Source organism: Cricetulus griseus (assembly GCF_003668045.3).
Source record: "Cricetulus griseus strain 17A/GY chromosome 1 unlocalized genomic scaffold, alternate assembly CriGri-PICRH-1.0 chr1_0, whole genome shotgun sequence".
NCBI lineage: Eukaryota > Metazoa > Chordata > Mammalia > Rodentia > Cricetidae > Cricetulus > Cricetulus griseus.
This window is the reverse complement of record NW_023276806.1, coordinates 153,074,999-153,363,356: the sequence shown is the minus strand read 5'-3', so window position 1 is coordinate 153,363,356 and position 288,358 is coordinate 153,074,999. Positions and strand designations below refer to the sequence as shown.

The 288,358-nt window shown below is 40.1% G+C and overlaps 1 protein-coding gene across 1 annotated transcript; it reads right to left on the bottom strand.

Annotated features, from left to right (window-relative positions):
• Positions 1–120,934: 120,934 nt before the first annotated feature.
• On the bottom strand, positions 120,935–269,063 carry CUNH12orf42 (chromosome unknown C12orf42 homolog). The gene is made up of 6 exons (XM_035451366.1): positions 269,055–269,063; positions 209,334–209,402; positions 181,871–181,982; positions 137,637–137,646; positions 124,620–124,972; positions 120,935–121,404 (listed from the first exon to the last, which is right to left on the bottom strand). Exons 1-6 carry the CDS (start codon positions 269,061–269,063, stop codon positions 120,935–120,937), a joined length of 1,023 nt encoding a protein of 340 aa, XP_035307257.1.
• Positions 269,064–288,358: the final 19,295 nt, after the last annotated feature.

Sequence of the window (288,358 nt, the reverse complement as noted above, 5' to 3'; positions counted from 1 at the left end):
ATCATACTATTAATACTATAGTATAAATTATTAAATTATGCTATAGTATAACATTATAATAGTTATTAAATTGCTTTTTAAAAGAAGCCTGGACTTGAATGTAGTTGGATCTTCATAAACTGAAAGTGATGCTTTCTCAGGATAAATGTTTATATCCAAACCTCAGCCAGCATTTATGCTTCAGAAGTTAGTAGCACATTGAATAATTGTGCTAGGGTCAAAAATCAAAACTTCTAGGACACCCAATCAGGTCAAAATTTTAAGTCAGTTAAAATGCATGGAGTCCAGACTTATTTACATCCTTCTTTCAAATTATTTCCTAGATGCCCTGTTTCTAGGAGTGTACATTTAAAACCAAGATAAAAGTCAATCACAATGGTGAAAAACCGTGTGTCTTTTATCATATTTAGACAGAGATCAGAACTAATTAATCTTCAAAGAAGTGAAAATAATCTCTTCCTGAATTTAATTATGCAAATAAGAGATGAATTCTCACTTGAAAATGGCTAGAGATGCCAAAGAAGGAAGACAGATAGATTATTTAGAGGAAGCGTGAGGAGTAGACTTGGTCCTAGGCTGAATGGTCTCCCTTGTGGCTTTGTAATAAAGCATGTCTTAGAAGAGACACTATGCAGGAGAAGGACACATCTCTGGAGGGTCTCTGACATCTAAGAAGGCTGTAATGCATCACATTGGCAAGTACATGGTCTGATGCATCTCTACCCCATACCCAGAGACGAACAGCTAAGACTGGGACAACATGCAAGGGAAAATAAAGATTCTCATTTACCAGGAGACAGGCACTGGCCAGCTGTCTCAGGAGACCTCATGCCATTCAGTCTCTCCTGCTACAGAAACCTATCCTCATCTCATTCACTGTCAGGTATTTCATATGGATGGAGTTTAACCCAAATGACCCTTGTCAGGGCTTAACACTCCCAAGCATAGAAATCTGATACAAACTAGATAAAAAAGACCCACTTCTGCAACTTTTTATGATTTTTTTGGGGGGGGAAAGGACATAGTTTTTGGTTTACAAATGATTTTTGTAGCACATTTGACAGAAATGTAAAATGGTTGATATTGGACCAATAAAAGTAACTCCATCTCCCTGTCAGGGAATTGAACCATATTTTTCCATGGGACAGGAGGGGATACTAATTACTACACTAACAAGGAACTGTTCGGTAGCCCATGTGCAACTTGTTCTTTTGGGGGAGTGGGGAGGGCAGTGAGTCAGGGTTTCTCTGTGAAGTCCTGACCATCCTGGAACTCACTCTGTACAACAGGATGGCCTCAACCTCAGAGATCGCCTGCCTCTGCTGGGATTAGAGGTGCGCACTACCATTGCCAGGCTCTTTTGTGGTTTTAACATGTATATTTCTATATTTTACTGCCTAGGTAATTTATATTTTAATTCAGTGAAAAATCTGATCAACACAAGTAATTTAACAGGAAGTTTTATGAGAAATTTACATGGAAATTACCCTATCAAGAAGAGACTCAATTCTGTACTTTTGGCAAAACAGCTGAACACTAGACCAAATTAATAGAGAAATGGGGAATTTTTAGAAATTATTCAGATTGGCCAAACCACACAGATAACACAGATTTTTAAAATTTCTCATTTTAAAAATCCATCTGTTATTTGTTTCTTGGGTATAGACTCATCCCTGTGTCTACTAGAGGTGCATGGTATTTTCCTGCTAAGATTTCTACCCACCACAGTGCAGACAGTGCCTAGCTGGTTATAAAAGATGTCAGAGGCCAGCCTGGTCTCCAGAGTGAGTGCCAGGATAGACTCCAAAGCTACACAAAGAAACCCTGTCTCAAAAAACCAAAAAAAAAAAAAAAAAAAAAGATGTCAGAGCTGAACCTGTGGCTTGAAAAGCTTTGAGCCTCGAAAGGGATGAGTTAGGGCAGTGCACACAACCCAGTCTTCCCATCCTGCTGGCTCTTCTTTGTCTGTTTCCATCTGTAACTATTAACCCATGCTGAAAAGGAAGAGGACCATGGTAGGGCTCACAGATAGTACCCTTCAGAGTCTCTTTGAAGAGTGCCGGCATTTCTGACATGCAGAAGGACTTTCCATATTCACAAGGACATTTGTGTTTCATTTTGTGACCTAAGTGGGAGATATAGATAAGAGTTCACCAAGCACATTTTATTCATTGATTTTGTCAAGTAGTATATTGAGCACTAGGAGAAGGGAAATTGAAGAGAGAGTCATAATTTTTGATATATTTGTCAGGAAAGGCCTTCAAGATGAAATACTTTTTTAGTAAGAAACCTGAAGAAACCTGTGTGTGAGATGAGTATTTCAGGCAAAGAAAATCCAAATGCCAGGGTTCTAACTGCTTTGTAAGGCCACGAGGCAGCAAGGCCTGGAGCAGGGAAGAGCTTCAACAAAGTCAGTCTATAACAGGCAGTTCCTGAGGTGTCTCCCAGGACAGTGTAAAGATTGGCTTTTTATTGTGAATGACATGGGATTCCCACAGCTGGAAGATGACAGAGGAGGGGATGACATGAGCTGCCCAGCATATCAGCAGGGTCAGCACAGCTTTCCTGTGAAGAAGGTACCACAGAGGTATAGGACACAGACAAGAAGACTGGTATAAACAGCTGCTGTGATATTGGGAAGGGTTAGAGAAAGGATGAAGAAAAAAGAAAAGAATGGAGGAAGAAAGAAAAGGATGTTAGCTTTATCAGTCTTTATACTTTCCTTGGTTCTTCTCTTGGCACTGGGTAGCCCATGCACAGATACTGTGGGATGGGGTGGATGCCATGCATTGATGGAGAAGAACAGAAGCTTTCATCAGAGAGGGGGATTATGCACTGATCTTGCCACTCACTCTTTTAATTCACTTTTTTATTTAGCAAGCACATAGTATGTATTAGTTACTTTTCTGTTGCTGTGATCAAACACCATGATCAAAAGCAATTTAAGGAAGAAAGGATTTTATTTAGTTTGAAGTTCCACAGGGATAGAAGAGATAGAGTCCATCAAGGACAGGAAATGGAGTGGGACCATAAGCCCTCAAAGCCTACCACAAGTGACCCAAGAGATGTACTTCCTACAGCAAATATCTGCCTCCTAAGTTTTTAGAACTTCGCCAAACAGGACTAACAACTGGGAACTAAGTACATAAGTACAGTAATTTTTTGTCCTACTGCAAAGTGCCTGCCTCACAAGAACTGTTCTAAACTTGGTGCAGCAATTTCTCAATATGTCATCTTGAACTACAACTATGTTTCAAACCTGAATGGTCCTCCTCAAAAGCAGGACTAACCCTCTCAGGGTAATTATAAAGAGCAAATGTGATGGCAAAAGAGTCAGACACACTCCCTCCCACTGTTGGGAGTCCCACAAGAGCACCAAGCTACACAGCCTTAAATTATATGCAGAGGACCTAGATCAGATCCATACAGGGTCCATGTTTGTCGCTTAAGTCTTTGAGCCTGCTTAGTTGATTCTGTGGGCCATGTTCTTAAGGTGTTCTCATTTCCTCTGGATCCTACAATCCTTTCCTCCCCCTCTTCTGTGGGGCTTCCCAGGCTCTGCCTATTGTTTGACTATGGGTTATCTTCTGGATGAAGCCACTTTGATGACAACTGAGCTATGCACCAATCTATGAATATAGCAGAATATCATTAGGAATCATTTCATTAACTTTTTTGTCCAGTCATGCTTGTTCTATCCTGGGTTTCTGGGCTATTCTGCCTAGGATTGTTGACCATTCAGGTCATTTCAGGCATGGACTTCCTCTCCTCAAGTTGGACCAGTTTTTGGTTGGCCACTCCCACAAGTTCTGCACCATTACTACCCCAGCACATCCTGCAGGAAGGACAGATTGTAGGTCAAATATTTTGTGACTGGATTGATGTCCCAGTTCTACTGCTAGGAGCCATGCCTGGTTATAGAAGATAGAAGATAAGGCTCCATATCTCCTATCACTAGGAGACTTCACTAGAGTCAATCTTGTATATTATAAGGATTTTCCTCTGTACTATTTTTCTACATCACTCCCCAAAAGCTCCCCCAATTCTAGCCATCTCTCCCAGTATTCTTTCTGTCCATTCCACTCACACCTGATCCCTCCTCTTCCAATTCCCACCCACCCCCAGTCCACCCACAAAATCTATTCCATTTCCCTGGGAGGTCCATATGTCTCCTCTTGAGCCCTTTTTGTTACTTGGCTTCTCTGGGTCTGTGGATTGTAGCATGATTATTCTTTACAGATAATATCCATTTATAAGTGAGAACATACCATTTGTTTTTTGTTTTTCTGGGGCTGTGTTACCTCACTCAGGATGATCTTTTGTAGTTCCATCCCTTTGCCTGCAAATTCCTGATATCATTGTTTTTAACTCCTGAGTAGTATTCCTAGTATTCTGTTGTGTAAATGTACCACATTTTCTTTATCCATTCTTTGGTTGAAGGACACCTAGGTTGTTTCCAGGTTCCGGCTATTATGAATAAAGCCACAATGAACATAGTTGAGAAAGAGTCATTTTGGTAAGATGGAGCATCCTTTGGGGAGGTACATGTGTAAGAGTGGTATAGATGTGTCTTGAAATAAATCAATTCCCAATTTTCTGAGGAAACAACATATTGATTTCCACAGTGGCTGTACAAGTTTGCACTCCCCTCCTCTCTAGCATGAGCTATCACTTGTGTTTTTGACCTTAGCCATTCTGACAGGTATAAGATGGAATCTCAAATGTAGTTTTGGTTTTCCTTTCCCTGATGGCTAAGGATGTTGAATATTTCTTTAAGTGTTTCTCAGGCATTTGAGATTCCTCTGTTGAGAATTTGATCTGTATCCCATTTCTTAACTGGATTATTTGGTTTATTGATATATAGTTTCTTGAGCTCTTTATAAATTTTGTATATCATCCCTCCATCAGATGTGGGGTTGGTGAAAATCTTTTCCCATTCTGTAGCTGCCATTTTGCCCTTTTGACAGTGTACTTTGCCTTACAGAACCTTCTCGGTTTCATGAGGTCCCCTTTATTGATTGTTCTTCTTAGTGCCTGCTCTATCAGTGTTCTGTTCAGGAAGTCTTCTCTTGTGCCAATGAGTTCCCAACTTTCTCTTCTGTCAGGTTCAATGTATCTGGTTTTTGTTGAGGTCTTTGATCCACTTAAACTTGAGTTTTTGCAGGGTGATAGATATGGATCTATTTGCATCATGTTAGACCAGCATCATTTGTTGAAGATGCTATCTATTTTCCATTGTGTATTTCTGGCTTCTCTGCAAAAAAAAAAATGGTGTCCATAGATGTGTGGATTTATGTCTGGGTCTTCAGTTCAATTCTACTGATCAATCTGTCTATTTTATTCCAGTACAAAGTGGTTTTTATTACACTAATGTCCCCCTTTTCATTTCTGAATTTGTTAATTTGGATATTCTTTCTCTTCTTTTTGGTTAGTTTGGATAAGGGCTTGTCTATCTTGTTGATTTTCACAAAGAACCAATGCTTTGTTTCATTGATTTTTTTATATTGTTTTTTTTGTTTCTATTTTATTGGTTTCAGCCCTCATTTTATTTCCTGCCATATATTCCTCTTAGGTGAGCTTGTTCCATTTTGTTCTAGGTGTGCTGTACAGTGGCTAGTATGAGATCCCTCCAAATCATTTGTGTAGGCACTTCATGTTGTGAACTTTCTTCTTAGCACCACTTTCATTGTGCCCCACAAGTTTGGGTATGTTATGCATACAGTTTCACTGAATTCTAGGAAGCCTTTAATTTCTCCCTTTATTTCTGCCTTGACCCAGCAGTCATTCAGAAGAGTTGTTCAGTTTCCATGAGTTTGTCAGCTCTGTTATTTCTGCCATTGTTGAAATCCAGTTTTAATCTGTGGTGGTCTGATAAGATTGTATCTATTGAGACTTGCTTTGTGACTTAATATGTGGTCAATTTTGGGACTGTTCTAATGAAGTGCTAAGAAGAGATATTCTTTTGTGTTGGGTGAAATGTTCTCTAGATATCTGTTAGGTCCATTTGGGTCATCTAACATCTATTAGCTCCAGTACTTCTCTGTTAGGGTTTTGTTTGGATGACCTGTTCATTGGTGAGAGCTGGGTATTGAAGTCCCCCACTCTCAGTGTGTGAGAATGATGTGTGATTTAGGCTTTAGTAGTGTTTCTTTAACAAACATAGGTGCCCTTGAGTCTGGGGCATAGATGTTAAGAATTGAAAGAGACAAACTAAATGTGATTCCTCTAAAATCAGGAACAAGACAAGGCTGTCCAATCTCTCCATACCTCTTCAATATTGTACTTGAAGTTCTTGCTACAGCAATAACAAAACAAAAGGAGGTTAAGGAGATACAAATTGAAAAAGAAGTCAAACTTTCACTATTTTCAGATGAGATGATAGTTTACATAGGTGACCGGAAAAACTCCTACAGCTGATAAACACCTTCAGCAAAGTGGCAGGATACAAGATTAACTCAAAACAATCAGTAGCCCTACTATATACAGAAGATAAATGGGCTGAGAAAGAAATCAGAGAAACATCGCCCTTTACAATTGCCACAAACAACATAATAAACCTTGGGGTAATGCTAACCAAACAAGTGAAAGACCTGTACAGTAAAAACTTTGAGTCTTTAAAGAAATAAATTAAAGAGGATACTAGAAAATGGAAAGATCTCTCATGCTCTTGGATAGGTAGGATCAACATAGTAAAAATGGAAATCTTGCCAAAAGCAATCTGCAGATTCAATTCAATCCCCATCAAAATTCCAACACAATTCTTACAGACCTTGAAAGAACAATTCTCAACTTTAGAAGGAAAAACAATAGACCCCAGATAGCCAAAACCACCCTGTATAATAAAAAATCATCCCTGACTTCAAGCTCTATTATAGAGCTATAGTCCTGAAAACAGCCTGATATTGTACAAAAATAGACAGGCAGACAAATGGAACCTAATTGAAAACCATGATATTAACCCACACACCTATGAACACCTGATTTTTGACAAAGAATCTAAAATTATACAATGGAAAAAAGAAAGCATCTTCAACAAATGGTGCTGGCATAACTGGATGCTGGCATATAGAAGACTGCAGATAGATCCATATCTATCACCATGCACAAAACTTAAGTCCAAATGGATCAAAGACCTCAACATAAATCCAGCCACACTGAACCTCTTAGAAGAGAAGGTAGGTGGTACCCTTGAATGAATTGGCACAGGAGACTGCTTCCTGAACATAACACCAGTATCACAGATAATGAGATTTCCTGATTTCCAAAATATGCAAAGAACTCAAGAAGATAATCACCAAAACACCAAATAATCAATTAAAAAGTGGGGTACAGAACTAAATAGATAATTTTCAATGGAGGAATATAAAATGCCTGAAAGACACATAAGAAAGTGCTCAACATCCTTAGCCATCGGGGAAATGCAAATCAAAACAACTATGAGATACCATCTTACTCCTGTCAGAATGGCTAAAATATAAAACAGCAATGATAGTTTAATGCTGGAGAGGATGCAGAGAAAGGGGAACACTCCTCCACTGCTGGTGGGAGTGTCAACTCATACAGACACTTTGGAAATCAGTATGGGAAAATGGGAATCAGTCTACCACAAGATCTAGCAATTCCACTCCTAGGCATATACCCAAAAGATGCACATTCATACAACAAGGACATATGTTCAACCATGTTCATAGCAGCACTATTTGTAATAGCCAGAACCTGGAAGCAACCTAGATGCCCCTCAACTGAAGAATGGATAGAGAAAATGTGATACATTTACACAATGGAGTGTTACTTGGTAGGGGAAAAAAACAACAATGGAATCTTGAAATTCACAGGCAAATGGATGGAAGTAGAAGAAACCATCCTGAGTGAGGTAACCCAGTCACAAAAAGACGAAAATGGTATATACTCACTCAAACATGGATTTTAGACATAGAGTAAAGGAGTAGCAGCTTAAATCCACACTTTCAGAGAAGCTAGGAAACAAGGAGGACCCTAAAATAATGGGAAAGGGACAGGATCTCCTGAGCTAATTGGGAGCATGGGGAAGGGGAGAAGGAGTTAGAAGAAAGAGAGGGGAGAAAAGGAGGAGAGAGGAGGACTGAAGAGAACAGGAAGATCGAGTCAAGGGAAGAATAGAGGAGAGCAAGAAATAGATACCATAATAGAGAGAGCCATTATAGGATTAAAGAGAAATCTGGCACTAGGGAAATGTTCAGAGATCTACAAGATTGACCCAAACTAACAATCTAAACAATAGTGGAGAGGCTACCTTAAATGCCCTTCTCTGATGAGATTGATAACTACCTTATATGTCATCCTAGAGCCTTAATCCAGTAGCTGATGGAAGCAGAAGCAGACACCTACAGCTAAACACTGAGCTGAACTCTGGAATCCAGTTGCAGAGAGGTAAGAGTGATGAGCAAAGGGGTCAAGTCCAGGCTGGTGAAACTCACAGAAACAACTGACCTGAACAAGGGGATGCTCATGGACCCCAAACTGATAGCTGGGAAACCAGCATAGGACTGTTCCAGACCCCCTGAATGAGGTTGTTGGTTTGGAGGTCCAGTGAATTTATGGGGCCTCTGGCATTGGATCAGTATCTATCCCTATTATACAAATGGACTTTGGGAGCCACTCCACATAGAGGGATACTCTCTCAACCTAGACACATGGGGGAGGGCCTAGGCCCTGCTCCAAGTTATATGACAGACTTTGAAGATCCCCCATGGAATGCCCCACCCTCCCTGGGGAGCAGAAAGTGGTTGGGATGGGGGGTTGGTGGCGGGGGGGGCACGGTTGCAGGGGAGGAGGGGAGGGAAAGGGAGCGGGAACTGGTTTTGACATGTAAAAGAATCGTTTTTCAAATTTGAAAATAATTAAATAAATAAATAAGAATTCAAAGATCATCTTGGTGCATCTTTCCTTTGGTGAGTATGGAGTATCATTCCAGTCTCTTTTGATTACTTTTGAAGTCTATTTTGTTAGCTATTAAAATGGCTATACAAGCTTGTTTCTTAGGTCCATTTGCTCAGAAAATCTTTTTCCAGCCCTTTACTCTGATGTAATATCCGTGTTTAATGTCAAGATATGTTTCTTGTATGCAGCATAAGAATGGGTCTTGTGTTTGCATTAATTTTGATTATTCTGTGTCTCTTTACTGGGGAAATGAATCCATTGATACTGAAAGACATCAATAACGAATGATTGTTAATTTCTGTTGTTTTGGTGGGGGTTATGATAGTAGTACTAGCAGTGTGTGTGTGTGTGTGTGTGTGTGTGTGTGTGTGTGTGTGTGTGTGTGTGTTTCCCTTCTTTTGGTTTTGCTAGCGTGAGATTATTTCTTATGTTTTCATAGGTGTAGTTAACCTTCTTGGGTTGGAGTTTTCCTTATAGTATCTTTAGCATGGAATATCTTGCTTTCTCAATCTACAGTGATTGAAAGTTTTGCTGTGTATACTAGGCTGGCATTAGTGGTCTCTTAGAGTTTGAAGCACTGGCTTTTAGACTCTCCATTGAGAAGTCAGGTGTAATTCTAATAGATCTGCCTTTATATGTTACTTGACCCTTCTTTCTTGCAGCTTTTAATATTCTAGTTGTTGTTCTGTATGTTTAGTGTTTTGATTATGTGGCAAGAGGACTTACTTTTTTGGTCCAATCTACTTGTTGTTTTGTAAGCATCATTTACCTTTACAAGGATGTCCTTATAAAGGACAATTTTATAAGGATGTCCTTATAAAGGAAAATTTTCTTCTATGATTTTGTTAAAAATGTTTTCTGGGCCTTTAAGGTAGGCTTGTTCTCCTTCTTCTATTCCTATTATTCTTAGGTTTGGATTTTTTAGTGTCACAAATTTTCTGGATGTTTTGTGTCAGGAATTTTTTAGATTTAATATTTTCTTTGGCTGATATATATATTTCTTCCATTGTATCTTGATGGGGGAAGTCCTTCTGTGTATATGTTTGTCTTATTGGTTGTTAAAGAACTGTTGGCCAATAGGGAAGCAAGATAGGTGGGGCTAGGAGTCGAGGAAGATTCTGGGAAATGTAGTAAAGACAGGAGTCATCATGCAATCCTAGGAAGAGGACACATTCTGCTGGCATCCTCAATAAGTCTTTATAAAATATATAGATTAATGGTTATGGTTGATACTTAAGACAGAGCTAGCAATTAAGAAATCCTAGTTATTGGCCAGCAGCATTGTACCTAATATAAGTCTCTGTGTGTTATTTTGGGGGCCCTAAAGCCATGGTAGAACCCAGGCAGCTGGCAGAAATTTTATCATTACAGTATCTTTTAACCCTGAGATTCTTTCTTCTATCTCTTGTATTCTATTGGTGATGCTTGCTTCTGTAGCTCTTGTTCAGTTACCTTGATTTTCCATCTCCAGGATAACCACAGTTTTCCTTATTGATTCTATTTCCATTTTCAGGTCTTGAAGCAGTTTTTATTCATTCCTTTTACCTGTTAGTTTTCTTTTCTTTTTCTTGGCTTTCTTTATGAGATTTACTCATTTCATCCCATTGATTTAAAGAAATCCCTTGATTTCTTTAAGGGATTTATTCATTTCCTCTTTAAAGACCTCTATCATCTTCATAAAATTGGTTTTAAAGTCACTTTCTTGTGCTTTGGCTTTTTTGGAATATTCGAGGTTTGCTGTAGTAGGATAGCTGGGCTCTGGTGGTACCATACTGTCCTAGCCATTTTTGATTGTGTTCTTAAGCTGGCATCTAGGCACCTGTATTTGGGGTAATTATAAGTAGATGCTATTTTCTGAATTTGTCTTTGTTGTATGGGTGTTTTTTTTTCTCTTGGTCTCTGTTTCCTCTTTAGTCTCCTGGCCTTAGTAGCCTAGGTTCTGGTGGCTGGTATTTCCTTTGGTCCAGCAGGATTCCACAGGGGTTCTAGCAGAGGTTCTGATGGCCTGTGAGATCTCTGGTGTTCTTTGTACCAGTGTGGCCTCTGGTAAAGAAGGGGGCTTCTGTCAGAGTTGTGGGCCAGGATATAATGACAGGGAGGGGGGCTTTTGGGCAGATTGCTGGGCAGGCTCTAAAGGAGTGTTAGCAGTCTGTGGGGAGGGCTTACCTGGCATACTGGATTACTGGATGTTAGTGTGGCCTCTGGTAATGTGGGGGTGAGGGTGGTAGAAAGAGTCATAGGCTGGGCTATAATGACAACGAGATAGGCTACTCTTACTATTCAGATGATCTCTAAAGTCCTCTCAGGTGATTTGTTTCTCATTATCATAATGCACTATTGGACTAGAATGTTTATCTTGAAACTATATCTATAGATAAATTACTAGGTTTTTAGAGGGCAGTCTATGTGTTCACACACTCTTACAGGAAGAAATATGACACTGTCTCACTCAGTGTAGGTATGGTGTGATGGGGTGAATGGTGAGACAACCTTGGGATAAGTGGGTTGCCTTCCCAAATGTTAGCTGTCAATATTCTCAGTAATCTGTCTCCTAGGTATGTGCTATAGTTCAGAAGCTGTTCTGAAAGATCAGAATAGCTGTGGACAGAGTGCAGGAAATGGAGAGAAGCAAGCCTGAAACAAAGCCTATCAGAGCACCGATGAGCCATGGAAAGGGACCATGAGTAGTCATGGAAGAAGAACTATTTACTTTCAATCGTGGTATAGGGTTCTAGTGTGCCACACATGCTATGAGTAGCATCAGGTAAAACTGCATAGCCTGCCCAGAGCTGAGGCAGGTGGAATTGAAGATAAGAAGGTTAGAAAAGAGATATCTCAATGGATGAGGTAAATTTTCCTGGGACTTACTCCTGTAATTATTCTACTCACCTCTTTCCAACTTATAAATCAATCAATAAAAGTATTTATTTGACCAGAACTTTTCCTAAACTGTTCCATATCTGCCTCCCAAAACCTCACTTGTTTGTTCAAAGCATTATGTCAAGATTAAACATTTTTCTCTTGCTCTCCTTCTCCTCACTCTACTCTCTCACACACCCCATATTCTTTTTCATATTGTTCTTTTCTCTACTCACATCTTCCCAGACAACATCAGAGAACATTCAATACCAGTCTTTACTTTCTTCTATAATCAGAAATCTGACTGCTGTTTGCTTTTTAATGTTTTAGCCCAGCCTCTGGCAGAAGGGGACATTTAATAGCTTCTTCACCCATATCTTGGGGGCATCCTCTTCCAACTGCTTCTCCCCAGTCTTCCGTCTTTCATATTTGTGTAGACCTTTTATTGTCCAGCCCTGACTCCTGTCCAATACAATACCCTCTGCTCAGACCCTGCAAACGCTGAGAATGTTCTGTAATACTGAGAATGTTTGTTATACTCCTCCCATGGTGAAAAGAGCTACCCCCTAGAGATTCACATTTGTTGCTCCTAGAAAGGTATGGACATGGCATTTCATAATTAATTTCTCCACTCAGACACAGGCTACATAGCTGCACTTTTCTTAGTCTCTGTGTCAAGCCCTTCACCCCATTTTGGTGGGAAAATGTCCCAGTGTGTGAGAACCTACAACAAAGTCCCCAGAGACTAAAAACAGGTCCAGGACTGTACAGAGGACAGTATTGGTGACAGATTTACTCAAAGAAGCATAGACTTTGTTAGCAGCAGGTTCTGCAATCTGTGGAATAAGAATGGGTTTACAAACTAGTTAGGATAAAAGTGAGTTTTATCCATGCCAGAACATACCTGAAGTGATACTTTACGATTTAATGAAGATTGCCTGAATTATCAGAAAGCAAAGCCAGCCACACGAGTTAGATATAGAACCTAGGCAGTGGTGGCACACACCTTTAATCTCAGGACTCAGGAGACAGGCAAATGGATCTCTCTGAGTTCAAGACCACCCTGGCCTACACAAGAGTGAAGTGTAACAGAGCTCATGCCTTTGATCTCAGCTCTTGGGATGACACACCTTTAATCCCAGCACTAGGGAAGTGGGGACAGGATGCTATGGTTGGGTGGAGAAAGGAATACAGAGAAGACAGGAATTCAGAGCTTTTGCCTCTGAGGATTCATAAAGACAGGATTGCTTGTTCAGCTTGGTAGAGGTAAGGGATAATGGCCAGCTGCTTTGTTTTTCTGACCTTCAGCTTGAACCCAAATATCTGTCCCTGGGACTTTTATTTTTCATGCAACACATACCTGCTTTATCTTAAATTAATATCAAGGATATCAGAGATATTTCAGACATTGATGATAGCAGGCCTGTAAGACTTCACCTAAGGCTCTACTAGTTTTATCTGTGTACACCATGCCGAGAAATTTGTGAAGAGAACAGATCAGAGTAACTAAGAGAAGCCATGGCAGTTCCAGTTTAAGATGGCTGTCCACAGCCCAAGGTAAATCCAATTACCATTGTCTTCAACTTACATTTTGAAAAGCTGAGAGGCAGTGAGGCAAAGTAACTTCCCAGTGTCTCAAAGTCATATGTAAGCAGGGTTTCTAAGCCAAGTTTGTCTACCTTCAGAGTCTGCCTTTTTTGAATCCATCATACATTACTGGAAGGATGCCATGTCTTTAATCTCCATGGTAGTAAAAGAAAAAGAAGCTTACATCACGATCTCCAAACAGATTTTATGGACCCACCTAATTTGATTCTTACAGTATCTCTAAGATTTACAGGAGAGCTCTGAAGCTGAGAATGAAGATCAGCCAACTTGGAGGCAGAGTTTAATATTCAGGAAACCCTGGGTTCAGTCTCCAATAAGAAGTAAACTTGGTGTGGTGGCCCACACCTCTATTAGAGGTAGAGGCAGGAGGATTAGAAGTTCAAAATCATTTTCAGCTACATATTAAGTTTGAGGCCAGCAAGTTTTGGCTGTGTCAAAACATGTCAAAACAGCAACCACACACACAAAAAAAACTTCATTCACAATTCAAAGTGTTCAACATGGTGGCATGAAGTACAAAGAGAATTTCTTCCACTCTGTTCTATGCTTGTAAGAAAAGAAATGACTGAGCACTTCTCACTGCTTGCTATGCAGCTGACTTCAAAAGCAAAACCAAAAAAGAGGGAGATTTCCAGTGACCAAAAATCTGTGATAGATGTTTCTGAAAAGAAAGGAAACTCAGGAATGAGCACAGACTGACTCTCAAGTCCCGAGAGAGCTGCTGATGGAAGCGGGCTTGCTGGACAGGTTTGGCTCCTGACTCTGTGAAACAGTTATGTAATTGTCTGATAATTTCTAAAGAGACAATGCAATCCCATGAGTGTAATTCCAAATGTAAATGTGTAGTGCTATTTTAAAAATTTAAAAATAAAAGCTAGGAAATCAATCTGTCCAAAGCATTCTAAATTGGTAAGACTATGAAAAAAAAATCATTTTCCTCTTTGTCCATTTCTGTGCTTTTCAAGTTATAACATAGACAAGAGTCTCTGGCTTCTCAGGCCACTGCCCTGCAGGTCCATTTTCTGTTCTAAGTAAACACAAAAATATGAGCAACCCAGACTCCAAGCCCAAACTCCTGGCAATTAAAATATTAAAATCCAGTGCCATGGTTGGGCGAGCCAGAGGAGAAAGGAGGCCTCTTCTTGATTGTCCCTGGGAAGATGAGGAGGGATCACCCATGTAACGCCTTGTCCCTTCCCCCACAGTGCTCTCCACAACAACACAAACATTTTATCTTGGAAAGCTAAAAGCCCACTGCCTTCTGTTTTTGAGTCATGTCATTGTTTTGATACCTTGTGGCAGGGCAGAGATGAATGGAAGCCAGCCTGATCTAATCTCGTCTAAATATTCAGAACCAGAGAAGGGAGTCCTCAGCAGCAGAATGCCAACCTACATCCCGGTTTAATTGCCTCCGCTCCTGATAGATTGGCTCTTACCCCCTTTGAATTCCTTTGTTGAAGAGGAGTTAAAATTCATGAGCGTCCCATGCCTGGGAATACTTACTTCAGTGCTGCTATTTTTCGGAGCCAAGCTGGCCAACATTGCAAAGAGTCGGAGGTCTGTTGGACCATCTGTTACATGTAGTCAACAATCTCGAAAATCTAGGGGAGCAGGGATGGGGGAGCAAGGATGATGAGGCATTTAAACAGAACAGATTGCCGCCTTGCTTACAGAGGGAAAAAAAGAAGAGATAATATGCTTTGATTGAAGCGAGGACAAGCTTTATTAGCATAAGGAACAAAACAAACTTTAAAAAATGCTGACAGTCTAAAGAGGCTTGGGGACAAACCCCATGCTGAACTGTAGGTCACAAGGGTCCCAAATGTGACGCACACACAAACAGCGCACAATGTATTAGCTCCACACACATGCGACACATCGTGACAAATGTGAGATATGCTTGAAAAATTGCTGTGGGATTCAAACCTGAATGCAAGCCTGCACTTGAATTTTAAATCATGGAATACATGGGAACGGCACTTTTGCCTGAACTACCTTCCGCCGGGTGAGAGGACTCCGGGTCTCCATTGACTACTGCAACAAAGCCTGGGCCACAACTTGGCCTCTCGCTCCTGAATTCCATGATGTAGCTGCCTGTAAACTTTGTAATATTAACGAGGCACAAGCTTTTACTTTTTAGCAGTGACTTGTAGTATTTAACTCACAAAGAGAAAAGATATGAAATTAGAGGGAACTAAAATAAAGAGAAAAAGAAATGAAACTAGTAGTAACGTGGGTACGAAAAAAATTAAAATTGGGGGAAAAAACCGAAATGGGATAGAAAGTCTGACAAATTCTGGGAAAGACAGAGGGTCAGCACCCACTCCTCCATCCCATCCCACCTCCCCCACCACCCCAAAAAATCCCAGTCAATAGCAAAAAAGTGCACTGTGTAGGCAGAGTTCAGGGGTAAGTCTGCTGCAATAGGAACTGAGTTTACAATGCACCAAAACACAAAAGGGATTGCTAGACAGATAAAAGAAGAGACTTTAGAGGAGTCCAAATATAGGAAATATTTAGTCATAGAGTATAAAACTGAGAATATGAGATCCACTCTAAATTTTTTCATCTTGTTTATATTTTGAAAATTTCCCCACGTAATGTTAGGAAAAGATGAATACACACTGTGACTCCAAAAATTAATATAGAAGGTATACCAAAAACTTAAACATTTTAAAATGCCTACTTGTTCACAACACTAATTGTTACTCTCCTTCCATGTGACATTCTTTCCAAATCTGAAGCTTAAAGCAGAAATGAAGGTAACACCACAAGGAGTGTGTATGCTGAGTTTCTGTGTCTAGTTGAGCTGCTGCTGTTGTTTTACTGATGGCATTACTTTATTGTTGCTTTTAATAAAGTCAAATCAAAAGTCACACCATAATAGAGAATTTGACTGAAGTCGATTTTATCATTGCTTTCTTGCAAATGGGATCTTCCTGGGATAACAAATTCAAATTCTTATTTCTTTCTCATAAATTTCAATCTCTCTCCTGCATAGACAATAACTTCAAGACAAAAGCAACAATTTGAAACCTCAGAGCTCAGAATGGTAATTTGGAACCCTTTTGGCAAATTCCATCCCAGGCAAGGTGGGATCTCAAGGTTATTACTTTGTTTGCATGCTTCCAGCAGTTTTAATATTTAAATTTATGTGATTATTTCCTATGGACAGACTGGCTACAAACTTAAGACTTTTTGAGAATCAGAGAGAAGGGGGGAGAGATTTCATTTCTAAAAGCTCCATTTTGGTTAAATTTGGTTTGTGATGTTTTAACTTGTTTGCAAGTGTTTTTTTAATAATAAAGTTTAAAAAGTCAAAAAAACTAAAAGTCCCATGTTGCTCATCACTTTGAAACAAACTGTCAAATAACAGTTCTGATTCAGTAGTGGCAGAAATCAGAAAAGAAAAGATACAGGGGAGGGAGATTGCTTTTGATATAAATCTGAAGCTTTCATGCATATTCATCTGTATGTGTCTCAGAAACAGGGTAGCCTCCATGTTCAGGAAATTTTACAGTCACCTTAGCAGGTGCAGCAAGCTACTTCTCAGAGATAGCTAATATCCAAACTGTAAGTTCATATACTTTATAAACCAAACCCAAAGCATTGAATGCCAAACAAAGACATATACAATCCCATTTAATATACAAACCTGCATTGTGTGGAAGCTTCAACTACCAGAACACGAAGCCACAGAAGGGGGCAAGGTTAGAGGCTTGGGTTGGTTTAGAAATATCTGCCTGTGAGCAGCACATTTTGCACTGGAATGTGACCAGTGGAAAGGTTATTGTCTGCAAGTTTTCATCCCAGGGGATAAAAAGAGAGGAGAATGTGTGAAAGTGTTCGAGCAACTCTCTGTGTCTGGACAAGCAAGGACAGAACAGTAGACGCTGTGGGGCGTCCTCTTTTCCAAGCCAGTGACAGCATATCCAATGCCCCTGACCCATGAAAGGAGGCTCATTGGGAGAGTTCAGTGCTCACGAAATGGCTGGTCTGGGGAATCTAGAATTGGAAAATTACTAGGTAGAAAGATATGTGATTTGCAAGAGCAAAATAAAGCTGAGAGTCTGGAGACAGGCTATCTGCATGTGGTTTAATTCCAGTGGCGTTGCTGGCCTAAGGGGTGAGTGGGCACCAATAACTTAGGATACCAGGTACCATTCCAAGGTAGGACTCTGGGAAAACTGCATGATGTTGAGAAGCAGACATTTCCCCCTAATTAATTTTTTTCCTAAAGTTTTTCTTTAACAAGAGAAAAGATCTTGAGGAATCTGATGACATCACACAAATGTTTGCGGGCTATCATTCATACAAAAGGCAATCTAATATGGAGTAGATTCCAGGTTCCCCGAGTTAGGAATCCCAGCTCTGCCACAATTATGATCATAATTATCATGGAGTTATTGTGAGGATCAAAAAGAGAGTACAAAGACAGCATAAGCCACAGTGCTACACAAGGACCAGGTGCAGTGCAACCATTTTTTGTTTTGTTTTGTTTTGTGTTTTGTTTTGTTTTTAAGAGCATAAGACCCACTACAATCACCACCAGGAGATGGTGATTTGATAAACAAACCTTCCATATATATCTTTGGAGGAACAGTGTTTGAGCCTTTAGGCATGTTTTTGGAGCTCAGCTTTTTTGTGTTACATAGACTTTATCCTGTTAACAGGAGAAAATAGTCAGAAAGAAGGGAATGGAAGGGAAGGTAAAGAGCATTTGTCAGTGACCTTGGCTCTGAGCACAAAGCTTCTATCTTCCCAAGCTTTTGTGGCTCTTTGCAGTCACCCTACCAAGGCTGAGGAAAGTCCCAGGATGCTTTTCCATCCTCAAGCCATATTTGAAGGATATAAGGGAAGTCCCTTAATGAGGAACAAGATACCACAGAGGCAGAGAGTACGATTTCACAATGGACCAGGTGAAGTAGATGCAGTGTTGTCCTTCTGACTGCAAAGCAGTGAGAAAGACTTCCAAGTGGGTTTATTACATTTGAGGTTTCCAATGATGCTAAAAATATTTTAGGAAATTATATGATGCTAAAGGGTGAAGGAGAAGCTACTTCTCACTAACATTTTAGAAACATAAGCATCACATTATCTATTTGCCTATAGTTGGAGCTCCTGACTGAAAGTCACCTGGGCAAGTCAATTAGAAGACCATTTCTGAGAAGAAAGGAGGGACTCTTTGGAAAAATGAGACTTAGCTTAGAACACTGGGTACTCCATAGGGTTGAACTGTCTAAACACTCTGTGGTGTTGAGGAAGCCCGGACAAGCCTTCAAATTCACAAGGTGGCTAATCTAATTGGCTAAAGCTATTCATCTGATCACTTCCTGGCTTCATTCTAGATGAGTTCTTTTGGTGGACACATGGGGAGAATGATATTCAGAGAAGCAATCAAGATGCTATAAATATTGCCACTGCCTACTAAATGGTCCAAAAGCAAAATAAATTGTATATTTCACAGTGCCCCCCCCACACACACAAAAAAAAAAACATCAAATTCTGTTACTTCTACTCTTGATTTTCATCTTTCCAGAAAATCTAGGAAGATGGATGAGCAGGTGGAAATGCTTGTACTCAAGTCTGGTGACCCTAATCCAGTTCCCAGAAGCCACATAAAGTTAGAAGGGGAGAAGTAACTCTGCAAAGTTGTTCCCTGATCTCTACATGCCTGTCTCTTGTGTGCAAGCCCCCTCTCTCACATCATAAACACATTAACTAACAATAAAATAATTCCTTTTATATTTTTATATTTTTAACTGTCTCAGACACTAAAATGTATTTTTTAATGAATTATTGGGAAAAAGAGCAAAGAATTCCTTGGGGCTCTGAAAGTTCACTCCTAAACTTCTGACTTTTCCAGTCCATTCTAATGAATTTGGGATCTTTATCTTAATCTCAGAGAGCCCTTGTGAAGACAGGAGTAGTGCTCATGACACTTAAGGTGGCCCCTGCTGGGTTGACAATGCTTCCATGGATGGCCAGAAGTTCCAAGTAGGAGTAGGTGTGAATATAATTAAAATACATTGAGTGTATGCATGAGATTCTTAAAGAATTAATATTTTATTAAAATAGATTACAAGTGTTTGGAAAGTCTTTCTTCTATTGTTTTTGTTTTGCTTTGTTACCCCCAACCCTGCCACAATTAAATCCAAGGACTTCCTTATGCTAAACACCAGAGCTTCCAGAGAGCTAAGGAGGGCTCTACCATTGAAATAACCCCCAGCTCTCTTGGTTCTTTTCTTAGTGTGTTACATGTATAATTAAACTATAATAAGGTAAGGTGTTTTGTTAGATATTACATATTAGGCAATATGGATTAAAATCAATGAGGTAAGACCAATATCACATTGTATTTCAGAAAAAAAATGTATACCAATTTCTATATTTTGTGAGAGAATGAAACAGCATACACAGTTAAGCCACACTAAAAGAACAATGCTGTGCTGGGAGTTGGTGGCACACACCTTTAATCCCAGCACTCAGGAGACAGAGGCAGGTGGATCTCTGTGAGGTCAAGGCCAGCCTCGTCTACAGATCGAGTTCCAGGACAACCTCCAAAGCAATACAGAGAAATCCTGTCTCCAAAAACCAAAAAAAAACAAAAAAACAAAAAAAAAACAAAAAACAAAAAACAAAAAACCAACAACACTGCTTCTTATGTTTTGTTTATATATGGGCTAAAGCATTTAAAAAACCTGAATAGTATCTACAAATTGTGGTTAGTATTTACTATGGGGCAAGAGGAGACATTGGGACTCATTTGCCCCTGGGTAGTGGTTAGAAAATGCATGCCAAATTCGTGGAAAGCCAATAAGCCACCCAGAGTTCCTTAGCCTGAATGCCACTCAGGTGTAACCTAGATTTACACTCAATAGTTCTGCAAGCAATGTGTCCAGGTGTTTCCTTCCAGAAAGCCAAGGTTTGTTCATGGAACACATCTCAGAGGACACTATGGATGCAAAAGTTGTAGCCATGCAAAGTAGCTTGGAATGCATTTTGTATACTTTTTCTTTAAATTGTCTCCATAGTAATTTCTGCAAACAAGGAGACATATAAAGGGGGTCAGAAGACAAGCATGTGTGTACTCTCCTGTCCTGTGGCTAAAATTAAGCCTGAAAAACAGAAACAACTGAGCCAAGTTTTTCCCTGTTAGGTCTGCCTCTGGCTTTTATTATTTCAAACAATCATTTTTTTTTTCATTCAGATACCTCTGAAGAGCTTTCACATCTGTGTGATGAAAGACACTTTGTGCAATGCAGGACTTGCATTACAACGAATTAAAGTTTGGGCCTTTGCAGTGAGTGAATCACTTTCTATACACAAATTCATGGCTGTGACCCAGGGGCAGAGCCGAGGTTAATTTTTCTCCCTGCCAGTTGTCTTTGTGTCTCAGAATTGAATTCATCCTACAGGTATACAACCCTAGTACTTTCCTTTCACTGCAGCTCATAATAATAAATAACTACAAAGTACATTGAGCAAAGCCACAGTTGTATGAGGCTAGTGTGCATTTGAAATGTCGGTACAGTCCATCTTATCATGTTCAGCTCTCTGGCCCCTCATTTTGCCTTAGTTTTGAAAAACCTGTTCAAACATTACAAGGCAGAACAAAATGCCCAGAAAAATGGAGGCAAAGATTGCACAGACAACATGTTTACTCAAGGTTCATAAATGAGTAGCCAAAATAGCCAGATCAGTTTTGTGGCTTCATCTTTCTTACAGTAGAAACGACAAGGCAAAGATTGTGGGGACAATGGGAGAAATCAATGCTGGTGACATCCCTCCCTTTTCTCAGTAGTTATACAAAACAGGGCCACTTCATTAGAGAAGAGCAAGCATAGGTGGTCCAGTCATTCCCTCTTCTATACATTGTTGGTGGGGGATAACACAGATGGAAAACAATTTTGTCATTGAATAAAAGCAAACATCAGAGCTCTGTAGGTGTACAGCCTCACAGTGGTACCAGAGACACCATCAAGTTTTTGTGTGAATGTGCTAGAAGGTCAACTGTATTAATATCTTAAAACCAAAGGGCCTTGTTAGTTGAGTCTTATGTTAGTATGTTCATCACTACAACACACCTGAGACAATTTAAAAATTTGCTTTAACTCAAGTTTCAGAGATTTCAGTGCAAGGTTGAAGGATTCATTGCTTTGGCCCTTGTTTGAGGTAGGCAAACAAAGAAGGCATGCAGTTACCTCTCAAAAGCAGGGAAGCAGAGCCAGGAAGGAGCTAGTCAGGACAGGTCCCCAGTGATGTATTTCCTCTTCCTAGGCCCCACCTCCCAATAATGTTTGATGTTATGAATCCATCAAAGGATTAATTCATCACTTAGTCAGGACTCTGGGGATCTAGTCACTGACACCAAAGTCCATTAGCTAGCACCAAATATAACACATGAACTTTTGGGTTTGTTGCTTTTTTTGTTGTTGTTTTTTTGTTTTTTTGTTTTTTTTTTTTTTTTGGTTTTTCGAGACAGGGTTTCTCTGTGGCTTTGGAGGCTGTCCTGGAACTAGCTCTTGTAGACCAGGCTGGTCTTGAACTCACAGAGATCCACCTGCCTCTGCCTCCCAAGTGCTGGGACGAAAGGTGTGTGCCACCACCGCCCGGCAACACATGAACTTTTGAAAGTATGCTTCATATCCAAGTCTTAACAATGCTCTTATTGTATTTATATTCTATTGATTATATTAAGGGGTAAGCCCTTTGAGTTTCTTGCTGTATATTAAAGATCAATACATAGTTTGCTTAAACATGTGACACTTTAATGATTTAAAGTATGTTTTAAAAACCTGATTTATAGAGACTGAGTTTGCTATGATATTGTTTGTACCAGTCTAGACTAACACAAGTAGCTGTTTACTTAGAAATTATCTGCAAATAGGAGTTTTTGTGTTCTTTATGTTCCTTGTTTCCCAATTACCTAACTTATGGTCTTCATTTAAAATGAATATTTGTGAAGAATATGAACAAAGAGTACCTTTTCTTTGGATGACTACATTTATATCATGAAGGTCTGTTTAAATTCCTCCCTCTATTCTTTTGTATTACTGCCTGAGTCTATGAACTATGGAGAGAGATAGTGGGAAATGAGACTCAACTTAGCCAATTTAGTTTGTAAACAGACATGAATATTAATGGCCCTTTCATAAAATGAGTTATATTTAAATAACCAAGAAATAAATGAACACTTATTGAATATTATCTTAAAATTCCTTATGTGTTACTAATGTAGGTGTGTATAGACAATGGATTCATTTTCCATAGGGGAAATTAAACACACATTGGTAATGGGTCATAAAAAACAATCATAACTTACTTAATATCTGCTAAAGTCAGGGCTGACCTCTAGAACACATGACCTGAGATTTCTATACAGAGAACTACTGCCCACTCACTCAGTATCATACAAGGAGTTTCTTTTTCAGCATTTGTTGCTACAAACTTATATCAATACTTCAAAGCTGTAGAACTGGACAAGTTGGAATATAATTTGTTTTCTCCTTTATTCTAAAAGGCAACTTTCTTTATAGTAAGTCAAATAACTCAAATACCTGACTTCATGCAACCTGGAGTGTTTGTGTTTCCTTGAATATGCACCTTGGGAGGTCCAACTGAAGCAGAAAAGGAAAGATTAAGCTTAAAATGATTTTCCTTTGGTTGCTTTCTGAAGGTACACCCTTGTTTTGGAGTTACTTTTCTGCTTGTAGCCCAACCAAAACTTTTCTTTCTGAATTATATAATATAGACTGTCGGAATGTATACTACCACTAGAAATCAGTCCATGAATTGCCTGAGACGATTAGGACCTGACTGTAGGCAGATGTTTCTGTCCCACAAGCCACTTCCAACCAACCACACAGATGCTTAATATCAATTATTAATGCTTAGCCAATAGCTCAGGATTGTTACTAGCTAACTCTTACATTTTCACTTAACCCATATTTCTTACCTATGCTTTGTCACATGGCTTGGTACCTTTTCTCAATATGGTATGCCCACCTTGCTTTTCTCTGCATCTGCTCAAGATGCCTCTGACTGCCCTTCTTCCTCCCAGCATTCTGAGTTTGGCTCTCCTGACTAATTTTATCCTGTTCAACTATTGGCCAATACATTTCTTTATTAAACCAATCACAGCAAAATATATTCTCACAGTGTATAAGAATATGCCACACCTGAGTTTGGATCCCTAACACCATGGAAAGGCTGAGGTGGTCCAAACCTCTAACTCTAGGGCTGGGGACAGGGATATAACCAGACCCCTGAAGTTCACTGGCCAGCCAGCCTGGCTGAAGCAATTTAGCACCAAGGCCAGTGACAGATCCAGCTTCAAAACCAAGGTGGAAAAACAAAGTGGTCTTTTCAGTAAATGGTAAGGAAACAGAAAATGTGTTTTAACTCTTATCTTGGTAGAAAATTAAATTTAAAATAGATTGTAGATTTGATTGTAAAGGATAAAACAGAAAAGCTTTTAGAAAAAAACTGCTCTTATGCACACTTAATACTGGCTGGGCAATGGTGACAGAGGCAGGCTGATCTCTGAGTTCAAGGCCTGCCTGGTTTACAAAGTGTGTTTCAAGACATCCAGGGCTGCACAGAGAAACCCTTTCTCTAAACGAATGAATGAATGAATAAATAAATAAATAAATAAATAAATAAATAAATAAAATAAATAAATAAATAACTGAGCAACAACAAAAAAGCCTACTGCTCTTGCAGAAGACCTGAGTCTAGTCCGAACATCCTTGTTGCATGGCTCACAACTGTCTGGAACTCCAGTTCCAGGGGGATCTGTTGCCTCTAGCCTCATGATGCACAGGTACTCATGTATGCAATTCTTGCCCACACCAACATGTTTACACAGAATTAAAAATAACATAGATCTTTCAAAAAGAGAGATCGACTTTGTTAAACTATGCTGACTAAACTATGTTTTATTAAATGTTGTATTAAACATGTTAAGTACAGTTAACATTTATAATACCATTAGTTGTTATTTTTGTCAAAAATTTCAATTGTTCAATTTTACAAATAAAGACTTGGCAGCCAAATGATGGGATGAAAACCTGCTAGCTCAGAAAGCTACCACCCAGCTGACCTTCCTCCTTCACCAACATCCCAGAAAAGGAGATTTCTCCTACACCACTTCAAAACAAAATACCTCAAACTGAATATCCCTCCCTTCTAGTTCCTGTGAGTCTCTCTATCAGTCCACCTGAATCCCTCTTACTCTCTATGGTTACTTCCTGTCAACTGATTGCTTGCTCTTCCTTTTGACCTATGGGATGTTTTTACTTATTCCTGTTTTCAATAAGCAGAAAGATCTTGGATTGCAGGTGTGTGCTAGGGCTGAGCCACACCACAACTAGAAACAGGTTTTTCCAATAAATAATGCAATCTTGGGGTTCATAGTATGATCAAATGTCCTGTAACATATAGTTAAATATATTAAACATAGTTTAGATTAAACTATTATTAAACAGTTAAAAAACAACTAGATGGGAATAAGCATTACTTTCGCATAGATCAAACAAATAACTCATTTGAAACATAGGAAGAACATTCAAAACTCAATAAGGAAAAAACAGGAATAGCATTAGAAAAAAGAGCTTAAAACTCCAACATATTCATTACAAAAGATGATAAACTATATCCAACAAACTTAATACAAGGCACCCAAATTCATTTGTCATCAAAGAAACTCAAATTAACACTACTGTGTACCAACCAGAATGATGAAAAAAGATCAATTATTGATAAGGATACTTGGCAACTAGAACATTAAAAGGCAACAAGACACCAAATTAGAAAAGCTATTTTTGATAAACTATAATATCTGTAATATTCAAATATGAACATTCTTCCCTATCCAGCAGTTTCACTCCTTGGCATATGCCCAACAGAAACTCATGCATATTGTCACCAGAAAACATGTGCTAAGATATATCCTAACACTATTACCCATGATGCTCTGGAATCTCAACAGCAGAATAGATCGCAAACAACTGACTACACTGTAAATCCCACACTGGGTTCCTATACTTACTGGAGATATAAGAGTGTTACTGACTCTCAGAAAGAAAGGTAATCTTGATGAATGAAGCCAGACACACAAATGTAACTTAGATGATTACATTTATATGAAAAGTATGAAAGAGAAATTTATAGTTTTTACTAAAAGACATCACAATGACAGCCCCCCAAAAGAGAGAATGAGGTGTGAAATTGGGGAAAGAGGACTAGGGGAACTGGCAATGGCCTAGTTCCTAATCTATGTCCTTGATTATTCTGATAGATTTAGATTGTGAAAATTCATCAAGTTTCATAATTACCACAAAAGACCTCCCTCTCAAAATAATAGCATACTTTGATGGGCAAAAACACCCAAGTAACCTTTAAAAATAAGCAAGTAAAAATCTGCAATGCCTAGTGGCAGCCTATGCACATATCAGCATCATGGGGGGAGGGGGTTCACAATAGAAGGAGGTAGCTCATTCACACTGCACGATGGAACCTACCCTAATTTCAGATACTATCAAAAAAAAAGTAATTTGGAGAACTGTTTCAACTTAATTAGTAGTCAGAGAAATGCAAATTAAAGTACTATTAATATAGGTGATAGAATGAGAAGAAATATATCAAAATAACAACTGCTTCGTGTATTAACAGGCAGATGTTTGCTCTCTTATTCTTCCACACTTTCTTTTCCTTTTCATAATTTATTTTATATCATGTTCATTGGTATTTTGCCTGCATGCGTGTCTGTGTGAATTCAGAAGCCCTGGAAGGGGAGTTACAGACAGGTGTGAGCTGCCATTGGATGCTCAGAATTGAACCTACGTTCTCTGGAAGAGCAGCCAGTGAGTCATCACATTTTCTATGCTATCTGTGCTAATATCTATAGTTGACTTTCACATTTTCTATTTTTTTTTAAGTATCAGAAATAAGTTACATTCCAAAACGGAGATAAAGTGAGGACAAAACATTTTCCCATAAGGCACTGGTCATTTTTATCTCCTTTTTTTTTTTAAAAAATTTACTTTTCATTTTATATACCAACCCCAGTTCCCCCTCCCATCCCCATGTCTCCCCCTTCTCATCCTCCATCCATTCATCAGAGGGGGTAAAACCTTCCTTAGGAAGTCAACAAAGTCTGGAATACCAAGTTGAGGCAGGACCAAGCCCCTCGCCCCTGTATCAAGGCTGAGCAAGATATCCTACCACTGGAATGAGCCCCAAAAGGCCAGTTCATGCACTTAGGATAGATTCTAGTGACACTGTAGCCCCAGCCCCCCACCAAACAGATCAAGCCACATAACTGTCACCTACATTCAGAGGGCCTAGTTCAGTCCCATGTAGGATCCCCAGCTGTCAGTCCATAGTCTGTGAGCTTCCACTAGCTTAGGTCAGCTGTCTCTGTGTTTTTTTTTCCATTATGTTCTTGACACCCCCCTCCCCCATTGTTCATATGATCCTTCCTTACTCTCTTCAACTGAACTCCAGGAGCTGAGCCCAGTTCTTTGCTGTGGGTCGCTGAATCTGCTTCCATCAGTTACTGGATATAGTTCTATGATGACTATTAGGGCAGTCACTAATCTGATTAAAGGGGAAGGCCCTTTCAGACACCTTTGCAATATTGCTAGGAGTCTTAGCTTGGATCATCCTTCTGGATTCCTGAAAATTTCTCTATCACCAAATTTCTCCTTAATCCTATAATGGTTCCCTCTATCAAGATATCTCTTTCATTACTCTCCCCTTCTTTCTTTCCCCCAACTTGGTTTTCTTGATCCCTCATGTTCCCATCCCCCATCCACTCTCATCTACCCCCTCCCAGTTTACCTAGGAGGTCTTATCTATTTTCCCTTCCTAGGTCCCTCCATGTGTGTACCTCTTGGGGTCCCCTTTTTTACCTAGCTTCTCTGGGGTTGTGAATTATAGACTGGTTATCCTTTGCTTTATATCTAATATCTACGTATGAGTGAGTACATACCATGTTTGTCTTTCTGGATCTGAGTTACCTCACTCAGGATGTTTTTTCTTCTAGTTCCATCCATTTGCCTGCAAATTTCAAGATATCATTGTTTTTCACTGCTGAGTAATATCCCATTGTGTAAATTACCACATTTTCTTTATCCATTCTTTGGTTTATGGGCATCTGATAGAGGGCTAATCTCTAAAAAATATAAAGAACTCAAAAAACTAGACATCAAAATACCAATAATCCAATTAAAAATGTGCTACATATCTAAACAGAGAATTTTCAACAGAAGAAACTCAAATGGTCAAAAGACATTTAAAGAATTGGTCAACATCCTTATCCATCAGGAAAAAGCAAATCAAAATGACTCTGAGATACCATCTTACATCTGTCAGAATGGCTAAGATAAAAAACACTGATAACTATGTATGCTGGAGAGGATGTAGAGTAAGGGGATCACTCCTCTACTGCTGGTGGGAGTACAAACTTGTACAGCCACTTTGGAAATCAGTATCGTGGTTTCTTAGAAAATTGGGTATCAGTCTACCACAAGACCCAGCAATACCACTCTTAGGCATCTACCCAAAGGTTGCACATTCACTCCACAAGGACATTTGCTCAAATATGTTCATAGCAGCATTATTTGTAATAGTCATAAACCTATAAACAACCTAGAGACAGTAATCTTATACCCAGACAAAACTCGATCTGTAGACCTGGCTGGTCTCGAACTCACAGAGATCTGCCTCCCTCTGCCTCCCGAGTGCTGGGACTAAAGGTGTGCACCACCACTGCCCAGACTTCCCTATACCATTCTTACTTGAAAAAAAATGCCTAGTCATGTTTAGCCAGTCAACTGACATCTAAAGTTGAAAACTTCTATGTTTTTCTCTTCACTGCCTAAATTCAAACTCTTCTGTAGTCAATTATAGATATTAGCATAGAACTAGAAATCTGTCTGGAGCTACAAATACTCTAGTCTCTCCTCTTTATTCTCACTGCCACTTCCTTATGTACAGTCCATTTAAAGACCAAGTTTGGAGCCTGTCCCTCTGTATGATTTCTTGGCAGTAGTTCTCCTTCTTCCAGGCCATGGCTGAACAGCACAGAGTGTGGAAAACCACATCTGAGTGAGTGTGTCTAGAGGGTTATGAAGCATTTCCACTTAGTATGAGACCTCAAGCTGTAGGGAACAGCACATTGCTGTTGTTCAGTGTGAAAAGTAAAGGTTTGTCAAAAGTTAGTGGATTGGACCTTCTACTATTGCAGAATGTTTGTTTAACTATGTAAAGATGTGTTGCATTAGTTTAACTACTTAAAGATGTGTTGCATATATTTAATTACGTAAAGATGTGTTGCTGTTTTACCTTGCCTGCCTAATGCATCTGATGGGTCTAATAAAAAACTGAATGGTCAATAGTGAGGGAGAAGGTGTAGAACTTTCAGGAATGGGAAGTAAGTAAGAGGAGGAATTTAGGTTTGAGAGAGAAAAAAAGAGACAACAGAGAGATACCAGGGACCAGACAGACAGACACAGAAGAAGTAGGAAAGAAAGTAGGACATACAGAATGAAAAAGGAAGGTAAAAATCCCTGAGGCAAAACATAGATAAAGAGAAACAGGTTAAATTAAGTTAAAAGAGCTAAGTTAAGGCCAAGCATTTATAATTAATAGTGAGTCTCCATAAATTTTTTGGGAGCTGTTTGATGGCCCAAAGGAAATTCCTACTACATTCTGCCCAATCTTCTGCATGAACTAAAGAGGCACCAGGGCTGCCCAAGTCACTCTACTGGTGAGCCTGGAATATCCGGTTACATACTGAGCAAATGTCATGGAGACCCTGGAGTTGATGTTTCTCCAATTGCAGGTGCTATTTCTCTCATTCAGAGCCGCAGGACACACACACACACACACACACACACACACACACACACACACACTCAAACAAGTTGTCCTCTTTGCAATCTACTTTCTTCATTGATCTTTTGGTTACTATTAATATTTTTATAATCATTCATAATTTATTTTAGGCTAGCAGTTGCTATAATTGTTACATTTAATACTGCCATAATCCTACTTTTCACTATCTGTAATCAAATGTGAGTGCCAGGTTTCAGCACCAAAATGTTAGCACATGTAAGTGTTACAGCTCTGGCGCTGCAAGGCTACCTAGAGCTACAGTAGGACAGCTCAACCCTGGAGAGAAAGGCGTCCTGACTTTTCAGGAAGCCAGGCTACCTGAAGCTGAGTGCAGTAGGGGATGGTATTCCCCCAGGATTTATCAATCCTGATTCTCTCCTAGAGATAGCCATTACAGCTGAGCTCTGCTCTGTTCCCCTAAGTGAATGTCCTAGCAGAGCTAAGCGCTTCTGCTTAGGCCCTTTATCTGATATAGTCTGCTGAAGATGAAGCTCCTGCAGAAATGTAGCAATCTCTTCTGGCTCCAGGGAAAGTTGTTAATTTTTTTTCTGCTCAACCCCCTAAGGGAACATCTCAGCAAGTTTCTTCTGGTGTTCTGATCTGCTCAGCCTTGCTCAGCCCCCCTAAGGGATGCTTCAGCAAGGTTTTTCTGTTCTGTGCCTGCAAATGAAGATCTTCATCTAAGACTCTTTTGAGAAAGAGATTTATTAGGATGGGTGCAGGACAATGGCTGCCTCTGCCAGAGTGGGAAAGGAGAGGCAGAGGAGCCTATATGGGGCTTCTTAAGGGTGGGGTTTTCGCAGGAAGAGGATGTTCTGCTAAGGGGTTGTTTAGTTCAGTTGGTGAGGGGTAGAGTTGGCTCTGGTGTCAGGGCCAAAGTGGGTTTCTTTGGCTGGCCCTTTTACCCTATAGTATCTTTTTGCTCAAAAACTCATGTGTATTCCTTTGAGGCAGACCATGTCTTGTAACCCACCCTTTCCAGATTGATCCAAATGGTTCCATGGCCAGGGCATGCAGCACTCGCAGCCATTTAGAACCATTACTTGTTCACCCTCGCCAAAGCATTCCAATTTCTATAAGCATAAAAGGAGACCAAACAAGTCTGTGAGATTCTAAGTCAGGATGGTAGTCATATTTAGAGGCAATAGTGATGTCAATTGTAGAAGTGTCAACTACTGGAAAATTCAGTGGTCTTTTGTTTCTATGTGCATTTCTTTTCTTAAACACAGTACTCAAGCACAAAGGGAAAAAATAGAAGTAAATAACATGTTTAAACCACATGCATGTTAATTGACATGGAAATTTTAAAAATTCGATGTTAAAGTGGTGTTTTACTTATAAATGATTCTTGTTTTGTTATCATTTATACTAGGAGATATTTGCTTGTTCATGTTTTTTAATTATTGTGTCAGTTTCCAATCTATTGTGCTTCAAAAGGGATATTAAGAAATAAGGAGAAAGTGTTTTCAAGCTTGTAGCAAGGATCAGTCACAAGAAATAACAGCTAGAAGGCTTTTTAAAATTGGCTATTATGTGTTGTGAGCATCACAACACATCTCTAATATTCCCATATCTAGGGAGATGTGACTTATTCTCATTTGCAGAGGGGGTGACTGGGGCCCAGGGATCTGAACTAATCTACCCAAATTGACATGAACCATGTCAGATTTGCTATGTGCCAAACCCCGTCATTTCTTGCACCATCCCTCAGGATCAGGTGCCTAGTTTGCAGGATAATGCCAGCTTTGGCTGAAATGTACCATGAAGACAGTTTCTTTGCTGACTCAAATGTCAGCCATCCAGGGACAGAAAGCCACTTGTTTTCATTTCCATTTCCTAGAGAATCAGCAGGCTGTGGGCCATTTTTTCAAACCTTATCTTCCTAAGTCAATATTCATCCAACTAAGATAGAGTTTGAGCACGATGACAATATGTGGCTCTTCCGATTTCAGCTTTTGCTTTCTAAAAATTGAAGAAGGAAAAAGAAGGCAGTCTGTTTTATTCTACAGCAGATGAGCTTCATTGTGTACAGCAAATCCAGCAATGGGGCAAGTGTGGGGAAGGGGTAATGGGATTTTATCTACCAAGTTGTGAAAAAATCTTGACTCCAATGCCAAACAGATCCTGCATGATCCTAATGTTCCATACTTGCCAAGACTTTCAGACGATATTTTGTTTGTCACTTCAAAGAAGGTGAGTAAGTAAAATTCGTCATGGTAGATCTTTAAAAAATTATTTACTCTCTGAGAATTTCTAACAGTGTCTTTTTATAAAATTCTTTCCATTCCCAGCTCCAGATCTTCCCCACTCCCTACCCACCCAAATTCATGTTCTTTCATTTAAAAAACAAAACAAAAGAAAAAAGTCATTAAAAATTGGATGTGATTCGTGTTGGCAAACTTCTCCCAAAAATAGTCCTTGCCTGAAGTGTGGTTGACATGTACAGGGTCTCTCCATCAAAGAAAACCAATTTTCCCTCTCCCAGCAGCTATATTTATGAATAGCTTCTTGGTTAAGGGTGGAGCTTTATGTTCACTTCATCTCCTCTATTCTGGAATTTTGTCTGGTGTGAATTTGTACAGGTCTTGTACAATCTGCTACAGTCTCTGTGAGTTCATATGTGCATTACCCCCCCTTATAAATGGAAGATATTATTTCCTTGGAGTCAAGCATCACCTTTGGTTCTTGCAATCATTCTGCCCTCTCTTCTGCATAGATCTCTGAGCCCTGAGGTGAGAACTGTGATAAAGACATCCTGTTCATGCAGGAGCACTCCCAGATCTCTTACCTTCTATGCATTGTCCAGTTGTGGGTCTTCTGTGTTAGTTGCCATCTAAGGCAAGAAAAATTTCTCTGACGAGGGCTGGGTGATACATTGATTTGTGGGTATAGAAGTATGTCACTGGGAATAATTTTATTGTTATGTTCACTCAGTAGAATAATAATAGTAAGTTTTCTCCTGGGACACATGACCTATTTAGTCTCAGGACTGTAGGACTCTATTGCTGAAGACACTACAAATTTATGGTATAGACCATGGAGAAACCAAGCCGGTGCTCAACTGGAAACTTCACTCCTGCTGGTCAGCATTCATAGTATTAACATGGGTTTTATATGCACTAGAGAAGATAAAGAAACCATCAGTCTCACCTAGCCATAAGCCCTGAACCATAATAGGCTGGTTGCAAGTTATGCCCACTAGTGCAATAGTTATATAGATGTTAGGGAAGTAGCCTACCACTTTTTAAAAAATGAATTTGATGCCTATCCCATGAGATGGAATCCATACCTGACTGTATTTTTAAGAATAGTTGTATAAAGACCAACGTTATTGATACAATTGGTTTACAAACAAACAACTCTGTGTTTACCTTTTTACCTATTATCTCTTCTCCATCAAAGTCATATACCTCTATCTGAATTCCAGTGGCCTGCCTGTGTTTACAGGAAGTACTGCTTCACCAGTGCTAGGGATCACATGGATTAATTTAATATTTTATCAAACATCTATATTTTACCTGCTCTCTCCCAGAAATGCTATGTATCAGATGATCAGTCCTACAGTGATTAACCAGAAATTTTCCTCTTACCTTCAAGAAGCTTCCAGTAGTCTTACAAATGACTCTGTGGTCTAATACCCTTCAAGCCATCCAAGAGATATCCTTAATGTAACAGCTATTTCTTGGTTTTACTTGTGTCAAGTAAGAATTTTCTTCAAGCTAGAATTTTCTTCAACTCCTGTCACAGCTACCCCCTAATTTAAAAATCACATCCTTTCTTCAACAAACATGGTTATCCATTTAATCTCCACTATCTATTCAAAGTCAACCTTCTGATCATTCATTATGTCCATATATTGTGTTGCTGGTGCCTTCCTATGTTAGTCTGGGATTCTGAATATTTACATTATCTCCTCAACTCTTGGATGGCAACAACTCCCAGTTTTTATTTTGCACATGTTTAAGATACCTTCTCCAGAAGGAGTTTATATAGTCAACTGACTGAATCACCAGTTGTATGACTCTGAGACTACAGTCTTTGTTACAAACCAGGTTGGCTAATTCAAAAGTGTTCCTCTGGAATGAGGCCACTTGAGGTGAAATGATAGGGCATGACTCAACTGGGGTGTTTACCTCATGGTGTTTGATATGTTATCAAGTGCCAAGGGTTTTCCAAGAATGAGAGGTAATAAGCATTGAGCTTTCTTTGTTTGAACAGTGGGAGAAAATGGGGAGAAAGCATTAAATTAAAATTAAACAAACTTTAACTCTTCTCCAAATCTTTCTCAATATTAAATTTCTGAAACTATCAAAAAAGTAGAATAGAATATGTGTTAGAGAAGTGTATAGAATCCCAATTTTCAAAACTGTCCAACACTGTTCCATTCCTAATCTTTCTTGACTAAATAATGAAAGGAAAGCTTAATAGAGTTTATAAATTTTATATATAATTTATAGGATTTCTCTACTTGACATACCAATCTTCCATTATTCTTAATTGCAGTTGACTCCAAACAAAGTAAGAATAAATGGTAGTGGGATTTTAGGTCACCATTTGCAAAAAATTGAACACAGTCCACAAAGAACCCCAAAGGATATTTCAAATTCAAAACTCTCTACATTTGCTCCTAAAATCCCTTGTTGAGGAGCCACTTGGCATCCCCAAACTCTACTAAATTCCACCTTATACCTCCCCAAGTCACTTTCATACCTCAGTGATTTCGATTCCTCTGTGAAAATAAAGTTCAGAGATGCAATGATGCTGTGACCCCAGATGAGCCATGGTATCTGGATGTGTCAACACAGTGCAGAGACTAAAAGTCACATTGCATCATTTTGTTCCCGAACCCTATCTAGGTTTATTTGAATCCTAGATCCACCACTCACTGCACAATCATACTGTGGAATAGGAAGCATTTAACCTCAATTTCCTTGGTGGTAAAATGGTGGCAGCAACCCTCAGTGAGCAACTGTGAAGTCCAAATTCAACCACTTTGGGTAAAACATCATGTGTCCTCTGATGCCCTTGGTTCACTGTTATTTGTCCCATTATCACAGAATTCAGACTTGTGACATATAATGGCTACCATCTTCTTTCAGGATAGGAGAAGGATTGCTGCTTAGATTTTAGTTCTAAAAGTTCCTCTTCAATAACCCCAAATGTTGTGGAAAATTAGGCTTCAAAAGTCTGAATCCAAACTACAAGGATGATCTTAGAACTCCCGTGAAGTTACACATTGAATGGCTGGCTTCAATTTTGCACTATTTAAAAGCAAGTCCTGGGAACTTTATACCATGCTTGAAATTGTGTTTTGCTGAACACTCACTGTGCAGATCTCTCACCAAAAAACAAACAAACAAACAAACAAACAAACAAACAAAAAACATAAAGGAATCAAGAACACTTTGAAGGCACAACCCACCCTCTCTTATTTCGGGAGATTCTCATAGACATTGACATTCTAAAGTCACAAAAAAGATCATTCAGGAAGAAAACACATTTGGCATAGATTTATGCTACTTATTTTAATAACAGACAATTTTTTAGTATCTTAGAACTCATGTTCAGAGGATAGCACTTGAGAAGTGGAAGAACATGTCAGTTTACAAAAATAAATAATGTTACTGGAAATACCCAACATTCTAGTTTGCTAATTTCTCAGAAAATATACCTTTAAAAATTATCCATTAGTTACTATTGATCACAAATTCTTCATTGACAAAATTGAACTTACCTAGTGAACACCCAAAGCTTTGTTAATCCTGGCATGTAAGAGAATCAACACGCACAGAATATCTGCTGGTTTATGAAAAACTTTATGCATCTATTAACCATGTGTAGCTTGTGTTTGACTCTTCAGGATGAAGCTGTCTTCCTTAGGAAGCTGGCCAATGAACCTGTCTATCCACCAGTCTATTTTGCCCTCTCATATTCTCTTCCTGTGGGGATCTATTATCCCACATGTTTCAGAAAAAAAAGAGAAAACTTTTCAGTCCCCAACCCCCTTCTCTTCTGCCTTCCAATGCAGAACAGCTGGTAGGGTTTAGTGCTCTTCCCCAGCATTGGCTGTGTTTTATACATGGAGCAAGATTGATTATCCTCATTCTGAAATGTGAAGATCCGGCATGTGCCTTTGTTCTGTGTCCCCTGAGAGAGAATTGACATCAGCAGCACTCAGTAAAGAGGTGGCACCTATTGATCTATCAGTGATGACAGTGAGAGCATGGGGTTAGCACTCAGGACCACTCTACTACCCATACCCTTGGCATCTTCTACTTTAAGTTCAGTATCCACCGGCACAGGCTACTGCCTTGCCTGCTAACACCAGTAAAGAGTACTCAAGTCCCAAGCTCCCTTAGGCCCTACTTTACAAATCTGACCAGGGATTCTGGGAGAGACTGGAGTCTTAACTAATAGGACCTTGCATTTAAAGACACTTTCAATTACAACCCTAAGAGGACTCAGGTGTCCCACTAAATATGCTTGTGTGTGTGTGTGCACTAGCACCTGAGAATATACGCATCTTCCTAAACAGACAGCTAATGAAAAGCTGTCCCGTGTTTCTCAGATTTCCTCTCAGAATCAGCCTCACTAACTTTCAAGGCAGGTTGTGTAAACCTGGCACATCATGACAGGCTCACCAGGCTTTCATCTTTTGTGTCACCGATTTGGCTGAGATGAAACCATTGAGCCTGCACAATATTGAACCACTGTCGAAGACCCAGCCAAGGTTTGGAACACAAGGCGAGCTGAGGGAACCAGCATGGAGGCTACCCAGAGAAAGCAATTGTTCTTCTGGCAGCAAGGCTGCCCCTCTGCTTAGCATCTGAACAAATTAATTTGAAACATGGCTTTCTGGAAGGAAGCAGAGCTCCTCTCAGCATCCCATAGGTTCATGGGGAGAGATGGCCTTTCAGCAGGTAGCAACAGCAAATTATATTTGAAATCCATTTCTATTAAAGGAGGAACAATCCTATTCCACCCCAGAAGCCATCCTTTTTCGCTTGGGAGCACCGTTTGACATTTGTTGTCTATTAGAGGTCATTTTGCTCACGTAAGTGTCAGACAACAATGGAAAGATTTTTACTAATTGAACAAGGAGCAGCTCTAATTAAGTGCAGCCCTCCACAAAGTTTGCCCCTTTGCCAAATACCGCGCTTACAGGAACTGAGCTCAGCAGCCATCTCAATCAAATTGGCTAAATTGATCCTGCTCCGTGGAAAGGGTGCTTCATCTAGGTCCAATCAATGGCAGATTGAGGTGTGATGTGCAGCGAGACGGAAGAATCAGGCAGCCCACTACTTCTGGGATACAAGTTGAGCTTTGAAGAGCAAAACCACCTCTGCCCCCCAGACTCAGGTATCTGAATACTCAGTCCCCAATTGGTGGCACTGTTTGAGGAGGTGGCACAGCCTTGTCAGAAGAATTACATACCTCAGAGAGTGAAAAGTGTTTATGCTGAAATTCATCTGTCAATTGAGGAAAAAGGATACAAGTACATGTTTAAGACAATAGCAGTTCTTCACAGTCCAAAGGCTATATGAAAACAATAGTAGGCAAAGCTCAGGCTCAGATAATACAGCAAATGGATGGACTATCTTTCCTGTTCTCTTTTAACAAACACCATTGAAAAATTCCACACATTAGTTTTTCAGTCTACTGTGTGCCTAGTCTACAACAGAGGCTAAGGAACAGTAGTGATAAATCTGGGCCCATCCCTGACATCAGGTGTTTATAATCTAGAGAAGCTATAATTCCTATAAATAAACAGCAGCACAGCACTTGAGAGTGTGGACCCTGACATCAACCTTTCTTCATAAAATTATAATCTCCAAAGCCAGACTCCTCTCTTGGCATGAATCCAGGTCTAATCCATGTTGGCACAGCCCAGTTCCAAAAAGCATACATGAAGGCTCAAGCCAATGTCACCAATGCCCTTTCTCAAGCTCATGCAACTCTGGCAGTGTTTTGAGCTCCATCTTCACAGGAAACATGTATATAGTCAGTCATGATACCTAAACATCCCCTTACTCACCCCATCCATATATGCTCAGACGTCAGGGCTCTTGATTGATACATCAGCCATTTCTCTAAGAAGATGCTGTTTTAGACTCTCCTGATCAATTCCTCCCTCTAGAAGCAACCTTACAATGGTGCTCCAGCCATGGCTGGTTCCTGCCTTAACTGGACAGAAGGGACAAGCTGCCTCTCCTTCACTGTTGACTTAATCTCATGTCACAGATGCACAGCAGTGTGTGGAGGCATACTCTAATTGTTTACAAATAGCTCTCTCTCAGTTTAATTACACATAATTTCCTTGTTTTGAATTTTTCTAAATCCATGTGTGCATGCATGTCTTTATTGGGGAATGAGAGGAGAAATGGGAATGGTGGGTGCTTCATGCTCTTGTTCTCCACACTGGGAGTCTTTCTAAAAAGGTGGACAGAGATTAGGAAGATATACATCATGAAATATCATCTAGGAAATATCATTTCCACTTCCAGAAATAGATTAGGGAATCTACAGCAATGAGTCATGCTGAGAAGTCTAGAAAGTATAAAAGGGAATTTTATAATTATGAGGAATTCTAGTGCTGGAGTAAGAAGATAACATGTTATCTGAGCTGAGAATGATGAAGATGTAAATGTGATTTCTGTGTGGTTAAAAACAGTGATAGCATTCTAAAAATGGAAGGACAGAGACTAAAAACAAGGCGTTAGTGGAATAATCTAAGCTGATTCATTTTCTTAATTTTGTTTTGTTTTTGTTTCTGAGGTGGAGTCTCATGTAACCCAGGCTGGCTGACCTCAAACCCTGTGTGTAGTCAAGGATGGCATTGAACTTGTGATATGCCTGATTCCACCCCCTAAATGTTGAAATTACTAACATGTGTCAGTCACCCCACCCAGATTAATCAGTACTTGAGACTGAATCCAGGAATTTGTAGAATCCATTATCCCCACTAAGGGACTTATCGAATGAGGTGCTCTCTGCTGTCTTTCCATGTTTCCTTTTCTAACCCTTTTCTGTCTATCACTGAGTTGGACACCAATTCACTCACTTCAGTTTAGTGTATGTTGCTGCTTTGTGAGTGTGTGTGTGTGTGTGTGTGTGTGTGTGTGTGTGTGTGTGTGTATGTGTGTAGTGTAGTAGTAGCAGTAAATAAGGTAGTGAATATTTTAGAGCCAGAGGATATCTTACAGATATCCTCCTCTTTTCAGTTTAGAGTAGTAAAATGTACACAGACACACAGACAGACATGCATGTAACCTTGCTCTAATATTGCCAACAGTACAGCTGAGGCAGCATAATATTTCACAGATCCACTAGTACAACCCTTTCAAAAGAGTCAAGGGACTTTTTTGAGACTGCTCACCCAGAAAAGGCATCCTTTATCCAACACTGTGTCCACTTGTCTTTTGTGTTCGATATTGCTGCCACATGATTCGTAGACCAGGCTAAGCACCTTCTCTCCTGGAAATCCTATGATAGCTCTTTGCTTTTCTCAATGACTCTCACCCCAGGTGCAAATCTGGATCTTCCCCACTTCATTGAGTCTTGGCACAAATATCATAAATGCAAAAATGGGCGATAAAATGGCAGCCATCTTTGTGTGTGTGTGTGTGTGTGTGTGTGTGTATGTGTGTGTACACGTATGTATGAGTGCATGCATTCATGCATCCATCTCTCTGTGTGTATACACATGCACATGCACTCACTTGCACATTCCACAGAGTTCATGTGAATATCAGAAGACAAGTTGTAGGGATTCATTCTCTACTTTCACTATAGGGGTTCTAAGAAAGGTCATCATGCTTGGGAGAAGCACATCTATTTTTGAGGCATCTCTTCAGACCCCCCAATCTATTTTTTAACCTGCTCTATGTTCTTCCTGTTCCTTATCAATATATGCAATTATATAAACACACAAGAATATGTTTTATTGATTTGTTTATTATCATCTTCCCTAACAAAAAAGAAGTGGTTTTCTGCTCTGTTCACTAAAAAGCTCTTTATAAATACATGTTGGATGAGTTATTGAATGAGCAAATTAACAAATAGATTGTAAGCACAAGAAATAAAATCTAGAGGCATAAGTAAAGAATGATATAGAAGCAAGGATCATTATGAAAGAAATACTTCATAACCCTGGCGATTGGTTGGATACACTAAGAAGTCAAGGTTGAAGGGAAGGAGAAAGGGAAAAACGAAGATTTTGAGTCTCAGAAGCTGGGAGAGTGATATTCTTAAGACACCGGAGGCTTAGAAAATAGAAACAAGTGCTAGAGAAGAAAATTTTAAGTTACTAGAGAAATAATGATATTGAGGCATAGGTTTTGATTTCAGGAAGAAAGAGAGAGATGAGGAAAGGCTAAAAGATTCAGTCTTGGTTCCCCTTCCTGGGGACAGAGAAAACATGAGGAGGTTTCTCCTCCTCTTCTTAGCATGTGATGCTGGGACAGGAGAATGCACCTGACTGAAGAAAGCCACTGAAATCCAGGAGAACACAATGAAGGGAACACAGAAGTTAGAAGTGATGAAGGTAACTCGCTGTCTCTGTGTTGGCCATTACCAGAACATGAAATAAGGAAATAGCTCATTTTAGACCCCCCAGAATTGATTGCATAAAGCACAAACTAGAACAATGGAGAGTTCAAAAACTCAGTCATTCATTTCCCAAATTGTAGGCAGAAGGAGGTTGTTAGGACTCGTGAATCACACATGTCTCCTGATGTATAGATTTCTGATTCTGTGTCAGTGGAAAAATAGGTGATGATAGCATGAATGATAGAAAGATAGAAAGAATTAGGCAACTGAGTGGATAGAATTAGGCTACAAGATCAATAACGGCAATAATAACTACATTAATTTGCAGAACTCTATGTTCCCACTTAGTCCCCCCTAACACATGTATATCCATCTGTGTTAATCTATGTTCATACAGAAAGAGAAAGAAAAGCTGGGTGGTGGTGGTGCAGGCCTTTAATCCAAGTGCTTGAGAGGCAGAGGCAAGTGGATCTATGTGAGTTTGAGGCCAGCCAACAGAACTAGTTGTAGGACAGCCAAGTCTACATACACAGAGAAACTCTGTCACTGATAAAAGGCATGGAGGGTGATAAAGAGAGACTTGGAGAAGCAAAGCATTGCCTTTGATTTGACAAGCCCTATGCCAACCCACAACTGCAGTGAGAGGTTTCACTGCTGTGTTGTGCAGCAAATCCAGAGTCCTTTGTTAATGACTATTTTCTAACAAACCATTCCAAAGTTTTTGTTTTTCCCTTTCAGGGATTTTCTACAAACTCTTTCCAAGAGCTTTGGATTTTTTTCCTGGAAATTTATTCCAAAAAAACATGGCAGAATTACTCAATTCTGAAGCTAACATTAGCTGCATCTGTGCATAGCATCTGAGTTTCACCAAGTGTGTCTCTTGAACTCATAGCCCACAAGTTAATCATTAAAATTCCCACCACCTGACTCCCATGGGCATGTTGGTTTGTATTGATCAATAATTGAACTTCGTGGGCAGAGTTTTCTTTAAACAGCTGTGAAGCAGTCCTCATCTCTCCAGGAACTCAGTGGCTGTTTGGGGAAGAAATTAGCACCCCAATGGCTGCTACAAATGTTATAAAACCAAGGTAATTGCATTTCATTTTGAAGTGGCATCTATATGATATATTACATAAGATAATGAAATATAATTGATCAAGGACTCTTCAATTTAGTGCCCTAATTTATAAACAAGAGACCAGCAACTTGCAGACTCTAAGGAATAAATTTGAGTTCACAGGGGAGGAGGAAACTGTCCTCTAGCTCTCTCACTCCCTCTTTTGATTTTGCATGGGAGAGTGCTTGACTAAATGTCATTTGCAGGCACCCTAGTTTTAAAGAAAATCTGATTCTCACAAATGCTGGACTCAGAGAGTTATGCCTCTGCCCATGAAGGTCAGGAGTCCTTGCCAAGATTTCTGTGCAAATTCTATGCCTTCTACTATAACAAGATGGCTTTTGCCTTTCTCCTGTATCCTAAGTCATGATAGGAAGGGCAATTGAGAAATCTTTGTAACATTTATCTAACATTCATGCCATTTCTTTTTCTTGTATCAGTGGTTTTCATTAAGCAGATGCTTCCTTTTCTTTCTCTATAATTATTTCTGCTTTGGAGAGGAAGTGTTTAATCTTCTCTCTTTTTAAATCCTTGTCTCACACATTACACAGTGACTGCAGTTTCCCCTCCATCTACTCCTCCCAGCCTCTTTACTCCTCACCTATCTGTCTCTTTGTTACAGTTGTGTCTCCTACACTTTGATCTTTCATTTAATTTCTTCTCATAATCTACCTGATTAGCTCACTGCAGGAATTTGATCATTCCCTTTTATGAGCATGTGGCACACTTCTTCTAGCTATGTGCACACATATTTGGGGCCTGATGATGGGTGTAGTAAAGGGAGGCATTCTGTCTGTCTTCCAGAAAGAAGACGACTCTGAGTCCCTTTACCCTACATCAGATGTGACTCTAGACTAGAGCCCAATTCTGAGATTTGCAGCTTACAGTGAACAGTGCTGCTTCTGCAGGCTAATAAAAGCCACAGCATCACTCATTGAAGTTTAACTCTTTACAGGAGCATATTGGACCCAGGACACTGATTCCTGTTGGGACCACTGAACTTGATAGCCATCTTCCTGTCAGAAACCTATGATCCTGCAGCTTCAACAACCATTCTAGTGCTGTATCATATTTCCCATCCTTTATTCGATGTCACCTTTTGGAGATACTAATCAATTTCATTGCTTACTCCCAGTTGAGTTATATACTCTTGGCAGGGGTGGGGTGGGGATGAGGACTGGAGAATATTGAGAAATATGCAATGCATAACTGGTAAATAAATCTATTTATTTTAAAAGTCAGATAATTTATGGTCATAGTTTAACTGTGATTTACCACTCACATTTATTCCCATTTTACGGTTATAATATGCATGAGAAACTAAAGCACATATGGAATTATTGGGTTGCAGGAACATAGTGTGTGATCAACAATGAAGGAAGCTGTTCACATTTTTAGCCCTGTTATGCAATCTTACATATGGCATTTACTTTCCATTTCTTCTTATGATCCAGCGAGGTTCTTTAGGGTTATTTACAGGGATGTGCGCAAGAGGTTATCTACAGGAATAAGGACATCTTACCAGTGGCTACACCACTGAAGACAACATCTTTCCCTCTTCCAGAAACCCTTAATAAATCTGTAGGGAAGGGGTGCACCCTGGTAAACTCCTATCCTTTCCATAACGATATGTTGCTTGCCCACTCTCATACAGACTTTGTGTAGGTTACCATAGCTGCTGAGAGTTCAAGAGTGCAACAGCCGTGACCATGCCACATCTGGAGGACAACTTTCTACAACACTCCTCTGGCACTTACATTCTCTTTGTCCCCTTTTCTATGAAGCATCTGCAGCTTTGGGGGAAGTGATCATTCAACTCCTACAACAACTTTTTTTGTGGAATCATTATTATCCCTAATTGTTTTAATAAGGAAGCTGAGGCATGAAGATGTATACAACACATCTAACCCCTTAAAGCCAGTAGGGGCAGAAGTTGAGATCTAAAGCCAAAATGTCTGGCTCTGGTATCAGGACTCTTCACTCCAAACAGTTCTATACTGAAACAAAGTGCAACCTGAAAACCCCTGGAAGATCATATGGGATTCTTAGAACTCAGTGCCAGCAAGAAGCTGCTATTGTTTGCATCTGAAAATGATAACCCCACAATTTACCACTGTTTATTCATCATCTGCACCCGAGGTAGAAATGGGTAGTCCTGATTTTCTAAGAGCAACTGAAGTCCAGTAGCAGCTGTGGTAGAAGCTAGCAGTAAAAACATTCTTTATTGTTCTGTTGAGAATTCTCTGTTTAAATCTATAACCCATTTTAACAAATGGATTATTCGGTACTTTGACGTCTAGTTTCTTGTCTTGAGTCCTTTGTATATTTTGGAGATCAGTCCTTTGTCAGATTTGGGAGCTAGGAACCAAAACCTTATCCTCTGCAAGAGCATTACATGTTCTTAACCATTGAGCTATCTCTCCAGCCCCAGACCTCATGAATCAGAATACCTCACCCCATAAAGAAAGGAACCGGATGCTCTCCACATTCTAAAATACATTAAGACAATTAGGCAATGCTTACCCTAAATGTATTTGAACCCAAGGGAAAAAAGCATTTTCTAATTACCCTACCTTTCATGAACCCAGGCTTCAATGGAGCTGAAAGAAAGACAGGGGCTTACAAGAAGCTAAAACTATTTGAAATTTTTTGAAGATAAAGCTCATGACACCAAAAAACAGTTTCAGAAAGCAAAAAGAACCATCAGTTAAAACATAAAGCCGCCTGAGCGAGCCTCTCAAGGACATGCTCAGCAAGGCTGAAGACACGATTCTCTTTTATAAGTAATCAGATAATAAGACTCCATTAAAAAGCACAGAATAGTTAGATTCAGCGGCATAATTTAATTGTACAGGTTATTAAAGAGCAGTTGGCCCCTCCTTCCCTAGCTTTTGTGTATTAAACTCGAGCTAATCAAATTGCGGATTCCAAGAGTACTGTGCTAGTCAGCCCCATCCCTTTTAATTTGTTTAATGGCCGTGTGTGTGTGTGTGTGTGTGTGTGTGTGTGTGTGTGTGTGTGTGTGTGTGTTGATGGGCTGTGTATTGCTTAGCCTCGCGGCGACATGTAAATAAAGAATGAGCAGAGACTTCTGCCGAAGAGAATAAAGCGTGCCTCCTTTCTAGAATTGCATTTGATGATTGAGTAATTCATGGGACGCGGACGGCAAGCAATGGTGCTTATTATTTCCACTGAGCAGTCTGCAGACATAGGAAAAGAGAGGAGGCAAAGAAAGGGAGGAAGGAAGGAAGAAAAGGAGTCTGAATTTACACTCGCTGCTTCAAAAGCCCTTTTGTACTCCGCCAACTTCTCCTGGCTGAAGATGCAGTATTTGCCCAAAAGTCGCCTGCAAGAAAGCGCACAACACAACAAAAGTAGAAAACAGCCCACCAAAGGGCTCCTAGGCTGCCCACCCCAGTCTTCTTTAATAATTTTCTCTTTGCATAAAGGATGCCGTTCTAGAAAGTGGCACACACTTGGAGTCTTACAATGCCCACCTCGTTAGCGAAGCTTCACGTTCAGTGCGGCTGTTTGGGTCAATTGTCTTTTCACCTGGCTCCAGCCATCAAGTCAACATGAATGAAGAAAAGGAGTTACTTAGCATGTAGAGTCCGTCCTAGAGCAGGCCCCTCCGAGCGATGGTCTGAGCAGAGTGAGAATGGCCGTCTTGTTTGGGTTGTTGTTAGCCGCTCTTGCACATTCAGACTGTCTGTCCATTCAGCCGGAGAGGCCACGTGTCCCGAACCTAAAAAGGGGCCCTGCTTCACAGAAACTTGGTTCAACTTGCCCTTTCATATGTAGGATTTTCCATGGATGCTGTGTTTATTCTCTGCAGTTCAGGGAGCTTACTCAAATAAGAATGCTTTTCCAAATATATGGTTCACACAGGTGCTGTAATCACCCAGTGTTTGGTGGATGTGGGAGGAAAGGCAAGCAGGAAAAGGGAGAAATGAACTAAGTGTGATCAGTAATTCCTTCCATCACAGGCTTCACGGACACCTGCTGAAATGCCACGAGCCCACTGGGATGGCTTGTTGAATGTTTGGGTTTCTGTGATGCCAACTGGCTGACTTTTCCAAAGAACTGCCTGACTGTTTGGGCATCTTTCAGGAGCAATTCTGGTTCATCTGGATTATTTAAGAATAATTACCCCATTGGTGGATTATCAAGGCCATGTTTTCTTTATAGCTCCTTCCTGGACACCTGCTTTTTTGTGCATTTTGATACTAATTAGTATCCTCAAACTTGGGAAGAACATCTCAAGTTTAGTGTAGTAAATGGTTTCTTGAACATTTGTCATGTGCCAAAGGCTCCGGTAGCTTCTGGGGATAGATAAAAAGAAGTAATTGCTACCATCCACAATTTGAGGGTTTAATGTGAGACACACAAGGGTTCTGAAAACCCCGTGTAAAGAAGTACAGAGTGTTTGGATACTATGCAGGAGGACAGTTGAGCATAGTTAGTGCTCTCAGGGATGACTCATCAAGATGATGAAGGGAGACTGAGTTTCAAAGAATGCAAATGAATAAACCAGGTAACATGGAGTAAGAAAGAATTTCAGAAAGGAAGAACCAGTGGGTAAAAGGTAAAGTCACACCAAATAGTAAGATTAGCTCGGTGAAGCAGGAGCACAAAGGAAGAGGGGAAAAGGCATGAGATGGACAGACTGAACTGGGCGCTACATTGAGGGAGCTTCATCACCATCTTGAAGTATCTAAACTTCCTCTCATTGACAGCAGGAAACTCCTGATGACTAAAGCAAAGGTGGGAGCTCAGACTTAAATTTAGTCAGGTCTTCATGGAAATGGATTTAAAGAGTGGCCGTGGGAAGATGGCAACAGACAACTGCAACCATTCAAAGAAAGGATGGACTTGACAATGAGGGGTTTGGGGGCAGATTTGCAACACTTTTGAACAAGTTCTGGCAGTAGGCGGCAGTGCTGATGACAAGCAGAGCCTCAGGGAAAGATGAATGGGAGCAGGTTTGGGTCTGGGGCTCACTGGAACTGTGGACATCCCAAGGCTTTGATTTACATGAGGCTTTCCCTGTGTAGGCAACATCTCTGCCAGGAAGGTGAAAATGAATCTTTGGTGATGCCCTGGAGAAAACACTCTAAATACTACATTTCATGTCTCTGCAAAGAAACACATCACATAAATATGTTTATAGTGATAGAGAAATGTCATGATAAAGTAGTGGGGTGGTGAGTAGTCGACACCTTAAAAATTTAAAGTACAAAACAGCTCCTTGGAATGTTGGTAGTGGTCTAAAGTGGAAAAGGAGTAGCTGGAACTATGGGTTTGTTGCTGGATGGTAAAAGTGGATGGAAGCAGACTTCATCAGCTGACGTGGAGCTTGACACATGTTTGGAATCGGGGAAAACATCTCTCAAAATAGTTTAACACGGATCTCTTCTGTTGGAATCAACCAGCTTGTTTATTAAAATGTAGACTCCATCCCTGTCACCTCCTATGATACTGTTTGAGAATTTCACATGAGTAAAACCTGGGTCTGCATTTAAAATAAATTAACTACTTTCTTCCAACACCTTAGTTTTTTGTTTTTTTGTTTTGTTTCTTTTTTTGGTTTTGGTTTTTTGAGACAGGGTTTCTCTGTGGCTTTGGAGACTGTCCTGGAACTAGCTCTTGTAGACCAGGCTGTCGTCAAACTCACAGAGATCCACCTGCCTCTGCCTCCCAAGTGTTGGGATTAAAGGCATGCGCCACCAATGCCCGGCTCCAACACCATAGTTTAACCAATTAAAAAATACTGCTTAGATATCTGAGATGGGATATGGAGACAATATCCAGATAGTGGATATGGAATTAGAAAGGGAAAGGTGTTGTGCTAACACACGGTCTGCTATAAGTGGTGTTTGAACACCTGGTTCCCACTTTTCAAACCTTAGGAAGGGAAATGAATCTACAAAAGGAAGAGGGGCTGGCACATGGGTCTAACCAAAGACTGAAGATGCATGAAAAAGCATGTGGGAATCAACTAGTTAGTAAGCTAATCGCAAAATAAAATTTTTTAAAAGTTCAAATGAAATTACCCTGCGGGGGGACAATATCACTACCAGAGAACATGGGTTATTAAATGGAAATTCCAGTGCAAGACATGGGAAACCTCCCTATGAGTTAATTGTCTCCAGCAACATCGTCTATTACCATTGTCATTATTACCTACCATAACTACATGTTAAGACCCAGTTGCTGAAGACACTTTGGCTGCAGGACACACAGAGATAAGTCTCAATGGGACAAGATGGTTCCATCCTGCTAGCTAGTTCATTGTGCTGGAAGGTGTTGTGCAAGCTTCCTAGAAGGCAAATATCAATCATCTTACCTACTGATAGGTCTTGCATGCTGGAATACTAATCTTCCAGGCAAGATATATGCTTACTGAAGCAATAGAGGCATGACTACTATGGGGTAACTAACCACCTTCTGACTGGATGAGGTCTATTCCAAAGGAGAGAGTTTTATACCTTGTATTATAATCCTAGTCAAATGCCCATGGCAGAGGAGGTCAAAGTCCTATGGTAGAGCCTGCTATTATTATTTTTTTTGCTAAATGTTGTTCCAAATGTTTCTAATTACATGCATAAATCTTCGGTACTCTTGTAGGATAAAAGGGCCAGCAAAAGAAACCAACCAATCCCTGAGCACCCTGCCTCAGAACCCAGAGCCAGTGAAAGAAACACACCCTGGATCTGAAAAGTGGGCTGATGAAAGAAAAACTTTCTCCCTGAACTCAGAACCAAAGAAAAACGCCTTGACTCTGAAACCAGAGCCAAAGAAACACACTTTGACCCTAGAACCAGAGCCAGTGAAAGAAATATGCCCTGACCCCAAAATTAGAGTAAAAAACAAAACCAAAAACAAACAAACAAAACAAAAACAGAAACAGGCCAGTAAAGAAACACAGTTTGACCCTGAAACCAGAGCCAACTGTGCCCCAACTAAACTAACCAATCCCTGAATAGGAAATCTTACTCCGCCCTTAAGCAGCCCCCCTGCCTGCTAAATGGTTGGCTGTGCTTTCCCACCCAGCATAGGTAGCCACTCTCCTGGACTGCTCTTTCCAAATAAATCTCTTTCTCAAAAGAGTTTTGGGTGAAGATTTTCATTTGTCAGTGCAGAATAGAAGAACCTTGCTGAGATGTCACTAAGGGTACTGAGCAGAAAAAAAAATCTTTGCTGAAATGTTCCCTTATGGGGGGCTGAGCAAGGTTAAGCAGAACAGAAGAACCTCCCTGAGATGTTTCCTTAGGGGGTATTGAGCAAGGCTAAGCAGAAAAAAGGAATAACTTGCCCTGGAACCAGTGATTGCTATATTTCTGCTGGGTTTCCCCTTTAGCAGAATGAAGCAAAAGAAGCAACATCTTGGGCCAGAGAGAAGTGTAACTCTGCTGGGAAGCCCCCCTAGGAGGCACCACAGCAAAGCTCAGCTGTCAAACATCTCTCTCTAGGAGGATTGCTATATCCTGCAGGGAGACTATCCTCTACCACGCCTCAGCTTCAGGTATCATCAGACTTCCTGACTAATCAATATACCTCTCCCTGTAGCTCTGAGCTGTCCTATTATAGTTCCAGCATCCAGAGCTATCCTATTGCAGCTCCAGCCTCCAGAGCAATGCTATTGCAGATCTAGGTATAGCCTGGCTTCCCGATAAGTCGGGATACCATTGCCTGTCCAGAGCTGTAACACTGACACCTCACACTTACTTACAATTCTCTACCTGAGTCAAAAACTTCTTCTTCTTCTTCTTCTTCTTCTTCTTCTTCTTCTTCTTCTTCTTCTTCTTCTTCTTCTTCTTCTTTTTTCAGTGAGCAGCAATCTATGGAGAGATGTCAAACTAGTCAAAGGGCTGAAAATGAGAAACTCAGTGCTCAGCCCTAAATGGGACATCTATATCAACCTCCCAACATGAAAATTTAGGGACCATCACTAAACGGTAGGCAAAAAGAATGTAAGAGCCAGAGTATGGGGGCAGGGGATGCCTTGTAGACAGACACCACACAGTTATCACAATCATGATTTCACAGCAGCTGTGAAACTGCATGAGACTGATGCAATATCATGCTAGCCAAAATTGTGAAATAGATGGGTAGATGATCTTCAAGCCCCATCTAATACTAAAGTTATTGGCTGTAAATGGAAGTTTCTGTCCCACCTGGTTCCACAGCTATCTAGTCCCAAATAAACACACAGAGGCTTATATTAATTATAAACAATTTGACCAATGGCTCAGGCTTCTTATTGGCTAGCTCTCTCTTAATTATTAAACCATTTCTATTAATCTGTGTGTCTCCACGTGGTCTTGGTTTACCAGTGATGAGCGGATATCTTGCTTTCTCAGCAGCTACATGCCGTCTCCTTGACTCCACCTACTTATTGACATTTAAAAAGTGGAGTCAGAGATAGGTTGATAAACACTAGTTTAATGGGGGAAAGTACTCACGCAAGGGAGCCAGTGACCAGGTTTGCGCCTGAGCAGGAGGGACGCACAAAATGCTTCCTAGTCAGCTCAGCCAGTTGAAAAAGAGAGCCACACGTTTGCCTCCATCTTTCTTAAACCCTTGTTACATAACTCTGACATATCCTCTTGGCACCAACATAATTGTGCAGATAGTTACACACACATGCACATGCTATGGTTAGCTAGTGGAGAACTCCATTCTATGATCTTTAAACAGGCTTTATTTGTACAAGCAAGATATTACCACACATGCACATGTGTACACACACACACACACACACACACACACACGCACACACACACACACACACACACACACACACACACACACCCCACACACAATTTAAAATAAAATATCTTTTGAATCTAAAGTTGGGAGAGGACATGTTAGATAAATCTGAGAATTCTGAAAAGGGAATGGAGGTATATAAAAATGAAACTTTTTAAAAATAATATTCAATGAATAAGATTGCTAGCAAACATTGTATCATCTAGGTTTTATTGTTCTCTTTACAAAGTAGAAATCAAGTAGAGTTTATATAATTATTTTTTGATGAGGTGAGGAGTTCAAGTTCAAGTTTTTCTGTGAAGCTCTGGATGTCCTGGAACTTGCTGTGTAGACCAGGCTATCCTTGAACTCAGAGATCCACCTGCCTCTGCTTCCCAAGTGCTGCATTAAAGGCATGCAGCACCAATGTCAGGCAGTGTTCATACAATTCTTAAAGGCCCCAAGCTTTGCAGAATGCTAGATGAGCACTGGATCCCATTCAGTCATCAACTCCAAGTGTGTCTACCTCTTCTTCCAAGCTTTGAAGGCAGGCATTGAATCCTCTTTAGTCATGAAAGTCTTAGACATCGTTAACTGAATCCAAGGTGGTTGTATTTGGCCATTTGGCCTTTTGTCTAGTGTAGCCACTTTTTCAGATAGCTTTTCCTAGACCGCTAGGATAACCCCATTGCAGCTTCCGCACAAGCACTTGATGTAGCTAATAGGCTATTGGGAACTCTGTGGTGGTTTGGTTTTCTATCCATGCAAAAAGACACTGCCCAGATGAGAACAAAGTCCATTTTGCTTTTGTATTATTCATGTGATCACCAGATGAGCATTTTCCATTTTCAAGAACTTCTATTATATAGCGACAGATTTGCTGTTTGTGGCAAGAGGCTCAGTTGTAGCTTTTGATTTAACGTGAGATGGACAGGGTTGGAAAGATGGCTCAGCTGTTAAGACAGAGTGCTGCTCTTACAGAAGACCTTAGTTCAGTTCCCAGGACCCACACTGGGAGGCTCACAACTGCCTATAATTCCAGTTCCAGGGGAACTCATGCCTATGGCATCTGTGGGAACCTGCTAGCCTCCATAGCCACCTACATGTGCGCACCTGTGCATGCGTGCCTGCGTGCCTGCGAGGGTGAGCACGCATGCGTGCACTCTCTCTCTCTCTCTCTCTCTCTCTCTCTCTCTCTCTCTCTCTCTCTCTCTCTCTCTCTCTCTCACACACACACACACACACACACACACACACATGCAAACAAAATTAAAAGAAATCTTAAAAGCAAAACAAATAACATTCTTCTTTTCACTTGAACTAATCGTAATAAATTTACCCAGTGTCAGTATCATCATGTCTCAGGGAATAAGGAAACCTGTGGGGAGAAAGATGTGGGAATGCTTGGTCAGTGGTATACTGGAAGCAGACACTACACATGTGTGCAGGGCAGCATGTCCCCCAGTGGTGATGATAGTAACATCACAGACCACAGAGCTGAGCTATGGCTCAGTATTAGGATGTGTCTAAAAGACTCTGAGTTCAATCTCTAGTACCTCAAAAACATCATTGATCACAGACCACCATAAGAAACACGATGAAAATGCTTGCAACATTGATAGATTCACCAAAACGTCTCACAACTTAATTCACACTATGGGAAAAAATTATACGAAGAGACTTGGTAAATGTAGGATTGTCATTAACATCCAGTACATACAAAAGACAGTATATAGGAGGAGTTGGAGGAGAGTATACTGTGATCATATTTATGAAATTGTTTTAATAAAAATTAAAATCTTTACAGAAACAAAAATACTGTGTCTGCAAAAGGCAAACATGTATTCTAAATGACTTATGATACTTAGTACAATTACTGTGTAAATAATTACTATATTCTAGCAGTTAAAAACATATTCAATAAAAATTTTTCCTGTTGTTAATGTGCAGTTGGTTGCATTTTCAGATGTAGAACCCATGGATACTGGTAGCCTAACATACTTCTTTCTTGCAATCACTTGTGATAGAGGAGATTAAAATAGGAGCTGGAGAAACTGGGCTTAGAGGCCACTGAGTATGGCCTCAGGGTTTAGGACTCTGGTGCCTGTGGCATGAAGTCTGTGGTTTTGGAATGTGTTTGGCCACCATAAATTCACAGAGGGTGGCACTATTAGGAGGTGTGGCCTTGTTGGATAGAATTTAGAACACTGGCACCATTCACCATTTCTCTCACTCAATTATTTGTTTTGATTACAATTTGTTCCTAAAAAAATCACTGTATCTCATAAAACATACCTTCCTTATATATGATACAATAAAATCCTAGAGATTTTTTTATCCTCTTGGCCTTGTTTAGTACATGCCCTTATTGCTGGATTAGTCTTCTCCAAGGAGAAAAGCTCAAATTGGCCAAGAATGACTTATTGTGTTAACGTGATAGGGTATGAATATTTACATAATACTTACCAAGAACCGTGAGTATTGTTAAGTGTGCTTTACAGATTAGTTTTAGACCTTAAACATTGAATCATCATAAAAATCCCACAGTATTGGTACAGTGATAAACTTTGCAGATAAGTGAACTGGGGCACAGTGAAGGCATGGCTTTTACTCTCCTCAATAGCCACAACAATGAATGCATCGGGATTCAAACCCAAGCAACACAGCCCTGGGAACTAAGTCTCATTACCAGCCTATGCCACATTTTTAACAGGGCAGATGGCATGACCACTGAGGCCATTTTATAGACTCCATCCTTAACAAAGAACACATGATCACAGAGAGTAAATACCTCTTTGTCTCTCTAAGACATATGCTTTTGTTCTATACAGCCTTTTGATATCTGTGCGGATGAGCTCATGAATAATTGATACGTAAGAATCTGTGTTCCCTATGCTAGGGAGTGTCCTGGAGTAGCAATGACTGCTATCATCACTCTCTGAGAAACAACTGCATCCATGCTTGCTCTGGAATGAAGTTCTAGGTAGAGCCATACATTTCCTCTCTTACTTATCCCTTGCCTTATAATGAGCTCTAGGCATTATCTTCCTATTTACAGTAAGAGGAATAACCAGCATCATACACTCAAACTCATTCCTAGATATTGTTTTACATGATACTTAGGATTTACTAGCCATTTTTCACTATGTTTTATCTATGGGAGTTGTCTTTGCCATTACAGCAGCATTCATTCACTGATTTCCTTATTCTCAGGCTACACTCTTGATGATACATGAGCCAAAGCTTACTTTGCTTGTGAAATGAACAAGAGGGAAAAAGGCTAAAAATAAATGGTAAAAGTTTCCAGGACTTATAAGAAACTAACAACCAAACTAATATATACACATTCCAAGATTCTCAGAATAAAACAAAAAGGGCCAACAAAAATATTACTCAAAGAAATGATGGCTGGAGCTTTTCAAATATGAATATGTATCTAAAGATGTTGATATTAAAATAAAACATCATCAAACTGTTGAAAGACAAAGAGAAAAGTTCAAAGAAAGAAAAATAACATCACATTAAGAGAACATTGATAAGACACTCAGTAGGTTTCTAAACAGAAACCTTATGTGGAAGACAAGGATGTTTTGACATAGCCAAAGTCATGAGGAAAAGAAAACTACCAACCAAAATTACTATCCAGCAAAAATGGCCTTTACAATGGAGAGTGGGGGGATGGGTATCAGCACAAGACACCTAAGAAGGACAAGGAATGGGGAATAAGAGACAAGACAGGGGATACAGGACAAGGGAGAAAGTGGGGGGAGGGATATTGTCTGGATAGAAAGGAGACATAGGCCCATAGGAAAATGGTGGTTATAAAGGTCCAAGGGGAAACCTATGTTAGGATGTTTAATTTTGATTGGGCATGTTAATTAGAAAAGTCAAAGGGGGCTTTTGATTGCTGGACTTCAAAACTTTGATAGCTGGACCTTGGTAGTCAGCCACAGGAGGAGGAAGTGGCCGTATAAGGGAATATACCTTGGTGGCCAGCTTTAAGAATATAATCTAATGGTTTTTAGCAAGGCAGATAGAATGGGAGAGAAGGACAAGGCATGGCAGACTATGTTTGACATTTTCTCAGGAAAAAAAAAAATGAAATAAGAAAGTTTGTCACTGCAAACCTGGAAGTGTCAAGAAAGGTTCTTCAAGTCAAAGCAGAAGATATTAGCCAGCCACACAGATATCTGTGAAAGTGAATGGTTCACAAGCTTTCATGAACTGAGAAGAACTATAACTACAAAAAGATCACTTGCAAAGATCAGCTGCCAAGAACATCCTTAGCTGAGGACTCACTGGAAATGAGTCAAGGCCACCAGGAATGCTTCATCCTAGGCCACATCCTCCTGAGGCTTAGCCTGTGACTAGCTACTATCTACTGAAGGGTTCAAGAGGGAGCATAGCATCCCAGATTCAGTTGCCTCAATTTAAAGCAAAGCCAAAGAGCTAGCCCATTGTTGAGGCCTGCATGGGATTGGCTACCTTTGAAGCTCATGTGTCTCCCCTGTTTCCCAACAGGTGAATCTCCAAAGTATATCCCTCACCACTCGGCTGCTTGAGGCACTCCACCTTGGGGGTCCATTGCAGGAAACTATAAGACATCCTCACATTTTATCTTTGGGGGAAAGGAGAGGTGTATTTGGGAAGGGAAATATTAGAGCTTCTAGGGTGGTGCAAGAGTCCTGTTGCTCTGCAGCATGTAGCTGTACTCATGCTTTTTCTATAAGACATAACCTCTTCAGATCCTGCAAGAGTTATATTCCAGAGACAAAAGGGGAGTTATAAAATCACTTACATTCTTCAAGAGGGGAGCAAATTCATTTTAGTTTTAAAAAGTCATAGCAACATTTGAAAATGGTTCCTCCTAGCCTTTTCGTATCCCACTGCACACCCCCCCGCCCCGTGCCCACACAAATATTATTCTACCATAATACAGATACCTTTCAGCCACCCATCCTCGCTGAGGTGTCACACTCTTGAGTTTATGCCATGAGGGTTCTCAGGCTGTTTGTACTGAAGCCTCTCTGGTAAGTCTCTACCCACAAGAATTTCTGTCACATTGTGTCACAAAGGGCATCAGTCATGCCCATCTCCCTCATAGGGTGGACTGAGAGCAGCAAGCTACTCTATCACTAGGTGTTCTGACAGGACTGCTTCCTTCACGTAGAATTACTTTCTCTCAACACAGCGATGAAAGCTCTGCTTTGCCACATGCTAAGGCCAAAGAATTGTGAGTGGAAACAGCAGTTTGAAGAGTTTGTGCATGACTCAGCATTGTCCTTCCTTCCTGTGTGATGAGAGGGGCTCTGGCAACACCCAGGTCCCAGAGGATTGGGGAAAATGGCCCTGGGCTCAGATGACCATGGATGGACACAGAGCCTGGTCAACAATGAGCTTCAGTTGCTGTGAGCTACTGAAGACCTCAGTCATTTGTTATCAAGACATAGCTGAGAGCACATCCTGAAACTCCAGGGGACAAAGAATGGCCTCTGAGCAACTGCACTGAGCCTTGTGCAAAACACTTGTCAGATGCCATGCTACTTTATTTGTGTTGACATGCACAGCACAAACATAGGGGGAGAGAGAGGTGGGGGGGAGACAGAGAGGGAGGGGAGAGAGGAGGGAGGCAAGGAGAGAGAGGAAGGGAGTGCACCCACACCAGGGAGGAAGGGAGAGGAGGAGGGGAGGTAGGGAAGAGAGAGAGAGAGAGAGGGAGAGGGAGAGAGAGAGAGAGAGGGGGGGGAAGAGAGCATACACCCAGAGAAAGACAGAGAGAAGGAGGGGAACAGAGAGAGGGAGGGAGGAGAGAGACAGACAGACAGACAGTCAGACAGACAGACAGACACCAGTAACAAACACTTCCTAGTACAGCTTTTCTGGATAAATGAAATAAAACTAAAAATAAAATCCAAGAAGAGAAAGCAACACGTAAAGCAATAGTGTGGATTGAATCTTGCTTTATAGTGACTCCACTCTGAAGAAACTCTTTAGAGCCTTCTGCGAACAAGCTGTGAAATTTTGATTAAACCCCACCTCTTGCTCTCACATCTGAAAGTTGTTTGTGCCTGCAATACAAAGCCAGGCCCTGCATTTTCATCTGGACTGGACAACTGAAACAGCTTCCAGGCTCATCTGATGGTCCTTCTTGAATATCCACTGTTTGTCTCCCTCACTAGTCACCACATAATAAATAAGTAAATAAGTAAATAAATAAATAATCAATAAAGGCAATAAAAGAGAGGTTTTGTCATTGGAACTGATGAGCAAGCTTAGCAGAGATGGAGACGAATGCTCACAGCTTCATTTTTAACTCGCATAAACGCCCTGTGACAGCTGGCAAAAGCCACTTGATCAAATCAAATCTCCAGATGCCACGTGAGGCCTGGATGGGACAGCTCTCCTCTCAGCTGCAGCTAGGCCTCATCACACCATCCTGTCACTCACACTTCTGTGGTCCACCCATAAATCCTCCAGGATTTACTGCAGATGTACCAAGCTTGCTGGAAATAATGGTCCAAGCGAAGAGGCTAGTCAGCAATCGACTCCAAGCTCTAGGTGATGACCAGTGGGAAATGATTAACACAAAAGGTGCGCTGAGGTGATAAATGAGAAATGGGCTGGTCCATCGAAGATGCCAAGACTCAGACAAAGCTAACACACTAATACCACACAGCTCGTTTTATCTGATTACCTCTGGGGAGGATGGCTTCCTACTCAGTCCCCTTTGGGTCTCCTCACCCACCCACATTCCCTGTAAAAGACACAGGTTCGGTTGCTTGTTTTAGTGTGCAGTCTACCATGAAATGGTATCTAGAAAATGACTACATTTCTATTAACTACAAAGTGTTTGCGCACCGTACAATAAACAAATTTCAGATCAGCAACACATTTGTGTTTATTGTTGACTGAAGAAAAGCTGAACAGAAAATTGTTAAATTAGGGCGACAGGGAAAAAAAAGATTGACCTTTTTTTTTAACCCAGAAAAAAAGCACATTTTGCATTTAGACACGATTTTATTTACTGTAGTTAGACTCAATATAGGAAAACATTCAGAACAATGATAGCAATTTCATTCATCACCCACCTTCTTGCAGAAGAAAATGAGTTTTTATTTTCCACTCTAATCTTTCCCTTTATTTTCTTCCACTGCATTTGCTCAGTTTGCCTGCCCCTCTAAGCAGGTGGCAATGCTGAGTTCTGCGTGATGTAAAATGAGCTCAGAGATCTGGAGGCCAAGGCATCCGCTCTAGAACTGAAGAAGAATTATCTTCATGAACAGTTTCCCAGTTTGTCTAATCTCCTCATTTTCATAGAAACAAAGTGAAATTCTTTTTATCAGAGGCCGCACCAACTGCTAACAGTTTAAACCGGATTTAGTCAAGATGAGCTGTTCCTTTCTCAACGTGGGTAAAAAAGAGAAACGAAGCGATGCACAATCCAGTTTATGCATGGTAAATGAAATGCTGTGATTTGGTTTGGGAGTGCGAAGCTCCTTGTAGAATGTGAAATGACCATTAAGAAACAACAAAGACAGCTTTCTTCTGCATATACTCTTGACATCTCAACTTTACATAATGTTGTGATTTAAATACTGTGCATTGAGGTTTCTTTGAATTTTCTTAAAACATCAGTAATTTCTGGTATATTCTTTCCATTATGTGAGAAACAAATGTCTCTTTGTTGCATCAGGGTCTAGGAAGAATGTCAGAACACAAAAGACTGCTTCTGTAACCAGGGTGTGGTGTGCACACCTATAATCTCAGCACTTCGGAAGCTAAGGCAGGGGGATCCTGAGTTCAAGGCCAGTCTGATGTATATAGTTAAACCTTGTCACACTAGCAAACAACGAACAAGATGCCCTTCTTTGATCTTTAAACCCTTTGCCAGCAGTTGGAAAATGAACACATCTAGGCCCTTTTCTTACTCTCTTTCTCTGGCATTAGTTTGCTGGCTTATGCCATGCAATCCTTAGGAAGACAAGGTTAACAAAAGATGGCTTTGAAAGCTTCGGATATAGGCCATGTATAAAATGGCTGAGTCTGACTTACACTCATGAAGCCCAGTGGCATGGAGTTGAGGTTTTCCAAGAAAAGCTCCCAGAGAAACTTTCATCCCCAAAGTTACTTCACACAGGGTTCTACAGTGTTTGCTAACTTCCCAGTCCTCACATGCTGATCCGTCCTCATTTCCCATGTCACTTATGGACGTCAAGCCTTCAGACCTGCCTTGAACTTTCAACTATAACCAACTTCTATTCATGGGTAAAAAGAATGACTTTCCCACTTTGTTTCTCAGTTCTTACCCTCCAAAGAGTATCTTTTCTAATGGAATTGTATTGTATTCTTATGCAAGTCCCACATACACATGATAAGATGAAAATGGAACCAATGCATTTAGACAAAACTGTGGCAGTTCCCTGCTGGGATGTTTTCAGCTGGTTATTTAAAGACAGTTGTTGGATCTGCACAGTGAGTTTTTGTGGCTGCATCTCTCAGTTGTGGTTCCTCATATCCTGTATGTTTGGTTGAGTGGTTCACCTGAATCAGATTCAGTATCCAGCAATAGGATGGTGTGAACACCCAATACAAGGATCCTTGATGTCCAATTGTTTCTTCTAATGGGAAGTCATGCCAGCATCCATTGTCTCTATCCACTGAGTCATTAAGGCAGGGAGTTAATTCTGTAATCCCATCCCCATTTATTAACTGAAATACATCTGTAAAGTAAATGTTTGCCCTTAACACCTACTTACCTATTTTGAAGCAAGGCATATAATTGATTTCTTCAGAACTCCCCCTGAACTTAACAGCAAACATTTGACCCCACATGTGATTCTGCATCTTTGATAATTTAGTGTTCTACCTGTTAGATGTATCATATCTGTGAATATATGTACAATCTCTGCATATAGGAAATACTCATATATGCACGTATATATCCTGGTACATAAACATGTATGTATCTATATTAACTTCATCAATAATTATAAGTGATAATATGATTAAAGTTACACAACAGTGAAAAAAATTCTATGAAAACTTAGAATGCTTTCACCAAAGCCCAGGTTAGTATCTCAGTGTTGCCACTATCAAAGTACTAAAATGGACATTAAGGCATGCTGACTAGTCTTTTGGGGATTAATTCTATTTTGCTGATATGGAGACCATTTGGTTTGCTGTGTCAACAAAATGTGTACATACATACATACATACATACATACATACATACATACATACATACATGCTTTAGACACCCAAGCTTCCTTTGAACCTATGAATGCCTGTTCCATAGCAATTCAAGACTTACTAGATGCCTGCTAGTCAATCTATGGCAAGTTGCTGCTTAAACTTTCTCTAATAAGAAACTTGAAAAATAGGTCTCTGAGTGATTCTAAATAAGGATAATCTTGAATGGGTTTGGGTATACCATCCCCTGGGGTCCAATCCTGGTCATGCCAGAGTTGTTTATTTGAGTGGAGGCCACTAATTGTGCCTTGGTATCTTCTTCTGTGAAGCAGGAATGATAGTGTCCCTGTGTAGTGATGGGGGGGGTTGTCCTTCTGTATATATGTTTCTCTTATTGGTTGATGAATAAAATATTGATTGGCCAGGCAGGAAATATTGGCAGGGCTACAAGAGGAAGGAGGAGAGAAAAAGAGGGAAGCCATGGGAGACGCCATGTAGTGGAGGAAGGAGTAACAGGTCTGGACTCTTCTCTGGTAAGATAGACCGAGTGGAAATATTTAGATTAATAGAAATGGTTAATAATAAGGACAGAGCTATACAATAAGAAGCCCTAGCCATCAGCTAACAGATTTATAATTAATATAGCATCTGTGTGTTTATTTGGGGCGGAAGGGCAACGGCACCAGGTGAGACAGAAACCTCCATCTTCCAGTGTACTGTTTAAGGAAAACAATAGAATAGCATACTGAACAGAGTAAGCACAAAACCAGCTACTCTACATCTTTAACACCCTAAAATGACTCTTTGTTACCTTAAAGTGTTGACCTGAGTGAGAAGATGGCTGATATATGAACACATCAACATCACTGTGTACGAGAGTAGTTCCTCCGGGCCACTTACCTTAGAATGAGCTGTCCCCACTGCTGCTTGATGCACAAGTCAACGGTTGTGGTAGAAGAAGACCACAAAAACCACAGTGATCAACTGCTAGCCCCTTTGCATAATTAATTTTCATTCCAGGCCCAGAACCCGAACCTGGTATTCCCCCTTTACTATTCTCTCTATCAGACCCAACCTGCTGAGAAAACAGTCTCTCTTCTGCACAAGGCTACCCCTTATCTTCCCAGAATTTACCTACCAGTCAGCATTTTCCTTAACCAAAATGCTTCCTAAAAGACCAACAGCTCCACAGCACCATTTCTGCAATTCATCTAGATGAGTCTTAATATGCATTTATGGCATGGAACAAATACTACTAATTTCCCCCAAATGAAAGGCAAAATTTCAGTCAAGTGAAATAAATATTTCTTGGGCCCTGATTATGTCAAAACACTGCTGTAGCTTTTTTTCTCTCCATACTAACACAAATATTGATACAACCAGCACTAGAATTGACATTTATACAATAATACAGATACCAAGACTATTGCAGATACTAATATCAGAGCTAATTTATAGTATTCCCACTGGAAAACATATATACTGAGGTTGTAACTGATGCCAATATTTTTTCAGAACTGACTCCTTGTGGAGAGCCTGCTGATCAGCTATCACTCTTACTCTCTTACCCATCCTCATGTATTCCATGGAGACTGCACTCTTTTCCTTGGAAGAGGAATATGGAACTTAATAGTGGAAAGGCAACCGCTACTGATCACTTAAAGTGTTATTTTACTTAAATACAGCTCTCCAGGTATATTTCTCTGCTCAGTCACCATGCACAAAAGGCAGTGGTCCTGATTAAATATGTCTGTTCTGCAGCAGGTACCATGAAGCTCTGGATGTGAGGGTTGGTAATACAGACAGCAGCCAGCCCATGTACTAACAAGCTAATATACTTCAAGCAGTCTTTCTGCTACGTGATACAAATGGTGCTACAATGTTCCCTCTTGGGCAGGGTGAAAACTCCCAACTTCTGGAACACAGAATAGCAAGAGGAAATAGGAGTTTTTGGAGAGTACTTATCTGAAAGAAGGCTTACTACACATTTCTACATTTTGTAAGAAGGCAGCAGTGTTTAAATGGTTTCTGCTTTAAAAGGAGACAACAGGGCTCATTTCCCCAAGCCACCTCTCCCACACCAAAAAGAAAAACACTGGTGAATTGGCTTCTCAATGGAGAGCTCTCCTACTTCTATTTAAGTCCACAGATGGGCTCTGTGTGATAAGCATGGAGTGACTCACTGGATGCTGGCAAAACAACAGCAATGACAGCAGAGAGAGAAAGTCTCCATCCCTCTGATTGGAGTCTTTGCTCTGGCTACACTGACATTAGTAGATTCTGAAAACATGAAAATAGTTCTCTATTTGATCCTGGCAAGTTCCCCAAAGACCAAACAATCCTTCTTTCACCCTCAACCCAGACCTTTTCTAAGTTAACAAAATTTTAAACCTCTCAACCCAGAGACATACCAAAAGTAATCAGTATTTGGTAAACTGGATGTAAATGTCTTTCTGCTATCAGTGCCCATTAGAATATACCACACATCACTAGGCATCGTTTCATATGTAAACATGACCCCCCTTCATTAGCTGTTGTTCATTGCCTGTGAAACAGAAACCAGAACTAAGTACACTGGGAAATTTTTCTCCTGGAGGGCATACTGGAGGCTCTCTCTCTCTCTCTCCCTCTCTCTCTCCCTCTCTCTCTTTTTGTGTGTGTGTGTGTGTGTGTGTGTGTGTGTGTGTGTGTGTGTGTGTGTTTGGTGTGTTTCTGTGTGTATGTGTCTCTCTTCTCCCTGTCTGTGTCTGTCTGTCTCTATCTCTCTCCTCTTTTTGTCTGAGTGTCTGTCTGTCTCTCCTATCTCTCTCATCTTTCTCCTCTCTGTCTGTCTTGTCTCTCTGTCTCTGTCTCACTGTATTTCTCTCTTCTCTTTCTCCTCTCTCTGTCTCTATGTCTTCCCTCTCTCCTCTCTCTTTTCTTTCTCCTCCCTGTCTCTCTGTCTCTGTCTTTCTCTTTCTCTGTGTGTCTATATGTCTCTGTCTGTGTGTCTCTCCATGTCTCTCTGTCTCTTTTTCTCTCCATTCTTTCATCACAGTCTACTTTTTCCACAGACAGGCTTTTTCTTGTCCTGGGTAAGGAGTTCATAGTTCATATTTTCTATTATGAAAACTCCAATAGTCTCCCCTGAAATTCTGGTACACGTATCTACCACACCATTCAACATGTTTAATTACATTTAAAATTTTAAAATCTTTATTCTCACCCTAGAACATACTGTTTCTGAGGCCAGGGGAAATTCTGAAAACCAGTGGCCACACAATGCTGGGCACTCAAAGAACTGTCTGATGCTCCTTGCTGGCTTCTATGAATTTGCATCAGGAGTGTTCTTTGGTCGCCTAACACAGAGCACAGGGATTGGGATTGGAAGCCACAAAACAATTAAATTCCAAGGCTTCTGTATTTTAAGAACTGCACTCCTGAGTCTGTCTTAACTATTCTGCTGCTACCCAGCAACAGAAGGCAGAGGTGCCTGCTTTTCATTGGATCAGACTCAGGCTGAGGATTATGACAGGTGGTTCAGGTATTTGGCTCAAAGCAGAAAAGACTCAACTACTTCTGCTATATGTGCAAATGAAGAAGAAGAGTGGAAGCAGAAAATGAACAAAAGCTATTTTTAACTTCTGGTCATTTCCATAGTAGTCTGAGGGCTCCAATGTACAGAATGAGAATGTACACACACACACACACACACACACACATACACACACACACACACACACACACACACTGGAATGTTTGCTTCGGTGCTGTGTTGTAGTCTCAGGACTCTGGACAGAGGCAGCTCCTTTTGATATTTGGAAGTGTTAGTGAGCACAAGTCAGTTCCTGTTAAGCCATCAACAAAGACATGGGCAACCATCATCAATGCTATGAAAGGTACCTGCCTTGCCAAAGTGATATGATTGCCTCCTTCAGAAGTCTCATTATTTAATAACTCTAGGAGGTGAACTATTATCATCAGTAACTTTTAGGTGAAAAAGTTGAGGATGACATCAATTAATATTAAGTGACTTACTGTGTACAAACTGTTTGAAAGGGCTTCTGACCCAGCTACTGAGTATAGTCCAGTACCATCTGCATCAGTATATTTTCTACACCTAGTAGATGACTTGCATGTGACAACACAGTAGAAAGTGACAGAGCAGGTACTTTAACATCAGATCTCTGATTCCAGGTTAAAAAAATTTAACACAGATACATAAAACTATGTGCTTTTGTTTTCATTGTCCTTGAGTATTTAAAAATAATGCTATTTTTCATGCTTAGGTTGACTTCTCAATAATAATGTATCATTCTAAATTTTTTGAACTTCCAAGCTTGGCTCTTAAACTAATAGAATTTTCTTACCCATTTTAGCTTCCCCAGAGTTTGCTAAGGTGACATATCATTTCCTCTGTTGCTTAATTTGGTATTGAAGGAACATGTCTGTTATTAATATTCTACAATTAAAGAATTCAGTATGAAACCCTATTAACCAGCCAATGATGCTATCACAGAATGGATTTTCCTGATGAGATATAAATGGAAACAAATTCCATATTTTGTCAGCACCTATTTATACTTACATTGAGGATACTATCTTTCAGCACCCAGTTTTCTTAGATTAAATGTTACTTCCCCAAGGATGCCTGCTCCAATCCTCAACAGAGGGTTGGGTATTCCAGTTAAATATTCTCATGAGATCATATGTTTTCCTAACAGGCCATAAGATAACAGGAATTAAGTCCCTACTAAATGTGAATGCATTTTAATGTTTCTGCTTCCTTCTTGCTAGACCATAAACTACATAACAACATGGATTTCATGTGACCCTTCTTGTATCTCAAGGACCTTACCCAGCTTCCAGAATACACATGACCTCAACACATTTTCTTTAAATGCATAAATAAATGTATTTTTTCAAGATTAAATATATGTGCAGAATTTCCTCATGGACTCAACTCTACTCAAGGCTAATAAAAGCCTGGCCAGAGCAGAGCTGTTGAGAATGTGAAAGACAAGCTGAAGGATTTTTAAGAATTTCCAGATTAGGTTGCTTCTAGGTTCTGGCTACTACAAATAATGCTTCTATGAACATAGTTGAACATATGTCCTTATTGTATGGATGTGCATTTTTTGGGTATATGCCCAAGAGAGGAATTGCTGGATCTTGACATAGACTGATTCCCATTTTCCTGAGAAACCTCCATACTGATTTCCAAAGTTGTTGTACAAGTTTGCACTCCCACCACCAATGGAGGAGTATTCCTCTTTCTCCACATCCTCTCCAGCATAAACTGTCATTGGTGTTATTGATTTTAGCCATTCTGATAGGAGTAAGATGGTACCTCAGAGTGGTTTTGAGCTGCATTTCCCTGATGGCTAAGAATGTTGAGCACTTTCTCAAGTGTCTTTCAGACAGTTTAGACTCCTCTGTTGAGAATTCTCTATTTAGTTCTGCACTCCATTTTTAATTGCATTGTTTGGTGTTTTGGTAGCTAGGTTCTTGAGTTCATTGTATATTTTAGTGATCAGCCCTTTGTCAGATGTGGGGTTGGTGAATTTCTTTTCCAAGTCCGTTGGCTGGTGTTTTTCTTGCTGATTGTGTCCTTTGCCTTCCAGAAGCTTCTCAGATTCAGGAGGTCCCATTTATTAATTGTCGATCTCAATGTTTGTGCTACTGGTATTATGTTCAGAAAGCGGTCTCCTGTACCAATTTGTCCGAGGGTATTACCTACCTTCTCTTCTAGGAGGTTCAGTGTAGCTGAATTTATGTGAGGTCTTTGATACATTAGGACTTAGGTTTTGTGCAAGGTGATAGATATGGATCAATCTGCAATCTTCTACATGCCAGAATCCAGTGATGCCAACACTGGATGCCAAATGATGCCATTTGTTGTAGATGCTCTCCTTTTTTCCATTGTATAACTTTATCTTCTTTGTCAAAAATCAGGTGTTCATAGGTGTGTGGGTTAATATAGGGGTTTTCAATTTGGTTCCATTGGTCTACCTGTCTATTTTTGTGCCAATACCAAGCTGTTTTCAGGACTATGGCTCTATAACAGAGCTTGAAATCTGGGATGGTGATGCCTCCAGAAGTTCCTTTATTGTACAGTGTGGAGTGATCAGTCCGCAGTCAACAGGGCCAAGGTTTCTTTATTCAGATACACCAGCCAAGCACAGGCCAAAGTGTGCCAGGGCAGCCAGGCCAGAGCGAGGAGGAGGGAGCAGGGAGAAGGGCAAGGAGAAGGGAAGGTCCATATGTCCAAGGTCCCTTAAGAAGCTTCCTATATCACCTTAGACTTCCCCTCACCACGCCCTCATGGGTGTGTTCTGGCACACCTGTCCGGGCTACTAGGAGGCGGATCTACAGTGTCTCCCTACAGTACAGGGTTGTTTTGACTATCCTGGTTTTTTTTATTTTTCCAACTGAAGTTGAGTACTGTTCTTTCAAGGTCTGTGAAGAATTGTGTTGGGATTTTGATGGGAATTGCATTGAATGTGTAGATTGCTTTTGGCAAGATTGCCATTTTTACTATGTTGACCCTACCTATCCAAGAGTATGGGAGATCTTTCCATTTTGTGGTATTTTCTTTAATTTCTTTCTTTAAAGACTCAAAGTTCTTACTATACATATCTTTCAGTTGAGATGCCCCTCAATTGAAGAATGGATGGAGAAAATATGGTACATTTACACAATGGAGTACTACTCAGCAGAAAAACCAATGAAATCTTGAAATTCGAAGGCAAATGGATGGAACTAGAAGAAACGATCCTGAGTGAGGTAATCCAGTCACAAAAAGATAAACATGGTATGTACTCACTCATATATGATTTTTAGACACAGAACAAAAGATTACTAGTCTATAATCCACACTGCCAGGGGAGCTAGGAAACAAGAGAAGATTGCATAGTCCTTCGAAGAAGGGGAGGGGGACAAGAACCCCTGAACAGAGTGGGAGAATGGGGTGGTGCAGAGGAAGGAAGTGTGAAGGGAAGAAGGGGAGGGGGAGGAGAACAAGAGGACTGAGGCAGGGGAGGAATAGAGGAGAGCAAGAAAGGAGATGCTTTGATAGAGGGAGACAGAACAGGTATGGAGAGTGGTCTGGCACAGGGGAAATATTAAGGGATCCACAGGGATGACCCCAAATAAGAATCCAAGCAGTGGTGGTGAAGATGCCATTGGTGCCCTTCCCCTATAATGAGATTGATGTCTACCTTGTCTTCATCCAGTAGCTGTTCAAAGCAGAAACAGGCACCCACAGCTAAGCAATGAACCATACTCCTGGAATCCAGTTGTGGAGAGGGAGGAGGGATGAGCAAAGGAGCCAAGTTAGGGCTGCAGAAACCTGCAGAAACAGTTGACCTGACCTAGTGAGAGCATAAAGCTGGGGAAACAGCATTGGACTGAACCAAGCCCTCTGAATGTGGATGCCAGCTAGGAGGCCAAGGCAGTTTATGGAACCTCTAACAGTGGAGCCAGTCTTTAACTCTAGAGCACAAATGGACTTTGGGAGCCCATTCCCTATGGAGGGATACTATTGTAGCCCAGATACAGCAAGGTGCCTAAGCCCTCCCCCAAGTGGTATGACATACTTTGAATGTCCCTGGTGGAGGGCTTTACTGTCCCTGGGGAGGAGTTGGGGGATGGATTGGGGGTGTTGGTGGGGAACTTGGGAGGAAGAGAGGGTGAGGGGATGGGGGTGATAGATATATAAATATAAGTAATAATTAAAGAATTTAAATAAAAAAGAATCTTCATGTAGAGTGCAGGATGCCCAGATGAACAATAAATAAACATGTACAGCACATATATACCAGATACTACATAATCACTACTCATTCTTTTATTGCATAGTTCCTGGGCATTCTATATTTTTATTTATTAATCCTGGAACAAAACTTTCAGAGCATTTCACTAAGAGGAAATAAAAAAGGACAACATGAAACTTGTATGCCTGTAAGCCTTAAATAATTCAGTTCACAAAGATAGTAGTTACATCTTTGCGTTTCATACCTACATTATTTATTCTTTATCTCAGAAACTAAACAGCCTTCTGTACTCTGTTGATTTTATTGGTAGTTTTGAGCAGATCTTTCTGCATAAAACTAATTGAAAAACCTATTGTGTTTGGAAACGAAACTGGGGTTAACATATGCAGGTGAAATAAACAAAACTTCAGAAGAAATAAGACAACAGAAGTAAAAGACTGAATTCTCCAACAATAAGAATCAAGAAGCTCCCTGGGTGTTGGTGGCACACACCTTTAATCCCAGCACTCAGGAGGCAGAGAAAGGGGGATCTTTGTGAGTTTGAAGCCAGCCTGGTCTACGGAGCAAGTTTCAGTACAGGCTCCAAAGCAATACAGAGAAACCCTGTCTCAAAAAACCCAAAGAAATAAAAAAATTAAAAAAAATAAAAAAAACAAGAAGCTCAGGTTCCCATCTCCTCCACCCATTGTCCAACATCCCACCTCAATGGCACCAAGCACAAGCCTTCTGGCAAGGCACAAACAAGATACTTGTGAAGCAAACTGTACTTTAAAGTTCCAATAAGTGTCATCATCCACAAAGGTAATAAATACTCTACTAAAGAGAACAGTGTGAAAACAACTCAATGGTTAACTTCATGATCCTAGAATCTGAGGAAGATGGTGCCTATTTTTTGTTATGTTTGCCAGAGGGAAAATATATACTCTAGGGCATGCTGTGATTATTGCAAGACCCCACAGCTAAGAATGGGTTTTCTGGGCTAGAATTAGGGCATAACAAACCCTAGGCCTAGGTTTGTTACATATTCCTAGCAATTTTTTTTGATCCAGAAAATTCTATACTTTTCTTCTCTGCTAGCTATCTCAGCCTTGAAACCATCTAACAGCACCTATCTTCTATTAGTACTCTTTAAAGAGATTCAAATAAGAGATTCTCCTTTCTTTGAGCTAATAAAGATCACTCTTAGATGGATCTGACAAAACAGCAAATCAAAAATGAGTATAATTGATCAAAATATTTTAAGCCTTTTGAATGTAACCATCTTTCATTTGTAGACATTTCAGATTATAGCAAAGATGTCTATTTTTACATTTCTAAAAGGATGGTAGCTTTGGCTCAATAGTGTTAGTGAAACAATCCCTTAAGCTGGGTCAAAATGCCACTTTTCCAAGATGCCACCCAGATTTGAATAATTTGCAGAGAGACAAAACACAGGCAGAAAGACTGAATCATCTTTTCACTCCAGAGGCTTTTGAGGTGGATGCTTCCCCTGACCCGTACCTCCTTCCTGAAGCATCTTCCTCTCTGTGGCAGTGACAAGTGCCAATCAAGCCTTTGGTGGTACAGGGAGGGGGAGGATGGACAGTGGAGAAGCCAGGGTTGGGGAGGGGGGCACATGAAACACTCTGGAACAATTGCTTGAGGGAGATTCCCTACCAGTGTGTGGTCTCGGGGAGAGGAGTCTTCTCCTTCTCTCATCTTCTAATCCCTAACTGACTATTTACTTCTTTTTATAAACTCCAATCTCTCTGTTGCACCAAAGGCTGCAAAACAAATTGCCAGCCAGCTGGGATTAAGCCGCTTTGTTGGCAACGATTAGCAGGTTTGCTTGTATTTTAACATCTTCAGCAACAGCTGAATGTCAAACAACTCAGAGAAATACTAGTCCTTCTTCGACTAGAGCAGAATGAATGCTGAGATAACTCAGGAGGAAGATAGCCCACAAGGGAGATTATAGAACATTGCAGAAAGGCAGAGTTAAGCAGGACAAGTGACTCTGTCAAAATATTTACACTCCATTGTATTTTATGTTGTTATTGTAAGTCGTGCACTATCCCAGACAACTACCACCCCCAAAATACTCTGCAAATTGTCCATTTTAAGTCCCAAACTCTAGGACATGTTTATGCCAATTGCTCTAAAAATTTAGGGTCTGAAAAAACCTCCTACTGGTCAAATTTTGCTGACCCTGGAGTGGGGATTATGCTAGAATGAAACATCCCAGGCCCAGTTTTCAGTAGTTTTCTATTTTATTCTCTTGTTATTCCAATTTAAGTGTTTAATCATAAAGATTAACATGATATCATCGCCTGGGAATTCTCTTACTCTCTTTTAAGAACCTGATGGGAAGGAACCTGGCTTCATCCTCTACCATCCCTGGGACAGTTCACATTGATCTCCCATGACAGACCAATTAGAGAAAGGCATTATTTCACAGCCAGGAGCTTTGTCCAGATCTACTCATTTTATGGTAAAAATTATGTTGACTGAGATGCATTCTTTCTCAAGTAGGGTTCATAGCTTCATATCTTTGATTTTTCTGTTTAACCTGAAGCACATGTAGAAGCCTGGAAATAGAAATGGGCTACTGGAGATGGATGCCTTTAAGGGGGCAAGAATAGTAAGATAAAGATAAAATGACAACTAAGTGTGTGTGTGTGTGTGTGTGTGTGTGTGTGTGTGTGTGTGTGTGTGTGTGTGCACCCTCTGAACAGAATTACCCTGCATGGTAAGATACAGGATATTAAATGAGTATCTTGGTGCCAGACATGAGATATACTTTACAAATCGCTATCCATGGAGGCCCTAAACTATTGCCATTTCTCTTGGTTGTTCTTGATTGATAACTAGAAGGTAAAACTCTGTGGCGGAAGACAGGATTCACTTTGGATGAAGGACATAGAGAAACCAAACTTAAACTGACCATAAAAGTCTCTCCTTGCAGGCTAGCTTCCACGGTGCCAAAAGGTGCCATTGCAGGCTGCTGTAAGGGAGAGACATGGATGGTCTCACTCAGAACGAGATCATGTATACTATAATACTGACCTGCTGGCAAGATGAACCCTCTGTGCAATAATGCCATAAAGTTTATGGGGAATGACATATCTATTTCTCATTGAATATGAGACCTACTTCCATGGGAATTCATGCAGTACTATGTACCTAGCCAACAGCTCATGACTGGGGAGGCTGTAGTCCCTCCGGGGGGTTGGGGACTTCTCATGTTGCATTGCTATATGATCATATTGCCAAAATAACTTCTAAATGTTATACTTATTTGTGGTGCTCTCGGCATTTGTCAGGGGTGTTTCATTTTACAGTTGGTAGTAGTTAATACAAATACTAGTAACTGGTCAAAGGGCCAGGAGTAAGAAAGAGTGGGTGTATAAATATGAATAGGTCATTTGCATCAACCTCCTACCATTGCAGTTTAGGAAACTTCATGGAAGAGGGGCTGGAAAGAATGTAAGACCCAGTAAATGGGGAGGAGAGCTGTAAAATGCTAACTTCTGGACGTGGCATAACCATCGCACACCTGAACCCACAGGAGAGTTTGCTACACGCACATCAGAAGATCAAGCCAGTTACATGCCACATGGATGTGGAAGGTATTCCAAGCCCCCAGTCCTGTCAAAGGTAATGGAGCTGAAGGAGAGAAAAATCACTTTCCTGTGAAAGCTACTGGAAGGTTGCTTGTGACTGACCCCACGCTATGTGCATATAGGCAACACCAATTGGATTCAGGGGTTGCTAATAACAAAAAAGTTTTTGAAGGGGGATATATCAATACACATTGTAAAAATAAATGTAGCATTCAAAGAATAAAACAAAAAGTTTAAAGTACTTAAGATGGAAATTTGCTATTTCTTAAATATTTCTGGGAGCCTGTAGGAATCATCTGGACATGGTGCTATCTTTGTGGAAAGTTTTTAATCTACAGACTCAACTTCTGTGTTAACATAGATTATTCCAATGCCATACTTATTTTTAGTCTGCTTGATTATCTGTGTATTTCTAGAAGTTTGTTTTGTGTTCTGGTAAGATCCATTATCTTGAAGTCCCTGGTGTACTAACAGATATGTCTTTTTTTTGTTCTGATGTTGGTATTTTTTCTGCTCTGCTTTTCTCCACATATGCCATCAGAACCACAAGTGATGCACTTCTAATGGAATTCATTTTAACTTCATGATTATTTCAGTCATGTGCTTGCTTTTCCTTTCATCTATTTTTGCTTCTAGCACTAAATATGCTTTCTTCTTATTTCTTTAGACTTACACTATTATCTTTATGACTATATTATCATTTAGTTCCTGAAAAGCTGATGTGACTTTTGTCAGGTACAAGCATTCATGGCTACACATACCTCTACATCCATTGCATCCTCCTGTTCTTATAAGTAGCGTGTTTCATTGTTCATGCAATGTTCATACCATTTCGTTGTTCATATAATGTTCATAGTTGACACTCTTGTCTCTTCTATAATTCACAAAATATTTTGACGTGTTTTAAATTAGAAACTGCATAGGATTTTTAAGTTATAACCATTTTTGTTACCAATCCTTAATTTCATTATGGTCTGTTACATACTATCTTTTATGGTTTTACATTTCAAAGACATTTACATTTGACTTCAAAGCTGAGCAGAGAAGACAGAGATTTCACCATATGCCCTCTACCCTGAAACATGTATAATAATTTTACCCAATGTCAGTGCAGCATGCAGAATAGTGCATTCATTAAAACTGGTGAATCTTCACTGATACATCATTATCACCAAAAGCCAAGTTCATAAGTGTATTCACTTTTGATGTTGTACATTCTGTGAGTTTGTACAAATTTATTATACTTGTATCCACAGTGTCGTAAGAGTGATCCACAGATTCATCTCTGCCTCCCTCTAACACAAATAACATATTTTTACTGACTCCAGAAATTTTCTGTTCCAAGAATGTGACATCAGCAATCTGTAGCTGCCTCCTTTACAGTAGAGCCGTGGTGTTCCATCTATGCCCATTGGACCAATCCTATCAATGCAGGTCTTCTACTCTGCTACATTGTATCACTATCAGGTGTGACACTGTTCTAGAGAGCTTCCCCATGCTAATGGTTTGTTGTTTGTGAGCCCAGGAATCGAGATGACTGTCAAAAGGATTCAAATGGTTAACAAAGCCAAATCGCCCAGCACACCCCACCTTCTTCTTTGTAGACCAAAGAATCACAGATCACATGTCTCAGTACAGTTTACACTTAGTTTAATTTCCAAGCACTGCTAGGCATTTCTCATGCCTTAGACTTGCTTTGTTCTCCTGGCCTTGGAGTCTCTTTGTTCTCATTAAGCCCTTCTCTCAGACCTATTTCCACATCCCATATAGGAAATCCCTGCTCTCCTTTTTTGAGGCCCTCCTCTGAACACTGATAGTGCCTATTTTATTTCTCAGTTGAAAATGATCATATTTTACATTTCATGTGATTTCTTTTGTAAACACATATGTCCTAATGAATTATTAAGTACCTTGAAGTTCAGAAGTTAATCTCAGTCATTCTGCAGTGCTACCATAGGAAGGACTCTATATATAAATGCGAAGAGAATACTTAAACTTCTATGTTCAAATGCAAGATCATTCAGGCTTTAACTTCACTAATTAAGAATCACTTTGAACATACCTATCTGTGTGAATATAATGGATATTCCAGGTTACAGCAAACTGACTGTGGAGCAAGAATGGATTTCCATACTCTGACATCACTACACTAATTGTTATATAACTGAAGACCGAAATGTTGCAGGATTGTTATACTAAAGCCAACTAAATCAACTTGATGAGTCAGTTCACTACCATAGCAGGCTTTGAAATAAGTCAACTCTCATTTCCCACATTGCTAGTTTTGTTCCCATTGTCACCAATATGGTAATCTAAATTAGTTAAAAGTAAAGGCATCAAGAGTCGGGATGACAAGTTACTGATCATCATGCCAGCTCTAATGCTGCCTTACACTAACAAAAGAGTTTAGAAATGCCCCTCCATAAGTTGGATAAAGAACCATATCTTTCCCCTGCCAGCATGACTTCCCACTATCAATCACTAAAATGCTCCACTATTAGGAAGTCCTGTTTTTCAAGTACTTTATCATTTTTCTTTGCCTATAAACAAACTCATTTACGTGTTCTAATTAGCTGTCAAATTTTAGAATCTGTTATGTTGATGGAAGATCTTATACATATTCTAAGTACACATCTGGTTTTGACTCTGCATGTCAAAATATTATTTTAATATTGAGGTTCTAAGCCTACATTGAGATAATAAACTCCTGGCTCAGCTTTTTCCAGGTGAATAAATTCTTTCAACGGGAAATCTTATTCTTCCAGTAGCTTAAAAGAAACCAGACACACCTCTGAATACATTCACCCCAAATCCAATGCATTGTTGACTTGCCCCCCAGTGGTTCTGCTCCATTTTTTCACCTGCAAATGTCTTCTTTAATGACTGAAATGTAGATTTGCAGTTGGATGGAATTTGTGATTATCTCAGTCCACTAAACTACAAACCTAATCATTCTCCAAGTTAGAACAGCAGTGAGTGCCTGCTTCTCAGCAAGAATCCCAAAGGGTTTGAATGACCAAGCTTTCATTTCTTTCGCAGAATAGTTTATATGATTCAGTAATCAGTGAAATGGGTTACTCTACAAAGGACCTCTGTCATTAGTGAAAATTGGTAAAGTTCAATTGTTTTTTTTTTCTAAAAGAATAAAGTGGTCTATTACTCTGAACGAACCTGCCCTTTTTCTTCTTCTTTTCTCTCCTTTTCTTCTTTGTGTGTGAAGACTTAATTTGAAGAGAGCTTTCCTGCTGGTTTTGTATTGTGAATTAAGTCACCATCCCATGAACTTTGTCCTTGCTCAGGAAGGAAGAAAATCAACCCTTCACTAAATCTGTAAGACCAAAACATATGCTTAGAAAAAAGACTGCAGTCCTGCTAGACCCATGCCCTGGGTTGGGAGTCCAGTGAGAAGCACTGTAGCCCTCTCTATTGCCTTCGTGCTACAGAGATTATGCTGGCATCGCCTTCAAGGAGGTACCAGACACTTAAAGTTCTAAGCCAGCAGACAGACATCGCTGCTCCTTAAGGAGATCCTCAGCTTGTGAATGACTGTACTGGAGGCTAAACTGTGCATTCTTTAAAATGTAACCCATGTCATCTCACCCAGAGAAACACTCCTGTAAGATTGGTCTTCACAAAACTCTCTCAGCTGCAGTATTAGTTGTTTTTCTAATCTAGAACTATGGAGAACTGCAACTGTCAAATGTGCTGTGAAGGTGTGTGTATATTTGAAGGTGTGTGTGTGTGTGTGTGTGTGTGTGTGTGTGTGTGTGTGTGTGTGTGTGGTTGAGAACAGGAAAATAAAGGAGAATCAAACTAGAGTGACAATGTCAGAACAGTGGTACGAGCCCAACACGTGAAGTGAGTTAGCATTCCAGCAGTCACCTACTTCCTGTGCTGCTCTATGGAAGTTTCCTAGCTGTATCTTAGCTACTGGTCTGTAAACTAGACACAATATAGAATCTCTGGGTCAGTGAAGAGGATTCTTCATAGTGTTTCTTGATATTAACTGACAGTAGGTATATCAGTTAGCTTTTACTACTTAATAAACGAACTTAAATTCTATAGCACAAAATAAAAATTGTTGCATTTTTCTCATGATCCTGATGTTTGGCAGTTGAAGATGGGGTCCAGCTTGGCAATTCTGGTCTTGGATGGACTTTTCTATGCATCTGCCAACTGCTCCTCCTACAGTTCAGGGATGTCTTGACTCCCTTCATTTCACTTCCTCATCCTTCATTGATAAATTCAGGCTTGTTCCTCTGGAGGAGACATCTAAGAGAGCAGATGGGAGGAAGGCCTCTTGAAGGCTGGGCCTCATACCTGGCACAATATTACTTCTGCTGTGTTATAGTAGCCAAATAAATTTAGAAAAAAAGTGTATAGACTGAAGCAAAGCAAAAATAGATGCCACAAATCTAAAGAGAAAATATGCAAACTCACATGCAAAGAATGTAAACATAGGAAAATCATTCATTAAGTCTCTCAATACAATCAATATACTGCAGGAGGCATGTGGCCCTAGATGTAGACAGAGTAGACCAAGACATGAGCCAAACATGACCACTGCTTGTTTTCATAAATAAAATTCTATGGGAACATTCTTGTATCCATGTGTTTTTGTATATCTGCTCACTTTCACACCACAACAGCACAGGTTGGTGGTTGAACCTTGGATGAAATGACCTACAAAGCTTAAAATGTCATCTGGTTATTTAGATGCAAAGATCTATCTGCCTTTGAGTTTTGCTGCTTCCCATGCTGTCTTTGACATCACCTGCAAGCTTCCTAGAAATGTAGAAACTAAGAACCATGATAGCCAGATCTCCATGGCAACAAAAGTCCCACAGGGTAGCTCATGGAGTTTGAGTAATGCTAGACTAGATAGTAGTTAGAAGGCTGTACATAATCTGGAAAGTGTGGGAGCTCAATGATAAATATTAATGAACTAGATCCCAGTAAGTATTGTTTTAACAGTCATGGGTGCTAGGCTGTTTCAGGTGCTCTGTCCATCCCAGCAAATCATATGCCCTGACTCCTGGGCTACAGCATGATTGAAGAACCCTAATTTCAGATTGGTCAGGATGAGGCTAAAAGACACATAATTACCAGAAACATGGTCTTAATTAAGGTTGTAGGAGTAAGTTCCAAAAGCTCACTGGGATCCAAAAAGACAAGATCCCTACTCAGGGCCACTCCTAATAGAACAGATGTAGGCTTGTCCTTGTGTCTGAGAATGTGGTTGAGTTAGTCCCTATCCTCATTGTCTTCCTGGGAATTTAGTTTTTTCCTCAAGTATTTTGGGTGGAAATGGGTGCAAATGGTAGAGGATAGACTCTTTGAATCTATGTACAGGCTCTCCACACAACTGAAGGCAAACCATCCTTGTGGATTTCTTATGAGAATTGATTGAATTAAGTCATGATGGAGTCTCTAGGGGCCCCCTGGGTTGATGTCAGAGAGGGTAGAGTGCCATGTTTGCCTGCCCATCCTGCAGCCTCCCTGGAACCCAGAGACAATCAGACACAACAGGGAGTAGAGCAAAGCAGGATCTCATTTATTGTTTAATAGCAAAGCCCTTTAAAGTAAAAAAAACTGCAGGGTGGAAAAAGTATTACCCAATAATTTAAAAGTATTCGTATTATGTATCTAGTTCCTTATCCCCTCTTAGGCATGGTCTGCCAGTGTGATGACCTCATCTGGTATGAGTTTGGGCAGCCAATTGTTTTTCTTAGTAAACACTTGAAGCCTCTCCTCCATAGCTTCCTCCCAGCACCATCTTGTAATGGTGCTGGTCATCAGCTTTGGCCACTTCCTCTTCTGGCGGGACATTATCTGTGCTCCTCCACAAAGTAATAAAAGAATTACAGTAGTATCTAGAACATATAGCACTATAACAAAATATTAGCCATTGTTACAATCATTGTTGCTAGCATAAACATCTTTGGGAATTTTTGTCATTGTCATTACAGATAGAACCTAAAGTTCTCAGGATCTCAGGTGCATCTTGGAATTAACCAGGACTTTTCTTCTGCTTCTTCTCTATACATGTTCCAATAGCTTGCATTTTGTTTTCCTGATGCTCTTGGCTTTCCTTTCTAAAAGACACCCCTCAGCTTCTGATCTGCCATTAACTGACAAATTCACTTCATGGTTCTAACTATGTGAGAATCTGTTGTCTATACTTACTCTTCTTTCTTCTTCTTCTCCTTCTCCTTCTCCTTCTCCCCCTCCTCCTCCTTCTTCTCCATCACCACATTATTATTATTATTATTATTATTATTATTATTATTATTTTATTGGTTGGTTGGTTTTTGATGTTGTTTTGTTTGAAACAGGATTTCTCTGTGTAGCCCTGGATGTCCTGGAACTAGCTCTGTAGACCAGGCTGGTCCTGTGCTCACAGACATCTGCCCACCTATGCCTCCCAAGTGCTTTGATTAAAGGAGTGTGCCACCACTGCCTGGCCATACTTATCCCTTTATACCAGGCTTAGCTATGCATTGTAAGATTGTCTCCTATCTACTTTTAGTTCAACTAGCTGTGAATAGGCAAGACTAGATACTCTCCTTGGAAAAGCATACACAAGTAGCACATAATAAACACAGTCTTCATCTTCTAAACCATGTTGGCCTAAGGACAAGGAAGGAAGCACAGATAACTGAGATGTGCTTTATAATCAGGGTGGAGAAAGGAACTGGAGACAGAGCTCCCAAACTTCCAACTGGAGACTAGATGAAGTCTCTACTTGGAAGAACTGTGAAAAGAATCAGGAAAAAGTAAGAAGGAGGCTATATTTCCAGTCACTACAACTCTATTAAGACAAATCATTGTGGAATTTCCACCATGTGAAAACTACACTTATGGAAATTCTTCCACAGTTATCTAATACCACTGTGTAATATGATACTTACAATAACAGTACTGATTTTTTTTGTTGTTGTTGCTACAAAAAATCAACATTTCCTGAGTGTTTGATGTGCTCAGCATAAACTCCTTAATATGCAGACCTTCCTTAGAACTGGCAGCAACTTGGTGAGTTGGGCAGAAGATCTTTAAAATGTTCCTTGCTCAAGCACAAAGCAGTCTGAGCACACACCATCCAGAAATGATTGAGAAAACCAGGCTGGGTGTATGAACTCAATAGAAGCTCTAAATAAAGCTCATAATGCCACCATTGATATACAAAGAAACCAAGACAGGAGGGGGAGAGATGTGCTACCAAGTCAGGGTGATGGGAATTAGCATTCAGGCTGTTCAGTTTTAGACTTTGCACACCTTTACCTACAAGCTTCACAGAGTAGAATAGCTACAGTTACTCTAAAGTGACCAGTACCAGAGCAGTGATGCACCCACAAGGCACAAAAGTAGTTGGGTTAGGTCTACAGAGGTGTTTTTATTTAATACCATGATCATTGTTTCCCTATCTCAGGTAAGCAAGAACACTAATTAGCTCCTACTCCAGGATTCACTGCAGTTACACCTGTGCAACATTTACCAAAATATTCTTAACCTGTACCATTAGCAAGCCATTGTTGCATGTCCTTTGATGCAAGAAATGATTTAAACAAAATGGGATTTTTTTATATCCCCTCCCAAGACTATGAGATTTAGGGCTCTACATTCTAAATTATTAATATTTAAAACATTGTAGATGCCACACACACATTGTTGAGTGAGTTTAAGAAGGAATGAATGGCTGATGTAATAAAGATCTCCTGGCAAGTTACAATCTCTCATATCCTTTGATTGTTGTGAAAAGACATTCAGACAAACTATCAGTAAAAAATGTAAATATCTAATATATTTTCTGCTAACCTACACCCTCAAAACATACTTACTGATATTATAAAAGTACTTTATCTTAAGAGTCACAATGGCGTTAGGGTACCTCGAGACAGTAACTGTTGTTTCAAAAAACATCTCACTGGTCACTCTTCAGAGTCTTCCCTGACTCATTCCTGGCTTTCTCTTCCCCAGATCCATGACAGCACACAGCATTAAGATACCACTTCATTTATTTAGATTCTACTTTAGTGGGCTAGGCAGTCACCTAATGGAGCTGCCCCTCTTGTACAGAAAGCAAACAGATTGAAAGGTAAATACAACTGAACTGATCCAGCATCCATGTCTGGTGGCTGCACCTGCCATCAGGACCACTCTCCACGGGTAATTTGAAAAATATCTGGCAGGTTTCTCTATTTACATTCTGGAGGTAGAATGGAAAGAGCTCTGTAACACGCGTGAGAAAATCTGGGTTAGAGCCAAGGCTTTGATCTTGAGGCTAGAGTGACCATTGGCTGGTGATTTTCATCTTTGAGGATCTATTTTTTTTCCCTGACTTTAAAATCATCAGGTAAGACAAAATTACCACTAAGGGCCTTCTTGGACTTAAAATTATATACTGATTTATTTAATGAGTGTTTGGCAAAGACTCCATCTGAGGCATGGGGCTGCAGGAGTTGTTCTCCTGCCACCACAGGATTCAAGATTAACGGAGCCAACTCAGAATTTAAAATGTTGGTACTGAACTCTCTCATTTTAAGATCATTTAGCTTTCCTTTTAAGTCCTTTTCAGAAAATGTCCCCATCATTGTGTGTACTGATTCAGTGCATGCACATTTACTTAACCGAATCCTAAGTAATGAATTTGGAAAGCTCTTCCAAGGACAACTGAAAATGAAAGTCCTAAGAGGGATACTTTTTACACACTAGGTGCGCCTCTTTTTCTCTTACAGTTTCTACACTTGGCTTCAGCTGGTTCGTAGAGCCCATGAATCACAGACTTTCCAACCTCCACTTCAAGCAGCCAACAAAGGACCCAATTGTTGACCCTCTCATGAATGCTAAAATTCAGCACCAGAACCCAGCTCTGAGATCCACCTGCTCCAAGCTTGGAGAGGGTGAGCACACTCTAGATTGCATTTGTGCTTGACCTAAATCTCTTTCCTTTCAGATGTGATATAAAACACTATTCCTGACTCCAAGGAAGTCTTAACTTTTAAAACAGGAACTCTTAGAATCATAGCCCAGCTGTGGTCTCCACATTGCTAAAACCATACAACATCTGTTAAAAAAAATAGTAGTAAAGTACTTAAAAAAATTTGATTAGTCTGTGAAACACTGGTTTTCATAGATTTGATGTTTCATGCTCTCTAAAAGTGTTATTTATTACAGTTTCAAAATTATATCTTTCTATTTATTGAAATGATGTTTAAGGTTATTAAATACTAAAAGTCTAGTCCTTGAGAAGTTATTTTATCCTACTAAACGTCTGGAAAAAAAACCAGTCATCCGCTGTGTGTTCACAAGACACTGCCACCCTAACATTCCCCATAGAAACAGAGCTCTGTCAACTTGGGCTGGATGATTAAATATATGTTAAAAGAAACAAAAATATATTATAGTGCATACTATGGTAAAATGTGTATCCAAATTTATATAAATAATATATGTATTGTAATTTATATTACTAAATGACTTATAATGGTACTGCCTCCACTAGGTTATCCTAATATAATGAAAGGAAGTTTATTAATAAAAATTCTATTTAACACAGTTTAGGTGACACTTGTTTAATATGGAAATCACTCTGGTTGTCTATTACAAAAATCTTAAACTCTCTAGGTTTCTATGAGGGAATCTTTGAATATTAAGCTAAATCCTAGTAGTCAGTATATTTGAAGTTAAGTAAAAATTAGCAAATAAAGAATCAAAGAGATAAGCCATTAACAAATGTCTCCATGTTGTACATACCCCAATATGCTCACAAAACAGTCACAATATTCCCATTGTAATCACCAATATAATTTATATTAGATATAAGTACATGTGGGAAGTAAGACCCCAGTTTTGCTCAGTGCCTTATGATTTTAATTGTTTAAGTCTTCTCTAAAACATTAAACTGGTTTAATATTTGTTACATTATGTTTAATATTACATTAATAAAAATATTTCACAAGTATAAAATACATCTTTTGTTAGCAAAATTTATAATGAGCTTAACAACATACAAGTAGTTATTCTTAGACACTAGATTTAATTTTATTATTTTGTTTTTCGAGACAGGGTTTCTCTGTGTAGCTTTGAAGCCTATCCTGGCACTCGCTCTGGAGACCAAGGTGGCCTCGAACTCACAGAGATCTGCCTGCCTCTGCCTCCTGAGTGCTGGGATTAAAGGTGTGTGTCACCAACGCCTGGCTAAATTTAATTTTATAAAATGCTCTTGTCCTTTCCTTCCAACTATAGAGGGCAAAGTGGGTCCGCCGTGCTTTGTTAGAAAAGTGGCTATTACTCATTGTCTGAAATTGTGGAAAAGAAAATTAATGTGTGTTATATCAGGAAGAAAGACATACTTTAGGGCAGTGGCTTTTATCATCAGCTGCCCATTAGAATTTCTTGGGGGAGATTCTAAAACTCCCACCTCACAGGTGATACCCATTTTCCATTAAATTAGACTCTCCTGAGATATGGCCAGACACTACTCAAAGCTCCCAGGATCAATTTTAATGTGTGAACAAGGATAATATCTAGGAAAATAGGACAACCAGGGCAAAAATAGAAATCATAACTCCTGTCTTTGTATCTTATATCTCCAGTGGGTCATATCACCAAGGGAAGCATTCAGCCACCAGGACCTTTTGGACTTGAATGTTCTAATCCCATAACAGGTACAACTCCCAATTCCTGGCCTGCTAGAGGAGTTAGCTAAGTTAAATTAATCAAAAAGGATTCCTCCACTGAGGACATGATGCTCATGATGCTCTGAAAAGATGGAAATTATCCACTCCAGGCATCCCTGAGGTTATCTGCTCAGTACACTTCCAATCCCTGTGTCTGTGGTTTTACCAATGGATGCTCAGACAGAAGTAGGGATGGTTCTCACTCCACGGACTCCTAGAAACTTCAGCATAGTCCATCTCAGCCTGTAAAGACAGATATTACCTAGGAATGCCCAGAATTATTTGAATAGAGAAAATCAAGGCAAAAACCCTCTACTTTGTGTTAAGGCAAGATTATGATCAGCAATGATACTACCTAGGTTTAGAACAAAACATTCTGTCTTTGGTCCAAACCCTTAAATATAATGTATCTTTCACTTGGATACAATGTATTTTTAACCTTCTCAGTTTCACTTCCCACTCCTTCCTTGTCATTAATGTTTTCTCCATTTCCTTCTAGAAATCTACCTAGTATACCATAAATGTAACGTCTTTAAACAGGTATTTCTGCCCAAAGATGATTCCAAATTATATAAAATCCATCATAGCTCTTTACTTGAGGGACTGTCAGAAGCAAACATGACACTTCATTTCTTGGAAAAACATATAGTATGGGATAAAGAGAACAAAAATTAAGAGATGACTATATTTTTCTGTTTTTACAAAGTACTGGGGACAAATGTGATCAATAGATGCATCAAATAAGCAGACTGTTTGGGTAATCCCAGAGCATAGATTGTAACCCAAGCTCCAAACCAAAAGTATAAAAGTCTTTATGTTACTGTGGCTTTGAGATAAGGCTAATTAATTGGAAACAGGATTTAAAAGTCTCACCTAGAAAAGAAGTATAAACCTAGGCTTTGTTGGTATTTTGTTTTGGTTTGTTTGGTTTAAATCATGAGGCTTTAGGGAAAACTGTTAAGCTCTCAAGTTTTTTTACATGTTCCATGTCTTATTTCTTTTATTATTATTATTATTATTATTATTATTATTATTATTAGTTTTAGTTTTAAAACAATCTTATTTATATACCAATTCCAGTTCCTTATCTCTCCTATCTTTCCACTCCCCCCATCATCTCCCCACCCCACCCCCATCCACTCCTCAGAGAGAGTGAGTCCTCCCATGGGGAATCATCAAAGTCTATCACATTATTTGGGGCAGGACTCAAAGCCATCCCCCTGTATCTAGGTTGAGCAAGATATCCTTCCATAGGGAATAGGTTCCAAAAAGTCAGTTCCTGCACTAGGGATAAATACAGGTTCCACTGCCAGTGGCCCCATAAACTGCCCAAGTCCCACAATTGTCATCCACATTCAGGGGACCTAGTTCTGTCTTATGCAGGTTCTCCAGCTGTCAGTCTGGAGTCAGTGAGCTTCCACTTGCTCAGGTCAGCTGTTTCTGTGGGTTTCCCCAACATGGTCTTGACACATTTGCTCATATTATTGCTCCTCTCTCTGTACAACTGGATTCCAAGAGTTCAGTCCAATGATTAGCTGTGGATCTCTGCATCTGCTTCCATCAGTTACTGGATGAAGGTTCTATGATAACAATTAAGGTAGTCAACAATCTGATTATAGGAGAAGGGCATTTAAGTTAGGTAGCCTCTCCACTATTGCTTAGATCCTTAGTTGGGGTGATTCTTGTGGATTATTGAGAATTTCCCTAGTGCCAGGGTGATGGGGAATGTCCTTATTGTTTATCTTATTGGTTGTTGAATAAAGTACTCTGGGCCAATAAAGAAGCAAGTTGTGGGGGACTAGGGGTCAAGGAGGATTCTGGGAAATCTAGTAAAGAAGTGTTGTGATCCAGGCAGGAAATGACATAGCAGGCAGACTCAGAATATAAGCAGGGACAAGAAGGAAATCATCCTCTTGCTCTTCCTCTTCCTCCTGTTCTCTTCTCTACAGAGCTGCCATGTGATCCTGGGAAGAAGATGCCAGCAGAAGGTGTCCTTGATAAGATAAGTCTTATAAAATATATAGATTTATGATAATTAAGACTGAGCTAGCATATAAGAAATCCTAGTCAATTGGCCAGCAGCATTGTAAACTAATATAAGACTCTTTGTGTTATTCTGGGTGCCCACATGGCGGCAGGGCTTGGGTGGTTGGAGTAAAGACTTATCGTTACACCAGGTTTCTTGTTAACCCATAATGGCTCCCTCTATCAAGGTATCTCTTTCTTGCTCTCCTTCTCTGTTCTTCCCCCCCCCACTTGACCTTCCTGATACCTCATGTTCTCCTCCCCTGTCTCCATCTCCCATCCCTATTATCCTACTACTCTCCCTGTTCATCTAATGCTCCCAATTTACTCAGGAGATCTTGTCTATTTCCCATTCTCAGGGGGTCCATGTATGTCTCTCTTACAGTCCTCTGAGGTAACCCAGACACAGAAAGAAAAACACAGTATGTACTCACTCATAAGTGGATATTAGACATAAAGCAAAAAATAACCAGCCTATAGTCCAGAACCCATTGTCATATTTCTTGAAGGGTATTTTTGTTTCATAGAAACACAAACTATGGACCCAGAAAGATATATTGAGTTCTACTAGCTCTGCAATCATAGGCAAGTTATTTCATTGACCTGAGAATCCCATTTTTGTGTGAAAAGGAGTGAACATCATACCCAACCTAAAGAGTTAGCTTTAAAAATTAATGAGATAATAAATAAAATGCCTACTAATTAACCAACAGATATAAACTAATCATTTTATCGTTGATACTCATTACTTCCCATAAAATTGAGAGGTAACCATTGTAGGAGCCAAATACTGAACTCCTAAATTATAAATTTGTTCCTAAAATATATATTTGGCTTAGATGAATAGAAACCACTGAAGAAAAATAGTAAATTCTGTACATGTTACTTTTTACTAAGTCAGCTTATCTAGATGAAATATGTAACACATATGAAAATATCTATTGAACTATAAAGAACTATTGAACTAATACAGAAAGCATTAATGACTAAATGGTTTATCCCTGCCTGAAGTGAGAAAATGAGACCCATCGGAGTTTCCACTAGAGCAGTGCAGAGGGTAGAGAAAAGAGACTCACTGAACAGAACTTTGCCAGAGGACTAAAGTATGGATGGAAGACATTCAGCAGCATAGACATAAATTAACCAATGCCCAAAGTAGTGGACGAGGTTCACCTAATTGGTCTGTGTCTTTGGCTAAAGTAAAGGTAATCCTGCAATTCCAACTTGGCCCCAGATCACAGATTCAGTTAAAACCAACCAAAATAAACTAATATACTAAAATCCAAAAGTTGTGAACAATTAATAGAGGAATAGCAAGGTACAAGTGATTTGAAGGGGAAATAGGAAAATGGGCTGGCTTTAATTAGAGAGGGGAGGGGAGGGGAGGAAGGTCAGTACAGGAGAGGGAAGGAGAAAGGTAAAACAATAGTAAGGATATCTGGAAAAGTCACAAGGAATCATATTATTATTGATATTTACTTAAAATTACACATAAATCTGGATATATGACATAATATATAGTTTAAGTGAAAATTTCTCACCTAGGCTGGCATTTCTTCTCAGGGGACCCATAGATAATAAAAGAAAAATCCAGATACCAGGCATAGGAATCCCCCTTCTGAGTTGCTGGTCAGGGTTACTCGAGAGACTCCCAAAGCATTTTAGGCTGTCATCATTGCCCTTGGTTGCTTCCTAGAGGTGGAAAATGAGTCCCTATAGCTGAAGACTCCATGCCCTTTGTATACAGATCCCAGGGCATCTGGTGTGAAAACCTCCTCTCTAGATACTAGCTTTCATGGTACCAGAAAGTGCCATACAATCTTCCAAGAGAAGGAAGAAACCAACAGTACTGCCCATCTACAAAGCCTATGAACTACAATAATTGCTATGGCATAATTACCCTAAGAGTATGATAGTGGCATGCATATCTTGGAGGTAACCAACAACAAACATTGGACTTAATGTTTTTTCCACAAAAGGGAAATCAGGCTTGGTACTGAAACCTAGCCAATTACCTGGGACTATAAAAGGTCATGAGTCTTGAAGGAGAACATATAGCTGCCACATTACTAAGTCATCACAATTCCTAACTTTATTCTAAATATTTATTCTAATACCCACAGATAAGTGTGGCTCTCACCCCTCACCAAAGAAACTTCTCTTTACAACAGAAAGAGACAATTAGAGAAAACCACAACTGATCAAAAATGCAGATATCACATGTTTATGTAGTGACCAACCCCAAATGATACCTCTACAATACACTCCAGCACAAGTTTAGGGAACATTGTAGAAGAGACAGAAAAAAAATGGTAAGACCCAGATAAATAGGAAGTTTTCATGAGATTGTTGTATCTCTTAGAAATGTTAGAAAAGCTATACCCATGAAGTCTCAAAAACATGTCTACTTAAACAGGAACTAGACAAGAAACAGACCAATTAGACATGCTAACATGGAAGGGAGAAGTCTCCCAGGGCCCCGTCCCTAGACAAAGAATTGAGGAGTGCTAAGGACTCTCCAATATGTGCTTGGCCCTGAAATCCTACATACATACAAGTAACATTATAATTATACAGACTGAACAGGTTGTATTTACAATATATATATATATATATATATATATATATATATATATATATATATATATCAAAAGAAAAGAGACCATGAATTTGAGAGCAAGCAAAGGGCATATATGTGAGGCTTAGAGGGAGGAAAGGGAAGAGTAAATGATGGAAATATATTTTAATTAAACAAATAAACACTTAAGTGTAAAAATAAACAATAACAAGAAAACAAGATGAAGAAAAGAGATGCCATGTGGCTGATTATAGCAATCAGGCCTCCCAGCATCAATTAAATTTACTGCTCCATTTCTTTTAAGATGGACATTTTTACATACTGGAAACCAAGGACTAACTTTATAAGAATGAACTTAATAATATTACCACATTCTGCTTCTCCCTGTTCTCAATTTACTCTTGTTCTCTTAATATTTCATCTTTGTGAATGTATGCTTTATTTAAATAGCTTTATGCTTTTGAAAAAACAACTATAGCATAAATATTTGATAAGATTTTCAAGCACCAAATGAATATTAGATTCTCAGTGGGGACCAGACACTGTGCCTTACCCTTTAAATGGATTATCACTCCCTCTTCCCAACTATCCTATCACCTGCCATTATTACTGAAGCTGGGAAAGGATTGGTAATGGAAGCAAGGGCATGCAGGAAGGAATTGGCAGAGGAGGAAACAAGTCTGCCTCAGGTCCTCCAGTCTTTCTTCCATTTCCTTCACCACATGGTGCACTCCCCTAGCACATATCTGTGCTTCAGACCTAAAATTCTGATGAGATGTAAATTATCAATCTATAAGGACTTTGTGCCAGCAAGATGGCTCAGATGGTAAATGCACTTGCCTCCAAGCCTGATGACATGAGTTAGAACCTAGTTATCCCATGGTGGAGGAAGAGAATAGACTCCCACAAAATGTGCTCTGAATTCTACATGTGCGCATGACATGTATGTACACACATATGCAGACATGCACGAGCATGCACACACACACACACACACACATACACACACACACACACACACACACACACACACACTATAAGTAAATTCAAAAAAATTTCTCTAAAAAGAAAGGATTTGTAGGGAAATATTTTCTCCCTTCAAATCAATGAATCATATTTTCTCCTCAGTTGTCTAACTATCAAGCAAATAAATTGTTAGCATGTGTCAGCACATCCATTTACAACAATTTCCATACAACTTTTGACACTCCTGCCCCAACTGATGCTGCCACATACATGGTTCATTTCCTTGGGAGATAGAGACTAAAGACAAATTCAGCCTCCAACTGAGTCACAGTTGAGTGGATAAGAACAATCAGAAAAGCAAGAAACAATAACTAACATGGTGGCATCAAGATGAGCATCAAGTGGAAGGAGGAGTGAGTGGGCTAGAGTCGAGACCTCAAGGAGGCAACAGAGGACAAAGGTTAGAGTGGACCTCAGGGGTGCAGAGGACTAGAGTATGGATGCCAGGAATAAGGGGTAAAGAGGCCTGTGGATATATATATATATATATATATATATATATATATATATATATATATCAGTAGCACATTGGGTTCTTTTAAAATATACATTTGCAATACCAGGAATCAAATTCCAATCCACGAGCATGTTAGGCAGGGCTCTACCATGGAGTTCTATTTTCTTACACTTTCTCAGCTACCTCTAATAACCCCAAAAGCAAAGTACAGAAAACATTCCTACTTTTCCAATCGTGGACCAGCAGGGGATGAGACTGGTTGTCAGTGTTGTATAAGTATACATATCAAAAGGAAGGGATGGTAATATAGTAATACCGCCATTGAAGAAGACGGTGATTGACTAAGCCCCTGTCTTTGCACACACAAAGGTAGTCTTGTAAGCAGTAGAAAGCAGGGAACCACTCATTTTAACTGGGGAAGTCTTCTGTTCTTTCACTCCCCCCCATCTGTTTCCCCTGGTCCAGTTCAATCCAGGAGAGAAGCAGACATTTACAAGAGGCCACTGAGCAAACAGGGACTACCCAGTTTCAGTACAGACCATATTAAATGAGAGAACAAATTCAAACACACAGGGCCGACAATACCGAGGGATGCAAATCAGCCTGCTTTATGTTATCATGCTGAAAGACTAATATGACCCATTCATTAGGAAACAAAGGCTAGGGTTAGTGAGCAAACCAGGAACCCTTAGATATTCTAACCTTCCAGGAAAGAGTTACATATGTCAACATTGACTCAAGACAGCCGATTGCTACTCAAAGAAAGAGTCACTTTACTCTCACTAAAGTAGAACATCTGTTTCTGTATGCTTGGAATCATGATCTTGCTTGATATAAATGAAAATTTTTGCTACTTTTGAGAAATAAAGCATATCTACACACAGGTACACTTATAAAATAAATACAGCATATTCACTTTTTGGCATGCCAGATAAGACTCTAGATTGAGATGAAAATGCAAAGGTTTGTTAGCTTGTATAAGTGAGACAGGGCTGGATCTAGCAGTGACCTAACTGGAAGCTCAAACTGGGTTACCAGACCATGCTGTTCTCTTTGCCAGATCTCTCTTCCACCCCTTTTGTCATTCAAAATGACTTTGACAGGACCGGTGAGATGGTCCAGTCAGTGAAGTATTTGCCTGCAAGCATGAGAATCTGGGTCTAGTCATATTAGTGAACTTCAGATTCAGTAAATGAATCTGGTCTGGTGTTTTGTTTTTGGTGTGTGTGTGTGTGTGTGTGTGTGTGTGTGTGTGTGTGTGTGTGTAGAAGTGATGAGTGGTTAAGAAGGACACACCTTGTCAGCCTGTAGCCTGAAAACACATGTAAACAAACCTCCATGCACACCCACAGCCACCTCCATTCCCCCATGAACACAAAAGGTGACTTTAGCCTCTTCCACACTTACATCTCTACCCTTATATGTAATGAAGGGGGAGAGCTTTTCTCCAACAGCACAAACTTGAAGTCCCACCATGCAGTTCGAGTGATACATCTTTGAACTTTGCCTCCTTGTAGAAGCCAGAGACAGACAGATACAAGGTGTTGTCAGCTCAGGGAAGGGAGAGGCAAATGAAGAGTGCCCAGCATTCTTGACCATAAACTATTGTTCACAAGTTCTCCAAACAGCAAAAGAAAGTCAAGATGGTCTTGAAGTGATATTAGACAAGAGAGACACTGATTTATGGCAATTCCCTGACTTTAACAGAAAGTTGTTTTAAAATACCATTGTTTTAGTTGGCTCAAATCTCACCTATACTTAATTTACTTCTTCTTGTTATATGCTTTAAGAATCTGTTGTGGCTTGGATATGAAATGACCCCAAATGCTCGTAGTTGGAGGCTTGGTTTCCAGTGTGATGCTGGGGAGGAGGGGGCTGTCAGAAGTAACTGGATTATGAGAGCTCAAATCTGATCAATGGATTAATTAATGGAGTCATGATTTGGTGGCATTATTAGGAGATGTTGGGAACTAAAAGGTGAGGCCTAGGTAGAGGAAGTATCTCACTGAGGCTGTGTCTTTGTCCCTGACCTATCCCACTAGTTTTACTTCTGTCCACCTTGAAGAAAGCAGACTTCCCTGGCACACACTCCTTCTGCCATGGAAGGCTCCACCTTCTAGCTAACCATGCACTGAAACCTAGGAGCCAGAATAAATATTACGCACATTTGAAAAGATACATAGACTTAAGCTGGACATGGTGGCACACACCTTTAATCCTGGCACTCCAGAGACAGAGACGGGGATTTCTGTGAGTTTGAGGCCATCCTGGTCTATAAAGCAAGTTCCAGGACAGCTAGGGATACATAGAGAAACTCTTTCTCAAAAAAGAAAAAAATATATAGACTTAAAAAGTGCATATTGTTCACCAGTGGAAACACATTATTTCCAAGCATTTACCTTATACCTATAGCCTTTTGAAATCACTGTTGATTTGAATAGCTTGCAACATTTGTTGGCCCCTCATGTCTTGAACTGTCATTGGTATATTTGAATACATATGGAACACTAGTATAATGTTGATGTGATGATGAAGACTCTTTGACTTATGATTTTCAACAGAATAGCCATGCACACACATCGACATAGCTTACTTCAGATTTGTGATATATGACATACCCCTTCCAGTTCTGACTGCATTTAAAATCTCAGCTTGCCATATCAATGTGCTCAGAGCCATACTCTGTTACATACTATTATCCCACCCTACCCATCCTTCCACTGATTTAGTCTTAATCCCTTATTCACTTTGCTTTTCCAGAATTTATTCTCACCAGGAGGGGCTCATTGTAACAGTATTACACAAGTCCTTGATATGGATATTGTTTCAGATGTTCTTGCAATCTGCAAAGTCAATTTTAGTGAATATGAAAACCTTAGCTCGGTCAGTCTTCTAAATATCTTAATGATGCTGTTCAATTTCATTCTGGAATAGCATGTTGCTATTGGAGGTTTTGAAGGAATATGATTTTAATTTCCATATGAACCAGATTATTACTTTTAGATGCCCAAAGTGTATTTTAAAGTGCTATCAAGGTGTAAAAGGAAGAATATAAGCAATGTGTGTAATTCATTGAATGGTTTAGAAAATAAGGGACTTGAGAGTGTTCTTCTCCAAATGAGACATTTCTGTCACACACACCTCTTTCCAAGCTTAATGGGTTACCCCAGGAGATGGGGGTGGAGAGATTCTAAGAGCCAGAGGAATGGAACACTACAGCAAACCCATGGTAGACAACATAAAACAAGAAGGTCGCAGCACATATGAACTCCCAGAGGCTATAAAAGCATGCACAAGATGTGTACAGAATCAAGCCAGACAAAATCCAAGCATGAAAATGGGATGTGGACTTGACATATTACCACAAGATGAGTTGCTGTTGGTAACTGATGGCTGTGTGGAAAAGGAGAGTCTTTTTCTTCAGAGATATGTCCCCAAGAGGCTACCCACGTTGCAGTAGATGGCCTTATACACAAGCACATACTGACAGGACGAAGTGGACTTAGTGGATTTAAGGAAAAAAAACACATGAAATTAGTAGAGAATAAAAGTGGGGTGATATGAGAGGAGTAGGTGGGGAGTATGGGTGGCCCTGGTCAAAACATTGCATGTATACATAAAATCTTAAATATTCAACATTTGAAAATACAGAGATTAAAGAACCAAGAAATGTTTTAAATAGTGAAAACAGAGAAAGGAGATTTATTCAATGTGTCTATATTGGTAAGAGGGACACAGATAGAGTGATAACCCCCAAATCTATTCTTTGGATCCTGACATGAGAGTAAGATTTCAATAGAAACTAAGACATACATGCACCTAATAAGTCCATACAAGGTGTGATCCCAGCTCACCATGGTCTGAGCTCCAAGACTCTTCTGCAAGGTCATTGACCATTTGTAAACCTTTCTCCACAAGACAAGGTCTTCATTTACCTATAGAGTCCTCCTCTGCCTGTAGATTCCTCCTCTGCCTCTAAATTTCTGCTCTGGTTGTAGATTCCTCCTCTGGTTGTAGAGGTTTATTTTCTGGCTGTAGTTCCTCCTCTAGCCATACTGTCTTCCTCTGGCTAGACTGTCCTTCTCTGGCTAGACTGCCCTCCTCTGGCTGCCCTCAAGCTTTTCCCAACCAAAGATTCCCAAGGAAATTATAATTTCTTGGGTTCCATTATTTTCATGAATTGATAGCCAATGAAAAAGGAACAAGGTTCTCTAGATTGTACCCATTCCTGCCAAGCAGGCCAGTTACCCTTAACTCTCGGTTTTAGGGTGTAATACGCCTATATCTGAAACAAATGGAATAAACAGAAAACAAGTAGGCTTCCAGTTAGAACACATTCAGCTGGTGTCAGGTTACCAAGCTGAGGAACCTTATCTCCATAATCTCTTGGCTTAGAATTACTTTAGGAAGGGCTAGCACAAGCAACTCCGTCCTTTTAGTCTGAAGCAGCCTCAGAATCCTAGGCTGACCACACTTAGTTCTACTCAACAAATCTATAAGTTCTACATAATTTCTGTTCAAATCCCTCTGATAAGCTGATTCTGAAACTTCCAAAAGAGATCAACAGACCAAGAAATTTTATTTTTAGCTAGGTGGCATCCTTACCATACAAAACCCATTAGAAAGCTGTAGTAACTAAGAATGTGGCCTTGGTACAGGAACAGATGAATAAATCAACTGACTAATACACAGAACCCAGAAACAGTATCACATACCTGAAGGTTTGAACTCTAAATTGTAATTATTTCCTGGAACTTTGTTTTACAGTCTGAAATCAATAGTTCTTCAGGGCTCTGCTTTCACTGTTCTCAGAACTGAGCTGGGATTGTAACATCTGTTACCGAGTTAGTTTGTGGTCTTGCCTTCATAGATATAAAAATAACATAAAATTGGGGGTCCAATTTTTATATAGGCTCTTCTTTAATTATATATTATAATAGAGTGGGTAAAAATGACAAAGCAGATAGGAAATGTCAACTGTAGAGCTATCTTTTGTCAACAACTCATTGTGAGAGATGTCTCTACGGACAGTTAAGTACAAAATACGACAATGGGAACAAAAGCGCTGCAAAATTCACATATTTCCTGCCTCTTTAAAATAGATTAATAATAATAGCTGCTGGATCCTGCCCTGTGATTCAGAATAATATCATTTATAGTAGCCTAATATAAATACAGTAACATAGGCAGGTGCAATTACTATCCTTATATTATGGTCAGGCAGTTACGTTTAGAGAAGATGAAGATGAGCTGGATGGTAAGATGGAGCCCAAGCATGCATCTATGTCTCTATGTCTATCAAACAGCAAGACCTGTGATGGGTTACTTACCACTTTCGCTAGCACTCTGTGAAATGTTTCTATTGTCCTGAAGTGACACCTTGTCAGCCTTCAGAGTAAAGAGAAGATAATGAATTCATGAAAAGCAACCAGACATTTTTTTTTTACAACGTTTTGGATGAAACCAGCTTTACTTTTAGGGACAGAAATTAATTTATTAGCAAGAAATGTGAAGGTGAGGAGTAGGCACTTTCAGAAAACAAACCAATTTTCAAAGTGTGCAAACATGGAGACTGTTGTCTCCTGAAACAGGAGTAACTGCACCCTGTGCATGGACTTGGCCCTGCACTGTTGACACACGAAGAAGCTCTTTTTAATTAACTGGCTAGGAACTTAATATCTTCACATATGCAAGGCAAGTCGACTAGCCCAGGCAACCAGATACAGCAAGCTTTGTCTATTAGTTCTGCTGCCGTGGCTTACCAGGCAGCCTCGTAAGTCAAGGGTTTTAAGGCTAGATCTTAAGTAATGGTTTTGTACTCAAGTGTTCCTTGGGAAAATTAGGATATGCTGAGCACTGGCAAAAAGTACAAAGTGACCTAACAAATTAAAAATTGACAATAAGAAGAATAAACCAAAGGAAGTCAGATTAAAATATTCAAAAGATTAATTTGCAGAACAGCATGTGACCCTCACTGAATGAGAGATCTTTGGAGCTTTGGCAAAGTTTGAAACTGGAATTAAGCATACCATCTGTAAACACTATCTGCTTTTGTATAGCTTGTTCCTAAGCCATGTCTAATAATCAAAAACATGTGTTTTGTTACCTTGGGGCATATTTTCCATCTTAAGGTTGTATTTGTGTACCTCTTAATGGTTCCCTGAACAGTCACCTTAACAAAAATAAGAAAAATTATCCTGAAAATACAGCATTATTTCAGGAAATTTAGCATTTGTACTACTTAATTCATAAACTTTACTGTGGGAGATTTCTAGAAACAGTAAGAGATATATATGAAGATCTGTGAATGAGACTGTTTCTTGAAGGTATGTAATCAAAATATTCAATACAGCTACAAGGTAGGAGACCAGGCCCTTTCAAAATACACATGGCATGATATTAAGAATTCCAATTGATGCAATCCAATTCAACTTTTGCAAAATGAAATTGCAGTAGTGTAATAACATGATCTTAGGAAAACAAAAATAAAAAACAAATAACTCATTATTTCTGAATAATGCAATTACTAGGGATTTTGTGTTTTTATATTTTTATACTTTTTGCTACCCAGTCATAAGATAAGCATGAATGAATATGTAGTAGAAGAATGCTGCCTTGAAACTGTGCCTTTTGTTCAAAGTACATCTAGCCTAGCAAATAGCCAAGCTAATTAACTACCCAATGGGTTTAATAAGGCTGATTCTATGAGCACAGGTAGGTGTTTGCTAGAGCCTGGACTACTTACCGGTGGCTATACCCCACCCTCTGCCACAGTCTAACACACAGTCATTCCTCTGTAAATATTCATTAGATAATTGACTAGTGATTTTTATTAATAACTTTAATTCTATTATTCAACCATATTGTGACTGCAAAGGCAGCAGAATTTAACATGGTTTCCTTTGACAATTTCATTCATATATATATATATGTAATATATATATATATTACATATATTATAATACATTGTATATGATATATTATAATATATACATATGTAAAATGTATTATGATCATGGCCACCCACCATTACCCTACCTTATTCCTCTTTCACTCCTGATGACCCCTTTCTACTTTCTAGCTAGTTCCCTTCCTACTTTCTTGTCTTTTGTTGTTTCTGACCCACTGAATTTAATTAAGATTGTTTGTGTGACATGGTAGGTTATTACTAGAGCATGGACAATTTGCCAGGGGCTAGACTACTGAAGAATATAACACCTCCCTCCACTGGCAACAATTAAGTGCCAATAGTGCCTCAGGAAGGATAGAGCCTCTGAGCTCTTTCTGACCTATGATGGAATACTTAAGGAACCAATCTTGCACATGTATCCACAGCTTCTAAGTGTTCATGATTGCAGCAGCCATGTTAAATCCAGAAGACATTGTAGTAGCATTTCTCTGCCATTCTCTTCCATGATATTTCTTGGGTCTTGGGGTTGGAGGAGCATTGATGTAGATTTTCTATTTAGGCCCAAACACTTAACAGTCATTTAGTCTCAGCACTTTGACCAGTTATGAATCTCTTTATTAACCATTGCCCATTGTAGAAAGATGTGTCTCTGCCTAAGACCAGGAGAAGCACTGGTCTGTGGGTATGAACATGAATATTTATAAGTAGTTTGACTATGTCTGTCTAATGAATTTTAAATGTTATTTTAATTAATTAATTGAGAATTTCATAAAGGGTGTTTTGATCATATGCACTCTTCCATTCCCTAACTCCCTTCCAGATCTACCCCTACTTCCCCTACCTACCTAACTTCAAGTTCTATTTTTCCTTGTGTTAATCAACAACCTTTAAGTATAAAAGTATAAAGTATAAAGTATAAAGTATACCTTAAGTATAAAGCCTTGCCTAGCCTGGAGTGCAGTCAACCTACCAGGGCCCACACTCAAAGAGAGAACTGTCTCTCCCTCTCCCAGCAGCTAACAAACACCAATAGCTCCCTAGCTAAGGGTGGGATTTCATGACTACCTCCTCACCTCCACACTAGGATTTTGTCAGGTCTTTTGCATGTTGTCCAACTGGAGGTTCATATGTGCAAGTGCTTTGCTGTGTCCAAAAAACAGTTTCCTTAAAGTCACCCATCACACCTGGCTCTTACAGTTTTTCGGCCCCCTTTCCCACAAAGACCCCTAAACTTGGGAGAAAATGTTTTGGTACAGAAGGTCCCATTTAAGGATGCACACTCCCTGGTCTTTCATTCCCTGAACATTCACAAGTCATGGGACTCTGTGTTAATTGCAGTCTTCTCTGATGAGGGTTGAGCAGTGCACTGATCTATGGGCATAGCAACAAATCATTAGGAATTTTAAACTCATGTTACATATTCAAATTAGCTTTGATAATAAATTCATTCAGCTCATATTTCCTCAGCAACAATCCTCAACTTTCTGTTCTTTTACATTGAGTGCTTAGATAAAAGACCCAAATTTGTAGGCAAGGTTAATTTTGTGTGTTGGCACTACTGGGTTAAGTAGTAGCTAGATAGCTGGCAAAGTATTATTTCTCAGTATACTCATGAAAGTACTTCCAAAGAAGGTGAAGTCAGTGGACTGGATGGAAACAGTGGCTCTCAACATGAGTGGGCATCATCCAGTGGCTAGAACCCCAGAGAGGATCAAAAGTGACCGAAGGGCAAATCTGGGTCTCTAATGGAGCTATGACAGATCTATTTTTCTCTTGCCCTCAGAGACAGGAAGAGGACTCTGAGCTCTCTGACCTTTTGATTCTAAAGTTTACATAAGTGTGCCCCTTTTCCAGGATTCATGGGCCTTTAGCCTTGGACTGAGAATCACACCTTTGGCCTCCAAGGTTCTGAGGCCTTAAGACTTGGGCAGGCTTCATGTAGGCTTCCCTGGTTCATTAACTTGCAGGTTGTCTATTGTGGTGCTTCCAGGGGCCAGCTTCCACAATAATCACACCTTCCTGTATCTACCTCTCTATCATCTACCTATCTATCTGCCTATAATCTATTTATTTATAAATATTGGTTCTGCAACTATATCACATATTATCTCTCTTCTTAACCACTCATTGACATCTAGTTTATTCAGAAATTTGGCATCTTAAGAGAAATGCCACTATGAAGTCTATTGTGATAACACTTTAATTCTCAATCATTATGTTAATTCCCATATATATTTTATTTGCCAGTATGTTTTCAATGTTTTAACCATTTTATGGGATGGAACATTTGTAGTTTTAGTTACTGATTATTGTACTTGATTTTAATCCAAAGCTTAGAAGTGATTTTGCTGTTAACCATAAAGATTAACTTTGAAAAAAATAAATATTGGTTCTGTCTTTCTGGAGGCGTAGCTTCTAAACTAAAGTCTAAACCTAAATCGTATACCATTCACATGACACTTGTATTTAGGTGGACAATCTTTTCATCCTTTCTGATTTGCCTTTATTGTCTATGATCTTTAGTTATCTATGCTCTTAGCTGTATATGGTCTTCAGCAACATTGTCACTCACTCTATCTTAGTTGATAATACTATATAGTAAAGCACTGTAGACTGATAGCTTATAAGTAATTGAAATTTTGTTCTTATACTTCTGGGAGCGGGGAGGTCCAAGATTATGGGAAGAGTGCATTCACAACTTGTTGAGAGCTCCCTCTGAGTGACAGACCACCACATTCTCACTGTGTCCTCATATGGTGGGAAAATATCAAAGGAGTGTTTGGGGTCTTATGCACTTATCTCACCAATGGGGGCCAATCTCTCATGACCAAATTACATCCCAAATTCCCACCTCTTAATGTTTTATTACAAGTTAAGTGCTTATTTTTTTAACACATCTCAACCTTATAAATTCTTTAAAAAGTTTGGCTTCTTTCCTTGAGTTTCCCTGTACGTGTTCAGACACTATGCTAAGTGACAGAAACACATTACTAATTTTACTAATCCTATCCCTTAGCTGATAACTTTCTACTGAACTGGTGACGTGGCAACTTTATGTGTTTCAATTACATTTCATTGTAACAGGAAAAGGATTGTATAATAATATAAAATAATTTAATAGTGACTTAAAATTTAAAATCATTTCATAACAAATATCTTATCTGATGTTCCAAAAACACTCATGGGGTAAGAAGGGGAGTTAGCACTGATGTCATTATAAAATGACAAAGCCAAGATGAAAACCCCATAACATTATCAGATTTGTTCCAAGAATACATAGAAGCTGAGACTTGCCAGGGAGTGGACCAGGGAAATGTCAAGGAGAGAGGAAAGCAGGCACAAGCATCTGATTCGGGAAAATTGGTCTATACCCAATGCCCAAATCCTTCAGTTTGTTTTGTTTTTTTAGGCCTATACAGACTACAGAAAGTTACAGCAACTCTGCCTGGATATTTTCCCTTACCATTCTGCCAGTAAAGATCACCTTTCACATTCATCTTCAAAACACACCTTTTCACTGGCCTGTTATGGGAAGACCATCCTCACACTATAACCAATCAGGGAGACTGGGCAACCTTCAAAAGCAAAAACTGTGACTGCTCAGACAGGCTTCTGATGTCATCTGATACTCTCCTCAGAACAGGCAGCATGTCTTCTTTTTGTTAGCCATGGCAAATGCTTCCAAAAGCATTAAATAAGTATGTACTTATGATCTCTTTAGTATCAAATCTTGATAACTTATCAGAAAAAAATACATCTTTATTTGTAAATTCCATCAACAGTCTGAAAGTTGGTTAACTAAAATGGAAGAGAAGGTCACATAAAGCAAACTCCACAAAATTGGTTGTATCCATGTGTATCTTTATACAAGCGGCCAGTGTGGACTGTCTAGCTAGTGGCTATCACTGTGGAAATGCGTGCTGAGCACTGTTACCAGAGACACCAAGACTGGGGACCCCATCTATGGGGTTACCTGATCTGAACAGCACATTCTCATGGTCTTTCTTTTGATGGATAAAGTAGCATTCTCTGTATCCCCTGAGGCTTTCAAATTCTTAAGATACAGGGGCAGGGTAGCAAAGAAAAGTAGTGCTGATTTGGTCTTGTATAAAAAGTAAGAACTTCCCATCCATGTCCATCCAAGAGTTGTTCAAAAGCTAAAAACCAGGCAGATGGTGACCAGGCTAACCTTGGATGTTTCTTGCTTAATTTGACTATTTAAACTTTTTAATTGGGTTCTTTTCTGTTCTACACCTTTAAAAAATGTAGATTATTTTTAGACAAAATAAATAACATATTTTATGAGCAGGTGGAGAGCTAAAAAATTCCAGTCACCAGGTGTCATACTATCAAACAACACACCAGGTGTATAAAGTAGAAAAATAGCCTTGGAGAGTATCTGGGGAGAATTCCAAGAAAGGTCAGACAGTCATTATCCTAACCCTGGCAACTACTTTGCTTCACAACTTAACTGCAAAGAAATCACAAGTGCTAGAGAGGTGTGTGCTAATTATGAACACCTCCAAATCCAGAAGAAACACTCAGCAGTGGGAGCAGGAGAGTCACCTGCTCAGGGACGCTTTTCTCCTCAGAGCTAGTTCAGGCTTCACCCACCTGTGGACATCCTGCCTACTCTCTAGTCTCGTATGTGAAGCCATCAATCCCAGGAAGCTGTCTCTTGCTCAAGCAAAATAGACAAACGTTTTTCAATTGCTAATGTTGTGCAGGGTTCTGAGGTACCAGAGCTGTGAAAGTGGACAGTGAACTTATGATGGTTAATAAAAAGAAAGACTGTAACATTCAAAAAGTGTGGATGGAGCCAGTCATGGTGATACAAGTGTTTAATCCCTAGAACTCAGGAAACAGAGGCAGGTGGAGCTTTGAGAGTTTGAGGCCAGCCTGATCAACAAAGTGAAACCTTGACTAAAAAGAAAAAAAGGTATGGATTGAATTGATGAAGTACTTAGTGAAGGCCAGACACCCTTCTATGGACACAAACTATTGTGGATGGATGTCATAGCAAAATACTGAGAAAAAAAAATCAGAGGTACATACACACAAATGCATTTGTGTGCATACATACATAACTACACATATACACATACACATACATATAGTCTTCCCCCAGTATTATCAGAAAACAGGTTCCAGGACCCCAAAGGAAATACTAAAACCCCCAAATTCTCAGGGCTTTTTTATGAAATAATGCAATACTTGCATAGGACCTATGGGAAATTTGCCACATGCTTTACCTCATGTCTAATTTTTTCTGAGGTGAGTAAAAGCTCATTTTTCTGTTGTCTTCACAACAAAACCAGCTTCAATGGAATTACTTGGCCCTTTCTCTTCCTGTCACCTCCAGTTCAAAATGCTCACATCTCATAGCAGTCAGTATTCCCTGGGGCTGCAGTTGGGCTCAGCACACTCAATCCTCAGCAGAAAGGAATAAAGCCCCTCTTGGACTCACACGCCTTCCCATTCTCACTACAAAACAAACATTAATACTGACCATAGAGGCCAAGGCACAACTCTGTTTCTAATAGGCCTCTGATAAGCTATTTTTTCATGTCTCTTCTCTAATACTTTTCTTTCCTTCCTTCTTTCTCTGTCTCTGTTGACTTAGACTGAAATCAGCCTGTGTCTATAATTGTTAGATCATGCTGTCAGCATGTGTTCTTCCATTATTAGATGGTTACCATCCTGAAGGCAGGACCCTGTCTCGACCACCCTGCATCTCCATACACAAGTGTTAGGCCTGGCTATTAGGTAAGTAATGCCTGTGTTGTGGACACAGAATGGATATCCATCCTGCAAGTGCTCCCACAACTTGTAGGGATTTAATCCGAAGTAGTGTCAGTGAACCCTGCTTTGTTCTGCCTTGCTTTCTTTGGCAGTCTTCTTTTTTATTTAGAATCAAGATGGGGGAAAAGAGAAAGAATAAATTTTTCTTGAAAACTTCCAGATTAAGTTCACAATCTCTTCAAGCATGGCTCCTTGAATTACAAGTTCCCCTAAACTTGTAAGCAATGCTTGGTTGCATTCTACCTCAAGAAAAATGAGCACTAGGTATTGATTTTTTTTCCCTCTGATTCAAAGAGAGTGCAGGTGTTTAAGCATTTATGAAATTGATTGACTTCCCTCCAGCAGCAATTGATAATAAGTTTAAGCTGTGGAGTGAGGCTATAAAGGTTTGATTATATTAACAATACCAATAGTTATGGGTTCATAAATCTTAAGAGAAAGGATGCATATGTCACACAGAAAGCATGAAAACGTTGTTCTTTTAGCATGGATAACTCTCTATTGTGTGGAGACCCGGTTGATCAGCTATTCCATTATTTGAATAAGTATCTGATGTCTTGTTTTCTTTCAAGGAGGCAGGTGCAGGATGAAATAGGAAGCCTGCCAGGAAAGATGATAAATTACCACTTGGTGCTGGCAACCAGGGGTGTGGAAATGCAGGGCTGCTGGGGATAAAGAAGAGGGGAATAACCAGAAATAAGGAGGGAAGACTCACAACTACAACTTCAGAGGTATTTACTTTGGTTCTGCATTGTCCCTGTGGCACTTTAAGGGTCCATGTTCATTTTTGTTACCTGCAAACAAATCACTGTTGAAAACAACCATTCACTAGCTACAGATTATATTACAGCTGCTGAGATCAGAAGAAAATTCAGAGTTGAAGGAGAGCCTGACAGACAAATCAAAATGACCTCAGTGGACAAATGACGTAAGGCAAAGTGAACTGCGCAGCTCCAGTCATGATGAGCACCTGGGTCACATCCGCAGGAGGCACTCAGCCCGCAGCAACTGCACTGAACAGGAGAGTGCCTACACATACTGTGTTTTCTAAAGCTTTGAAGAATAAGATGTACTAACAATAACCACATTGACAGTGATCACAAGTCAGTTTGAGAATCAGTCTTTCCTGTTAATAACTCCTGTGTACAGGCCACATTTTGCATTACCTTATTACAAGATTAGAAGTTTATGCTTCATGATCATGCAATGACTATGGTAGAATCACTGTTGGCAACGGCTACTCTTCACTTATTAAATTCAACAAGAATTTGTTGAGCACCTAAACTGTACTTCACCCTCAGCTGGATACTGAGGACAAACCATAGACTCGAGTTCATGGGAGAATGAGGGAGAAGCAAGGTAGTATACCAACCCATGACAAAGATGCATCCATGGCATGAAGAGTGTGGAAGATGCCAGCAGCCCAGGTCCCTGGGAGTGGCCACATCTGAGCTCGAAAAGGACAGAGGTGACACATTCAAGGAACTCAGAGAGAGACAGCTAGCAATGTGGATATGAATAGAGGCTCTTCCTAACACCAGACTGTGTTTCTGGTACTCAGGATGGATGGGTGAGTGGGAGAATATGACACTACAAAAGCTCTTGGGGTTTACAACACAAAAGATACTGGACTCAGACTAAAGAGTTTGCAGGTTATTCTCTTGTTAATAAGAAATCCCTGAAGTATTTTGAGCATGGAAGTCATGAAGGAAATTTGCATTTAGCAGTAAGTATTTATAATACAACGTCGTTGGCACTCGAGGAATACAACACTGGCTTTGAGAACATTACAAAGGAAAGGCTGTTTATGCTTCCAGAAAAGGTCACTCTGAGGTGGGTTCTCGAGGGTTATTAGGAGTTCATCAGTCACAAAGGAATAGAAAATATTTTTTAATGGAAGAAATAGGGAAAGGGTTGGGAATAAAGAAAAGGAAGAAAGTGGGGAGATAAAGAAAAGGGTGGAAAGGGAAAAGACAGAATGGGAGGAACAAGATGAGACAGGACGACAAAGTTCACAAGGAATGTGGAGCTAAGGAAAATCTTAATTACATTTTAATACTCCTTTTATTTGTTTTCTGACCATTTAGAAATATCTAGGCATTTAAAATGAGGGGAGAAATAAAAAATGTGTCAGAATGATAAACAAGGAGATGTAATCAGTTCAAGAAAAGGGCATGTTTCCTAGCTTTGGTTACAGCATCAGGGTTGCATGATTTGGGCTATTTCTCCAAGCAAGGTTGGGAAGAATACTGAAACACAGGACACAGAGAAGAATCCAGAAACTAAACTTGGTTATTTGCTTTCTCAGCAACAATGCAGTAATTCTGCAAAGGTTCACTAGGTGTTTTCACAGCTCCAAAATGGGGAGATAGCATCTTGGTGCTCTGAGATGCTGTGTGACTTCTGTGAGCCAGAGAGGCCCTATTAAAAGTGGTACCCTAAGAGGATCATCCCCACTGAAGCTGATGCTCTAAGTGAGTGACAAGTTTCGGTACTTGCCATGGACAATAACAATCAAATAACACAGTGACACTGGACTAGTTGTCTCTGGGAAGATGCAGCTGTTAGATGCAATTTCCATGCTTATTAAGCTTGCTCTATACATATTTGTTTATCTTCACCACAAGCAGGTACATGGACAGCAGCTCTGACACAAGTGAGAGAGTCATCAGGTACACGATCATGAAGCTGGACCCTGTAGGAACTCCAGCAGGAATCTCTCCCAACCTTAGTTTATTCAGCTGTAAAATGAGGACAATGGCACTCATCTCACAGGGAGCACCGGGCACTGTGGCCAAAGCTTAAGAAGTGCTAAAATAAACAAAAGTTCTAGAACAATGACAAGTCTGGAATACTTGAAGAATAAGACTAAGTGCACACAGACATGGGCACACACACACTCACACACTCACACACCTACATACAACACAAAAATAGAAGGGAAACCAATTAGGAAGAGAGGATCCGAATGACTGAAAATGGAGACAAAAGAATTCTTTGTCGGGTGAATGCGAACAAAATTACATTCTGTACAATGAATGAAAATATCATAATGAAATCCACTATTGTGTCTGTCTGTCTGTCTGTCTGTCTGTCTGTCTGTCTCTCTCTCTCTCTCTCTCTCTCTCTCTCTGTGTGTGTGTGTGTGTGTGTGTGTGTGTGTGTGTGTGTGTGTGTGTGTATGTGTGGGTGTGTGTGTGCAGGTGCTAACAAAGTTAATAATACCAAGGGCATCTACTATTGCAATGTTTAGTTATTATGGGGCCTGCTAATGACTGTGACTCAACTGCTGTGGCTGGTGATTATTTTCAATAGTTGGTTTTATTTCCCATACCCTTAATAATAATCTCAAAAGTTATTATGCTATTAAGCAGTGGCAATGCTCAACTATAATGAAAATGTATACCCTTAGTTGCTAGAGGACACATTCAGGTCATGTACTTGCAATTCTTCCCTTAAATCTGCCACTTTAGGCACTTTAATTCTTTGTCATATTTTCTCACCTATGATATGAAAGATTTATAGTCATTAATTTCATGGTTAGACTTCTGCCAAGTGTATTAATATTTAAGATCCTATATATAAAGATCTAAGGTATGGGAATATGGAGGTGGGATGGAAATAGAATGACTAAATTATGTTTTTAAAGTACTACTTGAGCTATGGTGGCTCAGCAGTTAAGAGAGCACTGATGTTCTTCCAGAGGACCTGGGCTTGTTTCCTGGTACCCACATGGCAGCTCACAGCTGTCTGAATTCCAGTTTTAGGGGATCTAATGCTCTCTTCCAGCCTCTGTGGGCACTGCGCATATGTGGCGCAAAGACTCATGTGAGCAGAACATCCATACACATAAACTAAAAATAAATGTGAAAATAGTTTTAAAGTATGCTTGAAGGAATATTATTGAATAAATGTATGGTGGAAAAGAAACACAGTATCCCAGGCAGCACATTAGACATGGTAATGCCATTTCTAGGTCTTTAGCATTCAAAGAGTGTGTCACTAAAGGAAATTTACACAGTCACTTTGTGTAGGGGATAATGCTTAAATAATGACATATGGTGGCACTATTAGGAGGTGTGGCCTTGCTAAAGGAGGTGTGGCCTTGTAGGAGGTAGTGTGTCACTGAGGGTGGGTGGGCTTTGAGGTCTCAGATCCTCAAGCCTGGCCAGTGTGTCATTCTCTTCCTGCTGCCTTTGGATCTCGAGAGCACTCTCAACAATCTCTGCCTATATATCATCATGCTTCCCACTATGATGACAACGGACTAAATCTCTGCACTGTAAGCCAGCCCCAATGAAATGTTTTGCTTTATAAGAGTTTCCATGGTCATGGTGTTTCTTCACAGCAATAGAATCCTAACTAAGATAATATACTGGCCAGCTTTCTGCGACTCTGACAAACATCAGCTCTAAACAGTATATAAAGAAAAAAGGTTTCTTTTGTCTTGTGACTTCAAGGGTTTTGGCCCATGGACAGTTATCTCATTTGCCTCTGTGCTTATGGTAAGGCAGCACACTCTGTGGAGGGGCACATGAGGAGGGAAGTCCTTCACTTCAGAACAGGGAACCAAGAGAGTTAGGTGGGGGGTGGGGGACAGAGGACAATAGTAGGGCTCCACAATACCTTTTGAAGACACACCCCTCCAAAACACCCTAAAGCTTATGCTTCTTAAATGTCCTAGCCCCTCCCGCAAACCACACAAGCTAGAGAGGAAGATGTCAATGCAAAGTCTTTAAAAGGCATACGGGATCCAGTGACAGCACTGAGTTCTTATTACATCCAGGCACTTGCTAAATCTTCCAACTTTCACCATAGTTCTACTGAGGAAACCATCCCAAAGAAATTTCACAAATTTCACACCCAATAAAGATCATTTGGCCCACTCATTAAATAACAGTTATCCATACCCAGAATCCAAGACTATGACAACTACAGGGTCATTACCATGATGAGAAGCAGTTCTGGAGACTTATCTTCTGTTAATACACTGAAAGTGACAATGAGTCTGGTTTCTGATGTACCACCACAAAGAATTATGGTGGCTTTCGGCTTATCATAAAATATGAGGTCATAGAAAATAGTACAAGATCAAGACCAGGAAGGATGTTAGTTTTGAATCTACAGAAAACTTAGGAAAGCAGGAAGCTCAACAACTCTCCCCAACCTAGTAGAAAACTCAGTCCTAGGAAGGGCAAGTGACCTAAGCCCATGGGACACACAGCTATTTAAATATCAAGGTTATCTGAGATACTCAGGACTCCTGACTAGCATGGGACCTGCATCTGTCTCAACTTGTCACCCAAGTGTGTGTTCTCAGTATTTGGCCAGGCTCTCTACTTCCCATAAATCACAAGCTCCTTCTGCTCACGCACAAAGTCAAGCTTCCTCACTTGTCCTGGTTTATTTTTATAGCAGCTGTTTGTTCCCTTCAGACACAGGTAGAACATTTCACAAGGTTGTTTTCCTCCCACTTCTTCACCATGATATGTACCTGTTAGGATATTAGTCATTCCTTCTATGCTGAGGTGACTCAGTGTGGGACCATCTGGGACAGCCTAGATCCTCCAGTGACCCATAGGGAAATGACTGGGAGCCAGGCCAAGACCATTTGATAAAGGAAAGAGGGAACACTCTCTTTCACTTGGGGACACCACATATGTGTGTTTTTTTAAGTCAGTATAACCATAGAGTAATATAAATAGCAAAAATTACATACAGCATTGAATATTGGGTATAGTCTATCTACTATAATGGAAAGTATATTTCCTGACTGCTGGAGGACATGGTCTAAGTAACTCCACCACCAGCTGTCATCCTGAGACATCACTTCAGTCCCTCAGCCTGTTTGTTCATCTATGAAAGGAAAGTTCTGGCTTCTTGAACTTCCAATTTTGTGGTTTAAGGTTGTCAAGTTGAATATATAATTGGTCACTTGTTACTGGTTATTTCAGCTATAAAAATACAAAGCTAAGAAGGGGAAAGCAGAAAGAACATTTTAATAGTCTCAAGTTCAAGGTCAAAAAATAACCTCCTAAAAGTGGCCTTCCAGGCTTCCAGTGATGGGACTGGGACATCAACCCAGCCACAAAATCTTCAATCTACAATTTGTCCTGCCTGCAAGATGTGTTGAGGCAATGGTTGTGCAGAACTTGTGGGAGTGGCCAACAAATGACTGGTCTAATTTGAGGCCCACACCTCAGAGAAGGAGTCCATGCCTACATAATGGGGAACCAGAGGCTGAATAGCCCGGAGACCTATGGTAGAACCAAACATGACTGACCCAAAATAAATGTGTGAGTAAACAAACAAATAAATGACTTCTAATGATGTTTGGCTATATTCATAGATCATTGCTTAGTCTATCTACACATCATCAGAAAGGCCATCTCAGGCAACTGATGGAGCAGATGCAGAGATCCACAGCCAAACATTAGGCAGACCTCCATTGGAGGTCTCCCCAGGAAGAGGCAGAGCAGGAATTGTGGGAGCCAGAGGAGTCAAAGACACAGGAAGTGCATGGGCCCAGAGAATCAACAAAGAAGGGTTCATGGGGCACACAGAAACTGAGGCAGTAATCACAGAGTCTACCTGGGTCTTCACTAGATTCTCTCTCTTATGGTTGTTGGCTTGGTGTTTTGTAGGGACTCCTGACAGTGGGAGTGGGGTTGTCTCTGACCCTTTTGTTTGCTCTTGGGACCCTTTTCCTCCTACTGGGTTCCTTCATCCAGCCTTGATATGAGAGTTTGTGCCTGGTGTTATTGTACCTTGTTCTGGGTTCATTTGATGTCCCAGTGGGGTCTGATCTTTTCTTGGGAGAGATGGGGTAGGGGGATGTGGACCTGGGGGAGAGGGAGCAACTGGGAGAAATGGAGGGAGGGGAAGCTGGTTGGGATGTATTGTATGAGAAAAGAATGAATATTTTAAAAAATAAAAAATAAATAATGGTTCTCAACCTGTGGGTTAAGATATGTCAAATATCCTTCATATAAGACATTTATATTAATATTCATAAAGGGTCACAGCATCAGGAAGGTTGAGAAACTCTGGTCTACAGGATCTGTCTACTTCTTAAAATGGTGGTAGGAGGTTAAGGAGGGATTATTGGGCTTGAAACCACATGAAGTGTTTTATTGTATATCCACTTATTTAATCCTCACAAGAGGCCAAAAGTAGACACTCTTAGTAACATTATTTTTCAGATAGGGATTTGGAGGAGCTAAATACCCAAGGCCACATAGCACCAAGTTGGCAGAGTGAAATCCAAACTCAAATATTTCTGCAGCCTATGCTCTTGAACAAATACCCAGCACTCCTGCCCTTCCCAGATGAGATGTGGACCTCTGGTCATTTTAAAAGAAATCTATCTTCCTGGGTTGTAATGAGGATTTGTTCTGAAGGCTTAGTCATCTTTTCTCTATCACTTAGAAGTCTGGTCTAGGCTGACATCCCTAGGCCTCTTCTCATGGATAATTTGCTCTTCATTTGTGACCCATTCTCACTGCAGCTCATTTGGGAAGCTGGTTTAGAAGTTTTTGGTATGTCTGGGAACAGAAGGTGTTTTGTTTCTCTGGTGGATAGAGTAACTCTGTGCATGTGTACTGTGTGTGTGTGTGTGTGTGTGTGTGTGTGTGTGTGTGTGTGTGTGTGTGTGCATGTGAGCTCGTACATACACATGCAATGCAAATCTTTGTTTTAACCTCATTTTCATAGCTATAGAGTAACTAAATGCTTCTTAAAACTTAGCATTTGTTGCCCTATGGAGGAAAGGAAACTTGGTGTGTCAAATTTGATGGGCAAACATTTTCACCTGTTACTCTTGTAATCTGGTTAGGCCCTCATGCTCAGCTTGAAACTGATTTCCTTTAGTTTCTCATCTCCTACATGAAAGGCCAGGAGCAAATTCTTTGCCCTCCTGATGTTCCACTCTATTCAAGCCACATTTGGCACACCTTTGTTTTCTTTTATGAGCAAAGAAACTGTCATGTAGGGGGAAACAGAACACAGCTTTCTTTCCTCACCTGTACTCCATTTAAAAATCTTTATACTAAATGTGCTGTCCAATTTCAGTTGTATTTGCCCCTTAAATACTATCTTCTTTGCTTGCTTGCTTCTTGGTTTGTATCTTTGCCGTGTGTGTGTGTGTGTGTGTGTGTGTGTGTGTGTGTGTGTGTGTTTGTCCTTTAACCATTCCTTGCAGGCTATGACTTGATTGAAAGGTCTGTCCAAAACAGAAAAAAACAAGTTAATAATGTCAGGTAAAAACAAAAGACATAACAATATGACCTTCATCAGTAACAGTATTTTAAATCTGTAAGTGCTTACTGTTAAGAACTGTACACCATAATTTTGAAACCTACATTAAACACATTACATCTTAGAGGAAAAATGGAAACAGCCAATCTTGACACAAAAGAGACTGGAAGTTGAAATGCACCAACTGACACTAAATTAAAAACCTAATACTGAATTTGCAAGATCCTTCCCTTATACCCTTAAAAATAAGCCATAGATCCAGATAACCTTGGGGCAAACCTCAGAAGACACAATAATTCTGACCTTAGAGGAATTGCTCTAGAATCTAGTAAAATAAAGCACCTGGTCCACATTATAAGACTATCAATTTATACCCAAATGAGGTAAAGACATACAAAAGGAAAGTGTAATTCAGTCTCATCTAATTAAAGAGAAACAAAAATCTCAAAATATTAGCTTGCTGAATATTTAAATATTTAAACAAGACAGACTGCTTTTAACAATCCATTTAATTCATGGCAGTGGACTAAAAAAAAGTTACAAGTTACCTAAGCACTGGTTCATCTATGCTGCACATCCAGCAGGAATTCCTTCTTTTAAAAGGCTGGATCAGATTCCATTATTGAGATACAAAATTCCAGTTAGGTGAGATGATTAGGCTCTAGACATCTTCTAAACGTGATCCTCACAGATAACAATATTGCACTATCATTAAATCTTTACCGAGAGGGGATGTGAAGTGCTCTGCACACACAGACACACAAACAAGAGAAAACTTTTAGAGGTGATAGATAAAGATCAATATGTCCATGGTTGCTCAGAGTTCCCACCTGAAGTCCTAAATATAAAAACCCTGAGATGTTGGCATGAGAACAAGTGTTTAGCTGAAGGTGGGGTTACTCTTTCAGAGATGTCAGCTTTAAGGTTTCTGGGAGAAGGAGTGTCAGTTCCTTTATGAGTCCAGAGGACACAAACTGAGCAAGTAAGGAAGCAGGGTGGTGGATCTGGGAGGAGTTTGGGGTGGGGAATGTACATGATCAAACATATCCATTGAAATTCTCAAAGAACAAAATATTTTGATTACTAAGCTTTGTGTGTGTGCAGACGTGAGGATAAGCAAGTATAGGGAACATCAATATGCCAAAGAAAAGGTAAACCGGCAGAGAAGCATGCTCACTCATCCCATCATCAGGAAGCTGTTACTGATGCTAAGACGCATAAGGTAAATGGCAGGCATCTCTAGCTCTACCACAGGCAGAGTTCTGTTGATACAGGTTGGGAGCTGTTGCTATCCACAGGTAGAGTTCTATTAATGTCTGTAACGACAACTCCTTCTGCCAGCTGCCTGAGTTCTGCTGACACATCAGGGCCTCCAAATAACAAACAGAGATTAATGTTAGCCACAATGCTGCTGGCCAATGACCAGGACCTCCCACTCGCTAGCTCTGTCCTAAGTAGCACCCATAAACACTAATCTATACATCTTATAAAGACTTATCAAGGATGCCAGTGGCATGTGTCCTTTCTTTGCAGGATCACATGGCAACTCTCTCTTTACCACATTTCCCAGAATCCTCCCCAACTCCTAGCCCCACCCATCCTGTTTCCCTACTGGCCAACAGTGCTCCATCTATCAACCAATAAGACGAACACATACACAGAAGGACTTCCCCATCAGATGTCCCACAGGTAGAGTTCTGTTGATATCCATAGGTAGAGTTCTGTTGTTATCCACAGGTAGAGTTCTGTTGATATCCACAGTTAGAGTTCTGTTGATACCACCGGCAGAGTTTTGTTAATATCCATAGGTAGATTTCTGTTGATATCCTACAGGTTGAAAGCTGCTGATATCCCTTTAATGCAGATTAATGACACTTCTCTACCTACAATGAAATATATTGTATTTTTTAGACCCATACATTGCTACTCCAAATAAAACAGAGTCTCTGTCATCACAGAGGACAACAAATATCAGAAAGACACTCACAAACGCAGTCATCGTGAGATGCTAAACCTCAAAACCTGGTGAAATGTTGGAAATTCTAAACTTCTCTCTCTTCCCTCCCCCCATACCACAGGATTGGGGGAAATGATCCAACCTGTCACTCAACTGAGAGCCTTTGTTAGGTGGCTTCTTTTGAGAACCCCGCCCCAGGTAGGAAGCCTGAGCCTCAGCCTAGCTCCTTAATCACCACTTGCCCCTCTCTACTTTCTTAATGCAGCAAATGACCATCGAGCCTTCTGTTCCCTGATGACCAAATACCAAAAATATTTTTCTTTGAGAAGACTGATCAACCTAATTTGTGAGTAAAATTTCCCTAAGGGCAGCAGTGAAAGGCCCAAGATAATGAGATGTCTTCAAACTCAGGGGAGCTAGTGGGATCTGCTCTCCAACTTACCATACACCATTAATCAGTTGTTACTGGGCAGACTCATGAAGCCCAGATAGAAGTCATCCGATCACATGACCCACAGTGTCTCCACCGAAGTGTCTCCCAGCTTGTACCACAGTACATGAGTCTTCATAACTTAGGAGAAGTCATAATCTACATTATTGTTTTCCTTCTAATCAGGGATTCCTTAAGCTTGTGGAGACTTTCTGAAGAAAACATAGTGGGAGCCTGAACACAGAGTACCAGAGGTGTGGGAAGGGTGTGGAGGCTGTTACCAAGGAAACAGGACATGCTGAGGATGTGTCTCTCAAAACTGGACACAGACAGGAACTATTTCCTTATCTAGTTCAATGTGTCTTCATTTGAAAACTGGATCTTTTTACCAGTAGTTTTCAGTAAACATTCAAATTTCATCTTCTTTTTCAGTGCAAGCCACAGATAGTTCATTGTTTCCCACTTCACACAATCTGTCTTTTCAGATTTCCTACAAACCAGAGCTTTGTATGTCAAACTCATAATAGGTCCTGCCCCGCCTTAACTTCTCTTATCTTTAACACTCAGTGTGAGGAGTGGAGTTACAAAGCTCTCAAAGGCAGATAACTAGATATATCAACATCTCCTCATGCTATTTTTTCCACACTTCTCAAATCCAAAATTCCCTGGTAATTCATAGCTAATTATTTTGCAGACTCTAGAATTTTCATAGTACTAAGGAAAAGCAGAAAATACAGCCAAAAAGAGGAGCACTATCACCTGAGGAAAGAGGAACGGTGTTTCCTGTGGGAAGAGGAACAGCATCACCTAAGGGAAGACCAGAGCTGTTTTACTTATTCTACTGTATTTATTCTGACTATTCCTTTTGATTGTTCTTGGAACAACATTTTGGTCAATAACCACATTTAGTAGAAATATGCAAACTACCAACCAGAAAAATTAATTAAACAGTGTTTAAACTTTACTGCTGTGTCATCTCAGACAAAGAACAGTAGAACATTTATCCTTAGGTACCTGGGAGGCCCCAGTTCTAGTTCCTTAAGAGCAGTCCTCTAGTTTGGAATCTTGCCCACATTTATACTAGTGCAGAAAAACTCTGTGTAGATAAATTCATTTAAATCAAAATGAAGACAGTTTAATTTAGAATATCTGTATAGAATCGTAGGTTGAACTAAATCTTTTCTAAGTAACATTGACATTTCTTAATTTCTACAAACCAGAAAGCACATTAGATAAAATGCTTAGAAATTAACCTGGACCAGAACAAAAGTTTCCAAATGTATTTTAGTCAGAAAATCCCATAATTAGGAATTTGCATTGTAAGTGTGAAGAATACAAAACAAAGATATGTAAAATGTATTTAATACAGTATATTATGATGGAGGAAAAAAGAATTCATAGAACAAGATGTATAGTATGAATTCATTTTTATAAAAATAACTCTGTATGTGGCTATGCCAAGGAAAATATTGGAAAGGATATGCTCCAAAACACAAATGATGGTTGCGGCCAATAATTGACTGGGCAATATACAATTTTTGCCTTTTTCATAACTTCATGTAATTTCTCTTTCTTTTATTCCATCTTATAAAGGATAATGAAGAAACCATGAAAGGAATGATTTACATTTTTTAAAAAGGAAATGGGCAGGGAGGTGGGCGGGGGGAGTAATGCCCTGCACTAATGCTGGCTTTGCCATCTGGGTTAGTGACAAGAGAATGCAAAGGGCCTAAAGAGAGAGGTGGAGAAAAGGCAAGAAGGAAGGCTTCACCACACTAAATGAAAAGCAAACAATACGCATATCAGCATTCTAAGATGTACTATTCTTCTGAGAAAAGCCAATACAAAAGAATTATTGGACACAACAGTTCAAAGCATATTGCACCTGTCAAAACGTCTGTCATCTTCTATAGAAACGCTCCATTCTGAGAGAGAAAGGGGAAACTTTAGAAAAGTCACTCAGGAACAACAGCTTACTTTGTTTCCTTCCTCTTGCCAAACCCCCCCCCCCATCTGAGAGCCATTGAGATCCATGCTAAAGATTGCCTGGAAGGATCAGACAATAGGAAGGTCTCTTTCATTGTCAAGGACAGTTACACTTTGAAGATGAGGCTCAAAAGAGGTTAAAATGGGTCAACAAGCAATTGTTGAGACTATGCATAGACATGTGAAGAGAACATTGTTAAAGTCACACACACACAAATTCTTGGTCTCAAAGAATTCAACTTTAACCTAGAGGTGTGAGAAGGAGGCAACTAGCATGGAAAGCTGATTTCAGATTTCACCCTGAAGAAGAGTTAAGGGACAGAGAATCAGTTAATTGACAGCCAAGGGATAGCTTTTGCCATTCCAAACACACAGACACACTCTGTATTAAGAGTTAAGTACAATTTAGGGCAAAATGAGAAAATGTAGGTTTTTTAAAAAATTATGTAAGAAATGGTTGCTTTGTGTGAGCATTTATATTATCAAGATTTATATTTTCTGGCCAGACACAGTGGTAATTTCAGCACTTGGGAGGTTGATACAGAGGGATGGCCACAAATTCAAGGTCAATAAGGGCTACAGTGAGTTTCAGGCTAGCCTGTGCTGTGCTACAGTGAGACCTTATCTCTAAAAACTATATTTTCTGGATGTGCTTTAGGAGATTGTATAATATTTAATCAAATGATTTGTAGGCAGCTGGAGGAGAGTGCACTTGAACAAGTAGCTATTATTTCTATGCAATTTCTAGAAAATGTAGAGGCCTGAGGACAACTGACACAGAAGAAGTATCATGTGTGGCCCGGCTCTGCCTTGTACCTCACAAGTGACTTTAGACAAGTAACCCAACTTCACTATTTTCAGTTACTTTCAGTGTAAAAAGGGAGGGAGGAGGTGGTAATCCTGGCCCTAAAAATGAACCTCTCAAACTAAAACCAAAATGATTGGATTTTCAAATTGGTGAAATAGTTAATAATGCTTATGTGCTTCTGAACTTTACATTCTCATATGACCACCTGCCTTCAGAAGTTTCTTTTCAGCCATGAAAATAAGTGAGAAGGGGCTGGAAAGTTGACTCAGCAGTGAACAACATTGCCTGCCCCTTCCAGAAAACCTGGTTTCCATTCCCAGCACCCACTTGGCAGCTCCAGTTCCAGGAGATCTGGGGTTTGGTCCTGCCTCAACTGGGTCCTGCCAGGCTTTGTTGACTCCCCATTCAGGGCCTTACTCTTTCTGATGGGAAGGTGGGCTGGGGTGAAGTTGGGGGAGCTAGAGGAGGGGAGGAAGGGGAAACTGTGGTTGGTATGTAAAATCAATAAAAAATTAAAACAAAAAGAATATTTAAAAATAATGCCATCATAGTCTGACTGAAATTGGTACTTAAACAGCAATGTATTCACCTTAATATTTCTAAATTCAAGTCATCCCCTAAAATCTAAAGAGAGTCTACCCCTAAGTAATCCAGTCAAAGTTCACAATGAAATGCAATTTTTCCTCTTCATTGAAGATTTTTCCACTAATCACTTATGACTTTAAATTTTAAGCTTTAGCAATTTATTGTAGAAACATGAGACAACTAGGCCATTCCTCCCAAAGGACAATCACAGTTGGACCCGTTCTTATTTTGTTTTCGGTGATATGGGTTAAACCCACAGCTAGATTCATTCTATACAGATATATTTGGACTATTTACCAAAGACTACCCATACTATGCCTATACTTACTCTTAAAGACAGCTTGCTTTAGACATCAATTTCCAGTTACAAACCATAAAACACATAAGCACCTCCCATAGGTCCCCAGCTCCTCCCTTATTTTCCTCTCCAATGTTCCAACATGTTTCTTTATAGATATTTTGGTACATTTCATTTCTTTACAAAATTTATCCATGCCTTGTTCTTGCTAGGAATGGATTTACAAAGCACTCAATGAGATCTAAGCTCAGGGCCCTGTCTTTGCAAATGTTCTTCATACTTCTCTTTAATTTAAATTAGAAACAAGCTTCTTTTACATGTCAATCCAAATTACCTTTCCTCCTCCCCTGCCCCCCACCAAACCCCTATCCCATCCCTTTCTGCTCCCCAGGTAGTGTGAGGCCTTCCATGGGGGATCCTCAAAGTCTGTCATATCATTTGGAGCAGGGCCTAGGGCCTCCCCAGTGTGTCTAGGCTGAGAGAGTATCCCTCAATGTGGAATGAGATCCCAAAGTCTATTCCTGTACTAGGGATAAATACTGATTCACTACCAGAGGCCCCATAGATTGTCCAGGCCTCCTAACTGACACCCATGTTCAGCAGGTCTGGATCAATCATATGCTGGTTTCCCAAGTATCAGTCTGGGGTCCATGAGCTCCCCCTTGTTCAGGTCAGCTGTTTCTGTGGGTTTCTCCAGCCTGGTCTTGACCCCTTTGCTCATCACTCCTCCCTCTCTGTAACTGGACTCCAGGAGTTCGGCTCAGTGTTTAGCTATGAGTGTCTGCCTCCACTTCCATCAGCCACTGAATGAAGGCTCCAGGATGGCATAAAGGTAGTCATCAATCTCTTTATTGGGGAAGGGCATTCAAGATAGTCTCTCCACTATTGCTTAGGGTGTTCTTTGGAGTCATCCTTGTAGATCTCTGGACACTTCCCTAGTGCCAGATTTCTCTTTAAAACTATAATGGCTCCCTCTATTACGACATCTCTTTTCTTGCTCTCCTCTATTCTTCCCGTGACTCAATCTTCCTGCTCCCTCATGTCCTCCTCTCCCCTCCCCTTCTCCCCCTCTCTTTCTCCTAACTCCCTCTCCCATTCTCCCAAGCTCCCAATTTGCTCAGAAGATCTTGTTCCTCTCCCCTTCTCCAGGTGATCATGTATGTTTCTCCTAGGGTCCTCCCTGTTTCCTAGCCTCACTGGCAGTGTGGACCTTAGGCTATGTTCTATGTCTAAAACCCATATATGAGTGAGCAAATCCCATGTTTGTCTTTCTGTGACTAGGTTACCTCACTTAGAATGGTTTCTTCTAGTTCATTCCATTTGCCTTCGAATTTCAAGATTCCGTAGTTGTGTGTCGCTCCCCCTCTCCCGCCCCCCCCCCGGCCAACCGCCGCTGAGTAGTACTTCATTGTGTAAATGTATCACACCTTCTTTATCCATTCTTCAGTTGAGGAGAATCTAGGTTGCTTCAAGGTTTAGCCTATTACAAATAATGCTGCTATGAACATAGTTGAACAAATGTCCTTGTTATATGAATGTATATGCCTAAGAGTGGAATTGCTGGATCCTGTGGTAGACCGATTCCCATTTTCCTGAGGAATCACCATACTAATTTCCAAAGTGGCTGTACAAGTTTGCACTCCACTTCAGCAGTGGAGGAGTGTTCTCTTTTCTCCACATCCTCTCAAGGATAAACTGTCATTGGTGTTTTTGATTTTAGCCATTCTGACAGGAGCAAGATGGTATCTCAGAGTTGTTTTAATTTGTATTTCCCTGGTGGCTAAGGATATTGAGCACTTTCTTAAATGCCTTTCAGCCATTTTAGATTCCTCTATTGAGAAGTCTCTATTTAACTCTGCACCCCACTTTTCAATTGGATTGTTTGGTGTTTTGATTTCTTTTGCATTCTTTTCTTTACAGTTGTCTATTCAAATGTATACTCCTCTGTACCTGCAAACATTGGTTGGCCCCTGGCTGGTACCTCCTCCTTTCTACACAAATTTGTGCGTCCCCAAAATCTTGTACTCTTCAAAATTCAAACTCTGCCACTGGAAGCCTTCTATAATTATTCTACCAAATGACCTGAATTACCACTTTATTCAATTCACTTTAAAGCTTCAAATATCTTCTGGGAAAACTGAGATTGGAGTTTAGGGTTTGGAGTGATATTATGCCCATAAACTATTTTTTGTCATGGGGTCTAATCATTTTTTCCTAACACTACACAGCAGGGTTCAAGCAATATTGCAATAAAATGTATTGAGATATCTTCATCAAAATACATGATGAGATAAACAGGCTGTTTGGTTTTTGGTTCATAATTTACAACAAATGAAATTTAAACTTTTGAAGAATTTAGATTTCACAGCAATTTCTAAAGGACTATCTACATGAATGTAACTGAGTCATTACACAGGACTCAGTATCAAGGCTTACTCAGCCAATATGGATTTGTACTGCTATATTAAAAAATAAATAAATAAATAACTAGCACATAGTAGGTATTCAATTAATTTTTTAGAATGAATGAAGAACTAATTCTCATACTCTGTCTAGCTTGCCAAGGGAAAGGAATACGTCTCTTTTAGTCAAAATTACCAGACCAGTCCTGGAAACAAAATTCTCCAGAACCAATCCCATGATGAGAACAATTAAGTTGATTGGATTGACTCAGTTCTCAAAGTTGTCACCATGACTCCCTAAAACAGTAAACACCCAATGAGGGTTTCACTGGCTCTTCAGGGTTGATCCCTAAGTTACTAAGAATTAGATTGATTCTCTGAGTGAGAAAATGCAGGTTGTGTGATTGGAGAGAGAAAGGAGAGGGGGACTAGTCATGGGGCAAAAAGGAACTTGGAAAATGTAAAAGAGTTGAAGATGACCATATTTCACAAAAACCTCTGACTATATAAAAGAAATGGCACACATATTAAGAATTCTGAAGCAGTTTTCATGATGTCATCTTTCTCTGACAACAACGTGTCTTCTAGGCCCTTCGTTACTTCAAATCCTAAACATACATTTGCAGTGATGAATAACATTGCCTAGGGCTGAAGAGATGGATCCACAACTAAAATCACTGAGTGATTTTCCAGAGGACCCAGGTTCAATTCTCGGTACACCCATCGTAGTTAACAAGTGTGTTTAACTCTAGCTCCCCATGGTCTCTTCTGGCTTCCCCATGTTCTACACAAGCATATGTGCAATCAAAAATCCAATACACATAAAAGTAAAGTTTTAAAAATTGCCTTATTCTTTCTTCTCTGTGTGAAATTTCATAATCTTTCACAAAGAGTTAGCTAATAGAAGTCACAGCCAGACATGACTTCTGCAAGCCCAACATTCAAGAGTCTGATGCAAGAGAACCATGAGTTACAGCTAGCATTGGCTACACAGCAAGACACCTTTCAAAAGAAACAAAATTAAATAAATGCATGGAGCTTCTACATGAACAGTTAATTTCTCAATTTTATGAAATATGGAACTTGCTCTACATAAGCTATTGTGGTGTGGTGTTTGTGAGCTTGGGTGAGGGAAACAATCAGAGGCCACACACTGTGTTTCAGTTCTTGGTTGGTAAATAGTACCCTACTGCTTGCTACCCTCCTGGTTCTGTGATGAAGGTTAACAATATCTTATCTAAAAATTTCTGAGAGGAACATATGGCAGTATGATCATCAGAAGCACTGCACAATATGAAACATATGGACCCACAAGCACCATGCATTGGTCCGGCACAACCAGTGATAATAGAATGCTAATTATTATTGCCATTACTCGTATGTGCTGACATTTGCACACCACTCTTGCTTTGAAGATGTGTTGGCTTGATATCAAGTTTCATCTTCAAATTATCCTTTACAGCAAACCAAACAGGCCACCCCAGCTTAACAATAAACTTGGGTCAAATGGGGGAAGTAACGTCAAGCTCCAGTCACAACCACAGAACACTTCCTTGCCCATCTGTCACCCTCAAAAGTTTGATTCTGGTCAATGCCACTAGTCTTGAAACTGCTGAATCTTACATAAACTTGAGAGTCACCTTCCCTTGTCTTCTGAGCCTCCATTCACTGCCATTTCAAGCAAAGAGCTGGGGGCTAGGAACTCCGTCCTGCTTTTCTCTGAAACATACTATATTGTCAGCCCACAGTTATGACTCCTTCTCTCCACTATGCTTTCAGGAGAGGATTTAGGCAAAATTCCTACGTTTACCTCACCGACGGATAAGCAGCATGCTATGCAATTTTAATTATAGATACTGGTAGAATGTACACACACTCCACACATGCAATCCTGCATATGACTTTTATAATAGAGTTTTGAATTTATTTTTAGATGTGCATATAGTTACCATTAGAAATAAATCTTTGCAAAATGGAGACAATAGAAACTACTTCATTAAGTCATTGTAAGAAATAAATGAATTATTAGGGAATATCAAGTACTTAGAACAATCAATCTCTAAAGATTCAATAAACATTAACTCTATAAATAGTTTCTTTTTCAATTATTTCTTTTATATGTTACAGAGAGATTCCTGACTTATAAACATCTTTTGTCAAAGTCACTCTCTCTTTTATGTCCATCAATATCATACTTTCAAATGTATCTTACATTTAATTATGTACCTACAAAGAGGAAATTTATATTGTTTATAAGACACTCAGATTATAGTGAAATCACATAACCCTGTAGAAATAAGAACAAGCTGTAATTCTGAACCTATAAATCAGTTTTCCGTAGTATATGAGCCCTTATTCCTGCCCTCACTCTCTGGGTTGTACATGAGTACTTACTATGTATTTTCTAACATTGATTTATGAATGTGATGGGGGAGATCCTTCTATGTATGTTTATCTTATTGGTTGTTGAATGAAGTACTGTTTGGCCAATGAGGCAGCAAGTTAGGTGGGACTAGGAGTTCAGGAGGATTCTGGGAAATGGAGTAGAGATACAGGCAGGAAGTGATATAGCAGGCAGACTCATATGTAAGCAAGGACAAAAAGGAAGTCATTCTCTGTCTCTGTCTGTCTCTGTCTCTGTCTCTCTCTCTCTCTGTCTCTCTTATCTAGGACCTAATGCATTAGTGTGCCCCTGATCACAGTGAGCCACCCTTATAGACTTGGCTTCAGACTCTTCATGTCACATCACATCTTTCTAGTTGTAGTATTTTGAAGTAGATTTGGGAAGCTGCTTCTGACTGTCATATACACATATTTGCATCTTTTGCCTGGATCCTTTTTCTCAATTCTGGAAAGAATTGCCTTTTTCTGCAATGAACTTTCAGATAAATTCACTTATTTGCACCTCAATAGGTAGGGAGTCCACCTACCATGTCAAGTCCAGTTTCTGTTTTAGCATCAGCTATTATGAATTTTAGTTCATTGTTTTTTAATCTACTTGGGCAATGTTCTCCTGCTTTGGAAACACTGTGTGCTAACTCATAATTGAATAACATGCTAAAATATCCCAGAATCTCTATATAAACCCATCAGTTTATCCACACTGCTCCCCAATCAAAGGGCATGAACAGTTCTTTTGTAATAAACCATGCTAATAACAAGTACCAAGAAAAGCATCACACCTTAAAAATCACATTAACTAGAAAAGCTTTAGAGTTTGGATAAATCACTTCTTTTCCTAAAGTTTCTTACTCATAGAAAATACTACTATTTAAAAATTGAGTAATTTTCAAGAGACTAAACAGATTCCTAAGTGCAACGCAGTTTTCTTACAGCAGCGCTTCACTCCATTGAAATTCTGAGACTTGTGGTGCTGAAGAGATGGCTCAGCAGTTAAAAGCACCAGCTGCTCTTGCAGGTGTCCTGAGTTCAATTCCCACAGGATGGCTCACCACCACCAGCAATTCCAGTTCCAAGGGGTCCCATGCCCTCTTCTGATCTCCATAAGTAACAGGCACACACATGATACAAGCAGGCAAACAGATTGCAAACATGCAGGCAAACACTCATACATATAAGATTTAAAAAATAATAATAAATGTTAAAAAAAACAAATTCTGGGACTTAAATTTGAATATGAAGTATGATGTCTCAAATGTAGGCATACCTGCATATATGCATAAATATTATGTTGAACTAAAAGGAAACTGTTAATGCAGTTAATCTTCATAATCTCTGGGAATCTAACTTCCCAAGGCCAAGCCTATGGGGAAACTTCAAGACCACAGACAGCTAACAATCACACTACTGCTCCATGAACATTAAAAGGAACAAATGTCATCTCATAAAGTCATTGGTAAAGCTATCAAACACTATTACAAATCAGAAACTTTGGAATCTTCTCCTTTAAAACAAAAATTAATCTTACTTCCAAGTGTTTCAAAGCCTGCAGCTAGGATTTGGCTTCAGGTTTCTGACACAAAACCCTTCATATAGCCTAAGGAATTTCCCTAGGCACTTCAGGAGTAATCAAATTTCATGTTAACTATTAAATTACAGGCATTGGATTATGTTTTCCAAATGTCTATGTAGACATCCTGAAGGCGCTTAGAAACTATCCTTACCCTAAGCCTAGGCTGGCAAAAGAAACCTTTTACCTGTAACAGCAAAACAAAAGCCCAACCTTCTGATCCCAGCAGGCCAGGCTGCAAAGTGGCACGCGGTGCACCCCGACCCTCATTGTGCAGGCAGATTCTTTGTAACAGTGGGAGACACTGCAGAACAAAAATACTATTACAAATGCTTCAAAAAGAACATTTTTGGCTGCGATAGAGACTTTTGACATTATTTATTAGGTTCAAAAATGCTTCACAGAGCCTAACAATGGTTCTGTGGAAACCAATACATCTGAGGCCCTTTCTGTTGTTCTGGGCAGGCATTGATTGGAAGATGGGCAGCGCTTGCAGAACAATTCCTTCTCAGCAGTCAGTGTAAGTGAGCATTCACCACTTGCCTCGAAGGAGTCTGTGAACAAGCCGTATGGAACCGCCCGGGTGGGCGCGGGGCTGCTGAGGAGCAAGCCTTCTTTAACTTCCTGGTAAATAAATGGGTAGCACAGCCCACAATCAGAGGCAGGGGCTCCTTGGCAGCACAGACACGGAAGGCGCCAGCTGACTTTGACCTGTGTTCAGTGGGGGGATGAGGATGCTTGGGGGTCATCGCTGGTGTTATTTTTATGGCAACAGAGCCTCTTCCTAATGCATTTCCACATATGCTTAGGGAATCTGTGTTTGTCGAGGATCTTGAGGCTGCCGAGGATCTTGAGGCTGCCGAGGATCTTGAGGCTGCCTGATGCACAGACTCAGAGGAAGTCTTACAGCTGACCTGCTGGGAAGAGGAGCTCTGGCTGATACTTCTGCAGAGGCCAATGGCGGTGAAAGGTCTCAACGCAGGACCTGGAAGGCAAAGCAGAGCAATAGTATAACTCCAGCCTGGACAAGGATCATAGGACTGCAGCTGGGATGGAGAGAGAAAAAATCTTGCCTTGACTACCCTGTCACACAATCCAAAGGCTCACTATTCCTTTGCTGGTGCTAGAGAGAGGGTCCCGAGTGCAAGAGCAGTGTTTGAAAGGAGTCTATTCAACCCTTCCAAGAGAAAGAGAAGGGCTTGGTGACTAAAGCGGGACACCAGCTTCTAATTCTGGAAGTTTGTAAAGAGAAACGTTAATGAATCACGTTAGATATGCTGGAAAGGATCGATGGCTCGCCCAGCCTGACAGCTGATAATCTGAAAGCAAATCCAAGTTAGCTACACCATGGATCTGATTCGAAATTGTAAAACCAGCTGACATGAAAACAAAAAGTAGATGACCCCAAAGCCGAGTAGTTGAGCCTCCCTAGTAGTCATTCCCCAATCATACTTCCATTGTTTTATATTCTATCTGTATTTTACGTATATAGTCTTTCATTTTTATTTGTCAAATTCTACATATTGACCTACACACATTAGAAGTCTATTCCTTCGTTAATAAATTAAGATAATTCGCATGCTTTAAATCATTTCCTGCAACTCTCTAATGGGATTTTTAGTAAAAGGGAAACTCCTAAAATATTTGAAATAGCCCACAGAATTATTTTCCAAGTTCGAAACTGTATAAAACTAGAATGCACAGTATCATCCTAACACTGGCTATCAAACAGCCAATATATATCTAAGAAACTGAATTCCCACCATGTTGCTTTGTGCCTAGTAGGTACCGATCATCTTCCACTGTGCACTCAACATACCTGTCAAATAGACAAATAAAACAAGAACAACTCAATTCATCTCATTGATCCAATGCAGGAATTATTCCTGAACATAAAACTGGAAGAACACTTCCAAATGCCTAGGTAAGTGAAGGCTTCCAAACTCACTGCTTTGCAAAATCTTAATAACACCTATTACTATGGACTTCCAGCCCTCATATTTGAGTCATTTAGTTATTGTCCATATTCAGCACATGAAGAATCTACTGATTCTGGAATTTAGTATAATAGGACATGACGTAGACAGCGTCTGCTGTCCTCTCTCTTAAGCTAATGGGTGGGCATTCTTTCCTGTGACGCACTCCAGTAATCATCATGATGCAGTGTGACAGTGTAGTCCAACAAAGTCCAGGCTGCCAGAGTCCAGTCCTGAAACATCAGCTGCCCTGACCTTCTTTGCCCTCATGGAGAACATGGAGCTTTCTATCTATGTCACTTGATGGCTGGTGAAATGAAATTTGTTTATTCAATTGTTCTTGGTTAACACTGAGAACTTGGTAGGTGCCCAACAGCATCCAAGATATTAGGGACACAGAGAGAATCAGATGAGCCTTATCTCTGCACTTACACACCCTATATTCTCTTTGGGGGAAGAAAAACACGAAAGGAGAAGAAAGGCAACTCATGAATAAGAAATAAGTAAGCTTAGAAGTCTCAGTTTGGGCATTGGTAATGCATGCCTTTAATCCCAGCACTCAGAAGGCAGAGGCAGGTAGATCTCTATGAGTTCAAGGCCAACCTAGTCAACAAAGCAAGTGCCAGGATAGGCCCCAAAGCTACACAGAGAAACCCTGTCTCAAAAAAAGTTAAACAGACTAGAGAAGTGGCTCAGGTGATTGACTGCTTTCCTCATAAGCATGAAGACCACAGAACCCATGTGAAGATGCCTGCTCTGGGAACAGTCCTAGAGTTAGGGAGGTAGAGATGGGAGGGTCCTTAAGATTCTCTGGCCCTGCCAATCTAACCTAATTAAGAGGTAGACTCCTAAGAATGTGACCTTTGCATGCACACACACACACACACACACACACTAAAAAAAAATGTTAACCAGCTCAAATAATCTGCATCCCATCATTAGGTCCAGAATCCCAGAAATAAAACAATCTCTGACTCAATATCAGCAGACCATCTTAAAGAATCTGCCTTAGCATTTTGAGTGAAAGCTCTCTCCTCTTGGGAATGGGGGTGGGGTGTAGAGAAATCCATTACAAGGCTACATAGCATCAATCCAAACCTTCTACACAACAGTTCCTATATATAAACACCATCATCATCATATAGTCTCTACTGTATTTAGGGAAATTTTGAAATGAGCCCTTTAATGACAAGTACTCGTCACAGCACTGATTATCTTTGATTTAGGGATGAAAAGACAAAGCTCAAAAAACATCCATGGAACTGTATCATGGTTACAGAATTGATGTGGGAGAGCTGAAACATGAGCTCCAAAACTCTTTCTTCTATTCTATTAAAAATTATTGTGTGTGGGCACATGCGCATGCGCGCGCGCACATACACACACACACACACACACACACACACACACAGTTGTGTGCATGTGTGCCTACCATATGTATACATATATAAACACATGTGTGAGAACACAGACTTGTGAATGCAACAGCATGTTTGTGAATGTCAGAGGACAACTCCACCTGTTTTGAGACAGTCTCTCAGTTTGTTTGTTGTCACTCACCACTGTCTATGCTGGGTTGGCTGGACTATGAACTTCCAAGGATTCTCGTGTTTCCCCCATTTCTCATTCTCACTTTTGAAACATTGGAATTGCAGACATGTGCCCATATGCCCAGTTTACATGGGCTCTAGAGAGTCAAATTCAAGCCTTTCAAATACATTAGCTACTGAACTATTTCCCCATCCTCTGTTTCCTTTTAATAATCTTTCCTACTATGGAAGTTGAAGTTGAAACATGTAATTATCCCACATATTACCCTATCCTACTAATTCACAGCTTCATTATTTGTAAAGTGGGGAGGGTAGCTGCCTAAATGTTATGTATTGGTTTGTAAACTGATATAAAATGCTCAACATAGAGTCTAGCTTATGACAACAGCTTAACATAGATGACAGCAATAATGGTGCCACTGCTGCTATTTGGTGCAACACCTGCCTAATCAATAACTTGTCATCAATACACACCCAATATCTCTTCAAATGTAATGCTTATAAACAAGTACCCTAAACTTTAACTGATAAAGCTCTTATCACACTTGTAGAATATGGCTCTATGGCTCACCATTGATTCAATAACCAGTGATTGGTTTCATTTATATTGACATTAAAACCAGAAAGTGACAAGCTGAGACAAGAAAAGTTAGAAACCACAATGTGATACCTACCAGAATTTCCCTTGGAGTTTCTCAAGGGATGGTTCTGAAGTGGTATGTGTCTACCTTCAGCTTCCAAAGAAATGGTGGTATTCACTGAGTGTGATCTTTTAAGTTTATTTTCTGCTTGCTTTTCAAAAAATGGGCTGGTCCAGGCCTGCTTGGGTGGTCCTCTAGGTCGCTTCTGCATCCATTTTTTGACAGTAAAGAAAAAAACATCTTCATTCATTTCACTGGATAGTGACGGGGTAGGGCTGTCTTCTCCATAAATGTATTCGTCCAAAGAGATTGTGCTGGCCGGAGAGCTTGGGATTGTGTGCTCACAATTGTAAAGTTCTCTTTCATCTGACATTGAACTATGAGTCCTTTCTACAAATCCTGTAAAAGGAAAACACATTAGTTTGAAAGAATCACTTCAAAGTCATCTTCTAGATTAATGGAAGGAAGCATCAATCAAGTTATATATGGATTTGTGTGTGTGTGTGTGTGTGTGTGTGTGTGTGTGTGTGTGTGTGTGTGTGTGTGTGTTTTCTGTTTCAATCCTGAGCAAACATAAATGACCATGACAGGAGCTGTGGTATCCACGTGGGAGGAAAGAAAGTTGGGAAGAGTGTGGAGAGATATAAAGGGCTGTAACTACTTTGAGTCAGAGGTATGTAGCAGATACTATATGATGCTCTGAACATAGTTGCCACTTAATCCTTACAAATGCCACAGCTAACTGAAACTATCATCTCTACTTTATAGTCAGAACACTTGCTTGCCCCTTATAAGTGCCTCCCACAACAAAAATCTGTGTTGAAGTTCTGATTCACAGTACACCTGTGCATGTGAATTTCTGCATATGTGACCTCATTTAGGAATAAAGTTTCTAAAAATATAATTAAAGATGGAGTCATGCTGAATTAGGGTTCATTCTGTTTATCCGTATTATAAGGCTGATGAGACACATGAAAGCATGTCTCATGGAGACACAGGCAGAGGTGAAGAGTGAAGATGGAAACAGGGATTCAGAGCCAAAGAACACAAGCAACTACTAGAACAAAGGAGCAAATAACTCTTCTCTAGAGCCTTCAGAAGAAGCACACCCAGGCAGACACCTTGATTTGGAACTTCTAGCTTCCAAAAGGGAATGAGTAAGTTTGTTATTTTAAACCACCCATTTTGTGACCATTTCTTACAATACCCCAAGGACACTTAGAACAGGTAGATGGTCCAAGATCACATAAATACTAATGAGCAGAGTTAGAGCTTTAGCCAAGAATCTCAGTCCCACAGCACATGTCCAGTGGTGAGGCACTTCTTTAGATGTACTGGCAAGGGGAAAAACCGCTTAAAGCTGCTTTATAGGACTGGGAAGTGTTTGCCTTGCAAGCATGAGGATCTGAGTTGGTTCTCCCAGAACCCATGTGGGCACATTTGTATGCCTAATGTGGTGGAATAGGAGCTAGGTGGATCTCTGGGGCTCATTAGCCAGCTTGGCTGGTCCCAGGCCAAAGAGAGACTAAATGTGAGAGAGCCTTCAATAGTCAAAGGTAGTCATGGACATAGCCAGTGCAGTGTCGACTTTCCTTGTTACAGACACTGGTAGCTTGAGGGACATAGGGAGAAGGTGGCTTAAAGAGATAGCTAAGAAGCAACTCTGACCTCTTAGCTTAAAGTAATGAGTGAGGGAAGAAACAGGAAGAGAGAAAATTAAGTCACTGTGGGTGAACAATAGGTGTGTGTGTGTGTGTGTGTGTGTGTGTGTGTGTGTGTGTGTGTTCAATTTTAGAATTATAGTTTGAAAGCAACTGAGATCTTTTTCGGGATGGGAAGTGTTGGGAGGGGTATGAGAATGGACAAACCTTATTTTATCTAATTACCAAATTCAATCTTCTTGTGTTTTGTATAAATAAAAACATAAATTTTGGGTTATTTCTAAGATATGTTATCCTAATATAAGAAGAGTAGTGAAAGCAATACAACTTGGAGCTAGATATGAATCATGGTTTTCTCCAATTTATAGCTCAATAAACTAGGAAATTTTAATTAATATTGCCTCAGTTTCTCATTCATAAAATACAGAGAATTACAACTACCTCTTGAGAATATTATAAAGAACAGATTAGACACTGTGTATAATGTATTTAGAGTATAGTTAGAATGTAGAAAATAAATATTAAATAGCAATATTATTGCATAGCAAAGTCAAGCTTATATGAAAGAATAATCCTTAAATATAAAGATGTAAAGTACATGATGGAAACAAAATTTGAGGAAAATAAACTAAAATCAGCAGTTCAAATACTGAATTTTTATGAAACTTTAATTAGACAAAAATAACATTTAATGAGTTAAAATAGTTTAACATTCGTAGTGCAGATGTATTTAATGACTCTTTTCACAAGACAGTGACATTAAATGAGATCTTCAATGGGAGAAGTAGTGTAGGGAAAGAGAAATTTCAGTGTTTAGGAATCTCCCTGGGTTGAGAGCTAAGCAGAGTGGTTTTGAGAATGGAAGGGGAACTTACAGAAAGACATTGAGTCTATGATAGTGTGGCCACATGAATTGTGTCCTCTAGAAAATATATTCAAGCCCTGAACTCCAGTAGCTGTGAAGCTGCCCTTAATTGAAAATAGATTCTTTTTGTGTAAGAATAAGGTGGGGTCATGGGGGGCTGGGGGGGTAGCCCTTAATCCAATTTGAGTAGTATCCTGATAAGGAGAGAAATAAGAGATACAGATATAGAATGCCACAGGATGTGAGAGACAAGATTGAAGAGGTGTTTCTACTAGTAAGGGAATGGCAAGAATTGTACCAAAAGCTAAACCTGCAGGCGAAGCTTTGACTCTTGCTCTCCAAACCCAGAAAATAAAGTCTCTTGTTTTAACCTGCCAAGTCTGTGATGACTTGCCACAATAGCCAAAAAACTATTACATACATTATAGCTTTAATTTGCATACGTTATCCTGGAGTAATTACTATTAAAACTCTTTCACCTAAAAGATAGTGTTTATAGTTTGGATATAGAAAAGATAAAGACCCCAAATATGGTAATTACATACTATGAAGGAGGAGAACTGGGTGGATGAGTTCTACCATATAGAATTAGGCTAAAGTACCAGGAAATATACTGTTTGTGTGTTGAGTCAGACATGGACAAGAGGATACTGGCCATACTAACTAGCACATTCTGCCAAACCACAACTTTGTATATTAGAAAATTCTCTAGTATACCACTAAAGTTGGGTTATCCTGAGAGTATCTGTCACATTTGAAGGGATCAGACACCTTCCAATACTTTTATTGCCAAGAAGAAATGGAGAGTCCAGGAAAAAACAACAGACTTTTTAGGAGAACAAGAATGTTTAAGAATGTAAAACCTTCTGATTTTTAAATGGTGGTATCTCTTTAGTCTTCTATATTATGTAGTATATAATACACATGACAGAACTGCTCTCTGAATAAGCACAAGCCACCAGTTTTTGTCTTTGGCACATAGCCAGACCTATGAGTGCCATAATCATTTACTTCCTTCCATAATATTTTTACCTTAGAACATAATTTTATAAATATTCTATTTGGATCAATGAGAATGCATTTGTAATCTCTTTCACAAGGAAATCTTAGATCTAGATATCTGGTTTACCTCCATCACATTAACTAGAATGTCTGATTTTCATTTTAGTTGATTTGTTATTTAATCTTATACCCCCACAATTTGACAGGGTAAACAAAAATTGTCAAGTTTTCCAAAATACATAGAAACATTTAGGATCTTCCAAACTTGTAGTTTTGGGTTTCTTGGTATAAATGGAAAATTACTACCACTATAACCGATGGTATTCAATTTATTCTTGTTTGGTTCAAATATTGCAAATAAGATGTAAGGTCTGAAGCACTTCAAATACATTCAGTTTCCCTTTACATCCAAGAAGTATTTAAATGTATTTATATTTGAATATTTAAATACATCTATTACATATTTAAAAGAACAAGGGCATTTAAATGTTATCTGAGACTAACCACTTTCAACATCCAAATCTGTGGGAATATTCTGAGGGACTAAATCTTCACACCTGTGGTGATATTTTGTTTGTGCTTTAACAAATAAAGCTTGCCTGAAGATCAGAGTGCAAAGCTAGTCACTACTTAGCCATAGAGGCCAGGCAGTGGTGGCACATACCTTTAATCCCAGCACTTGGGTGGCAGAGGCAGACAGCTCTCTGTGAGTTCAAGGCCATCCTGAGCTACATCCTGAGCTAGATTGATCCAGTCTAAAAGAGAAACAGAGCTCATACCTTTGATCCTAACACTAGGGATGTGGAAACAGGAGTGATATGGCTGGGTGGAGAGAGGAATATAAGGTGGGAGGAAACAGGAGCTCGTGGCATTCAGTCTAAGGATTCATAAAGACAGCATTCAGTCTGAGGATTCCTAGGGACAGGATTGCCCCTTTGATTTGAGGATTCAGTAGAGGTAAGAACTAGTGTCTGGCTGCTCTGCTTCTCTGATCATTCAGCATTAACCCCTATATCTGACTCTGGGTTTTTATTATTAAGACCAATTAGAATTTTTGCTACACATACCTTTGCATCAAATATTCCATCCCTTTTCAGAAGGTCACATAACTGCATTTGTGATATATTAGGCATTCTGTATACAGTAAACAATAAAACCACAGTGTAGTATATATTAAGTATTAAGATGGGTAGTCATTGTGGTTTTTTATTTAGACATTTAACCAATATATTTAAGTATCTGCCACAGGTTAGATATTACCAAATAGAAGCAATTATTTTTAGTAAAGTTATACGCTTGCCAAAAAAAAAAAGTGACACACTGGAAGACAATTTCAATTTTATGTGTAACCTAGAAATGATGAACTTATGGGAACAGAGAGCAGAATTGTGGCTATTAGGCTTCAATGTGGGACTTTTAACAATGGGGAAACAATTGGTTAAAGGATGTAAAACTGCAGTTGGACAAGAGGCATGGACTATCTGAAGTCTTGAGGTCTACTGAGAGCATGATAAATATGTTTGATAACAATATGCTATATTTTAAAAGTTGTGAGATAGTATACTTTAAATTTTCTCAAAACAAAAATGATGAATATGTGTGATATAACATGTTAATTGGTTTAATTTAGCCATGCCATTGTGAACATACTGTATTCTGTATCATAATTGTGCATGACTTTATTTATGAACTAAATAAATGAATGGAAAAAAAGAAAAAAAGAAGCAATTATTTTAAGACAAAGTTTACCAGTTGATCTACAATAAAATGTACTTGAGCCTGTCAAACCAGATTCTGCTAATTTCACCACTTCCTGGTGACCTGGATTAAGAGAACAACCAGTTGTCTTGATCTTAAATAGAGAGAAAAGGTGTTCAAAATTCTTTTGCAATCTTCAGTGACTTTGTTCTTAATTTTCCTTCCTAGATAGTGACAAAATTTAAGCCAAATTCCATAGTCTGTGGCATGAAGTCCAGCACTTCTTCCCATGGTACACACCTAAGACTAATTCAATGTTTCCCAAGCCTGGCTGCATATTAGACAATATATATTAGACAACTACATATTGAACATTTTTTAAAAAATATGGATAATTCCCAACCATTGGCAAACGCAGGGAGAGGGACCCAAGTATCTGTGCTGTGAGGTCCTTTTGTGATTCAAAGCATATCATCAGTCCAAACTCTATGGGTTTCCAAGGCTGTTGTCAGTTTTATTCAGTGGAACAATTGTGAACATGAGCTGGAAAGTCAGTGCCATCTTTCTCTCCAGGCATCTTCTACATCCAGACACCATCTCAGAATCCAGCACATACACTCTGCATAACTTGATTGTTCCTTTACATTTTACTTGTTTTTGTGTCAGTAATCTCACTTGAGCCCCACTAAACCTCTCTGGCTTACTAATTTTACTAAGAAACAGAGGCTGAGAAAAAATATCCATCTTGACCATATCACCAGCTGAGCTGAAAACAGGATCTAGGTCTTTGAATTTGGGGTAAGTTTTGTTTAGATACGTCACAATACATGCTGGTGGTATCCACCCAAGGATACACATAACCAAGACATTCTGGGCTTGATAAAGTGCCTATGATGACAGTAGCTAAAAAAATACTAGACACTGACCACAGGCTAGGCCATGCCCTACCACCCAAGCCCTAGCCATAAAAAATGCTGTCAGCAGTATGTCTAACACAGTAAAGTCATCATTTTCAAAAGGTGGAACAAAACTGGCAGTGGATAAAACTGGCAGAACTGGGATTTGTATCTATGCATAATCCCTATGAGATTCCTCATTCAAACCATGCTTCCAAGCTCCTAGTATAGGGATCTATATTTCATCAATTATATGTAGTTGTGTTTTGTTGTTGGTGAAACTGTACCAGTCATTTTACATCACAAGTAACTCAGTCTCTTATTTGTATTATAGATCTTCTATCTGCTAACTTCATTTTAAATAATATTATGTCAGACAGGAAACTTAAAAACAAAATAAAATAAACCCAAGAGCCGAAAGCATTTTACCAAAGCAACTTCTTACTCTCTTTGCATTGCAAAGTCATTTTGATAAATCATTTTAGATGCTGGTATATTCTTTCAGGGAGTAGAAACAAGCCTATATGGCCTACAACTCACTATTTAGACCAAGCTTGCATTTTCAATTCAATACAAAGACCAACATGTTAACTTCCATGTCTTTGGGCCTTTTTAGATACAGAGTATTATCTTCATCCCTTCACACAGCCATTCCTCTCAATTTCCTATATCTTTGCTTCCCAGAATTTATCTCTTCACTCAAAAATATTTCTAACTCTGTCATGTTTGTGCTATGAAAGACTGGAAGGACATCAACCTAAAACACAGGGGCAATTAATTCCCCTAAGCTCATTATGACATTTAGGTGTAACTAAAGGCCAAATCTAATTGCTTTTGTTTCCTCACTTCTAAAATCAAACATTGATCATAAATATACTCTCCATTCTCTTAAGGCAAAAACCCCACTCTCCTATATTATCTTTTTTAAAGGTATTCCTAGACCATAATGAAGCTTGTCACCTCCCACTCACCTTTTCTCCCAGCCATGGACTAAGACTCGTGTTTGAGCTAATGAGTTTGAGTACAGAAGCATCAGGATACATCAAGCCCTGAGAGACGATGGAAGTCTTAGTTGTCAAACAAACACAAGCCCTGAGTTTAGACTGTTTGAGTCAAATGTATGCTTTAGCCCTTCCCAAGTCTTAATAAGTGCTCCCAACACATAAACTTATAATTATATTACATCCCTTAGGTACAGATAGATTACTTAATAAAAGAAGGCTTAGAGCAAAGCTGTGCAAGTGCATATATTAGATGTTCGCATTGTTGTTGGTTAAAAACAACTGTCCTTTCTTAAAGTCTGTGCAGAGGCCTCAGTCCATCAAGTGGTTACTACATAAGCATAAGTAGTAATCCCCAAAGTCAGATATAGCAGTTGTCACCTGTAATCACAGTACTGAGGAGGCAGAGATGGGAGGATCCTTGGGGCTTGCTGGCCCACCAGCATTCCCAATCTGGCGATAACCAGATTCAGTAAAGACCCTGCCTCAAAAAAACTGGTGTAAAGCATAGAGGAAAACCCCTGATGTCATGCTATCATCTCCACATGCATAAACATACATGTGTATATGCACAGATACATACAAATGAGATGTAAACAGCACACACACACACATACACACACCCTCCTTTTCCTCTCCTTTACTACACCTTCTGGAAAAATACACATTCAAACAATCCAGAGACTCATCTTACACACTCCTTCATTCAAATATGTTTGTTGAAGACCTACTATGTGCCTTTTCTTTTACTTAATCCTGGGGTGCAAGAGAATAATATAAATGTGATCCTTATCCTCATGAAGTATAATAACTACTGTGTATTACAGAAAGGAAAAATGACACTGCTAAATGGTTATAAATAGTGAGGAAAAGCTACAAGTTTGAGACAGAGATTCCCAGGTAGTGACATGGGGCAGTGACATTTCATCTCAGAAGACTTGGAGTCTGAAGAGGGTTTGTTCACTTCAGAAGTAAAGAAGACACCATCCTGACCACAGAAAGCAGCCCCAGTGGCTGAAATAAAGTAAGCCAGAAGGGTTGGGGAGGCAGGTGTCCAGAGGCTGCATAGCATGTGATTTTCAAAGTGCTGGAACATGATCAGGATGAGACATGAGTGACAGACAGGTAGAAGGCTACTGGTTACCATGTAGATAAGAGAAAATGGGATCCCAGATGGATATAATAGTTTGAGGTAGTTATGACAAGTTTGGCAGTCTTTCACCTGAAAGATGAGAGTTACAATAACAAAATTATTCAAGAAAGTGAAGAATGTAAACTTGTAGTTTCAACTCCATCATGTAATCAGCTTGGAAACTAACAGGCTGATCCATATAGTGGTGATGACTTTCTTTGAACCCATCAGAGAACTGAATTTTCAGGGGAAACTTCTACTTCCACACTCTGGAGAGACAGCTTAATCCAACAGCTAGTTCAGATATGACACCAACATTGGCATTAACAGTTCATTTAAAACATGCTTGGTTAACATAAATTCTGATGGAGAAAGGAGAGAACATGAAAGAATATCTGGATGAGGTAAAAAGAGAGATGAGAATGCTAAAAAAAATGAAATACCTGAAATTTAAAACAAAACACTGTAACAGAAATGAAAAATGTCTTTGATGGATTCATCCATAGACTGGATCTGGCCAAGGGATAGGGGACAATCAGAGAGCTTAGAGATGGGTATTGATTGTAATCCCAGCACTTGGAAGGCAGGGACAGGTGGATCTCTGAGTTTGAGGCCAACCTGTCTACAGAGTGAGTTCCAAGACAGCCAGGAATATACAAAGAAAAACTCTATCTCTAAAAACCAATAAACAAACCGACAAATAAATAAATGATAAGAGAAAAGAGAACAGAACGTACAGGAAGTCAGACAAGTTACCAATTATGTGTACATAGCTAGAATACCAGCAAAAGAAAAAAAAAACTGAAACAGAAAAGTTGTTTGACATTATGACTTTCAAAAGTCAATGACCAACAACAGATATAAAAAAATCAAGCAAGTTTATGGAAAACAGAAACTGAAATCCCAGATGTAAGACCATCATTCTTAAACTGTAAAAGTCTAACACAAAGAGAAAAAATGTGAGTGTGTGTGTGTGTGTGTGTGTGTGTGTGTGTGTGTAAACAACTTCAGATGTCATCGCTAAGGTATCATATACCTTGTTTTTGGGCAACAGTGGCTTGGAAAACTTGCTAAATCAGATAAACTGGCCAGAGAGTCCCAGGGATCTGTCTCTACCTTCCCAGAGTTGGAATCACAAGAGCATGGACTCTGAGCTCAAACTTGGGACCTTGTGCCTGAACAGCAGTATTATGCACTGAGCCATTTCCCCAGCACTAAAAAGAAAGACTCTTGAGATAAGCTGAGGAAGAGAATACACTATCTTACAGGAGAGACAGAAAAAGGACCACAGAGAGGGATGTATGACACACGCTGGTGAGAATATTTAATAATCTGGTTCAAAAGTCACTACAAGAATAGATTAAAGTGTTCACATCACAAAAATAGAAAATAATGGATAAGGTAATTAGTATGATAGAGCCAGTCCATAATTATACATATTTTAAAGCATCATTTACATATGATATATATGGTACTCTTGTTTGTTAATTAAAATTATATTAAATTCACAACAGAATTCAGAAGTCATATACTGGGGAGGTGAAATAAAATGATTCCAAGTGTTGAAAGACAAAAATAAATGCACAGTTCTATATCTAGAAAAAGTATTCTTTAACATTAAAGGATAAATTTAAAATTTCTTAGAACAGAAATGGCCACAAAGCAATTGAAGGAATTCTTTCCCCGTAGCCCCGTCCTGCTAGAGATGTTAAAGGCAATTATTAAGGGATAAGAAAAAGGGTATAGATAATAAATTCAAATCACATGAAGAAAGACAGAGCTTGGAGAAAGGATAAATACAATAGCCTGTTCCCTCTTTCTGATAATTGAACCATCAGCTAAATTCTAGAACAAAATATAATCCCAACTTCGTTCCAAAATGGCTTTCTCTACCACCTATCCTGACTCCTTTCTCTGATTTATCTTTATTCAAATTGTATAACATGCAATATATAGTTTATGCTCCTAAGTTTAATGCCCTCACCAGAATGCAAATTTGGTGAAGGCAAATATGAATTCTGAAGTATATTCCTGTCATTTACCAGACATTCAAAAACTTATTGTGGGAAGGACAAAGGAGAGAATGAGTCACTTCCCTCTCTGATGGATACTCATCAGTATGACAGCTATCCTCCTCCATTCTCACCTCATCAGAATCCACTTCCTCTTCCTGCCTATTGTCTGAGGATGACATTTCACCTCTATGGGACTGGCCCACAATGACCCACATCTGACATCTCATCATAGTACAGTAACCATGGTGCCTGTCCCCAAGCAAGGAGCACAAGCAAGGTTTGTCTCAAACAACATTCATCAAAAAAAAAATTGTGACACCATTTTTTAAATGAAGAATTTGAGGGCTGTGTTGATGTTCACAGGGCCATCACTGATGTCCGCCATGAATGTGAGAAAATGAAGAAGTCACAATCAAGGTGGCCATTTGCCATGACTCAGGCACTCTGGTGTATTCAGGGGTGCCCATTCCTGCCTTTGAGGAAGAAGGATATACCTTCTCTTAGTATCATTGGACCACATGATTCTCCAGTAAAAAGTCATGAAGGCAGCCTCTCTGCACCCGAAGAAAACTTCAGGGCCTTCACACTCCTCATACAAGACTACCTCTTCCTACAGTCCCAAGAGGGTTGTTAAACAATGGGAAAGTTTCAGTATAGTACAGATACATATAAACTGTTTCATTTTTAAATTCACAGACGTGTTTCACCATGAAATGCAATTTAAAGAACTATGACCTAAGCTGGACATGATGGCACATGTCTTTAATACTGTTCCACAGGAGGCAGAAGCTGATAGGTTTCTGTGAGTTTGAAGTTGGCCTGATCTACATAATAAGTCTACATAGGAAGTTCAATCCATTCAAGGACTACTTAGGGAGACCTTGTTTCAAAAACTAAACAAATAAAGCAACAATAAAGAGCACATTGACCTGAGAGCCTACCCATTTGATTGCAGTGTTCATTATTTTCTGAGCAAACCACAAGTATTTTCATATTGTTTCCCCATCTGTACAAAAATGAAACAGATTGCTAAACTATTCTCTACCCATGCCCCAGAAATTTGTGAGTCTCCAAATGAGTTTTTTAAAACTATACTTTTAAAAGAATTTAATAACATTCATATGTTTATATGTTGAAATATATTATCATTTTACATGTCAAAAAATGGACTGAGGAAATTACTGAATGAAATGCTTGCTATGCAAGCATAAAGACCTGATTTTGTATCCCTAACCCTCACATAAAACACCAGGCATAATGTGCCTATAATCCCAGAAACAAGGGAAGAGACACATGGGTACTGGAGCTCATTGGCCATCAGAAACAGTGAGCTCCAGGTTCAGTGAGAAACCCAGTCTCAAAATATATAATGCATAATCAAAGAAAACACACCAACATCAGCCTCTGGCCTTCTTGCATCCCCTCTTGGGTGAGTTCACCAGTGTGGACATGCACAAGCACAAACACACATACACAAAAAAAAGAAAGAAATTTCATATATCACAATTTACAGAAACAAAAAAATACTGCCAGACTCACCCTCTTTCATTATATGGAAATCCACAATTTGTTCATTCATTCTCTTATGAGCAATATGAACATAGAAGTGGAGTCTATTTTATTTTGATTGTTTTAACAGTATTATAAACAACAAGACTACTATGGAAATTCTTGTGCACGTTCTGTGCTTCTCCAGGAGTAAAGTAGCCAAGCCAGAGATAGGCATGTTTGCCTCTGACCTTATTACAGAGAACCTGCTTCATTCTACATGTTCCTACCAACTTACTTCCCACAAGAAGTCTACTCAGCTTCCTACTATTCTGTACCTTGTCAACACTTGTAGCTGCTATAGTCAACATTTGTTTGTTTGTTTGTTTGTTTTTGTTGCTACCTTGGTGAATATAGGATAGTACTTGCAATGTGATTTTACTTTGTATTTTCCCAATGAGAACAAACTCAACCATCTCTCCTCCTACTAAGTATTTCCCTGGAATGGTCTGCATTTGTGTAATTATGGACTGAATTTCCATCCCTTCTCTCTCTCCTGTTTTCTAACCAGCTGGGGCTCGGTGACAGAGCCCAGCAGAACAAAACAGGAATGTGTAGGTAATCAAAAGTGTTGACAGTCTTCTTCAAAATGAATAACCAGGAGCTGACTAACCTTCAGGGGTACAACTCATTCAGTTCCAGTCTGGTCACACACTATTTTGCATGTAAGTACTCGGAAGACTCCTTCATCTTAATGATTGACTTGATCAGCCACAACTGGCTGGTGCTTCCTGCCTGTTACCACTTCAAAGAGTACTCAACCTTCTATGAAATTGTTTTCACAGCTCTCATTTTGCCCACTTAAACATGTGCACTGTTGCAATCAGTCTATTAAAACCAGAAACTATACTGGAAAACAGGGAGGGATATTTATAAACACTTAAAATCACAGCATTTAATAAACCATTCTTCATTGCCTTCACACTATAAGAAAAGCCTGAAGTGTCTTCTACTAAAGCTACAGAATTTGTCTGAGATGATTCTTTATTGGTTTCATGAATAAATGATTCTGATGAATAAAAGTGAGGGGGAAGACGGGAGAGAAAGCATCACACATGGAGCCAGAAACAATTGGAAAAGAAATTCAGGCTACCTCTAACCGCAGCCTTTGTTGATGGTGGCATCACCAGAGATCAGTGTCGATATTATTTTGAAATTTAGAGCTTCAACTTGTATGAACATGGATCTGCATGCTGAGTTCTTGCATGCCTCCGTGAAATGGCAAAAAGAACCCAACTGACCCTATTCTTGCATTAAAGCAACATGCCGTGGAAGGCCTGAAAATAAACCATCTATGCTTGATTAATTAGGTTTGTAAGTATTGTTTCAGAACCAAACAATATTTCTAAAGATTTCAATAGTTCAAAGATTGCCCTATGGCCGTCTGGCCAATACATCTTCTAACACATGCAGGTTACAAGCATTTTTCTTCCCAATGCGTTGTCTTTGGTTGGTGCGACATTGTTTGAGTATGGGGCTATTTGGGTCATGGTGGTTTTCTCCTCTGCACAGCAGTGGTGCTGAGCACAGCACTTTGACCATACATCTTCCATGTCATTTCCATCAAAGGCACATGACATTTCCTGGTGACCAATCAGGAGTGGGCCAGCATCCTAACAGAGGGCATATTGGCAAGCCAAGCTTTCTTAATGACAGCCATTGTTCAGGTCCAACAAAAGGGAGGTCTTGAATATTAACATGCGGCCTTGTGTAAAGGTCATCAGAATGGCACATTCATCATATTTCACATCTGAGAAAGAGAACTTTATATGTTCCGGCCGAACCCACTGTTGTCTAAATAAATGTACTGGGCTGACAGCTGACGCCAAGGAGGCAAACGATCTTGAGTGATGATCACCTCTTTATATATCCTTTTGCTCCTTTGAAACAGCAACAGACATTACAGTGGGAGATAGTACTTGAGGAATATATCTTGGGGACATAGGATTTCAATAACCAGGCAATCCAATTAAAATACCAATTTAAGAACATGTAATCATTAGGCCAAATGACATCTGCTTTTAACAGGCATAACTTGATGCACTAAAAAGAGAAATCACATCCCAGAATCTTGGAAAGTCTTATTAGTAAATACTAATGGTTAATGTAAAAGCTATCAGTAAGATTTTGACTATTAATACAATTGGAAGAAGAAACTCAAGGTCTAGCCTCATTGACAAATCTGTGTCTTTTAGTTAAAGGTTAAACAAACTAATCCACAAAGGCAGACTGAATGGAACATAGTGGTGTTCCACGCATTTAACACCACAAGAAAGACCTCAAGATAAACTCTCTTGTCGACCTTGGTTAGAGAAAGTTCTCTGTTTAATAGTAGGAATGACGTAATGGCTATCGTCATATTCTTACTTAAAAACAAAAGTTTATCGCCTCTTAAAAGATCTGGGGTAAAATATACAAGGACCAAAAAGATTAGGGAATAAGAATGGGCATCTCCTCTCTCCCTCTGGTTGTACCACCATGGCAGGGGGCAGGTGGGTAGAAGAAAGCAGGAGAGGACAGTCCCTTTCAGTTCCTGACTGTCAGCCACCCCTTTCCATCTGGATTGTTCCTCCCTCCCTTCTCTAACTATTTTATTCCTCTTTGGGTCCTTTTACTATGTGTTCTTATGGTTCCCTGAATTTGTTTTATTACAACTATCAACATTCAAACATGCTTGTTGATAATCTTGTCTTTCACAGTCACTCTACGCTCCAAGAGGAGAGAGGCAGAATGTTTATTTCATCACTGTGGCTGCTCTAGAAACACTTATGCATAAATTAAATAAGCTGCAAAATTAAAATAAGATCCAAGTCTGATTTGAGCACTTGTTGACTTAAAATAAGTTTCTTCTTTTCATACTTCCCTTTCCTATTTTATTTTTAGGCAGAGTCTTTCTACATATAGCCTCAAGTTTTCCATCCTCCTGCCTCGACCCGCAGAGTGCTGGGATTACAGGTGTCTACCCTCACACTTGGCTTGATATGCAATATGTTTCCGTAAAATGACAAAAATTCTCAGACACATGAATCACAGCAGTTTGAATTTATTATCCTGCAAAGAAGGAATTAGAGCTTCACTAATTCACGCTCCATTTTTTCAGAACAAGGCCTTTGATAAAGGACAGGGAGAGGGCACTTGCCTACACACCTGAGCTCAGTCACCAGGACCCACATGGTGGAAGGAAAAACTAACCCTAGATAGCTGTCTTCTGACATACAGAGAGGGGAAGGAGGGAGGGAGGCAGGGAGGGAGGAGGAAATTAGTCATGTATTTTGAGAAACACTTTTGAGAAAGTCTGTCCCTGATATACATGTGTGCAAATGTGTGTATGCATGTATATGTGTATATATGTGTGTATATGTATGTCCAAACACTGATCTACTCATCTTAGCATAGAGCCTTTTCTCCACTCAAAAAATCCTCCACCTAAAACAGTTTTGCTCTTCAAGGGCGAGAAGTGAGCACCCAATCTTTTGTGTGGCTCCAGCTTGCTCACACCAGTCTTATCTTCTAAACTGCTCTTTGGAAAAATTTCATTGGACACGTTGTAACCAGAAGTCTTCAACCAATATTCCTTTTGTTCTTTGTTTTTGTTTTTTTAAAGAAAGGCAGGTCACTAAAGAAAGAACATTCATCTTTATTCTTTTCTGAGTCTAACAGTATGCTGCACTCTAAACTCTCAATAAAGTTGTAAAATAAATACATGAACATATAAAGCAGCCATTCTAAGATTTCAAGCAATTATCTTATAAATGCATATATTTTATATACAATGCTTTATTAAACTATGGTCATGTTTATAAACACTATGATCATGTTTCAATCTTTCTACTCACCCACTCTACCCAACATCAATGATTCTACAATTCTAAATGTTTGAAATGGAAACCTTCTTGTTCTTAGATCTTTCTCTTTTCTAGCTACACAGGGGAAAGGCTGCAAGGTGGAATCCCACTCTTTGGCCATAGCTAATAGGTCCAGATTCATGTAACTGAGCCATACTTGGCCAATCAGATTCTTTCTGTGGGCTTCTGTTCTTAGGGCCTCAAGGCCATATCTTAGTCCATTATAAATTTAGATGCTGGAAACATGCTCAGGGAGCTGTTGGAGGCCAGATTTTAGGTATAAATGGAAAAGACTGCAATGAAGAAGTAACGGCAGGTAATAGTGAGAAACACAGAAAGCCCCACGGCTTCAGAAGACTCTGGGTCAGATCTATCCCGAGGTCCACTTTCTTCCAAATTCCATGTGTTTTAGATACATGCATCATCCTCTCCCTTACATTAATACCATTCCAATTGACTCTGTGATGTCAAATCAAAAAAATAAATAAAACTAGTCCTTATTACTATATCTGATTTGCCACAACTGTATCTGTGAGTTTAGTCTTCCTTCCACAAATGTCTACTGCTGCAGATGCCATTGGGCTCATCTGTGCACTTGCATGAATGGAGTGCTATGGAAAACATGCTAGATAAACTATGAAGACAACCTTATAAAGTATTTCTATGTTTTAACGTCTCTTGCTGAATTCAAAAGGTAGCATGACAATGACAAGGACCCAGGTGAAGATAACAAGCAATTACATGTTGGCTATTGATTTGTAAACATGGTGTTCAGTTCTGCTCTATCTGCCCCATTCTACAGATGGTGGAGAAATAGGTTTTGAGAAATTATTTATTTAAGGTTGCCCAATGAAATGGTAGAAGGAATCTTGTAAGCTTAGCATAAAATATACAAAAATGTAGTTTCATGGTCCACAGACACATATTCATTGGTTTCCCAAGCCTCCCCCAAATTCCATCCTTTTTCTATTCCACCCTTCCCCTTGTAAAATCCCCCTTCTCATTTAGAGCGGCCCCTATCCTCTCCGCCTCTGTTTCTCATCAAAAAGAAAGACAGAAATAGTTATTCTGTTCATCCAGCAAAAAGGAAATTAATGGTTGATTAGATGCCTGTTCAACACAATGAGAATAAAAACCAGTCTTCATGGTGAATTATTGAATTAGGGGGCAACTTTCAGTGCCACTATGTCTACACAAAGCCAAACACCCCATAGATGCAGTCAAAAAATAAAAAGAAACAGTACAGTTTAGCAACAGAAAAAAATGAAGTCAATTGATCAGACAAAAGATGAAGAAACAGATGTCAAGACAGTAACAGTTACAGCCCTGCAAGAGCTTATAAACTTCAAGATGGGAGTAATGAAAAGATGATTCTTGACACTCACACATAGAAAAGCAGAAATCCATTAAACTGCTTGTGTCGAGGTACATGTTCCTCTTCCCACTGATATTTTTATTTCATTTCAAAACCTGAGTTTAAGATCAAAATGAAGAAAAGACAAAGACAGTGTCCAAAGATATCAAGATACATCCCAACCCAGGATATTAAAAAGATACCATTGTTTAGATAAGTCTGGCACATAACATATTATGATGTAGTCATTCAACCTGCCTTAGATTCCTATTTAGTGAGTTAAATATTAGCCTCATTTTCTATGACACACAAAGTATATTGTGATGCACTTTATCTATAAAAGTTCTAAATCAAAAAACTCATTCAGTGTCTGCAAAAACCAGACAATTTTCTGGTTGACTCTTTATACATGGCTATTGGGTATAATTTGAGACACAATCATGTGAACTGAGTTTTTAGACAATGGCATTTAATATCCTGTATCATTTCTTTGATTTGTGTTTCAGTTATGAGCAATATTGTTAGGCCTAAACATTAAATGGGCTATGAAACTACAGTTAGTTTTCACGTGGACCAAGTTGGGTAAGTGAGATGCTGTCTTACGAAAAATTTTCAACTCTATTAAGAATGAGATACAAGTTATGAAATTTACAGTTCTTAATTTTAATCTAACTCACATACTCCACCCCCCAAATCTAAGAAGCAGACCCGGGAGGCAGGCAAAGGAAATACTCAAGACAAAGTGGAAAGCACCATTTTGTAAACTGAGTCTCAAGCCTCAGAAATGAATATGCAGCTCCCGCAGATTCCTGTTACCTTAAATACTACTGGGCCATATGGAACCATGCTGAGGACTGTCGATTTTAAAATGTTCTGTTTGTATTTTATTCTTTTTCCATATGTCATCCTCACTTCAGAGTTACTATTCATTTCCATAAAAATAAGATCTTCATTTTCCAAGTGTTCTTTCCCCAAGTTCCTACTTTCCTATTATGGCCATGAATTGCTAAGCCATTCTAAGAGCAAATAATTGTAGTAAGACAAACAAAGAATTATGTGGAAGAAAAAACAGTCATATAAGATGATCTGTGGGTTACACAGCTCCCATTTCTTTGCTTCTCCCAAATGACCCAATCAATGTAGGCAGTAATGAACCTAACATTGGTGTCAAACTGTTTCAAAATAAAGTAAATGTTTGCATATATTATCCTGGAAAGCCTGAAGGAAATGCTAGAGAAAGCCATAATCTGGTTAATCAAAAATTAACCAAAATGTACTTTCTGGAAAGGGGGCTCCCTGTAGTTCAGGGTTGACTTGAAGCAATTATCCAAACAAAACAGTTGGCGCCTGTATTGGCGACAAAATAGTGTTTGCATAAAGTAGAAGAAGGAAACAAATATGCATGAAAATTAAATTTAGGCTCTGGGACTACCCTTTAGGGGCCATAGAAGAGCTGATTACATGTTCACAGCTGGAATTTATGTTGGCAGAGAAGGCCTTATTCATTGGCAGAGGGAGGGACTCCCTTTTTGAGTGACATCATGGTGGCAAAGCAAGGGTGTCAGCAGGCAAAGCATCTGATGCTGACAAAGCTGGAGCCCCTGGCCCCATGCTGCTTGGATCTGGCAACTAAGTGGAGTTTTCTCCATTGAGAAGTCAGTGCTGTTTACAGGACATGCATGTCTGCTCCCACATTCCTTATTGCATGCTCACCACACACAAGGCATTAAGCAACTTTTCCACTTAGAAGGCAGCAGATTTGAACCAAGAGGTCAGCCAGTATTCTGAACAACAGGAAGGAAGAGTCTTGCAAAACCAAAGTTGAAGGCTGAAATTGTGGCTCAGTAGTGGAGCACTGACCTCGCATGCACAGAACTGTGGGTTCAGTCCTCAGCACTGGAAACACACACACACACACACACACACACACACACACACACACACACACACACACACACACACGTGCGGGGAGGAGGAGTGCTGAGGTCCATATAAAAGACTGAAACTGTCTTGGAACAAAGTCTTGGTGGACTTCAATGACAGGAAGTGTGTACTCTAATGGACATTTGACAATTGTATTCTAGTGTTCTGATAGCAGATTGCAAAACTGGCCCCAATCCTTCTTCTTGCCTTTGCAATGCAGCGTTACCCAGTTTTCAGATAAATTGCTCCCCCTCTTTAACCTTAGTTGGACCTGTTATTTGTTTGTTCCAACAGAATATGGCAGAAATGGTAAGTACTTTCTACAGTGATATAGATGAACAAACACTGACCCAATGAACAGACAACAGTGCCCCACGGCAAGAAACAACATACACTGAGTGATGATAATAGCCAAATGCATGGAGCATTTTGATGTGCTGGGAAATAATCAAAGCATTGTACTTGTATTAGCTAATTTAGTTCTCCAAACAGTCTGATGAGGTAGTGCCTGCTCCTCCTCTTCCTCCTCCTCCTCCTCTACCTCCTCCTCATTTCTTCTTTTCATCTTCTTTTCTTCTCCTTTATCCTCTTCCTTCTCTTCTTTCTCCTTTCTCCTCCTCTTCTTCCTCTCTTTCTTCTTTCTCCTCATCCTGTTTCTTCTTCTCTTCTTCCTTTTTCCTTCTCCTCCTCCTCTTCTACTTCCTGTCTACATCCCTCCATTCCCTCCCTACCTTCTCTCTATCAGCAGTTAGGAATTTGGTCCAATGCCCACAGATTATAATTGACAAAATTCTGACTCAAACCCAAGGCTGTTTGGTTTCAGAGACTACACTCCTTCACCGAGATACTGTGGTGCCTTTCAAAGGACTGGTAGCAGCTTCGGCAGGATACACATCAGGTTTTTAGGGGGAGCCCAGGCTTCTGCAACCATCTGACTGCTGGGTGTCTTGTGACACTCTTTCACTTCTCAGTCTATTCTCCATGGCACTACAAGAGCATAGTTTTCCAAAAGCTGAATCGAGTCCTAGTATTCCAATTGTCTCTTTCACTGGCTTCTCTTTGCCCTTACAGGAAAAAAATCAAAACATGCCTTTGCATTCACTGTGTGTGAGTGTGCATGTGTGCTGTGGTGTGCACATGCTAATGTTACAGGACATCTCATAGGAGCTGGCTCTCTCCTTTCATCAAGTGGGATCCAAATTCAGCTTGTTGGGCTTTTCAAGAGGAACCCTTACCCACTGAACCATCTCACCTGCACTCAAAATTTCTCATGAACAGCCACAAGGTTGTATATTTTCGGGTTCCCTCCACTCTGATGACCTGCCTTACCACTCTGACTTTAATTGCTTCAGCCTTCTTGCCTCTTAGCCTGTTCAAAATAGCTTGTTCCCACTCAAGTTTCATGCTTTTGCTGTTATTTCTGCTTAGCATACTACTTCTCTAGACCTTGAAGTTGGTTCTGCCTCATTTCTCCCTCAAACTCTGCACACTTATCACCTCCTCGAAGAGACCTTTCTTGGTCACTTTATCTAAATTAACACTTCTCAGTCATGTTGGTCTATTCTTAACTTAATTTTCTTCACATGACTTATCACTTAAATCACATGATTATGTGTGTGGGTTTTTTTGGTTGTGGGTACTTGTAGTTTGAATGTAATTGGCTCATAGAAAGTGGCACTATTAGGAAGTGTGGCTTTGTTGAAGTAGGTGTGGCCTTGTTAAAGGAAGTGTGTCACTGTGGGGTGGGCCTTGAGGTCTCATATATGCTTAAGCTTCACCAAATGTCTCAGTTCATTTCCTGTTGCCTGCCAATCAAGATGCTGGCCTAGGCCCTGCTCCAAATGATATGACAGACTCTGAAGATTTCCCCCATGGAAGGCCTCATCCTCCCTGGGGAGCAGAAAGGGGATAGGATAGAGGGTCAGTGGGGGTCAGGGGAGGATGGGAGGGAGAGGGAACTTGGATTGACATGTAAAACAAGATTGTTTCTAATTTAAATTAAAAAACTTTAAATGGGGGGGGGAGATTTAGGACTCTCAGCTCCAACAGCATGACTGCCTGTACGCTGTCATGTTCCACCATGATAATAGACTGAACCTATAAAATTGTAAGACACCTCTTTAAATGTTTGCTGTGATCATGGTGTCTCTTCACAGCAATAGAAACCCAAAGACAGTATTTCTTTCATATCCTGTTGCCCTTAATAGGAAGTTTACTGTCTAGGCAGTGCCTCTGATATGCCTGTTAGACCTTAGAGACATGCCGGCCAGACACAGCAAAAACAAATAAACTACAACACTGACTATACCGTGTGGACCATGCTTACACTAAAACATCTGAAAATAAATTGAGCAACCTTTATTATATCTGAAATCTCTGTTTCTCAAAGAGTGAAGGAATCATTTACCTCAGTCATGCCACACTGCTCTGAGTGTCTCTCTGTAAAACTGTGGGCCACACATAGAGAAGACTTCATTTAATGGTGTCAATCTGGATAGAGTGACTTTGTTTGAGGAAGGGAAATCAGGACCACAAATACTCAAATATCCAGTTGGAAAAGGCCCTCTGACCTCTGAAGCACTTAAGGTAGTACTAAGAACAGATGGCAGAGCTGTCAGATGCCATGTTCTGAATCTTTCTAGAAAAATAACATTTCTGTAAGCATGGATGGGCAATGGTGGAACAGGTTACCTGTCACCATTTATAAGCTAAAGGTAATTAGGGATTTCCTACCACATTCCAGGCAATATTACAAATATCAGTGATACAAAAATAAATCTGGTTCTTTACCCTCACAATGTTTTGTCCTGATAAAAGAGAAAAGAAGATGCAAAGGACACGGTTCCAAGGTATGAGAGTAGCGAGGCAGACACACTCAGAGCTGTGGCAATGCAACGAGGTAGCACAGTCTGAGCAAGTGAAGCCAGCGTTCTCTACAGAACACACAGGCTTCTCGTGTCCTGATACCTAAAGCCTACACATCCACCATGCAAAATAAGGTAAATAAAGAAAAGACACAAGCATAACTCCCGGAGGAAGGACAAAGAAACCATATGCTTACCATTACTGTTATTCTCAAATCCTTAGGTTTTCTTCCTAACTGTACTTGATTTCTGTTTTTCTCTCTGTACCAACTCCACACTGGCTTTATTCCCATCACCTGTGTCATCTTGTATTATAGTTATCTTATGTTTACCTGACTTTGGTATCCATGTCTTCCTCATCTATTTCACTTTATGTGACTAAATTTAGGCATATGTCAAAGTCTCAGTAGTCCTATCTTTGATCCCCAGGTTTGCTCCTCTTTGCAGGCTAGGTGATGACCAGCTAGTGATCACTAAACAGCCAGATAGCTGTGCACTGTGCACTGTGACTCCTCTGCGTTCTCACTTTCCTGCACCCACAAACACTGCCCTCTCTCCTGAGATTTATCAGTGGCTGAGCATACTAAAGCTTTGGTTTGTACTAGGGCCTTGTATCTACTCTCAGTTGGATAAATGCCAAAGTTAATGACTCCAGCGCCATCATCCTACAGAATGCACCAGACACAAACTGCTAACTGTGCCCAGTGAGAGTTCAGCCAGCTTCCTGCCACCAATGTACACACTACATCTTGAAAAGGCCTTTGATCCATGAATCATTCATTCTCAAACAGGACTTGCAACTTACCACGTTCACTCAGCAATTCATTGCAATAGCTAGTTTCTGCAAAGTATTATGTAGGAGTAATGAATAATGAAGCTCAGTCTCTAGAATTGTTAAAAGGCTTCAGTTTAGAGAGAGGAGGATAAGTGAAGCCACAGTTGCAAGAGAAGTTTTCATAAGAAGGGAGCACCACATATGGCTTTGTGATACACAGTGAGAGTAACGCTACCATCTTACAGATAGGAGAACTGAGGCTCAGAAGAGCTCAGGTACTCAGACAATCCATGGCTAAAGATAGGCAGGCAGGCATGGAGAAAGCTATGGTAACTTCTATTTCCATGGCATCTTGACAACTCTACAATACCACAAGACCTCATTTGTCCTAAAAGAGAAAGAGTTAGGATAATTGAGGGAGCCATCTATCATTACCTTAAGTTCCCGCAGGACTGCTCTAACACATAAAGTATCAACAGTGTCTCAGCTCACTCAAAAATGTGACCAGTGATAGGAAATTTACTTAGCATCTGATTTCAAGCCATTGTTTTCAGCCACTTTAAGGGTGGGTTATGCTGCTATGACAACTGAAATCAAAATGGTTAACTGAAGCCTGGAATGACTCTCATCATTTATGATTCATGCTCATCAGCAAGCTGTCCCATGTACTCTTCAATCTGTAGCGCATGCAGAAGGGTCCCCTTTGTGAGACACTGCTTTTTGTAGCAGAAGGGAAAGCAATGTGCCCCTCACAGTTTCCACTCAGAAGTGACTCACCTCTATTCATATTTCAGTAGCCAATGTTTTTCTCATGGTCAAGTGTAATACTAATGCCACATAGACATACAATTTTTCCACCTGAGTGGAGCATATTTTTAAAACAGCCTCACATCTTATTCATGACCACAGACACAAAAAAAAAAGGGAAATAGAAGACCATAGAATAGATACAAGCTCCTCCACTACAGGTGAGCTGATGTGAAATTCTCTGTGGTCTAGTATTACCACCTAGCTCCACTGAGAAAACTGAGTGGCACTGTTCAAGAGGGTTTCTGGAAAAAGTAACACATCGCTTCCATTCTCATATTCAAATAGCTTGTCTCAACTTGCAAAAGAAGAGGAGTAAATTCAGCTCTCTATGTGCCATGCATATAAAACAACACACACACACTTCAGGATAAAGCAAGCATAGCTGAAGACTAGATCTGAGTGTAGAACCATTACAAAGACAATAGAAATAAAACACCTAGCTACATTGACTCTTCTTTTGTAAAAAGAAAAAAGCCAATTCTCTCATGTAAAAGATAAGAACTTAGGCTTGGAAAATGCTGAGCAGACAAAAGTGCTTGCTGCACACAGCTAATGACCTCACTTTGATATTTGAACCCACATAGTGAAAGAAGAGAACGAACTCTACAGAGTTGTCTTCTGTCTTCCTCATGCGCCATGCACACATGAACGCGCGCGCACACACACACCACACCACACACACCACACACACACACACAAATTGTTGTGGAATATTATTTTAAGATGTGCTGCATCCATTTATTCTGTGGATTATTTGTTTAATGGTGCAAAGATGTGTTACATTCTTTTATATTGCACTTCTTTAACTCTGTGAACCTGTGTTATTTTGCAACTGCCTAAAATACCTGATTGATCTAATAAAGAGCTGAACAGCCAATAGCTAGGCAGGAGAGGGATAGGTGAGGCTGCTAGGCAGGAAAATAAATAGAAAGAAAGAAGGAACAAGAAGATGGAGGGGTGAGAAAAGGAAAGGATGACAGGGGCCAACCATCTAAGCACACAATCATACATGGAATAAGAAGGAAAGAAAAGCTATACAGAAACAGAAAAAAGGTAAAAGCTCAGAGGCAATGAATAATTTAAGAAAAGCCAGCCTGAAACAAGTTAAGGCCAGATATTTATAAGTAACAAGTCTCCATGTGGTTATTTGGGAGCTGGGTGGCAGGCCCTCAAAGAGTAAAGAGTAAAAACAACCAAGTACACACTATACAAAGACAGTAATATTTGATTACATTTTAAAATATATTAAAAAGATACAGAACTTTACAGTTAACACTAATCCAATCATAACTATTTGAGCTAAAGGTAGGAATTATTTTGTCTCTACATCAAATGAATGACTTCTGTGTGACAAGGCTGAGCCAGGCCATGCTCTTGTTGAGTTTGTAGCGTGGTGAGAAACCAGCCTCCCACACACATTATAAAATGATGAAAACAAGGCAAGCCCAAGATCCCAACGAGAAATGCAAGAAAAGCAGATAAGATACATCTGGGTCACAAGGCAGCTCTCTCTGAAAACTATCTATAGAACATACAAGGTTGAAAGCCAAAGGTCAGAGAGAACAACCTGGGACCTCCACCCCTCCACAAATTATGATACAGTGAGGCAGTCCTCACCAGATGTTCTATCATGCTCTTGAACATTCAAGTCTTTAGGACCATACATTAATTACCTGATTCCAACTTTTTTATTATAGCATCCAACAATGAGACAATATCAACAGAAATTGGGAGGACAGAAATCCAGGGGATATGTGAACTCAGAAATTAAGAGCTTGATAACAAACTGCTAGGACACCAAAGGACAGTACTGGAAGGTGCTATGCAAGCTGCCAAGGGAAAAAAGCATTTCATATTAAATCCTACCTGGCTGTGCTGGGAACAAATCACAGTGGCCAGCATGGAAAGTTATCCTCAAAGGTGAAATAGTGGCACTTATATCTTGGAGGTAACCACCAATAGCTGTCTAATTGAACTCAGAGCATGCTCAATAAGAAGGAAATTATGCTTGGTGCTACAAACCTAGCCAACTACCCATCGTGAAGTCTTGGATCCTAAAGAAGAACCCACTACTGCCATTTTCTTAAGCCATCATAATTCCCAATTGCATTCTAAAGACTTATCCTTCCATCCACAGACAAATGTAGTGCTTGCCCTCATCAGAGATGTTTCTTTGTGAAGAAGACAGAGGTCACTACAGAAAGCCACAACTGATCAAAATATAGAATACAGAAAACAATTGACTGTGGGTTGCTCAACAGCTACGCACAACCCCTACACCTAAGGCTCAGGGAACATGAAGTTAGAGAGAATAAAATGATTGTAAGAGCCAGAGGAACATGGCATCTTGTCAGAGACTGCTTTCTACATGACACAGGGAAGCTGCACCCATGAAATTTATAGTCACCTATAGCCATACTAAATAAGACCTGAACAATGACAACACCAGTTAACATGCCAACGCTCATGAGAGAAATCTCACAAGGTCCCACTCATAGATGAAGACCTACAGCCATTAATGGCTGCCAAGAGAGGAGACTCAGTGTCCCACAGTAATTAGCTGTCTAATTGGTTCCCCAATACAAGAGGCCAGCCATCAAAAGCATCAAAAGCATGTACATATGAACAATACTAAGTGGACTCAGTGGGTTGTATTTACATATTTAATTGAATGTATACAAACAGCAATACTAATGACAGAAAAGCAATAAAACAACCAAAAGGAAACAGTAGAGCTACAACGGGAAAGCAGAGAAGGCCTTGGAGATAGGGGAAGAGGAATGATGGGAAGGGATACCAGGATATTATAAAAGAGGATTAAAGATGATCTAAGTATATTCTATACATACATGAAATATCATAATGAAACAATTATTTTATATAATTAATAAGAATGAGAAGAAAGGGGGAATAAAAGAAGACAATATAAACATAAGATGCACCATGTCCCTGATAGAGACTAGTCATTTATGGGATCTCAAGTGCAGGACTCTAATCTCAGCACTTGACACACCAATGAACTATTCCACTAACAAAAGAGAGAACTTTTCAAAAGCAATTGCTCCAAAGTCCAAATTTTATTTAAATTTAATTCAATTCTCTAAGTACCTTTAAATTTCACCAAAGAAAAGGCTCAATGTCAGCTTAAATGCTGATTTAAAAAGAGAGCACTTTATACACAGATAAATCATTAAATTTTCATGATTATCTTAAAAATGACAATTAGCTAAGAGAACACTTCAGCCTACTTCTAATATCTCAATCACAGAAGATTTCTACAAACTCCCATCATTTTATTGCATTGACATATTTATAAACAGAAGTACTATTTATATAAGAAACAAGAACCCAGTCAGTCATACAGTTAAGGGGTGGGCTGTCTAGATCATTGGCTACACCAGCTCATTCCCAAGGTCATCATAGGTCAGAGTAGTAAAATCATCATTTGGAGACATTCCCTTGACAGCGAAGTTTAGGGTAACTTTGAAATGGGAGTTTGGAAACAACTCAGGGAAACTGCTGATTTAGCATTTTTGGAATCCTCAACAACAGAATCTTGTGACAGGTCCACAAACCCCAGCCATCAGGCACGCTGAAGCAGAAGTTCAAGTCCAGGCTACAGTCAGGATTAGCCTGCACAGCTTAGAGAAACTCTCAAATCAAAACATATAGTTTCAGAGACAGTAGTACAAAATGTAAAAGGAATAAAACCAAGCATAGAACTCTATTTGGGATCCCAAGCCTCTGGGATTTTATGAGCACACAAATTGTGAGCCACTGTAGCCTGGGTCCAGGAGGCTGTCTCTGTAATGACAGGCCTGGAGACCAAGTTAACTGTGAGTCCAGTCATTGGCCAGTACTGTCTGTCTGTCTGGACTGTCACTTCAGAGCTCTAACTTCAAGTGTCACCTCTTAATTATAATCCAAGTTGCTGAGTGTGAACAACTTCTGCTTGATGGACAACTGGTATTCTTGATGCCCAAAATGCCCAGTTCATCTCTGATTGGCAGCTTGGCCCTCCTTTCATCCATTTCATCATTTTCTGACAATGTAAAAGTCCCAACAGTCCCCAGCCTGTACCTATGCAATGTTCATATTCCTTTCTGCTTCACTGCATCAAACCCATTGGTGAAGAAAGAAAATAAATAAAAGAATTCCCAGGAGCTCTATGTAGGAGCTTTGAGGATCCTGAATCGAACCCAGCGCTTATCTTAACTTGCGTATGAGAGATTTACAAGCAAGAATAGAACAAACAAGGAGTAATTTAAATTTTAATTTAAAACCCTGTCTATTTTCTTATCCCTTATCAAACTGCCAACATTTTGCCTCCTGACAATGAGCAAGTGACACTGGCATAGGCCAGACCCTACCCACAATCCAGGAATCTCTTTCATCTAAACCCCTGATCCCTTTAATAAACAAAATACGAAAAGGCAGTCAAAATTATGCTGTGCCTCTATAAAAGAAGGCAGGGAAATCCTCAGAATACAATCCCCTCCTTGTTATTCTCTAATGCCATGTGACTTGGAGTCATTCTGAAGGATAAAGAGACACGGGCTGCCACTAGGTCCCAGTCATGACTTCCCCAGCGTTCCCAGCCTGGCCCATCTGTTCTCCAAGGGCCACATGAATGGCATATGTCAAGAGAGTCAGAGCTGAGCAAACTGCCCAAAGAAATCACTCAGCCAACTTCCCTTTGCTTCCACAGCTTCAGAGATTGCTGCTGAGCCAACCACCATATGGTGAATAATTAGTTTTTCGACCCCACTCAAGAAAAATGTCCACTTCTTTGCCAAGCCTTAGCAATATGTGCGTTAACAAGCGGTGGGTGCTGAATGCCGATACATTCACAATTAGGAATGTTCCGTCCATTTTTTAACATTTATTTTCTTGTTTCAGCATTAAGCTCCAGCCACTCTTGCTTTGCTCCCCTTTAACAAGGTGACTGCATCCAAAGCATTTAGGAATAAACAGCATTTTCTTTTCTTCTTATTTTTTTCTTATTTACTCTAGAAATTCTGCAACCCAACAGGAATTAGATTCTCACACATAAATGTCTTCCCTTTATCTGCCCTTCTAAAGATGATAAATTCAACCAATATGAAAGTCTGAGTCCTCAAACTCAGTGATGGGATGTTTGCTGCCATTTATGTGCAGGGGATTCATATGCAATATTGAATCACAATATACTCTGTGGCCCAGAAGAATGTATTTTTTGGCCTCCTTAAATAAACTATTAACCTCCTCTCTATACATGGAAACATACAGAAGACTTCCCAAGAGTGACTGGTCAGTGTCCCTCTGCTTTAAGGATGGTGTTCATGGTAAGTCACCCACAAAATGTGATGATTTTTAATTAATGAAAGATCAACACATAACTTTAAAAGGGATATATGTCCCCTTCAGGTTTCAAGATAAAAAGATTTGCATTTGTATGCATTTTTTATTTGTCTGTTTATGGAGCAGTGACTGCCCACACCATACCTGTTTTAATGCTGACTGCTTTCTGACCCTGACCTTTCACATTCTCTGCATGTAGACATATGAATCCGGGGGGGGGGGGGAGAGACAGAATTAAAAATGTTCCCCAATGAGGGTCTCAGAGAGCCCAGCCATAGATCAGTGGTTCTCAAGTATCTTTGATCTACCTTAGCAGAGGAAACCTCCAAAGGCCTTTCCCCAACAATTTGTAGCTGAAAAGGAAATGTTTTCCCAAAATAAATCAAAGATTTATTTTGATGAGAGAGAGACAAATCTTACAAGAAAATGGGATTTGGGGCCAAGCACAATAACTATTCTGTTTTTTTCCTTCTCTTTTTCTTTCCTTTTTTCCTTTCTTCCTTTCTTTCTCCCTTTTGGCATTTCTAACATCAGAATAATACCCCAAGACTTGAAGCCCCTGGGAATTGACCACTTCTGCTTCCAGTACGTTCTTCTCAGTACCTAGAGCTCAGTACCAGTCTGTGTTCACTGAGCAAATACTTCAAACAGTGTTGAATATTGTAACCAGCAGCCTGAGAATTAGGGATTTTTTCTAGATTTCACAACCTCAGCTGGAAAGAACTATAAACTGGTATTGAACGAACATAGCAACCAATGGCACCTTCAATCCCATCTAATTACGATTACACCTATATTCACAATCTGTCTTTGTGCTCTAAAAATCACTAGGCAAGCATGTTCCATTTATGGTCAAAAAGCACCGAATCAAGTGTTTTCCACATTTTCTATCTAGAACATTGGAGACATCGCACTACTATGAAATTACACCTCCACTGCACTCTAAAATTTACCATCAATCGAAATCTCTCTTCCCCCATCTCTCTCCATTCCTGACCTTCTGTTCCCTCCTCTTCACAAAAGAGCAGGAGAAGGGAGTATAACACTCCCTCCTTTGAAGACTTTGGTGGATGAAAAAACAAGCTGTACAAACTGCCCAATGAAATGCACAGTAGGTCATCCATAAAAGGTGACTGTTTTTTGAATCATAATCAATGGGTATATTCACAACACTAGGGATCTCAAGAACTTTAGAGTTTAAAGAATTATTAATAAATACTGATTTGGAACTGGGCATGATTATTCACACCTGTAATTGCAGCACTACAGAGGCTGAGGTAGGAGGGTTACTATGAGCTATCCTGAGTTACAGAGTTAGTTCCAGGTCAACGTGGGCTAAATAAACCTACACACACACACACACACACACACACACACAGAGAGAGAGAGAGAGAGAGAGAGAGAGAGAGAGAGAGAGAGAGACAGACAGACAGAGACAGAGACACAGAGACAGAGACACAGAGAGAGACAGAGAGAGACAGAGAGACAGAGAGACAGAGACAGAGAGACAGAGACAGAGAGACAGAGAGAGACAGCGAAATGAAAAAAGCACTACCTTGGGACCCAAGAGTCCTTTAATGCCCTAATATTAAAGATACATTTGTCTTTTATGAAAACAAGTGAGTGCTTGCATAAATGTCTGCACCACATGCATGTCTGGTGCCCACACAGGTCAGAAAAGGTTGTCAGATTCCTGGAACTAGAGTTACCAGTGGTTCTGAACTTGATCACTGAGCCATCTTTCCAGCCCCAGCTCCTCTAATGCTTGTGAGCAAAGCTTTAAAAAAACACATATAACCAGAAAATACATTTACTTTAAAATACTTTTAGTTTAACATCATGAGAAAAACCAAGAGCTTAAGGTGGTTTTCCATAGTGCACACATTGTCACTAGTGGCAAAGTGACAGTGCTTTTCACTTGGAGGCAATAATCCAAGGATTCTTAAATCCCTGGAATCTATCACCTCACACCCAGCTTGATTCTTGCTAGGACCACACAAGGGAGAATGGGGTGGCATGTGGCATCTTTGCTGATAAATTTGCTCTTAACAGAACTACTTCTGTGGCATAGCTAAAAATAGCATTCTCTACCTTAGAGCTAAGTAGTGTTAGGCTGGTTGGAAACTGCTCAAAGCAGAGTTGCTCTGCTGGGAACTAGACAAGAAATGTACTCAAGGAAAAGCCCAAACAGAAGTATAAAGTCAACTAGAAATTAAGAAGTAGCCACCAGCAAAAGTGATCTTTTCTCTGTGTCATCTGGGTGGCAGTCCCTGTTCATACAGCTGAAGCCTATCCCTATCTGACAGTTTAGCAAGCCTGACTGGGGGAATAAGGATAAGGCTGAGACCCTGGCTAGGAGCATGTAGGAAGTCTGGTAGACAGAGGATTTGAATTTGAGATATGGCTTATCACACGGATATCTCTGGCTGGACATACTCTCACAATCTGATCACATTCTAGTACCTTCACACCAGTCTGAGTTAGCATTCTTCTCTTTCTTCTCCATGCTCACTAATAGATGGCTAAGTGGCTGCTTTGTTTAAATCATTCAATGTTCCTCTGCAGAGCTCTATTCTGCTTCTCAATATGGGTGAATAGGTGACAGTCAGGGCCACATCTATGGAGGATAGCCAGGGCCCTCCTACCCATGGGGAGATATGATATGGTGTGTGATAAGATCTCCCTTATCAAATTGTCTCTTAGACTTACTGACTTGCCCTGAAATTCTCATTCATACTAATAGCCATGTCCAGGGTTAAAATATTACCTCCAGCAGGTCTCCATAAAAAAGTACACAGTTTAGATGGAAGGAGACATATTTTTATTCCTTAGCCCTGTAGAGTTGTAGAGTTGTAGAGAACCACTTGTAGAGTTCCTATAACACTGCATACCTTCTCCCCTCCCAGCCTCTCATCCCAAGTCTGAGTCTCTCTGTACCAGCCATCCACTCCTTTGTCTGTCCTCTTTCAGTTTTTAAGACTCAATTAGCCTTACCTAACTTCCCTGGACATTTATCACAGGACAATGTTGGCGTTCATTCCATGTTTCCATCAGAAATCAAGGCCTCTTCCGCTATACCTATACATAACTCCTCTTTAAGCTGTAATGCTCTGTTATCCCATCTTTTTCTTTCCCTTTACCATGAAACATGCATAGAGATGGGACAGTAATCCAATATAGTGGCCGCTAGTTTAATGAACATATGAACATGTGGCTAGGACAGGAACTACTGTAGTAACAATTCCACTAGTGCCTTCTGTCCTTAAGACTCTCTCTTGCCAGATTTTTCTCTCTCTCTTTCTTTCTGTGTATCTGTCTGTCCTCATAATGACACAGAAAATCATATTTTTGTGAAAACAGCCTAGAATATGTATTCATCCTAGCAAATAATTGTCTATATTTCACCATTTTACTAGTTTTAAAACCACAAATAGAATAGACCTAGAAGATTTTCTGTTACTTAACTTTGACAATTAAAATAACTCAGGACAATTATATTTGTGTTTTAGGTCTTATTTAAGGCAGGACAACATACTAATAAACACATATTATTGAGCAAATTGAAATGTACACTTGAACTTATAATTCAAGTATGTGCCACAACTAATTCTAAGATTATAAGATTTAAGATTATGACTTTAGAATTTCAAGAGATACTCAAATATATCTTCTGTTTTAACAAATAAAACCATTGGTGTGTAATAAAATTCACCTGGTTGTGATTCATAGAAAGCAAGGAAGACTTCTTAAAAGCTGTTAGAAAACATTTAGCATGTCAATGAGAAAAGATAATGGACCTAGAAAGATGAGAGAAGTTGAGATCTTGAAGACTGGCTTGCTGCCTTGGAAGAGTTTCCAGCCATGGAACAGCTCCACAGAACTTTGGCAGACTCTCAAGACTCCTTTAGTTGAAAAGAAAAGGTGTGTGACTGTGAAGATGAGTGTGTGTGCTGTTCTCAGGGAAGTATGCTGGAGACAGACAGTTGAAGAAAGCTACAAAACCTCCCAGAGTAGAAAACCTAAGAGAAACTAAGCCTCAAGAAAGTAGAGATGGGAAACGATGAAGATGGAAACCAGGGTAGGGAGATGGATCGTCGGTAAAGTGCCTGAAGTGTGATCAGGAGGATCCAATCTTTTTTATTTAAGTTCTTTAATTAATACTCATATTTACATATCAATCCCCCCATTCCCTCATCCTCTCATCCTCTCATGTTCCCCACCAACTCCCTCCAACCCATCCCCCAACTCCTCCCCAGGGACAGTGAGGCCCTCTACCAGGGACCTTCAAAGTACATCATATCATTTGGGGAAGGGCCTAGGCCCTCCTTGCTGTATCTGGGCTGTAATAGCATCCCTCCATAGGGAATGGGCTTCTAAACTCCATTTGTGCTATAGGGTTGAAGACTTGTTCCACTGTTAGAGGTCCCATAGACTGCCCTGGCCTCCTAGCTGGCACCCACATTCAGAGAGCTTGGTTCAGTCCAATGCTGTTTCCCCAGCTTTATGACTAGGGTCTCCATGCTCTCAATAGGTCAGATCCACTGTTTTCTGCAGGTTTCTCCAGCCCCATCTTGGCTTGTTTGCTCATCCCTCCTCCCTCTCCACAACTGGATTCCAGTAGTATGGTTCATTGCTTAGCTATGGGTGCCTGTTTCTGCTTCAAACAGCTATTGGATGAAAGTATGGTAACCAATGTAGACACCAATCTCATAGGGGAAGGGCATCAATGGCCCACAACCCATATAGAAAAGGCAAGTGTGGTGCCATCTAGTTGTAAATCCATCACTGAGGAGGGATACAGTCAGATCCCTGCAACTTACTGGCCAGTTAGCCTAGACTAGAGGTTCCAAACCAATTAGAAACCCTGTTTCAAAAAAAGAAAAGAAAAAAAAAAAACTCCAGGGAAATAACTCTCAGAGTTTTACATGCATCTGTATATATGTGCACACAATCAGGCATCTGTATATATGTACATACACACACAAAGCCATACACAAGACAAAACCCAAATTCTATGAAATATGTAACAACACGACAATTCCATTCACTATTGTCAGGTAAAGTAAAAACTGAAGCCAGGCGTTGGTGGCACACGCTTTTAATCCAGCACTCAGGAGGCAGAGGCAGGCAGATCTCTGTGAGTTCGAGACCAGCCTGGTCTACAAGAGCTAGTTCCAGGACAGCCTCCAAAGCCACAGAGAAACCCTGTCTCAAAAAACCAAAAAAAAAAAAAAAGAAAAAGAAAACAAGAAAAAGAAAAAGAAATGAAGACACAAAAGAGGTGACAATTTAGATGTCCTTCAGTGAATGTCTGAGCACAAAATGGAATGTAGTTATTCAGCAATACAAAGGGGTGATTCATTGATAAGAGTAAGAAGTTGGATGATTCTTAATATGCAGGATGAAATAAGCCACTCACTAAAAGTCACAGACATGTAGTTCCATTTGTATGGCACTCTTAAAAAGAGGAAAGTCACAACGATAAGAACCCAATCAGAAAGGTGTGTAGAAAATGGAAGCTACGTGGGAGTTTTTACCAGGAGCTGTTCTGTACTCTGATTAAGGGATGGCTCCACAAATCCACCTGGCTGTTTATGCCAACAAGGCAATGTTATTAGTTGCCAGTTAAAAACAAAATTAAAAGATGGTGTCAGTAAAAAATATATATCTAAAACAAGACCGAGAGTAGGAGACAGAAATTACAAATATACAGTACTTGATAAAGAATTCATTTCCACAATGAAGAGCTGTCGAAATTCAACAACAAGAAAAAATAAGCACTTGCTAAACAAGATACATGGGTATAAAATTAGCATGTGAAAAGATTATCTACATTACTGTCATCAATATGCAAATTAAAACCACCTGCTTTAACTATGGCACCCTTCAATAGAAGGGAAATGAAAACATATATCCATATAAAGACTTGGAACACAAATAACAACCTCAGCTTCATTTGTCATAGCGCAAATGGAGACAATTCAAGTGCCCCTAAACAAGGGAATTAATAAACACATTATGGTGTGCCATTCAGTGGAATGGTGAGTAGTGTAAGAAGCAATGAACTTCGGATTAAAAATCAAAATTCAGCAGCAAGTACCTCTCACTCCCTGACAAAAGAATACATATTATATCATTCAACTGTTATAAAATTCCAGAAAAAGAGAACTGATCTGTGACACAAAACAGTGGTGAATCCTTAGAAAGCTTTTCTATTGCTGGGACAAAACAGCAGGACCAGAAGCCACTTGTAGAAAAGAACATGTATTTGGTCCTAGATTCCAGAGGGACAAGTGTCCCTCACAGCTTAGAGGCATGGCAGTAGGCAGGCATGGTGACTGGTTCAGCAAGCTGGGAGCTCATATTTGTTTAATTTTTTTCATTGTACATACCAATGCCAATTCCCCTTCCCTCCCCACCACACTTTCCCCCTTCCCATCCCCCATGCACTTCTCAAAGGGCATAAGGCTTTCCTTGAGGAGTCAACAAAGTCTGGCATACCAAGTTGAGGCAGGACCAAGCCCCTCCCCCGTATCAATGCTGAGCAAGGTATACCACCATAAGAAATGGGCTCCAAAAAGCCAGTTCATGGGAGCTCATATTTTCAATAGCAAGCACAAAGCAGAAAAAAGCATACTGGGGATGGCACCAGCCTTTGAAACCCTGATGCCAACTACTAGTAGCATACTACCTCCAGCAAGACCATACATTCTAAACCTACCAAAGCAGCACCACTAACTGGGGACCAAGTATTCAAACATCCAAGTCTATGAGGAACATTCTAATTCAGCCACCACATATTCTGTTGCCTGGTTCTCATAGGCTTATGACCATAGCAACTCTAAAATCCCTCTACAGTCTACCAGTAGTAGCACTGCTTAAAATTCCAAAGTCTTTTCTGCAATCCAAAATCTTTTAATTGTATATATCACTATTCCAAAAGAGAGAGATGGGAACATAATAAGAAAATACTGAACCAAAGCATGACATAAATTCAGGAGTGTAAATACCAACTTCTGTGGTGTCAAAGAACTTAGATATCTCCACTCTACCATCTTTGCTGACTGAATCATACATCTCTTTCTTGGGCTGGTTCAGCTTCCTGCATGCAGGTCTCCCTGGCAGATACATCATGACTCTGGCATCTCCAATATCTTGAGTTCTTCAACATAACCAGGTTTTACTTTAAAAGCTTCATGCAACTTCCTCTTGCCCTCTTGGGGTCTCTATGTAGGGATTACCCTACCATAGAGTGTTTGGCCACAGAAGCTCCCTGAAAAACAGAGGAAGATTCTGTAGCCCCTTTATTCTCTTATCCTTCAGGAGTCTAAAACCAGAACCATGTGGACAACTCTCCCAAGTTCAGCTACCAGCTTGGGATGAGTCTTGGCTCCCTTGCATCCTATTTACAGCAGCTTTTGTTCATTGTTGCATTTTGGGGTAGAAAAGTCCTTAGGTCTCTTAGCTTGGAGGGGTTTTGCTCTGGGGGACCTTTTCCTATTTCCAGTAGAAACTGGTCTTCATAGGTCTTAGCCACAGTGTTAGTTCTTGGTGCTCTTTTTCTCTTCAAGCTCTATATTTTGTATTTCTTTCTACCTCACTCATTTTTCCCATTATAAACTTCCATATCAGTCATTAGTAAGAACCACACCACTGATTCAGTATTACACTATCTTGAAATTACCTCCATCAAAGATATTAATTAGTTCATTACTTTTCAATTTAACTCAGGCAAGTTCTCAGGACAAGGGCAGAAAGCAGCCAGAGAGTTTGTCAAAATAACACAGGAATGGCCTCCAGCCCAGTTACTAATGTTGTTCCCCTGTAAACTCTCTTAATCTGAATGAACTTCAACATTGCACATGCCTTTCAGCACTGTCCTTCAGTCTACTGTAGGTGGAATTTCTGCCCTACCAGCTCCCGCCACCCTACAGTCCCAAATAAACAACCAGATGCTTATGTTAATTATAAACTGTTTGGTCAATGTTTCGGGCTTCTTATTTGTCTAGCTTTCTCTTAATTCTTAACCCATTTCTATTAATCTATGTATCTCCACTTGGTCTTGGCTTACAGGTGATGCCTGGCCCTCTTGCTCCCTTGACAGCTACATGGCATCTCTCCCTGTGACTCACTCTCTTTCTTCCTCCTCCCAGAGTTCTCCTACTCTGGTAGCCCCATCTATGTGTCCTGCCTGGCTACATCATGCCTGTCCATTGGCCAAAACAGTTTTATTCATCAGCCAATAAGAGAAACATACATTCACAGCATACAGAAGGACATTTACCATCAGTATAGTGCTGGAATGGCCAATTAAACTTTACTTACAGTGTTCAACCACTTTTCTAGCCCAACATTTCAAAGTCTCACATTCCTCCAAAAAAACAACATGGTTAGGCTTGTCACAGCAATATCCCACTCTTTGGTACCAATTTCTATACTACTTTTCTATTGCTACAATAAAATAACATGACTAGAAGCAGTTGACAGAATGAGTTCATTTAGGTTTATGGTTCAAGAGGAATAAAGTATCAATCACAACTTGGCGACATGACAGCTAGAGCAGCAAGCTGAGACTACACATCCTCAATAGTAAGCATGAAGCAGAGAAAGTATACTAGGAACGCCACAGGGCTTTCAAAACCTCAAAGCCTACCCCAGTGGCATACTTCCTTCACTGAGGCCACACCTTCTAACCTATCCAAACATTACCACAAACTGAATACCAAATATTCAAACATCAGAGCCCATGGAAACCATTCTCATTCAAATCACCACAGATATGTAATCAATATTGCATATAAAAGCATTAACTTTGTCTACTTCCTATCTGTGCAATGCCCATATAGTCAACAAAATATTGTTCTTAAGTATATTTTGAAGGCATTTAAATAAAAGAGTAATGTTAGAATCAATAGACTAAGGAAAGAAACAATGGAATGGAATCATCCTATTCCTTATTTGTGGAGGACAAAATAAGAAAAAGATATATAAAAGAGGGAGGGGAAAGGGCAATTTGCTTTTCTCTGCTTACTCTGGGCCAGTCATCATCTCCTGCCTTAGGACATTGAAGTCCCTGTCTCTTTGGCTGTTGGGACTCTGTGACTTATATCAGTGGCCTCTCCTATCCTAAGGACTTCAGTTCTCAGATGACTCTTTGGTTCTCATGCTTTCAGACTCTGAAATCACACCACTGGCCTTCCTGCTTCTACAGCTTGAAAGTAACTTATTTGGGGGAACCCTCCTCTCCACAATCATGGAAGCTATCCCATAACAAATCTCCTGGTATTCCTTGGTAGGTAGTTAGGTAAGTAGATGACAGACAGTGGGGACACACCTACACCCATGTCTAGAGACCTTCTAGGTATTTGGAGTACTAAGTTGGACACCTCTGACACGTGAAAAACCTGAAGGACCATCAGACACTCGACATACTGGAAAGACTCCTCAATATAATATAATTCTATAGCATGTAAATGTTTGTTCAGATTTTGAGTGATCTTTCTTTTAGACGTTATCTCTCATTACATTCAATCTGGAATAAATTATTTCAAGAGACCAAGACAGAGATCAGTGCCTTATTGAATCCCAAAGAGAATATTCTCAAAGAAATGGATAGATAAGTCAATTATCTATTCAGTACCTACTGTGGACCACACACTATACTAATAATTCTAGTCACAAATTCTCACCCAGTCTGTCCTAATATGATATTACTGCCCCATAATATAAAGGAAGAAGTTTAAGCAAAGTTAATCAGAAAGATTGTACATTTAAAACACAATAGCTCTCTTACATTTCAAAAAATCCAGATTGAAAGATTATATCCTTTTCCCATGTTTTTGTGTAGAAACAAGCCCATTCTTAAATTCTATGATGGATACTACAAAATGGAGAGATGCCTGGGCAGCATTAGATTAGAATGATGACATCAGTTTCTGAGGTTCCACATTGATAGAAAACCTCATTGCCTTGTCACCATGGTCTCTGCTCTTCTTCCAGATGTCAAAAAGAAAATAACCAGACCAGACCTGGGGCAGATTTGAATGAGTTTGAGAATTTGGAATCCTCACACTATTTCATAAGGAATTGCCTGACATGTCTCATCATTTAGAACACAAACTAAGAACATATAAATGTGCTAGAATAGTAACCTAAATCCAAATGGAGTCATCCATTCTCAAAGTAGCAATGTATTCTGCTAATGCAATTTCACAGAAATAAAATACATAGTTCACACAGAAAAGCAAATCTGTTCTCCACCAAGAACCGTAAAATGATACCCCCAAATGCCGTCTTCCCATAAGAAATGGAGATTTTAGTATCTCCTTTTCATTTGTAAGACAGGCATTTAAATCACAAAATCAATTCCTTTTGATCAACCTCCCTTTGCTCTGACAAAAATAACTCAGTGTAGTAAAACCATAGCAATGCTTTAAAAGGCAAAACAAACTAAAAGTTTTCCATTTCAAACAGCTTATTTATGAAAGTCATCACATGACTGCTTTTCTGAAAAGCAGAGGCTGTGCAGTTAGCCAGGGTATCCTTTCTGACACATATTTGAAAGGTATTTCATAAGCCCAAGTTTTTAGTAATGCCAAAATTGAAATGTGGCAAAAAAGCTTATCTTCCTCCAAGGCTATTAATTTTGATGACACAAATTCATTGAATTGGCACCATCGTGAATGCTACAAATTACATATTCATAAGCTCTGAATGTCTGCACCCATCAGGAAATATTTTTATCTTTTTTCATCTTTAAATAAAATGAAGAAACAGTTGATAATCTCAAGCATGTTACCCAGCACCACTTTATGTAACAAACATAGGGGAAAACAGAGGACCCTCTAATATTTATATGAATTTGGTCATTTTCAGATGTTTTCATCTTCATTCAAGCAAGAAAAAAAGAGGATACTTGTATCAAGACAGAGAATTCCAGTTAAGTATGGTGGCTCACACCTATTATGCCAGCACTAGAGAAACCAAGGCAAGAAGAGTTCAAAGTTCAAGCCAGTTTGAGCTATAATGAGACCCTAAAAAACTCAAGGGCTGAGATATAACTCAGTGGTGCAGCACTTATACATCATGAAAAAGGCCCTGGGCCCAATCCCCAGTGCCAGCTCCAGAATCTCAAGCACAGAGATAAAAAGGAGTGCCATTCGTGCTTCCCAAAGACACACTATAGTGCAAAGGTAGCAGCTGTGATGGCCATGATGGTGGCCAAAGGAAGATGTTTACAGATCTCTGAATATCTCCCTGCACAATTAAACATGAAACTTCCATACAAAAGCTGAGAAGCAAAGGCTCCAATAGCTAAGAAGACCCATGAAGTCCCTTCCCCTTCTTACAAAGCTTTAATTAGCTAGCCTTCTTCTAGTCTTCTAATATAGTTCTAATCTATATTAGATTAGATTTCTACCTGAACCCTCCTCTTACAGAGTGTAGTCCTCTACACCCTGTTTGTACTATTCAGCCAACACACCTCCCTGGCAAAGATGATGGAGTAAGCCCAACACCTCATTGGCTCCATCAAACTGTTCTCATGGATCTGAACTGGAGCCTAGGACCAAATCAACTGTGAAGCTCTGATAAGCCTATAGGACACTGCACATCTTGGGCTGTGCATGGCAGATCATGCAAGTGGGAAAAAGCAAAGTCTACAGAAAGCTAAGAATGAGGTAGGTGTAGAGATGGGCAGACAACAGCCTTAGACATATGGGATGCAAAAGGAAAATAACAGTCACAACAACTTATGGAGAAGAAGATTAATCTGGGAGAACAGACATAGGTTCTACTTTGGGGATTCTGACTTCACCTTACAGAGTATGTGACTTCAATCACCACCCTTGCTCTCCTTGACCTCCAAGTCACATGTACAAATGGCACTCCTCCCAAGGATTTTAGGAGACTTAAACAAAACACAATTGTGAAGCAGTTTAATACAAGTATAAATATAAGGCATGTAAGAACTATTAGCTCACAATAATTAGAAATATAATCTTTCTATGGATGTTTTCTATGATATAAAATGGGGATAATTATGAATCTTCCTTAATAGGGATTAAATGAGTTAATGCACATAGTCTTCAAGGTGTATCTGGAACATAGTGAGAGCGCAGTAAACCTTTCAGTATTATCACCACTGCTGATGATGTCATTATCATTTACCACTGTCTCCATCATCATTAACCCAGCAACAGCCAGGACTTGGCAGCACTTTTAATAATTACCCCTTTCAAAGATTAACCAGTATTCATAAAATGATGGAATGATGTTTCCCTCTATGCAGAAGTTTGTGACTCTTGCATTCTGTATTAGGGTCATTTTTGCTGATGGTACTATTCATTATGAAGCAGGGCAATACTTTACTTTAATATAGCTATTTGGTTCCATAGAGGCAAGTCACCCATGAAAGGAATAAATAAATGAAAGCAATCTAAATGTTCCCTAAAGGGGAAATACTTAATTCAATGAAGTCAAGTAGATATAATATTGTTGAGCTATTGAAATATATATATATATATATATATATATATATATATATATATCCACCCTCTGCCTGCTGCCTGAGTGAGTCTGGGCACAGCTCTGCCCCCAACATCCCCCATCACTTCCTCCTCACTTCTTCCTGAGCCTCCCTCTGGACAAGAGTGGACCTAGCCAGACTGGAAGGCCCACCCTAATTCTGGACACACCTCACCCTTGTCCCCACCTCTGCCCTCTGCCCTCTCTGCCCTCTCTGCCCTCTCTGCCCTCTCTGCCCTCTCTGCCCTCTCTGCCCTCTCTCTGCCCTCTCTGCCCTCTCTGCCCTCTGCCCTCTGCCCTCTGCCCTCTACCCTCTGCCTCTGCACTCTGCCCTCTGCCCTCTGCCTGCCTCCTGAGCCTGAGCCTGAGCCTGAGCCTGCTACCTGAGCCTGAGCCTGAGCCTGCCTGAGAGAAGGAGAGACCCCCACCTGCACCCACTGGAAGAAGGGATGGGAAGACGAGAGAATAAGAACACACTCAACAACAGAAAGACCAATGTGATACCATCAGAATCTAGGGAATCCACACCAGCAAGAACTGAAAAGCCCAATGCAGAAGATGAAGAAGTATTGACCGTAAAAATTATCTTACAAAGATGATACAGACCATTAAAGAGGAAACAAGAAAACCCCTTAAAGAAATAGAGGAAAAAAACAAGCAAAAAAGTACATGAAATGGAGGAAAAGACAAACCAAAAAATTCAAGAAATAAACAAATCTCAAAGAATCTAAAGAAAGCCAAGAAAAAAACAAGTGAATGAAACAATTCAAAGAGTTCACGGTTTGAAAGCACAATTAGAAACAATAAGGAAAACACAGAATGAGGGGATGCTGGAAATAGAAAAGCTGGGTAAATGATCAGGAACCTGTGATGTAAGCATAACCAATAGAATACAAGAAATGGAAGAGAGAATCTCAGGTGTTGAAGACTCATTAGAGAATATACAGTCATCCACCAAAGAAAATCTCAAGTCCAACAAATCCCTAACACAAAATATCCAGGAAATATGGGACACTGTGAAAAGACCAAACCTAAGAATAATAAGTATTGAAGGAGGTGAAGAAATTCAGCTCAAAGGTACAGAAAATATATTCAACAAAATCATAGAAGAAAACTTCCCCAACCTAAAGAAGGATATGCCTATGAGAGTACAAGAAGCTTATAGAACACCAAATATATTGGACCACAAAATGAAGTCCCATCGCCACATAATAATCAAAACACCAAACTTACAGAATAAAGAAAAAATATTAAGAGCAGCAAAAGAAAAAGGCCAAATAACATATAAAGGCAGACCTATCCGAATTACACTCGACTTCTTAATGCAAACTACGAAAGCCAGAAGATCCTGGATAGATGTCCTACAAATGCTAAGGGAACATGGATGCCAGCCCAGACTACTGTATCCAGCAAAGTTTTCAATCACTAAAGATGGAGAAAACAAGATATTTCATGACAAAACCAAATTTAAGCAATGCATACCCACAAATCCAGCCCTAAAGAAATTACTGGAAGGAAAACTCCAACACAATGAAGATAACTGCACAAAATAATAATAATAATAATAAAACATAGGTAGTAGATAATCCCACTTTACCAAACACCAAAAATGTGGGGAAATCCACACACAATAACACCAACAACAACAAATCCAAAACAAACAAGAATCAACAATCAATGGTCATTAATATCCCTCAATATCAATGGTCTTAACTTGCCTATAAAAAGATACAGGCTAACAGAATGGATACAAAGACAGAATCCATCCTTCTGCTGTATACAAGAAATACATCTCAAATTCAAAGACAGGCAGTACCTCAGAATAAAGGGTTGAGAAAGATTTTCCAATCAAATGGACCCAAGAAACAAACTGGTGTAAGCAATCCTAATATGTAACAAATAAGACTTCAAACTAAAATCAATCAAAAGAGATGAAGAAGAGTATTTAATACTTATCACAGGAAAAGTCCATTGAGATGAAGTCTCAATCCTGAACTTATATGCCCCTAATAGGAAGGCACCCACATTAGTAAAAGAAACATCACTAAAGCTCAAATCATTGAACATCACATACTTATAGTAAGAGACTTCAACACCGCACTCTCACCACTAGATAGGACCACCAGACAGAAACTTAACAAGGAAACAAAAGAACTAACAAATGTTATGACCCAATTGGGTTTAACAGATAGCTATAGAACATTCCATCCAAACACAAAAGAATATACCTTCTTCTCAGTGCCACATGGAACCTTCTCTAAAATTGACCACATACTCGGAAATGTAGCGAACCTACACAGATACAAAAAATTGGAATAACACCCTGTATCTTATCAGACCACCATGCCTTAAAGTTAAAATTCAAAAACACAAATTGCAGAAACCCTACAAACTCATGGAAATTGAATAATGTGCAATTGCACCATTCCTGGGTCAAGGAAGAAATAAAAGAAGAAATTAAACACTTCGTAGAATTTAATGAGAATGAAGACACAACATGCCCAAAACCTATGGTAAACTTTGAAAGCAGTGCTAAGAGGGAAATTCATAGCACTAAATGCCCACATGAAGAAACTGGAGAATAGTCACACTAGAGAATTAATAGTGCAACCGAAAGCTCTAGAACAAAAGGAAGCAAACTCTCCCCGGAGGAGTAGACGCCAGGAAATAATTAAACTGAGGGTTGAAATCAATAAAGTAGAAACTAGGAAAACACTACAAAGACTCAATGAAACAAAGAGTTGGTTCTTCGAGAAAGTCAACAAGATAGAAAAACCTTTATCCAAACTAACCAAAAGGCAGAGAGAGAGAGTACGCTAATTAACAAAATCAGAAATGAAAAGGGGGACATAACAACGGACACCGAGAAAATACAGAGGATCATCAGGTCATACTTTGAAAACCTGTACTCCACAAAATTCGAAAATCTAAAGGAAATGAACAATTTTCTAGATAGATATCAATTACTAAAATGAAATCAAGACCAGATAAGCAGTTTAAACAGAGTTATAAACCCTAATGAAATAGAAGCAGTCATCAAAAATCTACCAACCAAAAAAAAGCCCAGGGCCAGATGATTTCAGTGTAGAATTCTACCAGAAATTCAAAGAAGAGCTAACATCAGTACTCCTCAAATTGTTCCATGCAATAGCAGCAAACTAAATGGAGAGAAACTCAAGGCGATTCCTCAAAAATCAGGAACAAGACAAGGCTGTCCACTCTCTCCATATCTCTTAAATATTATTCTTGAAGTTCTAGCTAGAGCCATAAGACAAGAAAAGGAGATCAAGGGGATACAAATAGGAAAGGAAGAAGTCAAACTCTCACTATTTGCAGATGATATGATAGTTTACATAAGTGACCCGAAAAACTCTACCAGGCAACTACTATGGCTGATAAACACCTTCAGCAAAGTGGCAGGATACAAGATTAACTCAAAAAAATCAGTAGCCCAACTCTATACAGAAGATAAATGTGCTGAGAAAGAAGTCAGAGAAACAACACCCTTTACAATAGCAACTAACAACATAAAATATCTTGGGATAACACTAACCAAAAATGAGAAAGACCTGTATAGTAAGACATTTGAGTTCTTTAAAGAAAGAAATTAAAGAATATACCAGGAAATGGAAAGATCTCCCATGATCTTGGATAGGTAGAATCAACATAGTAAAAATGGCAATCTTGCCAAAAGCAATCTACAGATTCAATGCAATCCCCATCAAAATCCTAACACAATTCTTCACACACCTTGAAAGAATAATACTCAACATCATATGGAAAAACAAAAAACCCAGGATAGCCAAAACAACCCTGTACAATAAAGGAGTTTCTGGAGGCATCACCATCCCGGACTTCAAGCTCTGTTATGGAGCTATAGTCCTGAAAACAGCTTGGTATTGGCACAAAAATAGATAAGTTGACCAATGGAATCGAATTGAAAACCTTGATATTAACTCACACACCTATGAACACCTGATTTTTGACAAAGAAGCTAAAGTTACACAATGGAAAAAAGAAAGCATCTTCAACAAATGGTGTTGGCATAACTGGATTGGGACGTATAGAAGACTGAAGTTAGATCCGTATCTATCACCATGCACAAAAGCTTAAGTCCAAATGGATCAAAGACATCAACATAAATTCAGCCACACTGAACCTCCTAGAAGAGAATGTAGGCGGTACCCTTGAACAAATTGGTACAGGAGACCATTTTCTGAACATAACACAAGTAGCACAAACATTGAGATGGACAATTAATAAATGGGACCTCCTGAAACTGAGAAGCTAATGTAAAGCAAAGGACACAGTCAGCAGGAAAAACGCCAGCCCACAGAATGGGAAAAGATATTCACCAACCCCACATCTGACAGAGGGTTGATCACCAAAATATACAGTGAACTCAAGAAGCTAGCCACCAAAACACCAAACAATGCAATTAAAAGCTGGAGTGAAGAACTAAATAGAGAATTCTCAACAGAGGAATCCAAAATGGCTGAAAGACACTTGAGAAAGTCCTCAACATCCTTAGACATTAGGGAAATGCAACTCAAAACAACTCTGGGATACCATATTACTCCTATCAGAATGGCTAAAATCATTAACACCAATACAATCCATGCTAGAGAGGATGTGGAGAAAGAGGAACTCTACTCCATTGCTAGTGGGAGTGCAAACTTGTACAACCACTTTGGAAATCAGTATGGCGGTTTCTCAGGAAAATGGGAATCGGTCTACCTCAAGATCCAGCAATTCCTCTTTTGGGCATATACCCAAAGAATGCACACTCATACAGTAAGGACATATGTTCAACTATGTTCATAGCAGCATTATTTGTAATAGCCAGAACCTGGAAGCAACCTAGATGCCCCTCAACTGAAGAGTGGATAGAGAAAATATGGTACATTTACACAATCAAGTACTACTCAGTGGGAAAAAAACAATGGAATGTTGAAATTCGAAGGTAGATGGATGGAACTAGAAGAGACCATCCTGAGTGAGGTAACCCAATCACGAAAAGATAAAGATGGTATGTACTCACTCATATATGATTTTTAGACATAGAGCAAAGGATTACTGGTCTACAATCCACACTGCCAGAGGAGCTAGGAAATAAGGAGGACCCCAAGAGAAGATTGCATAGTCCCTTAAAGAAGGGGATGGGGACAAGAACCCCTGACCAAAGTGGGAGCCCGGGGGCAGGAAGAGGAAGGAGAGCCTTCATCCAGTAGCTGTTCAAAGCAGAAACAGGCACCCACAGCTAAGCACTGAACCATACTACTGGAATTCAGTTGTGGAGAGGGAAGAGGGAGGAACAAAGGAGCCATGGTGGGGCTGGAGAGACCTGCAGAAACAGTGGACCTGACCTACTGATAGCATGGAGACCCTTGTCATAAATCTGGGGAAACAGCATTGGACCGAACTAAGCCCTCTGAATGTGGGTGCCAACTAGGAGGCCAAGACAGTCTATGGGACCTCTAACAGTGGAGCCAGTATTTATCCCTAGAGCACAATGGATTTTGGGGGCCCATTCCCTATGGAAGGATACTGTTGTAGCCCAGATACAGCAAGGAGGGCCTAGACCCTCCCCCAAACAATATGACAGACTTTGAAGGTACCTGGTGGGAGGCCTCACTATCTCTGGGTTAGGAGTTGGGTGGTGGCCTGGGGTGAATGGTAGGGAACATGGGAGGATGAGAGGACAAGGGAATGGGGGGTGGATATGTAAATATAAGTATTAACTAAGGAATAGAAAAAATAATATATATATAAAGATTTATTGAACTGAATTGTGAAGCTTTATAGAAATATAATGCAATGCTTAATCAAGGCATTAAGACTGTACACATCAGTGACTTGGAGAGTTGGCTCAGTTGTTAAGAACACTTGTTGATCTTACAGAGGACCCAGGTTCAATTCCCAGTATTCACATGATGGCTAACAACCATCTGTAACACCAGTCACAGGCAGGGGGCTAACACCCTCCTCTGGCCTCCAAGTGTACTGCATGCTTGTGGTTCACAGACACACGTGCAGGCAAAACAACCATACACACAAAATTAGGACTGCAACTCTATTAATAACAGCTATGTACATACAGATTCTTAAAGACATTGATGAGTTTAATTTTATATGTGTGTGTGTGTGTGTGTGTGTGTGTGTGTGTGTGTGTGTGTGTGTGTGTGTGTGTGATAGCATACATGTGGAGGTCAGAGGACAACTTTGTGAAGCAGATTTTTTCTTTCCACCATGTGTGGCCCAGGGATAGAATTCAGAAAATTTGACTTGGTGGCAAGTGCCTTAACATACCAAGCCATCTCCCTGGCTCACAAGGATGAGTTTTATCAAGTTAATCAGATGGCAGACTCTCTGATTCCATTGATGATGCTTTCTTTAGCTAAATAAATAGAACTAACTATCTGGTATATTATTAATATGAATCCCCCAATGTTAAGTACTAGAAAGCACACAGAAACACATCATTTTTGTTTACAGAGATAGTAAACCAGTAAGAATCCTTCACAGTTTTAACTATAGAAAATATCATGTTCAAATTGGTCAAAGGCTAAATCTTTAAATAAATGATGTCCACATTGGCCTTTTTCTGATTGCACACTCATCTTTTATACTGTAATACTAAAATTGACATGTGCCCTTAGGAATAAAAGAAAGGGGAGGTTTGACAGTAATTTGTTTATATGCCAAGTTGATAGGACATGGAGTGTCCTGGTTAACTACTTGGTAGCTTGACACAGCCCAAGATAATTTGAAGGAGTCTCAACTGAGGAATGACTCAGATCAGATCACTTCGTGGCCACACCCTAAGGAATGATTGATGTGGGGGGGTCCTTTAAACTGTAGATTGTGCCACCTCTGGGTGAGCTCCTGATTTGACTTCCTTGGTGGTGGACTATAACCTCTAAAATGAAAAATAAATAGTAATAAAATAAACCCTTTGCTCCCCAAGATGGTTTTAGTCAGTGTCTTATTACAGTAAACTAGGGCAGGTACCTTGGAACTGAAGTGAGGAGTGCTTTTGAGCCACCAGTATGGGTGATGAGAACTGAGCTCGGACCTTCTGCAAAAATAGTGAAGGCTCCTGGCCACTGAGCCATTTCTCCTGACCCCTGGAAGTTTCTTAAGTCTTGAAACTGGAAATCTCATATGTAGGAGTAAACATTTAAGAGAAATTACATCAGACATAGAGAATTTTACAGTAAATTACTGGATTGATATTATTCACTGTTCTTAAACAGGGCATGTCAACATATGGGCCACTCTTTAGAGCTACACTGGTAGATGTAGCAGAGCTGACAAATCCTGTACTACCTATTCCTTCACTGAAAAGCCATGCACTGTGCTTGCTGCATTGCTACAGAAGTTAGCAAGGAGTGTGCCTGCCTGTCTCCACAAGACAGCAAAAGAATCTTGTGTTTAGGGCCATGGGTGAAACTGCTGTATGTCACTCTATTGTTTTTTGGCATGGTTGTCACGTGATGCTTACAGAACTTGACTCACCACTAACGTTTTGATATCTAAGACAGCTCAAAAAGACCGAGGGCAAGAACAATGCAACTAATGCATGGTATTAATTATCACTGTAATTGATGGAAGAATGACAATCAAGTCTTACAAAAGGTCAAAAAATAAGTCAGATGTAAAATACTGCATATTTTATCTTGCTTGTTGTTCCTAGAATCTTATAGATCCACAAGTATATATAGATGTATGTATGTATGTATGTATGTATGTATGTATACTCCTATATGTACATTTATGACTTGAAAGTAGAAGAGAAAGCAGAGAAAGGGATGAGACATACAGAGCAAGAGGATGAAAGGAAGCAGAAATAATGAAAGAAAAGAGGGAGGTGTAGTGAGAGATCTTACTAGGTACCTGTGGCGTGGTCACAGATGTGTACGTGAGCATGTGGGATTTTGGTCTGAGAGGAAGGACAGGCTTGCTCTCTGAGTTCCACGCAGGTTTCAGAGGGCAGCTGAGATTGGACGCTTGGAGTGCTGACCCTGGGTTATCGGTTTCTCAAGTAAGTGATTTCTCCCAAATAAAATTAAGCTACACCTTCCCAATCCTGTGTATTGTAATTTGTGTTACCACAGGGAGGGGTGAATGCTGTCAAAGCACATGAAATATGTTAGGTCTCAAACTTGGGACAAAAGGCTGAGGTTCCTACTTGACATATCAAAACAGTCCTGACCACCAGTTCTCCCTACATCCTTAATCCCTACCTGTTACAGGGTCTTCCTGGCTGGCACACCCTACCTGCTACCCTAAACTTCTCCAGCCCAGGGACTCTGCTGCTCTTCTCTGTACAGCCCAGCTGTTCTGGCCACCTACCCTCTTTGCTCCTTTGGCCTCCTGTCCACTGCACCTGGTTCCCCTCTCTCCCATCAGCCTTCTCCTCTCTCCCACGTGGCCCAGCACAATCCACTCATGTCCATTCTGGACTCTCCCAGATGTCCCTGTCTGTCTCTGGCTGCACTATCCCATATATATATATATATATATATATATATTATATATATATATATATATATTACATATAATAAACCTTCTCCTCCACCATACCTAGAAGCAGTCATGTCCTTTCCTTCCTTATATTTCTCTTTTCATTCAATATTTTGGAAAGAACTTTTCTTTTCCTATATGCATAGAGACAAAGTAAATGTGACTCATAAGACAGAGCACACGACCACAAGAAGTAGAACTGTAGTAGAACATGCCCACCCACCATCTTATCCTTTTCTTTTCAGATCTAACAGTATGTCCTCCAAAGATAACTGGAAATCTCCCAAATATTTATGCCTCCAAACTTTGGGTGTCTGAATCCTCCATTATTTCCTTACATTTAACCCCTCAAAGATTTCCTGAGTAAGAACTGTGCTCTTTTTTTAATAGCCATTCCCCTCGCCTTTTTAACACTACCAGTGCTTTTGCTAAGACTATTGCTATTTACCTAGTATTTCAGGGTTGCGTGTGTCATTAGTGATCAGCCCCCAACCTGGATTTTCTCACTGAGGCATGTGATTTTTCAGAAATCCCTAGTAGTATAACTATAGAAATAAGTGATTCCTGAACCTAGCCAGAGCCCTCCTTGTCGTTTCGAATACCTCATAAAAGCCAGTCTACAAACAAGTGTCCAGAAACTAATCCTGGAGCCTGTGTGAACTATTAGTACTTAGAGGCTAGAGCAGAATTATAGTCAGTATTTGAATGGCAAATGGATAACATATGATACAGCAATGCTCATCAGTACCTCTCCAAACACAGAACTTCCCTCCAAAACTTGTGTAGCTGTCCTCTGACTCTCTAACCATTTCCCCAGGCCAAAATGGGAAATCATCAGTCATGGTACCTCATTTCTTTAAATACATGGGACAATGTATTAGGAAACATCAAAACACAGGCTTGAGGTTATATATAATTTTCAAGGACACAGTGAGCCAAGCTTAAACAAACAGGCTGTAGGCCAGAAGGATCACCAGTGCTGCAGAAGCACCAGTCCAAGTTGTTTCAACTCTGACCTCGTGAGATACTGACTGCCCCTGGCTCGTTAGTTTATCAAAAGAAAAAAGTGGAGGGAATAATAGTATGACTTCCGCATATGGTTTCTATGAGGATTAAAGTGATAGCACATAATTGTGTTCAGTGAATGTTAGTCACTGCTATTGTTTAAGTCAACACAGTCTGTCTGGTCCTACCCCAGAGAATTCAGAGGCATGAACTTATGAAAGTGAAACATGTTAACCATAGTCAAGGCCAACACGTGGCCAAGCCCTTACCTACCTCTCCTCATGGCAGATGCTTTTCAGCCTCAGTTCTTATTTGCAACATGAAAAACTGCAATGTGCTACTATTTTACTCAACAAAATGACACAGAACATAAGCCCCAAAGACATCCTAAATAATTGCAAGTCGTAGCGGCTAGTTATCATGCAGACACAAATGAGTTTTTCACACTCGGAAATTCATGGTCTGTCTTCCAAAGGGGTGGACCAACTACCATGTTACTCACAGAGTGCGGCTCCTTTTGTTCACAGAGTTTCACAGAATTCAAAAACAGAGTTGCGGGAGAAGTGAGCACAAAGAGCGGGAGGCAGCAGTGAGTGAAGGCGACAGTGTGTTATTAATCCATGTGATTAATCCAGCGTGCTAAGGAAGACTGAAGAATCAAAACCTATGTGGTTTTGATACACACGGATTAGAAAACATTGCTGCTTTCTCTGGCCAGTGCCTCCTCTGCTTTGTGCTTGAGTTTCATTCTTCAGAGCCTGGCAGGCACAAAGAGGAGAGAGCATTCACAAGGGGACCCAGAAGCGCAAACACTTTGACAAGTGTGTCCTTTCTGGAACACACTTCCTGAATTTCCCAAGAACTAAGCCCTGGGTTTGTATTTGCACTATTTCCTCCCAAAAGCTGAGACACTGGAAGCTGTCCCCCAGATGCAGATGTCTGTCAACCCATGAAAAGCAGTTTTACACCAAGAGGTGAGGTGTCAAATCCTACCCCAAGTTCTTTTGTAAGAAAGTGGTAAGAAGGGCATAGGCATATTTCAGATCCTGGTGGGAATCACCCATTTGGAGTGAGCAACCCCAAAGAACCCCCACCCAAATTTGAGCATGTTCTCACAAGTTTGGAGGAGTGGAATGGAAGCTCTCAGCTGTGCCAAAGAAAGCAAGAAATCTTCAGAGAAAGAGAGGAGGGCAGCAAGAGAGGCACTGCTAGGCTGGACCTCCTTCTGTCGGGTACAGTGTGATTCTGGTGTATGTGCATGAACAAGCTAAGATAGGAAGTAAAATGGCAGGAGTGAAACTAGGACCCAGCTCTCTGGTGAAATCAATGTGGGTTTAGCACAGGGATCACCAAGACTTATGAGACTTGTGTACAGAATGAATTCAGCTGAGACTATTATTGGTGTTGTGTGGACAGAATGGTGACTCTGGTGGGAAACACAAAAGACTTCTCCAAACCTGTAGGTATGTGGGTCATGCCTGGCTCTGAGCTCTACAGAAAATGAGGGGTTCGGGTTGACAAGGGCCTAGCTCTCCTTATCTTCCTGCCTTCCCATGTTCTCCACACTCTGGTTCCTCACCCTACTGCACACACAGATGTCAACAGCTGGGACAATGCCTCTCAGGTGACATTCTGTAGTCACCAAGCCAATTGATAAGAGTTCACCAGAGAGCTGGGTGCTTCAGTGATCTCCTTTCAGAATAACTTTACACTTTCCTACAACTGTAAGACTTCATCCATATATTTTCCTAGGGCTGCCCCCAGTGCCCAATAGGAGCTTGATTCAGATACTATTGAACCAAATCAGAGGAACCCATCTCAGCCGGAAACCATGGCCTTTAGATGAATCCCCATCTCCCTAACAGAAGATGAGTTCATATGCATGACTCCCACTGGAATTCTAACTGTTGGAGAATACATGGTCTGTGGTAGAGGGCTTGTTGACAGTCCTGTCACACTCATCTCTGAGAGTGTAGTTTGTGTTGGTGTCTGTGTGTGGATGTGTGCACACATTTGTGTACACCATTATCAGCATTTACATCTGTCTCTTCCACCTCCACTCACTCCACCCTTGATGACATTGCATCCCTATGGTTCCCCTTGTGTTTTTTCTGCAGCCTTCCTGCTTTCAACTCCTGCTCCAGTTAGGGACACAAACCATAGGTGAGGATCTTTAAAAGCAGGTGGGAAGAGGAGTACCTTTGGCTGTGACTTCAGTGCCACTATGGAATTTAGGACAAAATCCAAAACTCTTCTTTGTGACTGACAAAGCCCTGCGTAACCTCAGTACCATTTGCTTTTCATTTCAATTTAACCAACACCTTCCCTTCTCCAGAATGAATGTTAATTTTTCTTAAGATCTATGTATTAACAAGCTCTAAGCCTGCTGTACTACCTCAGCTACACTAGTTAATCTGTTTTTCATTTTTCTCGAGTTTATCTTTCAAGTTTTTGAAAGAAATGTATAGAAGCTGCTTTAATATAAGATTTACTGAGTAAAATTTGCATAGCTGGAAATTAAACATGCAGATAGATCTGTGACCATTATCACAATCTAAACTAACATTTCAGGTACCTCAACAAAACCTCTCATTGAAAAAAAGAGTTCATCAGATGCATAAAGCATAGTAAAATCTGTGCAATAGGCAATTACTCAGCACTACCACCATAGATCTGAAATGTGTTATACTGAATGGAGGAAGTTAGATTTAGGAAATTGCTTTGTTTTTTGGTTTTTGGTTTTTTTGAGACAGGGTTTCTCTGTGTAACTTTGGAGCCTATCCTGGCACTCGCTCTGGAGACCAGGCTGGCCTTGAACTCAGAGAGATCCACCTGCCTCTGCCCGAGTGCTGGGATTAAAGGCGTGCGCCACCAACACCCGGAAGATTTAGGAAATTGCATGTCAAATGATTCTATTGATATGAAAACCTAGAAATGGGAGAACTATGAAGATATTAAATATCCTGTCTGCTACCAGAGTCTGAGGTTGGGCAGGGACTGATTACAAAGGTACATAAGAAAACTTCTTCATAGCTTTTACTATTATCTATTGTAACCTTGAATATTGACTTACTTACTTATCCATTTTAACCTTATTTTAAAAGGCACATTTCAAGAGGAAAGGAACCATACCTGTCTTATTCATGTCTATATTTCCAAAAATTAGCCTGATGCCTGTCACCTGAAGGGTGTTCAATCATCCTGTATTTAGTAAATCAATGGTTATGTAAACATTACCCCACATCAGCCTTCGATCTCAGCCCAAATCCACAATCACATCCTGTGAATACCACCTCCTACATGTAGACTCTGGTTATTCCTTTCCTCTAGTTTCATAAACACACCATTCCCTTGTTATCTTTTTCCTTGACAACTATGATAACTTCATTGATGACTACTTTATGTGCCACCCTAGAGCCTTCAACTAGTAGCTGATGGAAGGAGACACAAACACCCACAGCTAAACACTGAGCTGAACTCTGGAATCCAGTTGCAGAGAGGGAGGAGTGTCATCACTTTGGTCTTGACTCAAAGGAATCAAGACCAGGCTGGAGAAACCCACAGAAACAGCTGACCTGAACAAGGGGTTTCTCATGGACCCCAGACTGATAGCTAGGAAACCATCATAGGACTGTTCCAGACCCCCTGAATGAGGATGTCAGTTTGGAGGTCTGGTTAATCTATGGGCCCTCTAGTAGTGGATCAGTATTTATCCCTAGTACATGAATGAACTTTAGGAGCCCACTCAACATAGAGGGTCTAGGCCCTGCTCCAAATGAGATGACAGACTTTGAAGATCCCCCATGGAAGGCTTCACCCTCCCTGGGGAGCAAAAAGGGGATGGGATAAGGGGTTGGTGGAGGGCAGGGGAGGAGGGGAGGGAGAGGGAACTGGACTGACATGTAAAAGAAGTTTGTTTTAATTTAAAATTGGTCTAATTACAATTATAAAAATTAAATTAAATTAAAATTTTAAAAAGAGTAGTTTTCTTGCCTACAGACTTGCCTTTCAATCTGTCTTTAAATGCTACTATGAACAAACTGAAGCACATCACTTTCCTGTTTTAAAGAAGAAGGTGGTGGTTCCCCCTTCCCTATCAGCCAGCCTCACCATGGATCTTCCCTCTTTCAAGTGCCCAGCTCAGCTCCCCATCCTGATATACCACCCAGAACCAAAATGTTGTTGTTTATCCTAAGGGCTACCTAGAACCATGCATGTGTCTCAGCTCTGGAGAGTCCCTGATGACCAACTGTCCCCACCCTTTGCTGGCCCTCACTCGTAGTTTACATGAAGACTTCAGGTCACCAAATTTAAGATGAATATTTAAGCACTTAAAGCCATCAGTGGAAGTTACACAACTTTAAACCAGGGCATTTCTCAAGCAGTTACAGCCATAACCTCAGTTCTAACAATCCTTGTGCACTGAATTTTGAAGACCTACATGTTTCAGATAGATATAGTGGACATTTCTGGTCATACTTAGTATTTTGAAAAGAATTAAGATGTTGGCATTTACTTTTATTGAGTTATACCAATTGGCTGAAATATGTGAGTAAATGCCTAGTGCAGTCTTTGTCTAATATTAACAAGAGTGGGGTACATCAAAATCAAATTTAGTATGTGCCACCAAACCCTGAAATATAAAATCCCTACCATTGTCTTTTAGTGTCCAAAGGAGATTAGTTCCTGGACTCCTTTTTCATTGGCACCAAAACTTGAAGTTGCCCCTGTCCCTTATATAAAAAGGCAGAGTACTTGTATATAATCTGCAAGGCTTCCCATGCAGTTCAAAGTCATCTCTGGATTACTGCAATACCTGATAAGATGTATGTTATGTAAATATAATACTTGTTATATTTATCATTTAATATGACAAGATTGAAAGGTCTGCATATGTTTAGAACAGAGATGCTTATCATAGCCATAACACATTTTGAGCTGCAGATGGTTCAATCTACAGACATAAAGTTTTGGATAAAGGCCCATCAAAATTATACAATCCAGGATGTTGAAACAATCAGAAAACCAACAAAACATTTCAAGACCCCTGATACCCAAGAATATGTAAGAAAAAAATTAAGAACCAGTCTGCCTCCATCTTAAGCTTAAAAGCCATCTCATAGTAAAGACAAACTAGGTTTATTTTTGTTTATGGTTAAACATGTTTTTCAAGGATTAGGCTATGCTCTATCTGTAACCTTAACTACAAATGGTTCTGTATTGCCTGATCCAGGAGTGGCAATTGTGTCTCTGTTTCAAAAGGATATATATCACCTCCTCTGACTATCTTTATGACTACCTGTTGTGATTCCCTTGCTTTGACCACCTGATATGTTCTGCTCCTGTAACCCTACTCATTTTCCCCATTTGGAAACCCACAGCCCCTGAGCTCTAAGAAATCTTGTCTTCCTCACATCTAGTGCTGACCTCTTGAACCCCCACCTTAGGTGGAGGCAGCCCATGTACACATACCAAAAAGCTTGCTTTAATTAATTGCTTGTTTTAATTAATTTGGCTATGATGATTTGTGTCTGTGGTCTCATTGCTCACATGTTTAGGATTAATACTATATGAATATATTGCATAAACAAATAAATGAAAACTTTCTAACATTCAAAATTTAAAATAACTGCACACAGATCAAGGCACAACCATTATCTGCTTCATCGGTTATTGTAAAATTATTGCTTTTTCTTAGATAACAAATTGATCATATGACTCATTTCCCTTTCAAGGAAATACTCATCAAAATGGAGTTTATCAATAGTCCCTATCTGCATAATAGTTTGCAGTGAAAGTAGTGAATAAGAACACAACTACACATCACATTTGCCTCATAAAATTATATTTTTGTAAAAAGCTTGCCTTCCATCAATTTAGTTTGGAAAGCCATCCCCAACACTGCCTCTCTTTCTTTTTGTCTCTCTGTCCCCACTCTGAACATACACACACACATTTGCCATAATTTAGGTATAGTTTCCACAGTGAGCCACCTAACACACTTCATTTTATCAGGTCCTTGAGACCAAAATTTGGCCAGTCAAAGTCAACAGACATAATGTAAAGCTACAAATACAGGAAGAAATTATGTTTTACTTTGGTTTGCTTCATTTTGGATTTTGAGACAGGGTCTCACTATGTAGCCCTGGATGGTCTAGAACTCACTATATAAAGCAGGTTAGCCTCAAACTCAAAGAAGCCTCTGCTTCAAGCTTTTACTTTTGAGATCATCAACTCTAAGAATAATACATGCCTCTGGCTAAAATTTTCTACCCTTACTGAAAATGAAAGCAACAATTAATAAAGCTAATAATATCAGTGGGATAAAGCCTTAATAATGTCCACAAGCCATGGATCCAGCCAAGCCTTAACTCAACCTCCCCCTGGATTTACAGACTTCATAAAGCAATAAAGTGCCTCTTTTATTGCCATGTTGGAAGGTACTAAAGTGTGAAAACTTAAGATTTTTGCCTATATACTTTAATTGGGGTTAATTTACCTGGAAATGATAGAAGATGTGATTGATCCGATCTACGTGATGCAGAAAAATCCTTCATGTGGGTAAGAAACCTGGCACAGGGCAGGGCTCTCTTTTCATAATGAGAGTTAGGCTGTGAGGTAAAAGAGAAAAATAAACCCAACAATGTTAGGTCTGCAACTCCACAAACAAGTCACATCAACTACAACCCTTACTTCACTAAACAAATGACTTTGTAATAGCATTTGTGTCTCTTTTTTCTTTAAAAGCTACAATCCGGAAAACAACTACAATTGACTCTTGTTGCCCACAGTACACACATCCTCACTATGTGTTTCATTAAAGGGCTCAGTGAACATTTTCTGGTCATAACAGAAAAAATATTTTTTACCAAGTTCCACTATGTGCCAGAAATGGTTCATAAACTGACATTTTAGTCAAGGGTGACAAAAAAAGAACAATAGATATCAAATGAATACTTTTTTGTGTTGTCACTAAGATGAAAACAAGATAAGGCTAAAAGTAATGGGGAAATGCCTGGCACTTCCAGAGGCTACAAGACCCAAAGACCTAGGATAGAAACAAACACAACTGGAGAAAAAAATGTCAATGTAATGATGCCTAATGATATTCTGCTGTACTCATAGATTGGTGACTATCCCAATTGTCATCAGAGAGGCTTCATCCAGTAACTAAAGGAAACAGATGGCAGAAACTCACAGCCAAACATTAGGCCAAGCTTGGGGGACCCTGCTGAAGAGAGGAAGTAAGGATTATAGGATCCAGGGGGGTCAAAGACATCACAAGAAAACCCACAGAATCAACTACCTGGGCTCATAGGAGCTCACAGGGTCTGAACCAACAACCAGGGAGCCTGAATAGGACTGACCTAGACCCTCTGCATATATGTGACAGTTGTATAGCTTGGAGCTGTGCCTAACACATTAGCTGGCTTTGAAGAACCTATTCCTCATACTGGGTTGCCTTGCCCAGCCTTAATACAAGGGGAAGTGTTTAGTCTTACTGCAATTTGATATGCCATGTTTTGTTCGTATCCAAGGGAAGCCCGGCCCTTTCTGAACAGAAACAGAGAAGGGGTAGATTGGGGGGTGGGAGATGAGAGGAGAGGAGGGAGGGAAACCACTCCACAAAAAAGAAAAGAAAAAAGAGTAAATAAATCCTTTCTTCTCCTTCAGTCACTTCTGACTAGAGTGCTCTGTAAACAGCAACAAAAATGAAGCTAGAACAGTGTCCGGGTTTCATTCCTCCATTCCATTTGTCTCCGCAGGAACTCAGGTGAGTTGTCTCCCCATTCCTCCGTTTCTGTTTTGTTCTAGAGCTAAATATTGTTAACTATAGTTTTGTTATATATAATTCTAATATGTTAAAGTTAAAACCTTTCTTTTTATTTAGACAGAAAAGAGGATATGATGGGTGATGTACTTCTGTGTATATGTTTCTCTTATTGGTTGATGAATAAAGCACTGTTTGACCAATAGCCAGGCAGAAAGATAGGTGGGGCTACCAGACCAGGAAAAGGCTGGGGAGAGAGAGACTGAGAGAAGCCATGAAGAGACACCATACTGCCAAAGGAGTAACATGCCGGATTGTGGGTAAGCCACAGCCTTGTGGCAATACTTAGATTAATAGAAACAGGTTAATAATTAAGACAGAGCTAGCCAATAAGAAGCCTAAGCAATCAGCCAAACAGTATAAATATTAATATAGCATTTGTGTGTTTATTTGAAGCATGGCAGTACAGAAACTTCTATCATCACTCTCCACCAATCATTATCCTTACTTTAAAATGGAGCACTGAGTACCCTCCAAGACTGTGGAAGATGGAAGGGAGTACCAGATCTATTCTTCTCAAACCCACATTCTTAACCACACATCATACACTTCCTTTTATCAGTGCTGTCACATCCAGCTCTACAAATGCACAATGCAGGCAGGTTACCCAGAACTCCTATTTCTCTCGTGGTCTCCTATCAGTTCAACTTTGAATCTCACCTCTCAAGATCCTCAGACCCACTCACTCACTCCCCCACAGTCCTTTAGTACTAGCGATTTTAGCTACATATAACCTTGTCTGCTGTTTGCCTTCACAGAATTCTCCTTTTCATATTCTGTTTCTAAAAGAAAAACCTAAATGAGGTACACTCTTAACTGTGTTTTAAGCAGTTGTCCATAACTGTCATCTTTAAAAAGTCATCTGGGGAAGGAGGACTGATGAGCAAAGGGGTCCATACAAGGCTGGTGAAACCCACAGAAACAGCTGACCTGAACAAGGGAAATCTCTTGGTCCCCAGACTGAAAGCTGGGAAACCAGCCTGGGACTGATCCAGACCCCATGAATGTGGGTGTCAGTGAGGAGATCTTGCAAATCTATAGGGCCTCTTGTAGTGGATCAGTACTTACCACTACCATAGGAATGAACTTTCGGAGCCTATCCCACATGGAGGGGCACTCCATGAGCCTAGACACAAGGGGGTTGGCCTAGGCCCTATCCCAAAGAATATGACAGACTTTGAAGACCCCCCCATGGCAGGCCTCACCCTCCCTGGGGACCAGAAAGGGTATGGGATAGGTAGGGGGGGGGGGAGAAGGGAGGGAGAGGGACCTGGGATTGACATGTAAAATAATTTTCTTTCTAATAATAAAAAATCATCTGGGGGAATATCTATTTTACAATACAAATTCTAATGCAAAATGCCTATAGCAGAGTACAGGAGGATACAGTTATTTTTAAAAAAAAAAAATCTACCCAGGCAATTAATACAAATAACCAATAACTTCTTTTAGAGCATGGTGCTGGCTCAGTAGCACCACCCAGAAGCCTATTACATGAGGAGGTCCTCACAGTCCACTAGATCTACTCCGTGGATCTGCATCATCGAAGTTTCCAGGTGATTAAGACCTAGACATTTTGATGTAAAGGACTTAATGCATTCTATAAATGAAGAAGCCAATCATGAACCAGACTTCTGCCTCTTCCTCTACCTGCAGACCAGAGGACTCTCTCCTCTGCAGTTGGAACATGACAAACTATGGAAGTCCAGGCATCAACAGCTAATGTAGTCCATGCCCCTTGCCATAGTCATCCAGTGCCTTAGCATAAGTCCTGCTACATGAGACGTGAGGCTTTATATTGGGCTATGTTGGATTGAACTGAATAGAATTGTTTTAAAACACACATTGAAATGCATTGTTACGTTCAAGGCCTGTGTTTCATGTAGTTAGGACTGAACTGGAATAATGGAGAATGGATGGAGAGGAGGCTGCCAGTGTCATGAGACAAATGACCGTGACTTCTTAAAAAGGGAACATCTCGCCATTGGGAAGGGATGCCTCTCTACGAAGACCGGTTACAACCACTTAATTCAGTGTCTGAACTTGGCACATGCACTATATTTTAAAGCACAGCCCCACCTTTTGTGGGGGGAATAGAAAACTTTCACCACAAGGGTACAAGAACAGTCAATATTGATCTTCTTGACAAATGGCAAATGGCGCACCTCATGCCACAGGCCGCTCGAGCGTCCGCTCAGCACAGCAGCCTTCCCCTTTGTCAGGATAAAATGCCAAGTGGCCTCATGCACTATCAGCTGCAGATCACAAATATTGAAAAGAAATAAATTTCGCTGAATGAAAAGCACCTTTCTTTGTTTTCCAACCCTCTCTCCTCCCAAGTCATGTTGATTTTGGGGCTGTGCATACTCCCAGCACCTGTACTTTTCAATTGTTTGTTTGCCAAGCCCATTGTGTTTTTCTTGCTTGGCTTGAGGATCCATTCTAAGTACAGTAACCAATGAAATCATAGTTTCTTTCTCTCTTGGCATTATGTAAAGGAAGCAGCCGCTTTGGGCCACCTACGGCAACTGTAATTAGAAGACACAGGAGGACAGAATAAGAAATTGGAGCTCTTATACCCAGACTTCTCCCTTAGGATCCTGCGATATACATCTGCCCTGCAGACCAAAAGCAAAAGCAGGAATTTCTGCAACATTCTTATTATTTGGCTGAGGTTTTTAACATCATTAAAGGTGATGATTTTTAACTTGTTTTGCAGAAATCTGCAGCCATTTTTTAATTGAGAGTTGAGACCTAAAACAATTAACAACACAAGAAATAATCTTGCAATATGTGTGCTACGATCTAAATAACCACAGGGGTTGAATACACACTACAGGACTGAGGAGCGGATGGAATCTCCAAAGCAAAGGGAAATAGGATATATAATGTTATGGGGAGATAAAGGAGAAACTAGAATAGGAGGAGTAAATGGGAATAGGGAGGAGAGAAGGGTAAAAGATGGAATGTGAGGAGGTACAACTAACATCGGAAGCCTTTTGAAAAACTATATGGAAGCCTATTAGAGTAAAAGTTTCTTAAATGTATCTACATATATAAAAGTAACTTCAATGAAGTCACCATATAATGGGGGAGAGAATGCCCCAATCAAACATCCCATGCCACCAAGTAAAACCATCAGTGCCAGAAATGGGTTACATCTTGTTGCATTGTTAGCCAAAGGCCATAGACACAGCCAGGGCTATTGGTTATTCTCTACAACCTGACAATAAAGTCTTATCGCTGAGGAGAACACTTATGTCTTGAACACAAGAAATTTGAGCTCACACTCAACTAGAAGCTTCACCCCTGCACTGTCTAATGTTCATGGAGCTGGAAGGTACTCTTTGCACACCAGCAGGAGAACAGTGATCGCTCACATCACCCAGCTATAAAACCAGTGACCTGAAGTTGTAACACCCCTAACCTACCTCAAGGACAATCCCACCACACAGAAGGGCATCTGTCATTTTTTTTCTGCTTTTATTTCACTTTCATGAATTTGGGAGTCCAGACTACAATTCTGGATCCACATAGTTTGCGTAAAACAAACACTTATATTTGAGCACATCACTGCATACTCCATCCTATTGGTTGTAGAAACTGCAGTTCAGGACCAACAGCATGAGAAGAAAGGTCCTTCTGAAAATAAAAAAGTATCAGAAATTGTTTACAATATTGAAAACTAAATTACTAAAAGCAAAAGATTTAGTAATGTTCTCATAAGTAAGTTTATAGAAAATAAGACAAGGAAAAATTTTATGATCAATAAAGACAGAGTATTAATGAAGTGTTATTCATTATATTGTCCAAAACTGATACCAAAATAACATTTTTTTAATTTTGTAAGTCCTGGTTAATAATCATATGCTGCTTATTTATGGCACATAATTAGTAATAAGGCATTTTAAAGCTAAAAGCTTTGTATTTTATTACCATTAATAGGTGACATTTTCATTTTGATCTGGGACTCACTAATTTCCAGTGACTCACTAATTCACAGTATCTGCAGAATTTTTTTTCAAAATAAATCTTAAGTTCTCACAGTCAACTCGGCAAATGCAAAAATCCCAAGTAAAGTGAATAAATTCTTCTCTGTGTCATTTAGAGGTAGCCTGTCTTGGGAGATCACTCCTTACCACAGCTTAAAATATCTAAGACCAGTATCTGGCCATATGATAAGATAATAATAATGTCTGTCATCTACTGAAAGTGCATATTTTCTAGAGTTAAAAGATTGCACAGCCTACGTGCACTTTTGCAACTTTCTCTGATCTTTGGCATTTCAGGCTGATGACTGATGCCACTCTGATTTATGTTCTTTTGTCATCTGTCTGGGCAATATTTGTTTTATTTATATTCTTTGTCATGTATCTCTGAGAACTTTCAGATCTCTTTGTCAATATTGAAATAAATTTCACAATAACGGCTATAGTGTAGTGTGGGTTTTCTCTCTTTGTGTGAGCAGGCACACAACCACTCCTTTTAACCACTCCTTTTAACATGGAAATTCCTGTTCTGCAGTTTTTATGAACCTCTCTCTCTCTTCTCTCTCTCTCTCTCTCTCTCTCTCTCTCTCTCTCTCTCTCTCTCTCTCTGTGCGAGTGTGTGTGTGTGTGTGTGTGTGTGAGTGTGTAATAATTCATAGACTGAGTGTGTGCTCTCTTCCTCCCCTCCCTCTCCCCTTCCCTCCCTCTATTCTACCCCTATCTCTCATTTTCCATTTTCTTTTAAGTTTTCCTTTCTACTCTCTAAGGACTTCCTTCTCTCACATGGCTTATCACACAGTTCCTCTCCAGTGAATTTCTTGAGCAAATTATCTCTTCTTTTTAAACGAAGGCATTGTAGCCTTGTGTTTAGGATATTTTGTTATCTTCTCTCAATTTGGTGTTGGGTCTGCAGGGTTGGGTTTTCTCTGCCATGCTTCTCTAAGCTCTCCTCCTCTATGTATTTCAATTTATCACATATTAAAGACTTCCCTCAGTGACCCATTTCCTTTCTTCTTTTATTTTCTCCCTTTTAAAATGATTTATTTTGGGAAATTAATTATATGGGCACAATGTGTTTTCATCATATCTATCCTTCTATCCCCACTCCCACTCCTCCTGTACACACACACACACACACACACACACACACACACACACACACTTCTCTCACAAATTCATGACCAATTCCTTCTTAATTATTATTGAGAGATATATAGAAAGATGGCTATATGTAAACTACTAAACCCAATTCATATGCCTATAAGTACTTGGGATAGTCATATGTATAGAATAGTCAACTACTTGGGCACAGACAACCTATCAGGGGGCTTGTCCTTGAAGAAAACTGACTGCCCTCCGACAGCAGCCATAAACTTCCTGTAGCTCTTCAGCCAGAGGTGGGGCCTTGAATGGGTTCTTCCGCATCTGTACTAGAATGTTGACTGGTATGGTCTTGTGCATGTAACCTCACTGTTGGGAGTTCATGGTCACAACAAACATCTCTGTGATGGCCAGGAGACACTACTTGATAACACTCCAGTCATGTTTTATAGTGAAGCACTAAGTCTGGCTCCAAACTTCAGGCTCAGGTGTACAGGCCACAGAGTAAGCAAGTGTCACAACACCAAGGGACAGCGAGTCTGTCTTTCCTGTGACAGATTCCTGGGTGTTCAAAGCAAAGAATATTTTTCAAGCTTGTTTGTTTATTTTCTCAACTCCAAGGCTGAGAAATATTCTCCAGGCTGAAGGCATTGGGGGAACAAACTATGTGGATCCAGAATTGTAGTCTGGACTCTTATTTGGTAGAAATGCCCTGAGGATCCTTACACAAGGCAACTAAACAAGAATTCAAGAAATTACTGTGTAAACTCCATGTCATCCTTTAGTTGAGAACTTTTATCTTTGTTTCCAGGAAGTAAATCCTTGCCTGGATTCTGCAAGGTGAGCCAAGGGACGGGGCACTCAGGAGCCAGCCTCATTTTAAGCCTTACACCTCACTTAACTGGTTAGTAAATAAAGGAGCCTTTGGGATCTCAGTTTCCTGTGGGTGTAGCATGAAACAATGCCTCTCCTTGCCAGGGCCCTGGATAGACTTCTGTTGGGTGCCACTGCTTCCTGTTAAATTATTTTTTAAGCATCTTTACTGCTTTCAAAGAATTATTGAAATTCCCAAGAGATCACAATTCCCAAGAGAATCACTAGCTAGACAGTCACGTCTGTAACTTTATCTTTAAATTTATGTACATTCCATGAAAGAGGCACTTCTCAATCATTTCCAAAATCATATAAGACAAAAAATAAAAATACACACTCTTTATAAGAAACACTGAGCTAACCCAGTGAAACACTGCAAAGCCAAGAGTCGCTGGCCTGATATGACCAGGCTAGCCCAGGCTCCACAGGACTCTAAGGGAGCTATACATATCAGTCTCCTAGATATTAGCAAGCAATGTGCAGTATGCAAATTAGCAGTCTCTGTTCCATCATTAATTCACTGGCATTTGATAAGAGATACGTGAGTATGGGTCATCCACAATGTCTGACAATATAGCTCACACCCATCTTCATTCTCTAAGGCAGACCGATTTTCCCAGAAGATTATTCATACCAATTTCCAGCCAACTATTTCAAAACTGTCTTCTGACCACAGGCAATTGGTCCCTCTGGAAGAATTGCAGGCTATGCTCCTTACCCTACCAGTGCCACCCAAGGCAAATAACTGGACCCATGCAGAATCCTTTAAGTTACAGAAGCCTGGACCCCAGACACATTCATTCTGGGCCCGATGACTGGAAAGAGAAGGGCTTCGACCCCCAACCAATGACACAGAGCTGTGAAGACAAAGAGACTGATTGAAAGAGGCTACCCAGCTTGGCAGAGAAATCTAACAGTGCTCTGATCCTGGGATTTGGATTAATCACTGTTACTCTGCAGCTGCCTCCGATAGTCACTGGGTGCACGGTCCTCCCTAAGCTTCAATATGGTCAGCCAGGCACTGGGCATCTATTGGGCAATTCCTATTGTCAATGTTTTCTATTGGAACAAAGTGTCAAACACAGAGGGGAGAGGCAGTGGAGAAGTTGAACAGAAAATATCAATGAACATTGAAAAGGAGAAGACAAGGATTGCAACATCTTTTTAAAACATTAAAATGAGAATGAAGAAAATCTAGGCCTCAGTTTGGATATATGGACACACCTGGGTCCTCCTATCCACAGAGGGACAGAAGAAACATCAGTGACACCTGTGATCACAAATCCCAACAGTGTCTGAGGTCCTTCTATGTGTTGTTGGTTCTAGGTGTTTGTCCCGGTGTCTTTCAGATAAAGTTACTATCTGAGCTTCATTATTAGTTGGCCTGTCAAAAGTGGTCAGTTTTCCTTATCTATTATTAGCCTTCTTTTGATTAGACCATAAATAAAATGCAACTGATCTCTTATCAATGCCAGCTCATCTGTTATTATATACTTCATACACACCCTGAGAAGGCATATGCATACAGAGAGAGACCATCACAAATGCATAAGCATGCACTTCAATATTCAGAAGGAACAAAAATGAACAAAGTAGGGAAAAATAAAAAAATGGGTCAAGATCTCTATGGTAGTTGTTAAAATGTGTATAATTAAACTTAAAGATACTGCTGTTCAGTAACATATAAATTCCAGTTCCTTTCAGGCCCTCCTTAGGGGCAAGGTTTGTAGTGTACTTGAACAAAGGAACTATAATTCAATTACCCAATGATTTATTATAAAACACTTTGCCTACATTGGATATTTGGATATATAAACATCAGAGTGCTACACCCCCACCATCTCAGGCTTCACATTTCAGATTTCATTAGCCAATAAAACCAGGTTTATTTATAATAAAGTTAAGCCTTTCAAATCACTGACCATGGAAACCAGATTTTGAAATAATTCAGATTTGTGTTTCTGTTCTTTCTAATTAAGGGTAATATCGGGAAGCGCAGACAGTGGGTAGCATTGTTCAAGCACCATGGATTTAAGCAAGAAAATCTGATTATCAGCTCATGTCAGAAGCCAAGCGATAATGCAGCTTAGCATTCGTTTGGGCTTTTTCTTTGGCTAGAAGATAATTACCGTTCATGAGGCCTTACGTAAGTGTATCTAATATCTAAGGCCCTAAAACTTATGAATAGCAAAAGCATACAATGGGCAGAGAAGAATTATCATACTTACTATTTCTATGCCTTGTTCCACCATGATAATTTCATTACCTAGGAAAGTCAAACCTCTAAATTCAAAGATTCAAAGTATCGTTTCTTACAGGACAAGAAGTTGAACATGCTGGTGAGGTTTTCTGCCTGATTTCCTCTGGTGAAAGTTATTTCTACCAAATAAGAAGCAGATGAGGCAGAATTTTAATAGGAAATGTACCAAAGGGGACTTGGACCTAACGAGGTCATTGCACAAACAAATACTAGCTGGAGTTAAGATGTTGTCTTCCACATGCTATTATTTTTCAGGCTTATGCCATTGCTGAGTGTGAAGCTTCCTACTGTCAAGCAGATACACAGTAAGAGCAGAAAACCTCTGACAAAAACAAGAAGATCTAAGGGAGCACTGCTGATTACAATGTGAATATGTGTCTCAAAGAAGAAAGAGTAGACCCAGAGTAGACAAACAATTTGAATAAGGCACCTGAAATTTGGCACAGGAAACCAAACCTAATGGTGAAGATGATAAAATCAGGTTGTGAAAGTGTTCAAGGTAATGTGCCAAGAAGCCTCCTTAGCAACTACTTTGGTGGGTATTCATACATCTTTGGCTATAGTTGTTTTTTTTTTTTTACTTTTTAGCAATGTATTTTGCTTTCTTGTCACTATATAGCAGGAGCACTAACACTTTTGAGTGCTTGCTATAGACCATTGTTATATTCTAAACCAGTGGTTTTCAACATGTGGGCCATGACCCCTTTGGGGGTTAAATGACCCTTTCACAGGGGTCACATACCAGATATCATTCCTATCAAATATCCATAACAGTATTAAAATCACAGCTATGAAATAGCAATGAAATAATTTTATGGTTGGGGGGTCTCCACCACATGAGGAACTGTATTAAAGGGTCGTGGAATTAGGAAAGTTGAGAACCACTGCTGTAAACATTTCAGTTCCTCATAACAACTTTGCAAAATCAGGATTTTGTTTACCACATTTTACATATGATGAAAATAATACAGAGAGGCTAACTAGCTTCCACCACCCCAAATTTTATAGAATATTCTATTTCCCTTCATAATTAGAGCAAGTATTATCTTTCCCATTTCTGGGGGGTAGCTGAAATCATAGTTCTCAGCATTGATGCTACAAGGTCTATAATCAGAATCTTTGTGCTGTGGTGACACATATCCACACAGCATCCTGAAGCAAAGAGAAGATGCTGGGGTTCAGAAGGAGAATTAGACTGCTGACCCAGCCATGAGCAATCAATCAGTTGAGTTCCAGCCCAACCCAGGCCTGAGTAATCAGAAGATCACTCTCCACTGAGCAGAAGAGTCAGATGGGAACAATGTCCTAAGTTCCCTCCTTCCCATGGTCCTTGAGGCAAAATAGAGGGTATGAAAGAACTTTAGGAAGTATCAAGTGTCATTGTGTGTAGAGATAGATATATTAACAGTCAGTCAGAGAACATGACTGACAAAAGTAACAAACACAGCCCTGTATGGGTCTAACCTATACATTATGGTGTTCTTGTTGGGAGGGTTTTTTGGGGGGTGTGGGGGGGTGCCTCTGATTCTTTTGCATGAGATTGGAAGCCTTTTCCATGCTCAGTCTTATTGTATCTTGTTAGGCCATGTTCAATGGATATCTCTGGGAGGTCTGCTCTTTATGGTGGGGGGGGAATTGATCTGGGGGAAATGGGAAATTAAGGGAGGGATTGGGAGGAGTGGAGGGAGGAGAAACTGTGGTCAGGATGTAATGTATGGGAAAGGAATAAAAGTTTAAAACAATGTCCATGGTCCTCCTGAGCTAGGGTCTGTGGTGATGTCTGCTGCTCCTGTTGTGCAAATGCCTAGGGTCTGGCCTGCCACCTGAGGCCATTGTCTAAGGGCCATGCTGATCTACACTGCCACATGGGCCATGGTGATATCCATGCCAGGCTGCTGCCACTGAAGGCCATGTCTGGGTCCATGGTCTTGCTATAACTGGGATGTGTTGATATCCATAGCCCATGTTACCACAGGGGGGCATAGGAACCACCAGTGTTAAAATCCAAGGGCTGTGTGGGGCCAGCATCACCCTTCACTGGCAATAGGAGAACTGGCCCTACCCCTCAACAGAAAGGTGGCCCCACCACGGGCAGGAGAGCTGGTCCTGATGACTGAGCAATGAAAAGTTGGCTGTCCCCTAACTGAGTGGGTGGGCCCAGCAGACTATATTGACCAAATCAGCTACCACCCAGATTCCACATCCAGGTCTTTGAGTTGGCCCACCCCAGCATCTACCCCATCTGTGACCTGCCAGAGTGTGTGGAAGGACTGGTCTTGTAGAACCATAGCTGCAGGATCTCCATGACTCCTTGAGGCAACAGCAGGGTATCTGAGAGGAGTTTCAGTGAGGGTGCAGTACTTATGGCGTCCCAGAACTCACTGCAATGGACACTTGCAAGTAAAGCCAAGTGGACAAAGGGGCACACTGCATGACACCCTGCAGCTCCCAATGCTACTGGGATGAGTGAAGAAGTGTTGGAGAGGCAGGAAAGACAGTAGCAAAGTGGTTTTTTGTTTGTTTGTTTGTTTGTTTTGATTTTTATTTTTTTTCATTTACTTGGGGAGGGAACTAAGGGGCTTAGGGGACAATATGAGGGACTAGAAAATTAGTGGGATTGGGTTGCATGATGTGAAATTATTAAAGAATCAATAAAAATTATGTTAAAAAAGAAAGGGAAAAATTTAAAGTCAAAATAGCTATAGAAATTAAAGAAGACCAAAAAAAAATTCCTAAGCCTTAAGAGATGTAGAAAATTTGACTTAGAGAAAGATAAGGCAATATCAAAACTCAATGATGATAACAATACTTATAAATATATGTATTTAGAGAAGCGATGTTTGTTGTGATCACAGCACAGGCTGGATCTACCACAAGCAAACTGCTTGAACTTTCTTCTCTCTGACTCCATTTTCTCATCTTAGAAATGGGGAAAATAGTCCCTATTGGGCTAAATAATGGTGACACCTCAATGATGGCTTTCATAGATAACTGAGAACAGCCTGACCAGGTAACTGCCGTATATACACATTTGATGGCTCCAACTAGTGTTGTAAATAATTGCTTGATAGCAAGTGCCAGCAATTCACTAGTTATTGGATTCATTATTTAATTTGGATTAACTGATGGAGTCTGAGATGGTCTTTGTTTTTTATCCTGAGTGATAATTAATGAGCCTTGCTTAGTCAGGTGTCCTCCGTGTCCACTGACTGAAGCAGCATGCACAGAGTCCACATGGGTCTGCACCAGGTCCTCTGTGTATATTTGTTATGGCTATCAGCTTGGTGTTTTTGTGGGACTCCCAAAAGTGGGAACAGGTGTGTCTCAGACTCTTGCCTGCGCTTTGGACTCTTTTCCTCCTATAGGGTTGCCTTGTCCCGTCTCCATATGAGAACTTTTGCCTTGTCTCATTGTATCTTGTTTTGTCCTGTTTGACTGTCATCTCTTGGAGACCTGCTCTTTTATGAAGAGGAAAAAGACAGAAGTGAATCTAGGAAAGAGGGAAAGAGGCAGGGAGCTGGGAAGAGGGAGAGGGGAAGTTGTTGGAATGTATTATGTGAGAGACAAATATTTTTGGCCAGGCGTTGATGGCTCATGCCTTTAATTCAAGCACTTGGGAGGCAGAGACAGGCAGATCTCTGTGAGTTCGAGGCCAGCCTGGTCTCCAGAGCCAGTGCCAGGATAGGCTCCAAAACTACACAGAGAAACTCTGTCTTGAAAAACCAAAAAAAAGAGAGGCAAATATTTTCAATAAAAAAATATTGATTCCTTTCCACTTACACTAAACAACTCAAACAAGAAATTATGTTTCAAACTGTATGTGGCTATTTTTCCTACTTCTGGTTGTGTTCACATCTAGTGATAAACTGATTTTGGGGAGGAGAAATCATGTAAGATAACCAGGGGGGAGATCCACGGGGATTGAGTTTATGGGGATACTAAGGCAATAGCAACTCAACCTGGAAAGGGGAGCAGGGAAACAATGTTTCATATCCCAGAATAGTTTGTCCTAGCCCTTTTTCTCTTACTCTCATTCTAATAGGACACGCTAATGAGGAAGCACAAATACATCATGAGGGGATGGAGGTCTCTACCACACTGAATTAGGGTTTACATCAATTCCCTGGATGCTTACTACACATTCTATGAAATAAAGAACAGTGTGTCCATTTTACAGATACAGCAACCATACCTAATAGCAGCTACTGGAGAATGAGAAGGGACCAGTAAAATCATCTCCACTGAAGGGACAGCCCAGCGTTCCACAGTGTAGTGAGACTATTGCTCAGATAGTGGGGATCTTGCCTTACAAGCTTGAAGACCTTGAGGTCATTCCCAAGAACCCATGTAAAATTGCTGAGCATGTTAAACCTAGAAATGCAGAAGCAGATAAGGTAGATTTCTTGGGTGCACAGGCTAAGTATCTTAGCCTAGGTGGCAAGCTTCAGGCTAGTGAGAGACAAAATCTCAAACAAAACTAAAACAAAAAAGTGGATGGTACCTAAGACGTGACACTAATACTGAGATTGTCCTGTCCTCCACATGTGAACACACACACACACACACACACACACACACACACACACACACACACACACACGCTTACTGATAATAGAATGTCAAATCTAATTAAGACAAGGTGAGTTAACAGTATCACCCTGTTATTAAAGCCAGACTTAGATACCACAAGAAAATTACAGACCATTATCCCCAAGGAATAGTGGTACAAAAATCCTCAACAAAAATCTGGGAAACTGAACTCAATAGTACAAAAATAGAATCATGTGCCACAACCAAGTGGAATTTATTCCCAGAATGCAGGAATGGTTTAATGTGTTGGGGGGGTCAATGTAATGTATTAGTCTAACATGATTATCTCAGTTGATACCAAAATACTGCTTCTAAGGGGATGTTCAACAAACTTTCATGATAATGAACACCTGAGCAAACAGAATAGGGAGAAACTACTTCTACATAATGGAGGTCATTTATGACATGCCCATAGCTAACATACTCAGTATTAAAGACTGATAACTCTTCATCATTTTGGAGCAAGACAAGCGTGCCTGCTCTCACATCTATTAAACACAGTATTCAAAGCTCTGTCTGGAATAATTAGGCTAAAAAAGAAAAGTAACAGAATATCTACAGGACAGGATGATGCCAAGCAACCTTTCTTTACTGGCAATATGATCTCATACGAAGAAAACCTAGAAGATTTCTGTATCAGCCTAGTGAGTAGCTGAGATCACAGACCTGTGCCAACCAGTCTGGTCTACAGTTTTTAAAATAACCTAGAAAACAAAAACAAAATAAATTATCCAAAATAGATCCATGGGATTCAAAGAATAAGCAAGGGATGACACAAAACTCAGTGATAGAAGCAGAGTACCAGGGTTCTGTGCCTTCGAGTGGCTCCCCCACACTTCTGCTTGTGTCTCTGTAGATGCATCAGTAAGAAGGGGTTGGGGACAATGCAAAGGGCTGCAGGCACAGCTCCCCAATGCTGCCTATAGCAGCCTGAGGAACTCTTCACACAGGAAAGCCAGGATTTTCAACTGTGCTACAGAAACGAATTTCAGAACATGCCAGCACGAAGCAGTGTTGAGTTTATTGGGGAGATGTTTTAAATGATTCAAACACAGGAGTCAGCAGAGAAAGGCACTCTGGGAAAGAGTACTATAGGCAGTGTGGGAATTGCCTTCTCAAGAGAGCCTCGTGCTTAGTCGTCTTTACAACATCCATACATGTGATTTGGGTGGCTTCTGAAGTTGTATCTCAAAGAGTTGCAGAGGGACACAAGTGAAACCATGACGTAGTTTCTGAGATGTATTGGTTAGGATTATAGCTGATAAAGTACAACCCTGTTCCAATAATTAAACACAAGAGTTAAAATGTTTCTACTAAAAGCAAAAGTTTATAGTCCTGTTTTATGATCTCCAGAAAAATTTAATTGACTTCTAAGAAGGGAGTAAGACCATATATGCCTAGGCCTTAAGTATGATTAATTTTAACTAATATTCTTTAAAAGACATCTGTTTAGTGAGCTGGAGAGATGAGTCTATAGCTAAAAGGCTTTGCTCTGCAATACTGAGGACCAGAGTTTGGGTTCCAGTGCCCATGTAACAAGCCAGAGTCCCACACACACCTCTATCCCCAGTTCCAATTGGGGAGAGAACAAGAGGACTGCTGAGGTTTTCTGGCTTCCAGCCCATCTGGGAAAACATGGAGCAGCAGGTTCAAAGAGAGATCCCGCCTCAAAGGAACAGGGAAAGAGTGATCAAAGAAGACTCTCACGCCCCTTCTGACCTACATACATGAGCACAGATGCTGGCACCTAAACACACATGCACACACACATTCCCCTTGGCTCAGACACATACATTCACACACATGTACACACACAATGCCATAGGCACACACACATACATTCACACACATGCACACACACATTCCCATAGGCACACACACATATATTCACACACATGCACACACACATTCCCATAGGCACACACACATACATTCACACACATGCACACACACATTCCCATAGGCACACACACATATATTCACACACATACACACACACATTCCCATAGGCACACACACATAAATTCACACACATGTGCATGCACATTCCCACAGACACACTCACATATACATACATTGACACACATGTGTATACACATTCCCGTAGGCACACTCACATATACATTAATACTCACAAACAATTCTGATACACATGCACACACATACACATGCACACACACACACATTCCCACAGGCACATAACATATACATTAACACACATCTGCACACACATTCACATATGATCATATATATATATATATATATATATATATATATATATATATATATATATAATACATACAAATAATACATACAAATAATACATAAATAAATAAAATTAAGTAAATTATATAAATGGAACACAGAGTCTATGAGGGCAAACCAATGCAAATTTTGTCAATCACGTAAAGAATTCTTGACTTTTTGCTGGCAAGAGACATTAAACAGGCTCCAGGCTGAGAGCATAAGCTCTTTTCCTGGGTCTTCTTAATTTTCCTAGACTTAATTTTCTTAATTTTCCTGCCTCAGAGCACCCATCCTTCAAACAAAGTATGTTCACTCTTCCACTCATCCCAGATGACTTTTCTCTTGCATTTTTATATTTTTGTCATTTTGCATTACACTTTGGTAGACTTTTCTACAACTTTCCTTGAATTGTCTACTAAATTTTTTGCTTCCAACAATCATGTACTTGATTCCGTGAACTCCCTCTGTCTGCTGACTGCTGCTTTTTTGGAGGACACAGCTGTTCCTAGCTTGTGTCTTCTCAGAATCCCCCAGAGCACTAATTAGACATCTTTTTAGAGTGAAGTTTTACTTCTGGTTTCTGAATGATGTCAGTGTTTTCCACCACCATATTCTCTATTGGATTTTCTTGGTCTTTCTCATTGGTGTAATTGGTTTTCCTTGAATTCTGCAAGTCCTTGACATGCCGAACAAAACTCCAGTTAATGAGTCACTTCTGTCTCTGTAGATGTGATTCTCCTTTTACAGAATTCAGAGTGTCCCACAATGAGAGTGACCTGGTAGGAGGGGCGAACTATATAATCTGCCTGATTCATTTCAGAACTGAGCTAACCTGAACTCTTCTGAATATTAGAATTAAAGACATCACTTGAAGGCACCAATTTCCATATCAAATATCCTGGTTCTCCCCCCAAAATTCATTTGCTTTCTTCAGAAAAATACTCTTCCAGTTTTGTCCTGGAAAGGGAGCTTACCTGAACAGCATCCTTGCCCATCACACAGCAGAGAGACATCTGACTGAATAATTCAGGGAACAGTTAACCGAGCATCTTTACTCAAAATTCTCCCCACTTTGTCCCTCAGAGTCTACAGACAGCAAGTGACTATATTTTGGTTTTCATGAAATGCACCTTCCATCTCCATGGTCCCGGAGATCTGGATTTCAAAGCATTACCCAGGTAGTCCGTGGAAGGCTGTCATGCTGGAGGTCAGGACAGAAAACACATTTTGCCACACACTTAACTCAGCATTCCCAGACAATCTGGGATTTTGATATCTCTTTCATTGAAATTGATGCACCTTGGCATTACACCTTGGCAGCTTAGATCCAAGACTATTTTCCAATATTTTGATTTGGTTTGGATTTATTTTGTTTGTTTGTCTATCTGGTTCAACTTGCATCCTACCAACTCCTTTCCACAGGAGGAGAGCATTTCCTACTAGGACACATTCAGTGGCAGGTGATAAAGAACGGATCCTAGACCCAAGACATGTAGGTATTTGATCGGGGATGTCCTTGTGTATATATGTTTCTCTTATTGGTTGATGAATAAAACACTGTTTGTTCGATAGCCAGGCAGGACTACAAGAGAAAGGAGTGAGGAGAAAGAGAGAGGCTGAGGAGACATGTCATGTAGTTGAGGAAGGAGTAACAGGTCCAGACCCTTCTCTGGTAAGATATGACCATATCTAGATTAATTTAGATTAATAGAAATGGACTAATAATTAAGAAAGAGCTAGCCAATAAGAAGTCCTAGCCATTGACCAAGAGTTTTATAATTAATATATCGTCCGTGTGTTTATTTAGGGCAAATCGACCATGGGACCAGGCTGGAAAGAATATCCAGCAGCAGGTATCTGCTTCTTAACCTACAGAACTGTCTAAGATTGGGCTTTCCAGGCATGAAAGGGGCCCTGATCTGCAAGCTAAAAATGAGAAGGTCCTCTCTTGTGCTCTCCCAAGAGCTATTGAAATCGAATTCACTGCTCTAGCACACAGCTAGAGCCTGCCTGTAGTCAGTGTACTATTTCCCTGCCAAGACTTTTCAGTGCTACTATGACTGTGGTGATTTAAATTAGGCATCAGAGCAGGTGTCTCCTAAAGTATTTATGTTTAATTTAAGCCTTTCTCAGCGAGACCATGTAACTGCTATTTCAACACAGCTATTCCACCTTAAAGGAATGTTAATAATTAAATTTCTTAATTATAAAAGTGATAACTGTTCACTCTAAAATCCTAAATCATAATAAAAAGTGTAGATTTTACCACCCTCAGATAATTAAAAGTCAAAACTTCTCAGGTGCTTCTGTGAGTTTTTATGTCTTGGAATGGTACACACATAGGGCCATGACAGAACCAGATACATGTTTTCTGCACGATACAAATGAGTATGGATGACCCTCTTGAAATTAAGCTGACTTTCAGAAGCCAAGTAGGAAGCAATTCAAAGTTTTACTGAAGTTATGCAAGAAAAGAAGTGTTGCCTCACACAATGCACACTGGAGCCCTGACGCTGGTCACCTTTCACTTTCCTTCCTAGAGTCTGTTCTTGTGGGTCCCCCTTCCTATCACTCCTTACCCCCTCCAAAAGATCTACATCCTTAAAACTCAATCTAGTCTAGCTCTAATGTACACACACACAAAAAAAAAAACTCTTCACACCTTGCCTGTACATCAGTAGATTCAATCCATTCCAAAAATCACTAAGCTTTCTAGAATTTTTCCCAGTTCTCCTCTGTATTCATCACTGGATTGACCTAATACAGTGGCAAGTGTGTCGAGCACATTAAAGCAGCAAAGGCATCTCATTCTTCAGAAAGCATTAGAAAGGTCAACACTGGGAATGCACATCTGCACATCATCATGGTCACACTGAAACCTTGACACTACAGCTTGCTTCTACCTGTGGATGTGCTTCTGTGGTTACAGCATTCTGAATGATTAAAAGCATACAGGGTTGTACAACAGTAAGAATGCATTGAGCCAGATCCTTGCTGACAAGTGTGGAGGTTGTTTCTGATTTTTTTTTTTTACCGTCAGCAAGACTGCATCACCAAATAAACCTTGATGCATGTGTCTCTTTACATATGAGAACTACAGATATTTTCTTGACAAACACTGATTTGTGTCTTCCTGGATCAACTTCAAATATTCACTAATGTGTTGAATATATAATAGAATTTTAAAATATATAATGTAATTAATATAAATATAAATAATAAATAAATATATACATATTTAACTGGGTAGATCAATGAATAGAGAGGCATATAATTGATATATATCTGTAAACTATGGTCAAGGTAAGTCACATATTGGCTAAATCTATGAACAGGATCTTTACTTAACTGCTCTGGAATTTTATTTTCCTCTCCTATAATATGGGGAACATAGTTTTGAGAAACTATTGGTATAGAATAAAATGAATCACTATCATTTTATTGAGGCTTGGCCCCTGAGCAATGTGAGAGATCATCATTGAGCTAAAATGAAGCATCTGTGAAAATCTTGAGCTAGAATGAGCATCTCACAGACAGGGACAATCACCAGAAGTAATAGAAAGCCATTGAGTGGGAAGATCTGAACCTGGGAAGTGGGGCTTTGCGTGATTATCCACAGCTCTATATTAAGGCATTCTGGCTGCTTTAACCTTCCAATAACAACTTCAGCAATTAATTTTACAAGAACATCATTTCTACTTATAAGAATAAAAATAACATAAGATGGGCAGGAGAAATGACTCAGCACTTCAGAATTCTTGCTGCTCTTCCAGAGGACCCAAATTTGGTTCCTAGCATCCACAGTCGGCAGCTCATAATTACCTTAAGTCATGCTCCAAGGGAACCACTACCCTCTTCTGGCCTGCACAGTTACCTATATCCATGACTGACAGGCAGGTAGACACACACACACACACACACACACACACACACACACACACACACACACAAATAAAATAAGCGAATAGATCTTACAACCAAGGTAAGCGCTATAAAAACAAGCTAAACATTGGGTAATTTAAATGGCATCAGAAACAAATGCATCTGTTAAAGCAATTGGTTACAATGCTAAGAGATGGTCAAAGGAAGTGACTTCTGATCCTAATAAAAATACCAAAAGAAGCAACTAATAACAGAACTTGGGGGCACTTATAACAGAGTTTAAATCCTAGCATTCATTCATTCATTTGTTCATTCATTCATTCATTTATTCATTCTTCACTTAATGCAACTTAAGTGCTCTGTATGCCAGAACCTATATTAAGCTGTGGTAACAAATCTTCCATTGTTTCCCCTCTAAAGATATTTAATCTTACATGATGTTGCCTGTCATTGTCTGGAATATGATGAAAGCCTGATAACTGATATAAGGGAATATGTGTGAAATGCACAGCATATTTAGCAGACACAGGCTTCTTCCTCTGCTTCTCTGAGGCTACTCAAGTATTCAAGGCAAACTAAAGACATATTAACAAGGCATATGCTAAAGGAAGCATTAACCAATCAGAGATGAAGACAGTTAAATTCAATTAAGTCCAACACCACAGGACCCGCTTGACAATGCCTACAAACTAGACCTGTGTACACATAAAGCCCCACATTTGGCAGGAAGAAGCATGGCATGAAGAGAAGATCCTAGTAATAATACTTAGGGGACACCATAAGCTCAATTGTAGAGTCTGCTCCACAGAGTAAATCAGAAACTATAACCTCAGGTTCCTCTTCTGGGTAACAAGAGGTCAGGCTACATCTAAAACGCCCATCAAAGCTGCAGGTCATCACTTTGCAGGCAACTTGCTCAAAACAAAACTTAACATGTAGCATCTTCCAAAACTTGGAGATATATTGAAAGCTTCGGAGAGGTGGGCTTTATCCACATATTTGGTTGATTTTTTTCCCATCCTAAACTATATAATGTATAGAGACTAGTAAATTAAGAAACATTTAGTGCTGAATATAATAGCCCATTTGAAAAAAATTAACCAGTCACTTCATGTTTTTAGCAAACACTCTTACCATTGTGTGGAGTTTTATTGTCCCCCCTGGTGAATAGAGCCTTTAAAAATGTATACGCCTGGAACTGAATGCCGTGTCAAATCTATTAGCTCTGTGTGTTTAAACACCTGCATCTCATCACCAGCCCTTCATAATATTGTTAAACAATAATTATACTTATGATGAGTAGTCAATCCAAAGATATTTTTCCTTGAGATGTACTCATTTTTGTGTTATAAGTAACCCATTCACAGCATATAAAAACTAGTCAGGTAGAACCCACTCACCCATCCATCCATCTAATGTACAATAAAGCTTTTAAATTATTATAATAAATTGTCCTGCGTCATCTCTTCTATTAAAGAATTCTTGTCTGTTTTTATAAGAATGATCAATGTTTGTTTACTGAAGTTCTGAATTTCACTTGCCTAATAAGATTAAAATCTTTTCCAAAAATGTTACTTTGAAATTTGGATAAGTGTAATTTACCTGCATTTTTTATTTGAATGAAAACTTTGAGGCAAGTGTGACAATGTACAACTTTCATCTGAGTACTCAGGAGGCAGAAGCAAGAGAATAGCCACAAGTTCTAAGCTAACCTGAGCTTCATAAAAAGACCCTACCCTAATCAGTATATTGGAAAGAAAAACTAAGCTTTTGCCTTGGTGGTCATCTGCACATCACTAAAAACCATTATTTGATGATTTAGAGAAAATATTAGAAGAACTAACTCATGTTCTTCCCAAATAAATAACAAAGACTGCAGTGTTCTAATCACTGGGGTCAAAATGAATGAAATCCACAAAACAGAATCTAAACAAAGAGGTTATCAATGAAATAAAATAATGAATGACAGCCTCTAACACACTGGGGCCCCACACTTCCCTTCATGAGATTTATGGTTTCATTGCATGGTTTTGCAGACAACTTCTCCCAAAGTCACCAGGAAGAAACTGAATGAGACTTGAACTCAGGCTGTCTAGTCTCTGAGTCTGTCTTCATAATCAGTGTTCTCAACTAGTTATTAAGTTTCCACCCATGAGAGCCAAGACCACCAGAACACAGGTTCCAGTGACCTCACTATACCACTTCTCAGTAACCTGGAATGAAAAAAGAATTCAGTATCAATCTCTGCTATGGGACAGAACTGGCCTTTGGATATCTGTCTGACCTGGACCCCAAACCATCTCTGGTTACGATGAACTCATTCCTCCTCTCCCAATTCTGTAAGCCCTAAAATTGTCTGATCTGCATCATGTCCATGTGAGTAAAGGAAGCTGCTAGACTTGTGAAAGTCATCTGCAAATCATCTGCCAAGAATATTCTTCCTAAAGTCATCTATAATGAGAGCCTTTGATCTCTAGACACCACCTCATCATTGAACAGTCTGTGATGGTGAGGGCTAGCCTAACAGAAAGGACAGCTCCTGCAGTGCAGGCTGGGATGCTGAAAGGACTCATATGTGACTGAAACGGCCTTTTCTAAGTGAACAATCTCTGAACAAGGGCTTAATACTTACTGGGACCATTGACTCAGGGTGCTAGGTATGGGAAGATGTCCTGAGGACCAGGCCAGTGGCCCAGGCATCTGGACCTCAGTTATCCAAAATTCCTCGTGGGTTATCTCTACTGCCTCCAAGAAGCCATGCCAAGTGTCCATGTTAAACCATAATCCCACCCTGCAGTCATAGCCCAGATGTGTCCCCACAACTCAAGTGGATGCATAAAGTGTGATTACAGTCAATCTCCCAGTGTTTCCCCACTAAATGGAGAAGGATCTAGAGCCTCTTCTACTGCTTGGATAATTCAGAAGCACTTCTGAGTCTAAAAGGGAATCTTGTTAATCATCATTCTGGAACAATAGGTACAAACCTAGACTATCTTCAGCAAAAGAAAGGGAAAAACTAATTTCCTCCTTTACTCCTTGCTTGGAAGGCTGAATAGAATCATGGAGGCCAAGATAAGAGTGAGGACCAGCTTTGCAGCCATGATAAAATTGTTAGTGAGACTGAACCCTGTTGGTGACTTTAAGTAGAATATGGTGTTTTTATGTTTTTGGAAACATCACTAAATCCTTCAATCTAGCTTTGACCCAGAATGTATTTTTAGCACCGTCTGTTTGCTTTGCCTATGTCCTAGATCATTTTAGACTAGGAAGAAAATACAAAAGTGTATAAACATATCCCCTACATGGACATAGCTATCATATTAAGCAACACACACATGATTCCCTGACTTAATTCATTCTGCATCAAGTCATTCAGCTTATCCTTGGTGTTGTGTGTAGCTTCCACTTAAACCAGCTGTATCATTCCTTTATTTAAATACACCACAATGAAGTCAGACATTCCCCTGTTGATGGGCATGTCTTTCTAGTGTCCCATTCATTACAAACTCATGCCTCCGAAAGTCAGCTCTTATGTATCTGGAAAGGGATATTTTCTCTGATAGAATGTCATTGGGTATATCAACCACAATCCAGATAAAGTCTCATATCCAGGAGTAATTGGTCAACACAAAATGGACTCCATGTTTGTTTGATTTTTACGTTGTAGTTGTAGTAGTAGTTATTGTTGTTGTTGCTGTTGGTGGTGGTGGTGGTGGTGGTGATGGTGTGTGTGTGTGTGTGTGTGTGTGTGTGTGTGTGTGTGTGTGTGTGCGTAATCTTTTTTTTCATTTGAGGGGGGTTGTATTAGTATTTTTGTCTTACTGGGTTTTTTGCTTTTTGTTTTGTTTTGGGTTTTTGAGAGAGAGGAGAGAGAAAGAGAACATGAAGTTAGGTGGGGAGGGAAGTAGGGTGGACCTGGGGGAGTTGGGGGAGAAGGAAATTATGACTAAAATATATTGTACAAAAACTTTACATAAAAGAGTTCTCATCTAGTCTCAGTTTTCTAAGCAGCTTCAGCTTTCCTCCCATGAATTAATGCTAAATGTCCATGGTAATGGGAAGTTTTTGTTCATCTAGTTTATTAATATGTATTTTATACATTTCTTTTTATATTAAATTATTCTGCATCATTAGAATTAATCCTAATTAGTTATGATGCACCTTTATTTTGTAGACTGCTGAATTTGAATTTGCTAGCCCTCCATTTAATATATTTAATAAGTTATAATGATCTATAATTTGTTTCCTTTTTGAGTATTACCAGCTTCAAAGGATGAGAGACACATTTCTCTCCTTCTCTCCATAATAGTTTCTGGCATTTGACATTTTAATAAAACTCAGCCGCAGTTACTGAGTGTGGCAGTAACTCTCTGGGATCAACAGAAAATTTTTGAATTTTAATTGAAAAATGTTTCAGTTTTTGCTTATCATATGATAATCTGTCCCAACATTGAACACAAATTTTCTAAAAGGTAAAATTCTCTTTGTCTTCACTGCTGCTTCTACAGCAGTCGTTTAGCCATCGGTTAGCACCCAATGAACACAATATTAAAAAAGCATCTGAGACACCTACAGTCAGATGCTGGCCACAGAGAGGGACTCTGATGTGAAATCCAGGGTAGTGCCCCACATATGATATCTGCTGTTTAATAAATGCTATGTGCTATACTGTAAATGACATATAATATACAATACCCCAGATGTGATATATAACAGGAAATAAAGTATGCAATAGTTAGCATAGAGTATAGCTATGAACTATGACAGTATCAAAGTGTTTTAAAGAGAAGCATATTAAAAGTTTTGCTACCGTCTCTGTAATTCCTCCAAAGCACAAAGCCACACAAACACAGAGAGGGAAGAAGAAAGAACAAAAAGAAGGAATGAGCCCCCATCCAATTGATAGCCCAGGAAACACAAAGACCTAGGGCTCAGACAGGACTTCGCTACCCCACCACCCCTTGCTAAAATCCAGAGGGAAAGAGGGGTGCCTGAGAGTCAGCTGCAGTAGGCTTTAGAGCTTTTATGCCACTGTATCACTATAGGCAATGCCATGCAGAACACACATCTCCAAGTACAGGGACTTGTGGTCCACCTTTATGAAGGTTTTGGCACACTAATGGAATGGCCTCAATAAGGGGGCTCTGTTCATGTCCCTACCCTTCCTACAAAGCCCTACTGTGAGTCATAGAATCCATTAGCTGGATGGATTCTCAGAAGGCCAATGCCTTGAAGTCCAAATGGAAAAACAACTACTGAAACCGAAAACTGCAGGTTTCTATTTAGAACCAGCTTCTGCTTTAGTGCAGAAAGAATTGGCCTAAAATCAGGTCACAGTTTTGTTTGTGTTTTAAGTAGGCCATGTTTTCATCTTCTCTATGCTGGCCTCCTTCTCTAATCTTAGAATGTGACTTTACACCTCTGGTTGCTACTAGAATTCTACTTCCAGTCACAGCATCTGACTTTTGAGTAAGTACCAATTTGGGGCAAACCCACTCACAAATTGTGATGGAGTTTTTGTTGTTTGATTTTTTTCTTCTTTCCAAATTTATATTTGTCCCATTGGTTAGTTGGTCGTTGTTGTTAGGTGTGTTGTTTGTTCGAGACAGGGTCCCACCATGGAGCCATGACTAAATTTTGGAAAGGGAAGAATAGAAGATAAAACTATCTTAGAAGGGTGCCCACAAATACCCTTCATCTGCCTGAGACCTAGTGAGAGAATCAGTGTCTCTGGACTTTGGGGTCCTCTTTGGCAGACATTATAATTCCCCTTGTGGCAAATAGGAAGGACATGGAGACATAGAGAGCTCTTACAATGTCTATTTAAGTACAGACCCTCTTTCTCTTCTCAGTCCTGCTTATGTAAACAGAGCTCAGGTATGGCTAAGCCTGGGGTGCTACCAAGGCTCCTTGACAGTAGGACTGGCCTGCTAGCCATGGTGACCATCTCTATACACACACTACAGTCACATAGACACAAATTCACATCATAGAGACAGACATTCACTTCGGCCATTAGCAACAAAGGAGTAAAAGCAACCTGCTAAGAGGCCACACAGTGTTGAAATTTTTCAGTGTTCAACTTTTCTGTATAAAACCAGTTATTCTTTGTATTGACTATTGTAAGACAAAATTATAGTGCTAGACTCCTTAAATTGTGACACATACAGGCTCTCAAAAGGCATCTAGTACATGTTTCTAGTCTTGCTAATTGAATGAGTCTTTCCTATGTGCTCAAAGAACGAAGAGCTCACATGATTCTCAGATACAGACTTAAGGTTCTATAGGAAATAACTTTTAACATCCTTCTTATTTAGGGATTTAAAACACAAGTGATTTACAGTTATAATTTCCTAAATAAGTATGAAGAAATAAATGTCAAGTGTTGAGCTATGGAACACAGAGAGGACAGTGTAGATGATGTGGAGGACAGTGTAGATGATGTGGAGGACAGTGTAGATGATGTGGAGGACAGTGCACATGTGGAGGACAGTGCAGATGATATGGAGGACAGTGCAGATGATGTGGAAGACAGTGCAGATGATGTGGAAGACAGTGCAGATGATGTGGAGGACAGTGCAGATGTAGAGGACAGTGTAGATGTAGAGGACAGTGTAGATGATGTGGAGGACAGTGCAGATGATGTGGAGGACAGTGCAGATGATGTGGAGGACAGTGCAGATGTAGAGGACAGTGTAGATGTAGAGGACAGTGTAGATGATGTGGAGGACAGTGCAGATGATGTGGAGGACAGTGCAGATGATGTGGAGGACAGTGCAGATGTAGAGGACAGTGTAGATGATGTGGAGGACAGTGCAGATGATGTGGAGGACAGTGCAGATGTAGTGGAGGACAGTGCAGATGATGTGGAGGACAGTGCAGATGTAGAGGACAGTGCAGATGTAGAGGACAGTGCAGATGTAGAGGACAGTGCAGATGTAGAGGACAGTGTAGATGTAGAGGACAGTGTAGATGATGTGGAGGACAGTGCAGATGATGTGGAGGACAGTGCAGATGATGTGGAGGACAGTGTAGATGATGTGGAGGACAGTGCAGATGATGTGGAGGACAGTGCAGATGATGTGGAGGACAGTGTAGATGATGTGGAGGACAGTGCAGATGTAGAGGACAGTGCAGATGTAGAGGACAGTATAATGTGGCCTTAGGCAACAGGATTCTGCTCACTCACGCTTGTATGAGGTGTGCCTCTCTCCCACAGGATCATGCTTCTCACAATTGGAATATAGCAATTAGACTTCTGGAAGAGTGGGAACAAGGATTAGTGTCACTTCAGACTTGTCTCATCACTGAAAGATGACTTTTAGGCAGCTCAGAAGCTGATTTATTCTAAGAATGACCCTTTATACTGTGAGTACCATAATACCCAGAACTCTGTCCCAGTTATGGAAACCACGGCAAATTCCAAATGCAGTTGCCACCTTTAAGAGTTCAGATGAAGCCACATGCAAGAAATTTAAAAAACCCTTGTGAATGAGTTTAAAAATTTGATGCTAGTGTGTTATAAAGGAGGAAATGACTCTGGATTTAATAAGATGACATGGAATCAAACTGGTACACCCTTTGCCATAATCTTTTGGCACATGTCACATAATCTTGAGCTATCCCCAACTGATATACACAAAGACAACCCACATACCCAAGAACATTAATAAATGAATACTACTTGGTGGAAGTCATTAATTTGGAATTGTATGTTATTCAGAATTAAAAGGAGTAAAACTTGCTTGAAACAAATGTGCAATACATATAATATGATTGCTCAGGGCATCCATAGAAGGTAACCTGAGGACCTCATGATGGGAGAGAACCTTGACATTTTCCCTAAAATGTCAAACCTTAATAAGATTCTATCTGAATTGGTTTTCTAACTTCTTGTTTGCAAGTTGATGTTTTTCATTTAGTCACAGTGTTCAGAGCCGTTGACCCAGCATTTGCTAAACTCAATCCTGATACCTTGAAGAACATACCCCAACAGGCCCAAGGCCAGGATATAGGCATGCAACCAAAAAACAGTGGTCCTTCCACTTTTCACCAAGGTAGTAAGGATTTAAAGATTTTATTTGTTGATTTAATTTTATGTGTATGTGTGTGTGTACCTGAGTGTATGTGCATTTACTATATGTATGAAAGCACCCAAGGCAGCTGGAAGAAGGTGTCTGATCTTCCTGGAACTGGAGGCATAGGCAGCTGAAAGCTTCCTGATGTGGGTGCTAGGAATTAATCCTGGGTCTTCAGCAAGATTAGCAAATTCTCTTAATTGTGGAGCATCTCTCCAGGCCTGGGTGACCAGGATTTAAAACAGGGATAGGTACAAAAACCCATGCAGGGAAAATCAGTACAGCTGAATGTTGTGAAGGAGAAAGACATACAGGTGTGTGGACTTGGAAAACAGACTTCTTTCTACTCAACAATAATCAATAAGATATAATGGCCTTCCTGAAATCTAAGACAGGAGGACATGAGAAGTAAAAGGTTAGGTTTAAAGGAGGCAGAAAAATAATAAAACTCAATCTAGAGGAAATATATGGGGGAGTATTTCCAATAGCCCCGAAAGAGGGTTATAAATACACCATTAGTACAGGCAAGGCGGGAGCTGATGAAGTCAAGCAAACATATCTTTTACATAGTAGCCCTGGTGTCAAGTATGTACATGACAAACATATAACTAACAGGACCAAAGAACACATTCAAAAAACAGGAAGGAATCCCAAACTACCACCATTTGCATGCTAGGTGAAAAAGTTACTTCAGATCATCCAATATAGTGAAAGGCCAATGCAGCTTCACCAAGCATGGACTGGTGTGATTACTCAGCTCTCTGTTGAGTTAGCAGGGTACATATGCAGCCTTCAAACCCCAGAAGTCTGCTTTGGAAAACCTGGAAACTACTTCATCTGTTCAGGAAAGAGGGATGCCTGTTTAAAGAAAGGTCTACAGAGTACAGATGAAGTCAGATCCATGTCCAACATGCATCTCAATCCCCTCTTCAGTGAGACCTCTGTACTCATTCTACCCATGCGTTTTCATGCATCATGGGTTTTCCAACTAGGTAACCTTTAACTAAGGTGGACAGAACCCTATGTGCACTGCTCTGACATTGAGATTTCTTGGTACCACTGTTTAAGCTATGCTTGTGTCAGGGTACAACTGAGTAGCGTCATTCAGAGTGACTGTGATGTGAAAACAGTATCTCCATGTGTGCACAGCTGTCCTGTAATCTGTACTTTCAAAACAATAAGGCTCCATGGTAGCCAACAGTACATTCTGTTCCTTTAAAAAATAAGTAGAATGTTTTGTTGAGGTAAAGCTGATATACAATGACTGCATGAATCTGTTATCTACAAATTGATGACTTGGGAGGTATCTACCAGAGAAAAGAAGCAACAAAGATTAGGATTATCTATCAACTCTCTGGAAAGGCTTCTCCTTGAAACTTCAATTGTAGGCAGAATTTATTTTCGAACTAAAAGACTATTGTAATCAACAAGCCAGTGGGGGAGGGGCTTGAAAAAATAAAGTAGCTAGGATATTCATTGTCAGTCATTAACCTGATTTTCTAATGAATATGGCATTAGGCATTCATTAACAATCATTTGTGTTTATGTTGAGCAGTTGGTGTATGATGAAGGTTGGTAAATGAAAGCAAATTTAACCAGGGAATTCTGGACACTTATAAAGCAATTAACTTGTTTGGCAGTAATTACACATTGAAAGCTAAATCAAGTGAATTTAGAAAGCCATAAGAGTCACTGCATAAAGCAAGGGTACTTTGCTTCAAAATACTCATAATAATAATAATAATAATAATAATAATAATAATAATAATAATAATAATAGTCCATGTTTCTCTGAAGATGAAATAGAAGACAAAATTTTACCATAAGTGACAAGCAGAAGGCTCAATTCTGGTGAAAAAAATGAAGTCATAGTTCATATGTTAAAGAAGAAGCAGGTTACCAAAAATAAGGCAGATCATTTAATTTAGATTTTTAAAAACTAGATTATGATACAATATTGTGGAAACAGGAGTCATACACTGCAGGATATAGGTTTTGCTCCATTCAAAAACATGTGCAGACATATATGAGTCATTCCCTGCGTGTATAGTGAAAACCAAGCCTGCTGGCAGAAGCTCATATGGCCACTCTATTGAAGGAACAGGTTTTTACTACTGACAATTTTTATCTTCAGATGACACCTGAATGTGGGCTTTATTCAACATAGTGTGTGGCTAAAAGTTCTAGTCATTAAACACAGTCAACAACTTTTAAGAAGTGAATAGAGCACTGTGGTGGCCTTAAGAAAAGAATTCAGGGAAAGATGACTGAACCGGTTAAAGCAAAGGAAGCAAGCACAAAATTCCATGCAAAAGGTATCATCAAATATCCTTGCAGACCTACATACAAAGCTTCAGTGACACTTTCAGATGGGTAATCCCAGTTTTTGGAATTTCCAGTCCTCTAAAATTTAGTGGAGAAATAGGAAGAAGCAAGGGGTATGGGGGGTGAGTGTGTGGATGTGTGTCTGTGGGTATGTCTGTGTGTGTCTGTGTCTGTGTGTGAGAGAGTGAGTTATGTGACTGTGTGGGTGAGAGTGTATGAGTGTGCGTGTGCGTGCGTGTGCGTGCGTGTGTGTGTGTGTGTGTGTGTGTGTGTGTGTGTGTGTGTGTGTGTGTGTGTGTAACAAAGATTTTCAAGCTTGAGTTAAGGTCTGAATTGCCCTCCTTTAAAGATGGGGTGTGACAGATATCATCACAAATAATTTGCACGTACTTGAATGTTAGTAACTGAAAGAAAGTTCCCAGAAGGCTCCACAAAAGGCAGCTGGCCTTGTGGAAACATTTGCGAAGTGCTTGGATGTCAACAATGCTAAAAGCAAATACTTGCTTTGCCCCTGGGATAGAAACAGAAAGCGGAAACTGGGAGATAGCTTTTGAAATCCCTGGTTAGGTCATTTAACTGCACCAAATAAAAAGATGCATTTGCCATGGTGGGTGTTATTTCTTTTAAAAGGTATGGTCTGATTATAAGAGAAAAATAATTTGTTTCTGGGCATAAAATTAAGATATTAAGCTTAAAAAACTCATTAATTAACTCACTTAATTGAAGCCCCCTTTATAGATCCTAAATTGTCTACTTAGTTAACCTAAAAGGGAGTTTCATTTGAAGTTTCCTTGGTCAGCAAATTGCTTCCTGACTTAAATAACACCCCAGCAGTGTACCAATACATCACTTCATTCCCTTTGTAGTAGTCCCAGGAGCTTTTCTTGAGTCTTCATAGCGAACGACATTCATATGTCAGAAATTTCAGAGAATCTTCTATTGAAGCAGCCATTACCGACAGATGATTCTTACATTTTAATGTACAATCAGGCTACCTGGGGCTCACTGGATAAAATGTGCAAGCTAGCTCAGGGGGTCTAGTGTGGGCCCAAGATCCTGCTTTTGTATTAAGCTTCCTGGTGATATGGTTCCCATAAAACACATTGCTAAGCCTCTAGCCTTACAGTGTTTATTGTCTTAAAGAGGTTTGAAGAGCCCAGGAATGGTAGAACAGGACTTATAATCCTAACATTTCAGAGGCTGAGGCAAGAGGATTGCCAACAATAGCCTGTACTGCATAGGTAGCCATCAAAAGGTCAACCAGGCTGTTTAGCAAGACCCATCAAAAATAATAAATAAAATAAAGAGATTGAGATTAAAGATCATTGAAGCCTTGGAAATAGATTCCTCTCCAATGGGATTCCTAGAAAGTATAGTGGACCAGGAATTAAGCAATGTTCATTAACAATGTGTCTAGCCACAATGTAGTAGGCTTTCCAGTTGTCATAGCTATGCCCAACATGTTTCCGTCCCCTTGCTTGGTTATTGCAATTGTAATAATTGTTAACTCATATTGCAGTGTGTTCAGCATCATGGATTAAAACAAAATGGTCCACAATCTCTATGGTACTCCCCAGGAAGCTCCAAGCCCAGCAGAACAAAGCCCTGACAGAGGATGAGTACAGTACAGGAGGAATTCCTCTGCCAGACAAAGTAGAAACACAAAGGAGGATTGGGGCCCACTTCTTGAAGGATATGTCCTTCAAGAGCCAAATGTCCTTCAGTCAAGTTGGGAAGCAAAAACAAAGAAAAATAGATTTAGTGGCAGAAAAGGAAGTAAAACAGCAATGTCAGAGAACAGGGACAGAGAAGTCTTGACAGGAGAATGATCTGACTGTGTTGGCTGCTGATAGTGATAATAATAGCTTTGTCCCTACCACAGCTCCTTAACCAAGGTACTACTGGGTGCCTGCTATTTTTAATCAAGATTTATTTTGGAGATGAGAAACCTGAAACCTAAAGAATTTCCCCAGGCAATCTCATTATTGAGCAGTTGGGTTTCCAAGGTGAGTCTGCCTAGTTGCCAGACCTTGTTATACAAGATGGCGCCCTGGCATCTTGATAAGTAAGTACTTCAGGAGCTCTAGATCATGATGCATGAGGCAGCCTCTGAGAAGAGACCTTTACTGCATGTCTGTTCAAACATCCCACTCTACTCTTTTCCTTCAATTGTACTTTGAATATTTGAATACACAGAAAAATAACCGACTCCAGACAAATCTACTATTTTATCAGCCCCTTGGGCAAACTTCCTGTCAGCAACAACTTTTTGGACCTTTTAAATAGCCAGAATTTTATTCTCAGTCATTCTTTAGAGTATCTACCTTTGAAAGACCTCATCTTTGGAAAGTACAGTCAAACAAGAAAGGCAGAAACCAAGCCGAGGAAAGCACTGGCAAGGCTACAAGCCCTGTGGAGCTCTGAATGAACTCCGAAAACAAAGGCATGGCACGCTCTCTTGGCAGATTGAGCCCTCTGACAAGATTAGGTTCGGTCAGTAAATATCATTAATGTAAAGTAAAACCTCCCAAACTCATATAGCAGTTGACTGTCACTGACTTCAGCAATGGATTCTCACAAGAGTGAGAATCAAAATTACATTCCAGAATGATAGAGAAGTGGAAATGTGGACTATGTGTAGTCCACACTACTTTTAGGAGCCTCACTTTGAATGAACAACAAGAGATAAGACAGAAGCCAGATAAGGCAACAAGGTCAAGTGTTGTTATATCTCTAAATAATTAGAGATATCTAGGAAATCTGAGAAAAAGAGAGAGAGGGTGTGGAGGTGAGTAGGGAGGCTTAACATATACAGTAGTCAACTTTAAATCCAAAAGTGCCAGTTCCCAGTTCTAATCCTCTCTTTGAGGAAGACAAAATCATCTAGGTTAAAAGATTCTGAGTCTAAGAAGTAAATCTAATCCCCTCTAGATAAACATACAGGCTCCAAGTTGAATAAAATCACTTACTCTTTGTGTGTGTCATGATTATAAATTCATTCCTTGGTTGTTAATTGTCAGCCACTGATTCCAGAAGCTCAAGAAAAACAAGAGAAACTATTTAAATGACATTTTATAACTGTTGCTTTTTTTTAACTAAAGTATTACCAGGAGACAGGATGCTTATTCAACTTTGGATACCCACGGTCAACTATGCAGAAGCAACAACTGAATATTCTTTGTTAGCATCTGTTTAAATAGTTCTCTATCCAACAGCACTAACATGCCTCTACAAACATCCTTTCCTTCGGCTGCTAAAAAAATGCAAGAAATGGACAAATGCTTATATACAGCCAAACACCAGCAGCTCCACTGTAAGTCAGTGATGATCATTTTTTTTGCGTGTGGCTAGATAACAACAAGCTTATAAAACAGAGCCTTAGTGGGACACCGAGGGACTGGGGAGTTGTGGATCACACATTCTGTCTCCTCCTTGTGTGGTTACCATCTCAGAAGAATCATTGAATTTCCAAGAACCAGCCAGTCTCATCAAAAGAAATCACAAATCCTTAACTAACATATGCTAACTTTTCTTTGAGGAACAAAAGAAGCATCTTTGTTTGTTCCTCACCAGCAAACACACAGCCATCTCAAAGGCATCCTTTCACTGGCCTTGTTAGCAGGGAAATTCAATTGTATTTAATTAAGTTCGCCCCCCCCAAAAAAAAAAAACCTGTACACAGAAGCATCAAAGAGGTTATCAGGGGTCAGATGCCTGTCATGACTTTCTGACCCTCCCAAAATGCAAAATAAAAGATTGCGGTATCCCTGCTGGCAAGATGGGTTTCCACGTCTGTGTCTCTCCCTTTCTGTTTTAATTTAATAGCAATCAGCACAATATGGCCACTTTTTTCTGAACAATAGTACGGGCAGAAGTTAGACTTAGAGCACTGCAAGGGGGAAGTTGGAACACAAGAGAAGCTCACTGTGGCTTTCAAGGCTCAATGAGAACATCACTCCATAACCATCACACACACACACACACACACACACACACACACACACACACACACTATTTAACATTCATTGTGCTCAAAATGGACAGATGTGTGCCTCTGAAATGTCATATTCAGGAATTAATTTAAAAGTTCAGCTTCCCATAGATGGTTTTAAAGAGAGAGGTATGCATGAATAAAATTTTTTTATTTACCAGAAAGTAATCTTGAAGTCTGGCTATGCATTTATCAGCTGTTTAACTTTTAAAAATCTTAAATATTTATGGTTCTCTAAATTTCATAATTGCTACCTTATTATGAACATAACCAGAGTTCTAAATATGTTCACAGAAACCAAACATAAGTTAATTAAACTGAATGTTATTTGAAGTCTTAAATGTCCAATTACAAGTAAACCCAGACCTGACATTTACTTCCTAAGATATTTCACGTTTAGAAAATTATTTGTTAAGTGATATAATTAAAATGAACCTAAGGGACTAGAACCCAAAATACATCTTCCAGATCATGTAAATCAGCCTCCCAGCTGATGTTTAATCCCCTGGTCACATCTCTACTTTACAGTATCCAATCTGTAGTTAGGACTTGCACCAACACTTCAAACTTGCCATTTCCTAGGGCCATCCATTTCTGAAGACACAGTCTTCATAAACAAACATTGAAAACAGAACTAAAATGATTCTGGTTGGGGTAAAGTGTCTCAAATTTTGACTCTAGCTCCAAAGCCAGTGTAGGAACTCATGTAATTCTCTCAAGCACCCTATCTATGTGAAAAAATAAGTGTGTGACATCGTCTCTGACTTAAGATTTCTGTGGCTTTGTGAAATTGACTTTTCCGGTGTAGGTCAAATGGTTGGGTCATCTTTGACTTGAACATCTGCTCAAGTCAACAAGCAACCACTGCCTGGAAATCCTTCCAAGTTTCACTTGAAAGACCATCAGACTTCCTGGCATGGTTTTCATTGCCACAAGCAAGCTCCAGAGTGGATGGGGAAGTGGCACAGAGTGTCCCTTCTTTTTTGTACCCAGTGCTTTGAAAAGAGTTGCAAGAGGAACACTGGAGACTGTAACCTGCTTCCAGCAAGAAGAACAAGGACTGCAGAGAGGTGGGAACAGGACACAACTCAGAGTACAATTCTCGTCTAGGTTGACTTCAGCTGGCCTCTGCCCTTCTGGATGAGCAAAGTAGGAGCAAAGTAGAAGACTGTACATTTATTTACATTCATCATCTTGAAAGATGAACAAGAGGGAGGAATAAGCAGGATTGGTAGTTACTGAGCTCATCTCAACCACCCTGTAGAAAAGGAACTGTGGTCTCCAGTCATAAAAGGAAACTGATGGATGACTACATGACTAGATGAATTGACAGGTTGAAAAACACTCAACTACTAAACAGGGGATTCAGATCAAGATCTGTACCCAAAATACCTCCAAGCCCAGTCCAATAATTTTGACTATAGAATTTAACTACCATTGAAAAAAAACACAAAGACCATATTTTAGTTCTTTCCCTTCCCCCATCCATATGAAAGCACACAGCAGATCTACAGATTTATTTGCCATCTTAATCTATTTTATACAGTTAGGTCACTTGCTACATAACTAAAATACCTATCTATGTCTTTTGTTAATAATATTACACTAATAGGGGTATATTTAATGATTTTTAAAAATGTTTTTGCTATTTGTATGTACATGTGTATGTGTGCCAATGTGTGTCTGTGTCTGTGTCTGTGTGAGTGTATGCCCACATGCCCAGAGGGCTGAGGCAACAGTCACCCTGGTGCTGGAGTTCCAGGTACTTGTGAACTGCTCACCATGACTGCTGAGAAGCAAACTTGGACCATCTGCAAGATTAGTATGTATTCTTAACCACCAAGTCCTCTTTCATGCCCCTGTTTAATCTTCTTAACATGTAAAACCTTTAAGATAAGTAAGAAACAAAAGGATTTACCTTTTATTATGTTAAACTGTAACAGTGTATTCTTCCCACAACAGTCCCGTTTGCACCTTATGATAAGATATCATTAAATAATAAAGCATACAAAGTTAATAACCAAAAGTAAAAATTGATATGGACAATCATTGCCATAATCTGAGTGCTTCTGTCCTACTTAAATTCATGCATTGAAATTCATAATGCCAAAGGGTTGGTATCAAAAGTTGGGGCCTTCAGAAGATCACTCGATCTCTTGAATGTGATTAAAGACCACATCAAAAAAGTACTAAGGGGAAATTTTTGACCCTTCTATCACAGAAGGACAAATCAATAAAGTATCATATTCAGAGAACACTGAATCATCTAGTACCTTGACCTTGAACTTCAAAACATGCAGGATTGTGGGCAATGAATTTCTGTTGTTTATACATTACCCAGTTCAATAATTTTATTGTAACAGCCTAAACAAGCTATGATAAGCACACACACACACACACACACACAGAGAGAGAGAGAGAGAGAGAGAGAGAGAGAGAGAGGAGGAGTAACTTAGGAACACAATGCTGCCATTCCATATACCACTTCTACTGAAGTACTACTACTGTCACTACTACACTTGATACAGTCCCTGCTGTTCACTGACTGGGAGGCCAATGCAACAAGCACTAATTACTGCGCTGAGTTTGTTGAGCATAATTAAGTAGACTACATTTACACTCAGGTGTACATCACATCTGGACTTGTTACCAAGGCAACAAAACACCATCTGACACCCCAAGATAAAGCACATGTTCTAGGATTCTTTCTGCAGACTAACATTTTAACTAACTCCAAATTTTTAAACTTGGAGTGAGCATAAGTAAAATGTTATCATTCAGAATCAAAGTGAGAAAATGTTGAACACCAAGACCACTTTGATTTAATTTTACTCACTTGAATGCTAAGTATATTTTACTTCAGCCAAACAGCAATGGCCAAGTAATGGTTCTGAGATGCAAATACATGCATGCGTTTGTCTGATAAACTACAATAACTTTTCAGAGAGGCAAATCCCCCCTTAACAAAGAGAACTTTGGATGAGGACATAGTTCAGTTGGTAGAGAACTTATGTAGGACAAGCATGCAGGAAGCCTATGTTAGACCCAGCACTGTATACGGCAGGAGGAAGAGGACAGCCTGTACTACCAGCACTTGGAGATAGAGACAAGAAAATCAGAAATTCAAGAGGATCATCCTTGGCTACACTGTGAGTTCAAAACCAGCCCAGACAACATAAGCCCACATTTCAGAGCATATGTTTGGGACTAGAGTGGGTTTGGCTTCCCTTGACACAGGGTACATATTTTTTTTTAAGAAAACAGACTAAACTCAAGTATCTAATAAACTACTCTTCCTCCTTTGCCAGCCCCATGACCTTTAGGATAGAAAAGCAAAACCAGCCATCTATAAAATCCCCAAGCTGCACCAAGAATTTTATATATACTAACATATCTGATCACGGTCTTTGGAGTAGGTGTCAGATGATAAAAATGATAAGTAAAACTCATAATGGCAAGAGTATGTGGAAATATTATCATAAATATTGTGATTTAGAAATAAACTCCTTGAATGGTAGGAGTAAAATGCAATCTTGCTCCAAAATTAAACCCAAATATACAAATACTAGTGGAAAATAATGAAGATCAATTAATGACATCTATAAAATGCATTGGAATTAAATAATTCTTGCATGGTAAATGCTTTATGTACTTAGATTCCCCAAAATAGAAAATCATAGCTAGTAACTAGTAGAGCCCAGGGCACCATGATGTTATAGTCACAAAGATGGCAATAAACAGTCTACTTTGTTGAAAACATTAGACAGTTCAAAAAGACTCATAGATATAAAACAGAATTCATAAAGATCAAAAGCAGGAGGGGTAAAAATGACTATGTAAGGGAAAATAATTTGCTCAAACTTTAAGATGAAGTATTTGTGTTTGGGAAAACAATGTCCCTTTTTTAACAGATTTTAGTCAAATCTTTGAAATTAGTACTCTATGGCATAACCAAACCTTCGTACAGTCTCACCTTTTCCACAAATGTGCCCCAAATGAGAAAAAGCCCCGGAAGCCTATTTCACCACTAACTTCTAACATCACCCAGGATGTACAGCTTGTACAATGTTGGCTTAACCAAAGATATTATTGTCTGACTTTCTCGGCAAGCACAAAGTCCTTTGTCTAGCAAAATTTGCTAAGAGGTGAGGCTATGGGTGATCCCATCACTATATTTCCTTAAGTGTGACACTCACTCCTCACACTGCCCTTGTATAATGAGGGTCTATAAATCAATCCAGCCTCTGAAACATTATAGATATATAGTATGTTTAGCTCTTTCTTTGTTTTGGGTTTTTATTTTCCAGATGACCTTTTGCAAAATATCATAGAAGGCTTGTGACTCAAGCTTTACAGTAACATATGCTTTAGGAGTTTAATTTGGTTTTGAACAGGATTAAATGTGCCAAAAATCAGACCACAAGATATTCATAATGAGGGGCAGAACACAATAGTCACCTTAAGTGAAGAGTAATTATATAACAAGAATTCGCAAATTGCTTAATGGTGTTTTCTTGTGGAGACAGGCACAGCTGCCACGCTGAGGAAGTGCCAAATAGTATTCTTTTCTCCCCGTTTCCAAGAAGAGAAATCCCCTCTGCCTGGTGCCCGATTCCTGGTTCTTCTCCAATGCATTCACGCATCTTAACAGGTGATTGCTGGGACAACTTGATCTTTTTCTCAGAGTATCTCTTGGCCTTTGTATAACTGAGTGTTTGAGGTATACCAATATTTGCTAGGATGTCATTTGGATGTCTGTTTGGTTATAATGAAAATATGTATTCAATAAGGGGCGTGCACTTGCCTAAAAAGTGACACAGAATTTTAGAGAAAAGCAATGTGGATGTTAAAAATTATCTCTGATTTGGATATATTTTCAGTTGACCTCTTGGGTCAACAAAACATTCAGAATTTATCAGAATCTTACATAAGCCAAAAGGTTTAGTGCATCAGGGAATTGGGGAGGAAATTGTAGCCTGTAGCATAGGCAGAGCTTACCACATGAGGAAATAGACATCGTCCTGGAAAGTGGATATCTAGTGACAGACAGACTGCATTGCTACAGGGAGGTTCATCTGGGTGATTTTCAATGGATTGATGCAGGAATGATGGGTTCATGGAGATAAGAAACCAAAGAAAGCCTCCCACTAACCCACTGCACCCTACCCACAAAACAGGAGTGACTTCACTCATACACATGCTGTGCTTGCTACTATATGTAACAGCTAACCTGGAGTGCGCACAAATGTGGGTATTTAGTCCTGACCTAACAGCTCCACCTTCTACTACTCTGTGAAAAGGATCTTTTGTTCCCTACTTTGCATTATTGTAATGAATTTTAAGTCAGTGACCTTAAGAGTTGAACTAAAACTCCTGACCTCTGCTTTAATCTTCCGTACCCTGAGCTCTGTGCTTTACGGGAAAATGTCTCAATGAGTTAAATACATATTTTCAAATGTCATATAAAAGGTATCACAACTCATATGCACAAGAACAACAGATTTGTTTTGGGTTCCAGTTATTTTACTAAGAAAGGCAGCCTCTCCTCCCCCAACCCTTAACCTTGGGCACACCTGTATCTCCCTCTCCTCACCCTGCCACCCAAGTCTTTCCATGTTTCTATGTAAAAGTGCCATCTTAAGAACAATCTGAATATATAAATTAATCTCTCCAACATTCAGAGAAAGTCCACATTGAATGTGCACTAAAAACAAAAGCATTATAAATGCAACTTCTTTTTTCTATCCCTGAAATATGAACAAGACTGAGCAGTTTTAATTGGAAAGCCCCCTGGCTTCACTATGGCAACAGTGTGAGTGCTGGAAGTGACCCAAATCTGAATAACTAGCTTGTAACGATCTCTGTGTCTCTTGTCTTACCAGTCTCCCTCATTCCATCTTCACAAAAGACCAGGACTGACCTTCTAAAAGACAGTTGAATCTCATGTTACTTGCCCTGCTCAGAAATCACAGAGGCTCTCTGAACTCCTCTTGTGGCCATGTTGATGTCTGCTCCTTTATCCAAACCACCCTCTCAACCTTTGCCAGCATTCTCCCCTCTACATACTCTTACCAACTTCACAAGCTCCATTGCCCCCCCCTACTCTCCATGCTTTCCCAGTGTGTAGCATTCATACTCTGACTTTTTCCTCAGCTATCATCTCTCTTCATCTCTACCTAGGTCCTAATCATAATGATCCAAGACATACTTAGATTTACAGAGAAGCCGGTGTGTTAGTCTATGCCTGTAAGTCTAGCACTCAGGAGGCTACGGCAAGAGAATCATGATATTAAGACCAGCCTGGGCAATGCAGTGAGACCCTGCTTCAAAAGCAAAACCAAGAACAACAACCACAACAAAAAGGAGCTGGAGAGATAGCTCAACAGTTAAGAGCACTGATTTTCCATAGAACTCAGGTTCAACTCCCAACATCCACATGGGCAGCTCACAACCTTTCCATAATTCCAGTTCCAGGAGAGCTGATACCCTCTTCTGGCATCTTCAGGCATCCAGCATGCATGCAGTGCACAGCATACAGAGAGACAAACCACCAATACACATAAAATAAAAATAAATAAATCTGCTGTTACAATAAGAGCAAAATAACTTTGAGAAGATAAATAACCTGTTTTTAGAATCCTCTCAATAAGGAAAAAACTTAGCACTAGATAGACCACACATAAGATGTATTGCATAAAGAAATTGTGGGATTGATAGGTTATTGGCTAAGAGGATAACAAGTGGATAGATAAGTGGTTGGATAAGTGAGTAATCAAATAGTTGGATGAATGAATGAATGGTGTCATTGCATAAGATTCAAGTGACAGAAGCTACACTTCACACTTGACATTGAACAAAATTCCAAAAAAGAACATCAATTAGCTATATAATTCTGGATTAACCCAGCTCTATTCACAAAGATATTTTAAAATTAACTTTATTCATCTGTCTTATAATCAGGGCTATTTATACGTTCTCACAAAAAATTGCATTTTGATAAATGCCAACCCAGATCTAATTTTTAACCCATATCCTCCTTTGACTGAGAAAACAGTTTTTCTCAGTAGCTATTTTTAATACAGTCATCTTTACTGTATTAATTACTATATTAAAATACAGGTTTAGGGCCATCAGTTCCTAAGCTGTCTCCCACTGTTCAAAGCCAGGCCATGAAAGCCAGACCCCAGCAAGCTTATGCTGTTTATTCTGAGGTTCACTCAATCTACTCTTGTCTGCCAATAAACACTGTGACAATCTGATCTCCAGCGATCAACTGATCCCAAGAAGGTATTTTGAAACAGAAACAGGACAGCTCACACCCATGTGTTTTCTGCAGAAAGCACTTGTGTGTATAACATCAGCGAAGAATGAACTAGAAACAATGCTTTCAAAGTGGCCAGAATGACATGGCAACATGGATTCAGGAAGTCACATGAGGCCACCCTTAGATGAAGTGATACAGACAATAACTGCCAAGGGAGAAGAACCAAGTCCCCAATAGGTTATCCAATCCTAAGTAGTCAGCCCTAAACATAAACACATGAGCAACGCTAAATGGATTCAGAAGATTATATTTACAAATGCATAAGTGTGTGTGTGTGTGTGTGTGTGTGTGTGTGTTGTGTGTGTGTGTGTGTGTGTGTTTGACAACAATTAAATAAAGACAAAGAGGCCATGAATTTGAGAGGACGTGGGGAGGACTCAAGAGGTGTTAAAGGGGGTAAGAGAGTGATGGAAATGATGTGGATATAGTACTCATGCATGTAATTTTCAAAATAATTTAATTTTTCAATTAAAAATAATAAAATAAAGTGGTTATGAAACTCATCTTAGTATATTTGATTAATATTTTGTATATCCAAATTGTACACCTTGCTTATATCTATCATTGCCAAAAGTCTGCAGTTCTTTCCATGTCTGCTTCTATTAGCCTAAGCCCATCATGGAAACAGAATTAAGTAGGTGAGTCACAAACAATAAAAAGAGATAAACCTCATATGGCTTCCTAAAAAACAAAAATCACTGTCCAAACTTGGGTTTAGGTGGGAGTCAAATGGGAACACAAAGCTATGCAGAGGAACTATGCACACAACAAAGAGATAATGGTGTGTCCAGAGACCCACAATCAGTCTGGAGAGGAGGCAGCATTGGGAGGAAAGAGATGTTGAGGCAGATGACAGCTGGAGAAGGAGAATGATTTAGGCATATCCAGCCCTTGGCCAGTGACCAACACAAACCATAAACTTACTTCAAACCTAAGTACTTAACCATGAGCAGTTCTTAAGCATGAAGTTTTTGGATGACATCATTGTGTTACTATGTCAACAGGTGGAACATGCTTGTATGACAATAGACTTGAAAAGAAGTTAGGAGTTAACTTGGGAGACAATGGGTAATCATTAATTTTAAAGCAAAGAAAAAAAGGTGGGAAATTTTCAGCAAAACCACTACTTAGACGAATCATCTTGACCTTACTGCTGAAGGTCTATGGGATGTTTAAACCAGGGCCAGGGCCAGGACACAGGAGACAAGAGCGGTGGCATCAGAAGGTTGGAGAAGACAAACCCTTAGCCTTCCAAGGCTCCTTGATAATCTCCCTACTATGAACCTACTATGAACCATGCCATTAATGGTAAAGACATCAGTGATCCCAATTCTCCAGCTACCACTGACCCAGAGTCCTCCAGACCACACTTCCAACTCCTCCAATCTGCTCAGCATACACACCAGTCCCATGGGTCCATGGGTGTCCATTTTATTAACTTGACTGCTCTATCTTGACCTTTGGTCTTCCTAGAGACTATAAACTCAAGATCATCCTCTGGTAATTTCCACTCCAGATCCCCTCTGGTGGATATAACAGTGCTCAAATCCAAACATTAATTTATAATCATGTATCTCATGCAAGGACTTTATACAAAAGGTCTCCTGCCTTAAAATTACATTTGCAAGAAGTTTACTATAAAGTTGTCCATAATTATGAATTATATAAAATTATGATATTAAATATGATTTATAAATGTTGGGTTTGGTTTTTTCATCACTGTGACCAAATATTTGAAAAGAAGTAACTTAAAGGAGAGTTTGTTTTGATCCACAGATTGAGAGAGTGTCACTTCATCTTGGTTGAGAAAGCCTAAGTCAAGAGCCACTCCTGGACAACAGTGGTTGTGGAGACTGGCTAAGATGTGTGATCATGTAAGCAGTCAGGAAGCATAGAGAGACATAACAGGCTGCAAGCAGGACCAGCTAGAACCCCTAAGACTTCTGAACTAGCAGCCTATTCCTCCACTCATGCCCCTTCACCTACATTCTGCAAGCTCTGCAAACAATACAACTAGCTGAGCACAAGAGATCACTTCACATTCAAACTGCAAAGATATATTTATATATACCTATGTGTGTGTACTGTATAAAATAGTTTTCAAACCAAAAGAAATACCAGACAGCTACACTAACCCTTATGCATACACACACAGTCCTTCCAGCCATGACCATTTATTTTCCACATGTATTTGAAAATATTTTCCAGTTTTTATAGATTTCTAATTAACATCTTAAGCAAAATGTACTATTCCCCCAGCTAAACCTTTAGCACAGACAAAAGCAGCCACCATGTTGGAGGCCTCTTTCTTCCTAGGCTTGAAGAACTGCCATATGTGAACTGCCACTCCAGGTCATTGAAACTAGTATCTTTGTTATAGTACACACAAATGACAACTTCCAGTTTGGGCCTCTTACACTCTGCTCTTTGTTGCTCAACCATGCCTCCTTCAACCTCTGTCACATGGTGCCTCACCTGTTCTAGGGTCACAGGGGGAGTGGAACCCATAGGGGCTGATGGGAAGTGAGAAACCGAGAGAGAGGCAAAGCAATCATAACAATGAATTAAGGGGACTTTCAAAAGACAAACAAGACCAAGTAACTGAAATTGAAAAATACTTTAGAAAACAAAGCTGACTCTACTGATATGACAGAACCAATCAGGAGCAGCAACGTACAAAGCAAAATTGGAAAAACTTGGGAAAATACTGTGCCTTGTTTCAACATGGCTCCCAAGTCTACTATACAACTGTGGGGTAAGCAGGAGAGCTACACATGTGTTTCTGCAAGAACCAGATTAATGGCTAAAACTGTCAGACAACAGCTTTCCGAGAGGAATAACTAATCAAGATGTATTTCAGTCCTGATCTCCTGTCCTGTGTGTCTGGTACATTCATTTTCAAAAAAAAAAAAAAAAGGAGGTGGTGATGGTTAGAAGAGATGTTTATATCTAAAATAGATTCATTGAAACTAGAAGGGCACATTTATGCATAATGAAGGTTTTGAACTTGATTAGATTTGGTACTGAATTATTAAAAACATCTTAAAGAAAGGGGGAAAGAGACGTGGCATGCTGAAGGACAACAGTGGAATAAAACTGACTGAAGTTCTATTTTTGAACAATGCCTTGTTCTCTTCTATTCAAATCTGTTTAAATTCATTAAAATAAATCTGAGTCCTGTAAAGATAATGACTAAAAAAATCCACTTAAAGGGACTAACCAAGAAGTTTTGCAGTCTCTTTTAGAAGTGGACTTCTGAGTAGGAAGAGATTGGCCTGCCATTCTCTGACTGAGCCACACGTTAATGGAACAGCCAATTATCGCTCCACACATGCAATGTCCCAGTTCCTTCTTGTTTACAAGGTAACAACTCAGGACTGTTGAGTTTAGAAAATAAAATGATGGACTGGACACATGCGGCCAAGGAAAAGCGTGGGTAGGATTGGTGCTTTTCACTGGATGGGCTCTGTTTCATTAGTGGGCCTGCCTCCCCGCTGGGCTCTTATTTCTAAGCTTTTGTTTGGGATTTTCCTTTTAAAATGATATCTCCATGCAGACATCCACATTCGTGTAAGAAAACACTTTGCACATGTCTGAGAGACCTGTAGAATTGTCCTGGAAAGCACAGAAATCTTTTACAAAGAAAAAAATAAAAGAGAATAAAACAGAATATTTTAGGCTTCCCTAGCAGGTGGGTTTCTGGTGGCTGAAAACCTGCTCCAAAAAGAAATAAGCCTGTAACTGTGGCAAGAGAAAAGACACTCAGGATCTGATAATCCTGGCAAAACTAAATTGTAGACCTGGGAACATTAAAAAAAAAAAAAGACACAACACCCTTCAAAAGAAAACTAAAACAATGCTCCTAGAATCGGCCCGATTATGTGGGTCACTGCATACTGTGTGTTTCCCCTGTAGCATTTTATCCTGGTTACTGTTGCCAGGGGACACCTGATGCTCTCATTATATATGTTTGTCTTTCACATCTACATTCGAGCCATTTTTTACCCCTTCGATGTTCCCAGAACTGTAACAGAAATAAAAAATAAGGAATGGACCCCATTATTACACAAATACCTACAAAGCAGAGGGAGTGACCCCTAGGGCTCACCGTGTTGTCCCTGGAAGCATTGATGCCCTCGCCCCCAGGGCCTCTAGCCTTTTGTCACAGGGTCAAAGCCAGGACCTCCGCTCAGTACCCTCTGGGAAGAATTAACAAGTTGACAATTTGGGCCCCCCCCCCCAAGTCCCTGGCCGGGCCTGCTTGAATGTTATAAATAGAGACATCTGGATAGAGCCCTTTCACTGCAGTAATTGAAAACGAACACGGATCAAGTTCTGGCCTGTTGTATTCATAAATCTTGAGGCTTAATTACATTAAAGGGAAATCTAGGGCCCAGCACTATGGAAACTGCAGATTCTATCGGCCGCGTGAATCATGAATCTTTAAGATAAGTGTTTTTTTCTTTCCCCATCCCACCCCCAACTCTTTAGTAGAGTTGAATGGGAAATTTTCAAACCAGCCTCCTAGTATTGATGTGCCAGGAAACTTGTGAGAAGATTCTGGGCTCCTCTGTTTGAACACGAGCTTCCACGGCACACAGCCGGGTGACATGTGCTGCCGCCAAGCAGATCTGTGTTCCAGGGCTTAAAACTAGACATATTTTTGTTAGTAACAACAACATACTTGACAGATATTCCAAATATGTCTTTCCCACAGTTGAACGCAGAAAGTGTGCATCTAGTTAAAATTTAATGAGTTTCTGAGGAAAAAAAAAAAAAAAAAAAACCTGACCGGTGATGACTTAAAATTCCAAAGGAAGTCAGAGCTCTCAGCATTGTCTCTAATAACGTGAGATTTACACCCCCAGAGAAATCTGCAGACATTTATAAATAACCTACAGTGGAATTTCTTTGTCATTTAATGTAGAAACAAATTTCTATGTTATTTCCTGAAGCTGGATTTCAAAGTAAGGGTATATAGCACTAGTAGTTTGTTCTGTTTATATCTTGGCCTTAATTTAGGGCCATTTTGACACCATTCCTCATAGTGAAATACATTCACACCAGTCACCCTGCAGAAACAAAATGCGGAGAAGACATCTTCAACGGGACTAGAGCCTGCCCTGCACATAGTACCTCCTCGTGTTTCCCCTGCACCATGAGCCCATAAAGTGCTGTGCAGGGGGCCGGATGTAGATGCTACACACACGTTGGGATCTGTGGGCTTGGAAATAATGTAGTTAAGTTCCTCCTAATGTCCTTCTGCCTCCATACCTTGATGGCTGCCCCCCCACACATACACACACACAACCCTAATGAGAATCACTCCATAATGAAGACTTGCCTAAGGTGGAAAAAGACAGCGATCTAGTTTCTCGAGAATTTCATCACACAGACGTAGTGGTAGGGTATCCACCTGAAGCCACCTGTGAGCTCACAAGAAGGGAAATGCTTCTGCCTTCTGAATCAGGAAACTATGGTCCAGAGGAATCAAAAGACCAATACCACAGGACAAGGAGTAATGGAGAAGAAGTTTTTCTTAAATAATCTACAGTCCATGTGATTTTCACCAACCTGCATTAGTGGGAAACCATTTATAAAACACTAACTAATGTCTTGGGCAGAATAAATACTATGATGAGACCATGAACTCTGTGTTCAAATCCTGCTCTGATTTGTTAAAAACTCATATCATTTGCCTCCCAAGTTCCTCAGACTTAAAACAGGAAATGGTAATAACAGCAATGACAAGGTCAATGCTCACAGTCATTCTGCAAGTGAAGTAATACAGACACACCCTACCCAATGAGCCTGACCAATGAGAAGTGACCTGGGAGTAACAGTTGAATTCTCTCACACGAGCTTTTAATAACCATTGACTATTATTTGACTTTCTGTCATTTGAGCTATCTAATCTGTGGTGTTTTTAATAGCAGCTCAAGCAGATGGATACTTTCTATGAATAATGACAAGCACCTCAAGTGAGGACTCAAATATAACTCAAGCAGGCTTTCTACCTCAAGTCATATAGTAGCTGTTTATTTATCAACTGTATTCCCCATGCTATAAACTCCCAGCAGTGGAATGTAGCTATGTTTGCCTACTGGGTTTCCCTAACAAGTAACATAATTCATGTGGCCCAACAGATACTCATTAAATTAAAAAACTAAGACATTCTCTATCCTTTTCCTGTGTCCTGGGGTAGCAGATACTTAATGACTAGTTAATGATAGTTAAAATTCATCATAGAAATACTACCACTATGGCAGGACTCCTATAGAATGTGGCGATTGCTATCTTGTGACCGTTAATGCAGAAACTGATATTAAAAGGTTCTGAAGTCACTAATGAACAGCACATGGGGAGTTTGCAATGTGAAGATTGTGTTGGATGGTTCCAAACACACTGACTAAGCCTAAGATACAAAAAGGTGTCTGGACAGATGCTAAGTGTCTCCAGATGTAATACAGGGACATGACAAATCTTTGAAGATAGAATTTGTGCCAGTTTCTTATGAACCACTACAAGTTTGGGGTTTTTAATATTTAAAATGTATTAGGGATGGAGAATGACACAGGCCTCTGAACACAGATGGAGGTCACAGGACAGCCCCATGACTTCTCTTTTCCCACAATCCAGGTCCTGAGAACAGAACTCAGGTTGTCAGGCTTGGTAGCAAGTGCCTTTACCTGTTGAGCCATCTGTCAGCCAAGGTTCCACAGTTTAATGTTACTGTTAGTTCAATCAAAAACACAAGCTTTTTGAGCAAATCCTAAAAGAATTTTGTGATTTTTTTTCCTCCACACAACAAACATTCAGACTAAAACTTGATAATTAAAAAGTGGTTAAGTAACCATGGGAGGCCTGCCCTTTTCTGAATAGAGACAAGTGGATGGGGGCTGGCAGAGGTCGGGGGGGGGGGGGGCTGGGAGAAGATGAGGGAGGGGAAACTTTGGTTGGAATGTAAAATAAATAAATTTTTAAAAAGGAAAAATGAAACAACAATTTCAAGTAAGTTATTTTAAGAAACATTTTCCATACATGATCAAAACTTTGTTGCCTCCTCCTGCCACTCATATTTCCCTCCTTTTTGTTTGTTTCTAACCCGGAGCTGCCACAGGGAAGCAATAGCCTGAGATGCCATGAGCAGAGAGACCAAGAGAGCTTCAGCTTTAAATGATTGGAGGTCACCATGGCAGAGTCCTCAGAAACTTCGATGATGGACAGACGCCTGGAAACCATGTGAAACAAACTCCATCCTCCAGCAGGCCCAGCAACACTCCTCTCTTGTAATCCTCTCTTAAAACTAAAAATGCCTTCACTACAATCTATATTCACTACATCATGCTTGCTTCCCTCCTATTTTGTGTTTTCCTAATCTCTTTCAATATTAATACTTGATATCACTTTTATTAAAAACCTCTGTAATACAAGTCCGATATGAGTGAATTTCTCTGGGTTTCTCCAGTAAGATAATGTTGGCCACTAACCATAACAATCGTGCTCACATGGCTGCCGTTTCCATTCAAAGCAGAGCTGTGACTGATGATGCCTGCCTCGAAGGATGGCGATCGGTGGACAATGGTACTCTCGAGCGTAAGGAAGCACAGCTGGGCAGGGGGGCAGACTGCAGCTTTGGGCACCCATGACCTCCAGTGAGCTAAGTGCTTGTTCTGGAAAGTACTCTCACTAACATTTCAATCTGCCAAATGGGTTCCCGATGACTCTCCTTGCTCCCTGTGCTGTGGTTCAAGCCAGCCTTCTCTTCGGCCAGTAGTTCCCTAAATGCCCTGACACAGTTTGTTCCTATTCTAATATATGCTAAATTATTTTCTAACAAATCAAATCACATGCATTGGGATTGGAGAAAGTGAGTAAAACAATAATAGACATTTTAAAGGGGAAAGAAATGTGATTTTTTAAAATTGTTTTAAAAAGGGAAGTTGTCTTGGAAATTTCTCTTTTTCTCAATCATTCATTTATCCATCCATTCAAGAAGCAAATATTTACTAAGTGCTTAGGAAGTACCAGTCTTTGCCCAGGGTACTAAGAACAAAAATAGCAGACAGGACGGGGCTAACAGGTCCTTATAGGCTAACAATGGAAGAGAGTTGCAAAGTTAAGATGAGGAAAAAGAAGGTGAGGTGTTGGATACACAGGCTGAGTATGGCCCACAACTCCTGTGTTTTAGAATAAGCTGATACCAACTACCATGTGCTTCTCTTTTCAAACACCTAAGCAAGAGAGATTAGCTTTATTAAACACTTGGTCACAGTAGCTTTACTGTCCATCTTGCTGCTAAAACTAACAGCAGACAGCAGTTTCATACTACCAAAGAGAAGGGCAATACAGGAGTAGGACACTAATGCAAGCAGAGCCCCTAAGCCAAGGTCCTGGTAGAAGTCTTTACCAGTATAATCTTAGCCAATATCCACCAACCATTGCAACCATTCTAAGACATTTTCCTCCATTTTACCAACCAGGAAAGCCAATGCACACCATTTTAAATCCAGGGTTACATCGAAAGACTTCACTCTGTGGTCCCCAGTGGAGAACTTGCTCATTGCTGTTTTGAGCTATGCTTCTGTGTTCTTGAAGATTAACTCCTTATGTATATGTGCAGGATTTCCAAGGTTGGCATTTGGGTATGGAACTGATGGAGCATAAAAATTTGCACACATTTATATACAGCATACAATACGTACTTGTTCAAAAGTGATACACCAACTTTACTCATGCTGATTGTTTTACACCAGAGCAATATCCTTGTAATTTGGTGGAGGAGATCCCTATTTCTATCTCATTTTAAATTTCATCTGCATTCCTTGACTGCATGACTGTCCACATATCCTCATTGGCCACTCCTGGGATAAGCTGTTAGATAAGAGTTTCCGCAGTCCCTTTACCTGCCTTCTTACTAAGTACCAGTACCTTCTTGCTGGGTACCAACTCTTCCCAGAGTCTTTCTTTCTGTGTCCTCTTCCATTTGGAGCCCTGTTGGCTTTTATTTAGTTGGTTTTTGTTTCAGTGATTAAATAAGCAGAACTTATTCCTCATGTACTACCTCTATTTAGGCCTGGGGATCGGACTCAGGTCACCAGGATTGGTATCCCAGGACCTTCATTGGCCAAGCCATCTCATAAGCCCTGTGCCATTTTCTTGAGATTCCCGTTTTATATGTAAGTCTTATGGTGTGGGGTAATTTGTTATTTAAGTCTATAGTGTGAGGTAAGGGTCAACTTTCTTTATCCTGTGAGGCAATCCGTCACCCTATCATTATTGATCGATTAACCCATAGTTTCATCACCAATCTACAATAATAATTGTGATAACACTAGCAAAGCAACCAACTTCTGACCAGGGGTTACTAACCTCCTGTCAGCCACTACTCTTCATGGTTTATACATGTTTCATGCTTTGATATACTTCAATGAATTATAATTTCCTTATGAAATCAATTCTTGATTTTAAAACTGTGATAAGTGCTGGCTTGGTACTTAAATACTGGAGTTAAGTCTCTGTCTTTCATTACCTTTTCTTCTGCTCTATGGTGATGCTGCCACTGCACTGCCTGTTCCTCTCCTCCTTTTTCCTGTCCTGTCTGTGGTGATGCTGTTCACTGCACTTACTGTTCCTCTCCTCCTTTTTCCTGTTCTGTCTGTGGTAATGCTGTCCACTGCACTGCCTGCTCCTTTCTCCTGCTCTGTCTGTGGTGATGCTGTCCACTGCATGGGGATTTTTTGATTGGCTATTGCTATATATTTTTGTTTTGTTTTCAAAACTTTCATTCCCTTGCTGAATTTGTCTTGTATCTTGCTTACTTTTAACTACATTGGAGAAAAGAAACTGTTCTAGCAGCAAGAACCTTATTACATGCAAGATATAGAAATACACTTAAAATTAATTATAGCTCTCTGATATATCATCAATGACCACAAAAACTGAAAGTGGCCAAACTACTATAGAAAGTGCTATAAAATTAAAAATTATTTAGATTGAAATAAAAAAACAGAAAGGGGAAGACTCCATGATGGTGAAAAGGCTTTTAAAATTAAGTATAAGAAAAATAAAAATTAAAACATAAGGAAATTCTTAAATCAATAGTCAAAATACTACTACTCAGGGGGAAAAGAAAGAAGAATGCTAAGCAAAAGGAAAACATTGCTCAATAATTTTAAAATTGTAAACAAAATTAGATGGATATACAATGGGGAGTGATAAGCAAAATATAGTTTTTAAAAATAATAAAGAAATCCTGCTGAAACTCCAATAAAAATCGACAGTGGGGAAAAAGGGTCACAAAAGGGCAGAGAACGGCTGAGTCGGAGATTGCAGTTACCTGCTTGGAGACTGGGACATTCAGTTGACCTTGTGGGCCCCTTGTCTTCCTATGGTTTATGATATTCTAAGTGGGACAATGTTCTCAAATCCCCCAGTTGCCTCCCCCTTGTCTCCTTTGCATACCAGAGACCTCTGCTGGTCACACTTAGCATTGCAGCCTGTGGGCAAGGGAGGCTCTCCCACCCTCCCTAGATGGTTTCTCCTGGGTGGGAATGGACATCCAACCACAACAGTGACAAGCAGAAGTCTGTCCTCTTCCATTCAAGACTGCCTGGGTACTCACCACCTAATGGAAAAGTGTCACAGTACCAAAAACACCCTGGAGCCGCAAAGTTACTGGGTTCTACATCTGTGAATAACAGGATAGGTGGCTCTGCATTTGTTTGTTTGTTTTTTTGTTCCTATTGGCCTCAGCTTAGCACTTATTGTTGTTTTCAGTTGATGAGACCTGCTCCTGGCCACCAATGATGAGGCTGTGTGTCCCTGTATACTTTCCCACCTGTGCCAGCCACCTCACCCTTCATCTTACCCCCGTGCTGCTGCTCTCTGGACCTCTCTCCCCCTGGAACTGTGGCAGGCCAAATTGAGGCTCCCTGACCTGCTGTTGTTCAGGATCTCAGGCTTTGGTGCAGCACTTCCTGTGACTTAAAACCTCTGTCTTAGAGGGGAGTTCATTAAGAATGTTCCACAGGGAGATGAAATATCTATCCTGCAGGGAAACACCTTAAGCTCGGAAGTAAACAACTTAAAACAGCTTCTGGAAGTCCCTGAAACTAACCAGATCCACTAGGCCCCTATCAAACCAAGCACCATAAGTAGTGAGGCCTACTGGGAGTTACTCTCAGGCAAGACAAGCAGCCTGGGAGAAGTAGAGGTGATCTGAATCGCCGAGAGGAAATGGAGACCAGCCAAGTTGCCAGCAAAGGCTCAGACCAACTGAGCCAATTGGAGCTACACTTTGCAGCCTTTTGAGCCACATGTAGGTTATTCAGTGAACACTAGCTTTCAGGAGCTGCCACCCATGCTGGGGTAGCCTTTGGTGGCACAACTTTGAGTCCTTTCAGAACTGTAAGAAACCCTTCACCCATATTCCTGTTAAGTAACCACAAGAGAACTCATTGGTTCACCAAGTTGGACTTGGACTGTCGTAGGTTTTCTGCCCAGTAGATGTTTGTTCATGTCACAAGCTATTCTTATGTCACACAACGTAAGACCCCCAGATAGCTTGGAGTTTGGAGGTCAGTAATTGTTTATCCTTGTGTGGCTCTGGGTTTTTATCATTGTGGGGGTATCCACATGTGGAAAGTCAAAGGACAATTTCATTTTCCACTCTGAGACAAGGGCTTTTATTGTTCTCCACTGGACAAGCCAGGTTGGCTGGCCTTCAAGATTCCAGGTTTCCCCCAGTCTTGTCTGCCAGCTCACCGTGGAAGTGCTGGGATGGCAGATATGCAGTACTGTGCCTGGTTTTACATAGATTCTGGGAATCCATCTAAGGCCCTCACTCTTGCTTAGCAAGGACTTTGTCCACTGAGCCATTTCCCTCTCCATCAGTTTTACTCTCTCAAGATGGCACCCAAACACTGAGTGACAAATGGGATTCCTCTGGACAGGACATCTGCTTCCTTCCAACCAGAGAACATGGGAGCAGAAGCTGTGTTCATTTTACTTCTCTTTGGCACCTGTCTTTTTGTTTTCTTTTTCTTCCTTCCAGGTTTTCCTTCATTTCCTTTCTGGATTTGAGACTCTTCTTCTCTTTCTGTTTTCAAGAGTCTGGTCTTTTATTTCTTTTTGTTGTTGTTGTTGTTTGTTTTATTTGAGTTACAAACACGATTGAATTATATGACAATCCCAGTTCCCTTCTCCCTCCCCTCCTCCCCTACTACCCCCCAACTAAAACCCTACCTATCACATATCCTTTCTTCTATTCTTCCCCTGACTCAACCTTCTGCTCCCTCAAGACCTCTGCATCCTCCTCTTCTTCCCTTCTCATTCTCCTAGCTCCCTCCCCCCTCTTCCCATGCTCTCACTTTGCTCAGGGGATCCTGACCCTTTCCCCTTCTCCAGGGGACAAAGTTTGTCTCTTTTAGAGTCCTCCTTGTTTACTAGTTTCTCTGGCAGTGTGGATTGTAGGCTGGTAATCCCTTACTCTATGTCTAAAATCCCCATATGAGTGAGTACATACCATGTTTGTATGTACTCGCTCAGAATGGTTTCTTCGAGATCCATCCATTTTCCTGCAAATTTCAAGATTCCCTTGATTTTTTTCTGCCGAGTAGTACTCCATTGTATAAATGTACCACATTTTATCTATCCATTCTTCGGTTGAGGGGCATCTAGGCTGCTTCCAGTTTCTGGCTATTACAAATAATGCTGCTATGAACATCATTGAACAGATGTCCTTGTTGTATGAATGTGCTTCTTTTGGGTTTATGTCTAGGAGTGGAACTGCTGGATCTTGTGGTAGACTGATTCCCATTTTCTTGAGGAGTCGCCATACTGATTTCCAAAGTGGCTGTACAAGTTGGCACTACCAGAGTCTGGCACTTTCCTTTACCAGCTCCCAAGGGGCAGCTTCTCTACATTTCTAGCTCAGTCTTTTCACTAGGTGAGTTCCTTGGCTTTCTCAGGCTAAGTTTCCCCCGCGTCCCTGAAATACATTTAACATGATGGGTTTGGCTCAGTAAATTTGTGTTTAGAAGTTTTCACTCATGCTCTGTATGATAGTAAGATTGTTCTTTAATGTTCCACATCTGCATTATCCTTTGCTTTGAAATCAGAGTACACAGCTTGACATTCCAGCAGTAAATCACTATTGCATGGCTGGAGTAAACTCAGTGTTCTCAAGTCAGTTTGCTAATACTTTGGATCAAATTCCTATACTAATATTCTTTAAAATGCACTGTGATTTTTAGTGCTTGTGCTTTCTTTGACTCACTTCACTACAAAGGTCATATGAACTCATAATTTAGGATAAGGAGGTTTATCCGTTATCTCTGTGCACTCCTAGAGGTGATTTACAGCAACTGAAACCTCACTGAAAAGCGATGTTGCTGGGAACCCCAATCCCCTGCCATAAGGGAGACAACCTTGATTAGGCTACATTATTCCAGGAGAAGCCACCCAATATGTTGTTCTTGTTAATTACTTGTTCTGTCTATTGGTTCTACCCAGGTTCCTGTCTTTACCTTTTGGGGTGCATTTACTCTTTCATCAGTAGCTAAAGTGTCTTTGGGGGCAGGGAGGAGTGGTTGATATTGGACACTAAAATCTTCCCCCATCTACCAGAAAGTTAGGGGCCCAGAGTCATTTTGACATTTACCCACAGGTTTATTTTATGTAAGACTGATGGAGCTGATTTGTACAACCCACTCAAGAGCTCATGCCATGTACTGAACTTCACTCAAATGCATTTGTCAAAACTTACAGAGAGAGAGAGAGAGAGAGAGAGAGAGAGAGAGAGAGAGAGAGAGAGTCCACTACTGTTTCTAAGACTTCTTCCAAGTCAACACATCCTTTGGGTGTGTGACTATACTCTGGGACAACGACCTTAAGGGTCCTAGGAGCTCCTTTTTGTGGTTAAATGGTCTATGTGGCACCACTTAAAGTCTCTCACATAAACAGTATAAAAACTCAACTTGGAGTTTATTCACACATCCAGGTTCCATTTAAATTTAAGAAACTTTGGCCAAACAGAAAGGCTAGAATACATTTTATTTCTAGGCTAGCAATTCTGCTCTCTATATGCCCTCTACATTTTGTCTAGAAACCAAACAGTCCTTTCTTCAACACTTCTTTATCTTGTCATACTATCTCTTCCATTGTTTGGGGCAGCCAGCTGACATTGCCAACATTCTGTCTGAGAACCAGTGTCACCAAATCCAAGTGCCTAAAGGTCATCTTCTTTCTTCTAGCTTATGTGGGCAAGTATTACCATGTGTCATCAATAACCACCCTCCAATAACAATGTTCTCTCCATATTTTCTGGCCTTGCCACAGTTGGCTTACTATTTCTCCAGCCTCTGAAGCCTAGGTGGAAAAGCCACATCACATCCTTCAGGCTTGTGTATTCCTACAACCCTGCCTCTAGATACTAATTTTCCATCAGTTGGCAAAGCCATCTTGAAACTTAATGATTTCAAACAATAAGAATGAATCTGTATGAGTCCAAGGATCATCTGGAAATTCATGAGTTTTAGACTACATGTGGTTGGCCTTTTCTGGTAGATCTGTGTGCTGAATACTGGGAGTTATCTAGGATGTCCTTATTTATGTGTTTCACAGTTGGTTGGCTATGGGATAAAATGACAAGAATGACTGGGTTACATGTTTTCACATTCAACAAGCCAACCCAGGTGTGCATGCATGATGGGTCAGGAGTCCAGAAGTAGTGGAATCCTCTCAAGGCACTGGTGATAACCAGCACATCACCATTTCCAAGGCCATCCCTTCCACTTCCTTTTATAATCATTATAATAACTGACGAAATTAATCCTAATGCAAAGATTAAGGAAGTAGATCCCACATCTTTGGTGACAAGCTACCAAGTCATATTACAAATGGCATACATTTAGGGAGGAGTGAGGAGCTAAATGTCGAGCTTTCAGAGTCAATGTGAAATAAGGAATGTCCCAAAGATTGTGAAGAAGTTTGCTTAAGATTAGAATAAGCTATTCTTTGAATTGACAGTATAACTTTTCTGTAAGACTATGCCAAATTCAAATGGTTTCATTTTCCTTTAAAGTATTTATCACCATGTTATCTAATGTAGCTCACAACCATAAGATCTTCTGGATTTTCTTAGTATTTTATAAAATATTTACGTAAAGTTTTATTTGTGCAAAGGCTTTTACATGTTCTGTTCCCCTTAATATTTTCATATTAATCATTACTAACATAAACTTGTTTTGTCTTTTCATAGCCATTCTGACTTCCACATGTACAGTTATAACCTCTTTTTCATTTAATTTTGTTTGTGCTTTGTTTTTAATTGCTGTCCTTTCAAGCATATAGTAACTGTGAAATCAAGAGAACATTTGAAACATCTATTTGTTTTCTACTGGGCAAAAATCCACTTGTAGAATATTCTCTTTTAAATCCTCTTTTGACATTTATTTATTTGGTTGTTTGGTGGGTGTGTATCCAAAGGAGATCAGAGGACAACTTGTAAGAGTTAGTTCCCTCCTACCATGGAGGTTCAAGGGATCAAGCTCAGGTGTCAAGATTGGCAGCAAATACCTGTACACACTTAGCCATCTTGTTGAACCCCAGTATTCTTTTTTCCACATTTTCTAAGATAAGCTTCCACTATTAAGGCCAGTAAGTTTCCTGTGGAAGCACATTCCCTGCACACCATTACCCCACATGAGTGAAGGGTAACACACAAGTTAACCCATGTGACTTTGTTATTCACACATCAGAGATGGGGACAATAGAAACCTAGGGTTCATGGCTATCTGGTCCTCCAAGGTCTAGGAAGCTTTTCTAGTGCCGTGAATTCCCCACACCTCACTGCAGTAGAGACCTCTAAAGAAAACTATAGCGTGGGTTTTCCAACCAAGGAAAACTGGGCTTTTTTAGCTAAACACATCCACAGTAGGAAGGAGAGGAATAGGAAAGGAAAGGAGTGGCCCTGGGGCTGTTCCATACAGCTCCTGCTGGTCTCAAGTTGATGAATTCCCCACACACTCTGCTGTTAATGTTTACAGCTACAGACAAGAAAGGTGGGGAAGACAGATCATCACACCCCTGCCACCCACCTGTCCATCACTGGTTTCCTTGATGTTGGTGACACTTGATGTCTCTAGAACAGAACCTCACATCACTCATAAATACTTCTAAAGTTTGTGGGACACTTTCTAGGTTAGATACAATCCCAAAACTTTGTCAAAAGCAAAAGTCAGTATAAGAATCTTTCTATCCCCAACCTCTCCTCAGGTGAGTGTAGCCTCTGCTCCTGCCCGACTCCTGCCCTACTCCCACCACCACCACCCCCTGGATCACTCTGGGCCTGCTCCTGGCTTAGAGTGAACCCGCCCAGACAGGGAGGATCTCCCTGAGTCTAGAAACACCTCACTCTTCTTTCCCCCTCCATTGCCCCGACCCCTGCTGAGTGAGGACACTACCAGGAGAAGCAAGACCATTCAGAACAGCAGACATTGAAGTCTTGGCCCACACACACAACCGGGTGACAAGAGGAAATAGAGAGAACACACCTGCACCCACTGGAAAAAGAGATGGGAAGAAGACAGAATAAGAACACAACAACAGAAAGACTAGTACGACACCACCAGAATCTAAGGACTCCACACCAGCAAGATTTGAAATTTGAAAAGCACAACACAGAGGAGGAAGAAGAAACAGACCTAAAAATCTACTTCATGAAGATGTTCAAGACCCTTAATGAGGAAACAAGAAAATCTCTTAAAGAAATAGAAGAAAAAAACAAACAAAAAATTCAAGAAATAAGTAATTCTCTTAAAGAATCTAAAGAAAGCCAAGGAAAAACAACCAAACATGTGAAGGAAGCATTCGAAACAGCTCAAGGCATGAAACTGAAATAGAAACAATAAAGAAAACACAGAATGAGGGGATGCTGGAAATAGAAAGGCTGGATAAACGATCAGGAACTAAGGATGTGAGTATAGCCAATAGAATACAAGAGATGGGGTCCTGCAGCAGGCGCCCGAGCCTCAGGTGAGTCTGGGCGCTGCTCTGTCCCCCCAAACTCCCCCATCAACCCCTACTCATTTCTGCTTGAAATCCCTCCACAGACAAGAGTGGACCTGCCCAGACCGGAAGGCCCATCCTGAGTCTGGACATACCTCACCAAAGTCCACACTCCTACCTCTGCCATCCAGCTGCTGCCAAAGGCTGAGCCCTCAGATTGCTACCTGAGAGAGAGAGAGAGACCCCACTTGCACTCACTGGAAGAAGGGATGGGAAGAAGACAGAGTAAGAACACACTCAACAACAGAAAAACCAATATGACACCACCAGAATCTAGGGACTCCACACCAGCAAGATCTGAAAAGCCTAACACAGAGGATGAAGAAGAAATGGAACTCAAAATTTACCTTAGGAAGATGACAGAGACCTTTAAAGAGGAAACAAGAAAATCCCTTAAAGAAATAGAAGAAAAAACAAGCAAAGAATTACATTAAATGGAGGAAAAGACAAACAAAAAAATTCAAGAAGTAAACAAGTCTCTTAAGGAATCTAAAGAAAACCAAGAAAAAATAACCAAACAAGTGAAGGAAGCACTGAAAACAGTTCAAGGCATGAAAGCTGAATTAGAAACAATAAAGAAAACACACAACGAGGGGATGCTGGAAATAGGCTGGATAAATGAACAGGAACTAAAGATGTGAGTATAACCAATAGAATTCAAGAGATGGAAGAGAGAATCTCAGTTGTTGAAGACTCTCTAGAGGATATACAGTCAATGACCAAAGAAAATCTCAAGTCCAACAAATCCCTAACACAAAATATCCAGGAATTATGGGACACTGTGAAAAGACCAAACCTAAGAATAATAAGTATAGAAGACAGTGAAGAAATACAGCTCAAAGGTACAGAAAACATATTCAATAAAATCATAGAAGAAAACTTCCCCAACCTAAAGAAGGATATGCCTATGAAAGTACAAGAAGCTTACAGAACACCAAACAGACTGGACCACAAAAAGAAGTCCCCTCGACACACAAGAATCAAAACACCAAACCTACAGAATAAAGAGAAAATATTAAGAGCAGCAAAGGAAAAAGGCCAAGTAACATATAAAGGCAGACCTACCAAAATCACTCCGACTTCTCAATGGAAACTTTGAAAGCCAGAAGATCCTGGATAGATATCCTACAAACACTAAGGGAGCATGGATGCCAACCCAGACTACCGTACCCAGCAAAACTTTCAATCACTATAGACAGAGAAAATAAGATATTCCACGACAAAACCAGACTTAAACAATACATATCCACAAACCCAGCACTACAGAAAGTTCTGGAAGGAAAATTCCAACCCAATGAAGATAACTACACTCACAAAAACATAGGCAATAGATCATCCAATTTTACCAAACACGAAAAGAAACAGGAAGGCAAAATACACACACAATGACACCACCAACAATAAATCCAAAACAAACAAGAACCAACAATCAATGGACATTAATATCCCTCAATGTCAAATGACTTAATCTGACTATAAAAAGATACAGTCTAACCGAATGGATACACAGACAGACTCCATCCTTCTGCTGTGTACAAGAAAAACACTTCAACTTCAAAGACAGGCGTTACCTCAAAGTAAAGGGTTGGGAAAAGATTGATTTTCCAATCAAATGGGCCCAAGAAACAAGCTGGTGGAGCAATCCTAATATCTAACATATTGGATTTCAAACTAAAATCAACCAAAAGAGATGAAGAAGGGAATTTCATACTCATCACAGGAAAAGTCCATCAAGATGAAGTCTCAATCCTGAACATCTATGCCCCAAATACGAAGGCACCCACATTTGTAAAAGAAACATTGCTAAAGCTCAAACCACACATAAAACCACACATACTTATAGTAAAAGACTTCACCACCCTGCTTTCACCACTAGACAGGACCACAAGACAGAAATATAACAAAGAAACAAAGGATCTAACAGAAATTATGACCCAACTGGGTTTAACAGATATCTATAGAACATTCCATCCAAACACAAAAGAATATACCTTCTTCTCAGAGCCACATGGCACCTTCTCTAAAACTGACCACATAGTTGGCAACAAAGCAAACCTGCACAGATACAAAAGAATTAAAATAACCCCCTGTATCTTATCAGATCACCATGCTTTAAAGTTAGAATTCAACAGCAATACAAATTGCAGAAAGTGTACAAACTCATGGAAATTTAATAACACCCAATTACACCATTCCTGGGTTGAGGAAGACATAAAAAAAGAAATTAAAGACTTCCTAGAATTTAATGAGATTGTAGACACAACATATGCAAACTTATGGGACACTCTGAAAGCAGTGCTAAGAGGAAAGTTCATAACACTAAGTGCCCACATGAAGAAACTGGAGAATAGTCACACTAGAGAATTGACAGAACAACTGAAAGCTTTAGAGCAAAAAGAAGCAAATTCACCACGGAGGAGTAGATGCCAGGAAATAATCAAACTGAGGGCTGAAATTAATAAAGTAGAAACGAGGAAAACATTACAAAGAATCAATGAAACAAAGAGTTGGTTCTTTGAGAAGATCAACAAGATAAACAAACCTCTATCCAAACTAACCAAAAGACAGAGAGAGAGAGAGGGGACGTTAATTAACAAAATCAGAAACAAAAAGGGAGATATAACAACAGACACTGAGGAAATCCAGAGAATCATCAGGTCATACTTTGAAAACCTGTACTCCACAAAATTCCAAAATCTAAAGGAAGTGGACAATTTTCTACATAGATATCACTTACCAAAATTAAACCAAGAATAGATACATAGTTTAAATCGACCTATAAGCCCTAATGAAATTGAAGCAATCATCAAAAGCCTGCCAACAAAAAAAGCCCAGGGCCAGATGGCTTCACTGCAGAATTCTACCAGAAATTCAAAGAAGAGCTAATACCAGTACTCCTCAAATTGTTCCACACAATAGAAGCAGAAGGGACATTGCCAAACTCGTTTTACAAGGCTACAATCACTTTGATACCCAAGCCACACAAAGATAAAACTAAAAAAGAGAACTACAGACCAATATCCCTCATGAACATTGATGCAAAAATACTCAACAAAATATTGGCAAATCGAATCCAAGAATACATCAGAAAAATCATCCACTATGATCAAGTAGGCTTCATCCCAGGGATGCAAGGATGCTTCAGCATACAAAAATCCATCAATGTAATCCACCATATAAACAAACTGAAAAAGAAAAACCACAAGATCATATCACTAGATGCTGAAAATGCCTTTGACAAAATCCAGCATCCCTTCATGATAAAGATCTTGGAGAGAACAGGAATAACAGGAACATATGTAAACATGATAAAAACAATATACAGCAAGCCAACAGCCAACATCTAACTAAATGGAGAGAAATTCAAAGCGATTCCTTGAAAATCAGGAACAAGAAAGGGCTGTCCACTCTCTCCATATCTCTTCAATATTGTACTTGAAGTTCTAGCTAGAACAATAAGACAAGAAAAGGCGATCAAGGAGATACAAATTGGAAAGGAAGAAGTCAGACTTTCACTATTTGCAGATGATATGATAGTCTACATAAGTGACCTGGAAAAACTCTACAACAGAACTCCTACAGCTGATAAACACCTTCAGTAAAGTAGCAGGTTACAAAATTAACTAAAAAAATCAGTATCCCTTCTATATACTGATGATAAATGCAATGAGAAAGAAATCGGAGAAACATTACCCTTCTCAATATCCACAAGCAACATAAAATATCTTGGGGTAACCCTAACCAAAAAAGTGAAAGACCTGTACAGTAAGAACTTTGAGTCTTTAAAGAAAGAAATTAAAGAGGATACCAGAAAATCAAAGATCTCCCATGTTATTGGATAGGTAGGATCAACATAGTAAAAATGGCAATCTTGCCAAAAGCAATCTACAGATTCAATGCAATCCCCATCAAAATCCTAACACAGTTTTTCACAGACCTTGAAAGAACAATACTCAACTTTATATGGAAAAACAAAAAGCCCAGGATAGCCAAAACAACCATGTACAATAAAGGAACTTCTCAAGGCATCACCATCCCTGACTTCAAACTCTATTATAGAGCCATGGTCCTGAAAACAGCTTGGTATTGGCAAAAAATAGACAGATAGACCAATGGAATGGAATTGAAAGCCCTGATATTAAGCCACACTCCTATGAACACCTGATTTTTGACAAAGAAGCTAAATCTATACAATAGAAAAAAAGAAAGCATCTTCAACAAATGGTGTTGTAATAACTGGATTTGGACATGCAGACGATTGCAGATAGATACATATCTATCACCATGCACAAAAGCTTAAGTCCAAATGGATCAAAGACCTCAACATAAATCCAGCCACACTGACTAGAAGAGAAAGTGGGAGATAACCTTGAACGAATTGGCACAGGAAACCACTTCCTGAACATGACACCAGTAGCACAGACATTGAGATATACAATTAATAAATGGGACCTCCTGAAACCGAGAAGCTTCTGTAAAGTAAAGGACACGACCAGTAAGACAAATCGACAGCCCACAGAATGGGAAAAGATCTTCACCAACCCCACATCTAACAGATTTCCAATATATACAATGAACTCAAGAAGCTAGCCACCAAAACACTAATCAATGAAATTAAAAAGTGGGGTGCAGAACTAAATAGAGAATTCTCAGCAGAGGAATCTAAAATGGCTGAAAGACACTTAAGAAAGTTCTCAAAATCCTTAACTATCAGAGAAATGCAACTCAAAACAACTCTGAGATACCGTCTTACACAGGCCAGAATGGCTAAAATCAAAACCACCAATGACATTCTATACTGGAGAGGAAGTGGAGAAAAAGGAACACTCCTCCATTGCTGGTGGGAGTGCAAACTTGTACAACCACTTTGGAAATCAGTATGGTGGTTTCTCAGGAAAATGGGAATCAGTCTACCTCAAGATCCAGCAATTCCTCTCTTGGGCATATAACCAAATAATGCACATTCATACAATAAGGACATACGTTCAACTATGTTCACAGCAGCATTGTTTGTAATAGCCAGAACCTGGAAGCAACCTAGATGCCCCTCAACTGAAGAATGGATTGAGAAAATGTGGTACATTTATACAATGGAGTACTACTCAGTAGAATAAAGCAATGGAATCTTGAAATTGACAAACAAATGGATCGAACTAGAAGGAACCATCCTGAGTGAGGTAACCCAGTCACAAAAAGACAAACATGATATGTACTCACTTGTATATGAATTAGACATAGAGCAAAGGATTACCAGCCTACAATCCTCACCACCAAAAGAACCAGAAAACAAGGAATCTAAGAGAAAAATGCGTGGATCCCGGAGAATGGGAAGGGGCAGGATCTCCTGAGCTAATTGGGAGCATGAGGGTAGGGGAGAGGGAGCTGCCAGAATGAGAGGAGGAGAAGAGGAGGGTAGAGGAGGAAATGGAGGAGCAGAAAGTTTGAGTCAGGGCAAGAGTAGAGGAGAGCAGGATGAAAGATACCATAACAGAGGGAGCCATTATAAGTCCGAGGAGAGATCTGGCACTAGGGAGATTTCCTGAGATCTACAAAGATGACACCAACTGACAATCTAGGCATTGGTGAAGAGGCTACCCTAAGTGCCCTTCCCCTATAATGAGACTGATGACTACTTTATATGCCATCCTAGAGCCCTCATCCAGTGGCTGATGGAAGCACAGGCAGATCACACAACTAAACACTGAATTGAACTCTGGAAACTAGTTGCAGAGAGGGAGGAATGAAGATCAAAGGGTCGGGTCCAGGCTGTTGAAACCCACAGAACAGCTGGCTTGAACAAGGGGGAATACATGGATCCCAGACTGCTGTCTGGGAGGCCAGCATGGAACTGATCCAGACCCCTGAACGTGGATGTCAATGAGGAGGCCTCAAGCTTGGTGGTTTGAAGATGAGGAAAAGTTCCTCCTGGTATTCATTCAGCAGGGATGCAGTGAGTCCTGTGTTGTAATGTCTTCCCCACAGAAGTGAGGCGCTACAGCCTTGGGCGCCTGATCTCCTGGATGATATTGTTGATTTTAAACTATATTCTTTTGTGCAGAGCCTCCGGTTGTCACCTAGGTCACTGAATAGGATCTGCATGTGTCTGTTTTTAAAATATATTTAGTTCCCATACTGTCACATACATCTAGTTAAGTTGCCTAAATACTTTGGTCTTTCCAGCAGTTGGATCAGTTGTCATAGTAACATATGATCACAGATAGGGACCTACAATTTTATACTGAGTTGTGTTTTCCTCCACTTCCCACAGGCTGCACATTTGTAACTCTGTCCTTTGCAAATGCGGATCAAGACACAAGTAAAAATTCACTCCTTGTACATCTTTGTGTCACAGGCTTTTAAATCAGAAGTTCGACGTTGCACTCAAAAACCTCTCATAACATAATTTCCTATCATTCCAACTGTCTAACAAGACCTGAAAATATTGAAATAGCTGTCACAATAACTGAACAAGAGACAGAAAAGCAGTAGACTCTGTTCGCTGCCTCTTGAACTGAACTTCAGATGAAATGAAGACCACACAACTCCATTGACCAGTCATCTTCAGACAAAGAACAAAAGCTTAATCACATATCTAGACAGGGCCATTAAAGTCAAGACAGAAATCTCTTTCGTATAGCACATCCATGCATAATAACCACTTCTGGAGTCCGGGTCTCACTAAAAAGGCTCAGTGTCCATAGAGAGTCTGCACTTTTTAATTATGAGACATTTCACATAAAGATGGGGAGGTGGGACTCCAAAGACCTATGGGGAGGGGGGGCGCTTGTCCTCTCTGCACCCTCTGAAACTGGTTGTCTCAAACTTTCTTAAGGAAAGAAAAAAAACAGAACTTTTGAAAAATTCACTGCAAAAGTTTTTCAAAAAAAAAGGCATGTAGCAAAAAAGGTCTATGGTGTGTGGGAAGACTAAACAGTTGACACAGGTTCTGCCTCCTAATGGATGTGTGAGGTCGAGCATTGCTCACTCTCTAGGCCTCACCCCTTCCCCTTTGGAGTCAAATCATCTGCCTGAGATGAATTTTCATTTAACATACTGAAGGCACCAAGGTTAACAAGCCTTCCTGATAGTCTTTATTTCTTGTTCTCTCATCTCTACCTGGAACCTTGTTTTTTAAAAACAAGTTCTCAGGCCAGGAAGATGTCTCCGTTAGCAAAGGGCTTGCCATGCATGATAACATGAGTTTGGATCCTAGCACTCACATAAAAGGCCAGGCATGATTGGCATGAACATGTAACCCCAGTACTAAGAAGACAGAGACAGGAGGAGCCTGAACTCACTAGCCAGCTAGTCCTGCTGAATCAGAAAGCTCCAGGATCAGTGAAAGGCACTGGCTAAAGAATAACGTAGAGAGTGAATGAGAAAGACAACTAGCATTGGTTTCTACCCCATACGTGTGCTCACACATGTGCTCAATACACACACACACACACACACACACACACACACACACACACACACACACACACACCTTTTTTTCAAGTTATCTTCTCTAGTGGCTCTTACAAGCTGACTTTCATGTTCTTGGATGGGTCAAAGAGTTCTGTGCAGTCTTGTCTTGCCCAGAAGGCTCTATACTAGCAACCATTCACTGTCACAGAGCCCATCTACCCAGAGAACTTGAGGAGGTCACCTTCACACTTGAGAACAAGAGTCACTTTTTATACTTACTTACACATTGAAAGATAAGAAAGTGACAGAACTTCTGAGAAAGTTCAAATCCTCTGAGAAGCAAAAAATAAAAATAAAAATAAAATGAGCAATTTACCATAGAAGCCACCCATAAAATACAATGAGAAGAAAAGGCCCTGACCCTATGGGAAGAAGAGGAGATGAGAGAATGGGAGAAAGAAAGGAGCTTCCTAGACTATCCTTCTCAGGTACCTCCTGCCTCTGGCACCAAAGGCTACCCAATGCACCCAATGCACCTGCCTCACTGACCACTGACCACTGACCAAAGCAACCCTTGGATTGCTTTGCATAAAGCCCTTGTCAGTGCAGAGATTGACTTTATTTAAACTATCTGGTTTACTTTAGGTTTGTCTTCACATTGGGAGAAAAAGTGAAACTGGCTTAGGAAGCTACAGAAATTTACTTCTTGGGTTCATGATGAGGCCATGTTTCCTAGGTACTGTCTAATGACTTTACTCTGCCAGGGCCCTTGCTATCTCTGCTAAGGGTGAATAGCTGAGGCCTGAGGTTTGGAGTCTCCGGCTAACTCTAAATCCTTGCGCAGAGAGGTAGCCCTCTGCCAAACACAAGGGACAACCATTACTTTAAATAGTTTCTAGAGGTTAGGGACAGCTCAGGTGGTTAAGCACTTGTCTTACATGCTCAAGGACTTGAAGTCTGAACTCACATTGAAGAAGAAATAGATGTGACAGCAACTGCTGTAATCCCATTGCTAGAGAGCCAGAGGCAATGCAGCCCTAGGGCCTGCTGGTCAGATGGCCTAGTAGTTAGTGAGCTCAAGACTCATGAAAAAACAAGGTGTGTAGCTCCTAATGAGCAATACTCACTCCATGTTGTCTTCAAGCTTTCACATGCACTAGTGTCATATGTGAGCTTGTACACACACACGGTTTCTAAAGTTGTCTGTAGAACCTCCATGCACAACTGAGTGGCTTAACAGCTCAGCTTTGGCTGTTTGGTAAATACTTTCAGGCAGACATTTTCTATGAGAAAATGCATTTTGAGTTATAAGCAACCTATTCATAAACAGACTAAAAAGACCCATCTTACAGTAATCACTAAATATATGTGTACATGTCACATCCTGTAGAACCTTGAGACGGAGTGGCATTGAATGCAGGGTCACTGGTACTTGGCTTGGGACTCAAACAAAGCTGCATGCCCAGCATCAGGGAAGAGCAGGGTAGAGGTGTGTTAGGGAGACACTTTCTCAGACCGTTTGGAATTTCCTACATATGATCTATAGCCTATTGAGGATTTGTTGCAGGTCATTTTAATGCCATTAATTCTATTCTTCACTCCTGTGGGTTTTGTGACACCACAAACTGTTTTAAAACACTGCCCACTACTCAGCTCCAATGAAGTGATACAATGTTTTATGAGAGCAAATTTCTATGCTGTGTTGACGGAATTATGGTGAGATTTTATTTTGGACTCTCACACATACATAAATATGTCATTTCAAACAGACACTTAAAGAAAATGCAAAACTGCAAGCAATCTAAGCACTTTGCTTGGGCAAGGAGGCCGGGTCCCTTTTCTTCTCAGGCTGCATCACTACTTCCTTTTCCTGAATGACAATCTTTCCTATCCCGACAGCACACTCCTGCACTGCACTGTCCACTTCAGAGGATAAGCAATATCATGAGCTTACAGATGAGGGCCAGGAAATTTTAGTGCCTCTAACAAGTTGAACGATAGGTTCCTGACTAGAGAAATCTGCAGGGATGCCCTTCCAGACACACTTCGCATTGCAAATATTTCCCTAACACTCAAAGATGTGTGGACACCAATGTTAGAATATTCCTGGTGTCTGCAGTAATACTTGTGGAACTCGGGCTACTGGGTATGGCAGGAAGAGTTCTGATGTAGGCTTCTAAGAACTTAAAGGCTTGCTCCACTCTGCATCTATTATCTGTGTGATCTCAGACAAGTGATCCAACTTGCCTGAGCTTTGCTTCCCCGCTACATAAACCTGAAATCCAAGATGAATGACTTCACCCACATCCAGTCCTCTGTTTTACACATTTGAACCTCTCAGCCTTTTCATTTCCACAAATAGAAAGCTGCTTGTAGAACTATCTAGCCTTCCTTCCTCCCAGGGCTGTCTTCAGATTCAAAAGTAAATGTATATAGATGGCAATGGGCATAGCTCAGTGGTAGCGTTCTTGCCTAACATGTGGTAAGGCCCTGGGTTCAATTCCTGTGCATGAGTGTGCGTGTCTGTCTGTCTGTGTCTATGTGTGTATCTTTGTGTGTGTGTGTGTGTGTGTGTGTGTGTGTGTGTGTGTGTGTGTGTATGGATTTGTCTGTGTCTCTGTGTGTCTGTGTGTCTTTGTGTGTGTTTATATGTGTATGTACATGTTTATGTGTGTGTGAAAACTGAAAAGTACTATGCCAATATAGGATCTTTGAAAGAAAAGAAATCTCATTCCTACTCTTTTTTGCTGTTCTGCTTAATCAAGTTTCAGCCAAGTTTAAGATTCACATATGCTGAACTCTCTGAAGAACATCTAGAAAGCCAGGTTACTCCTACTCTAGACAAACTGTAGAACGTCACCTAAGCCCAGATGAAGAAATGGCAGCTACAGTCAGAAAAAGAAGGCTCTCATGATTTCACAACATATAATAAATTATTGTTCTTTCTGCCCTTTCCACCAACCCAAACCAGATGTGTCCTAAAAAACCCACAAAAGAGGTTATACAGAGGTTGGAGAGACAGCACAGAGGTTATGGGTGCTTAACTGCACTTGCAGAGGAGCAGGGTTCAGTCCCCAGAAACCATAACAGGGGGTTCAAAACTACCCGTAAGTCCAGCTCCAGGGTATTTAGACACCCTCTTCTGGCTTCTTCAGATATATACTCACATATAATCAGTTTTAAATCAGTTTTAAATAATAAATAAATAAATAAAAAATAAATAAAAAAATAAATCAGTTTTAAATAATTTTTTGTTTAAAGACCAACTGTATGGTGAAGCAACCTCTCTGGGTTGCTGCCTTTAAGAAACACACAATACTGCTTGTAGACCTGTAAGGACACTGTTGGTTTCCTAACTATATAACATGGGAGAAGTCTTAGAATCAATGTTCCACTCACCAGTGAAGGTCTACCTGTACAGACTGTCCTAAATTTCATACCTTAACATCTTTTTTTTCTTTTGTTCTATGCCTAGGCAGAGTTATGGGCAAGAGCTGGGCCTTCGGAGTCACTGATGGTAAGTCTGAGCTCTGATTATATCACTTGCCATCTTGGGGAGATCAGGCAAAGTAGATAAGTTCTTTCTATGAGTCTGAGTTTCCTCTGTATTAAAGAAATCATTTGATATCCAACTATAAATAAATGACATGCAATTGGGTCATTGTAAAAGCTAGACAGGAACCAAAATATAAACATAAAAGTTTAGTCTGGTACCTGGAACATGGTGAGAACTTCAAAACTGGGAGTTACTGATTCCTGCAATTGTCCAGGACCCTCAAGTCTCAATATTACTGAGACTAATTCTGTGTAACCCCTTTCTCTTCAGATTCTTAACTTCTTCCAATAGCATTTTTAACTGATAGTTGTGACCATGGAATCCATTATGAAATCAGCTGGGTGGAATGAATTACTGATTTTTAGTTGAGTGGAATAGAGTAGCATGGAATGGGGTGGAATAAAACGGAATGGAATGGAACTGAATGCAGTTGCATGGAACAATGGGAACCAAACGGAAAAGAATGGAATGGGGGAAATAGAGGGGAAAATCGTAAGATAAAACAGGAAATGTAATGTCTATGGTATTTGCATGTAATGGATGTAATGAGATGTAATAGTTATACTCAATTTATGTATGAGATGGAATGAAAACGTAACTTTCCTAAAATTGGGTACTTCCCCCCCACACACATTTCCAAAGCCAGCCATAAATATTCCCATTGTAGCCTGTAGTGCCTATGGAGTTCCTTCCAAGCAATATCCCATATACCCTCAGTGTTGGTAGAATGCCCCAGTGTCTTCCTGCAGAAACTTAGCAGTTCTAAAACCATAGCAGGCTGGGCATGGTAGCAAATGCCTCGTTTCTAGCCCTCCATGTGTGAACATGTTTATGAAGGGACACATGCACACGTGTGCCTACATGTGGTGTTTCTTTCTCAGTTACTCTTACCTTATTTTTTGAGACAGTTTCTCTCACTGAGGGGGGCAAACACAGCAAGATCAGGAGTTCAAGTCCAGCCTTAGCCACATAGTAAATTCAAGGCCACCTGGGATTTATGTGACAAACAAAAAGCCTTTTAGCAGGCATGAGTGAGTCCTGAGGCCTTGACCCTCTAAGATCTTCCTGAGGAACCCCTTCTAGCATCCACATACAATATGGCCCTCGTGTTGCCTCCCCTTGACTATAAGCTAGAAGTAGCGCCTCACTTCTGCCAAATGAACTCCACAAAAGTAATGATTCTTAGCTTTCAGGACTAGATTATTTTAAAAGACCAGTGGAGTGCTCACCTCCCTCTCCCTCTCTTTTCCACTGAAACAAACAAGTCACCCTGTACAGAACCCCAAGCCTAGAAGATAACCCTTTATACTCAACTGGCTCAGAGATGCCTATAGTACTAGCCAACAGCTGCTAGCTCCTCAAAACTATAAGGTAAGAATTGCATTGGCTGAGTTTGAACACAATGCTTTAAATAGCAATGGATGAGTAATGGGTTTATTAAAACCTAAGCTGCAGGAATGAGGAAATGGTGAGGTGATAACATGTTTGATGTGTAAGCGTAGAACTATGAAGAGTTCAGATTACTGACACCCAAATAACAAATAAATTTGTTAAAGGTGGTATCCCAGCACCAGGGAGGTAGAAATAGACAGATGCCTGGGGTTTGCAAGCCAGCCTGGCCTGCCCAAATCAGTGAGTTCCATCCACACTCAGTGAGAGAACCTGTCTCAAAAAATTAAGGCAAGAACAACTGAGAAAGAGACACCAACGTTGACCTCCAGCCTCCACATGTAGGCACATGTGTGCATGGACCCTTACACAATACATAAAATAATTAAGTTGCTGGGTCCATTGAAACATCCCTCATCAATATTTTGGGGCTGAGACAAAAGGTTTTTTATTTCTATCAGGGACCCTGCTTCCTCTTTGGCACTTTCAGGAGCTAGTTCACTGTTTTGGATTCTCTCTTTGTCCCACAGAGGGCACTACACACAGGGATTCTCTTCTACATCTGTCCAACACTGCCTGTTGCCTCTGGACCCTCAGGCACATGCTCCTCATGGGACAGTACTAGACTAGGAGATTTGAAGTCCCAGCCTTAACAACCTCATGGTGCTCACTGCTGGAATATTTGCTTTTTAGAGACACAGAACTTCATGTATGCTGAGATCAAGATCTCCTAGTTAGTAACTGCCTAGCATATCACTAAAATCCAATATCCTGCAGATTTGGGTTTGGATTTGCTTCATATCTTTTGGCAGAGATTTTTCTCTTTTTCTGTGTATAAATATTTAGCCCTCATCTTGGGCACTCTACTATATGTGATGCCGAAGAATAATGTAAAGTGAGACCCAGAAGGTACTATCCTTAGCATATGGAAAAGACAGTTGGATCCCAGTGTTGGTGGTGCACGCCTTTAATCCCAGTACTTGGGAGGCAGAGGCAGGCCGATCTCTGTGAGTTCAAGGCCAGCCTGGTCTCCAGAGCAAGTGCCAGGATAAGCTCCAAAGCTACACAGAGAAACCCTATCTTGAAAAACCAAAAAAAAAAAAAAGAAAGAAAAACAACAAAGACAGTTGGCAAAGAAAAGGGAACCCACTATACCTGTTGAGGCCAATTAGAACTCTCTGGAGCCAGGGAGCCACTGGTTCATGCTCAGAGGTGCTCCAGAGTAACAGAGGTAATCCAGGGTTCATTATAATATCAAAATGCACAGCTCTGAGTAGGGATTTGAGATGCCAAGGAGACACGTGATGCATGTAGCACCAACACATGCATGTCTGGAGAGCCCATGTTGGGCAAGCATCGATGCTGCTCCACAGGAATCCCTGTCCAATTCCATGTTCTGAGACACAAGAACCTGGAACCTCTCTGAAGGCACCCACCTGACTCTAATATCATCTGCACATTAGAAACAACTCCAAGAAAGTTAGATTCTTTTGCTTTCTCCTGGCGACACTGACTGACTTCTAAGCAGGTATATCTACTTCAAAATATTAAATAATCTACACCAACACCAAGTTTAACAAAGACAAAAGAAGTCAAGTTTCATAGTATATGCCTTGGAAAGTACCTTAGTGAGTATGATTGCATTAGGAGAAGGACTCTTAATACAGCAATTTGGTGTATTAAATATTCATATTGAATACCATGACTAATAAAGTTCATTACTTCCTGGTTTTGTTGAGGCTTCCTTCAATAATTAGATACAATAAAGAGATGATACAAAATGCTAACATTTTCAGAGGAGCCAGCTATACCATTTTCATTCCCAAAAGCTATTTATTGTCCAGATTTGCAAGCATTAAGTCATGTGCTTATTAAATTTATAAGATGGTAATTGAATGAGTATATTTCATAATGCAAATTACCTACAATTTGTAGCCTACAGTCCTTCCCTGGAGTTTTAAAGGTAAGAGTTCTCTCTATTTAAAATCTAAATTTATCTTACTTTTAACTAAAGGGCAATCTCTTCCATTCTTAGGTTCAAGAGGTGGAAGTCACATTGGAATGGTCTCCCACTTTGGTCCACACAACCCTGATTGCCTTTCAGGATAATAATGGACAGGTTTGGATTCAGGACCAACCCTATGGGGGTGGGAGGGAGGGGAGATATCAGCTCAACCATCCTAAGGGCAAATTACCCTGGGATTTCAAATTCAGTTTATGCTTTTTGTAAAGCTAACAGGTAAATCTTGAGGTGAGACCAAAATCCACTGAAGTAAGTAAGCCTTTGAAAGTGTTTGTACTAGGAATGACAGCATTTTCCTGGTAAGTTATTAATGTTCTTGCAAAGCAGGGCAATTTACTCAAGTAAAATCCAGTTAAGAACCTGTGGACTTAGCCGGGCAGTGGTGGTGCATGCCTTTAATCCCAGCACTCGGGAGGCAGAGGCAGGCAGATCTCTGTGAGTTTGAGACCAGCCTGGTCTACAAGAGCTAGTTCCAGGAGAGCCTCCAAAAGCCACAGGGAAACCCTGTCTCAGAAAAAATAATAATAATTAATAATAATAATAATAATAATAATAATAATAATAATAATAATAATAATTTAATAAAAAAGAAAGCTATCTCCAATGGGTACAAGATAACTAATAATTCTATAGAGATAGTTTCAATCAGTTCCTGCCTATTCTTATTCTAGGCAGATTTAAATACTTTACATAATTAAATTGATTTATGTAAAGTATATACAAACATGTTTTTAGAAAGCTTTACTTTTCATTGTTGGTGTATACTGTAGGTTATAGAATGCTCTATTATTGGAAAGTGCAGGTGGCTCCCATTATTGGGTAACAATAAATAGCACTGTAGAAAAGGTCCTTGTATAGGACTCTTGACCTCATGGTATAATAACGTGTGCAAGATGATTCTGGGATGGGTATCAACAGATACAGATGTTCATCCATATATCTAATGCACAAAGTCAAGTCAAATGGCTACTCAGAAGAGCCCCGTGATCAGTGTACTCAACAGCAGCCTGGATAGCTTCATACTTATTACACACTTCCACCAACACAGAAAGTTTAATCTGTGGTCACTTCTTAGCAAGCACAATTCCCTATCTAAAGTCACTTGCTTTCGCTTATGACTGCAAAATGCATTATAAATAGCTTGGTTTGCTCATAAAATTCATGTATTTGGCCCATTTGCACAGCTGTAAAATGGGTCATTAGAAAACATGTGACTTAGCCGGGCGTTGGTGGTACAAGCCTTTAATCCCAGCACTCGGGAGGCAGAGGCAGGTGGATCTCTGTGAGTTTGAGACCAGCCTGGTCTACAAGAGCTAGTTCCAGGACAGGCTCCAAAGCCACAGAGAAACCCTGTCTCAAAAAAGAAAAAAAGAAAAAAGAAAAAGAAAAAGAAAACATGTAATAGGCCGAGGGAAAAATGATCTGTGTGGGCCTCTAGGAGTCTTCTCTTTCTCATTCACTGCAGGGTTCCTAGAGCTTTTCAGTAGGATTAAAACCGGCTACAAAATGGAAAGGTGGAAGAACTTTGTAACGGCATTTGGTAACAGTTTGCCTCACTGATATTTCAAAGTCTCCTCATGTCCCCTGCAGGGTGCTCTTACCACCCAGCAGTTCTTTGATCTTTCCTTTTGGGGGGAAAGAACATGAAATGTAAACTTGTTTCAGAATAAGTTAAAGCATAGTGGCATTAGGAAGCTTGGTTTGGTGTGAAACTGTACCTAAGAGGGTACCTAAGATCAAGGGTAAGTTACTTCTGGTGGTCTGATCTCCTTAGTTGATAGAGTTTTAAAGTGATGCGCTCTAAGGCTGTGCTAAGCAACTAAAAGCAATGGAGCTTCCTCCTATTCTTGGAGTCGCCAGCCACCACCCATGAGAGACTGCTACCTTGATACTATCAAACTACAAAAAAGTCTACACCAAATAAAAAGGCCATTGGTGGATGCACTGAATGACAGTTTCAAATGAACAGAAACTTTGAATCAGCTCAACTCAGGCACCAGGCGTGAGGGAGGGAGTCTCCATCAGCCCAGACATTATGGGCAGCAGACAACTGCAGTCTATACACCTTCGCTGAATTGCTGCCCTGCACTGTATGTGTTGGCACAAATGCTGCAATGCTATTTCACAGGTGAAGAAACACAATTCTCAATGGTTTTTCAGTTTGAGAAGCTTACAGGAGCTAGAAGGTTTTCCAGCACCACACTACAAACAATGCTGCTATGCAGCCCCTTATCCTTGGGCGCTAAGAAGAGGAGGAAGAAAACAGTGAGTCAAACAGTGGCTAGAGAAAAGGGGGCAGAGATTAAAACAGATGTCAGAAAACAGTATGCATTCCAGCACAACAAAGCAGAATGGCGACCAAAAGGAAAGGCTGCACATGTCTACTGGTTCCCTTCCTTCCTTCCTGCCATCTCAAGAAGACTGACTGGTAGAAAAAGACAGATTTATGTATCTATGCACACAAGCGCATGTGCGCACATACACTATGGGGCAGGGACAGATAGACCAAAAATGACTAATCAAACTGTGTGGAAGCTTTGGGGATCTTTTATTAGAAATAAGCTGTACTGTATAGAACTACTTCAGTGCTGAAATGTAAAATCACCTGTGCTCAAGGACTGTCACCCAGAAGTCCAGTTGTGCCTTTAAGTGAAGCCAACCCCTCAAAAAGGAGATCTTTCCCCTTGTTTTCAGACATCTCATCCTCAGAAATTCAGAGAACAAATATGAGTCAAAATAAATTTCCCCCTAAACCAGGGCTTGTGAATTCAACAGATTCATGGATCAGAAGGAGGGAAGGTGGCGGGGTCATCCTGAAACTTTGTAAAATTCTGAACATCAAATATTAGGAGTAGACAGTGACTAGGTGAAGGTTTACAGAACCTCAATATAAACTTTCTCAAGTTTCTCTCCTTCAACCTAAGTCGAAGGATTCTCTGAGGAATTTAGTACATGTGAATTTTTGTGTGACCTTATCATTTGTGTGTGATTTAGCCAGTACCCTGGAATGGCAAATGTCTCCTCCTTGTCAGTGGAACCATGTAGATTCAGAAAAAGCCATCTTCCATTGAGAGGACAATTGTTTTCTATAGAGATGAGAAACAAATGTCCATGACCTGAGTCACCTCCTCCCAGCAGGCTTTTGCTTTGGCTTCCTCTGAGCAAACATAACCAAGTCCAGCGCAGTCGATCCTGCTGCCCCACACTGGGCCCCTGCAGTTGTTGCTATTTACGCTTCCTATTAATCTGTCAATGTTCTAGTCAAACATGCAAAACAATATGGAAGGCGCATAGCTAAGTTAGTCATTGCTAAGTAACTTAAGCCCAAGATGAAGAAATGGAAGCCCCAACCAACAAAATGTGAGGCCCAATGCAATCACTCAGAAAGGTTCAACAATACCAGTGCATGCCAATTTTTTCAGAGTGCCTCTGATTTAACACTCCTCTCACCAAAAATAGTGATCCCCACAGATGATTCAGTTCACAATCAAAATTCAGGTCATGTAACCGTCCCTATCGTTATAGGGTAAAACTGTCTGGGCACAATGTCGAGGAAGGAGGGGTTAGAAGATGCCATTGCCCTGCAGTGAACAGGCTATTGCAGAGTTTAGTTTGACACACAAACAAGCTCACAACAGAAATATTCTTTGAGCAAAACAAGTTAGAAGTCCTTGGTTTAGTACACTCTGAAAAGAAAAACATGTAATTTCCTATATCCAAAATGTAATCCAAATGCAGTCAAATATTTTAATACATTTAATAACTCATTTCCTCACTTTTCTTTCCCATTAGCCAGGTAAAGGCTTCAGCTGTGATTTTAATAGGAAATGCCCCCTGGGTGCTCATGAATTTAACGACGATTCCCACCTGACCATGATATATTGGAAGGTTGTGCAACATTTAGGAGATGAAGCCTTACTGGAGTGGAGAGCTGAGCCCAGATCCACCTCCTGGCCAATCTGGCTTCCTAAAAGCAAACACAGTGTGACCAACTTGCCACAGATCCTTCTCTCATGCCTTCTCTGTCATGTTGGACTGCATCTTCTCAAACTATAAAACAAACAAACCCTTCTTCCTGGAAATGACTTCTTTTCAAGCACTTGGTCACAATAATACATTAGTATCTTGCAGCTAAGATATCAAGAAGCCATAAGTGGGCTATATCCCCAGAGCTTGTGAGGGCAAAGAGGAAGAGTTTCCTCAAGTGAGCGTTGGGTGAAAAGGATGCTCTTGATGGGCAGACCAAACAAGAAGTGTCCCACAACTTCATGGGATGAAAAGAGTAAATAGAATACATATGTGTGTGTGCATGCGTATACATGTACATAGGCTTGCATATGTGAAGGATTTAACAACTGACACAACAATGAGTATTCTGTAAGTGGTAGCAAAGATGATAGTACTTACTTTTGTCATGATTATTATGGATCTCTGTTCTCAAAAATATCAAGTAATAAGGCTGTTTATGAAAGGACACCAGATAGTGCATGTGAGTCTATCACCAGCTAGTGTCAACTTAAATCTGGCCACTAGAGTAACATAATCTTTTTTTATTACTAAAATATATTTTTATTGACTGAAACTATTAGAAGGGGCACATGGTATAATTTTCAAAACTTACAAGTTAAAACATATATTTTAGTCTTTAATATAAACTAATTCTTCATAAAACTTGATCTTCCAGCAAGTCTTGGCTTGTATAAGTAGGCAGATGACTACTACAAGCCAGAACTACAACTACTACTGTTGTCTTGGGACAGCTGAACCTCACCTTTCCACAACCATGGTGGTATTTCTCACTACACTTTATACCAGCTCAGCTTGTGTCCGCTAGACAGCAGAGGCCAGGGCTAACACAGTAGAAGAAAAGCCCACCCCTCTCATACTTGGAGCTTACTCCAAGAAGCTATTGGCTACAGAAGGTATGTGTGCCCAGGCTTTTAAGAGGCAGAGAGGTAATGTGATATTTTACACATGGGATTCTCTGGCACACACTTTCAAAGAGCATCTCTAATGCTGAGTGGTAACTTCATAAAATACTTTGTTGTGGTCCAGCTTACTGAAGAACACAAAACATTAGGCAAAATTGCATTGATTTGTTCATGCTGTGTGTTGGGCACTTGGCTGGTTTCTTGGTGGCACCCAGAAGCAAAATTGGCCCACTCCTCACCCTCAGGAGACCAAGACAGAAGAGAGAAGCTCTATGAAATAAATGAGGGAAAGTATGAAGTTAGACAGCACAGGACAGATTTAAGTCCTGTGGCTCCTTGAAGGCCCTCTGTGCAGACATGAACTATGTAAGAGTGTAAGCTATTCCACACCATGGACAGCAAGTGAAACAGAGGCTAAGGTGTGGCAGGACGGCCAGAGCAGAGCAAGTAGAGGAAGTGTGTAAAGGAATCTTAATTGATCTAAGTAATAAAAGCCTGGAATTAAATATAGAGGAAAATGCTGAGCGATCAGAGAGAAGGAGCAAGCCACAGCCATATCTTACCTCCTCAGCATCTCAGTTTCTGCCTGCTTATATCCTCTTTCTGCCCAGCCATCTCCTTCTTGTCTGCCTGTACAGACCTCCAGACCTCTATGGTTAGCTACTGGCAAGCTCCATTCTCTGACCTTCAGATAGGTTTTATTTGTACAAGCAAGACATCACCACAGAAGTGGGAAGTGATGCCAAATGTTCACTTTGCTTCCTAGCACCCTCCAGGTACCTGTGTTCTAACACCTGCTGTTTGAAAACAGAACCTTCTCAAGACCCACAGGAACTTTGAAACCATGTTAGTTAAGGTCTGTGAGGTGGGTTTACGCTGGGAGAGCTCAAAGGTTCTCAGATGTCAAAGGATGAGGCAAAAGAAGGTGGACCAAGGCCACGCAAAAGAGACTCACAGCCTGTGGCTTCTGGCTTTGAGGAGGAGATGGCTTCAAGAGCCAAGGTTGGCTAGTGTCAAGAGGCTGGGAATGATGGAGAAAGGGAAAGTCTTCAGGAAGTACCAGAGCACTGCCAACATCCAATTTTTAACCCAAACAATGTGTTAGACTTCTAAAATCATTTAGGTCAATAGGTTTGGAGATTTGTTCCAGGAAAGGTGGTGGCGTCGGTCTCACCATCTTAGCATTTTTACTCTCTTTCTATGGCAGTAGATATTTTTTGGTCTTTCTGTCCAAATCATTAAGTCATACAACTTAGGGACCCCAGCAGTTGCTTTAACCCCATATACCCCACTTGTATGGCATGTGGTCACCTTAGTAAATACATAATAGAATGTCAAAATAGTGAGGGCTGTACCTCCAGATGCTTAACATAAATATAATGTTCTGTTAGAGTGAGAAAAAAAGTTGTATGTTCTGAAGGCATGCACAATTATGCTCTCATGCATATTTTACATATCACTGCAGACAAGTGAATAGAAACTGACAGCATGTTTCAATCTGTGAGGCCAAAATCATTGCTTCAAGAATCTAAAAGAATGGTTGACCTGGAGCAACCCCACTGATTAAAAAAACAAAGGTGAAAAGTTTCTTTCACACACTACCTGCATCCTGTTGAAGAGTCTAATATTTATCTAGAATGCTTCACCCATTCTTCCATAAGAGTCACTTCAGGTATCGGTCTATGAGTTCAGTCTCCTGTATCAACAGATGGAGGAAGGACCAGTCACAAAGATGCACTGATCTATTAAGACACTATGTCATCCTACCTAAAACATGCTATTGACAATGAATTCTGATAACACTTCATACTTTTCCAAAATGTAAGATTAACTATTTGTAAGATTCTCTATTCTAGGGAATCCTCAGGTTTGTTTCAAGTTGTTGATTTTGTTTTATTTTTGGGTTGGGATGTTCTTTTTTTTTTTTTTAATCTTTGACAGAGTGTGGCTATGTAGCCCAGATTGGCCTCCAACTCATAATCCCCAACACAGGAGTTACAAGTGTGAGTATTTTTTTCAAATTATTACCAGGGTATAAAAAATGCAATTGTGTGGCCTTACATCCTCAGGACCATTAGGTAAACCCTTTGAAATGTGCTTATAGATTGAGAGGATCCACCATCCCAAGGGCTGAGATCGTCAGACAACATTTGAGGACTATAGCAGAAACTTCCCTGTTTTGATCTTTCCACCAATGTGTTTGGGAAGTATCTTATCTCGATTTATGATGTTCTTCATTCTGAACTATAAAAAAAACTCCAGAAACTGGTGCCTCATTGAATCAAGAAATTTGAAGTAACCTACAGCTATGTTCCCAGACCATGGTCATCATATTTAGCTACAGATTAAACTATTTTCCCCTATTTGCAGTCCTTGAACTGCAAGCTAGCTAATACTCTTTTTTTAATTTTATTTTATAATTTCAAATTAGGAACAAGCTTGCTTCACATGTCAATCCCTTCTCCCTCTCCCCCCCTACCCCCCAATATCCCACCTGCCCCTAGCCATCCCCCTTCCACTCCCCAGGCAGGGTAGGGCCCTCAAAAGGGGCTCCTCAAAGTCTACCACATCATCCTGGGCCAGGCCTAGGTCCTTCCCCATGTGTCCAGGTCAAGAAAGCATCCCTTCACAAGGAATAGGCTCTCAAAATCCCTTCAGTTTTTAAGACCTTACATATTTAATACAGTGCATAACCCCTGTACAAATGGAAAAAAATTAAGTTCAACATTTCTAGACCAATATGGCTGTTAATTTTTGTACAATGCCAACTCAACATGGTCAACTGGGATACTTTTTTCCAAAGTTGACAGCACAGCTAAAGTTTCCAAAAATTCAATATATATATATATATATATATATTATATACATATAGACCAATAATGGCAGTATGTTATGCATCAATAGCAGCAACAGCTTTTCCAGGTTCTGCAGTCATTTGAACAAAATTGTAGAGACATCCAGCACTCTCCATTTAAAAAAAAAAAGTAAAAAACAAAATCCCAGAAAAACAGCACAGTTCTGTTACTCTTGTGGTACCTGGCACCATTTTTTTTTAAATTAGCTTCTCAATCATCATCTGGAAGGAAACCATTCTGAGCAACATCATTAAAAACAGCTCTGATAAAGCACGGTCACTACTATGTATCATAAAGCAGGTCCACATATGAGTGAGTACATATCATGTTTGTCTTTTTGTGATTGGGTTACCTCGCTCAGAATGGTTTCTTCGAGTTCCATCCATTTTCCTGCAAATTTCAAGATTCCATTGTTTTTTTTCTGCTGAGTAGTACTCCATTGTGTAAATGTACCACATTTTCTGTATCCATTCTTCAGTTGAGGGGCATCTAGGCTGCTTCCAGTTTCTGGCTATTACAAATAATGCTGCTATGAACATGGTTGAACAGATGTCCTTGTTATATGAATGTGCTTTTTTGGGTATATGCCTAGGAGTGGAATTGCTGGGTCTTGTGTTAGACTCATTCCCATTTTCTTGAGGAGTCGCCATACTGATTTCCACAGTGGCTGTACAAGTTGGCACTCCCACCAGCAGTGGAGGAGTGTTCCTCTTTCTCCGCATCCTCTCCAGCATAAACTGTCATTGGTATTTTTGATTTTAGCCATTCTGACAGGAGTAAGATGGTATCTCAGAATTGTTTTGATTTGCATTTCCCTGATGGCTAAGAATGTTGAACACTTTCTTATGTGTCTTTCAGCCATTTTAGATTCCTCTATTGAGAATTGTCCATTTAGTTCTGTACCCCATTTTTAATTGGATTGTTTGGTGTTTTGGAGACCAGCTTCTTGAGTTCTTTGTATATTTTGGAGATCAGCCCTCTGTCAGATGTGGGGTTGGTGAATACCTTTTCCCAGTCTGTGGGCTGCCGTTTTGTCTTGCTGACTATGTCCTTTGCCTTATAGAGGCTTCTCAGTTTCAGGAGGACCCATTTATTAATTGTTGATCTCAGTGTCTGTGCTACTGGTGTTATGTTCATGAATCTGTACCGATTAATTCAAGGGTATTTCCTACTTTCTCTTCTAGTAGGTTCAGTGTGGCTGGGTTTATGTTGAGGTCTTTGATCCATTTTGACTTAAGTTTTGTGCAGGGTGAAAGGCTTGGGTCTATCTGTAGTCTTCTACATGTTTGCATCCAGTTATGCCAGCACCATTTTTTGAAGATGTTCTCTTTGTTCCAGCGTATATATTTGGATTATTTGTCAAAAATCAGGTGTTCGTAGGTGTGTGGGTTAATTTCAGGGTTTTCAACTCTATTCCATTGGTCTACCTGTCTATTTTAGCTAATACTCTTTTATTAACATTGAACTATGTGTCCGTAAATTACTGGAGACATTTAATGTGAGTGGTTGTATATCTTGCTCATATTGACAGCCATTCTTCTGTCTTTTCAAATATGTTTTCAGATGATCATGTTTTCATTGTTAACTTGTTAATATTTTGTGGTGCTAATAAAATTCATGATGTTAAGCCAATCAAGCATTCATGGTCATAGTATGTTTCTTTTCACTACTGGGATGTGTTAGTATCACAATATTTTTTTCAATGATCATGAGTGAAATTCATTCTATCCCCACCTTTATAGCTTCACATTTTCACCAAGGCTATTCTAGTCTCATAAAAGGACATAGGATATTCCCTTCTCCAAACCACTAATAGGAGTTTGTGTATGGTTGTAATTACTCATCTCTTATATACTTGAAAAAAAAAACCTTTATTCTCACTGTTGTTTTGTTTTTCTTTAGGTGTTTAGTTTTTGGAAGACATGGTCTTGCTATATAGTCTTGGCTGGACTACAACTCACTATGCAGGCCAGGCTGGCCTTGAACTCACAGAGATCTACCCGCCTCTGTCTCCCGATTGCTGGGATTAAAGGTGTGTGCCACCACTTGGCTGGAAAGCACCTTAAACATGAACCCACTATTTTGTATGCTAAGTTCAAATTTTAATGCTAACAACAGGAAGAGGCATCCTGTGCTATCTGTTTCTCTTCTGAGAACAAAAGATCCAGGCTTTCTGCTTTTGAATGGAGGGAAGGATAAATGCCAAATTCCAAAGACATGTATCTAAATTCTATTACACTCAGGTTGCATTTCTGTAGGGTGCATTTCCTGGAAATTTACTATTTTTTTTTATTTTTGAACTTTAACATTTCTAAATCTCATCTTGGATATTTTTCCCAGATTTTCTTAGTGAGAAGTGTTATTTGCAATTAGTGAACTTCATTTAAACTGGCTCTACCACGAATATCTGCTCATGTCTGATTGAATTGCTTGTAACTTCAGAACAATCCTAACCAACAGTAGCATTGTCTTATTTTGTCTTTCTATTTATGAGTCCCCTAGTTGTTGTTAAATATGACAATGAATATCAATAAAACGGATACTATTTTCTCAATGGGGGTTGGTAGGAGAGGTAACAGGAGTAAGAATGACTAAAACATGCTATATTCATGTATAAAACTGCCAACGAATCATTTTAAATATATTTTAAACTTTTATAAATAATAACTATTGTAAAATAAAAGTTTTTTTTAAAAAAAAAAAAGCTCACAATGATGGCGCAGTCCTGGAGGCAGAGGCAGGGGGATCTCTGTGAGTTCGAGGCCAGCCTGATCTATAGAGCGAGTTCCAGGACAGCCCAGGATACATAGAAAAACCCTGTCTCAAAAAATCAAAAATAAGTTCTAAAAAGAGTAACTATTGTGAAGTGGAGAGATGCTCATTGGTTAAGAGCACTTGCTCTTGCTGAGGATTCAGTTTAGGTTCCCAGGTCCCACCCACATGGTGACTACAGGCAACTGTAATCTATCTCCTGGGGATCTGACACCTCTCCAGCCTCTGTGGGCACTACATGCACACAGTATACAAACATGCATGCCGGCACTAAAATTTAGAACTATTGTACATTTGTGTCTTAGTTGGTGTTTTTATTGCTGTGTAAAACACTGACCAAAAGCAAGGAAAGGGAAGGATTTGTTTTCAGTTTTCAGCCCTCAGATCACACCATCACTGAGAGCTGTCAGGGCAGGAACTCAAGGCAGGAGCCTGGAGGCAGAAACTGAAGCAAAGGACACCCAGGAACACTGCTCTCTCCCCTTGCCTTGCTCAGTCTGCTTCCTTATACACTCCAGGGTCACCTGCCCAGGGATGGCATGGCCACAGTGGATGGGCTCACTCATAGCAATTGTTAGGTTAAGAAAATGCCCTACAAGTTTGCCTGCAGGCCAATCTTATAGAGGCATTCTCTCCATAAGATTGTGGTCCCTTTCTCAGACAACTCTAACGTGTGCCAAGTTAAGAAAAATTAACTTTAGTATTTAATTAGTATTTAATAGGATTCTTGGATGATCTACTTGTTTATCCTACTATTGTGATGTATTTATAGAATCCTTAATGCTAAACTATCATTAAACAATGCCCTCTTAATATATCCTATGCATAGTCATTAGTTTAATGCATTCGTGAAGTTTTCAAAGCAGTAACATGTATATTTATGAGTAAAATAGCTTGTGTTGGGTTTGTTTCATTATTCTTTTCCCAGTTAAAATATCACATGAATTGGGAAAATTTCATCAGCTTTTATATTCCATAATAACTTCTATGACTAACTTATGTTTGCTTAAAACATTAAAAGAATTCACTTTTTTTGGTCTGTTTTTGCAGCACTGTGGATTGTGTACTTATGCATGTTGGGCAAGTGCTCTCCCACTGAGCTGCATCCTTGGCCCCAAAGAACACATGTATGTGTAAGATTATCAGAACTCAAAGCCTTTTTGGAGTAAATTATTCCAAGGCATTTTTTTTCATCTTTGCCATTACTGTAGCTCTAACAGGTTTTCATCTCTCCTTAAGTTAATTGTAGTTACCTTTCACATTAATATGATATTTTGTTGAAGCTTTTTATTGTATTGCCATGAAGTTTTACATGATGATTTCTTACACTGGAAAGCTCTTTTACACACTAGAGCAAAAAAAAAAAAAATTAGTTCCAGCATTCTGCTTCCCTGAAATGGCAGGTACTGTGGCTTAAGCTGTGCTTCCCAGAGGGCATATAGAAAGAAATACTATGGCTGTAGAGCTGGTTCAGCAGTCAACACGGCTGCTTTTTGGAGAACCCATGTGCAAATCCCTGTACCCACATGGCCACAGCCACCTTCTGTAACTCCAGTCCCAGGTGACCCAATGCCCTGTTCGGCCTCCATAGGCACTAAATACATGTGCTACACAAGTCTACGTGCAGGAAAAATAAGGATAGCCAGAGCTGTTACACAGAGAAATCCCCCCACTGAGCTATTCAGCACCAAGAGGTTGTCTTTGATGCTTCTCAGTCTCTTATAAATAATAAATAAATAATCTTTTTAAAAAGCATATGTATTCTTCCCTTCAGCAGATAACTGGTGAGACAGCAGAAAGCCTACATCTGTCAAGCTAAATTTACCAGAACCTTTAAAGTGAAAGTGGTGATGGGATTAAAGAGTTGGACCAGTAGTTAAGAGAGCATTGGCTGCTCTTTCAGAGGACCTGGGCTGGATTCCCAGCACCCACAAAGCAGTTCACAACTGTCTGTAACTCCATCTCCACCGGATCCAACACCCTCTTCTGCCCTCTGCAGGTGCTTCACAAATGTGGTGCACATGCATACATAAAGACAGAACATCCATACACAGAAAATAGAAATAAATATTTTTTAAAGACAGAAAAATAGAGCAAAAGTCTCTCCTTCCACCTTTGCTGTTGTCATTGGTCCTCTTTTACTTCCCTGAGCTCAGACTCTCACAGCTAGCATCACACCTTGCTTCTCCATGACAACCAAACTTTGTGGATTCAGTAGTTAGCTCTGCCAGTCACTCTTCTACCTACCCCAGCTCCTGTACAGTTTTGATCACCAATATTTGGAAGCCCATTCTGACTTAAAACAGAAACCTCAATCTCCAATTCATCTTTTCTAAGGATCTGTACTGAATCATTTGTATACATCAATACAGCCGATAAACTAATACACAAAATAACAAAATACACTCAGTCTATATCCCAGGAGCCTGAAGAGAAAGAAAAGATGTGATAGCATACCTTTATAATTCCTGCACCCAAGAAATTATGGTTTCAATCTTAGGCTGGTCTGTATACAGCCGAGAGATGGGTAGGAGGAAGAGAAAGAGAATAGGAAAGAATTTATTTACTGAATTCTAAAAATTATCTTTAGCCTATTGGAGACTCCTTCCCATTCTTAGTTTTAGGTGTGTGTGTGTGTGTGTGTGTGTGTGTGTGTTTAAATAGACTAGCCACTCATTTGTATGTTGTCTCTTGATTTCAAAAATTTAGCATGGTGGAAAGCAACTCTACTACTTCAGCTGCATGTCATTACAACTATTTACCCCCAAATACCACTAATCCCATGGCACAGTTTCTTCTTTGTTCTCTCTGTCATCCTCTCTTCCTCTCACAAAGTGTTTCCTCTCTGTTCTATTTTGTACCTACATGTTCACTTCATCCATTCATTATGACACTAATGGTTCCTTTTCCTAGCCCTTGACTTCTTCAAGTCTTCCTCTGGATTAACTATCAGATTGAATCAATGTTTCTGATTCTGATGCAAAAGTGGGAAATCTTACTGGCCTAATCTCTTTATGTCACATTGAGTCACAGGTCTCCAGAAAGCTACAGAATGACTACCCCCCCACCCAAGAAGTCAGATGTTTGACCCTACACCCACATCTGCACTGGCCCTTCAACAATAGCTCAAACAACACATTGAAACTGAAGTCTTGATTTGCACACCACATGCTGGTTCACACCTACCTTCTCCATGATGCGGCACCACCCACTGAGCTGTTCAGCCCCCAAGAGGTTGTCCTCGCTGCTTCTCGATCTCCTCAGCCCACCCACACATTTTCATTCATCAGGTCTCATTAGTTTCCTCTAAAATAGATCCAAAGCCACCCAATCTCTTCATTTCTATCAACACAGTTTAATCCAAGACGTCATATATGCTCTAAGTTGGCCTTCCAACAGTTCTCTAACCAGACATTGCAGGTCTAGTTCCACTTTTCAGTCCATAAAGGCTCTATTCTCGTCTCATGATGAATTGGTCAGTGCCCATCATAAAAGGGTTTGAGGCCCTGGGTTCTCCTCTCTCTCTCTCTCTCTCTCTCTCTCTCTCTCTCTCTCTCTCTCTCTCTCTCTCTGTCTCTCTGTGTGTGTGTGTGTGTGTCTGTCTGTCTGTCTGTGTCTCTGTCTCTGTCTCTGTCTCTCTCTCTCTCTCTCTCTCTCTCTCTCTCTCTCTCTCTCTCTCTCTCACTTGTTTTAGCTAATTCTTACCATCTAACTTCCTCCATGGCTTAATATAGCACAAGGCCAAGTACCACCAGGCTCTTGAAATTAGTCATCGGAACTACAACCAAATAAGTTTCCATTCATTCCTATCTGTGCAATTCTGTTGTAGTGTCACAAAGAAAACTAAGAAAATATTCCACATAACAGTAGTGATTATCTTAAAATAGCAAGTCCAACCATGAAAATCCTTACCAGCTGTTTACCTTCGAATAAAAGCCTTTCCTTCACCATGCCCCACAAAAGGTCTTTTTTATGTGTATTTTAATTTCTTTTTTGAGATTAAAATATAATTATATCAATTTCACTTTTCCTATCTCCACACCACAAAAAATGTAAATATAGCCTGCTCAGACTAATGTTACTGGTATATACATTTTCAGGGTTAGCCATTTGGTATTGGCTAACCTATTGCTGTGCTCTTCCCTGGGAAGACTATCCTGCTCTCGGCATTTCTTCCTTTTTTATTTTATTCACTTTACATATTAACCAGAGTTCGCCCCTCTCCCTTCCTCCCCCTCCACTCCTCCCAACCCACCCCTACCCACTCCTCAGAAAGGGTAAGGCATCCCATGGGGAGCCTGGCACATTCAATTGAAGTGGGATCATCCCGCCCACCCCTATCAAGGCCAAGCATGGCATCCCATCATTTGGAATGGTCATGATAGGGGAACCCACAGAGACAGCTCATCCAAACTGTGGGAGCTCATTGACTCTAGACCGACCGCTGGGGAGCCTGAATGGGACGAACCAGGCCCTCTGCATGTGGGTGACAGTTTTGTAGCCTGGTCTGTTTGTGGGACCCCTGGCAGTGGGACCAAGATCTATCCCTAGCACAAAAGGCCTTCCTAACTGATCCAAGGCAATCTTCCCAGTTTTGTATCAGAATTCTTCCCAGGCCCACAATGTCCCAGCCTCGAAACCTCTGACAGTGACTTGAGACCCTTGCAGCTCCTCTGCTGGTCACATGGCTATTTGCTGGCTTCAGGTCACAGTTGACTCTGACCTCCTTTAGCTATCCTACATGAAGAGAATGTCACCCAGGTTAAAATTACTGCCTGATGTTTTTATACGCTTTCCCATCTTTTTTAACTTATTGGGAAGGAAATGACAAAGAACAGAGGAAAAATCAAAAATGGGAAGCAAGAGAAAAATCTTCAAACAATATGTCTAAATCATAAAATTAAGGGAAATTAAGCAGCCAGGTATGGTGATGCACACATTTAATTCCATCACTCAGGATGCAGAGACAGAGAAATCTCTGTGAGTTTCAAGACCAGCCTGTTCTACATGGCAAGTTCCAGGACAACTGAGGCTACATAGAGAGAACTTGTCTCAGAAACAGTAAAAAGAAACAGACAAGATAAACATAAAATTATTACCATTCCAAGGGAAAAACACAATCTCATAATTTTTCAAGCAAATACAAATAGTATACATCTTTTAAATAAACATTCTAACCACTTATTTCTATGTGTTAGGTAATGATTACTAATTTCCTACCTATGAGATTTGCATAAATTGACTGTCTTCGAATTCTGGTGAATTCCACCCGTTTAAGAACTTAGCAAAAACACTGGCTTCTCCTGAGTAAGAAACATTTGAAGAAGTCATTAAGAACCCTTAACAGAATCGCTTTTTTTTTTTTTCTGGTTGTAAGTTTGCATAGCAAGGATCGAGGACATGTTTTAAAATAAAACAGCTCTCTCATACAGCCTGGAGTACATGAGACATCTATTTCCCAACAATAGCCTGGCCCTCTGGCCTCTCTTTGTCCTCCAAAACGCCCCTTTGTAAATCACAGGTGTTTGCGGGCAGACAGACCATCAGAGGGGAGTTTATTGTGAGTTCTTTCTTTCCCATTTGTTCTAAACCTGTTCAGAGAGTGCTTCGTGCCACACACCAAATCTCCATAAAAATCAAGAAACAAGAAGTTTTCTGTACACCCGCCCAACAGCCGCACTATGACATTAGTTTCGACAGCTCTGTGACCCCGTATTGTCCCAACTTTATTCACCAGTCTCTTTTTCTCTTTCTTTTTCCATTGCTTTTTTTTTAAAGCCTTTATTGGGATTTGGCATTTTGTATCTACTGTAAAATAAAAAGGAGAAGGATGGCTTTTTTAAAGCGCTCTGTGTGACAGTTAAAAAAGAAAAAGAAAGCTATCTGCAGTTACTGTAGTAATGGTTTAAAGGAGGAGGGGGGGAAAGGCACCTGCAAATCAAAGAAAGATGCTATGGTACCATCATCGGACACCACCCCCCCTTCTCTTAAAGTTATTTCAGGGCCATTATAGAGTAGGTCTGGCAATGAATTTATGTGACAGCTATGAAGTAAGTATTAAAATTGTGAATACTGCCTAGCAGTTTTCATGCCCTTACTATAAGATAGTCTCAATTTGCCACACAGCGGTGAATAGGATACAGAAAAGGGGGGTTGCCAAATGAATGGGAGGAGGGGGTGTGAATGGAGGGCTTCCCAGGAAGGGCAGCACGGTAGTTACCAGAGAGTGATTTATTTTTGAACTTCCAGAAAAGAAAGTCCAGTGAAGCAGCCTGAAAGGCCCTGAAGCATTGGAGATAGGGGTGGGGGCGGGGCGGGGCGGGTGTCTTTACACACTGTGCCATTCCAATGCCAGTTCTAGAAGCAGGGATCAAGGCTAGGTTGCGGTAAACCCATTCCTCTAGTCTTCACAGATCAACCATGAAATGCCAGCAGGGAGTAAATGCGGTTCCTGCGACTCACAGAATGGGAAAAACGCAAAGGTGGGGGGAGGGGGTGCCAGCCTTGACCCATTTGGAGAGAGTTGGAAGAGAGATGAAGAGTGCTGGATGTGAGATAGGAAAACTCTTCAGATGCAGAGATTTGGAGAGGGCATTCAGGAAAAAAATGAGGTAAAGTGACTGCAAAGGGCAGGGGGCGTGCCCAGAGCGCCCGGCTCCGCCCCAGGCCCCTCCCCGACCCCTATTAGCATGCGGGCAGCGCGGGCCACGGGGCGGGAGCGGCGCAGTGGGATCGCGGCGCAGGCCGCATTGTGGGCCGCGCTCGCCTCCGCGGGGGACCATCTGCTCGCTGTCAATGCATCACCTGCTCGTCTGGGCCGTCGCCCGGGCAACCGGGGGCGGGGGGAGATTAAGGAGCGTGTGCGTCTTGGTGTGGGTACCGGCGGCAGGGGCAGAGGCGGGGGCGGGGCGCAGTTCTGTCTCCTCTACCCTGGGACTGGTCAAGCGGGGTGGAGGGAGGATGACGACCACCGGGGACGATAGGACTCCGCTGCTCGCCGCCAAACGGCCCCTCCCAAGAGGCACCCCCACCCGAGGTGGCTGGAGTCTACAGATGCCAAAAACCCACCTCCTCGGTGACCAAACCAGACCCACCACTTCCTCTTCTACCTGTCTACCTGAAGCTGCAGAGGCCCTATCCCGTGCTTGCCACGGCCTCCTCCAAGCGAGCTGGCTCCACACTACCCAACTCTTATGGGTACTGCCGGCCACGGTTCCAAGAGTCCCTCAGTCTCCGGGCAACCACAATGAGGCCAGCATTGCGAGTAGACCCTGCCCCGCCCCTGCCACCAAAGTCACCGACAGCGACCACATCTCTCCTCAGATAGTCTGCTCTACCACCCAACACCAAGGCCTGGACAGGGCTTCAGCTTAACAATATGAGCGTCACCTGATAGTCTTTTGACAGAGTTGTTTTTCCACGATGGAGGTAGTTCTAGGAGTAAAAAAAAAAAAAAAAAAAAAAAAAAAAAAAAAAAAAAAAAAAAAAAAAAAAAAAAAAACTAAAGTCCTGTCAATCCAGGCCTCTCCCTTGAATTCCATGTTCAAAGGATACTGGCAGTATAGCCAACAGCAGGGGGCAGAACAATGCTGTGGTTGGAAAAAACGGCCCACTTCCCTTTGCCTTCCAGCCAGTCTTATTCTCTGCTTTAGAAACTTTCAAGAAACTCTATCCCAACTAGTCAAGGATTTAGCTGTTCCCACAAAGGCGGTTCACATTTCCCTAGGGAGTCTATGCATCTGAACAGAGAAAGACCTATGAACCCTACATAAGGTTCCCTGCATTGAGACCCAAAGCCAGGCCTTGTTTAGGTTTGTTTTTTGAATTTGTTTGTGAATTTAGTTTTTGAATTTGGACTAGAGTTTCTGAGACAGGGTGTCACTGTTTGGTAACCCATACTGGCCTCAAACTCACTAGCCCAGTGTTGTGTAGCATTGAACACACTATGTCACATAGGCTGGTCTGGAGTTCACCAGAATCCTCCTATCTAAACTGCCCAGTTTGGGGATTACCCACACATAAGCCCACTGTCCCCAGCTAGTTCAGTTTTTGTTTGTAGGTAGTGCCAACTCGTTTAAAAAAATAAATAATGCATATAGAATAATGTGTATAGAATAAATGTGTTTTGTTAAAAGCACTCCTCAGGCTGAAAGCTGTCATAGTGCCTCACAACTATAATCCCAGCATTTAGAAAGACAGGGCAAAAGAATCTCTGAGTTCAGCCTAGGCTATGGATCAACATACTACCTCAAAAATAAGACAAGACAAAAAAAAAAAAAGTGAACCATAGATGACTCAGAGCTGTTTCTTGCAGAAGCACTTAAGTAAGCTAATATGCCATGTCAAAGCAAAAGCTATGACATGAGTATCAAGATGACTCCAGATGATAAAGGCACTACAGGGGTCCTTGACACAGATGCAACCCAGAATGTGGTTCACTGAAATGGGTGACCATTAAGACCAGGTGCCAACCATAGGAAATAAATTTTAATGTTAGTAGGGCAAAACAATTCAGCTACAATGTTGACATGGCATCCCAGCTAAACCAGGACCCTGGAGTTGCAAATTTTGGGGTAAAGAATCAATACAAACTGTTTTGCAATTTTCAGTTTTCTTGAGACATGGTCTCACTTTGTAGCCCAGGCTGTTCTCAAATTCTCAGGCACCCTCCTACTTCTACCTGGGATTACAGGGGTTAGCTACCAGCCTCAGTGCAGACAAGGTAGCCCTCAGGAAACAACTCCACAGTAACCAGACACCTCGGTGCCCAAGCTACATCACTGGACTCACTATTCCTACGACTGGAGGCCGCTGACTGCAACCTAGACTCAGACAGACAGAGGGAAGATATTAGGGAAGGGGTAGTTAAGTTTTGTTCACAACTCCGACTGTGTAGAATATTTTTGAGTTGACCAATTATGGGATATTTGTCTATGGAATAATATCAAAAGAAAGTAGACATTCAGTATCTACACCAGAACTCTAAGCTGAACTCTGCCCAACCCCTCAACCATATTTCAAACCCACCTCCTTTTTTAAGATCTTTAAGCTGAAAAGAACTGTATCTTTTAGTATACCTCATTCCAGGGTCTGGCAACTTTTGAAGAAACAAAGGTAGGTTTGTCATGCGGTTTGCTTAGTTGGTGGCTTTGCCATACACATACTGGACAACCACTGAGCTATACACTCCCTGCCACAAAGTTCTTTAATTTAGTGACTCAAACCCACTTTCTAGAGTTCAGCTTTGCAAAAACAAAGAAGAAATTGATCTCCTTCCAAATCAACTCTTTGCATTGAAATTATTAAACTCTTACTTCAAATTTTCTCTTGTTTTCCAGTTTTCTAACAGCGCTTCTATTCCTTGCCATAAAGTTAGTTATTGTCCTTGTTCACCTTCTTTAACTAAAATCTGTCAGCAAATACAATTTCTGTCCTCTAATTTTTAAATACAACACCATGGGTCAGATTAATTTTACTTAATTTTTTTATTAATTTTCTATTACTGTGTAGCAAATGAAGTCCTAAAGATGTGTCATTTTCACTCAACCTCCCATCAAAGGACCCACTAATGTATGATTAATATGCAAGAAAAAGGTGAGATATCAAAATATTTGTGGCCTTGACAAAATAAATACCTGTGAAAAGGCATGCAAAGCTCAAAATATAAAGAAAATTCTACTTAACCAAAACTTTTAATTGTGACTCACAAAGGAGAATTCTGAGAAGCAAGCATTCTCTTTGATATGCACAATACTTTCAAACATGTAGAATCAGGGTTTGTTGAGGAACATATAACGATGCAAAGATTGTTATATTTGTTTAACTATGTATAGATGTGTTACACTTGTTTATGTTATGTAATATGTGTTTACGTAAACATGTGTTGCTGTTTTACCTTGCCTGCCTAAGGCACCTGATTGGTCTAATAAAAAGCTGAAGCGATGGAGGAGGTATAGGTGGACATTCCAGGCAGGGAGAGTAAGTAGGAGGAAGAATTTAGGCTCAAAGAAGAAAGAAAAAGGAGATGTCAGAGGCCAAACAGACAGACGTGGAGGAAGCAAGAAAGTGGGACATACAGAATGAAAAAAAAGGTAAAAAGCCCTGAGGCAAAACATAGATGAATAGAAACAAGCTAAATTAAGTTAAAAGAGCTAGTGGAACAAGCTTAAGCTAAGGCCAAGCATTCACAATAAGCTCTGTGTCATTATTTGGGAGCTGGTTAGTGGCCCAAAGAAAAATACAACTACAAGGGTTCCCTAGAGGAACATAACTAATAGGAGACAGATAGATGATAGACAGACAGACAGACAGACAGACAGACAGACAGACAGACAGACAGATAAATGTTCTATTACATATGTATGAGAGTTTTGTTAACTGGCTTATTCCATAGAGGATGTGTAATCCAACAATAGTTTCTTGCACACTAAAGAGGCTGAGTGCCAACAAGATATATAGTCTAGTCCCCGAAGCTGGATGCCTCTAGAGTCCTAGTCTGGCCCTGAGGAACATGAATGTTCTTATAGAGTCACTGACATTCAGTCCCTGTTGGAAGGCCAAGGAAGCTGGATTCTGGTGTCAGCAGCAGGAGCAACAACAGCTACAGTGTAGACACACTCACCAGCAAGAAGGAAAGCAAAACAAACACCACTGTTTCCTCGGACTTTTTATAACTGGGCTGCTGCCTGTTGCTTTGGTGGCGGATGTCTCCTCCTCTCAATCTATTCTTCCTGGAAGTGCTCCCTCACACACATCTAGTCACACCTAGCAGTTTCCTGGCTGATTCCAGATCCAGCCAAATCCACAGATGAAGATTAATTCTCACATATAGCATCACTGACACTTAAGAAAAGAATTTGGACCTAATTATTCTATCTGAGTACAAGTGGCTGAGCTGGATAGGACTCCTTCAAGTGCAGCAATAAAGAAAGCTTTTTATCACACTCACACCCCCAGCCTCATACTAAGCCCACAAGTGTTTCCTATAGCTCTCTCTCTCTCTCTCTCTCTCTCTCTCTCTCTCTCTCTCTCTCTGTCTTTCTCTGTCTCTCTGTCTCTGTGTGTGTGTCTGTCTGTCTCTCTCAACTTGCCAGCTCACTCCTGTAATCCCAGCATTTGGGAAGCAGAAGCAGGAAGATAGCTGCAAGTTTAAGCACAGCTTGGTCTACATATCCAGTTCCAGGCCAGCCAAGGCTACACAGCAAGGCCCGGCTGAGAGGGAGAAAAGGGAAAGAATGCAGTGTGATAAACTTGAAATGTGTGGAAATAGTAGAATTTAACTATTAATTACCAATATGCACCACAGGTAACTGTGAGGTCACAGGTATGTAGATGATCTTGACTGTAGTAATGATTTTACAAAAAATACATGAGAAAAATCACATGGTACACTCTTTGCTAGGTAAATGTTTTACTACTGAGCTACGTTTCTAGCACTTGGAATTCTCAAAAAAATAATTTTGAGAATTCCATATATAATCGCTATATTTATATCATTTCCTGCTTCAACTCCTCACATGTACCCCCTCCCTCTCAACTTAATAACTTCCTTTTCTATAATTATTGTTACTCCTATTAATGTATATACATGTGTGTATACATATGCATACAACCTACTGAGTGTGTTTAGTGTTGCTCTTATGTACATGTGTTTAGGGCTGACCACTTGGACAACTGATCAGGGGGCTTATCCCTGGAGAAAACCGGTTATCTCTTAGCAGCCATTGATTGCCTTTAACTCCTCGTCAAAGGGTGGTGCTTTGTAAAATTGCCCTCATCCCTTTGTTGACTTGTCAACCCTTATCATTATGCCATCTTGTTTAGGCAAGCATGTGGCTGAGATTTCACAGGTGTGATGAGCCTGTCATATCTAGTAGACACTATCCTAGCTGATGTCCACATACTCTGGTTCTTCAGCTCTTTCCACCTCACTTCCACAATGTTCCCTGAGCCTGAGGTGTATGTGATACATTGGAAATGAGCCAACTGGGAATGGCATCCCAATGTCATTTATTCTCTGCACTTTGAGCAGTTTTGATCTCTGCAGTAGCCTCCAGTAGCTGCACAAAGAAGCTCTTTGGAGAGGATTGGGAGCTACACCTATCTGTGCAGTCCTTGACTTTCTGAGATAGTGCCTTCCTATTGTACCTCAGGCTGGCCTTGAATTCTCTAGGCAGCCCGTGTTTGGGACTTGAGCTCAGCAATCCCTGCCTCTGCCTGCTGGGTGCACAGACTACATATATGTGCCACCAAGCCTTGCTGTACACATTGTTCATGGAGTTTGTATTTGTCAAATGTACCTTAATACCCCAGGAGCAGGGGTTGCTTAAGAAAAAAGATCACAACATAAATAAAAGTTCCAGGATGTATGAATTTAAGAATCTGTGTGAGCAACTCATCATGAACAAAACATGATCGTGGAAAAAAGAAAGACAGCTCAGTGGCTTGGAAATGTGTTGAGAGAGGTTATAACTAACACTCCAAGAATGGGAGTCTGTCTGGAAGATCAGACAGACTTTTCAAAAGTAGAGTAGCATGTGTTTTAAGCAGAATCTTACAAGAAAAAAACATAGAATAAAAGTGAACAGCACAGAGCCCAGTTTGCTTTGTGTTGCTGGGACAGACACTGGCCAAAGGCAACTCAGGGAATAAAGAATCAGTTTGATTTATAGGTCAAAGTCCACAAGAACTTGAGGCAAGGACCTGAAGGCAGGAACTGATGCAGAGGCCATGGAGGAATGCTGTTTACTGGCTTGCTGTCCGTGACTTGCTCAGTTTACTTTCTTATACACCCCAGGGCCACGGGCCAAGGGGTGACATAGCCCACAGTGAAATGATCCTTTCCACATCAATAATTAATCAAGAAAGTGTCCCATAAGCCAAACTGGTGGAGGGAATTCCTCAGTTGAGGTTCCCTCTTTCCAGATGACTCTAGCATGTGTCAAGTTGACAAAATTGATCTAACACTTTGTCTCCTGACCACAGCTTCATCCAACAGGAACTGCTGGCCCTCAGTGTGTCCCTTAGAATATGGAATGCCAGGACCATGGACAGTCAGTCCTCACCAAATGAGAACTGAAAATATGAGTTTGGATCAAAAGAAATCAGGACAAGCACAGTGCTACTGAGATTGACCAAGAACAAAGGGAGGAAGGATGACTTGGGATCAGCAACACTAAGGTGAGATGGAAAGTGAAGGGATTTTGACAATAGAATCTGATAAACATAAGGCCTTTCTGCTTCAAGGCAATTTTATCTCCAGAACATCCAAGTTTGGACATTGTAAAATGACTGACATATGTAACAGGCTGAGCCACTGGAACTCTGAACACTATAAAATGACTGATAAATGTAAAATGACATATATAACAGGATGTGCCATGGAACTCTTACTATGATTAACATATTCCTACATCTTCAAACATTTATTAAAATGCAAAACTCCTTTGCAATCTGTTCTAGTACACATTTTAAGCCACTAAGTTAAACAAAGAGAAGATAAAGACAGAAAGGGGGATACAGAAAACAAAGATGCAATGTTCAGTTTATTGTGAACAGGGGAACTTAGCTCCTGAGCAATGATCAAAGTCGTCATGACTTTTCTTCAAAGTCTTTCAAATTTAAGCTCTCAAAGTGGTTTTCTTAAATCATAAAATTTACCCTTCTTCACTCACAATTAGATATCTGTGCCGGCTAGTTTTAGGTCAACTTGACACAAGCTCAAGTTATCAAGGAGGGAACCTTAACTGAGAAATGCCTCCATAATATCTGGCTATAAGGCATTTTCTTAATTAGTGATTGATGGGGGAGGGCCAGTCCATTGTGAGTGGTGCCATCCCTGGGCTGCTGGCTGTGGGTTCTACAAGAAAGCAGGCTGAGCAAGCCATGGGGAGCAAGCCAGTAAGCAGCATTCCTCCATGCCTTTGCATGAGCTCCTGCCTGTCCCGCGTGCTCTGTATTTCCTCGGCCGGCAAGAAATACACGCAGGACACTCGGATCCTTCTGCAGACAAGCTTTTAATGCATCTTACCAGAGCGGAGACACTGAACCAAGAAAACCATCCCTTATAAAGGCTGGCCAGCCGCCTGGGACGTGTTACCCTATGAATGGCTTCAGCTCCTCAGGCCAAATGAGCCACGGGATAGGCAGAGATCAAAGGAATGGAGATTACCCAGCGCCTGTGAAGTAATTTACATCTTGGTGTCTTCAGGCACCATTATTGTAATGGATAATGCAGGAACCGGCTCCCTACACCTGCCTCTAGGTTCCTGCCTTGTTTAAGTTCCTGTCCTGGCTTCCATCAATGGTCAATAGTGATATGGAAGTATAATCCAAATAAATCCTTTCCTCCCCAAGTTGCTTTAGTCATGGTGTTTCATCACAGCAATAGAAACCTTAAGAAAAGACAATACGTTTGCCCATTTTAAGTCCCTTGTGGGCAGAAGCTTTGCAGTTTAAGGAATCTGTACCACTTCTGGGGTGTGTATGTTCACACAGTTATGCTGATGGAAGAGAAGCAGCAAAGGGAACTATGGAGCCAGCAAAATTCTCATAATGAAGATTACTGGCATGTAGTCAGAACCTATAAATATTAATCAGATGGGAATTGGTATTACCCTACTACAAGAACATTGTATAATTAAAAGAAAGGGTGGGCATTGTGCTATACATATTTGTACAATTACCACCCATGGTACGAGATGCTAGCAGCTCTCCAGTGCCAGTGAGAACACTGATGTCATTTAACAGGGTGTTGCACTTAAACTCAAAGGACCCTTCAGATATCAGGAAAGAAATAGAGTTTTCAATGCATGTTCCTGTCTTTAAACAGCAAGTAAGGTCCTGGAAAGAAACATTTACTGGGTATCCATTCAAACCAGGCATTTGTTGAGCATTTAATATGCCATTTAATCCTTACTTCAAACCTGTAGGGAAGAAAATCACTATGACATTTCAAAGATGAAGCTATCCCAAAGCTGGGTTTACTGACCAAGGTATGGCTACAATTATGTCTGTCTGAACTTGAATAGATGTAAATCTCTTGAAGTAGGCAAAAGTATAAAAGCATGCATCCAGATGCTTAGAAATCATCCCTGGGTGGAGTCTCCCAGGAGAAGGAAGGTTTGGTATGAATGTAAGAGCTAAGGAGAAATTACCAGAGCTCCTATTCAGGAAAATGGATAGACACTGTACTTAGTAGACTAGCAAATGGTTTTAGGAGAGGAAGTTAATGAAGATAAAAACAACGTTAAAGACACAAACTGGGAACAAAATACAGTGTCCCTATTTCTCTGCCCCGTAGACCTAGTGGAAACAAGTGAGGAGGGACCAGGTCCACTCTAAAATGTGAAAGAGAAATCCAGGTCCATTCTAAAATGTGAAAGAGAAATCATGTCTTATGTAGGCAGAGTGGCTTATACTTGTAATCCAGCACACTGGAGGGTCAGTCAGGATTAGAGTGAGTTCAAGATCAGCCTAAATTACACTGAGGGATTCTGTCTCAAAAGGACAAAACAGAGTGCAGTGGTCTTTAATCCCAGCATACAGGAGGCAGAGGTAGGAGGAGCTCTGTGAGTTCGAGGTCGTCTGATCTAATTAATGAGTTCTAGGATAGCCAGAGCTGTATAGTGAGGCCCTATCTTTAGAGAGAGAGAGAGAGAGAGAGAGAGAGAGAGATTGTCACAAGAAAAAGTTCCAGTTTGTATGGTTCATGAGTCACCAAGACTCCAAATGAAGAGGCATTGTGATTAGGTAATTTTATGGTCTCCTTGCCACAGTCTAAAATCTAAATCCTTACAGGTTATTCAAGGTTTCCATGATATGGTCTCATCCAACAGTGTCCTGGTAAACCATGAATTGGGTAAGGGCTCTGACGTGTAGTGTTTGCCAATTTCCATAGTGTACATATTCCCACCATGGTGGATCTCAAGCTATCCCGCAGGTCAGGGCAGAGTTAGGAAAAGGTGTGCACAGTCAGCCATTCTGAGTGTTCTAACACATACTACCTTTGACTTTGCCATATTTTCCTTTCTCTTATTCTAGCTCTTCTCTCCCATAGAGCTGCTGAATTCTGGAGAAGGTGAACAGACAACTCTAGTCTCCACTTTCATCAAGTCACTGTTAATAAGTGTATTTCATATTACAGTTCGCCTCTAAGTAGCTTGAAGAATAGAGAAGGAGATTTCTTTTCCCTAATTTTTATTTGGGCTGGTTTGTCACACTGTTCAAAAGACCCCCACTTGGAAGCTGGAAGCCAAATGTAGACCAGAGACATTTTTTGAGCTCATGCTTAATTAAAAATTTTCCTAATTAGTTTGCCAACATTATATGCCAGAAAAAAATCCAAATTTCTAGAGTTTCTCAGTTGTTCCCATTTAAAACAATAACATGGAAATCACCTAAACATAGAAGCCATTCAAAAGATGTGAGCATCCTCAGCCCACCCTGCCTGCTGTGTCTCTCTCATCAATTTATCATGACAGTCTGGAGGCCCATGCATTCTGACCTCTCTTCCCCTATAGCTCCTCCTACATCTTCCCTCAGTTTCTCTAACAATCTCTTCACATCTGGACTCTACACTCACCAACCTTCTTTCTGAAATATCGCATCCTCCAAGCTTTTCACTCAGCCAACTCCATTATAGCTTTTCCACTCTGAGCTCACAGAAAGATTCCCAGAAAAGAGTCTCCATGGCTCCTCTCCACACAGCCGGTGATCTTTTAAAACCAGAAATCATGGACTGGAGTGAGGCTCAGTTGGTACTGTGCTTGCCTAACGTGCACAAAGCCTGGGTTTGACCCCAGGTACAATATAAAGCTGGGTATGCTGGTGCACACCTATAATCCCAGCTCTTGGAGGGTAGAGTCAGGAGGATCAGAAGTTCAAGGTTAACCTTGCTACACAGTGACTTTGATGCCAGCTTGCTATACATGAAACACTGATGCAAAAATAAATAAATAAATAAATAAATAAAAGTCAAGTAAAATAATAAAACAGGAACTGAGGAGATGGCTGAGCAAAGGGAGCACTTACTATCCAAGCATGAAGATCTGGTTCAGACACCCAGCTAAATCAGGCCTGATACTGTCCATCTAATCAGTGCTGGTGGGGCTGGAGACAGGAAATACAGGCACTCCATGGCCGGCTAATCTAACCAGAACAGTCAGCTCCAGGTTCATTGAGACCCTGTCTCAAAAACTTAGTGGGGAAGAATTAACCTCTGTCTTCCATGCTTACATACACAGCCACCTACAACCACAGACACACAAATGCACATACATACACACAGTAAACAAGCAAGTAATTCATTTAAAATATAAGTCAAACCAGGAACAACACAATTATAACAAAACACAAACTCCTTAATATCCCTAGACAACTTTGACAGCTGTAATTGAAAAGAGAATTACATCACTATCAGACTGACATTATTAAAATTGTCTTTGGACTGCCTGAGACAAACTCTTACCTTACAGAATCTATCCTAGCCCTCTATTTATTTATGTGTTTATTTATTTCATTTTCTATTTATTTCCAGAAATTGTCATTACCTGCAAGCACGTGTGCCCTTCCACACTGCAAATTCCTTTAGGATGACACAACCTTGAAAGGCAAACAGTCTACACAAGAGAGGCACAGCACCTGGTTTCAAGCCCTGGCTCAGTTACTTACCAACTGCAGGACCTTTATGAATTGCCTGACCCCTCTGATGCTAGTTTCCTTCCTCTATGAAGGTATTAACCACTTAAAAAATAGAAGCAAATGTTTATAAGTGGTGAAATGTCACATAGGAGGAACTGAGCTCACGTTCTTTGCATGGAACACCTTAGCTCTGACAAGAACCTTTTGAAGTGGTGACTAATACGTTTGCTACTCTTTTATATATGAAGTAGACTGAGGAAGAGTTTAGTGATTGGGTGGTCAAGATGTCATTTAAGCCCAAGGTGAAATGATACCTGTCCCATGCTTGCTACTTTAGTGCTGCGTTTGCAGTGTCCTCTCCCACCAGGGCTCCTTCAAGGCCCCTCTCATCAGGGACAATGGGTAAGTCTTAATCATAAACTACCTCATGCTCCAGTCATAAACTGTTCATCCCTGGAAAGTTGCGGATGGAGGACGCAAAATAAATGTGCAACTCTCCAGGGATAAACAGTGAGTGACCTTATGAAACTGAACAAAGGGCTCGAGACCAGGCTGGGGAAATCCACAGAAACAGCTGACCTGAGCAAGTGGGAGCTTATGGACCCCAGTCTGACAGCTGCAAAACCAGCATAGGACTGAACCAGGCCCCCTGAACATGGGTGTCAGCTAGGAGGCCTGGGCAGTCTATGGGGCCTCTGGTAGTGGAACCAGGATATATCCCTAGTACACCAATAGACTCCAGGAGCCCATTCCCCATGGAGAGATTCTTTCCCAGCCTAGATACACGGGGAGGGCCTAGGCCCTGCCCCAAATGACTTGACAGATTTTTATGACCTTCATGGAAGGCCTCACCCTCCCTGGGGAGTGGATGAGGGATAGCATGGGGGGGGGGTCCATGGGCGGCATGGGAGGATGGGAGGAAAAGGGAACTGGAATTGATATATAAAATAAGATTGTTTCTAATTTAAATAAAATTTATAAAAAATTGAAACTCTCAAGGAAGAATCATTTCCTGGAAATTACTCAAATCTATCATTTCCAAGCTACTACTAATAATAATAAATTTCATCCTCTGAGCCAAACTTGAAAACCTACAGCTATCCTTGAAAATGTATTCAACACAAAGAACATCCTTGTGTAAAATGCAAATGATAGCACCAAAGGAAAGGAATCAGTGATTGACATGAGCTTTCCAAGTCTGAACCACTTCAGCATGGATTGAAGAAAGGCATGTGCTGACTATAGTCATGCATGGCTATTTGTCCCTATAGGAACCCCTACTTTGGCCTGACCTCCCATTTAAAGCAGTCCAATCCAGCTGGCTTGCAGAGTTAATCCCACAGGTGGATATCATGTGAGCATCTTCATGGAGAGGCGATCTCCTCCCCTCCCATACAGGTAAGGATAATGCCCATATCATTATCATCTCCAACCCTTACAATTTCTGAAACCATGGAGTTCTGTCATGGAATACCATTTTCTTCAAGTCCCCTGCAACAATCATTTCATTTGAGAACAATGATGAAATTATATCACCATGTCTCCCTGGGAGCCTTTCTCCTTGCCATGTGGATTCCAGAAAAAGTAGATCACAGACATTCTAGAACAGAACATGTTAATGCAAAATCAATATCAATTTTGCCTCTTTAGTGGCTCCAGCCAAAGTCTGTGCCATCCTTAATCCCAGTGGCACTCACTGCAATCCTTTTTTACATCCTGCCCAAACATACCAAGTCCAGTCCCCATCCTACTAAAGGGTTATGTGCTGTTGGATGTCCCTCAGTTATTTGGAAAAATACATTACACCACCATATTGGGACACTACAGGAGGCCTCTCATTCCAGAATTTTCCCATGAAGCCCAGAGGGAATTCTCAAGAGGCTCACAGGCAAAGCTCTGCCCCCATGAAATCACAAGAGAAAAAAATTGGAGGAATGAGAATACACTGGCAAAGATAATTTCATTCATTAGAGAATTTCCTCCTCCACATTTGCCAGATTGCATACATTACTGGGCACAGCTTTTTATGTGTAATTCAGACCTCAATAAAGCAACTTAAGAACAAAAATTGGACACTGAGAGATGGTTTAGCCATGAAGCACTTGCAGCATAAGCATGAGGACCTGAGTTCAATACCCAATACCCACATAAAAGTACGAAAATCTAAAATCCCAGCATGAGGGAGGAAGAAATGGGCAGATCCCATGGGGCTCGTCATTCTACCTAAATGGCCAGTCATTCTACCTAAATCAATGAGCTCCAAGTTGGATTAGAGAACCTGTCTCAAAAAATTAAGGTCAAGAACAATTGAGGAAGATCCTTGATATCAACCTCTGGCCCCCACACAGATACACATACATGTATTTACAAGAACACAAACATGCTCACAAAGGTGAACAATGCCCATAGTTGACTTGTGGCTTCCACTCTTTCATGCACACATGCACACATGTGCACACACATACTTACACAAAAAAAGGAGTAAAAGGTACTCTTATCATGGTCTTATAGTGTATTCTCTAATTGTTGGAAATTCTAAATGAAGCAAAGCAAATTATGTGTGTATATATATATTAATTTTTACAGATAAAATTTATATTTTATATAGCATGAAGTTGTCAAAATTACAGCTAGAGTATTATTAATGTCATTTATAATAGCCTTATATTATGAATATACATAATAAAATTATATGTGACATGTGTATATACACAACACACATATGTATTCAGATGTGTGTATAAAGCTGATATATAATACAACATAGTTGCACTGTTTTAGCCTTCAGTTAAAAACATAAAGTACTTCATGCTGACACACTCCATTGCTCAGTCCTTTTCCCTTCCAGGTCCAATCCTACACAATATAGAGATATAGAAAATGGATTCAGTTACTTCAAAGAGTCCCTCACCTGTCATCATTCCTGGAAATCTACTAGTGGGAATGGGGCCGGTGGAGACATTTCCTTGGGCTGCACATTGATGCAGTATCCTTAGTGAGGATATATACTTTTCCAATAGATTTGGTTTTTCTTGAAGAGGCTAGACAATGTTACAAGGACGCAGCTCTAGGGTCACTTCTACTAGAAAGCTGAACACTTGCCTCTGGTATTCTACAATCAAGTTTGCAAAGGTGAAGCCCTGAAGGTAACTACACGGGCCATCTTAGGACAGCAGCTGAGGAATAAGGAAGTTAATATCTGGAGCGACTCCTGAGAGAACTTAGTCACTACTTAAAGATCCTCCTGAGAGGTTCAGGCAAATTTGATTCTCTCTCTCTCTCTCTCTCTCTCTCTCTCTCTCTCTCTCTCTCTCTCCCGCTCTCTCTCTCTCTCTCTCTCCTTCTCTCCATTTCCCATGAGGTTTTGTTTTCTTTTAAGTTCATGGACCATAAGAAAATGGTCCATGCCACATGCCCCTCAGTAAAACCTTAGGCTGGGGGTGAAGTGATCTATCACGGGTTAGTGGCCACCACTACCTCATCTGTTCATCACTGATTCTGCCACCTTTGGGTGAGGATCTGTTGACATTTTCTTAGGGAGACCCTCTACTTTTGTGGGCTCCCATTTGCACTGTATTTATTGACATAACATGTAATCCTTCAATGAATAGTTAATGAATAATAAACATATACTGGACATGTCAATGTTCTGGGAACTGAGATGTGTGATATGGGACATGTGATCTGACATTGTGACTGGTTCAGAAGACCATCTGTGGCCTTAGATAGGCCATGAGAAGTCAGTTTACTTTCATGAACTCTAATAATTGAAATGTAGAATTTTATTTGTCTTTTCTTGTCACCATATGGGAAAATAACTAAGTTACAGGAAGAAAAGCAGAGGAAGAAAGAGAAGGAAAGAGGACTGGAGGGATGGGGGAAGGGAAGAGGAAAAGGAAAGGGAGGTGGGGGAGCCATGAACAAATGCCCCTTTTTGATTAGACTTATCTGAGATTATTTGTTTCTTACAATGCAAATCTGATTAAGCAAACTAGGTCCACGATTATTAGCCTCCCTTCAACCAAAATAAAATAAATATTTCACCATGAGATTAAGGAATATGATCTTTTTCTCAAGATAGAGTATAGCTCACCTCTGAACCCAGAGGACTCTAAGAAGAAAACTAAGACCAAGAACCAAAACCCACTTATTGACAAAATACACAATTCTTCAGTGAATATGTAATGAGTAACAAATGCATTCTGAACAAGGTAGTATTCTAATCTTCTGAGACATCGTCATAAATGAGGGACAGTGTCCCCCTCATGATACTCACATTCCAGCAGAGAAAACCAGAACACAAGTGTGTATACTGCTGCATGGAAAAGAGGCCATGCCCTCCCTGGTATAGGCTTCCTTGAAAGGCAAAGGGCTAATGGAGAGGCCCCGGGTGCGAGTGCACAAGACAGGGTACTCGGAGACAAGGTTGAGTTGGCAAGAGGTCAGACCTCATAGGGTCACATAGGTTTACAGGGAACTTAGCTCTGAGATGGGTGGGCTCCATTGGAGCTTTTGGGGACCTGGGAATGAAATTTGAATTTGCTTCTTCACTTAAAAGGATTGATCATTCAATCATCTGTGGGGTGTCAAGGAAGGGCATGGACAGATTCTGGAAGGCATTTTCCTAGGGAAAAATCTACTCAATGTTTTTGGTGGAAACAATAAAACCTTCTAAATTCAAGTAGCCTGCTATAAGTCTATTATACTTAAAAATGAAGAGCCGAACACTGACAAACTACACCTGTAGAGAAGGGATCCAACACCATTTTTTACAGATCAATTTTGGTTTCTCATAGTTCCAGACAAATCCACTAGGGACTGCCTTTACCTCTACCACACAAGAGCTACTT

Coding starts and splice junctions, on each gene's coding strand:
- CUNH12orf42 (XM_035451366.1), bottom strand. Junction 181,983..209,333: donor GAGGCACACCTCATACAAGC/GTGAGTGAGCAG, acceptor TTTACCTCACAG/CCTAACTCTCATTATGAAAA. Junction 121,405..124,619: donor AAACTCCAAGGGAAATTCTG/GTAGGTATCACA, acceptor TTTGCCTTCCAG/GTCCTGCGTTGAGACCTTTC.